Source organism: Thermobia domestica, chromosome 18 (genome assembly GCF_964235325.1).
Source record: "Thermobia domestica chromosome 18, izTheDome1.hap1.1, whole genome shotgun sequence".
Taxonomy (NCBI): Eukaryota; Metazoa; Arthropoda; class Insecta; order Zygentoma; family Lepismatidae; genus Thermobia; species Thermobia domestica.
In genome coordinates this window covers 126,857,919-127,146,276 of record NC_137471.1, presented here as the reverse complement: position 1 = coordinate 127,146,276, position 288,358 = coordinate 126,857,919, and the positions used below count along the sequence as shown (strand labels likewise).

The 288,358-nt window shown below is 34.9% G+C and overlaps 1 protein-coding gene across 7 annotated transcripts; it reads left to right on the top strand.

Moving 5' to 3' along the window:
• Window positions 1-92,899: 92,899 nt before the first annotated feature.
• Window positions 92,900-256,500, top strand: LOC145674775 (uncharacterized). Of its 7 annotated transcripts, none has more exons than XM_081744976.1 (4): window positions 92,911-93,032; window positions 211,891-212,101; window positions 237,251-237,804; window positions 255,667-256,500. In XM_081744976.1, the coding sequence occupies exons 3-4, from the start codon at window positions 237,368-237,370 to the stop codon at window positions 256,346-256,348; spliced, it is 1,119 nt and encodes a 372-aa protein (XP_081601102.1). In that variant the 5' UTR covers window positions 92,911-93,032; window positions 211,891-212,101; window positions 237,251-237,367; the 3' UTR covers window positions 256,349-256,500. The 7 variants fall into 7 exon arrangements, with proteins under 7 accessions (XP_081601100.1, XP_081601102.1, XP_081601105.1 ...); XM_081744973.1 differs by lacking the exon at window positions 92,911-93,032 and adding an exon at window positions 205,046-205,994; XM_081744974.1 differs by lacking the exon at window positions 211,891-212,101 and having other exon boundaries at window positions 92,900-93,032.
• The last annotated feature ends 31,858 nt before the right edge of the window (window positions 256,501-288,358 follow it).

The window sequence follows — 288,358 nt, the reverse complement described above, 5'->3', positions numbered from 1 at the left end:
TTTTACCATAAAAGTTAACTAAATTCTACATAATTACATAATACTTACAAATTAATATATTAATAGTTACAAGTTCGGATACTGATAATGGATTCTTCTGCTAACCTCGTTCTCTATAGGAAACAATGACTTCTTAAACTCTGTCCACTGATCATAATTCAAACTGAATAGACAGCCGTTAATATCAAAAACAACTTGAACTTCGGTTTGCACATTTTTCACAATTACATTGAAGTTATTAGTAAGTATAAATTTCTTTTGACGATCCATTCTATTCACTCCATTTTTTACTTCTGACAACATATTTTTGATCATTTTTATTATTTTTTGGATTCACATACAGAACTCAACAGTTGGATAATTATCTTTTAAACCAGTGTATTTAATTTTTATTCCATCTTTAACGATCTCATCAATCATTTTATCTGTTAAGTGTTTTGTAAATCTAGGTGGAAGAAATACCTTAAACTCTTCACATTCAACTAAAACAATCTTTCCAAACTTAGTTCTAATCTTTTCCATTTTCACAATCTTATATTCTGTATTTAATTCTAATTCTCTTAATCCAATAACCTGTTTTTGTTCAAGACTTCCAAGTTTATTTAAAAGTTCAATATGATTCGCCATCGTATTTATTATATTAAAACTTTTTAAAAATCAGTTTCTAATAGCCTCGAATTTCGTTAAGTATGTCATTGATTCTGTTAACAATATCTCTTACATTTTCATCTGTTAATTCGCCATTCATGAGCTTAATTACATTAAGCTCATCTTTAAACATCCCAATTCGATTCACCATATTTTTATAATATTCTTTCTTTGAAGCTATATTAAACCGTGTTGATAGACCAGTGATAACAGCAGAAGTCGAAGCAAATGCAGTTGTAATAATTGAATACACTGTAACAGGAATAAATACATTGATGAACCCTGTAGAAGCTGATAATAGAATTGATAACGTAATAAGAGTAATATAAACACATTTTATTCTCTTAAACTTCCTTTTATGTTTCATTAATAACTTCTCAAGATTTAATATAGTATCTTCAATTAACACAATTAAATTCTCACGTGGAATGTTATCTGGAATAGTCATTTTATTAAATAAGTTTTTATGATAATATCATAAAAACACATACAAACTAAACAAATCTAATAAACATATAATTGATTTATATCTTCTCAATTATTTTTTCTTTCTCAACATCATACTCTAAATTTTTCTTACCAATCATAACAACATAGCAAATTGTTTTATCTGGTACATCACTTTCAAAATTAACAGTCAGTTTCAAATTAGTTCTATCACTTACAGTTACTGATTTATGCTTGCTTGTGTTAATTACAAACATCGGCCTATTTTCTAAAAATTCCTTAGGATAATAAAACATCTCAGTATTTCCAATTGTAGCTCGCTTATATACCGTATACATTTCATAAACTTTCAAATACTTATGTTTTGCAAAATCTAAGTTTAAAGATTCTAATGGGAAAGATTCATTTCTAGAATTACGAAAATGGATATTCTGAACTTTACAATGATCAAAATAGCTTGAATCTCTTTCTTGATTATCATTTCTATCAGTTTGGAAAAAGGCAATCACAAAATTAGGCATATCAAATTCACTTGAGTTAAATTGTGTGGTTAAATCGAATTCTAAATATTTACCACTAACTGATTTCTGTAAACATTGATACGTGTTAAATGAAATAGGAATTTTACCTTCTTTTAACATATTAGATCTTAACAAGGTGGCATAGTTATGTTCATAATTAACAATAGGCATTCTTAACTCCATATTTGTAATCTTAATTTTACCTGGATGTGGTTGATCATTCTCATATGTTCCATCCTGCTTTTTTGTTTTCCAAATAGCAAATGCATTATCATCAGAACCACTTCTTTTAAATGTATATTTCAAACCTCCTTTCCACATAATATCTTTAAAATCTGAACAAAATCCTGGCAAAAGTCTTAGCAAAAACACTATTTCTTCATCTGTCCTTGCCCACGTAATTCCTTCCCATCCACATTCATCATAGTGATTTGCCTCTGGTTTTGAAATCGTACATGTGTTTACAGCTGTTGAAGTTAAACCAGGATAATCTATAATATCTAATATCTGTCCATGCTTACTAACTTGAATTTGAGAAAACAAATGTGGGAAGAAATTATTAATAAGTCTAATATTTTGACCAGTAGTATATTCTCCATCACCATCTCTACCTCTAATTTCAAAAGTTACATAAATATCAGCATAATAAGGATGTATAAAGCCATCACCCACGTCAATATCAAATTCAATAGACCTGTTTGGCTTATTTAAATTCTCGATTGTTTTTTGATTAGGTTTAAAGGATTGTAATTCATATGATTCTATCTTATCCATATTTATTATAAAAAATATAATCGTTTTATGAATTAAGCCCATAAATTAAACCCATAAAGCTTAAATATAACTTCTCCAAATATCCTTATTCCTATTCAACAGACTAATAATTTCTGAAAAACTATACCCATCTGTAAACATTTTTAACACTGTAATGTATAAATGTCCACAAATTACCTCGTTAAAATGTTGTATACGGCTGCTATTGTACTCTATATTATGACCAAGATATTTTACGAGTGTTTTTGGCGGATTACCTCCAAATGAATCAAACACATACTTTCTATTTCCCTTTTTCCAATAACAAATCCAATGCGTTCCTATATTTTTAGACGTATCAAAATTAACAACACCATACTCATTCTTCCTTGGTTGTTTAGGCAATTCATCACTCATAAATACACCTCTAAAGTTTCTTATCTTAACTTTTTAACATGTTGTATTAGATCTAAATTACTTAAAGGTTTAATTTCTTCTTTTTCTTTACTGTTTTGGAGTTTACGTTTTTTGAAAGCTTACCACCTTGTTTTTCTTCCATTGCTAAGTTATGTCGCTTTTGTTCTTCTAATTCCATTTTATTCTTTTTTGCATCATCTACATTCTTAGCAATAGCAGCCGCACCTCCAGCAACAGAACCTAGAGCACCTATTAAAGCTAAAATCGTTGGAATAGTAAATATAAAACCACCATAATGAACTTTATTATCATTTGCCTTCATTTCTTTGTTTATTTTCTTAAGTTGTGGTATAGAAAGAGATAGAGACATACATTGTCCTTTACTTAGTTTTGCCTCCTTTTGTTTGAGTTGTTTGTTAGTTAAAAAGTGATCTATATTTAATTGTTCAAGTTCCTGATTAGGAATCGTAAATGTAAAACCTTTTAACTGCATATTTATTATATAAATTAAAAGCTTTTTATGAAAAAATTCCATAAAAAGTACATATATAAACCTAAATCTAAAAAATACTTATAAACCTAAAACTAAAAAGTACATATATAAACCTAAATCTAAAAAATACTTATAAACCTAAACCTAATCTTACTTTCATTACTTATAAACCTAAACCAAATCTTACTTTTGTATTCATCATTAAAGCAGTTCCAAGAGCAGGTAGTTTTTCAGTTATTAAATTAGCATCTTTAGCAAAAACTCTTTCCCAAGCTTTATTTTCTAATTCCTTATCTGCAATGTGTCTTGATTCTGTATCTTTATTATCCCTATAGTATATATCATGTTCTTTACAAGCCTCATCTAATTTGTTAATACCTTCATCACCTCTTTCTAATCTTTCTTCTAACTTAGTCCCAGGCCCGCAAAATCTAAATCCTGGAATATGCAACTCAAATGGAAGTTTATTAATCAAATCATTTACTAATCCTTTTCCATACTTTTCACTATTCCAAAATTTTGGTGGCAGCGTATTCAATATCTTTATCAAATAACCTATACCTTTTGGATCATTAGGTATAAATTGTGCAAGTTTAGAATTAATCATATCCACTATGCCTACTTTTTCATTATAAAAGTTATCATTTCCAGATTTTTCTTCACCATAAATAACAATCAAACGATCAATCAGTTTTCTCACATCATCCATCCATATGTATTCTTTTGATAATTCGTTATATACCTTTATTCCTTCTCCAGAATTTGGTGTCTTTTTTGAAGGTGTTGTTGGTTTTATATATTCATCCCAAATAGGTTTGATAATTTCTTTATATTTTTTACCTTTACTAGATTTTTGTTTTCTTGTACTTGGATCATTATTATGAAATGCAACACTAGAATCAATTACTATTTGTTTATATTTTTCTAGATCATCATCATTATAATTTGTTGGATTATGTTTTGTCAATAATTCCCATAAACCTTCTGTTCCTGTATAATGTCGATTATTAATAACTAAATCGTCACCATGAATTTTAACTTCTGCATTTCCTATCATATGTATAATTTTCCCATCTTCATCATATGGTTGTATTCCAAAACTTTTATCATCTCTAGTTGCATAATATCTTGAGGCAATTTTACCCAAATGAGTTGTTGCTAAAGATTCTATTCCTTCTACTTTATATTTAATTTGTTTTTTCATGTGTTTTATTTCTTCTGTTATAGGCGTATCACTTTCATTTATAGAACTATCATACATAGGCGGTGTTTCTAATAAGCTTGAATCCACTCTAGCACTTTTATGTACAACTGGAACTAACTCTTGAATTAGATTTTTATTTTCTTCTGCTACTTTTGATATATCTTGCCCTAAATCTTTAATTGCATCAATAACAGGCTGATCTTGTTCTTTAAATTTTTCATACTTACTTCGATTACTTTGTTTAATTTCCTTAAATCTTTTAATAAGTTCTTCTTTTAACTTAATATACTTCTTAGCTTTATTAACATCCATTTATTATATAAAGAAAAAAATAAAAACATAACATAACATAACATAACATAACATAACATAACATAACATAACATATACGTTCACCTACATTCATATACGTTTAGTTCACACTTTTATAAATTCTTTAATTTTATTTCTATATTTACCATTATTCACCTTCCTAGTCATATCTATTGTTAAGGAACCATGTTCTTCACTCCAACACTTGCTACATAATAATTGTAATTTTTCAAACGACATATCAGATGCAACAAATTCATCATATATATGTTTTAAATTTACATTATCCTGTCTAAATATACAAATAAAGTTTAAGTTGTCCCTAATTAATTGTTTTGGCACTTTAGAATATGTTTGTCCAAGATAGAAACAGTTCAAACCCTTATGACGCCCTCGAGTAAAATATTCTCTAACGTGATTTTGTTCTTCTAATATGAAATCATCAAATACTACCACAGAATAGTCCTCACATTCATCTAATGGAATAATCTCTTCATTGTTTCCTTTTATTATTACTATTGTGTCTTTAATATTACGTTCAATATCTCGAAAAAGTTGTATTAAGTGTTGGTATTTAGGTTGATTTAAACTTTTAGAATATATATAAACATTTGCATATTTTAACCATTTAGGTGCTAACAAAAAATTATCAATCATTAACGTCGTTTTACCACAACCACTAGGCCCAACTATTAAACATCTTATATCATCAGGTAACAACTCTCCATTCCTCTTCCTCTTCGCCGTTTCTTCTGTTAACCTTACTTTAATATCCCAATTATCCATTTTAATTATTTATTACATAATAAATGAAAGTATTTAATTTAAATGGTTATTCATCTGCATTAAACATGTCATTGCATTACCCATTTGAAAACGATTTAGAAGTAGCTGTTGCAGGATTTTACACAACATACTTAACTCCAAACATTACAGAAAAAAATAATAAATTAACGTTTTGCACTGAAGAACCTGAAGTTACAAGACAAGCCATAGTTCAACCTGGTAAATATAGTTTAAAAGAATTAGAAGAATATATTAAATCAAACCTTCCATTCTACACTGATGAATTCAAAGATACTTTTGAAATTACAGAAGACAGGAAAAGAAATAGAGTTAAAATATTTAGTGAGGTTTGTGATATAACCTTAGATACCATTAATACTGTATTAGGTTTTTGTGATAAAAACTTGGCTAATAACAGAACATATTGGAGATAAACCACCAAGGTTTCATCCGTTTGATACTATAAATATTCACTGTGATTTAGCAGAAGGTATGATTTTAAAACACAATGACACAACACACAACGAAACAGACTTAATTGCAACATTTAGAACAAATGCAGAGTTTAGAGAACCAATTATATATGAACCTAATGAAAAGATATTTTTCCCAATACATCACAATAAATTTAATAATTTCAAAGTTTCAATTAAAGATGAAAATGGTGATTTGATTGATTTTGGTGGAGCTCGTATAACTGTTTTACTTGCTGTTAAATAATTTGAATTGTTATATAATAAATATGGACATCTTTGGTAATACTAAAAGGAGGACTACAAACCTCAATCATGTAAGTGAAGTTTTTACATCAAATATAACATGGGTTGATTTCAAAAACAAAAGACTTGTTAATGTAAGTGATGCAATTGACCAACATGATGTAGTAACTTTACAACAGCTAGATTTAATAAATACTAATGTTAATAGCCAATTGGAAGGTGATAGAAACAAATTTGAAGATGTATTAAAAACACTACAAGACACATATATAAAGAAAGATGATTTTCAAAAGATTAGGATGGATACTACTAAATTGATTATGCAGAAAGAAACTATACCCCTAATATGTCGATTGAGAGTTAAAAATGTTAAGGAACCAATCTTTAGAATATTTAATCTCTCTAATGGTTACAAATTTCTATATAATGGGAAAATAATGCACATGGAATTAAGTTTGGATAAATACATTTAGACATATATTTAGGTGATACTTTGATTGAAAATTTACCTGTAAACATTAAAAAGGGTGATATAATTATGTTTCAAGCAAATAAGAATTCAGCTATGGAAGAAGGGCAACCATTGCAAGTTATTATGTATATAGAAAGAGAGCTTTCATAAAACCATTTGCTATATTCAATCTATATAACAACATTCTAATTCAATATATATAACAACATTCTAAATTGAATTATACAGATGAATTATAAATTGTTATATAGATTGAATTATTGTTCGAATTATAGATTAAGTTATAGAATGTTATATTGATTAAATTATATAGATGAACAGTGTTTGAATTGTAGAAGTTATTATACAGATTGATTATAGATTGAATTATAGATTGAAGTTCATGATCAATTATAGTATTAATCAACAACAGCATTAATTATAGTATTAATCATCAAATACCGACACCTGTTAATTATAGTATTAATCATCAAATATCGACACCCGTTAATTATAGTATTAATCATCAAATATCGACAACAGCATCAAACAAACATATGCTTAAATTATAGTTTGAATTAGGCTAATCTTTAGAATTATATTGTTAGTTGAATTATAGTTTGAATTAGGTTGATCTTTAGAATGATGTTGTTATTTGATATAGTGTTTTAATTATAGATTGAGGTTAATAATTTTCCATATAATAAATAGTATGATGTATTGTGTTAAGTGTAAGAAATCAACAGATACAAAAATAGATAACATTAGAATAGAACAAACAAAGAATGGGAGATATGTTAAGAAAGGTATATGTGTTGTATGTGGTACTAATAAATCCCAATTCATTAAAAAGTGCGATTGACTATATGAAGGTGAAGGTATTAGAGAAGGTATTATAGAAGAAATTCATAAACCATCTAGTAAAAATTATCCTAGGTTAAGTGTTATTGTTAAAGGTATAGATGATTTATGGCAAGCTGATCTTGTGGAAATGGATAGTGGTGTGTTAAAAGGTGTTTCAAAATTAAATAAAGGTTATAAGTATTTGCTAACGATTATAGATGTGTTTTGAAAATATGCATTTGCTGTTCCTGTTAAAGATAAGAGTGGTAAAAATGTTACAGAAGCATTTGAATCAGTGTTAAAAGTAAGAAAACCTAATAACTTACAAACTGATCAAGGTAAAGAGTTTTATAATAAAGAATTTGAAGATTTGATGGGAAAAAACAATATCAATCATTACTCAACATATAGTGGTAAAAAAGCTTCTGTTGTTGAAAGGTTTAACAAAACACTTAAACAAAATATGTGGAAAAAATTTACTGTTCAAGGTAATTATAAGTGGTTAAAAATATTGCAAGGTTTAGTTGATGAATATAATAACAAAGTACATAGAACAATTGGTGTGAAACCTGTAGAAGTGAATAAGAAAAATGAGCATGTGATATTGAATAAAGTGTATAAGAAGGAATATAAACGTGTTAAACCTAAATACAAATTAAGTGATCATGTTCGTATAATTAAAATTAAAGGATTGTTTGACAAAGGTTATACACCAAATTGGTCAGCAGAAGTGTTTGTTATTAACGAGGTTATACCATCTAATCCACCAACATATAAAATTAAAGATTTAAACAATGAAGAAGTTAAAGGAAGATTTTATGAACCAGAATTATTGAAAACTAAATATAAGGATGAGTATTTGGTTGAAAAAATATTGAGAAAGAAAGGTAATAAAGTGTTTGTTAAATGGTTAGGGTTTGATGATTCACATAATAGTTGGATAGATAAAAGTAATGTAATATTATAAATATTATATTTTATGATTATTTCATAAAAGGTATAAATAGTTTATTAAATGGTTAGGGTTTAATAATTTGCATAATAATTAAATAAATAAAAGTAATATATTATAAATGTTATCTTTTATGATTATTTCATAAAAGGTATAAATTGTTTATTAAATGGTTAGTGTTTATTAAATGGTTAGGGTTTAATAAATTGCATAATAGTTAATTAAATAAAAGTAATATAATATTATAAATTTTATCTTTTATGGCTATTTCATAAAAGGTAATAAAGTGTTTATTAAATGGTTAGGATTTAATAATTTGTATAATAATTAAATAAATAAAAGTAATATAATATTATAAATATTATTTCATAAAAGGTAATAAAGTGTTTATTAAATAATTAGGGTTTATTAAATGGTTAGGGTTTAATAATTTACATAATAATTAAATAATTAGGGTTTATTAAATGGTTAGGGTTTAATAATTTACATAATAATTAAATAATTAGGGTTTATTAAATGGTTAGGGTTTAATAATTTACATAATATAATATTATAAATGTTGCAGTGTAATTTAATGTGTTTAACTTTTATAAATATTTTCATAAAAGGTAATAAAGTGTTTATTAAATGGTTAGGGTTTAATAATTTGAATAATAATTAAATAAATAATTTGCATTAATAATTAAATAAATAATTTGCATAATAATTAAATAAATAATTTGCATAATAATTAAATAAATAATTTGCATAATAATTAAATAATTAGAGTTTATTAAATGGTTAGGGTTTAATAATTTGCATAATAATTAAATAATATAATATTATAAATGTTGTAATGTAATTTAATTTGTTTAAACATGAAAAATATTATGAAAATGAATTAAAAAATATGGTGAATATAAAAAAAACGATACAGTGTTTTTTCATATAAGGTGTGTTATTATATGGAAAAACACTATCATTTTTTTATGTCGACATTAACAGCTGTATTAGAAAAATAGGTTGCTAATGTTGGTATAAAAATATTATGAAAATGAATTAAAAAATTTAGTGAATATAAAATTATGATAGTGTTTTTCCATATAAAATGAGTATGAATAATGTTAATTTTACTGGTGAGGAGATGAAGGAGATGTCGATTACAAAACTAAAACTAATATGTAAAGTCAAGAAAATCCGTAATTATAGTTCTTTAAATAAGAGTGAATTAATCAAAAAAATCGAACAATATCAAAATGAACCAGATGAATTGAAAGTTATATACACAATGAAAGTTGATGAATTAAAAATCCATTGTAAAAGGAAAGGAATAAAAGGTTATTCTAAATTAAGAAAGGCTGAACTTATTGACCGTATTAAAAAATATGAAGATGAACAAAACAGATCACAAATTAGAAACATATTTCCATTTAAAGAAGAAGTATTTGAAGAATCGAAACCACAACGAATACCAATTAAAGTAGAAACAAAGGAAACAGCAATACAGAAACGATTACAAACTATCACAATTGAAAACATAGGAGGATATAAAGATCCAGTGAAGTTTTTAAATATAAGTGGGAAAGTAGTTATTAATAAAATCAAGGAAGAATTAAAGCATCATCCATTAAAAGTCAACCTTGTATTCATTTGTGATTATATTAAAGATAAAGAAGTACAAGAACGCAATTTTAAAACTATGAATGAAAGAATATTACAATCAACTGACTTAGATGAATATAAAACCAATGCTAAACAAAAACTATGTAGAGAGATGGAGGAATTTCAAGGAAGAGGTTCAGGATGGTCATTACATCAAATTAAATATTTAGAAATCACACTAAATAAATATGTACCATTACGAGCTTCTTCCTATATTGACCTTCCTAAACCAATTAAAGATAAAAAAGCAGTGATTAATGTTCAAAATAAAGATAATAAATGTTTCTTATATTCTATTGCATGTTATTTAAAACCTATAGATCACCAATCACATCCTCAACGGCCTTCAAACTATACAGAAATTGTGGATGAATTACAAGAGAAATATTGTAAGGGTATTGAATTTCCTGTACAATTAAAAGATATAGTAAAGTTTGAAAAAAGAAGTAACATATCCATTAACGTGTATACCTATGATGATGAATATAATATATACCCACTTCAAATCACAAAAAATAAGCAGGATAAACACATCAATTTATTATATGTAAAAGATGAAAATAATGATCACTTTTGTTGGATAAAGGATTTATCAAGATTAATAAGAAGTCAAGTAACAAAGCATAAGGAAAAATTATACTTTTGTGATAGGTGTTTAACAAGACATTTTAGAAATGAGATACAATTACAAGAACATGAACTATATTGTAAGGAGCATGAATCTGTTAGAATAGAACTTCCAAAACCATATGACAATCAAATACAGTTCCAAAATTATAATAGATCATTAAGGGTACCATTTGCGATATATGCCGATTTTGAATTCTTGTTATGTAAAATGGAAGTAGACCATAATTGTTCTAAAACTGTGAAGTATCAAAAGCATTTACCAATGAGTTTCTGTTATTACATCAAATACTCAAATGGTGTGTATAAAAGGAATGTTAGTTATATTGGTTTAGATGCTGCAAAGGTGTTTGTGGAGAAGTTAAAACAAGAAGCAATAGAAATAAAGAAAATATATAACAAAAGAGTTGAAATGAATAACCTAACTAAAGATGAGGAAGAGTTATATAATAATTCCAATAGTTGTCATATATGTGAGAAAAACTTGAATGATTTACCACCCGCAATTGAAAAACAAATAAATGTGTTAAATAAGAAAATAAAATTCGCTAAAAATAATGATAGCATGGTTGAAAAATTAGAAGAATGGAAACATGAATTAGGTAAATGTTTGAAAAATATAAATATATATAAAGCAAAAGTAAGAGATCATGATCATTTAACTGGAAAGTTTAGAGGTGCAGCTCACAGTTATTGTAACTTAAGCTATCGAAATCCTAATTTCATTCCAGTATTTATTCACAATTTAAGTGGTTATGATACTCACCTATTTGTTAAAGAACTTGCTTATGATAAGAATGAAATAAAACTAATTGCAAACAATGAAGAAAAATATATAACATACTCGAAATATGTGAAGGTTGATAAAAAGAATGGAATTAATTTACGATTTCTAGATTCATTTAGGTTTATGCCAAGGGGTTTAGCAGAACTAGCAAATAACCTTACAAAAGAACAATATAGTGAAACGTCAAAGTATTTCACTTATGATTTATTAGATTTAGTAATTAAAAAAGGTGTGTACCCATATGATTATATTGACTCAATTGAAAGATTAGAAGAAACAAAACTACATTCAAAAGAAATGTTCTTTAATAAACTTACTAACACCCACATCAGTGATGAAGATTATGAGCATGCGAAAAATGTTTGGAAGTCATTCAATATTAAAAATCTAGGTGAATATACAGAACTTTATAACAGGACAGATGTATTAATATTAGCCGATGTATTTGAAAATTTTAGAGATGTATGTTTAAAGGCATATGGTTTAGATCCTGCTTGGTATTTCACTGCTCCTGGTTTATCATGGGATTCAATGTTAAAGGTGACTAAAATCGAACTAGAAATGTTAACTGACTATGACAAAATATTAATGATTGAAAAAGGTATAAGAGGTGGAATTTCACAATGTAGTAAGAGGTATGTAAAAGCAAATAATAAGTATATGAAAAGTTATAACAAAGACGAACCTTCAAAGTATTTAGCTTATCTAGATGCAAATAATTTATATGGATGGGCAATGAGTCAATACATGCCTTACAAAGACTTTAAATGGGTTCAACCTTACATAAACATAATGAATATTCCAGATAATTCAGAAACTGGTTACATATTAGAAGTTGATTTAGAATATCCAGAATACTTACATTATAAACATACAGATCTACCATTAGCTCCAGAAAATATGTGCCCGCCAGGATCGAAACAATCAAAATTATTAACAACGCTTTACAATAAAGAAAGATATGTTATTCACTATAGAAATTTAAAATTATATATGTCACTTGGAATGATATTAAAGAAAATTCACCGAGTATTAGAGTTCAAGTAATCAAACTGGTTAAAGGAATATATTGATCTAAATACAAATATGAGAACACAAGCTAAGAATAATTTCGAGAAAGATTTTTACAAGTTAATGAATAATAGTGTATTTGGTAAAACAATGGAAAACATTAGAAAGAGGCCATCAATTACTTTAGAATGTGATATCATGAGGGTGGAAAAGTTAATAGCGAAACCGAACTTTGATTATAGAACAATATTTACTGAAATTTGTGTGCGATACATATGAAAAAAGAAAAATTGACCTTCAACAAACCTATATATGTTGGTATGAGTGTGCTAGATTTGTCAAAACTATTAATGTATGACTTCCATTACAACATTATGAAACCTAAATATGATATTGATATAGGGTTATGTTATATGGATACTGATAGTTTTATATATGAAATTAATACAGATGATTTCTACAAAGACTTAAAAGAAATGGTTGATTTATTTGATACAAGTGAATATGGAAAGGATAATCAATATGGAATACCATTAGTAAACAAAAAAGTATTAGGAAAGATGAAGGATGAAAACAATGGTAAAATAATGACAGAATTTATTGGGTTAAGATCAAAGATGTATGCCTTTAAAGTTGAAAATAAAGAGAAGAAAAAAGCAAAAGGAATAACAAAATGTGTAGTATCAAAAGAGTTACAATTTGATGATTATAAGGAAACCCTATTCAATGATGTGAAAACATACAAAAATATAAATCTAATTCGAAGTTGTAAGCATGATGTGTATACCATAGCTGTAAATAAATTAGCTTTAGATTCGAATGATGATAAAAGATATATACTAGAGGGTGGTATAAGTACATTAACTTGGGGGCATTATAAGATATAGTTAAAATGTATTTATGTGTAGTTTAGTTTTAGGTCATATTTAATTAACTTTTATGTATAGTTTAGTTTTAGATAACATTTAATTAACTTTTATGTATAGTTTAGTTTTAGGTAAATTTAATTAACTTTTATGTATAGTTTAGCTTTAGGTAAATTTAATTAACTTTTATGTGTGGCGTAGTTTAGTTTTAGGTCATATTTAATTAACTTTTATGTATAGTTTAGTTTTAGGTAAATTTAATTAACTTTTATGTATAGTTTAGTTTTAGGTAAATTTAATTAACTTTTATGTATAGTTTAGTTTTAGGTAAATTTAATTAACTTTTATGTGTGGCGTAGTTTAGTTTTAGGTCATATTTAATTAACTTTTATGTATAGTTTAGTTTTAGGTAAATTTAATTAACTTTTATGTATAGTTTAGTTTTAGGTAAATTTAATTAACTTTTATGTATAGTTTAGTTTTAGATAAAATTTAATTAACTTTTATGTATAGTTTAGTTTAATTTTAGGTCATATGTAATTAACTTTTATGTATAGTTTAGTTTTACGTAAATTTAATTAACTTTTATGTGTGGTGTAGTTTAGTTTTAGGTCATATTTAATTAACTTTTATGTATAGTTTAGTTTTAGGTAAATTTAATTAACTTTTATGTATAGTTTAGTTTTAGATAAAATTTATATTTTTAAGTCATAAAAGTTGTTTTTGTAATTTTATCCTTAGACATAGGCAACCAGTAACGCGTTAGAAAAAAAATTGTAAAAAATAGAAACCATTTACCGTTTGAATTTTGAAAATCGGTTAATATTTGACGGTTATAGCAAGTTCAAAATTTCGGGAATTTTTTACGGGTTTATTTTTGAGTTTTCAGGAAAATGTTATTCTTTAAAAAAGTCTTTAAATTTTATTCTAATTATGATAGTATTTTTATTTTTTCGATTTGTTGAAATTTTGTGGAGATATTGAAAAAGGGAAAAGTATCCTTTGGGTTATGCAACCATTTATGCATTTTAGAAAATTGGTTATGTTATTAGTATTCATTTGTCGTTTGAATTTTGAAAATCGGTTAATAAACAACAAAGTTATAACGACTTAAAAAAATAACATCCCTCGAGTACGCCATTAAAACAGGGTTGGTTATCGTTTCCAAAAAATTATCATATTTACCTTATTTGGTACTAGTTCATTTGTAATAGTTTCAGAGCTTAATTCATAATTTTAACAATTCTGGAAAAATATGTTAAAAAGAATTAGTTTCCAACCCTGTTTGTCACGTGAAAGTAAAAATCATCACGTTACAACTAAGAAGTTTTAAAAAGTTTAAATATTTTTCGACTGTGAAGAGAGAGAAAATTGTAACTGCATAACATGACTAGCTAACGTGACGTGACAGTTTTGGTGTTGTTATTATTACACTTTCCATATACTGCTTGACTACTAAAAAAAATGTTGTTGCTGCTCCGGTTGACTGAAGAGAATGTGAGTGTGGATGAGTGTATGATGATGTAAGCAAGTCACGTTCCCATGCTAAGAAAGAAAGAAGGAGAATTATCGTAAATCTCATGTACATATATGCTATTCCTTCTCTCAAGCAAACTCAATTGTAAATGTGTGTGTGGACAAACCTTCTGTGCTGTGTTGGGTTGTATAAATACAGGCGGCAAAATGCTAAATTCGTTATTTTTTATCCGATTTTGATAATTCAAACGGCATTTAAAAGAGTATGTATCAGAGTTTAAAATGCAATTGTTTATTCTTGTTAAATGTTGTTAGATTTAGTAATTTTTTTGTTTTTGTAACTAGATTTAGTGATTTTTTGTAACCAGATTTAGTGATTTTTGAAGTCTAAACCGGTTATAACCAGATTTTGTAACCAAATTTAGTGATTTTTTAAAAGTCAAAACCGGCTTAACCAGATTTTGTAACTAGATTTAGTGATTTTGTAACTAGATTTAGTGATTTTTGTAACTAGATTTAGTGATTTTTATAACCAGATTTAATGATTTTTGTAACTAGATTTAGTGATAGAATGCATTAGAAGTTATTATGAGTAAGATAGAAGTTATTTGATATGGTGATAGAAGTTATTTGGGAAATAGGGAGTGCGGTAGAAATTATTAGGGGTAGTTTAGAAGTTATTTGGAGGTAGGGGGATGCGCTATTGTTATTAGGAGTGCGCTATTATTATTGATGGTGTGCTAGATTGTTATTGGAAATGATGAGGTGGCGCAGAATCCCCATCCTACACCTACTGTTATTAGTTTGCCTTTAACTACGATTACAATTACGTTGCATTTAATTACGATTAAAGCATAACTATTTTTATACTATCACTTACATAAGCGACATGCTTCATAATGGCGTTGAACTAACTATTTCTGTTTTGTTCTAGTTCCATGACAGCGCTTGTGTGTTCTATACAGTAACCATAGCTTAGTCAAAATAGATAGAGTTGGCAATACTTGAGCATACGCCAGCTTATATCTAAAGCAAATGTTGGGTTGCAAAGGATGACGAGGAGTAGGAAAAGAAGATGGGCATGCGCATTCGACAGAATGCAGACGAAAACCCCGATTCTTGCAGTAGGCCTGGCTGCCGAAGGAATATAGCATACCACAAGGGTAAAGACAGAAAATGTGCATCGGAGTGATGCGCATGCGTAGGTTCCGCTTGCCATAGTAAGGCTAGAGAGCGCATTCAGAAGATTGCAGTGGAAATAACTGTGGTAATATAAGCAAACAATTTATACATATAATGAAATACCTACTTTTACTTATTAACACGGGATGCCGGGCATACAGGCGTTCGCTTACGTTCCCTTACGCTTTATTAGTTATATAAAGTACCGCCAAAGAATTTTAAATTTTTTAACCTCCAAATTCTTCAAAACCTAGTAGTAAGTCATAATATATTAAAATAAAGTAATTAGTTATAGAGTTCTTATAATTTGGAAGATAAAGTAAAGAAATGGAAATAAATTCCTTCCCGGGAATTTATAGGCCAGGGGAAAAAACCTGGGAATATTCCCAATTTTAAATTCCTTCCCACCGGGAGTAATCACACTGCTCATCACTAGCTGCACCCTGTCCAAGGGCGCCGATTTCTCTGTAAATTTGGGGGCCCATCCACATGCAAAAGGCATATATAGTGATTTAAAGGAAAATTGCATTCAAATTATACCAAATAAGGTATATTCATAAATACAATGAGAGGGGGCCCACATTAGCTTTGGAGGAACCGGGCCCCTTGGCCCCCCCGAGACCGGCGCCCTTGACCCTGGCTTCCGCAATACATACATGATGCATTAGTATCGGAGATTTAAAATTATTGCCCCACACTTTCGACCTTAGCCAGGCATAAGTAGAAAGTGATCGCTCCGGCCACTTTTTTTACTACAGTTACAACAAATGCGGAGACATTTTTGTTTTCAGTGTAGTATAACAAAATGAATGTATTCAGAAACGCAGGCGTAGAATTGCTAGTGAGAAAAGTTTAACATTTTGGCCAGTATTTGAACCTTGATTCATATACACATAATCCCTAACGATTGAGCTATACGGATAACTTATATTTTGCAGTATTATTACATTTTAATTAGTTTATTTGACTCTGTGAATAATTTTTCGAGTTAATTTTATATTCACCAGTATTTGCAGTAAATTTAACAGAATATCAACACTGCAGTATGGAAATGGAAAGTAGAATTCACGTTAAAGGCGTTCGTATACTGTCCTGACTCTTTATAACATTGTACTGCTTTTATTTCAATTGTTTCATATGGTTCACGATGTGTAAAGACTTACAGAGCTCCTGTTCTACTATGTTTTACAGGACTATAAAAGATTTATATTTTACAGGACTATAAAGTGCTTTATATTTTTCAGAGTTAAAATTGTGTATTCATTTTAATGTTAAGATTTTACATCCAACCCAAAAATGTGTGTGCCGGTAAAGACGGCACTTTTAACGACCGTGCTAAATTATAACTACTCCCTTCTAGTATTGAATTTTCTAATACGCATCCGTGCATAGAAGTAGAATCCAATTGTATCCTAAAATCAAATTCTATGAATCAGCATCATATGTATTGCATCAATTGAAAAAAAAATGTTAGGTTTGCTGATTTATTTCTTTCCCTTCTGAATACAAAGTAAACAAGCTCTGATGTCAGGTTCTGTAAAACACAACGTATTTTCTTCAGAATTTCGATGAATACAATTTTCAAAAGAGGCACGCTTAATCCTTCTCTTCCCTTGCAAGAAATATATCCATGGCAGCGTGTATTTTTTTTAAGAGATTAACAGTATTTACGAAGGTTGACAGTTACGAGACCATTATACCCGTTATTATCAATAATAGTTAAATTACTGAATATATTGCTTTGTGAATACAGCCCATTTTATATTGAACATTCCAATAATAAAAGTTTCTAGCATAAATATAGAATCCTTTTTTTGCTGAGACGGAGCGCTTTTAGTATGTAGCGAGTTAATAGTTGGTTGATATGGAAAATAATCGTAAATAGTTTATATTAGTGTTGAAAATGAAATGAAATCTTTGAATTTTACGTCCCACGATTAAGCCGGTTAGGCTAAAGGAGACGGTGATGATAAGGAATGAATGAAATGGTGAAATGAAGAAAGTGGGAGGAAATGGGAGAACCCCGAGAAGACCCACGAACACGGTGTTTGTGCACCACAAAGTTCACTTGGCGGAGGCTGGGATCGAACCCGGGACCCCAAGCACCAGAGGTGAACGCTCTACCACTGAGCCACCGCGGCCCCCTATATTAGTGTCAAATCCATAGTTTGTGGGTAACTGAGATGAAAAGTAATGCTCCGGAAGCTGTTCAATTCTAAGCTTATCCTGCATCGATATACCGGGAGATGAAAACTAAAATGTAAAATTCCCAAATATTAGTGTAGAACTCATATTTCTCGGGGTAGCTGACATGAATAATGACAATCTTCCATCTGTTCAAATAGTGTTACTCAGGAGATGAGAAACAATGTGTCTTTTCTTGTCTCGATTATGGAAGTATTATTTATCGCCCCGATTATACAAGTATTAGTTCTGTCTTTTTTTAATTTACTCGGATTATTTTGTTAATTTATGTACAGAATTTATCCTCTAATTTCATTTACAATTTATCAGATTCCTTCATCACGAGAACGTGACGAAAAGTATAGTAGTAATGGCCTGACTTGACCGCACTCTTAACAATCCAATTTTGGGTCCCCATGGACCATAGTGAATGAATCAGGGATGCTTTGGCCTGGGATTGCGTCACCTATTGAAATTTTGCTTATGCTTATTCAGGGGCCATGCACGCGGGTACGAATGAATCAGAGGTACCTTGGCCAGGATATGACGTCATTGAATTGGGAGTATTGGATCAGAGGTCATGATGATTCTTTAAAATTACTAAAAATATCGTCTTGATGATTCATTACGTTATGAAATAGTACAGGTTTACGAATGCTTTTTATTTTTCGTTCCCTTTATGGCATAAAGGTTGGAGATTGTTATATCTTTGATGAGATGGACTAACACTGTTGCAAATGAAATCTTTAGTTTTACGTCCCACACTTATGCCGGTTAGGCTAAAGGAGACGGTGACGATGAGAAAGGAATGAAAGTGTTGGAGAAAATTGGACTATTCCAAGCATAAAGCTATTCACGAAAAAACAATTTTCGCGGTGTTTGAACTAGGGAATCCATACAGCAGAGGTGAACGCTCTACCATTGAGCCACCGCACTTCTACTGGTAGAATGAATTAGAGGTAGTTGGTTCGAGCTAATATGTTCGTTTGACGTCACTGAACTGGGATTTTTAGCTTGGAGCTTATGATGGCTTGTTTCGTTCCCTTTTATGGGTATAAAATTACCAAAAAAAGTTTTAATCTCTTTCTTGATGACCTATTACATTATGAATTAGTAGACACCAGTAATAGTATAAATTAGTATTAGTATTAATATGAAACTCGAAAACTTTGGAGTTCCTTTGTGGCTAACGGGTTAGCGTATGCGCCTTTAACGTGGGAGACCAGAGTTCGATTCCCGGAAGAAGCTCATCCGGTTCGGATTGTTATCCCTTTGATGAGATGGACTAACACTGGTGCAAATGAAATCTTTAGTTTTACGTCCCACGATTATGTTGGTTAGGCTAAAGGAGACGGTGACGATGAGAAAGGAATGAAAGTGTGGGAGGAAACTGGAGCATAATGTTACCCACCACAAAACTACTTTTGCGGTGTTTGAACCAGGGAAACCATACACTAGAGGTGAACGCTCTACCATTGATCCACCACCTCCCATACTGGTGCGAATGAAGTAGAGGTATTTGGTTTGAGGTAATGTGATTGTTTGACGTCGGAGTGGCCCTATTTCACTTTCGGGACCTCCCCCCACATGGACCATAGCGAATGAGTTAGAGATGTTTTGGCTCGTAATTGCATTACCTATTGAAATTTTTGCTTATGTTTACTCAGTGGCAGGGATCACTCAGGACACATAAGATCACATTGATTTACATCATGAGTTGGGGAGGGGGAAAGTATCGCACCTCGTACTCTTTGATGAGTATAAAAATATTAAAATTTGGATGTTATTTTACTTATCCTATTATCCTTCACGAGACATTTTCGTTCTATAATAGAGTACAATGATTTACTTTTTGGGAGTTATCGTTCCCTTTGGAGCCTTATTACGTTATATGGAGGCATATTTAAAATTATTCCCTTAAATTTGATAAGTACTTTGTGATCCATTTTGTTCCGCTTCAGGGGTGAACATGGATACCTTGCAATCGTCCCGAGTTCAATTCTTGGTGCTAGTTTAGGAAATTTTGAAGTTAATGTCCCCGCACAAACGATGGTAATGAGAAATGGGGGAAAACATGAACTTCCTTGACTGAGGATTGAAGCAGGGACCCCACACATTAGAGACAAGCGCTGAGCAACCGTACATGTGTGTTGATTACTACGTTACAGACAATGTAATGGTCTCGAGTTTGATTCTTGGTACTAACGTTAGAAAATTTTAACGCCCCCTTGAAACGATGATGAGAAATGATGAAATAAGAAAACATCATAAACTTACTTGCTTGCGGATTGAAGCAGGGACCTCACACATCAGAAATAAGAGCTGAGTCACCATGCCCCATTGAGTAGTTTTTAATTTTCTTTGCGAGCAATTTCACGTATGAAAGAACATGGACAGATTATGTTACATTACACATTTCTGCTCGTTGTTACGCATAGAAGTTTGTTATTGTGAAATTGCTGAATCTGCTTATACTACATCAGTATTTTTTCTAAGCTGACGGACTTTTAAGGCTCAACTTTACATTTATGTCAAAGACAGTTTCGTAAAATATCGATGACTGTTACATTTTTCAATCAAGTTTAAGGAAAATGAATTACATTTTTAGATGTTTTAATTTGAATGTCGTAAGAAACTAACGAGTCACGGTATGATGTCACGATCAAAATTGCGATACTAGATGTCGTAACGATTGATGTGTAAGGAGAGAAACGTGAATAATGTCACAACCAATCAGATTGTTTCTTATATCACGTTTCGGTTCATGATACATGATGAAAGCTGTGTTTTCATTTGTTTTCCGTGATGTCATTTATTAATTTCCTCGTTTCTGATTGGCTCATAGTGTTGTCACTTTATAGTTGAACACTTTTCAGATCTAAATAAAATTCTTAATTTCATTTTTGAACTTCTACTTCCACGAAGATCTTGAATGAACGAAGGTGTACCTCTTGTGTCAGCGTGACTTTACTCCGTTCCTTGAATAGAGGTAAGTATCAACCGCGTTTTCTTAATATCAATGGAGTGCTTTTGAAATGCATTACGCATGAGGATAATATTGTTATCACTGTTTTATTTAGCATGAAATATTTAGAGAATGGAAGAATAACCCTTACTTACTTGACCGGGGATCGAATCAGGAATCCCACACATTAGAAGTAAGCACGGGAAATTTGTTGATTTTGGTTTAGCGTCCCTTCAGTGGTGAGGCTAGGAATACAGCTTAATGTTGAATTTGAACGCATACTGGGTGTTGAACCCGGGCCACATCCCACACATTAGAAGTAAGCACGAGAAATTTGTTGATTTTGGTTTAGCGTCCCTCCAGTAGTGGGGGCTAGGAATACAGCTTACTGTTGAATCTGAGAGCATACTGGGTGTTGAACCCGGGCCAGAGGTGCGTAACGCTAACCACTTAGCTATGAGGAAGCTCAGTTTCTGAAAGTTCCCATTAACGTAAACATTAACGAATTTGTTCCCTACAACGTGCCTTTGACAGTGAGACGTGGACCTACAGTTTAATGTGGGATCTGATCTCCCGCCGAGAAACAAATTCGAGTCTTTCTTGCCTTAGCTCGAGAAAAGCAAGCGCATGAGATTTTGTTTTCGTTTCATGTTCGTCATTCGTTTTAAAGTTCAGTGTCAGGGGAAACATGCTTACTACAATGATTCTCTCAGCACAGTTAGAAAAAACAATTTCATTCATTCTTTTTATCACTACAGAAAGTTAGGTCAGTTACATGTTGGTCCCGGATTTGATTTCCAGTATGACGACAATAAAAATTTTTAACAGTAGAACTGTTTGAGATATGATAATTCTTTTAGGATTGATCGCGTAGTCATTTTGATACCATTAAACGTGTTAGTAATCTCTGAATTCAATTTTAATTCGTGCCTTTTTTCTCTTCTCGTTTTAGATATTTGTTTTCTTTGCCTATTCCTTTTTGTTTTACCTTACCTTTTTCCTATTGGAATATGGCTACCTCTGGCTTTACTGTCTTGCGAGAAATCAATAGACATTATCGGCGTTTAATCTTGAAGAACGAATGCTGGAAATTCAAATTAATGCTCCGACCAGTGACACCGATATTGTTGAGTGGGTTCAGGCCTCCTTTCAACAGATGTTGGATTACTTATTAAAAAATGTCGACGAATCATCGATGGTTGGATTTTCTATTTTATCTCATGATGAGAAGAACAAACCGTTTTATTTATCTTTTCGGCGTGCAAGTAATCTGACACTGGGGACTTTATGGGCTTCCTTTGATCGCATCCTTCAAAGTAATGATAGTTTTCTCATGATAGTTTTCTCATTGTACATTTTCATCATGTGGATGTGCCCCGTGGATTTGGATTGGTGCGTCAAAGTCTTTTATTAAACGACAAATTACTAAAACGCAAGAAAGGCATTTTACGAGTGAAAAACACCGACAAGAAATGTTTGACTTATGCGATTGTGATTGCTATTGGACTGAAGAAATATAAGGATACGAACAAGAAAATGTACAGACAATATCACGACCAAAGGAAGTGTGTTGTTCTCCCTGACGTACATGAACTTTTGTCTCGAACCTCAGTGAATTTAGATCATGGGGGATCCGTGGAAGAATTGCGACAATTGCAACGCTACTTGACCAATTATAAACTTACCGTATACACTAGATTTTCCGGAGAAGATATTTTGTATGAAGTTCCGGATGGCGAAGACAAAATTCCAATCAATTTAATGTGCATCAATTCTCATTATGACATCATCACATCATTAACGTCTGTTTTTTCTACCAACTATTACTGTGCTGCATGCCACAAAAATATGATCATCTTAATAGACACGTTAAGAACTGTTCGGCCATGTGTGAGAAATGTTTGCAGAAACCACCATGCAGTAAGACCAATACGGAAAAGCAGTGTCCAGAATGCAATCGTGAATTTTATGGTGAAATATGCTATACAAATCATCTGACTGTACCATATCATAAAGGCCAGCCAGTATGCAAGATGGTAAAACAGTGTTCCAAATGTCTACGCATTTATTCGTTTGTCCATACAGGGGAAAGAGTACATCATTGTACAGATTATTTTTGTAATGTGTGTCATAAACACGTTACGTCTACCCACTAATGCTACATGAAGCCTGATACGACTCATTTAAAACCTGGAGTTCCATCAGTGTTACATGCCAAGAAGGCTATGATTGTCTTCTATGATATCGAAGCCACACAGGATAATTTCTTTGATGAAGACACGTTCATTCATAAGCCCAATTTACTGGTGGCCCAACAAGTATGTTACAACTGTGTTCAAGATGAGGATATACATCATCCGTGTGAAGTTTGTGGACAGCGGGAACATATTTTTCAAGATGATCCGATCAATGCCTTTCTTGCGTATTTACGTCAACCACGACCCAACATCAAGCTTATTGTATCTTTGGCACATAACTCTAAGGGATATGATGGTCATTTTATTCTTAAATCTTTAGTAGAGGAACATGAATTGAAACCTACTTTGATCTTGAACGGAGCAAAAATTTTAAGCATGAAAGTGAATCACTTATCGTTTATTGACTCCTTAAATTTCATGCTAATGGCTTTAAGTAAATTATCCAAGGCATTTCATTTACCAGCGACCAAAGGATATTTTCCACACTTTTTTAATACTGCTGCAAATCAAACGTATGTGGGAAAATTACCGGACATCCATTATTATGGTTCAGAGGAAATGAAAGTGGATGAACGAGAAAAAATACTGACATGGTACAACGAACACCAGAACGATACGTTTATTTTCCAAGAAGAATTGGTGAACTATTGTGTCCAGGACGTCAACGTACTTCGAATGGCTTGTATATCTTTCATGACCACTTTTGAACAAGAAACTCACGTCAATCATTCCTGGAGGCTATCACTATCAAATTTCTTAAAACCCAATACTATTAGCATTCTTCCTGCACGAGGATACCGTAACAGAAACAATTAGTCACGGATTGCTTTGCAGTGGCTTGCTGACCTGGAGGGAAAAGAGGATCATTCAATTCTACATGCGGCCAAAGGAAAAGAAGTTTATATTGCTGGTTTTCATCTGGACGGCTACTATAAAGATCCCGACACTAAAGAGGAACACGTGTATGAATTTCAAGGGTGCAGAAGCCATGCTTGTACTCTATGTGTCCCTACAGGCCGTGATCAGCCCATTTATGAGAACTCCGAAGAAACGATGAACTATCGCTACGAGAGAACACAGCATAAAATGAAGTTATTACGATCCATGGGATATAAAGTACATGAAATGTGGGAATGTGAATTTCGTCAAGTGTTAACATCCAATCCAGCATTGGCCTTTTCATTAAGCACACATCCTTATACTAATAAAACACCATTAAATCCGAGAGGCAGTTTCTATGGTGGCCGTGTTAATGCAATTAAATTTGTATCACGTCGCTAATGAAAATGAAAGCGAAGAAATAACATTATGGGATATCGTTTCCCTGTATCCTTATGTGAATAAATGTGGACGGTATCCAATAGGGCACCCACGAATATATCTACAGGGAGATCCAGAAATGCCGGTCATATAAGATGTCAACTGATTAGTCAAGTTAAAGATTTTGCCCAGCAGAAATGTGTTTCATCCAGTACTTCCATTTCGCTCAAATAAGAAGTTGATGTTTCCACTTTGTGCTGCCTGTGCCACAGCATTAAATCAAGATTCCGAACGTACACATTCCGACAGTGAACGAAGTCTAACAGGAACGTGGGTGTCCTATGAAATTCAAAAAGCCATTGAACTTGGGTATCAAGTCATTGAAATTTACGAAATTTGGGATTACGACATCACCGTATATGATCCTGAAACCAAGGCTGGAGGATTATTCAGCGAATACATTAACATATTTTTGAAATCGAAGCTGGAAGCTTCTGGTTGGCCTGTCAATTGCGTCACCGAAGAAGAAAAACAGCAGTATATTCAAATGGTACAACAACGGGAAGGCATAACTTTGGATGCAATTTTGGATATAATTTCAAATTCAGCACGTCGTAGTCTTGCAAAACTCTGTTTGAATGCCGTCTGGGGATGACTCGCTATAAGAGACAATTTCAGCCAAACGACCATCATTAACGGCCCCAAGGAACTGTATCAGAAATTAACTGCTCCAGACATAAAAGTCAACCAAATTTTACCTGTTAATGATTCGTTGTTATACCTTTATTGGCAGTATGAAGATGATGTTCCACTACAAAATCACAATGCTAATGTTGTCCTTGGAGCATTTACAACGTGTCAAGCTCGTCTGGAACTTTACAAATATTTAGTGGCTTGCTCACATGGAGGAAAAAGAGGATCATTCAATTCTACATGCGGCCAAAGGAAAAGAAGTTCTGTGTGCAAGAAAGAGTCCTATATTTCGATACAGATTCCGTAATATTCACGCAGAGACCATCACAGTCCACAATAGAACCAGAAGTATTTCTTGGTTCAATGTCAAATGAACTGGAATCAATTGGACCAAAAGCATACATTAAAAAATTCGTGTCTGGTGGCCCAAAACAATACGCTTTAGAAATCTACGACCCCGACACGAAATCAACCAGTTATGTATGCAAAATTCGTAGATTCATACTCAATTATACTGCAAGTCAAAAGTTAAATTTCAATAGTATGGAGCAAATGATCGTAAATCAATCGAGTGAAAAAATCTTCATTAGCACGCCACACAAAATTTACAGAACCCACGATCATCATCTTGTCACAAAACCTGAAGAAAAGAAGTACAGTTTCAACTATAAAAAACGCCGATTAATACCAGATACATACGAAACATTGCCCTATGGGTATAAAAAAGCCAGAACAGAATAACAGCCATATTTTTCTCTAATCCCACCAACATCACCTCCCAAAGACGGGCGAAGGAATCAAGACGGGCACGGGACATGCTTTAACGATGCACGAGCGGAGACAAACTCAGATGACATCACCTTGCAGAAACCCGTGGAGAAAAAAAAAGGAATTCAGGTACGTCACATTTGCTTTTCTTTTTCTCACCTCACTCTCTCTTGATCAGTTAGTTCGATGTTAATAATCTGTTTTTCTTCCTTCACAGGAAACAAAATAAATATTACCATGCATATTCATATGTTTTATTTTCTCCTTACAGAATTTGTACCCGTCACGGACACGTCTTCCTTTGAAGAAAAAGAAATTCTGTATTCTATTTCACATGCTAAAAATAAATGTACAGAAACATAAAAAAAGTAATTCTGTGTTTTATTTCGCATCCTAAATAAAATTCTTTTCCTGTACTGCGATTTTAATTTAAACTTTCTGAATCAGTTTACCGGTAAGATAAATCAATGTTTTGGGTGAAAATTCACACTAAATTTTTGTTTCAGAACTTTTTTCGTGTACGAAATAAAAAAATTTGTGTACAAAATAAAATTCAGTTTCAGAAAAAAATTTTATGTACGAAACAAAAGCTGATTCAGAAAATTTTGTGTGCACAAAATAAAATTCTGTTTCAGAAAATTTTTTCTGTACGAAACAAAATTCTGTTTCAGAAATTTTTTTGTGTACAAAACAAAAACTATTTCAGAAAAATTTTTATGTACAAACAAAATTCTGTTTCAGAAAAAAATTTGTGTACAAAACAAAAATCAGTTTTCGTCACGAAACTGCTCCGACTAAACGAATCGATTCATTCTGATAGTGTTGGCAACACTGGAAAATCTCGGTAAGTATCGCTCAGGGACTGAGTTACAGCGAACACAACTATATTCGAACCAACAACCTTAAACGTCTGGTTCATCTCTAAATACAGCCAATAACAATAAGATTATGTGTATACGTTTTAATGCCAATGCTTAGCACTGAGTCAGCAAGGTTTTCTTCAAGGTCAAAGTCGCACACGAAGTAAAAAGATGACAACACAGATCTTCTATCTTTCTATATGAAACATAAACCTAGTGTAAACTGCTCGCACTGAAATGTGTAATGTAACATAATATGTTTAAATCTGCTCGTCTTCTTATCATACGCGAAACTGTTCGCACTGAATGGAGTACAGTGGCTCAGCGCTTGTCTCTAATGTGTGAGGTTCCTGCTTCAATCCACAACGAAGTAAGTTCATGTTTCCTCCTATCATTTCTCATCATCGTTTCAAGGGGACGTTAAACTCAACTTTTCCTGAAACTAACACCAAGAATCGAACTCGGGACCATTATATAGTAATAAACAAACTGAACTTCTAAATGGAGAACGGTGACTCAGCTCTTATTTCTGATGTGTGAGGTCTCTGCTTCAATCCGCAACCAAGTAAGTTTATGATGTTTTCTCATTTCAAAATTTCTCATCATAGTTTCAAGGGGGCGTTAAAATTTTCTCACGTAAGCACCAAGAATCAAACTCGGGACCATTACATTGTCTGTAACGTAGTAATCAACATACATGTACGGTGGCTCAGCGCTTGTCTCTAATTTGTGAGATCCCTGCTTCAATCCTCAGTCAAGGAAGTTCATGTTTTCCCCCATTTCTCATTACCATCGTTTTCGCGGGGACATTAATTTCAAAAATTCCTAAACTAGCACCAAGAATTGAACTCGGGTCGATTGCAAAGTATCCATGTTCACCCCTGAAGCGGAACAAAATGGATCACAAAGTACTTATCAAATTTAAGGGAATAATTTTAAATATGTCTCCATATAACGTAATAAGGCTCCAAAGGGAACGATAACTCCCAAAAAGTAAATCATTGTACTCTATTATAGAACGAAAATGTCTCGTGAAAGATAATAGGATAAGTAAAAAACGTCCAAATTTTAATATTTTTATACTCATCAAAGAGTACGAGGTGCGATACTCCCCCTCCCTAACTCATGATGTAAATCAATGTGATCTTATGTGTCCTGAGTGATCCCTGCCCCTGAGTAAACATAAGCAAAAATTTCAATAGGCAATGCAATCCCAGGCCAAAAGATCTCTAACTCATTCGCTATGATCCATGTGGGGGGTCCCAAAAGTGAAATAGGGTCACCCCGACGTCAAACAATCACATTACCTCAAACCAAATACCTCTACTTCATTCGCACCAGTAAGGGAGGTGGTGGCTCAATGGTAGAGCGTTCACCTCTGCTGTATGGTTTCCCTGGTTCAAACACCGCAAAAGTAGTTTTGTGGTGGGTAACATTATGCTCCAGTTTCCTCCCACACTTTCATTCCTTTCTCATCATCACCGTCTCCTTTAGCCTAACCAGCATAATCGTAGGACGTAAAATTAAAGATTTCATTTGCACCAGTGTTAGTTCATCTCATCAAAGGGATAACAATCCGAACCGCATGAGCTTCTTCCGGGAATCGAACTCTGGTCTCCCACGTTAAAGGCGCATATGCTAACCGGTTAGCCACAAAGGAACTCCAAAGTTTTCGAGTTTCATATTAATACTAATACTAATTTATACTATTACTGGGGTCTACTAATTCATAATGTAATAGGTCATCAAGAAAGAGATCAAACCTTGTTTTGGTAATTTTATACCCATAATAGGGAACGAAACAAGCCATCATAAGCTCCAAGCTAAAAATCCCAGTTCAGAGACGTCAAATGAACATATTAGCTCGAACCAACTACCTCTAATTCATTCATACCAGTAGAAGTGCGGTGGCTCAGTGGTAGAGCGTTCACCTCTGCTGTATGGATTCCCTAGTTCAAACACCGCGAAAATAGTTTTGTGGTGAACAACATTATGCTTGGGATACTCCAATTTTCTCCAACACTTTCATTCCTTTCTCATCGTCACCGTCTCCTTTAGCCTAACCGGCATAAGCGTGGGACGTAAAACTAAAGATTTCATTTGCAACAGTGTTAGTCCATCTCATCAAAGATATAACAATCTCCAAACTTTATGCCATAAAGGGAACGAAAAATAAAAAGCATTCGTAAACCTGTACTATTTCATAACGTAATGAATCATCAAGACCATATTTTTAGTAATTTTAAAGAATCATCATGACCTCTGATCGAATACTCCCAATTCAATGACGTCATATCCTGGCCAAGGTACCTCTGATTCATTCGTACCAGCGTGCATGGCCCCTGAATAAGCATAAGCAAAATTTCAATAGGTGACGCAATCCCGGGTCAAAGCATCCCTGATTCATTCACTATGGTCCATGGGGACCCAAAATTGGATTGTTAAGAGTGCGGTCAAGTCAGGCCATTACTACTAGTATAGTACAACAAAAATTAAACCTGTTTATTTTTGTAGCGTTTTCAAGAGGATCCGAGGCTATGTCCACCCCAAAAGATCTTTTAATTCCGGCATTATTGTTTTTGACAGGTATACCTATAGCTTGTTTGAAGTTAAGAAAATAAGAAAATGAAACTGTGTCACATATATCTCAACAACGTAGCCAGTAGCAAATAAATGCGCTCTCCTTCAGAAAAGCTGATCGGTTATTTATCTCAGTTATATACACCTATGTAATAAAGCATATCTTCAAAATTAGAAGGTTGCCTTTATGCATACAATGAGTGAGAGGTGAGTGACACTACAAATCATTTTGTGTAGTTATATCTGAGCAGCCCCCTATTTTGAATATAAGTACTGGCAATCGTGCCAGCAACCGATACAAAGACAAGAAGCGTGACACAATACGATTGCCAGATTCACCTACTCTCAAGTAACACGTATCGAAAATTTATTAAAATATAATTACTTCTCAATGGCGGAGTCAAGGGAGGGTCAAAGGAGGCCAGGCTCCCTTGCTGAAAATTTGGGCCCTCTTAGTACCCCCAACACAGATTGATATTCCTATAAATCGAAAAACGGAGACTGGGTCGTGGCCACAAGTGAAATTATTACAAAAACATATGTCGGCAACACAGTTATAAACTGCAGAATACCATATGTCTCAATAGTCTGCGTTCCGACTCAATCACTTCCAGACTCGATTTTGTTTGTAGTACAGGAAGATCTAATTCACTGAAATGTGTGAGCTGCATTCATTGACCTCACAACCTATACATCCCTTTTAACCTCTGTCCCTTACCTAGTTACCTCCTTTGTTTTCGACAAAGAAAAAGGAGAAAAGGAAAATCAGTTGTTATTTTCTTTCGTTTTAATGTTGAAAGTCGTACTAAAATTTGAGATGCTTGCTTGTAAATAGCGTACACTGCAGTAAAACATTACACTTGCATTTTACAAAAAAAAAAAAAAAAAAATCACGTACTCTGCTTACTATAATTCGTACACTAAGTAATTAATTTCCATTAATTATGGCGACATAGAACAAATGCATAGCATGCATCAAATAATTTGGTCATACTACTACTACTACTACTACTACTACTACTACTACTACTACTACTACTACTACTACTACTACTACTAGTAATAATAATAATAATAATAATAATAATAATAATAAACAGTCTTAATATCAAGCCGTCTTGTTTAATATGCAGTAAAAGAAGAGAGCAGTTTTTATTATTTCTGAAATAATAATTCTCTCTGTTGTTCGATCCCGATCGTTTCAGAAAAATAAGATACTGATTACTACCAACATCTACTATTAGCAACTGATATTGGTTTTCCTCTCGGCAGGGGCACCGGAATCGGGGGGCAGCTGCCCCCTAAAACTTTTAGAGGGGCAAAATACTCGTTTTGTCCCCTCACTTTCACACTGTAAAAACATCACACAACAGTGATTATATAAACTAAATTTTGCTTTCTATGGTATTGTGAAAAAAAAATCTCTTTTCCAGATTCATCTTTCTCTTGGAAACATGGGACCGGGCGCTTTTTCTGACCCCATGTTAGACAGAAAGATTTAGGGAAAAGAATTGAAAATTCTTATTTCCATTGGTCTACATTCTCAAAACACTGTAAATTCTTTAAAAATTGTTGTTTAAGTAATCGTAAGTCTGCAATGTAAAACGAGTCGTTGAGCGAGATTTTAAGTTTAAAAAATATAACAGTTTAAGTAAGTAACAGGCCATTTAAATACATTTTCTATAAAGTGAAATTAATGTTCTTACAAACAATATCCAGAGTGCAGTAAGTTTAATAGTAAGGATTAAAAATGTATGAGGTAGGGTTATTAATTCGGAGCACATGAAAAATGCGAAGTCCGTCGTCGTTCATTTCGTTTAAGATATGAGTGCAGAAACAGAACACCTATTTCAGCTCTACTTTCCGACCAAGTTCGTAAACAACAAGAATAAGGAAGACAGTAATAATTAGTAGTCTTAGATATTTAGGTCACAGTGGTCAAGCAATCAGTGGACATTTGCATGGTACAGGTAATTTGATGTCGCTTCTGGATAAAAGAAAAATGGATGTGCCTGTTCTAAGCCAATGGATTAATCGACAGGATAACTGACTTAGTGCTAATTGAAATAATGAACTTTTGTAGATTATGGCACATGCAATTCAGACTGACTTGGTAGCAGAAGTTAAAGGGTCTCAATTTTATGCAAACGTAGCCGACTCCACGAATGATATTTCAAAGAAAGATCAGTTGTTTCTGTGTGCACTGTGTTGACTCTGACTCATCAAACCCAAAAAAGTATTTATGTGAATAATTACCCCACATGGCACAAAATCGGAAACGTTAGAATTCGCGATCAAAGATATTCTAACGAGACTTAACCTGAATGCAGAATTTTTTCGCGGCCAGTGTTAAGATGGTGCAGCTAATATGTCAGGACGAGTGAATGGTGTGCAGAAGGTAATTTTGACTCAACATCCGAAAGCTGTATACATTCATTGCAGTAATCATGCATTAGATCTTCCATTTCAGGAAGTAGCACGAAAATGCTAATCTTCGTATGACATACCGGCCATAGTGAAAGACGTTTCTATCATTAGCCTGGATTCTGCAAAACGAGAGACAACAAATGCTGACATCAATCTTGAATCCGGTAAAACTAACAACGAAAGTCATCTTAAACATTTGCTGCCTCTTTGTCCTACTCGCTGCTGTGTTAGATGAAAATCTCTAATCAGATTTCAATCTACTACAAATGAATTCAAGTCACGTTGGAAAAAAATAATCAGTAGTACAAGTGGTCCAGATGATGGTCAAAAAGTAATACTAAAAGGGTATTTGAAAAGAATGAACAAACTCGGAATGATATTTTTTTTTGATAGTTAGTATATGTGCTTTTGTACCTTGCAAACAACTGGCAAAAGTGCTTCAAAATTCTGAAGCTTCTGCTTCTAGAGCTAAAAAAGCAACAGCGATTCTAGAGGATACTATGAGAAACCTACGAATGAATAGTGCATTTGAAAACATCTATAAGGAAGCAAAGGAAAATGCAGACGGACTACACTTAAAATTGCCCACTTCAAGATCAAAGAGAACACCAATTAGGTTGGAGCAGACTGATAATCCTTCTATAGCAGCTATCCTAGAACCTGTATCAGTTCTTCGAAAAAGTACATCGAAATCATTGACTATTTGTTGAATGAAGTACAGCGTCGTTTCAATCATCCAGGCCTCAAACAACTCATATAACTCGAGAAGATGCTTTGTGAAGATGCTGTATGTTGTGAGCATCTCTCAAGAGATTAATTGAGGCAGGAATTGGGAGTTCATGCGTCGGATTTTAACCTTGATAGATTATGCGCTCAGCTCTCACTGCTTCCACGTACTTCGATGACGACCACCAGCATACTAAAAACTATTAGTCCCGAAACCCGAACCGTTCGCAACCATGGGCGCCCACAGAGGGGGGGGGGGGCAAGAGTGGGAAATTGCCCCTCCTGGATTTTCGAAAGATTTAAGATTTATAGGCTGAAATTAGTTTGCTTTTAAAATCAACATTGAGAACATGATTAGGAGTAAAAAATTTAGCCCTTTCGGGATCCTATGGTACAGTTTGTACTATACAAGTTTCTCATGGTACATTGCGTTATAACTCACCAATTTGAGCCTTTTCGTCCGTTTTTTTTGTTTTGTTTTTGTTTTTCAAGTCCAGAGGCGTTGTAGAAGACATTACGTATGGTTTCAGACCGTCCTGCGTCCAGACATAGGAGGTGATGACGTCATAATTCTAAAATATATTTTTTTCATTTATTAAGCCTATGTTCATTATTATTTGGCGGGCTTATCTTTGCACGTAGAAGATTGAAATTTTGCACAAACATTCAGTCCACCGAGTAGTATTTACCAGATTTCGTTTCAGATGTGTGAGTTAAAACAGGGGGAAACCAGAGGGGCAAAGGGTTGAAAAAGGGATATTTTTACCCCCAAAATCCCTTTTTCGGGATTTTCCCGCCTTATATACATGATAGAGACACGTCAGTCATACCGTCTGAAAGGCAGTTTTATTCTGAAGAGAATGATGTGCAAACCATGATCCTAGGTTAATTAGGGATGTGTCAAGGAATTTTTTCAATATATCCCTCTGTATAGGGTAATATGGGGCATTTTCTGAATTTTTTGGCGGGCTTAGTTTTGCACGTAGAAGGTTGAAATTGTGCACAAACATTTAGTCCACCGAGTAGTATTTACCAGATTTTTTTCAGATTTCTGCGTTAAAACAGGGGGTCCAGAGGGGCTAAAAGCTGAAAAAGGGATATTTTACCCAAAGAATCCCGTTTTTTCGTCATTTTCTCGCCTTAGATACATGATGGAGACACTTGAGTCATATCGTCTGAAAGGCAGTTCTATCCTGAAGAGAATGAGGTATGAGCCATGATCCTAGGTTAATTAGGGATGTCTCAGGATTTTTTTCCTTGAGATCATAGTGTATTGTGGTAATTTGGGGCATTGTGTGAATTCATGATAAAATTTCTCCCGCCCTTAGTATTCAAGATAGAAACTTGAAATTTGGCACACGCATTTAGTTTACCAAGTACTATTTATCAGATATTTTGGAGGTCTCTTCGTTTACACAGGGGGGCCAAAAACATTTTCCCTCAAAATTTTCCCTTCGATATCAATTTTCCCTCTCGTGGTATATGGTATGAGCATGCAAGTAGCACTATTTGAAAGCCAGGTTTGTTCTGAAGAGAATGAGGTATGAACCATGATCCTCTGATAAACAGTGACGATGCAGTAGCTGCTTGACTGAAAGTCTAAAAAATGCCGGATCCGGAAAGCGTTAGTCGAGCCCATCCCGAAGATATTAACCTACTCCCTTCCCCTGTGTGATGCTTTACATTTTTTTCAGTAATGATTATATTCAGCCTGATGAATGCAATGGCAAACTATTTTGAGTGATAGTATCCGTCAGTTGAGTTGAAAAGATAATTTCGCCCTTTGTTGTTTCTTTTGCAAACGTGAAGTTATACTACGTGCTAAAATAATTGTTCAGTTTGTTATGAAGGATTAAGCACACACGTCTCTTAACAAGGTGATCTTGTGGGGGAGAGTGGAATATATGCAGGGCGCAAAATTTCAAAGTCAGACGCAGTCGCCAATCAGACATGGTGGTCGTCAACATCTATCACATACAAATTATGAGAGGTGACCCCCCTCCCAAGGCATTCTCTGTTTTGACAATGAAAGAGATTTGCATCAGGACATAAAATTTCAAAACCAGACAATGGACAATTCATATACATCTTCAAAAATTTCTTTAAAATATCACGTTTGTGTAACGCTCTTTCTCTTTCTGTACTGAAGTGTCGATTGAGTTCTCGGATCAAAGTCCTTAAGTGAAGGATTATTGATGGAAATTGTCAGCAAATAATCCAATGTCGGTCTTCAGTGAATTCCGGCAGTCTTAACTCTGTTGAAGCCTTTCTCAAATGAAGCATACTCACAGGTAAAACTGCACAAAATGTGACAATTGGAAGCAGATTTGGGAAACTCGTAATCAAGTTTTCACTGTAAATCTTTTTCAGTGTCTGATTCAAGGTCAGTAAAGAAAACAAAGTTTATATTCTACCCGCTGTGCTAAGGCACTGAGGGCTGTAAAGGAGGGGAGAATTACAACGTTGTGAAGACTTCACTTTCCATGTCCGTTGTGAAGACTTCACATTCGGTGTTTTCTCTCACCCAAAACTGAAATTACACAGTACAGTGAGTTAGGGAGACATCATTTCTACTGAACACTGGTCGCCAGCTCTAAATTTATAGTCGCCATTGGCGACCTGGCGACCGGAAAATTTGGCCCTGATATATATATATATATTGCAATTTCAAATTTAGTAGTTTCTCATTGATTCAATTAAAAAATTTTAATATTGTTTATGATCATTGTGTGAATGCTTGTTTTCAACTTTCTAAATATAGTAAAATTTCCTACTACATACTGTAACAGTAATAAGTATTTTGACAATAACTAATTTTACAAATTTTGACAATAACTAACTTCACTGAATATGCAACATTCAGTATTTTGATACCACACAAAATTGTATGTATATTTCAAATGTTTCCAATACACTTTATGCTTCCCGTGCGAACACTGAGCATTCTGCTAAATATTTTACGACTTTTTTTGGGGGGGGCTGTGGCTCAGTGGTAGAGCGTTCACCTCTGGTGCTTGGGGTCCCTGGTTCGATCCCAGCTCGCGCCGTGTTGACTTTGTGGTGGACACACACCGTGCTCGTGGATTTTCCCGGGGTTCTCCCGTTTCATCCCACTTTCTTCATTTTACCATTTCATTCATCTCTCATCATCACCGTCTCCTTTAGCCTAACCGGTATAACCGTGGTACGTAAAACTTAAAGATTTCATTTCATATTTTACGATTTGGGCTAGATGATTTGAAGATTACTATGAAACGGAGTTTTTTTTTTTTAACTTCAAAAAAAGTTTATATTTATTTTAGCTAAAAAATTTCATCCAGCTTGGATGAAGATGGGAAGCAATTTAATATGCTACCTGTGTTGCCTCTTTGTATGGCTAGGCTTATCCTTTGTCTCAGAAATTAACCACTCTTAGGATCTCGTGATTTGTTAATTAAATTTGCTATTAATTCCTTCAAAAACATTATGGCTTCTTTGCTAAAAACACCCATTGTTTCCGTGGCAAACGCAATAAACATATGATCATCTTTAAGTTTTAAACACTTAGAATGTTTCCGCAAACACAGTGTCTCTGCTGCACTTCCCGCTTCCTCACTAGTTGATGTTAAGTAAGATCGGACAAAAGTATCTACATATGTTATGTCCCATACTTGATATTGGCCACTTTTCTAAGGTGTCAAGGTAATTCCATCTGGCCGCATATTATCATTCCGATACATTTCTGGTCGCTCTAATATGTTAGGACAGTCTATACTTGCGAGGGTTAGTTTTACTATTTGATTGATTTCACTATAACGTGAAATTCTTCCCCCACTTTTGGTGCGTGTAAGCCTTTCTCATCCATTCGACTTTGACACACACATGTGAATTCATGGCAAATATTAAGTCCTAGGCGTAACGCTACACATATCTGAAAAAATATTCGTATCTGAAAATGTCCCAATGTGTTTTCTGGGTGTTTCAGGCTCTTTTAGCCGTAGTGCTTTGAGGCAAGCTGAATCAGCATCATTTTGTGAAATTACCTCGTTTTCAGCTATCTCGTTTATTACAATTTTATCCCTTTTCCTTTGCAACCGGATTTGTGTTGTAAATGCTTGTTCATATCTCGAATGCCTCTGTCAGATGAGGGATCTTCAATACGTCAACTGGAATATTAAGAAGTTTGGAGACGAGCGACAACACCTCATAAGAAGAGGACAAAAATGCAGGGAGGCTCAATCTGAAAGTCTTCGTACTCCTAAACCTCTCAAATCCCAAACGAACAATATTAATTTAGCATCTACTACAAGATAGTTAACTTATTTCACCTACACTTGAATTTGTTTTGAGACTTTGAAACTTCCGATGCTTAGAGGATAGAATGAAAGAAAAGAGTAAATCGGCAATAATCAGTTTCCTAGTGACTCCGAGGAAGAATCTTGCTAAACTCCCAAGTCGAAATATTTACCCACGAGAGATCAGGCCATCTTCCGAATCTGAAGTCGAGGTTCTACAGCTGAGTTTTGTCTATTCGGTGTTGGTTTGAAGTGTTTGTCTATTTAAATTTACGTCAATGTGTGAAAATTGGGGAAGTAAACAAACGAAAGGAAGGGGAAAAAAGGCCACTATACTTCTTTTGTTCTCAGGAATTTCGTTGAAATGTCTGTTCTAATACTTTCACATTAGGAATAGAAAAACACATTTCGTCTCTTTGTTTCAAAGAGTGTTCACTTTATCATTTTCATGAAGTAAAAGCAAATACATTACTGACTGTTACAGCTCAAGGGAAAAAGTAACCAAAAATAATAGAACTGCAGCCAGATCGAAATAAGAGGACCCAACCGAGGCATTTTCTCCAACAGCAAATCAATATGTGTGTTGTTTGGCTAATCGCAAAATTTGCCTGAGCACCAAATGTCTAGTTTCATCACTGGTTATCATAGTTTTAGAGTGTGAAATTGGGATATTTTTCTGAAATTTTAAGAATACATTACAGTTATTGGTAATTTACTTTAAAGTGATACTTGAGATAAAAGAGCAAGACTTGAAATTTAAAGTGGGCAAGGGCGACAAATCAGTGACCTGTTCGCGTTCAATTCCTGTTCCTGTGTGACGTTTGTCTTTTCATTTCTCACTTTATTATTATTATTATTATTATTATTATTTTAGTTTATCTACTAAATAACTATTTATATTATTATGCGTTACTAAAACAAATCTGAAACTGCGATATTTATTTACTTGCATCATTCCATCCAGTCAGTTACTGCGATCTGTACAACAGGCCGGTGCTGGCTCACCGGCCCGGCCCGGTGTGCCCTCCGAAACATCACATTATAAATAAAAGCACAAGTTCTTTTTATAATAAATTCTTACAGTTGTCATTGGTAAAGAAACTGTGATAAGTACAGTGCGCTCTTTACATAAGGAGGCCTGACGAAATCACATCAAAGATAAACGACTTTACTTATTCTTCTGTATAGCAGTTCTATACAATAAATACTGTTACTGTTGATAAAGAACTCCTGAATGGCACAGTGCGTGCTTTAAGTAAGGCACCCTTGCGAAACCACATCAAAGATAAACGGTTTTATTTATTATTGTGTATAGGACAGGTCTGTACAATAATACTGTTACTGTTGATAAAGAACCCGTGAAGAGTAGAGTGCGCTCTTTATGTAAGGCGCCTATGCGAAACCACATCAAAGATAAACGGTTTTATTTATTATTGTGTATAGGACAGGTCTGTACAATAAATACTGTTATTGTTGATGAAGAACCCGTGAAGGGTACAGTGCGCCCTACGAAACATTACATTACTGATAAGTGATTTTAGTTGTTCTACTGTATACCAGTTCTGTATAGTAAATTCCTACAGTGGCTACTGATAAAGAACCTATGAAGAGTACAGTGTGCTCTTATAAAAGGCGGCCTGTGAAATATCACATTATATACATATATATATATTTCAATTCTTCTGTATACCAGTTTTATATTATAGATTCATTCAGTTGCTATTTGCAAAGAGCAGGTGAAGAGTGACATTTTTTAAAAATGTGTTATAAAGTAAAGCAATTAACATGTATGTCTAGTTCGTAAAATAATATATGATTTTTTTCGTGCTGCTACTCATTTACTGCCAAAAATCTTTCAGAAGCTAAGCGTAATCGGTACCGCATTGTTTAAACAATACAAGTTTTTCAGGATCTTTATTAAGAAATTTGATTGTTCCTGTGCGTTTTAAAGCAGTGTTTGAATAATCAGTGGGTATTGTATTTCTAAAATAGATCGATATTGATTTATTGATATAGGCCTTATATTTAGATTCATTCTGTTTGACAAGAAAAATATATTACAATAACTAAAAATTGGTGATTTTTAATATAGAAGTGCTCACAGTAAAGCTATTTACTAAATACATTTGGTGGTTTTAATACATAACATGGCGCCCGTTTAAGTATGTACAGGATGTAACTAAATTAATATAACAGACGTCGGGAGGCGATTCCCGACACCGAGACGAAACGTAAAGTATACACCAACCTGCGTGTAAAAATAACTCATTACAGCTCCTTGATCACTTGAAAATTTGTCGGAAAAATGCAAAATCAGCCGTATTCGAGAACAAAATGTAGAATCGAAATTCGACAAAAGGGAGTGTTCATTATTTTTAGTTGTAGAATCTATTAGTGTACAATTGGATATAGCGCAGTGGCAGCGCAAGGTGATTCCTAAAGAAACTGAAGTTTTCCTTTGAGTAATTTATCAAAAGTTGAATGAAGGAAACGAGAAACAATCAAGTACAAGATTTCAAAAATCAAAAAATAACAGTATTTCGTTCAAGTTAGAAGAACACTTAGAAATCGAAAGAAAGAGGGATACACATATGTGATTTAACTATTTTGTCTCAGCACAGAATAAACTCCCGGAAGAACAATTTAAATGAAACGAAGTCCTCAATATACCTTCTAGGCTAATGGTGAAGGATGATAAGTAAAAGGCTTCCTGTCCAAGTTTACAGTGAGTGAAAATGAAAAAAAAATAACTTTGATCCAGATTAGGTTTAAAACTATTGTGCATGGGACAGTCAGGCGGCATGTGAAGAAACGTAACATGAAGAAACATAACATATGATGAACGAGTGTACAATGAATTATCCACATGACACAGGGACTCGCAAATATTGCGTGAACACATATTGGGTAAAAGTAAGCTTCATTAAAAAGTTTCCTCCTCGTAATATATAATTCAATGGGTTATGATACTTCTGCGCACAAAAGCAACAAAAATGGACGAAACACGAGATGTTGTACACGTTGCATAACGATACAAAGAAATGAGATGGAATATACTTGATTTATCCGTTAGACGAATCTTTTTCTAAAGATAATTTCGAGTGACTTTTCCTCTTTCTTGGAATTGGCAAACAGCTCCTTAACCCTGAAGTACGTAAAACTACATTGCTATTGTGAATATACCAAAGTAGCGTCCCTGTGTAGCCCACTTACATTTTGATTTTGTCACTGCTGAAAAAATTCTCAAGAAGAGAGCTCATTGAAATTAGGCCTACATCCAAAATATGAGGAAAAATCATTTTTCGACATACTAATATACCTTGAAGCTAGATCGAATATCTACAGGGAGGAAAGAGAATGTGGCACTTTAGCGTACAAGTAGTAGCATGTACGTAGCTAATACTACTTTCACTAAGGGCATCAAGCTTTGATCGCACATACTGAACTATCGTCCCTTGTGTACCATTTACAAGTGGGTCGCAAAAGGCTGTTTTGCAGTTTGTCGTGGAATGGCGTCAATTAGCTTACTGTGTTGTATTAGGCATCTACGCAACTTGTGAGTGATATACATAGTCTGATGCTTTGGTGCGACGAGTTAAATTGCTGTATAACAGGATAGGAAGTGTTGCGTTCAACGGTAGAGGATTGTGTCAAGGTATTCACGGTCAGGTAAAAGTGTAGATGGTGGTGTTAATCTGTGATTGTGTTAATCTGTACTTGCCTGTGCAATGGCAGATTACCCTGTCCACGAGCTGGCAGATATGCGCCTCTTTTATGGAGAAACAAGGGGTAAAACCCAGAGGTGTGGCGTTTATATCGTGACCATCGCTTTCAAAGGATAGTAACTTTCCTTGTATTTTTCCAGGCCTCCATATTCGCCTTCGCGAAATTTTATTAATTGATTTCTTTTGACTGAGGGTGTTTTATTACGCAACAGTAACGTATTTAGTGGGTGCTTCCGGGCTAAGCCCCCCGAAATCTTACTATAGTAAAGTATAAGAAATATCTTGCAGAATTTTCACACTTTCAGGCAAAGCCCCGAAACAAAATCATAAATACGCCACTGTTACACATCAAACCATTGTTTCTTCTTCTCTCTCGCCATCACAGATTTACAGGTACCAGTACTTAACAATACATGAAGCCTTAAGAAAGAATTTTAATGTCGCTCACGTACCGGTTCCCTTCCGTACTTTTTAATTCTCGCATTTCCTTGGAATAATGACAGATGTCTTATACGAATTTAGTAAGTATTGTGTTCTTCTAGCCACAGAGATGGTTTTAATTTATTAAAGGTAACAAATTGGATATCTAATTATCTTGAGAACATTAAATCATGACGATTCGTCTCGGTGTTCGGGCAAATTAGAAGCGTTGTATCGATTATGATCTGCCCAAAGAAGTACTACTAAAAATTTTAACAATGGTAACACTGGTCGGCAAAATGGAAGCTTTTTTCGTTCCCACGAAAGGAAATAGGTGATCCCTATAGGTTTCGAGCTCCTGAGTTCGAATCCGTAACCCATTTTTCTCCAGGACGTATCAGTTTTCAGGGAGGAGGGGGTTTCAATATCCGCCCAAAGGTCCTATTCTCCACCCATAATAATTTAAATATCAATATAAATTATGCAGATAAAATTGCATAAAAAGTTAAAGTTTAACACTTACCTTTCACTTGGTTTTCATACTCCTCTTGTAATTACTACAGGGTATCTCGCGTGTCATATTTGAACAGAAGTCTGCCAACATATTCACACTCCATTTGACACTGTAAGGACTCTCCATGGTAGCTATTTGCTAGTGGAACCTTCCACGTGTTCGTTAGGGATCTCCCTAAGCTGTACACTTCAGGGAAGAAGTCCAGGTGGCAATACAGGACGTGTAACTTTAGGGACACATTACATCCCATGTTTCGAAATGAAGTAATTAACCTTCCCACAATGTATTTGTAATCAGGTGACTTATAATTCCTAGAAAGTTACTGCACACTTCTTGAAACGTCTCTCAAGCCTGACTTTCCACTTCATTAAGCTTAGAAGAACATGTAGTAAGCCTGTCTCAGACGGGACTGAAGTAAGGCTGCGATTCACGATCTAAAATTCACGACCTTACTTAACGATCGTGCGAGAAGTAACTTGCCCCTAGTTCAGGTTCAAATTTTCTGCTGTCTTTACTTGGATCCTGACTTGGACGAAATAGAAGCAGTTTCTATTTTCATCTGGACTTGCATACAACTACCAATCAGAAAACAGGAGCGCTTGGCGACATTCAACTTTATTTCTCGCTGTAATTTGAAAACAATGCTGCCTGGACAAGAGAACCACAAATAGTATTAATAGATTCATACGAAAAATATGCTTTTTTGTAGCACGATTTATATTATTTAAAAAATGCAAGAATAAAGACCTTAGAGGAGGTATGCAGTGAAGGTATCCGCCCGAACACTACAGCTGTGAACAAATGTAATTACATCTTTTAAAAGAATAAAAATAGGTGATTATTGTGCAATTAGTATACCAAAAAAATGTAACATGTTAAAAAAAGCGTGCAGGTTTACTTTTGGCACACCACTCGAAATAATTATTCAAAAATTAGAATTCTTTCACTAATTACCTTCTTATTGTTTTCTAAATGATTTATGCTGGGCGACATGAAAATATCAACATGGCATAGTTAAAATTCAAGGGGGTATCATAAGCAATTGTTGAAAAATTATAATTCTTTTACGATTTGCGTATAAATACAGCGTCCGGATGCATGCATAAAAACTACAGTCTAAAAAGCACAAAACAACCTGCGCTAGGTCGCAACTAAAAAGCACGAATGCTATCTAACCGAGTCATAGCAGAGCGTAGCTGTAGGATTTTTCTCTGAACCATTACCATAAAGAGAAGAAACTTTATAGCACTTCAGCATTTAATTGCTTGTTGTGAGATCCATTTTTCGTAATGTTGTTTTTTGTATTTCTTCGTTTTGTACGCAGCTAAACACTTCAGTAAATAAATAAATTATTTTAGCCATTTCCTGATGAAACAGCAAATAAATGGATACTCATATCCCAAGAAAAGACGTTACCTTCTGCTATTCTTCCATCTTCATATGGGAATGAAATTGCACTTAAAAATAACAATGCATTACCTTATGGTGTTATTAAAAATACTTTCAACATACACAACGAAGTCATTGCAATGTGTTTGTTTATCTTTAGCATAGGTTGAAGACGAACTATGTGTAACTGGTTCTAGTCTTATCATTCGATAGCTATCTATTCATATTGGCACACTATTAAAAGTAACTAACGCTTTTTCAGGATTAGCATGAGATTTTAAAATGTTAGCAGATACTACCATCTTCAAAATGCTTGAAACATCCGTATTTTTTTCATATGCGCTTATAATTTAAATAATAATTGATTGGTAAGTTAGAATTTAATATTCCATTCAGCACTGTAAATAAATGGCCCTCTTGGATTATTTGTGGTCTACAGTAGCTCCAAAATACAAATTTTCTAGAAGAGAAATGTGAAAAGTTAACGATTCATGGAATATTCATATTTTGTTCTATTGGCAATCATAACGATAATTATCTAGTTTATCGTATAACAATTTACTATTTACAAAATGTCTTTTTAAACATTTACTCATGTATAGAAAATAGTTATAGCTTTAGTACATTTTCAAGTTTTCGATTTTTTCTTTTCCCTGTACCCGATATAAACATACGCAGTTTTCAGTGTACAAGAGAATCTAGTTGTTTTACTAAAATTGTACAACAAATAACATTAAGTTTGTGACGTATGCTTAAGTTCATAAAAAAATAACCCTGTGTTTTATTTTTTATTTTGTTACTTTATAACATTTATTTACAATATCTGGACATGAATTTTATAAACTCTGACACAAGTTTTAGATAAGGATAATATATTATATTGGAAATGACTAAAAGTGAATTCTATATCTTTGTGAATTAAACACAACATATATTACTCTTGTGAACTATGACACGGAGTTCCACGTAAATGTAGTTCCATACAAGTGTATCGCGCATCTCGATCCTAAGGTGAGTTTGTGATGCATACATGACTTCAGATTGCTTTCCTCAACTTTAAGGGAAGTCGATTAATATTAAATTAATTAATAGAAACGAATTAAATGAACAATTAATTACCTACTTACTTCTGATTTTATCTTAATATGATCTCCACTTTTAAAGTGCATTTAAATAAATATTTAACACAGAAAAAACTGTTAGCTTAGTCGTTAGAACTTGTGTTTGGTGCATTTGAGTGTTTGGTTTCTACGAATATAGTCATGGGTGTAAGCAGGGGTAAAGTGTGGGGAACGCGGGAGGACGCCATCCCCTCACTTCCAGGAAAAATCCGTGGCGTCCCCCAATTTCTAACTTAATTACAATGTGCAAAGGTAGGTACTGGGGACGGGGGACTTCATGCCTCTCCCTACCTTTTCAAATCCACTTTTACCCTTGTGTGCAAGTAAAGCTGCACCTGGAACTTATGCACAATCAGAAAGAAAATTGCATTCTATTAATACCTTATGATTTCAAAGTTAAATTCGTCTTTATACCACAGTATATTATTACTGTTGTGATCAGAGGAGTCTTTAAAATGTATATTCTGAACGATGCTATGTTGTTTTATATATTTAGAGAGCACCCATAAATGGATATTTATTTACAATATGTTCTATGAAAGAAAATATGTTTCGAAAATGGTGTAGTAAGTTCACATACTTTAAAAACTCTAAACAGTTTATATTTACAAGTAAGTACGTAGATTTTCTATACTTGACTCTACTACTGATATTATAAACACTAAATTTTTAAATGTTATAAACATAGTAGGTTGGGTAACTGCCAGAAAAGTAGTATTGGGTAAATTCCCGGGAAGATATTTTTCGGGAATATTCCCGAGAAGATTCCTAAAAATGGGAATTTTCAGAGAATTAATGTAGAATCACAAAGAAAATTGCAATCTATTACTATATAATGATTTCAAAGTTAAATTCGTTTATATATGACAGTATATTATTACTGTTGTCCCCAGGGTAGTATTTAGAATGTGCATTCTGAACGATGTTATTTTGTTAATATTTTATTATATTTAGAGTGTACGCAAAATGGATATTTATTTACAATATGTTCTATGAAAGTAAATATGTTTGAAGAATTGTATATTAAGTTCATACTTTTAAACCGCTAAACGGTTTAAATTTACATGTTTTTGGATTTTCTAAACTTCTACTACTAATATTATAAACAAATTAAATTTTTAAATATTATAATCAAATTAGGTTGGGTAACTGCCAGAACACACGTCCCACCATTTGGTCAACAATTGTGCATAAATATGTATGTTCACAATATTTGCAAGATACTTTCTTGTCTTTATAATTTTTGCATGTAACATTGCTACACACGACTTTTCTTCCTGACAATTTCTCGAAATTCCATGCGTTAATTCACATGTAAAAGAAGTTCGAATACCTCTTCAAAATTTGAGTCAGAGAGAGGAGACATACTGACGTCTATTGCTAATTTTTTAATAGTCAGCCGGCCACTTTATCAGTACTTGTCAACCGATGACATTTGCTTGTTAGCAACAGGCATCCACCGTAGAGTCATAGTACATAGGCCTCTGTAGCACGCCTTGCCAGATGCCAGGGTGAATTTTGGGGGAAAGTACCCAAAATGGCGGACTCCAAATTCTTATCCTACACAAGAACTTCCTTATTTTGCGGTGGATCTTCAATATTTTGGCACCAAACCTAGGGTTTTCGGGGCCGAGCTATTCGCTCATACCACTGGTTCCTCTCTGCAGGTTTTCAAAATGGCGGAAAACAAGATGGTGGACGCGATACATGTAAAAAAAATTCTATTTAATGTATTTTAATATTGTCATGTGAAATATCACTTTTTATACGCAGGAAGCTTGTTTCTACAAACTTTAATTCTGAATATTTTTAAAATGGCGGTAAACAAGATGGTTAAATCGTAATGTGTATGCATAAAGAACCGTCTTAAGTTTTATAGTCTGACATGTTTTCAAAATTTCCTATTTTCTAGATTGTACATTTCTCTTCATTTTTATTTTATCGTAAGATTCCAAAGTATTGAATTAGACGGAGGTATCCACCGTAGAGCCATGATACTTAGGTTCCTGTAACATACCTTGCCGGATGCCAGGCTGAATTTTGACGGGAACACAAAACGGCTAACAAGACATTCGTAATCTGCAAGGAAATGCTCTATTTACCAGTGTATTTTTCAATATTTTGTATTGGAGTCAATTCTTAAGTTTAACTAATTTGTTACACTAAGAGTTTTCAAAAATGTTGAGGAACAGAATGGCGGTATAAAATTCTACTGTTCATTTTCCGATCGACTTTCTATAGTATTAAACGAGGTTTCGCGCGCGATTCATGAATCGAATTTAATTCCAAGTGTTTCAAAGTGAGGTGAGATATCTTCCATCCTTATATACTTTCTCTCTCTCTTTCACGCAAACACAAACTTAAACCTTCATCATCGGTGACCATTTTCGGATGAACAGTTCAAACGTCTTGCTTCTTCAATGAAAGAAAACATCGTAAAATTATGGATTAAGAGGAGACAGCGTTTTTACACTCTCGGATGACTCTTATACAGTTTGGTAATATCAGAACAATATTGACTAAAGTATAGAAACAAGAACAATTTTTGTAGAAATTATATGTCCACTTACCACTTCATGTTATCGCAACAGACAAGTTTCTTAGATGCAATACAATGTGAAACAAATTTCCTTGTTCCTATTAATCCTTGCACGTTGGATTAAGGCAACCAATATCATTGCATCCGCATGTAGGCAAGCATAGTTGTGGTGGAGTTGAACGCCTGCATTTGCAAGACGGCACATGACACTTTTTCTTACATTCGCACGAAACCAGAATTACGCATACCTGTGGGACTGCTGATTTAGTTGTCCAGACAACCTTGAGATTAGAATCATCCTTTCACCATCCTCCAGTTTCCTCGGAATTCTCAATATCCATGATGGTAGTATTTGCTTGCAACCATATTTTAGCCTGATAGTTTGACCGAATGAAATGAAGTTTCAGAGCATCTTTTGTAGGTGGAAGATGTACCAACAGTTTCTTGCCTTCTAGAAACTGTTCGTATCGGCACTGTTTGTTTTATTAACTTCTCTGTCAAGAATGTTTTCACCAGAATTTCCCCTCGCTGTTTTGCAGACAGGAGATGTTCCTGAACTTCAAGTGATGCTATGCCATTTGTCAATAAACAAACCAGCATTTGTGGGTCAATAATATTTTCTTCATCTGCACGCTCCGGAGGATGCGGAACATTCTTACATATGGACAACATGTTAAATCTCTTAAACTGTTCAACTAGACTTTGAATATCTTCCTCATCGCGGTGTAATCTTGAGAGTCTTTGCGCGTTGTGATAGAATCATCAACTTCAATACCAAACATTTCCCTTGTTTCGTCCGAAATGCGAGATCTTTCAGTCCAGGTTATGCAAAACCTATCTCTTGCCGTGTCAGTTCGTGTGATACCAATGACACCGTTTGCTAATTTACATAATTTGTTAATCCTCTCGGTAGCTTGATCAAACAGTACTAGATTGAAAGCATTTTTTGTCCGTTTGGCGAGAAAATTGCCTTTGATGAATTCATGGTATACTTCCGGAAATGTTTGATCTAGTGTTTTCAACTGGGCCAAGTAAATTGGAGCCCATCAGTCATAATGAGTATGGTCATATACACTTAGCCATGCCACAATTTCTTCTAGTGCCTGAACTTGTAGCTTCCAGTTACCCTCTCGATGAGCGCTAATGAAGTCAAGAAGAATCTCTACTAGTTCCATGTAGGTGTTCCGGAATTAGAAATTTGGATCAGACTTAAACCCATCTTCAAATTCTTTCAGATAGCGAGGAATTTCCAACTCATTTAGCCTATGATTAAAATCTATAACCTTTTCGCGAATAATGTCACTCTCTATCTTAGTTTTCATGTGGAACAATTTCTGAACTGAAGTAGCTAGATCTTTGATGCTTTCATCATCTTCAAGCAGGTTATGCAAAAGTAACCACTAAACGAAGTAACCCCATTTGATTCGAAAAAGAGCTTCGTATGTCAGCAGATGTGACCTCACAGCTCTGTAGTATTCTCTCCCTTCCATTACAGAAGGCATTGAATTCTGAGCCAGTAGGCGGCTTCGAGCTAAATGTCCTCCAATCCCGAACTTTCACAGTGTTGGCCAATTGCTCGCAGAAAGTTGAACATTATATGCAGAGGCCCCATGAGCATTAACATACTGTATCTTTAAACTTGTCAGGCATCTTCCAAATAAGTTCCATGGCTCTGCTGTACAAGGGCAGGTCAGCTGCTATAACTGTGTACTTTTGACCAAGTTTCTGTGAAATAGCCTGAAAGCGATTGAGAACTGTAAATACTGTCTCATTATCATCAGATGGAGCTTGAAGGATGGGCATCATACCAACAGACGTTATCTCGAAATCGCTTGCATCGCACGTTTCGTTAAACCCAGCCCACAAAGGTACATACTGGATATCAAGTTTATATAATCTTGAAATAAGCCAAGTTAAATCTATTGACCGTACCTTACTTCTACAAGTATGATCACCAAAGAAACTTTCAACGTCTGGCATAGCTGTGAGAAGAGGCTTTGGTCTACTTTTGATATCACTTGTCGTTTTATCAACTTCGTGAATTTCTCAAAGTAGCCAGACCGAAGGTGTTTTGTCTCTGGTAATGTTTTTATCATCTGTTGACTTTATTAAAGTTATACCACGTTGCCAGAGGACCATTTGCGTGCAGTGAAACGTATTCTTACGATCAATCGTTTCCTCCAGTACATCTATGCTGTCGAAAGATCCAACAATAAGTTGTCCTGGTGCATATTGCTTGTTACCTTGTGGAATGTAGATGTTGCCATTGCTTTCAAACTTTTCCAAAATTTCATTTCCAATGGAGCTATCAATTCGACAAATAGTATCAATGCCTACAATATGTCCTGCCTAGTGAAATAAGTCAACCAGCTTTTCTGACCGCGTAGCTTGGTGCAGAGTTAAGCCTACTCCTATATGCTTCGGTGTTAGTTTCCTGCCGTTGTATGCAACAAAAACTATGTCCTGGCAGATGGATAGAACTTTTCTTTCCAACTCTAAAACACTTGTCCCACCGAAAACAACACTCAAAAACAAATGAAGACTCTTTGGAATAACTTTTATTGCAGAATCTATGTTTATTCCATTCCATCCTGCGTCATGGCCTGCATTTTGTTCAACTCTGCTCGAATACCCAAAGCAACATGCATTAACTCTTGTAACTCTGGAACGAAACACGCAGAATCTTCAGAATTCTCAACTGACTGGGCAATAGCAACAGACTTTAATTTACTTGGGTAAAGAAGTGTATGTGAGTTTGGGTCAAGAGGTCTGACTATGCTTCCAGCCGAACGAATTCTTTTCTGCACATCTTCATAGAAAGTGTATCTGCGAGAACAGTATTTAGGAGGTATTACAATCCTGGATGCCTGGCATAATGATGCATAGGTCTGCCAAGCACATATTTCGTCCTGATTTGAGCTGGAAACTTGTCTTTGAAATTGTACCCAGCAAGAGATATGGTATTTTCCTTCTTTAACGATTAAGTCAGATCCAAGAGATCCAACGCGAACTCTCATAACAGTGTCAGATTGTGATAGAGCAATGATCTTTTCTGACATTTCCAGTGTTGAAACATTATAGAGTTTAGTACTACTTTTCTTCCGTTTCTTACTTCCTTTCTTGTCATACACTTTATCTTCGTCCTTTCTTAACTGACAAAACATACAGAGTTTCCAGTCTATGGTTGTAGTTGGTATACTACGAGTGAGTCTTATTCCCGAAGATTCACTCGCGTCGGCCAATTGTCCTTCTCCACTACATGTTCGTCCCTTTCGCAACCAAGGGATATGACTTTCGCTTGTGAACTGTGAGTAGCAATTTTTATGCTACTTCCAGTCAGTTTGTTGCCATTCTTCATCTGTGAATCCTACTATCTCACTGAGCACTTCGGGGTAAGATGTATCTCTTAACGCAGTTCGCTCACGAGCAACAGAACGAACTCTTTTCTTCCCCTGATCTGATAGGGCACTCAGCCCGGTAGTACTCTTCTTACAAAAGAGGCATATATGCCCTGACGAGTTTGTCGTAAGCACAGCTACAGGAGCTAATTCCATTTTCACTACCTAGAGTATAACCTCAATGTGTACAATATACTATAATATGCAGTACACTTTGTTGCATAGTATACTATAATATGCAGTATACTATACTATACAGATCACTTTGATGATATATAAGCAAAATATATCAATTTATAGGCTATATTTTTTAGGCGAATACAGTGACATCGGTTGAGCAAATAAAATAACTCTTGATCGTCGAAAAGTGGCATTTTAACAAGAATTGTATTTCTAAATTAATTAAGTTATATTAATAAATATATTTAATAATTACATAGGTACTATTAATTATATAGGACAAAAACTACAACAATGTTCAGGGTCGGATTAACGCCAGAGAACTTATAGAGTCCGTCTTCTTCTAGTATAGGGGTCCCATACGAGCTACGGGTATTACTTTATTATTATTATTATTATTATTATTATTATTATTATTATTATTATTATTATTATTATTATTATTATTCAACCATTTTGTTTTCCGCCATTTTAAAGATATTCAGAATTAAATAGTTTGTAGAAACAAGCTTCCTGCGTATAAAAAGTGATATTTCACATGACAAAATTAAAAATACATTACAGAGAATTTTTTACATGTATCGCGTCCACCATCTTGTTTTCCGCCATTTTGAAAACCTACAGAGAGGAACCAGTGGTATGAGCAAATAGCTCGGCCCCGAAAACCCTAGGTTTGGTGCCTAAATATTGAAGATCCACCGCAAAATAAGGAAGTTCTTGTGTAGGATAAGATTTGGAGTCCGCCATTTTGTTTTCGCCATTTTGGGTACTTTCCCCGCAAAATTCAGCCTGGCATTCGGCAAGGCGTGTTACAGAGGCCTATGTACTATGACTCTACGGTGGATGCCTGATGCTAACACGCAAATGCCATCGGTTCATTTTCTATTGACATTTCCGGAGCTTGGCCGGCTGACTATAAGCACTTATGATTTCGATGCTGCACCCGTGATGAAATGCTCCCGCTTTATTGCAAGAATTTTAGAGGTAATATTATTCTAAGATTAACTTACTCTACACTATTTTATCTGTGAGTTGTGCAGTGGTTAAAAGAAGATCGGAAATGTTCTTTCGTATTGATGGAAACTGAGATATGAATAATATTTGAAACGTAAACAAAACTTGTGTTTGTGCTTCCACTAGGAGTATTATTTTAGTATTTTAAATGCGAGGTAACCCTCTGGAGGAAAAGAAATGTTGAATCCAATCTTCAATGGATAAAAGTGAAAAGCTGTGCCAAAATAATAATAACTGTGTAGATTTAATTTTATTAGTTCGTAGTGGATTCTCAGAATTTTGAAAAATACATTAAGTAATTTGAAAAGTACTATAAATTGGCGGTCATTTGCAATCTCATAGCTGCAAATCTATGAAAGTCAGCGTTGCCAGCTCACCCTGTTATAACTTTACGGTTTACGCTCAAATTATGGTTGCAGAAAAATCGTATTGATATTGAAAATTATAGTTTCTTTGTGTTAGAATTTTGTTCATGTTATGCAATGGAGGGTTCATTTTGTACTAATTGTGAAAAACTGCAAAGAGAACTGAATGCAAAACTAGAAGAAATTATATCGAAAGTTAATAATAGACATATTATCTAAAGACATTCTGCGAAATAATGGACAAATCTCTCAAAACGAAAATACAAGTGCATCCTGGAGTGAAATTGTAAAACGCAATATTAATGTACACCCTAATTCGAAAGAAAGCAACACCCTTCAACACGTGAAAAGAAACAATGTCCCTCATTCAGTGCATAATAGTGTCAACCAACCAATAGCTAAAAACTCAGCAAAATTTGTTGGAAATGTTCGGCAGAAGAAAAACAATGTAAATGTCAAATCCAACAGTAAATACGAAACGCAGTTATTGGAGGACAAAGAAAAGGTAGAAACAAATAAAAGTAAACCGCGATATAATCTGAAGTCACTAATTTGTATGCGTAATGTAAATAGCACACAATATCAATATCAACTGATCAGTTCACCAGAAGGCATTAGAACTCAGAATAGATTTGTAGTGCTTGAAGATTAAATGGTCAAAAAACATTTTAAAAGCAGTACGTCGCAGAACAGGGAAAGTATTCCGAAGTTCTTTCAAGATGGTGTAACCCATCACAAACTGGGAACAAAATTAGACGTGATTCGACAAAACAACAGAAGAAATAGGAATGCTGAAGGGAGTAATAGACAGGAAAGTGACCTGAAGAAACTAGTTATATTATCAGATAGCCAAGGTCATGGGTTAGGTACACTTATGAACAACAAACTAAATAAGGGAAGAACAGTTAACTTCGTTAAGCCAGGTGCTCCATCTGAGCAAGTGTTGAAGGACTGCGTACAAGAAACAAAAAAACTCCTAAAAGAGGATTATGTGTTGATAATCACTGGAACTTAGGATGTATCTAAAAACGAAGCAAATAGTGTAATAGCTGCTTATGAAAGTGTGTTAATCAAATTAAGTAATACCAATATTCTGGATTGTACAGTCCCTCACCGGTACGACTTAATTGATAAATCTTGTGTCAATTTAGAAGTGAGGAAAACCAATCAGGAAATTAGGTAACACGTATACTAATGTACATATTGTCGATCTTGAGTCTCTCTACCGAACGCACCATACTCAGCATGGTCCACATTTAAACCGCAGAGGTAAGCTTTTCATTGTAGACAAGGTAAAGCAATTAATAAGTAATTAGTCCAGTGCAAAATCATATAGTATAGTACAGTACAGAAATGGGCAAAGAAAATCTTTACCCTGCAAACAGGTTACTAATAATGCAAATGTAACGTCTAAATGCACAGTTGTAAAAGATGCCTCTAGAGCTTTGAACACATTTCACTTCTCCAACGTAACTTTTAGTCTAGCTATGGGGAATGGATTGCTTGAAATGCACAGTGAGGATAGCCAAATGTTATTAGTAGCAAAAAAGATTCTACACAACTTGGGGCATACATCAGCAACACTAGTAAATCTTAATAGTGGAAGGACAGTACCCAAACAAACATGTAACTTTAAAAAAAGTACAGATACATCTCCTGTGAGTTCGCAATCCATGGCTGCTTTCTTTAATGGTAACGCAGAAGGCAATGAAAACGTTTCGGAACAGAACAAAAGAAACGCAGAATTTATCCTCCCAATTTCTCAATGAATGGCACCACAAAAGAAACATACACATTCAACGGTAGGCACCCTGAGTAGTAGTATGCGTCTGACCAACCAACAAAGGCGATTATCCGAAAAACACAGGAATAATGATTTTTTGTGCGACGAGACTATAATATCACTTCTAAAGTGGTTAATGGGGAACATGTATCTAAGTTAGATGAAAATCTAAGCACCAAAGAGATAACAAATGATCCACTCACCGACATAGATACCTCTTCTAGGTCAGTATGCTATCAATCAAACCAATGTAATACAATTGAACTAAAGGTACTACATCACAATATACAATCCATTAGAAATAAAATAGATGAACTACACATACTAATTAGAAAGGACAGTGTGCTGATGAACGCAGATGTAATTTGTATTACGGAACACTGGTTAAAGGAAGGTGAAATATAGTATACAGTCCTACCAAATTATATATGTGTTGGTGGATTTTGCCGGACCTTCAGTAGGTGCGGTGGTGCTTTAATAGGACCCCTGCTTTAATAGAATAATGTATAGAACACCTGACAGCTTCTTTCTCCGTTTTATTGAAAAATTAGAATAACTGTTAACTCTAGTTAAGAAAGAAAGTAAAGCAATCGTATTATGTAGCGACCTAAACATTCATTTTCTGACACCATCCAATCACCTAACATTATTATCAAACATTTTGCAATCCTTCGGCCTACAACACACTATAAACACCCCAACTGTACGGACACATCACTAGAAAATGACGCAAACAATAAATACAGACAGTTCATTAATACCGTTAGGCACTATTTCAAAATAGCCTTTCCACTTAAGAAGATAAAGGTATATTCTCACAAAACTAGATGCAACTGGATACAAGAGGTATAATTAATTCCTGCATGAGAAAGAAACCACTACATACAATTGTGAAAAGGACGAATAATAGGAAACTAAAAAGAATATTTTAATAAATATAGAAGTATTCTTAAAGGAGTAATAAAAGAAGCAAAGAAAATGCACACATCAAATAGGATGTCTAAATCTGATAACAAGAAAAAAACACCATGGCAAGTAGTAAACGAACAATCAACCGCATTAAAACCTCAAAAAATAGGAACTTAAAAAATAATACTCCATGGCCAAGAAATAACCAATAAACACCATATTGCAAACCTACTTAATGATTTTTTTTGCCAGCGTTGCGAAAACACTCAAATTCTGAGTCTGAAAAGATTAACAACATAAAATTATCTAGTAATTCTGTATCTATATACTTAATACCTACCACAGAGTTAGAAATAAGATTGATTATTTAAAAAAATGAAGACGAAAAGATCTTCTGGGCCCGACGATATTCCTTATTATTTGCTTATAATGTGTGCCGAATATTTTCTTATACCGTTGACTGATATATGCAATTCCTCCCTTAAAACGGGAACATTTTCAGAAGATCTTAAACTTGCAAAAATAATATCTATATCAAAAAAGTATCAACTACTGACCCAGGAGATTATCGTCCTATCTCTATTCTATCTGTTTTCTCCAAAATTTTAGAAAAAGTTATGTATAACTGATTGGCGCCCTTTTTTTTGGAAAAGAGTAATATCTTCACGAAGAGCCAATTCGGCTTTAGGAAGTGCAAATCAATTAACAATGTTGTAGTTGCTTCTCTAAGTGATATATATAAAGAGAGAGAGAGAAGAAATAAAATATATGGAATTTTTCTGGATCTCACAAAAGCCTTTGACCTTGTTAATCACAAAATTTTATTGAATAAATTGAGTAGTTATGGTATTAGAGGTCATGCTAATTTATGGTTCCAATCCTATTTGACTAACAGCATGCAATATGTAGAAATAGGGCCAAACAAGTCAGAGGTAAGACACATTAGGCACGGAGTTCCACAAGGATCAATATTTGGTCCTATAATTTTCCTTATATTCATTAACAATCTTCCCGATTATATAGTTCCAAATAAAAGCGTACATTTTGCGGATGATACAAACATTTTAGTTGAAATTCCAAGTAACATTTGCTCCGAGGAATTCACGTCTAAGAACACGATAGATAAAATTACAGAATGGATAAAAGCAAACCAACTTAACCTAAATACAGCGAAAAAACTTTAATGAGTTTCAATGAAGAAAAACTGAACTCTCTTAATATACATCAAATACGTATAGACGGGGAACTCGTGCAGTTAACTGACACTTTTAAATTTTTAGGGTTAAAATTAGACTCTAAGTTAACATGGAATGATCACGTGAATGATTTGTTGAGGAAACTAAGCGCGAAAATACATCTTATACGTAAAGTTAGTAAGATTCTAACTACAGAAACATTCAAAAAATTATTTCGGATTGATCCAGTCGATTCTATCGTATGGCAAATCAGCGCTTGAAAATTATAGGCCTATTTCGTTTCTCTCAATTTTCTCAAAAATCTTAGAAACCATAATGAGTGTCCGGCTAGCATCCTTTTTACTTAAACATGATCTAATAACACACGAGCAACATGGGTTCTCACAAGGAAAATCAATGGAAATCGCAATATATAACTTCGTGGAAAGTTTACATAAAGGTTTAGATAATAAAGATAAATGTATAGGTGTTTTTCTGGATCTTTGGAAAGCATTTGACTTAGTATCATATTGAAATCTTCTCTCAAAGCTACAAGATTACGGAAAAAGAGGCATTGCATCCAAATGGTTTCAATCGTATCTGAAAAATCGGCAGCAAGTTGTGGAAATTACATACAATAATTGGGATACAAACCAAGCTACACTACATATCAGAAAAAAAACAAATAACATGTGGAGTGCCACAAGGATCCGTATTAGGGCCGCTATTATTTTTGATATATATTAACGACCTACCAAGTAATATTGCTCCAGCAGAAGCACCCCTTTATGCAGACGACGCTAATATTATAGTAAAAGGTAAAACAAATGAAGTTATTGAAGGTAGTGCAAACGAAATCCTTTGTAAACTATCTCACTGGGTTAAAGGAAATAAGCTTAAATTAAATACTGAAAAGACACAAGCAATCAATTTTCATCACATGCGCAATAAACATGCACAGCCTAGGAACATTATAATTCAAATAACGAAATAGAATATGTAAACTCAACTAACTTCTTAGGAATTTGGGTAGATAAAAATCTCTCCTGGGAAGTGCAAATAACTAAGTTTAGTAAAAAATTAAACCAAATATATTTCGCAAATTAAGATCTTAAAAATGTTTTGACAGAATCTACTTTGAAAATAATTTACTTTGGATAATTCCAATCGAATTTAATATGGTATTATATTTTGGGGAAATACACACAAGGCCAAAGTAATTTTTACGATACAGAAACGAATAATAAGAATGATGGCAACTGCTAAACCAAAAGATCACTGCAAACTAATATTTAAAGAACTTCGTATACTTCCAGCACCCTGTTTGTATGTTTTAAATCTATTGATATTTGTAAAGAGACACCTACAAGGTGTCCTTACGCGAGTAGAACAGCAACTTCCGAAAGAAATAAAAACTCAGGACTCTGTTGCTAAATTTAAAAAAGAACTCCAGAAATATTTATTACAACATTGCTTTTACTCGGTAAGGGAATACATGAACTGCTAAGTGAATAGAAATGTTACATGATGTAAAGTAAATCAATGTCATTACTGGCTTTTAGAATTAGATATTTGTTGGAGGATTTGTAAATACACTGCAAGTAATAATTACTAAGTTTATTTTAACAATGATGTCATGTAAAATGTACAGTGTAATAAGATGTAAGAAGTAAGGGTTAATTATTAATCTAGTGTGTGTAATTTTTACTATCATTGTTTCTTTAACTTTTGTATTCATATATAAATGACGTGTTTACTTCATATGCATTGTAATACAGTGCTAAATGTATGAGAAAAGGACAAAATAAATAAAACACAATACAATGGAATAATTTTCTGGGGTAGTACCTCTTATACGAAGAAAGTATTTACAATGCAGAAGAAAATGTTACGAATAATGTTATCAGTTCCGTTTCATAATCCAAGTAGACCACTGTTTCAGAAACTTATAATATTACCATTGCCGTGTATATACATTCTCAAAACAGCATCATTCATACATATGAACAAAAGAAACTTTCAACTCAATTCGGACCTACACCAATACAACACAAGAACAACCAATCAAATTCATATGCAAAATTTCCGTCTAACAAGAACTCAAAATTCGTTACACCACATACGAATAAAACTTTATAATAAGTTACCAGATCGTGTCAAACGAATGCCAAACTTGCAGTTTAAAAGACACCTCAAGTTACTGTTACTTAAACATCTTTTCTATGGTTTAGATGAATACCTTCAGTGTGATCTTTCTTTGTAATGTAAATATTAAGATTTATTTGAATTTTGAAATATATAAAATAAGATACAATTTTGATTTTCCCAAAAATTACACTTTAGGTTTTATTATTACGTATATATTTTTGTATTATTATTATATATATTGTATTATTATATATTTTTTAAAATAATTTTATTATTATTGTAGCGTTTCACTTGTATTATTGTTATTATTAACTGTAATAGGAACTGTATCTCTTGACGAAGCCATGAACCCTAAGTTCTTACGGCGGAAAATGAAATAAATACATAAATAAATAATGGTGGTTCAGAGTTATTTAATATTACTTCATTTCTGTTTCTACATAATTCTACATTACTTTACAAAATGGTTTATTTCCATAATTTGCTAATTAGTTCTTTGCTACTTTTGGCGATTGTTTAGCTTTCGCAGGTCACATTTTGCACATACGTTTTCGATATTTTATTCCCATGATGTTTTATATTTTCATACGTTAAATTATGTTACCAATATTAAATTCAGACAGCATTGCCACGCGAGCGTTAGCGAGTGAAGGCGGGCTAGATCCCCGCAGGACACGTTGTTTTCTATCTTCGTTACCAACAATTCACTTTCTTTTTTGACATGAATCACTTCCGAGTTACCTTTACAATTTGTACAAATCCCCTACTGCGCCAAAAAAAAAAAAAAATGTGTTCGATACTTTTTTGACTACTTGAACACTACTATCAACTCATGTCCTCCGTAAATCATCCCACTTTTCGCTAGTTTTGCCCCCCCCCAAATACTAAACAATTACTCTTTTTTAGTGCAAAATGGAAATGGAACTTAAAAAAAAACATGTTATTAGCAGTAGCGTAGCGTGGTATTCTGAAATGGGGATGCCAAAGTTAGTCACTTATCTGATATAATACAATGCAATACATGTTCAATGTGTATTCTCCCTAACAAGGGTAAAGATTCACTATGCAGCAAATGTTTTTTCGATGACACATGCTTTATAGCTTTCTTTATGAAATTACCCAAATCAGAAATACTGTTTAAAGGCCACTCCGAGTCCTTTGTCCCAAACATAATGCAGACGAAACATAACATTTTTTCCCTACAGAACATCCAGAAAGCCAAGAAAACCTATCATACTACGAAGACTGAAATATTCCTGAATGATTGCTAGCTGTTGTTTTTATGGAAAGCTTTGGGGTAGGTCGTCTCCTCTTCTCAATGGCTCCTTGCTTCTGGCTCCCTTGCTGAAATTTTTGGCCTTCTTAGTGTCACCAACACAGATTGCTATGGCTATAAATCGAAAAACGGAGAATGGATCGTGGCCACAAGTGAAATTACTACAAAAACATCTGTCGACAACACAATTACAAACTGCATAATATTATATGTTGCAATAGTCTGCGTTCCGAATAAAAAAGCTCCAGACTCGGTTTTGTTTGTAGTACAGCAAGATCTAATTCACTGAAATGTGTGAGCTCCATTCATTGACCTCACAACCTAAACATCCCTTTTAACCTCTGTCCCTTACCTAGTTATCTCCTTTGTTTTCGACAAAGAAAAAGGAGAAAAGGAAAATCAGTTGTTATTCACTTTCGTTTTAATGTTGAAAGTCGTACTAAAATTTCAGATGCTTGCTTGTAAATAGCGTACACTGCAGTACACTTGCATTTTACCAAAAAAAAAAAAAAAGCTGCACGTACTCTGCTTACTATAATTCGTACACTAAGTAATTAATTTCCATTGATTATGGCGACATTGAACAAATGCATAGCATGCATCAAATAATTTGGTCATACTACTACTACTACTACTACTACTACTACTACTACTACTAATAATAATAATAATAATAATAATAATAATAATTATTATTATTATTATTATTATAAAGTCTTAATATCAAGCCGTCTTGTTTAATATAGAGTAAAAGAAGAGAGCAGTTTTTATTATTTCTGAAATAATAATTCTCTCTGTTGTTCGATCCCGATCGTTTGAGAAAAATAAGATATTGATTACTACTAACATCTACTATTAGCTACTGATATTGGTTTTCCTCTCGACAGAGGCACCGAAACCGGGGGAGGAGCAAGGGGCAGCTGCCCCCTAAAACTTTTAGAGGGGAAAAATACTCGTTTTGCTCCCTCACTTTCAGACTATAAAAACGTCACACAACAGTGATTATATAAACTAAATTTTGCTTTCTATGGTATTGTGAAAAAATTCTCCATTCCACATTCATCTGTCTCTTAGAGACATGGGACCGGGCGCTTTTTCAGACCCCATGTTAGATGAAAGATTTAGGGAAAACAATTGCAATTTCTTATTTCCATTGGTCTAAATTCTCAAAACACTGTAAATTCTTTAAAAATTGTTGTTTAAGTAATCGTAAGTCTGCAAAGTGAAACGAGTCGTTGAGCGAGATTTTAAGTTTAAAAAATATAACAGTTTAAATAAGTAACAGGACATTTAGATATTTTTCTATAAAGTCAAATTAATGTTCTTACAAACAATATCCAGAGTGCAGTAAGTTTAATAGTGAGGAGTAAAAATGTATGAAGTGGGATTAATAATTCAGAGCACATGAAAAATGCGAAGTCCGTCGTCGTTCATTTCGTTTAAGATATGAGTGCAAAAACAGAACACCTATTTCAGCTCTACTTTCCGACCAAGTTCGTAAACAACAAGAATAAGGAAGACAGTTGCTGCTTGTAATAATTAGTAGTCTTAGATATTTAGCTCACAATGGTCAAGCAATCAGTGGACATTTGCATAGTACGGGTAACTTGATGTCACTCCTGGATTAAGGAAAAATGGATGCGCCTGTTAGCCAATGCATTAATTGACAGGATAACTGACTTAGTGCAGATTGAAATAATGAAATTTGGAAAATTATGGTACATGCAATATAGATAGACTTGGTAGCAGAAGTTAAAGAGTCTCAATTTTATGCAATCATAGCCGACTCCACGACTGATATTTCAAAGAAAGATCAGTTGTCTCTGTGTGCACTGTGTTGACTCTGACTCATCAAACCACCCAAAAAATATTTATGGGAATGATTACCCCACATGGCACAAAATCGGAAACATTAGAATTCGCGATCAAAGATATTCTAACGAGACTTAACCTGAATGCAGAAAATATCCGCGGCCAGTGTTAAGATGGTGCAGCTAATATGTCAGGACGAGTGAATGGTGTGCAGAAGATAATTTTAACTCAACATCCGAAAGCTTTATTTATTCATTACAGTAATCATGCATTAGATCCTCCATTTCAGGAAGTAGCACGAAAAAGCTAATCTTTGTATGACGTACCGGCCATAGTGAGAGACGTTTCTATCATTAATCTGGATTCTGCAAGACGAGAGACAACAAATGCCGACATCGTTCTTGAATCCTGCAAACCTAACAACGAAAGTAATCTTAAACATTTGCTGCCTCTTTGTCCTACTCGCTGCTGTGTTAGATGAAAATCTCTAATCAGATTTCAATCTACTACAAATTAATTCAAATCACGTTGAAAAAAGTCATCAGTAATACCAGTGGTCCAGATGATGGTCAAAAAGTAATACTAAAAGGGTATTTGAAAAGAATGAACAAATTCGGAATGATATTTTTTCTGAGAGTTAGTATATGTGCTTTTGTACCTTGCAAACAACTCGCAAAAATGCTTCAAAATCCTGAAGCTTCTGCTTCTAGAGCTAAAAAATCAACAGCGATTCTAGAGGATACTATGAGAAACTTACGAATGAATAATGCCTTTGAAAACATCTATAAGGAAGCAAAGGAAAATGCAGACAGACTACACTTAAAATTGCCCACTTCAAGATCAAAGATAATACCAATTAGGTTGGAGCAGACTGATAATCCTTCTATAGCAGCTATCTTAGAACCTGTATCAGTTCTTCGAAAAAGTACATCGAAATCATTGACTATTCGTTGAAATAAGTACAGCGTCGTTTCAAACATCCAGGCCTAAAACAACTCATATAACTCGAGAAGATGCTTTGTGAAGATGCTGTATGTTGTGAGCATCTCTCAAGAGATTATTTGAGGCAGGAATTGGGAGTTCATGCGTCGGATTTTAACCTTGATAGATTATGCGCTCAGCTCTCACTGCTTCCACGTACTTCGATGACGACCACCAGCATATTAAAAACTATTAGTCCTGAAATCCGAACTGTTCCCAGCCTTTTCGACAAAAGTGTTCGTCTAGAGACTCTCGTTCCCACTTTGCCAGCTTCTTCAGTATCTTGCAAAAAATTATTCAGCTCTCTGCGTCGTCTAAAGATATTTTTGAGGACTTCCATGACGTAGAAAAGATTGTCTCATCTGCTGTTGTAGGTGTATGACGACCAGATTTCAGTTTGCGATTTAAACACCATTGCAAGAGAATTCATAACAAAGACAAGCGAAAGGGAAGCCATTTTTGGTCAATTTTGGAAAGAAATAAATTTCGAACCAAGTAAATGAAAACGTTAAGCGTTATATAACCAATTCTTTATATTACAAAAAGCACCCAAAATTCAATATAAATTTGAGTTATTCCTTATTAATTGTGTAGTACTTTATTAGTGTGAAGTGAAGTGAATATAATGAGATTAGGAAGAGAGGTAAATGTAATAACAAACTGGATATACTGAAGTAAGTGTAGTAAAAAATACAAGTAACTCTGGATAATTTGTGTAAATGAATTTTCTATATACATTTCATGAAGTCTGTAGTGAAAATTCCATTTTTCCATTTCTGGCACGTAAGTAGAAAAAATATATTTTCTAATTTTTTACTTGATTATGTAAAATGTTTTACAATGTTCAAGTTACTTTCTACTACAAAGTACTAAAAAGTTTGTAATTCTAAATAGGAATTTCTAATATTACAAATTACAGTTAAAAGTACAGTTAAAAGTATGTACCGGCATATAAAATGCTAAAAGTTCTACTTACAAACATTGTAAGCAGTACAGTTTTTATAATTTTATATGCTTTTAATTGTGATTAAAGTGCTTAAAATTTCTACATCAAGAGCAAACCCAGCACAAAACTGACACTAGAATAATTATTCTAAAGATGTATTTTCTAAACCAAGATGCTTCTCATAAATGGAAATTTCACTCCCACGGAACGTTTTACAGCTGTATTATTGTTATTATTATTATTATTATTATTATTATTATTATTATTATAAAGTGCTGTATTTTTGCCGTTAGGCTGTTCATGGCACAGAAATAAAGATTATTATTATTATTGTTGTTATTATTATTATTACTATTATCCAACCAAATCAAATTATTGTTACATGACGAGTATGTATTCGTATTATCTTATCTATGTTACATTCCCGTGTCTATTTTCAAGACAGCAGTTTCCCCCCTCCCAGCTGACAAATACTTCCGACGCCACTGCCTCTCGATTACTTTCTGGTCTTGTTTCTATACGTCTAGCTTCCTAACACTCTTGGCCTGTGGAAACTCTGTAGAAACCTTCTGCTACGAAGTTAATAAGCAATACTAGCGACATCCAGGAAAACGGAGTCAGCGCTTGGTGCACCTATACTACTAACTAAAGCCTGGAGAAATGCAGTAAAAATCAGTGATTATTAGTAAATTAATTGTCCAGGAGTGTTTTCTTTTAAACGATTTCCACTGTAACTTAATCCCTAACACACTACTTCACAGAGAAATTTTATCATAGAGTTAGTGTTACAATTTCCTGATTATATTAACCATTAGGTAAGATACCAAGATGATATAACTTCATCGCGGCAGTAATGTTGTTTTCTGTGAAAGTGGTAGGTACTTCCATGACCAGGTTGTGTTACCTCTTTATCTTATCTGATGTTTAGTAATCAGAGATATACTCTATGTCAGAAGTTTGTGGGACTGGTCCACAGTGAATCCATTCAGTGAGTTCAGTCAGTGAATATCCAATTTTATCACAGATTTATATTTGTTTTTCGTCAAAATATTCTTATGGATTTATGAGAAAAGTACATTGTAGGAGATACGCACCAGTGCACCCTTTACGTGAGGCGCCAATGCGAAACCACATCAAACATAAACGGTTTTATTTATTATTCTGTATAGCACAGATCTGTACAATAATACTGTTATTGTTGATGAAGAACCCGTGAAGGGTGCAGTGAGCTCTACGAAACATCACATTACTGATAAGTTATTTTAGTGGTTTTACTCTATACCAGATCTGTATAGTAAATTCCTACAGTGACTATTTGTAAAGAACCTATGAGGAGTACAGTGTGCTCTTGTAAAAGGCGTCATGTGAAATATAACATTTTCAGTTCTTCTTTATACCAGTTTTGTATTATAGATTCATACAGTTGCTATTTGCAAAGAGCAGGTAAAGAGTAACATTTTTTAAAAATATATTATAAAGTAAAGCAATTAACATGCAGGTCTAGTTGGTAAGATAATATATGATTTTTTCGTGCTGCTACTCATTTACTGCCAAAAATCTTTCAGAAGCTAAGCGTAATCGGTACAGCATTGTTTAAATAATACTAGTTTTCTAGGATCTTTATTAAGAAATTTGGTTGTTCCTTTGTGTTTTAAAGCAGTGTTTGAATAATCAGTGGGTATTGTATTTCTAAAATAGATCGATATTGATTTATTGATATAGGTCTTATATTTAAATTCATTCTGTTTGACAAGAAAAAATACAACAATAACTAAAAAGTGGTGATTTTTAGTATAAACGTGTTCACAGCATAGCTATTTACTAAACAAATTTGGTGGTTTTAATACATAACATGGCGCCCGTTTAAGTATGTACAGGATGTAACTAAATTAATATAACAGACGTCGGGAGGCGCTTCCCGACACCGAGATGAAACGAAAAGTATACACCAACCTGCGTGTAAAAATAACTCATTACAGCTCCTTGATCATTTGAAAATTTGTCGGAAAAATGCAAAATCAGCCGTATTCGAGAACAAAATGTAGAATCGAAATTCGACAAAAGGGAGTGTTCATTATTTTTAGTTGTAGAGTCTATTAGTGTACAATTGGATACAGCGCAGTGGCAGCGCAAGGTGATTCCTAAAGAAACTGAAGTTTCCCTTTGAGTAATTTATCAAAAGTTGAATGAAGGAAACGAGAAACAATCAAGTACAAGATTTCAAAAATCAAAAAATAACAGTATTACTTTCAAGTTAAAAGAACACTTAGAAATCGAAAGAAAGAGGGATACACATATGTAATTTAACTATTTTGTCTCAGCACAGAAAAAACTCCCGGAAGAAGAATTTAAATGAAACGAAGTCCTCAATATACCTTCTAGGCTAATGGTGAAGGATGATAAGTAAAAGGCTTCCTGTCCAAGTTTACAGTGAGTGAAAATGAAAAAAAAATAACTTTGATCCAGATTAGGTTTAAAACTATTGTGCATGGGAGAGTCAGGCGGCATGTGAAGAAACGTAACATGAAGAAACATAACATATGATGAACGAGTGTACAATGAATTACCCACATGACACAGGGACTCGCAAATATTGCGTGAACACATATTGGTAAAAGTAAGCTTCATTAAAGAGTTTCCTCCTCGTAATATATAATTCAATGGGTTATGATACTTCTGCGCACAGAAGCAACATAAATGGACGAAACACGAGATGTCGTACACGTTGCATAACGATAAAAAGAAATGAGATGGAATATACTTGATTTATCCGTTAGGCGAATCTTTTCCTAAAGATCATTTCGAGTGACTTTTCCTCTTTCTTGGAATTGGAAAACAGCTCCTTAACCCTGAACTACGAAATATTACACTGCTATTGTGGTTATACCAAAGTAGCATCCTTGTGTAGCAGACTTACATTTTGATTTTGTCACTGCTGAAAAAATTCTTTAGAAGAAAGCTCATTGAAATTAGGCCTACATCCAAAATATGAGGAAAAATCTTTTTTCGACATACTAATGTACCTTGAAGCTAAATCGAATATCTAGAAGGAGAAAGAGAATGTGGCACTTTTGAGTACAAGTAGCAGCATGTAAGTAGCTAATACTACTTTCACTAACGGCATCATGCTTTGATCGCACATATTGAACTAACGTCCCTTGTGTACCATTTGCGAGTGGCTCGCAAAAGCTGTTTTGCAGTTTGTCGTGGAATGGCGTCAATTAGCTTACTGTGTTGTAGTAGGCATCTACGCAACTTGTGAATGATATACACAGTCTGATGCTCTGGTGCGACGAGTTAAATTGCTGTATAACAGGATAGGAAGTTTTGCGTTCGACGGTAGAGGGTTGTGTCCAGGTATTCACGGTCGTGTAAAACTGTAGATGTTGGAATTAATCTGTGATTGTGTTAATCTGTACTTGCCTGCGCAATGGTAGATTACCCTGTCCACGAGCTGGCAGATATGCACCTCCTTTATGGAGAAACAAGGGGTAAAACTCAGAGGTGAGGCGTTTATATCGTGACCGTCACCTTCAAAGGATAGTAACTTTCCTTGTATTTTTCTAGGCCTCCTTATTCGCCTTCGCGAGATTTTATTAATTGATTTCTCTTGACTGAGGGTGTTTTATTACGCAACAGTGACGTATTTAGTGGGTGCTTCCGGGCTAAGCCCTCCCCGAAAACTTACTATAGTAAAGTATAAGATATATCTTGCAGAATTTTCACACTTTCAGGCTAAGCCCCGAAACAAAATCGTAAATACGCCACTCTTACACATGAAATCATTGTTTCTTCCTCTTCTCTTTCGCCATCACCCCACACAGCAATGAAATATTTTCAAAACGTTTTTAAAACATGCCATCATTTTCCTTCAGAAAATGTATCCTACTTCCCTTAAGGAAATATATTCCATACGTTGTTGAAAACATTTTCCAATTACTACTGAAAATATTCTCGTGACACACTCAAAAACGTTTTAGAAATATTTTATACGCCGTTAGAAAAGTTTTCAAAAAAATGTTTTCCGTACGATTTCCAAACATTACTGAAAATGTATTTGAAACATTTTATACAATGTTAACGGAATGGTTTTTAAAATGTTTCGCATGGAATATTTTAAAATTATTTACTAATAACACAGAAAATAATTTGTCAAGAATGAAGAAAATTGTTTTCTAAATATTTTTAAAATTTATTGCGTACATTAGTTGAAATATTTTCTGAAGATTTCTAATTCATTTTTAACAAAGATTAATGATCTGTAAAATAATAATTTTAAAATGTTTTTCATACGTAACAAAAAAGTATTTCCTGTATATCACAGAAAATATTTAGTGAATATTTCCTGTATATCACAGAAAATATTTAGAGAATATTTTCTGTACATGGCAGAAAATATTTTCTGTACATGATAGAAAATACTCAGAGAATATAGGGTAGACGTATCAAAAACATTTTCATTTTTTTTCCTTGGTGTTCTGTAACAGTAGAAAATGTTTAGCAAATACTAAACTAGTTTCAGATATGAATTTGTGATAACAAAGAAAATATTTACGAATCATTTTCCAAATAGCAATTGATATGTTTTTGATTTGTTGTTGTATGTAGTTTCGGAACTTACTTAAAATATTTTTCTAACATTTTCTAGTTTTCAGAGAAAAATATTTTAAATTCTTTCTGAATATTTTTCGTCATTACCACAATAACACCTACAGTTTGAAATACATTTCTTTCTTCAAAACTGAAGGAAATGCATATGAACAGTTTTCCAACTCTTGTGAGTTAAAATATCTGGATTTCATTTATACAAATTCATGGGGTGGTAGAAGTTTGTGTATGCTGGAACCGGTTTAGAATACACGGAAACTTCTAGCATCACGTAAATTTGTGGAAATAAATTCTGGTATTTTAACTTACAGGTTGAAGAAAGAAATGTGTTTCAAAATGTACGTGTTATCGTGGTAATGACGAAAAATATTCAGAATTTAAAATATTCCTCTGCGAAAACAAGGAAATGTTAGAAAAAATATTTTAAGTACGTTCTGAAACTACATACAATAATAAATCAAAAATATATAAATTTCTATTTGAAAAATGAATTGTAAATATTTTCTTTCTTAGCACAAATTTATATCTGAAACTAGTTTAATATTTTCTTAAAAGTTTCTACTGCTACAAAACACCAAGAAAACTAATTTGAAAATATTTTTGATGTGTCTACCTTATATTATCCGAATATTCTGTCATGTACCCGGGATCCCTTAATATTACAAGGCGAGAAGACAGGGAACACTGTACAGTATAAGTGGAGAAAAACTAAATCATCCTGGACAGAACACATTCTATATCTATGACAATATTCATTGAAAAATATGGAGGAACAATAACAATCGGAACAAATCACATGCATTTTGAGAAAAGTATTTATAATGGAACTCCTAAAAAATACATTAGTACAATTTCTTACAGAAGTATTAAAATATACGAAACTTACAAACACGTGTATATAATGAGCTTTTCTTTTAAGGAGTCATTATAAAACGTGATCATACCACCACGAAACCATTTTATTGCACCATGTCTCTCAACATAAGGACGACGTGGACCACTCAGATGTTCACAGGTGGGATGTCTTCATTGTTCTCTTCGTTGTGTTTTACACAACACTAAAATAGCTATTGTAATGCTTAAAATAAATGACTGAGCACAAGAAAGACACCCTGGATGTCAACATGTGAGTGGTTCATGTCGTTCTTGTGGCGGGTTCACCGGTGGTTAGATATATTTATAATAAATGGAGAAAGTAACTGATTTTATATCATGTAAATATTTAATGTGATATACAATCGATTATTCCCTTGAGTTATCGTATATAATAAGAGAAATTAAACCGTTTATTCTTAAAAATTATCTAAATTCCAACATCCTACATTACTTAGATTGCGTAACAAATCGAAATCCAAATAAGGGAACGAAGGTTTAAGACAATACATAAAATAACATCCTGTACATTTATTGAGATTAATTTCTTAATTTTACATCAAGTATGAATTTGTTGTACACAATACTGAAAACTACATACTTAATGTGAATACATAAACAAAAAGTCTATAATAATTTTAAGTCTAGTAATTGCATACCGTATATTAAAATAGTTTGAAATGTATATACTCCTCATTAGTGTAATATTAACTAGTGTTATATAACATTCTAAAAAGCACTTACTTTGTAAGAACAGTTCGAATAGAGTTGCAGCTTATACCCATTTTGTCTTGTCCCCACATCCTAGCATTGTAGTTCAGAAGATGGCAGTACCAATCACCGAAAACCAAGCACCAGAATCATGCGTTTACTTACGTTTCCCTCTCCTTCAACACACACCCACAATATAAGTTAAACTATTTCTTGGAAAGTTCTCTGCTACCTTCTTCTAAGAATATATTTAACGATACCAAGTAGGTATATTAACATTACTTTAGCATTTGAAGTGTGATTTAACTGCCATAAATTGAAATTGAGGACAATATTCATGCAAATTAGCTTAAATGGGTACCATATACATTACACTAAACGAACTATGCCAATAAAAAAATCACAGTCAATAAGAATTAGATCTTCAGTCTAGATTTTTAAATTGCTGCTATGTTAATGCTATGAATTTTGGGCTCCCCACACCAAATGTCTCTATGCCAAACGTTTTTGGTCGAAGCTGTGAGCAAACCGCAGGCTAATGATCGGATGATGATGATAGCACGCAGGCTGATGATAGTTCATCACTTATAGGAAGGCAGATCGAAGTACTAGGTGGGACAGAACACTCTTCTTTTTCCTGGGATTCATCCACACTTACGGTCAAATTTAGTACCGTCTATGTAGTATCTATGTGCGGTATACCTTGAAATCATCTCGGTTGATAACCTTCACAGTGCACTCCTAAAATAAAGCAATTGTTTTAGAATTATAATTTGCAGCATGTGTGGCAAAATTTAAAAACGAAATACATCTCAGAATCAAGGCTAAGTCAAACGAAGCGATATATGGGTATTTTGTTTTAATCTTACTACAGGCTATCCAAAACACTAAAACATTGTTTTCTATACTTTTGGAAGTTGTATACTAAATATCTTAGTAGCTGTCAATCAAATTTGGAACGCTGAAAAAGTTGTAGTGTAGATATACAATTGAAGCTAAGATCCAAACATAAAATAATGATATTACAAATAAATAAAATTATCTTAGGGTGGAAATGGAAGCTGTAGACGCATGAGTATTACTGAGTGAAGGAAGGAAAGTACCAGCGTTAGGGCACCTTCAGCTGGGTTACGAGTTTGACAGTTCATACACAGAAATCGTTCGGTGGTTTATATTTCCTGCTTCGACTTAAAAGATAAAGAAAATTTGCTCGCTTTAAAAGAGTTAAAAGGTAAAAACTTTAAAAAGGTTTAGTTTATTGTATTTTTGTTAATGTAAATAAATAATGTAGACAACTGACACAGAGCTTGCCCGCTGGACCTTGGCGCCCTAATCCAACTGCCATTTATATGCCTGCCATAAAGTAATAAAGATATAACCTTTTTAAAAAAGTGCAGATTAAAGGTAGCTTAATATTTACATTTTTTAACGATACCTATAAATTAATAAGGTAGAAGTATATGTGGTCCTTCTCACTATGCTTGCTTATATGCCTTATATATATATATCTTAAAGCCTAGTCATTAATAATACCAGCCCTCTGCTCCTATACCACCCTGTGATACCGGAGCAGGACGTTTGGACGCAAAGCCATATACCTAAATATGTTAATCTACTTAAATAGGTTATAATGTATTTCATAACCAGAGATGATTACGTACTAAAAGCCTTAAAAATAGGCACTAATATCACAAAAACTCTTAAAAAATAACTGCACAAGCTAAAATCAAGAAGTTCAGAAAGGTGAAATTTGATCCAAATTTTCTTTAAAATACCATCTTCAAAACTCTTAAGTTTTCGTTATGTTACAATATGTCCTATGGTAAACAATCACTGAAAGTCTCAGTTGCAACAAATGCTTAATTTAGTTCTGAAAAATTTTTGTGATGCAGAAAGAAAACATATGGGTCTAATTATTTTGTTTTTAGAATGATATATCCTAATTTCAGGAAAATCGGAGACAATGACCTGCAGAATTTCTTTTTCAGCATGAATCTATCATGAGCTAAAATAAAACTTGCTGTAGGCATCCTATAACACCCCAAAGTAAACTTCTGCGAAGTTACCTTTATAATATCTCTAACATAAAGGATATTCATAACTTCATAGCAACTCATAACATTGCATTACTGCTTATTACTATGTATTTGCAACAGAGATACTTGGAAAGGAAACAACAGTGAAACCAGAAGTAAACAGTGAAATCTAATATACGTATTGAATAAGATATTTTGTCTTATGTTACAATTACCATGACATTATCATTCCATGACGGAATTATGGGCCAAGTCGGTCCTCGTGGCCGAGTAGGCGAGCGCCATTTGCTAGTAATGAGAATCTCTTTTCTCATATGGCCTCGCTGCTGGAAGGGACGCTAAACTAAAAATCCCCTCCCCCCAAAAAAATCAATTATGGGGCAAATCCAGCATTATTCTACAATTTCAAAAGTTTCAAAATTCTGTACGGCGAATATATTTCTTTCTTTTGAGTTGATTTTGAGATTAACGTCCCGTTCGGCAGCGAGGCTATATGAGACATGGACCTACTGATTAACGTGGAATCCGAACCACATGAGCTCCCGCCGGGAATTTTCTTCTTTTCTTGGGCGGATCTTTTCTCGAAGCATTGCCTCGTACACTAAGTCCTGCTTTTTTTGTCCGAAATGCATCAATAAAGCGCCAAATCGACCAATATCGTTCCTTTACGTTAGATATACTATAAAGAACAGGAGTTATTTTATTTTGGGGTATCACAGGCTGCCTAAAGTAAATTTTATTTGGGCCATTCTTCGTATTTAAATGTATAGTTAGTGCCTATTTTATCAAAATTTATTATTATAATGTCTCAACTTTCTATTAATACAATAGTCTCCACTATTTGGTCTAATGGGCATATCGAATAACAAAAAAGTGCCTTCCATTTCAATTCAGGTAGAGCATGTACCATCACCATCTCAGATATTGATGAAACGTTTTTTATAACAACTAGACATGTTTTTAAGAGACTCGTATTTTTTGTTTTGTTTCGTCGAAAAAACTTTTCCCGCCAAGTAATGGGCCATCGAAGATGGGGAGTACAATTTATGAATTTTAGAAAAAATGGAAATGGTCAATTTCGGAGCACCACCATTCAGCTATGGAGACAGATAGAGTTATAATTCTTGTTGTGGTATGTACATAAGGATATAAGTAAATATATTTTATTATAGTTTGGTTTGCGTATTTGTATCTTTCTGTATATAAGCTAACACATGAAATCCAGTTTATCTGAAAAGTCGAGGTTTGCGATTTTTTCGAGCACTTCCGATTCGAATTTTAAAATTCTGTTTTCACGATTAGTGAGACCTAGTTATCCGCTTTCCGAAAAAAAAAATTGCATCGCTTCTGTGTGCAACCGTTTTGTCGCAAAAAATTTGAGAAATCATCAAATTTTTAAAAATTGCCAATTTTGGGTGTCATTTTCTCGAAAACACCATAATTTAAAATTCTGAAATTTTGTCAATGGTTCAACTTTACATGAATAACAAACACACCAAATAGCATTCTCGACCATTGCTTCATGAATTAACTATAGCCTTTTGAAGTTAGCGAAGATTCGTTAACTTTGATGTCACAGTTGGCAGCATTGAAAACAATGAAAGTGCAACAATTTAATGATGCTTTTGGTTCACATTCATTAAATAAAGAATAAAAAGTTTTCCTGGCTGCTTTTTATTACTTTGATCAAAATCTCTCTCTGAAATGGTAAAATGAGCCTCCAACTACTCCATCTTCTTAAATCGATCTAATCTGATATGGGAATTACGATTATGAAACACACACATTTTAAGTTTACTCTAAACGGCCATCCAAACATCTTGATGATCTACAAACAACCTGAATTATTACCTCAATGATGAACTGGAATGCTCCAGACAAAATTCTGATAAGTGCGATGTCATTACAGTGATCGAAAATGGACAAAAAGTTAAAAAATCGAAAGATTTTCTTACGCGTACTATCAAAGAAATTTACGGGCTGTTTAAACAGATCAATTCCAGCATAAGAATGGTTCACTCGAAATTTTATAGTATTCGACCAAAGTGGGTCAGTCCACAACCTGCGAGGGAGGTGTCTGTGTGTTGTGCAAATTTTAAGTTAACTGCTACTGCGTTGCAACAAATCAAAGGAGCAGCCTGTATTGAAGCTGTCATGAGTGACCTATTTCCATTAGTAGTATGATTTGTATAAAATGACAGCTGTCTTCTTCAATAATGTGGTGATTGTCATGGAGCGGAAGGAGTAAGTGTGGAGTCTTTAATTATTGATCCTGATAAAAATGAAAATATTACATATGCCATATGGGAAAATAATGATCTTGTTAAAAAAAAACTGTGACACTGTTGCTGGTTAAAACTAAGAATTTTAAATCATGAATACATCGAGAAAATCCAAAGAGAATTAATTGCTACCGAAAAGCATCGTGTAAAATTTCAAGATACAAATTCTATTTTACTGCATGTGGACTTCGTTGAAAACTGGACTGTTATTCTGCTAAGTGAAATTCAGAGTAATCACTGAAAAACGATCAAATCTCCATCGTTACGGCAGTGGTATATTATTATGAAACAACTGACAGTTTTGCTGTAATAGGAGACGACAAAACACACGATTCCGCTCGTACTCATAGTCATGGATAAGATTCTAAAAAATATTTGAAGAAAAGCGATAATATAGGTTTTAGAAAAAGGTTCGAATACGTGTGTAAAATTTATCAGACCGTTTCAGTGATTTCTAATGATGCTGCATCCCACTTGAAAAATTGCTTTCAGATGTTCGAGACGCGGGCAGGTCCGATAAAGCAGTGGCTTTTCAGTGAAACCGGCCATGGCAAGGGTCTCTGCGACGGTATTGGGGGTGTGGGGGGAAAGGTATAAAGAATGTGGCAACACGTCATAACCTTAGGCAAGAACAGATTCACAATATTAAAACTGCAGAAGAATTCGTGAGTATTGTGCAAGTACAAACTCAGGGTATTATTCTCGTAATGTTGTCAAGAACCGAATGGGACAATTTTAAGAAAGAAAAAAAAAAACAATGGGAAAGTGTGCGACCGGTAACTGGTATTCGACGAAGTCATCTTTGGCTTTTATGGCAGTAACGGGTCACCATGGACTAACTTCGTGCTTTCCCCAAAATCGAGCTTCTGCAATTCAAAGTGTAAATTTACGAAATCTGCAAAAATGACTGCATACATGATAACCAGTGATGGATAGGAGAAGTATTATCAAAAAATCATGAATTACATGAAGTTGAAGTGTTCTTTATGTTTCCACATAGACCTTCAACAGGGTACAGGTTTCCAAAAAGGCATAAGAGAAGTGAAAATAAGTGTTTTGTGACTATCGACAACGTGCTAAGCGTTGTGAGTGCACCAACACCTATTGGAGAATCTGCACGGTTAGATGCTATTAGCGAAGAAGACACTAAGCAAGCAAATAATTACTTCAGTGTGATAAAATCAGTGAAACTTTGATTTCGAAAACCATTTTAAATAAGTTAGTTTAAAATTTGTGTGTTTCGTAATCGTAATTTTTATCTCTGATTACATCGGTTTAAGAAAACGAAGGAGTAGGGGGGGTTCATTTTACCATTTCAGAGATCCATTGAGATCCATTTCAGAGCAAGTCAATGAAACTTCAGTAACTTCAAAAGGCTGTAGTTAATTCATGAAGCATTGGTGGAGAATGCTATTTGGTGTGTTTATTATCTATGTAAAGTTGAACCATTTGACAAAATTTCAGAATTTTAAACTATGGTGTTTTCGAAGAAATGGCGATTTTTAAAAATTTGACGATTTCTCGATTTTTTTTGCGACAAAACGGTTGCACAAAAAAGCGATACAATTTTTTTTCGGAAAGCGAGTGGAAACAGAATTTTAAAATTCGAACCGGAATTGCTCGAAAAATCGCAAATTTCGACTTTTCAGATAAACTGACGTTTATTTGTTAACATATGTACAAAACGATACGCATGCGCGAACCATACTATAATAAAACATAGTTTATTTATATCCCTATGTACATACCACAATAAGAATTATAACTATCTGTCTCCATAGCTGAATGGGACTGCGAAGTTGACCATTTTCTATGTTTTCTAAAATTCATAAATTGTACTCCCCATCTTTGATGGCCCATTACTTGGTGGAAAAGTTTTTTCCGACAAAACAAAATATACGGGTCATTTAAAAACATGCCTCGTTGCTATAAAAAAAAATTCAACAATATCTGACATGGTGATGGTACATTTGGGGGGGGGGCGAGAGGATGGTACAGTTTTTTGGGCTGTTACGAATACAAAAAAATCCCTAAAATATAAAAACAATATTCTTTTCTTTATAATAGCACTATCTTATTCTAGATTCCTCGCTCTACTAAATGAGGATTCGAACTTATGAAAGATCAATAAAAACTGTATTCTATAACCATAGCCGCCCGCTGCAGGGAACAGTTGCTTTCCCCATGGATTTTCAAAATACATAACAAAATTTTAAATTTTCTTATTCACACACAAAAGTTAGTGTAGTTAGACGTGAATGTAAATAATTGTTTTTTACATTAAATATTATATGGTTCTAGGTATCTGTATTCGTGACTTTCCTCGTATGACTGTCCTTTTGCCCCCTCCCCCCTGTAAAATATCCTGTGGGAGTTACTATGTCTAAATTTCCCTTTAAAATTCGCTTATATACTACATATACATCTATATAGCAACTAGTTTTTAAAAATGAATATATTTATGATTACACCAACCAAAACGATTAAATTAATCGAGAGCCGTAATTAGTAGACACTGCTTTACTCGGTTAGTGCATTGCATACATGACAATGACAACCAGCATATCTGAGAATGTTCCATACTGTGAAGAGATAAATTTACTTCGAAATATCCCATACTGCAGCTAACTTAATATTATATAAGAATTTCGATACTCGAAAAGAAAGATCAATTGAGACGTGCTAATTATCCTGAATAACCGAGTCCTGTAACCAAAAAAGAGGGGTTAAAATAGCTAATTGTCTACAACAGCTCAAGTGCCCGGCAATAATTAAGTGCAATGAGCAATTACAAAGAAGAGACGGTTATGGTTACCGCAAAACCGTACAATTGTTATTCCTCTTGCTTAATGTAACCAGGTAAGTTGGTTAACACCTTTTGCTCTTTTTCTCGGTAAGTGAACTCCAGAAGGTATAACGTCATTGACTTCCCGCACTTGGACATACTCGTCACTGAGGGTGTAGTAAAAGGATAGCCAATCACCAGCCACAATTCACCGCAGTCAGCGAGCTATAAGTAACCGAGCTGGCAACTCCGCATAAACGTCACTACATCTTTTCGCGGGAAGCAGACTACGTTATACCTTCCGTATTATAGTAATCCAGGAAAAGGCAAAGTGTACTTTCACTGAAAAAAATGAAATATTTAACTTTTACGTCCCACGATTATGCCGGTTAGGCTAAAGGAGACGGTGATTGAGAAATGAATGAAATGGTGGAATGAAGAAAGTGGGAGGAAACGGGAGAACCCTGAGAAAACCCACGCACACGTGTTTGTCCACTACAAAGTTCACTTGGCGGGAGCAGGATTTGAACCCGGGACCCCAAGCACCAGAAGTGAACTGTACTTTCACTGAGTACTGCTCGGTTACTATTTGGCTACACGATTTCTAGCGTAGTTTTAACCGAAATTCGACTACTAGCAGCTAAGTTTTCATTTAATTCTTACTCTGCACACGATAAAAAAATAGTCATATGCACCCGTGGTGTGAGTTATTAGTTAAAATTTATTAGTAATTTGTTACAATTTTAGACAATGCCTTTCTTTTAAAAACAAGACAATACTGCATAAATTCTAAGGGGAGAAGTGACACCAGTGCTTATAGTGTAAATCTTCGTACATATACATATAAGCTCTAAGACAGCCTTTCCCAACCCGGAGTCCGCAAGCCAATCTGAGAAAGGCACACACATACACAGTGATGAGAAATACACTATTCACACGGTGCGAGCTGGGTTCGAACCAGGGACCCCAAGCGCCGGAGATGAACGCTCTACCACTGAGCCACTGCGACCCCCGGATTAGACTTGATGTTGAGGCGGATCGTCACTTAAAAGTTTCTTTTTCTGATCCTGACATTTCCAAGTTAGTGGCTGAAAGATAACACCACTCATCACATTAATGAAGTTGTGTATCTCGGTAAGTCATACACTTAGTGTCAGGTTAATTTGTTGAAGTTAATACATTTTATATTCTTCCAGAAAAAAATACGTTTTTCTATACTGGACGGGTAGGCTATTGTGGTTTTGTGTTGTTTACGTACTAGATTTATTTGTAACATCTTAGTCAAGATATCCGGCCTGAGATTTGAAACCAAGGACCACCTGATTACGCGATTGGCATCAAACAACTCTAACATGATTATACCACTGCAAAGAAAAACAAACACACCCATATATGCACTAACATGGGAAAAAATATAAATACTAACCGTATATTATTGCAAGGAGTTTTTCACATGCATTGTAGACTCTAAAGTAGGCCGCAGTGTGGAAAAGGTTGGGAAAGGCTGCTCTACGATATAAAGGGTTGCGGTGGCTCAGTGATATAGCGTTCACCTCTGGTGCATAGGGTTTTAGGTTCGATCCCAGCTAACGCTATATGAACTTTGTGGTGAACAAACACTATCTGCGTGGATTTTCTCGGGGTTTTCGTTTCCTCCCACTGTCTTCATTTCACCCTTTCGGTCATTTCTCATCATCGTCTCCTTTCACGGGACAGTCATGGGACAAAAAATTTTCACGATATCAAATAAAGAATATATCAATTAAATAAATATCCGGTATATCACATTACAATTGTTAGCGTATATAGGAAGCAAATTTTTACTTTGATTGGAACAGTGACTGCAACCAATTCACCTGACCCGGTTCCCGGAGCAGTTTAGGAATCACAGTGAAGTTGCTCCACCAGGTCGTGATGTAAGGTCATGTGGCATTATCATGAGGTAAAAGTGGAATAAAACGAGCTCTGCGGGACTTCTAACCCAATTTGCTCGCTAACGCTCGCTCAGCTACGTTTCGCTGCGTAAGTAAATCACTTTTTTTATCATTAAATTTGTGTTTGCAAAGTGGAGCACCAAAGGCATGAACAATTCCAACAAGTGACTGAGGCACAAAACATTTCCTGGAAGTGACTGAACCTATAAGAACCGATTGAAGTTACTGTCTGACTCAAAGTAAAATCTTGCCTAATGGGTATACTCGAGCAGACGGTTCTAATAAATTTTGACATTTCTTGTAGCCTATTTTCAGGTTAGGTAAGAGTTCACTAAATGAGGAGCTCCATTAGTACTAGCAAATTGACTTACGGAGGGCTCATTATAAATACAATGTGAACGTATGTCATAAAAAGTATAGTTCATAAAATACGAACCAACTTATGCTATGTGGACACTAAAAACCACAAATGCTATCTAACCGAGTCAGAGCAGGAGTGAAGCAGGGGCAAGCGTTAGCGAGGGGGTGAGTCCGTAGAGAGCAGAAGATACTGGAAGAGCACACTTACACATACAATACTTTCACTATTACTCAAAATTCATTTCAATATACTGTGCATTGACGGTAATTACTTATATACACACTCGCATCACTTCACGTGAAATGTTTCACATAGTAGTTTACCTTTAAATTTTCTATTTGCTAGAACCGTCTGCTCGAGTGAACTTTGTCGGCTCTTTGTGGCCCAGCATTTTTGGTAAAAATTGGCTAATTTTAGTTAGGTCACGTTAGTTTAGCTTAATTTAAGCCAGGTCTAGTTTGGTATTTCGTAGTAACGTAAATTTGTACAATTAGAAAATTTATAGGTAAAGTACGATGTGAAACTTTTTTTTGTGAAGTAATGACCGTGTAAATATAACCAATTACTGTCAGTGCACAGCATATTGCAATGAATGTTGAGTAACAATGAAAGCATTGTATGTGTTAGTTAGTGTGCTCTTACACAATCTTCGTTTATGCGCATAAACCCCGTCGCTGACGCGCCTGCTCCCTACGGACGCACCCTCTTGTCGCTCGGGTTTCCGTGCTGCACTCCTGCCCTCACTCAGTTAGGTAGCATTCGTGCTTTTCAGTGGCCATACAAAAAACTTGTTCGTGTTTTATGCACCGTAGTTTTTATGCCCTACGTCCACACTGTACTAGTACTGACCTCTCCTGATGTCAATCTGCAAGTAGTAATGGAGCTCCTCATTTAGCGCATGCTGTTAATAGAAATACAAAACTCTACCCTAACCTGAAAATGGAAGAAATGTGTTAAAATTTCGTACAACCGATTCCTCGAGTAATGCCATTAATCTTCCCAAAAGACCAACTCTTCACTTTGTCCAACGTCACCTACTTTCAATTGTTTGCGTGTGGATGACAGTTTAATTGTAGTAGTAGAATATTTATTGTCATTAAACAACATTTTTATTATTATTTCGGAACACCTCAGCATTGCGTTTCTATTGTATGCAGCACTTCACAAATTTTTCACACATCAATACCCTTCCAAAGCACGAACTCATTTCTCCTGTAAACAATGTTTTTTTAACCTACTTTTGGTTCCAAAAAGCCGATATTACCCAATTGACAATAAAAACAGTGGATCTTACCTTTGATGTCTTCTTTATTTTCTAAGTATGGTCAGTTCTCTCCAGTCACAAACCTCAGTTCAAAAATATACTTGTATTTAAATATATATAACACCACACAAACCTATACTTTGAAGTTCACCCCACCACCACTACGACATTCATTTGTTTTCAAAACTCGCTCTGAATTCAGTGATGCCAGTTTTGTAACAGCGAAATTCCTGTCCGAAACCATAAATTTCCCGATTACATACAATAGTTACCGTCAACTTCAGTAGATATAATTTACAATATCTATAGCAGGCCAAAATTAAAAAAAAACTAAATAAATAAAATAGAATGTACACCATTTTTACGAACAATATGGTGTTTTTTGTGTTTTGGAAGGGATGTTATGTTCAGTAAAGCAACACTTAATTAAATTGTTTTAGCCTTAACACGATTCTGGTGTTGCTTGCACACCGCTTGTTCCTTGACACAAAAATAAATAAATAATTATTTAAAATGTTTAAAAATGCAGCGATAAGTAGGGTATTTTCCAATAGTTTACAATAGCTTGATGTTTCAAGTCTTTTGTGTGTTTGTAATGTTCACTTTTACCCAGGGATAAAGTAGATCTCAGAAGGTAGGGGGACACATTACGCAAAGCCGTCTCCTGTACTTATCTTTTCCCATTGTAATTTTTAGAAGCGTGTGATGCCACAGATATTTTCTGGAAGTGAGGAGACGACATCCACCTGCGTTCCCCCTCACTTTTACCTCTGCTTTTACCCAAGGGTAAAAGTGGATCTGAAAAGGTGTGGGGACGGTAGCGACATGACGTCACGCCGTTCCCCCAGCCTATCTTTGCCGATTGTAATTTTTTAGGAATTGAGGGGACGCCGTATATATTTTTTTCGAGGTGGGGGGACGGCGTCAACCCGCATTCCCGCACTTTTATCCCTGCTTTTATCAAGAAACCTCAATATTGCAGGCTAGGTTGTTCTACGCCTAGAAAAGTTGAGAATGCAAGATTTTCCCGTTTTCAGCCTATTTAAAAAATCTCCACATTCCCGTCAGTGCTCAGAATTTTACGTTTTACGGGAAATTTCGCGCCAACTGGTATCACTGACTGAAGTTGAAATACTTGCTCCCTGGTGCTGCAAACTACATGTAATAGAATTAAGTGTAAAAAACATCCACATGTATCTTAACATCGTCATTTTTGTTATTATTTAACATAACAAATGACGTTATATTTCTTTCCCTGATGTAATTTCATGACCAACATTTGACGTTGTTATGACGCAAGTGTGCTACTAAGGTCGAGTTCGATTCCTAGCGTGAGCTCATTTAGTTAGGATTCCACGTTAATCAGTAGGTTTCTTAAAGAAAATTTCCCTCGAGTGACAAAATTATTCCTTTTCTTATGAATTTTCCCTGGTTTTTGAGTGTCCAATATCTATGACAGAAGTTATGTAGTAAGATTAATTTAGCTATATTAAAGGAACTACTTACCGCATGTGTTTTATTCATTTGCTTTTTGCTTCTATTTTTTCGTGTATTTTCCAGGCATTTTAAAAAAAATATACACCGAAATACACCAAGCCAACAAAATGAAATGAAATCTTTCGGTTTAACGTCCAACGTTTATGCCTTTAGGCTGAGAGAGACGTGGATTAAAGGAAGTGAACGTTAATGGAAGAATTGGTGGAATGAGAAAGTAGAACAAAACGAGGGTACCCCGAGACAACCCACGGATACGATGTTGTTTACAACAAGCTTACTTGGCTGAGGATGTAAAAAGGGACCCCACGAACCAGAAATAGGCGCTCTACCACTGTGAAACTGTGACCCCCCCATTCAGCCAACAATGGTTGCAAATTATGCTACTTTCAGCACACAAAATCTATATCTATTGTATTGGTTTACTTCTGAAGAACAAAGAAAAATTTTAAACATTGATATTTGAGAATTTCCCTGGATTTTTCACGTTTTATCGAACATTTCCCTTTTTGTTAAATTTACCTATGAAATTTCCCTAGATTAGGGAAATTTCACTCAAACTACGAACACTGTAGAGATGCGCACGAGACAAGATTTGTGGCTGTCTCGTCTCGAAAATGTTCTGTAAAAGTGGTTTCTCGACTCGAAAAACATATATTTTTCTATTGGAAGAGCCGTGTCTCGACTCGAATTTTGTCAGGAAATTCCTGTCTCGACTCGTCTCGTGCGCATCCCTAGAACACTGATCAGTAAGTCCATGCCCCGCTCCTAAAAGGAACGTTAAACTCAATATTAACTCAAATATATATATATATATATATATATATATATATATATATATATATATATATATATATATATATATATATATATATATATATATATATATATATATATATGTGTGTGTGTGTGTGTGTGTGTGTGAGTGTGTGTGTGTGTGTGCTTATGTGAATTTCCTCGCGTCTGTATGGTTAGCACATACGCCTTGAGCGCGGGAGACCATGGTTCGATTTCCGCTGGGAGCTCATGTAGTTGTTATCCCACTTTAAACTGTAGATCCATGTCTCAAATAACCACACATATATTATATATATCTTTGGTACACTTATCTTCTGATTCGTCGAAAATTTCGGAACACAGTGTCCCGCAGACCGAAAAGTGAGTAGCATGGGTACAGAGAAACCAAGTCATGGAAATTTAAGCTTTTCAGGCTATGTTAATCCTTACATATAATGAAACTAGCTTGACCAAATTACAATGGAAGAAATGCAATCACCTGCAATACCTTGATAGCAGAAAATATTCTCCAGGTATTATTATCCCCCTCTCCTGCAGAATGAAAGCCCTGACGAAAACGCAGTATTATTTACATATAACTACAACCTTAAAAAACTAATTCTATAGCCTATGGAAACCGGTGGTTCAATGTCGCGTTCACAAAAGCTCTACACTGACTTCTATCCTTAGTCAGTTGGATCCAGTTTCTACTTTGTATTCCTATCTCTGCGAGATCCATCTTAATATTGTCCTCCCATCTGCGGCTAGGTCTTCCTAATGGTCGTTTTCCGAGTGGTCCTCAAGTCAAGACTTTGAAAACGTTTCAACTTTCTTCCATTCTAGCTACACGACTTACCCACCTAAGCCTTCTAGACTTGACGACCCTAACAATGTTGGGTAAACCGTATAAATATGTAGTTCCTCGTTATGAAGGTTCCGCCATTCCCCATTCCCGTTCCTCTTGGGTCCAAATATTCGTCTCAGGATCTTCTTCTCAAATACTTTTAGTCTATGTTCTTCCCTCAGGGTAAGCGACCTTGTTTCGCAACTATACAGAACAAAGGCAAGATTATCGTTTTATATATTTTAAGCTTCAAATTCCTCGACAGAATTCGCGACGACAAGAGATTTTCAACCGAATAATAACACGAATTCCCTGCTTTTAGTCGACATTTAATTTCTTCGTGAATATGATTTTCGTCTGTTAATATTGATCCTAAATATTTGAAAATATCCACTTTATCAAAAGTATTATTTAATATTTTAACGCCTCCACAATTTGCCGTATTACGGTCCCGACGCACTTCCATGTAGTTTTCTCTGCATTTACTTCTAAACCCATGTCCCTGCAAGCATTTAATAAGATCTCTGCATTTATTTTTACTGTTCTCCTATCATCCCCTATTAAATTTACATCATCAGCATATGCCATAACCTGGTGAATACCTTTCAACTCTAGGTCCTGGTTGCTATCTTTGATTTTCCTTATGGCGTATTCCAGCATAAAGTTAAATAATAATGGCGACAACGCATCTCCTTGTTTCAGGCCATTTTCGACGTGAAAGCTCGTGGACAAAAATTTTCCTACCCGGACTTTACTTTGGGATTCACTTAAACATATCTTAATTAATCTAATTAGCTTTCTCGGTATTCCAAGTTCTGTAAAAACGTTGTATAATGTTTCTCTCCTAAATGAGTCGTAAGCCTTTCTAAAATCAATAAATAGTTGATGTACCGGGGTATTGTATTCCAACTTTCTTTCGAGTATTTGACGAATGGTAAATATTTGGTCGATAGTTGATCGATTTCGTCTAAATCCGCACTGATAATCTCCAATAATTTCATCTGCGTATGGGGTCAATCTTGGTAATAGAATATTTGAAAGGATTTTATAGGATGTTGACAGAAGAGAAATGACCCGATAATTATTACAGTCAGTTTTGTCGCCTTTCTTGTGAATTGGAACAATGTAACTACAACTTTACTTTGTGTAATATACCAAACAGTGGCGGTTAGAATCCAGTCTTTCTTTTTTTCAGAGATCCTTCCGAGGGTTCGCTTCTATCTCCCCCTCCCCCAAGAACTAAAATAAATAACAATTGCGATTACTTTTTATTTTTGCACAAGGGACGCAATGAAAGTCCCAGTTCAGCACCTTCACACTTAGATTTTGCCCCTGGAAGAAATTTTCTAGAAGAAAACCTATTACCATTGTTTCTTGGTTTCTCATGTGATCTCACATACATAAACAAAGTATAAGAGTGTAGAACTTCATATGCCATAGTTAATGGAAATTTTCTCCTGAAATCAGGAATTCTTACACGGATAAAATTAAAGGATGGAACATGTTTAGAGGGCTTGCTCGTGATATCTAACTATAGTTCTCAACAAATGTGTTACAAATGAAGATGTCTGACTTGCCTCTATTTTCTGGTACTTACGTTTTATTTATTTTATGTTCCTCAAATTCATTGGGAAGCAAGTAAAGACTGTGCCTGTGTGCGTGACAAAACATAAATGTACCAGATAATTATTTCTTCACTTCCTTGAAAAAAATACAAATTTAGTCCATCTCATATCTGCTAACAAAAGGAGGTAGCAGACCAAAGATAGCCGCTGTTTATTAAAGGTCGTTATCTAGCAGAGGATTCATTCAGTCAGAGGGGAAATAAGAATAATTGGATGTTTCTATATTCGTTCGAACTGCAATATACAATTATTTTAAGAACCATTTCCTTGTTATTTGTCTGCATCAGGAAGGAAACGCCATAAAAATCACTAGAATGTGCAGATTTACCCGAAGTATATACTAGATCACTAGTTCAATAGCAAATCACTAAATCTATGACGAAATTACTAAATGTGGCATATATATTAGAGACATGCAAGAGCCGAAGTTTTCGCCCCAAGCCTAATCTGGCTCGAATGTAGATAGGCCCGGCCCAGCCCAACCCAGGCCCGGGAAAATTTTGGAAATTTTTGGCCCAAGCCAGACCCGGAACAAATTAATAGTGGAGCCAACCCGCCCAAGTCTGGTCATAGGGAGAACAATTAATTCTCTATATAGCAAAAGTGGAGCCGCTGAGCAATACCAACTGTAGAAGTTGCATTGTTTTTAATACCTTTCAGTCTTCAGCCGGCCTGGGCTAAGGAAACAACATAGCTGGACTTCCCAAGCCCGACTCGTCCAATGCACACACATACACACACACACACACACACACACATATATATATATATATATATATATATATATATATATATATATATATATATATATATATATATATATATATATATATGTGTGTGTGTGTGTGTGTGTGTGTATAATCTCCAAAATATTAAAAAATATCCAACGTAATAACTAAGGATATGCAATATAAATTAGAAAAATGTTCCAGAAACATTTCCCGTAAAATTCATTTTAGGTACAACAAGGTATATTACTTTTATGTAACTGAAGCATATATTGTGAGAATAATGTGAAAGTATTTCTTTGATATATCAGAAAATATTATTAGCTAAAAGCACAAACTATATTTCAAAAACGCGATGGTAAACAGTTTCTATTCATTAGACCCTATTAATATATGTTTTAAATGTTTAAATTAAACATTAGATAAAATATCCTGAAAATAATTCTAAAATAATGTATGAAAATATTTCATTTAAGTTACAGAAGAAGGTAATAAAAACATTTGCATACAAAATTAATAGGCGTTTTAAAAACATTTCTGGAAAATATTTCTAATATTACGAACGAATTTATTTTTAAAATACTCGAAACATTTTAAAAATTGTATTTCATACGTTTTCTCGTAACAATAGAAAAGATTGCAAATACTACATTGGGAACTATTTATAAAATATATGGAATACATTTCCTATTCTGTTTTCTATATCATGTATGTAAAACATTTTTAGTATTACTTCGAAAACATTTTCTCTCTCAACATTGAAAACATTACATTACATTCAACACAATATTTCTAGTACAATTTGTGGAAATTTTCCTTACATTATTTTTTCCATAAGTAGAAGCTTTGCTTTGTTATAATTAAGTATAAACTAATTATTTGCTGAGCAAAACTATATATTTTCATTAAAATTCAACATGTGTTACAGTTTCGCCAACTAACTCTTTGGCTTCATCAGACACTATGTGATACAATATAACTGTACAATCGTATATACAGTTTTGCTCAGCAAATGATTAGTTTATACATTATTTTGCTTCTAACTTTCTAAAAAATATACTTCCTTTACTTCATAAAATGTTTTCTAAACATTTCTTTAAAAAATATTTCCGGTAAATATTTGAGATATTTCTCAGATATAACGAGGAATATATTTTCTCCAGTAACGGAAGAGTATATTCTGAAAACAATGTAAAAATGTTTCTATAATATATCAGAAAATCTTGGTAACTAAAAACAAAATATTTTCCAAAACATAACGGAAAACATTTTCTATTCATTTTTAATGTGTTTAATTTTCCCTGTTTTGAAGTTTTATATTCAAAATTCGATAAAATATTCTGGAAATAATAATAAAATATTGTACGAAAATATTTTATTTAAGTTATAAGAGAAGATTACCAAAATACTTTTGTAAAAATTAGGTAAACCTTTTTAAAACATTGCTGAAAAATATTTCTTATACCACGAAAGAATTTATTTTTAAAATATTCTAAACCTTTTTAAAAATATATATTCAATATGTTTTCTCGTAAAAATAGAAAATATTGCAAATAACGTATTAGAAAACATTTTTTAAATATATGGAATATATTTTGTTTCATTGTTTTCCGTATCATATATGGAAAACATTTTTAGTATCATTTCGAAAACATTTCCCTTCTCAACAGTGAAAACATATTACATTACATCCAAAACAACATTTCTAATATATTTTGAGAATATTTTCCTGGATTTACTTTCCGGCTAGCATTCTCAAAATGTACTCTCGGTAATTTCTAAAATGTTTTACAAACATTTTTGGGAAAATATTTTCGGGAAATATTCGGAATACATTGGGGATACCAGCATGGAAATCTCCAGAGAATGAAAACCTTTTGGAAACCAAGGAAAATATTTTCTTTTGATTGAGGAAATATTCCTTGCTGTGTGGGACAGATTTACAGGTACGGGTACTTAACAATACATGAAAGAATTTTAATGTCGCTCACGTACCGGTTCCCTTCCTTACTTTTTAATTCTCGTATTTCCTTGCAATAATGACAGATGTCTTATACAAATTTAGTAAGTAATGTGTTCTTCTAGCCACAGAGATGGTTTTAATTTATTAAAGGTAACAAATTGGATATCGAATTAACTTGAGAACAATCAATCATGACGATTCACCTGGGTGTTCGGACAAATTAGAAGCGTTGTATCGATTATGATCTGTCGAAAGAAGTACTACTAAAAATTGGAACAATGGTAACACTGGTCGGCAAAATGGAAGCTTTTTTCGTCCCCACGAAAGAAAATAGGTGATTCCTATAGGTTTCGAGCTCCTGAGTTCGAATCTGTAACCTGTTTTTCTCCAGGACGTACCAGTTTTCAGGCAGGAGGGGGGTTTCAATATCCGCCCAAAGGTCCTATTCTCCACCCATAATAATTTAAATATCAATATAAATTATGCAGATAAAATTGCATAAAAAGTTAAACACTTACGTGTTACTTGGTTTTCCTACTCCTCTTGTAATTACTACAGGGTGTCTCGCGTGTCATATTCCAACAGAAGTCTGCCAACATATTCACACTTCATTTGACACTGTAAGGCCTCTCCATGGTAGTTATTTGCTAGTGGAACCTTCCCCGTGTTCGTTAGAGACCTCCCCCAAGCTGTACATTTCAGGGAAGAGGTCCAGGTGGCAATGCAGGAAGTGTAACTTTAGGGACACATTACATCCCATGCAGTGTTGGGTAAGTTACTTATAAAAATGTAACGCGTTACAAGTTACTTTACTTTCTCTTAAAATGTAACGCGTTAGTAACGCGTTACTTGCCTCAAAAAAGTAACTGTTACTTTACTTCGAAAGTAACGCGTTACTTTTAGGTTCGAAACTTTGAATATGTGGAAAAAATCTTATTACTTCAGTTTTCCGTACTGCTATTACTACCGCTATTATTATTATTATTATTATTATTATTATTATTATTATTATTATAACAACACTGTGTATAAACATGAAAGATAGGCTGTTTATATATGAATATTAAAAAGTAGTTTATTGCCAACCTCGGTAGTCGTGAAGTCTAGGAGTCAAGGACATTGTTCACGAGCTTCTGAATTTGGGTTGAGGGTCTAGGTTGATTATTCGGGCTCTAGCCAAATGTTGTTAAAAGTTATAGGGCACTGGCCAAATATTTTCAAAACTGCTCAGCTCGGGTTTAGAATTGTCAACGACTCGAGCAGATCGGCTCACAGCTCATTCACTATCGACTCAAACCGAGAAGTGAGCTGAGCCAACAACTCACCCAACCGAGTCGGCTAGAGCCTTTCGCTCAGTTGAGTCGAACCGAGCAGATGGCTTATCCCAACCAAGCCTGCTCGAGCCGATGGTTCACCCCAAGCGAGCCGGCTCGAGCCATCGGCTTAGTTAAGCCGAGCCGAGCTAGCTTGTTATAAAAAATCTCTTGTATTCTCGCTATTGAGACGGGACGAGAAGCGAGCAGTGTCCCCTCTCGTGAACAACACAAAAATATTCCATATTACTGCTTAGCTTACATTTCTCATGGCTTTCGCTTTCCAGTGTAATCAGCCCATGATTTCAAAACCAGCTAAAACGAGCGAGCCACTTATCAAACTCGACTGTACTCGAAACTCGACGCCAAAAACAATGAATCGGTTCGGAACTCGACTCGAGAATATTACTTTTGACTCGACTCAAAACTCGACTTGGATTCGAGTCGAGTTTTAGCTTGACTCGTGTCCATCCCTATGCGTTAGAAAAAATGGTTGCTTATTATTATTCTCCTAAACTAATTATATAATAATAACAATGTTGCTATGTAAAATTAAAAATACAGAATCTAGAGAAACATTACACTACAACTGACGAAATGAAAACACATGAACTGGGGGTGAATCAAAATTGCCAATAACTCTAAAATCGATACATGCTTTTTAAAGCTTGTTGTTCCAAACTCTATAATCAACGGGACTTTAGGATATGGAAACTGATCTAAAAGAACCCTAATATTACATACCATCAACATTACATCAATAAAGTAGGCCTGCTCATCAGAACACCCTTTATTCATATTAAACCCTTACTGAATGTCGTTCATTATGGCACCCTAATTGTTGATAAATATTTCCCGCCGGGGCACCACTTTACTTTCTAATTCTGTTCAGTAGTGGCGTACTTACGATTTTGTTTCGGTGGGGCTTTGCCTGAAAATGTGAAAATTCTGCAAGATATTTTATATACTTTACTATAGTAAGTAAGATTTCGGGGGGGACAGCCCGGAAGCCCCACCCTAAATACGCCACTGCTGTTCACCATCATCTTCAGCTTTTAAGAAAAAGTATTTTTTCAAATGTTCGAACGATAAAATATTTTCGTTCTCCATCTTTATAAAAACAATACCATTCAAAGTAAAATAGACTACCAGTACCATTGCACTCGTAGTTCATTCACTCAATGTATTGATTTGGAGCTGTCAAAACCTAAGACAAAATCTTCCAGGTGCTTGCAATCAGTACACGTGATTTCCCTGAGGCTGTCCTTGTCTTCCAAATGCTGCAAGTGGCACTATATTTTGTTATGTAAATAAACAAATCAAATTGTATCTATGAATGTATTTGCAAGCCTACCAACGTAAAGTTCGTAAGGCGAAACGGGAAAATGCACATCAACATTTCCCGTTCCGCTTTGCATTAAGATGAAAAGTGATAACAGGTTTTACGTGCTAATTTCATTGCTAGAGGTCATAAGGCGAAACGGGAAAAGGCGAACAGTGCAGGAACTGTCGGTCACTGACATCGTTCATGCTCCGTTGTTCCAAGGAAAGAAACATTTGTTTCCGAAAAAATATACATATATTGTAGTTACTCATCCGAAATGTAACGCGAAAAAGTAACGCAAACTAGGTACGTTACTAAAAAATTTGTAACGCGTTATCGTTACAGTTACTTTGGAAAAAATGTAACGCGTTACTAGGAAACGTTACTGAAAAAGTAACGCGTTACTTGCGTTACGTTACTTGCCAAGACTGATCCCATGTTCCGAAATGAAGTAATTAACCTTCCCACAATGTATTGGTAATCAGGTGACTTATAATTCCCTAGAAAGTTACTGCACACTTCTCGAAACGTCTCCCAAGCCTCACTTTCCACTTTATTAAGCTTAGAAGAAAATACAGCACCCTTAAAAACATCTCTGATTTGAGGTCCCGTAAAAACACCTTTCACCTTGGCTCACGAGTCTTGGGAATAGTTTTCTGAGATGATTAAATGCTTCACCATCCCGGTTCAGAGCCTTGACGAAGATCTTCATGAGCCCTAATTTGATATGAATGGGTGGTAAGAATATTTTCTTCGGATCCACAAGACATTCATTAGCCACGTTAATCTCCCCTGGAACCAATTGCTTCCTTGGGGGCCATTTTGTAATGGTGTACTGATCTTTGGCTCGACTATCCCAATGACACAAGAAGCAGCAGTGCTTTGTGCAACCTCCTTGAAAACCGGTGAGGATGGCAATAACCTTAAGGTCAGCGCATACAGACCACTGGAACAGTTCTTACTTTATTTTCTGCAATAGGTTTCGCATGTTTCTTTCATATGTACAGCATGAGCAATAGGGATGGCTGGCTTTTCATTGCCATTGTGTAGTAACACTGCCTTGAGACTTATCCTAGAGGAATCTACGAATAGCGTCCAATCTTCAGTGTTGTAGTTCAACTTCAATTGTCCCATAAGCGATGGAATGTTACTGCAATACGTCAAATCACCATCCTTTGTAAAATTAGGAACTAGGCTCACCTCTCTTTTCCTATACATCGTTATATTCACATCTTAGTTTAGTAGATTCATTGTTGAAGTCGTGATGTAAGCAACAGGGCCTTAGACTTGGGAAGGTTTAAGTCTCTGATCAGATCATACAGCTCTTCCTGACTTATCACTTGTGGTTCATTAGTGTTAGGCACTGGAGCGTAATTGGGATCTGACTGTACTCGAAGATTGTGCAACATCCTCACAAGCAGCAGGTTCTTCATCGGATGGAACAATGCACAGGATGTATGAGTCTGGTGGTACGGGTACAGGCAGACAAACATCATGTTTCACAGGTCTCCTCGCGGAATCCAAGTTAGGGTACTGTATTTTATGCTTCATGTTTTTTTGAGAAACCTTTTATATTAGTCAGGCAGAAGTAACTGTCTGAAACATGATCACTAGGCTCGCGCCAAACCATAGCTAAGGCGAGCGGAATCGATTTATGTGTAGGCCTACCTTTCAACCATCCTGTGAGAATAGGCACACACGATTTACAACTTTGTTTCGGGGCCCAAACGCGATCCTGGTCGCCGATTTTACACCCGAAGTACTGATGGTAGGCTGTCTTCAGGAACGGTGATAATGGCCTACTTTGTCACTTGAAAATCACTTCCCCACATATGTAGCAGAATGAATCTGTCGAATTGTTGCAAGTTCTCGGCATGTTCCTTTAACACAACGTCAATATTTCACGCAGACATGTTTTTCACCTACAGTTTACACAGACACAGCGTAACACCACCTTCTAACACGAAGATCAACTCGAAACTGAAATATTTGTTTTACGCGACAACGTGGTGTATGTGTTGGCGCCTATTTTTCAACGCCTAGGTTTTAGTGTATGCAGTGTGGAACGACAATAAATGTTTGCAACCTAAGGGGCGGGGGTACGTTCCCGGGGTCTCGTGAGCTAGAGAAGAGCCCGAGATATAGCCTAGTAACAGTTCTTGGATTAAGATAAAAAAATTCAGAGTTTTGCACTCCAAACCCGGAAAACACATATTAATTACGAAAAATATGATTTTCTGTCAATTATGGAGAGAGCACCCCGCCCCCCCAAAAAAAAAGAAAAAAAACCTTACGTGCTGGGACTTTCTCAATGATGTATTGGTAATCAGAACCTCGAAATATATCCGGTACACTCTTTCACCCTCGTGGGAGGATTTTCAAGCCGACCAGTGTAATCTAAATAACCAATCCAGTATTCAACGAAAGTGTATCCTGCTCCATCGCTTGGGCCAGCTGCGACGTAATCGATGATGACTATTTCAAATCAACTCACAATATGGCTGTTGACTTTCAAAAATCATATTAGTTTTTAATGGGTTTATTGTAATTTAAAGTGATTGTTGCTTGTTAATCTTCAACGAATAAAATTCAACATTTCAAATTTTACTATAACTCACTTATAAATAATCCTACAAACAAAAATGCTGTTGAAAATCTACGATGATGGTTATATATTAGCATTTCAAAATCTAGTCTTTTTTTTTTTTTTTTCGTAAAAATGCTTATTTCTGCAGCTTATTTGGCTTATTTTCTTCAGAGATTGTTGGCAACACTGGAAGCACACAACGAAAGCGATCAAACGAGAATATTGTTTTCAAAGATCAGTTAATCTATATTTTTTAAATTGTAATTGTATGTTTGACCGCAAGTATAAGCTTCCTCTGTGAGCGTCCTTGTAAGTTGTTTCATGAACACTACTAGCATAAAATAAAGTGGAAGTATCAAGCACAGTTGCATATTCATATTAAACGTGAAGTCATAATGGCTGGTGAGGCGTCTGTTAAGGTGGAATTTATGTGCAAACAAGAAATCGAGAATTGTCCTCAGGAAGATCCACTCGAAAGGAAAGGATGGGCATACGAACTGATGACTGACAAGAAAGAATTAATATCATCTACAACGGACGTAGATCAAACAATTGTGAAGGATGTAGCTATGTATTCTTCGGATGTGAAATTAAACATTGATGCAGTAAAATCAGAATCTATAGTAGAAGAAGCATCTGTATTTGATAGTAATGTAGATACCGTAAGAAAAACAGTGGCTGAACACACGTGCACGTCGTACTCTAATGACAACAAAGAATTCACAACAAAAAGTTTAGATTCAGTTGGGCCAGAAAGGTAATGTTAAGTTTTCTGTATTGTAAGTGGTTGAGATTGATAATACAGTTACGTGGGTTCTAAAATTGTATAGATGAAAAGCAATACTTAGCGAGAAATAGTTACCTGTGGAAGATTCCTCGAACGTAAATTAATAATGTACAGTTTGAGAAACCCAGACGGTTAATATGTAGTTTGAAAGTGCCACGGCACACATAAACCAGCTGTACACAAGAACACAAGTAATCGATAACATCCATAAAAACTTTACGTAGCTTGTACCTAAATGAAGTAATGATTATTATTAATTACATATCTTGGAATTTGTGCTGTATCGGAAAAGGTACTAAGATGTACTTCATTTGGTTCCATTACGTTACGTTATATTGAGGTAGCTTACGTTGAGTTACAAGTCAGTTACATCCAAAACAGGGACATATAAACATATAGCACGGCACACAGAGACTTGTTGTGTATAAAATCACAAGTGATCGATATCTCACCTACAAATCTTATGGAGCTCGTATATCAATTGAATAGTAACTACTTTGTTATTGATTACACATTTGTCACCAATTGTTGTACACCTTGTATTTACAATATGCGTAGTTGATTAAAGTGTTTCATATATAGAGTATTTTGTAATATAACATGTAGCATAACTGGAGAGGGTTCCAATATTTCCGAAATTTACCCGCCAAGTATGTTGTAGTAGACAAAACTATGGACATTTCTGGTTTCAACTAAGCAGCACTTTTGCGGAGGACTTCCAAAGACATTAGCAACACAAGACGATAGAGAATCTTAAACAAAAATGGGTGCAGATTATAGTATTTGATCCATATATGAAATCATTCCGTATTTACTTGTTTTTCAGGAATTCGAGTTTTGGTATTTTCAGGGCCGCGGTGGCTCAGTGCTAGATCGTTCACCTCTGGTGCCTGGGGACCTTGCTTCGACCCCAGGTCGCGCCACGTTTTTCATGCCATTATTTTCGTTTCTCACAAGCAGCATCGTTTAGCTGAGCCCGGATAATCGTGGAACTTTTTAAGATTTCTGTTTTATTAATGTTATTATTTGAATCTTTAATAATCAATTTTGAGTCGTGGACTTGCATCCCTCTTTACAGCTTCACTTTAGGGGGGCTATCATGTACTTACACAACTATTGTATAAATGACACAAATCAACTTGTGCTAGGTCGCTAGTAAAAAGCACGAATGCTATCTAACAGAGTCAGAGTAGGACCGCAGCATGCTGACTAGTGTCGAATCAAAGAGATTCGTCGGTTAGGAACAGACGCGTCATCGAAGTTGAATATACATATAAAAGATGACAGGACAAAACACTTTGTATGTTTTAATATATATATTTCTTATATAACGTGCTCAATTATGTTTTTGTGCACTATGTTTTCATCGCTTACAAATTTGTCTTCCGCAATAACACATTACTAACGTAAATTCATCACTTATGTGTATCCCTTAACTCTCGGACATTTCTATAGTTGTGCAACATGAGTTAGCCCACTTACTTTGTTTACTTCATTTCACTTACAAGTGTTACATGCTACTTTGTGGGAGAATACTGGCATAACAGATTGGACATTCATTAATTGATTTCTACATAGCTAGACATCTTGGAGGTAAGAATACAAGATATTAAAAATATTTGCACATTTGTCTATTAAAATATTGAGTTTATGTAAAATATACAATTCTGTAAATTTTACAATAAACCTGCACCAGTTAATATTTGCGTGTTTGTTGCCCTGGTGTAAAAATAACACAATACAGCTTTTTCTTTACTTCAAAGTAGCTTTGTCAAAGACATAATAGTTTAGAAGAAACTGTAGCCATATGTAACTTTTTGATTGAACTTAAATGAATAGAAGGAAACGTCAAAGAAGAAGGGGAAGTATATAGAGGGTGATTCGAAACAACACCGACAACGTTTGGTAGGTCATTCCTGATACCAGATAAGACAAAAAATAGAGACCAACCTGGGAGCACAAATGGTTCCTTTGGGAGTTATAGGCTGAACAGATACTCACGCAAGAATATCTATTAAGGGAATTTGAATACGAGCATATAATTTGAAGTACTCCCCAACAACCTCTATATAAGTTATTAATTACAAATGACGGATATTCAGCTTCTAACGATAGGGGTACAACTTGAAGTCATGTCATTCTTTTAAGATAAATGAAAGGAGTGAATATTTTCTAAAAACTACAGTAATGTAAGTAGGGGCCTATATATAAAATCAAACTATTTCCAACTCTTTTCTATTCGATACGTGTACCGAAATGTACGGATTATTGGTGCCCCTGTGAAAAATTAAACAAGGAGAGATTTGTGAGATTTCTTTACATTTTATTATTTCAGTGAAACAAACTGTATGCTGTATCTTTCTGGACTACACAAAAGTATACGATTATAAATATTGTAATATCTTTGAGGGAGAGTCAGTAATGGTCCGGGTGTTTTCCGTTCAACAATTTTATTATAACATCTATATAGTTTACCAAGATCTGTCTAGCAATGTATTTCTTGTAACTAACCAAGGTGAAGGAAAAGGTGTTTAGCACTTTGCCTTTTTTGCTCAAAGCAGCCTCTAGAACATCTGCGGGGTTGTTAGGTGAGTCTTGCAGGAAACATCACCACAAAGGAGTTTCGCGAGGTTTGGTTTCTGTTTGGATTACTTAAGAAAAGAAACCTCGGGTTTAGTAAAGGTGAACTCCTTAATCCAAAGCGACCTCCGGTGCAGGTGTAGGTTATTTGATCAGTAGTCAAACTGATGCTGGTTCCTTTTCAGGCTTTGCTTTTATAGATAGTATCTTGTTAGCTCTTTTCTCCTCGGGTTCCATCGTCTTCGTTCCCTGTCTTCCTAGTTGTAGTCTCTCGTCTGCTTGGACTGTTTGTAAGTAGTAGCACGTGTTGTGGTAACATGTGCTTGCGCTGAAGGTGAAGATCTTTACACCACCAACACTGGAAAAAATAATCTATAACATTATTTTCAGAATAAAACTATTAATGCACTAGGGTGCCGTGACAGAAAAATTCAGATCCACGAAAAGTTAGGTGCACACTGTTACAGTTTGAAGACGCGTAAAAAACACTATAAACACTAAACACATTTGTATTGAAATATAAAACTCAAGAAAATGATAACAATACTATGTAGTCTGTTCCAAGTGAGAAGCTCAATACTATTATCATATCCCTCAGAGTGGTCAAAAAGCGTCATCACAGTACTTAATAAATATATACTGACTCACTAATTGTGGGAGCAGGTCGAGTTCGATTTAATTATATTCGGAAAGTGTTGTGTTGAATCTTTTGGTATTTATCAGCGATGGTTGTACGTCTATTGCAATAGTAGGCGTCGACGATGTAATCCTCTCAAGACTTAGTGAAATGGCAGGACGTGTTGGTGGATTTTGGCTGTTATGACGGGACTTTCTAATGATGAGACAGAAATAGGTAATTGTAATTAGTGAAATTAAGGAGAGAGTAATGTTTGGAATCAGAATCCTGAAAATTTTCTTTTAAAAATAACATAGGGAACGTGAATATTTTGTCACACTGTATAAGATTCCTAGAGGTATTATTTTTCGAGCACTTTGTATAAGGAAAAGAAAAGTGACGTAATAGGTAATCATGTTAGTCATATTGAAAAAGCGATGTTAGAAACGAGAAGGTATTGTATTTTGACCATGCATGGATTCATGACTTGAAACTAAAAAAAAGAAAAAAAAACAAAGAGAAAAAAGTGTCGAGTTAGCAAATTGGTAGCTGAAAGGGAATACAAATGAAGCAAAGTGAAAGAACAGAATGAGGTGAAATTTAAAAGTGAAATAAACAATTGTGATTTTATCCTTTGTAGTGCAGTTCTATTTTTTTGTTCTGTTCCTGCTTCATCTTCTGCTGGTAGTAAGTATTTGCAATTTCTTTTTATTCCTCTTCTATTTGTGCCTATGTTTTGCAAGTTTATATTTACTCTGTTTGGTCCGTGTACTTTGGCTTCAAACTATCCTCCGAAATATCCTGAGTTCTTTTTCCAAACTTGGAAGGTAGTTTCACACGTTCCAAATTTGGATTTAATTTTTCTAAAAAAATTTTGGGGTCCCTCATATGAGCTGGTTAGAACTTCCGGCTGTCCTTGCTTCCTTGTATTAAAGTAGATTAATATTAAATCTTTCGCCTCCTCTGTAGTTTGTCTATGCCGTTTATTGTAATATTTCTTTTGTTTTGTATACGCTAGCACCAAATGATATTTAACCTTATTTCTAATTTTTGTTAGACTATCTTTATCGACTTGTATAGTATGCTTTGACTCAAAGGTGCATTCTGTTGTTGTACGACGTTCGTAACCGTACAATAGAAAACTAGGTGAGTACATTGTTCCAGCCTGAACAAAATTGTTAATTGGCAAAATGACGTGTGTCAATCATTTTTCCGAATCAGTGTGATTTTCTTGAAAAAAAAGTAGTTTAAGACAACCAACCCTGTACAGTTTTGTTCATTTGTTCAACCAATCCAATTGAAGCGTGGTTGTATGCTATAGAAAATTTATAAGTGAAGTGGTATTTCTTTATGAAATGTTGGAGCGCTGTAGCTGAATGTACGGGATGTTGGTCGAGGTATAATATATTAAATGTTCCAAAATTAACAATAAATTTTTTCGTCTAAGTAGATTTCTATTTTTGAGCACATATTGAGTCAAGTACTTTTGCAAGAACATAGCGTGTGGCTAGCTCTATAGCTACTAATGTGTATTTGTTTTGTCCATTTTCGCTTGGAAGTAGCATTTGTAGTAATTTTTCATTCTTTGATTGTCAAAATACGTGCGTATCTTTTAGGGCAAGCAGTTTTTAAGATGTGGCATCTAGTACCTTCTTTTGCCGGTTGTGTCCGATTTTGTGAATCCGAAATGGGTTCCGGTTGGCTGCCTGTGAAAGTAGTAATCCACAAATTAGCTTATGATTTAGGTATGCACAGGAGATATAAGAGACCATATTCGGGATAATTTTACATCGTGTATGCCGTTTTTGAGACAGAAGAGACGGGCTGACCTAACTATTGAAAGTTTTTCTGGTTCTCTTCCATCAAAAATAAATAATAACTTTATAATTTTCGTCCTTTGGTTGTCCCCTTTACGTTCACGGTCCGCAGGTTGTACAGCGTCAACATCGAGACTGTTAGTACGAATTGCGTAATAGTCTTCGCCCTTTTTTTTCCTTCGTTTTCTTTGTTCTGTTCTTCTTTTTAATATACTGCGATTGTATTAACCTGCTGATACTGTCTGCGGAATGCTTGGAACCAGGCAGATATTGAGTGTGAAAATTATAATCTGCAAAAAATAATTTATAACAGCTATATTTTCCTACTTTATCTTGTGTATTTAAATTGAGTAGGTATTTGGCGTCAACATAAAGTTAAGTTTTCTATTAATTAGGTAATACCTGAATTTTCTTTATGCCGATATGACAGCGTATAGTTCCTTTTGCCATATGCTCGGATTTGCAAATCTACTGCAAAATACTACTACTTTCTCAACGCCTATTTTTGGGTCGAAGCAGGCTAACTTCTATCTGACTAGTGTAGCTTTACAACCGAATCTCTAAGAAATCGTCAAAATGAGAAAGAGGGTGCTTGTGTAATGTCCTTCAATTATTCGAAAAGTATGTCATGCTTCTTGGCCCTTTTGAATTTCAAATTGGGAGCCGCCAAATGTTGAAAAAGATTCTATATTGATGTAAAATCTTTAATATGCGCCCTTAGATAGGAACAAAGACATATGAAACTTTTTAGGGTTCTTTCTGTGGTGGGCTTCTTAATCTCTTATTTACGTTGCTATTTTAGGAAACATTTTATTGGACTTGCCGGTAACGAGCAATCCAGATACTTTTAATTCTTGATATCCCAAGTGCGCCTTGCGAGGTGAGACTATAAAGACGTGTTTTCTAAGTTTTTAAATACCATTTCTAAGTCTTCTAGCTGCTGGCGAAAGTCGAAACTCCCTAGTATATTGTCGTCGGCGAAAAATGTAATTCTATTTTGTAATCCGTCTAGAACCATTCTCGTGGAAAGGCTGAGATATTGAAACCCTCGCCCCCCAACGTTCCTGAAAGCCCCCTATTGTATTTATGAATATACAATATTTGGCATAATTTAAATCCATTTTGTCTTAAAATACTCACATATATATACACCTTCTACATCTGAATGGGCCCCCCAAATTTACAGAGAAATCCGCGCCCTTGGTCATGAGGAGTATATGTAAAAACGTCTCTGTAGTTATATAGCAAGCTATAAATTACGTGTTTCTATTCTTTATTTAAGTCGCGATTTACGTCAAAGTGTTTTTAAAAAAAGCTTCTTTGTGTATTATAAACGTTCTTGAATTTCTTCATCTGTATGATACTGTTGCGAATTTTCTATCGGGAGTTTTATTTCTATTGTGTGTAATGACAATTCTTGACCTTCCTCAAGAGTTGCTACTGACGTATTCTTTTGTAAAGATACTAAGCGGATGATAGGATTAGAGATCAATATAACTGAGTGATTGGCTTCAATTTTCTGGTCAATAGCTTGTAACCTATACTTTTCGAGCAATCCTGGAGGTATTGATATAACAATAGATTCCGTGCCGTAAGAGACGGCGCGGTGGCTCAGTGGTAGAGCGTTTACCCCTAGTGCTTGGGGTCCCGGGTTCGATCCTCGCTCCCGCCAAGTGAACTTTGTGGTGGGTAAACACCGTGTGCGTGGGTTTCCTGGGGGTTCTCTCGTTTCCTCCCACTTTCTTCATTCCACCATTTCATTCATTACTCATCACCAACTTTAGCCTAACCGGCATAATCGTGGGACGTAAAACTCAAAGATTTTATTTTTCCGTACCGTCCGTTTTTTTTCTGTCACTGAGGAATTTTCTGCTCTCCGATGCGTCCACTAGCAATTGTCTTACTGCCTTTAATTTCCGTAAAAAAAAGTATCTATTACTTCGTCAGTTCCCTGCTGGATTTGAAATAATTCTTGTTCAGCGATATAAGGTGGTACTTTCGGTCTACTCACTACTACTAATTTAGCTTTAAGATTTTCTTAGATTAGTCTTCTGTATTGATTCTGATTTTTTAGTTGTAAAACTAAATGCAAAGCAATGTACTGAAGGCATATAGACAAGTCTTCTTTTTTTTCACTGGCGACCATTACTGCATAGTGGCCAGAATAGCGACTATACCATAGCGATTATGGTCGTATAACATAAAAGAATCTGTGCGAATCTTCGTGTCGTGGCCAGAATTTTTAGTCAGGTTGGGCATGCTGAATGACATGTTTCATGCTCCCTCCGTGATATTCCCAAAAGTTCCGTTCCTATTGTCTCCAGCTTTATGTGTGTCTACCATACCTTGTCTCTATCATAAACCGCACTAGAAGAAGAAGAAAAAAGAAAAATGGAAAAGTAAAAGGAAAGTGATATTATCCTATTTCTGTTCCAAATTTAAAGTTGAAATTCCCTTAATAAAAGATGGGACCGTACAATACATTTCGCGCCTATCACTGTGTAATCTCTTTGAGGTAGAGTCAATAACGGTGTGGGTGTTTTCCCTTCAGCAATTATATTATAAATCTAAATATTGTGGCAGTACCCGAATTTAATCAGAATTTCATGTATAATAATTTTATTTTATTGATCAATTTTTATTTATTTTATGGATATCGGGTTTTATAAAATAATGAGGTGAAAGTAAACAACTGTCAAGTATCGAGATTAACGCAAACTGATGCAAATGTATTATTTAATTGTCAGCAAGATTCAGTAAACAAAAAATGCACAATGGAGAGTCTGCGAATGCAGGAAGACAATGTATGTAATGCGTTAATTCCTACATAAACGACATTCTGTAAATCACGAAAAGAAATTGTAATTTGTTTGTTAACATTTAACACATTCACGGATATGAGGAAATTGCCTAGAATCGGGAAATCGGAGTGTGTCGAGTGTTGCAGTTTTTGAGTCTTGACACGAGGAAATAATTTGTTTTTCCAAATGAAAGGAGGTCACACGTGCCGAACAGCAGACGACGCCAGAGAATTCCAGAACGGAAGAGTTGAACAAAACCAAGAGACAGGAGGTCTTCTGGACAGAGAGGGACACATAAAGTGACAGACGGAGAACCAGGAGTTCAAGACGGAGAACCGAGAGTTCGATAGAGAGTCTATTGAAAGAGAAGTCATCGCTATCTGAATGGAAGCTTCAGCTTTTGGAGAAGCTCCAGGATTTCATTAAAGAAGTTCTACGATTCATCTAGTGCATTGGGAGCGAGCCCAGGCTCAATGCTAAGCAACAACGCCTGTCCGTAAGAAATATCAACTTGGCGATACTGGATTCAACTCGTCAAAACCGAGGTCATCAGCGAACGTCATGTGGAAGAGAACTGAAAGGTATGTGTTTCTCCTATTCAGGATTCAAATGCTCAATGCTCGATAAGCGATACTTGTCTGGCAAAGTTTTCGAATATCCGTAATCAAAATCACAACATTTACATTCAACACATTTTACTGAATACGAAATACAGTTGTTATCTAGTCATTGAAGTCAATGTTTTATTACTCGAACTCAATCCCCAATTGGTATGTGTATAAGTTATAAACCTCTCGCATATGATTTGAGAACTTGCCCACTCATTCTAGATGGTGAGTGGAAGGCGCTCAGCTCAATTCAATTTTGCATCCCCAAATTAGGCACGAAGTGAGCTGGGTTGTCAATATTAATATCTCAGTTTGCAAAGATTTGTCTAACAGTGATTTCTTTATAAGTGACCAAGTGAAGGAAAGGCGTTCTGCACGTGTAAAACGTTTTGCTGAAAGGAGTTTCCAGAACATCTGTAGGGTTTTAGGTGAGTTTTGCAAAAATACGTTCTCATTCCAAAGTAGCTTCGTGAGGTTTGCCTGTGGTTAGGATTCCCTAGTCCAAAGCAACCTCTGGAACGGATAGGTTATTTGATCAGCGGTCAAACTGATAGCTCGTTCCTCTTCAGGCTTCGTTTCCATAGATGGTCTCCTGGTGGCTCTTCCCTCCTCAGGCTCCATCGTCTTGGTTCCTTGTCTTCCTTGTTGTAGTTTCTCTTATGCTTGGACTGTTTATAAACAGTAGTACGTGTTGTGGTAACGTGCTTACGCCGAAGAGTGGAGATCCTTACAATATATATTTTGCAGTAATATTTCTTGTATGTTTTGTTCAAGAAGTGATTTGAAAACTAAAAATTAGTGCACTTCTTTAGCTATACATTATTTATTATAATAATGCACAGACTTCTATTTTATCATATGGCAGTTAAAACACAGCTATTGCACAAAAGGAATTGCACAATACTGTGAGTTTAAATACAGGTAAACAAGGTTTTTTGTTCTCCATGTATATTGCAGTACATTTACCATTCCATAAAAATATTAACAATAATAAGTATTATTATTATTCTAAGTGAGCAAAATAAACACCAAATAACAACTACTATGCATGCTGAGATGTGTTCTTGACTTACTTGGTCCTAATCTTATTGGATCTGCCACCAATTACGTTAGTGGCCCTTAAGACTATGGATTCGACAGTGATAGCAGCCCTTTTCGATTATTTTCACATTTCTTCCGTTGGAATTCAGAGGGTTCTTTTACATCTGTAATAACTTTTCCCAGATTGAAAATCTTATGTGTATGTCAAATTGCTCTTAGAAATGTGTGTACTAACTGAGTTCCATCCTTAAAACGTGATGCTTTCGTGATATATATATATATATATATATATATATATATATATATATATATATATATATATATATACGCCATTCGTTTCAGAACAACATCGACATCGTTTTTGAGGTAATTCCTGACACTAACGAAAGCAAAATAAGGTTAGACCTACCTGAGTTCACAAATGCTTCCTTTCGGAGATATAGGCGGCCAAAAATATGAAAAAACGAAATTTAAAAGACCCATAGCTCCGAAATAATGGGACCTACAGTAGTCTGGACAAGACTCCACTTAGGAACTAATATCTGCGCTACCCAAAAATACATATTTCGGAATTGTAAGGTACTCACGCAACAATTTCTTTAAAGGAAGCTTTACTATGATCATATAATTTGAAGTACTCACCAACAACCTCTATAAAAATTGTTGTTGAAGTAATTATTATTATTATCATTGTTATTCATTATTATTACACAAATGTAATTATACTGGAATAGAACCGGAGAACAAAAAGCGTTGTTTACCTTCATTTAAACTCGTTAGCTTTTTACTTCAAAGTATTGTGCATTTCTTTTCGTGCAACTGCTAGTGTTTTAACTGACACATGATAAAATACATGTTTGTGTATTATTATAATAATAATGTTTAGAAAAGCAAGTGCAACACCTCCTTTTCAAACAACTTTTTGAACAGTGCATACAAGAAATATAACTGCAAAATATATATTAATAACCGAATACTTCGTGTAATCCAGGAAAGTACAACGTACATGAAAATAGTTCGAGAGTTATGTCTATACCATACTTACATTATGTGAGTTTTTAGAAAATGTAACTCAATTCTCATGTAACGTTAATTCCTGTCACCACGGCATGCCGCGTCCACAGGTGTCGGATCGAGGAGAAGGCCTCTAGATATAGACGTTAGCTGCTAATATACTGAATAAGCAGTCTCGGCCAGACTAGTCGGAGCAGTCCTGCAGTTTGAGGGTTTGGGTAAGGCTAACAACCTCATCCTGTAAAAAACGACACTTGTTCAGAAATATTCACAATAGCCTCGGACAAGGACTGATAGCTTGCACGCCATCAGCAAAAGAAAATAGACATGAGATTTGGAACGTGGAATATTAGAAGTTTTTATAGAGCAGGCGTGTTAAAATCCGTAACGAGTCAGTTAGAGAAATACAGGATGGACCTAGTTGGAGTTCAGGAAGTTAGGTGGGAAGGAAGTGGATCTGTGAATTCCGAAAATTTTGTTTTCTTTTACGGGGAAGGAAATAAAAAAATCACCAGTTTGCAACAAGGTTTATCGTTCACAAACGAATATTACGATCAATTAACGGGGTTGAATTTGTTACCGACAGACCTTTTATTACACTTAAGGGACGGGGGTGTGATATTTTTCTAAAATGTACATGCACCTTCTGAAGATAAGGACGACGATATAAAAGACAGTTTTTGCGAAGAAGTAGAACGGATATTTTACCAACTCCCGCGATACCATATGAAAATTCTATTAGGAGATTTCAATGCTAAGGTATTACGAGAGAGTATTTTCAAACCGGTTATAGAGAACGAAAGTCTGCACAAGGAAAGTAATGACAACGGTGTTAGACTCGTGAACTTTATAACACCCGAAACACTAATCGTGAAAAGCACAAAGTTCCCACATCGCGACGTTCATAAATAAACTTGAACATTATCAAAGGGAAAAACATATAATCTAATTGACCAAGTTTAGTAGATAAAAGAAGCAATCCAACATAAATGATGTCCGGTCGTTTAGAGGGGCAGATTGAGTCACTGATCACTTTCCGGTACCATCGATAACGCAAGAGAGATTACCGTTGAATAAAAGTAATACGCAATGTCCGAAAACGGAGAGATTTAATTTAAAGAAATTAGAAGAGAGACAGGTAAGAGAGGAATACCAGATTGAAGTTTCGAATATATTGTCGGCTTTGAAAGGTTCGGAGTGCACTAGTTTTGAGATTGGGACACGTGGAAATACGTGGGAGCAAACCATGGTTAGTCCAGGAATGCACTGAACTAGTTGAGAAGAGAAAACAGACAAAATTACGCTGGCTACAAAATCCGAATGAAATAAGTTTACAAAATTTTTCAGATATAAGGCGGCAAACTTCCAAAACTTTTAGAACAATAAACGCAATTTCTTAAACCCTAAAATTAAGGAACTTGAAGATAACAGTAAAAATAAAAATATTCGGGACATATATATGGGGATCTGCGAATTTAAGAAAGCTATCAACGTCGTGTTTATATATTGAAAAAGCTGACGAAACAGTTCTCACTGATACGGATATCATCCTAAAATGGATGGAAAGATTGCCTTGACGATTTGCTTAACACGCAGCCAAAAACTAATGTGCATGGAGAAAAGGAGATACACACTGTAGAACCGTATATTCCAGAACCTAATCGAATAGAAATAGATTCCGCTATAAAGAAATTAAAGAAATACAAATCTCCGGGTGTAGATGAAATTCCGGCTGAGTTAATTTTAGCTGGAGGTGAAAAATTGTGAAACAATATACACAAACTCATTCTCCTTATCTGGAACAAAAAAGAATTGCCACAAGAGTGGAAAGAATCAATCATTGTTCCAATTTACAAGAAAGGCGACAAAACTTACTGTAATAATTATCAAGGCATTTCTCTTCTGTCAACATCCTATAAAATACTCTCAAATATTCTATTAGTAAAATTGACCCCATACGCAGATGAAATTATTGGAGATTGTCAGTGCGTATTTAGACGAAATCGATCAACTATCAACTAGATATTTACCATTCGCCAAATACTCGAAAAAAAGTGGGAATACAATACCCCGGAACATCCACTATTTATTGATTTTAGAAAGGGTACGACCCAGTTAGGAGAGAAACATTATACAACGTTCTTACAGAACTTGGAACATCGAGAAAACTAATTAGATTAATTAAGATATGTTTAAATGAATCCGAAAGTAAAGTCCGGGTGGGAAAATTTTTGCCCACAACTTTCACGTCGAGAATGGCCTAAAACAAGGAGATGCGTTATCGCCATTATTATTCAACTTTGCCCTGGAATACGCTATAAGGAAAATGAATGATAGCAACCAGGGTCTACAGTTTAACGGTATTCACCAGGTTATGACATATGCTAATGATGTAAATTTAATGTGGGGTCATAGGAGAAAATGAAATGAAATCTTTGAGTTTTACGTCCCACGGTTATGCCGGTTAGGCTAAAGGAGACGGTGAAGATGAGAGATGAGTGAAATGGTGGAATGAAGAAAGTGGGAGGAAACGGGAGATCCCCGAGAAAACCCACGAGCACGGTGTTTGTCCACCACAAAGTTCACTTGGCGGGGGCTGGGATCGAACCCGGGACCCCAAGCACCAGAGGTGAACGCTCTACCACTGAGCCACCGCGCCCCCCAGGGGTCATAGGAGAACAATAGAAACAAATGGAGAGATCTTATTAACCGCTTGGAGGGTCATGGGTTTATGCAGAGAAAACTAAATATATGGAAATGCATCGGGACCACAATACGGCAAATTATGGATTCGTTAAAATATTAAATAATACTTTTGATAAAGTGGATACTTTCAAATATTTAGGATCAATATTAACAGACGAAAATCATATTCACGAAGAAATTAAATGTCGACTAAAAGCAGGGAATTCGTGTTATTATTCGGTTCAAAAACCCTTGCCATCGCGAATTCTGTCGAGGAATTTGAAGTTCGAAATATATAAAACGATAGTCATGCCTGTTGTAATGAATGGTTTTGAAACATGGTCGCTTACTCTGAGGGAAGAAGTATTTGAGAACAAGACCCTGCGAAGAATATTCGGACCCAAGAGAACGGGAATGGGGAATGTCGGAAATTTCATAACGAGAAACTACATAATTTATACGGTTTACCCAACATTGTTAGGGTCGTCAAGTCTAGAAGGCTTAGGTGAGCAGATCATGTAGCTACAATGGAAGAAAGAAGAAACGCTTTCAAAATTTTGACAGGAAGACTAAACGGAAAACGAATATTAGAAAGATCTAGGCGCAGATGGGAATAGAATATTAAGGTGGATCTCGCAGAGATTGGAATACAAAATGGAAACTTGATCCAATTGGCTAAGGATAGAAGTCAGTGCAGATCTTTTTGGACGCGGCATTGAATCTCCGGGTTCCATAGGCCATACAGTTAGTTAGTGAACTCAATTCATTTGCCTTAAAAGAATGGCATGACTTAATGTTGTAGCCCCCTATCGTTGAAGCAGAATATCCGTCATTAACAGAACAAAATTTGAAACATATTAGGAGGTAAACGACTGGAAATTTTCTTCATTTCTCTTACATAGGGACTCTTACACGTTTCTTGGTTCCAGAAAATAATAACTCTTAATTTATATCTGTCATCGATTACAGATAACATGATTCGAAATGAAACACTTCCACGTGAGTTTCTTCGAGTGGTATAAATAAGAGGTCAAAATTTAAAATAAGTGAAAAATAAATAAAACCGACATCCTACAGACATCCTTTTATGCACTACGTTTTGAATGATAACAAACAATTTATCTCACTCAGGTAATAGGCATTTTGTTTTCTCAGATTGTATTTCAAGTTACATTCTTTGGGTTGAGAGCCATAGAAGATACATTTACCATTCCAAGTTCGAGAATATTCCAAATAGAATGATTGAAAACTTTCTCGTAAAATGTTTCGGTTTTGTGTCTTTAAATACAAACTATTTTACTTCCAACTCTGGGTTGTATTGTTTATGATCTCGAAGTTTTTATTAGATAAGTGTCAAAATTACGAGTTTACCTTTCTAGAACTTAGATAAATCTAAGAATCTCCCTAGGTACAAATCACGAGCAAAGTTCCGTTCGTTCTATTTGAAACGCATTCCGAATTTGAACATCTTGTTTGCACCTCTCTTCAGCCTATCGCAGGTGTATTTGACATCATGCTATCTCTTTTAGCAGAGTGAAGTAAATCGTAAGTTATTTTTCGAGAGTAAAGAAGGACGTAGGAAGTTCTCTGCTGATAAACAATGAAAACATTCACGATCATTGCATTTAAACTTGTTACAATCTTGTCATCTGAACTTCTCTTTTTATCTTTCTAAGTGGCCATGTCGTTTCTTTTAGGCAAGTAACATTGATATCTTATATAGAGAATTTAGAGAATTGTAAGAATATATCTAGATACAAGGCATGAAAATTTGATAGGGTCTTCTACTAGGAATATGTTTAGAACTTGTACCAGTGATTGTATGCAATTTTGGTTCTAACTGCAGAGGGTATAATCTTTGATGAGGTCTTCCTTACTAGATGAGTGAAATCAATTATGACGTACTTTCTGTGTTTGTTTTAGACAGACGTAACAGTGACTCTAAATACAAACCACGAAGTATTATAGATTTGTTCATTTTAGAAGAGTGCTGCAGCTATTAATATTATTTGCTACACGGTAGGGCGGGGCAAAAAAATTAATTGATGCAAATTTAATAAAGATCGCTGCTCTTGTATGTGCTAAGAACATTTTCAGTATGATTTCTAAAAAAAAAATCACTTCTACTGGTCGCAACTGGAATTTGATTCAGTAATTTTATTATTTTGTAATTTTCCAATTTCTCGCTAGATGGCACCACAAATGTCAGTGTATTTTGTAAAACAAAAGGTTTTGCGTGCATTTGCAGAATTTCCTTACCACGTATTTTAATTATAGCTTATACATATTTTCATTTTTCGTTTGTTTTGCTTAAATGTTTGTTCGATGCAATTAGCGCAATTTTATCAAAACTTGCAACAAGTTTTTACCAAATCTTGCATTGATATCTGTACGCCGTTATTTTTTATGAGATGAAAATTTCACTTTGTGCAGGTTCAGTCTCTGGTCGACATCACCGTGTTTCTCGTCTGAGACCACAGGGGAGCCATAAGAAAATCTATATTTTTGAAGGAGCTTACACTGTGAAGGATCGTAAGGTCGACATCACCGTGCTTTTCGCTTATTGAGAGCACAGGGGAGTCAGAGCTAGCTTTATACATTCGACTTCAGGACACCCGCCTCATTAATAAACGGGTTCTCACTTTTAGTGGGAGTAGAACAATTTAATAATCATCTATATTTTCGATTTGAGGACACCCGCCTCATTAATAAACCGGTTCTCACTTTTAGTGGGAGCAGAACAATTTAGTAATCGTCTACAGTTTCGAATTTGAGGACACCCGCCTCATTAATAAACGGGTTCTCACTTTTAGTGGGAGCAGAACAATTTAATAATAATCTATACTTTCGATTTGAGGACACCCACCTCATTAAAAAACGGGTTCTCACTGTGAGTGGGAATGCAGCACGCTATCATCAAATATCTAAGAGGGTGAACCACCTCAGAAAAAACGGACTTCTCATCCCTAGTGGGTGCGAAGTATATCTATTAATCTATTACATTCATATTTAGTTTTAAATTTTCCATACCGAGTACAACGATTTTGTGAAATTGTATGTATTTCAGTATAGCAAACTAACAGTGAGTATGGCTTCATCTTCGAGAGGACCACTGACTCGATCAGAGTCTCACAATTCTTTATTTGGTCAGCCTGAAGTATTTTCTGGAAGACAACCCCCGACGAAGGAAGAAGCAGTTAAATGCTACCTGTTCTAGAGAAAAATCTACCTGAAGAGGGGAAAGAAACACCTTCTACCAGAGATATTTTAAAATATGAGGCGAATGATCTTGTCAGTTTCTGGAACAAAGCTAGCATTCCAGTCATTGGGTATTCCAGCATTTTCGGCAAATTTTCAAAGCTCATACGACTTGCCCAACAAAAGCGCACATCACTTACATTCAAAGCGGACTTCACTAATTTCAAATAAGTATTTGATATCTGTACTTGCAAGTGTGTTAGAAACAAATTAATGGACAGACAGTTGTGTAAATGCGCCATAAAAGTACAACAAATTGAGTGGAATTTCTGGGTAGATCAGACTTCGGGTCGGAAAATGGTAATCGGTTCGATTGACAAGATTGTTTCGAGTTCACTTCAGAAAAAAAGCAGAGAGAAAGGACCAGGAAGAGCGGTTTAGGAAAAAGCATTTGCAAAGCCTAACTACGACTAAAACTACTGCCTGTCAGTTGAACTTTATGGAAGAAAATGAAGCAAGTAGTGTGGCCTTGGAAGATGAATCACCTTATGAAGCAAACACATCCGACTCTGAAGACACAGATTCCGAAAAACGGCCAGCACAAAATAGGCATCAGTACCCAAACTTAAGCCAAATGATGGAAAAAATTGGCGTTAGTAACCGAGATGCTTGCTGCGAGAATTAATTAATGCATGCCTAAAAGAACTGAAACTGGATAAACCGGAAAATATACTAGAACCAACAAAGTTGCGTAGACAGCGAATTTATTGGAGAAACAAGGGAGCAGAATCTCGTTCGTTTGACTTGCGCAGGCTAATTTGTGTTCGTTTTGATGTGCGTATAGATGAAACCAGACTATTTAGACCAAATGGAAGACAACTAACAAAGAAGCAGGATCACTACGTTATTATTGCTTATCCTAGTGAGCAATACGTGGATCATATTGCTCCACAAAGGGGCAAAGCAGAAGATATTTCAAATGAAATACTCTCTGTTATACGTGACACGGATTCGACAGATACTTTGAGTGCTGTGGTGTGTGATGGAACAAATACAAACACCGGCGAACATTCTGGAATTATACGTCGACTGGAAACAGCTTTAAATCGACCTTTACAGTGGCTCATTTGTATATTGCATCTGAATGAGCTTCCACTAAGAGAATTTTCTAAAAATATTGATGGCAAAACAACTGGTCCAAAAGGATTTTCGGGGCATATCGGAAAGATGCTAAGTTTTGATCCACGCGATATTCGAATAGTTGATTTCCAGCCCGTCACTGAAAATGTCAAGGGATTTTGTGTGAAATCACAAAAGTTTTTAGCGCTGATCAAAAGCATTTCCTGAAGGCTTGCATCGCAGTACAAAAGGGAAAGGACAACGCTGATGCTGCTGTTATAAAATTTTTACAAAGTGTTCTCCAGGTGCCCTTAATCACGCCAGCTGGTTGGCGCTCGCCAATCGAACCCTTCGTTTGTTCATGAGCACAAGAAATCCATCCAAAAGCCTATTGCAGCTTGTAACCGAGATCGTTAGAGTGTATCCTCCAAATTGGTTCGAGATAAAAACCCATTGCAGCTGCACTGATGGATCACATAACTTCTATTTTATTTTGGAGGAAGTTAGAAATTTACTCGATAGTGAGATGAAGGAAGCTGCAATAAGATCTCTAAAGTTAAATTGTTATTTTGCCCAGTGAAAATATTCTTCTTGCAGCTCCTGCAGATCCAAACATTGAAGTAAGAAAAGATGCAGTAAACAAGCTGGAGTGAGAAAATTTTGTAAATCAAATATTATGATTCATCTTGAAGCAGAAAACTACTACAAGATGATTGATTGGGATGCTTCCGTCACAACGCCACCTCCACTTGTAAACTCAATGTCAGATGAAGAATTGCTGGCAAAAATTGAAATAAGAACCAATGGAATTTACGGGAATTCAATGTCATTCACAAGCAGTTGAACGAATAGTAAAAGAAGTTTCCAGGGTTTCCACGAAAGTTTTTGGTCATAAAGCCAGACATGGAATAATTGCTTCATCCGAGGAATCAAGAAGGAAATTTGGAAATGTGGATACTAAGCATGCGTTTCTGAAAGCAGATAATTAAGTAATACTTCTTTAAAAAAAATTAATGCATGTTTTAGAACAATAAACCTACTGAACAGAAAAAAAAACTACTTTTTATCATATACCAATAATAGCTTCACTGTTAACTAAAAGTTGGGACTCTTAAATCAAAAGATAAAAATCTGAAATTTTACATACGAAATTATCTTTACCTGTATCAACATTTAGAACTAGAGACAAAAGCTTCTGTTTACATTTTTTTAAATTTGCCCCGCCCTCTACACAGTCGCTTCTAACTGACCATAAGATTTCGACCTTATCGTATTTTTAATATATCAGCGAAATAAATATTTCTTTCATCTCTTGGGAGTGATTGAATCACAATCTGCACTTTGTAGAAATGTTCGAGGTGCGGTTTATTAAATAACAGATTGTTAAATCAAGGATTTTAGTATCATTTCTACAGTTAAAATTATAATTATTACACTTCTTATACTTGTATTTTATCATATATGACTGTTGCTTTGTTTCATTTTCTTTCATGTAATAGTGTATTAAAAGTGCTATTCTTGTTGAAAATTTTCTGTTGCTTTGTTGATCCGAAACCCTTTTGTTGGGGTCGTAGCTAGATAAATCAAGATAAATCGTCCGTAACATCACTAATGTAAGATTTTGTATGAAAATATATTTTTGGCACCGTTATACAAGTGTGATAGCAAGTTTTTCAAACTATTAATTAATTATGTGATATAATCAATATAATCACTACATACAGTATGTTTAGAAGTTTTAACTAGCTAAGCGTTATATATATATACACACTGCAGATTAAGAATAGATTTACAAATAAAAGATAACCATAAAATATAAATGAAATGAAATGAAATCTTTGAGTTTTACGTCCCACGTTTATGCCGGTTAGGCTAAAGGAGACGGTGATGATGAGTAATGAATGAAATGGTGGAATGAAGAAAGTGGGAGGAAAGGGGAGAACCCCGAGAAAACCCACGCACACGGTGTTTGTCCACCACAAAGTTCACTTGGCGGAGGCTGGGATCGAACCCGGGACCCCAAGCACCAGAGGTGAACACTCTACCACTGAGCCACCGCGGCCCCAACCATATAATATATTTCCTACTAAATATCTTATTAGTACCTTTAAAAACAGTATATTCCATACTATATTGGGATCTTGTGTGCAGGTTTACTTTATATGGAAATAATCGCTATCACTGTAAATCGATATTTAAGCAAAGGTAGCCTCAGTTTTCATTATAGGGCACTATCGTTTCCTCAGAAAATGTTAGCGAAGCGTTATTTATTTATAATTTACTCTGCCTTCCCGATTGTATCCCGCTTTTCAGATAAAAGTTTCGTAGTAGCATAAAAAGTTGCACCTCTTAAGCGTGTTTTCATTTTTTGATGCAGGCTTCCATTAGGAAAGCACAACGATATTTATGAGTACGAGATTTTAAGAAAAAAGTTTGAAGTAAGTTGCTTTTCAAAAAGCTATTTCCTAGTTTTAAGTATCTTGCACGGGATATTTTATCCCATGATCCAATGGAAAGTGTAGGAGCATGAGTGTGAGAAGCAACTAAGGCAGTGAATGGGTTACGTAGCCAAAGGCACTATTTATAGTTTACTTACATATCAGTTTTCTAATATACTTTATATTTCCATGTATTTTTCCCCTATTTTCATTTGAAACTGTCTCTATTCCATATATTTGTTCACACTGCTTTCAATAGAATTCCGCCTAGATATGAGTTTTCTTACATGTTGTCAGTATCGTCTGTATTCATAACATTTACCGTATTTTATAATTCCTTTTTTGAATTGGTGGATTTGTGTACTTGAAGTTGAATGCGCTGAGCTTTTCCATACAAAATCAACAAGTTAACATATGGTTCATATGGTTCCTTACAAATTACAGTTAGATTTCATATTCTAAGTAATATCACCAGTGTGTAAAAGGAAAAAAATGGAAATCCCGGACTAATTTGGAAGCCAGCTTTGAAATACAGGCTCTCGAAATACTCATAATTAATCTCCAAAAAGTATACCTATATGCGTGTCATTTCTTCGATTGGCATTTGCTCTTGGCTTGAATGACATGCGATGCTTGTTTGTGTGTTTTTTTAAGTTTATATAACATCTGTTAGAAGAGTTTCCATTATGAATCGTGGATTTCTGTTGATATTATTTCTTCCTTTTAGATTATAGTGTGCACTTGCTCCTGCCTTGCAGATTTCGTAGTCTTTCCTATGGCAACTTGTCTCCTACTGTTTCCCTTTTCTCTAGTGTATTTTTTTTATATCCTTTGTTTACAGTCTTCCGTTAGTTATAACTCTGTAGATTATTGTTATGCATTTAAGGTGTTGCATGGTATTTGAAGCTTTAATTAATGCACTTTCTTCCTCTGTTCCTTCTATTTTTATGTTATTTTTTCAATTTGATAAATATTCCAAAATGATATACGTACAGATATGAAAATCCTAAAAGAGTTGTGAGTAAATATTAAAAACATCGTTCCTCTTCTTTGTCTTCTTTTAAAAAATGATGTTAATATTTGGATGAACTTTTCGCGATTAATTCAGTTAGCATAGTTTTAAAATAGATAGTATAAAATGGGATATAAAATGAAACTAAAACAAGGAAATAGTGCTGGAAATCAACAACTGGAGTGTGTAGTAAAGTTCATTTTCCTTTGTTTCTTTTCTTTTAAACATCATTTTATTGTGTTTCGTTCTAGTTCACATTCGTTTTGTTGCCGTACTATACACAAACACATCTTCAGTCACACACACACACACACACACATATATTATAACGATTGTTAACAAAATAAGGAAGTGTGATTTAACAGTTCAAGGTTATTTAGAGGAAACTTGTTTTTTTATATATAACAGATTTCCACGTCTTCGTATATAAAACTCTATAGTTTGTGCTAAAGTAATGTATTACTTCTTTCTCGTTTGCATTGTATTCTTCTTCTCAACATATGCTGCAGTATATGTTTAGCTAAGTTCTGAAATTTATTTAGTATTATATTTTCCTTTCTTATGTTATCCCCTGTCCGTCGCTTTAGCTTAAATCTAATATCCATAATTCTTCTTTTGGTGCGGCGTTTTGTGTAGCCGGCAGTAACATGCTTGATTATATTCGTTGTTTAATCCCTTAATAAAGTAGTTCAGGGGACCATGAACTACAACAAGTTTCATTTTTTATCAATTTTTTTCGTATTTTAATGGTCGAAATATATTATTTCAATTTATTTTCTTTCGTTATATTTCGTAATTTATTTGCCGTTTTCCTTCGATGATTGCGTTCACCTCTACTTTACGAATCGGATATTTTTTTATTTCTAATACTTTTGCTCATTCTGTGTTTATAATCCAGTTTTTAAATACTTGCCGTATTAGAGCTTACGACCAAAGTTTGTATGTGTTAGAATTATGCGAAATAATCTTTTTTATGAAGTAGAATTGTTTAAGTTTTCGTCTGATTGTTGGACAACCATGAGAGTACAGACATGCCAAGATATTCCTCCATTTGGAGCAAGAAAGAGTGAATATTTCAGCATCACCGAAAGAACCACGAGATACATGGGGGAAATTTAATATACGTTGACCTCTAAAAGATGAAAATTAATGCCAAGGAAAGGAATATAGTAATATGCATAATGCAGAGGCAGAAAAAGCGTAGACAGAACGATGAAATGTTAAAGCTTAAGGATAAGCAGTCTGGGCCCCCCGCTAACCCTTTCTCTGTCTTGTTATTTTTTTTCTTTTATGGGATAAATCTCAGCAGCAATCGCGAACCTAATCTCCAGTGCTTAATTCCTTGAAAAATATAGTGTAATTCCACGCTGGGAATCGAACGTAAAACCTTTAGAATGCTGAGTCTTACATCTCTGTCTCAATAGGTGCACAGACCATAACAGGCGTACGATTAAATCCGCCACGAAACTCCCAACTATTATCGAGTTACCCCCAGCTCCATTTTAAGTTTGAATTTTATTTACGGTCTTAAGGCATCTATGGGCGTAGAGTGATTATTATTTCACTCTACATCTGTGGGTCTTCCTTTTTTGGTTTCGAGAAAAAAGCATTTTATCTTTAGAGCAAGATCAAGTAAACATTGATCCACAATCTTGAAAACTTACTATCTCGCCAACATATATGTCGGATTGATCGAGGATTAAAAGACTGAATTCGTAAAACTACTAAACGAGTCCTAGTTTGTAAAGAAAAATTAAAAGAGTGATTTCGTGAATCTACGAAACAAGCCCTTGCTCTTGTAAGCATTGTCGCACCAGCAATCCACTCGTGAATGACATCTCGTTTGTTTGTTAGGTAACACACATGCAGTGTAAATAAATCTTTTAGAATGGAATTTGCATCTTCTGGCGTGGATTTGTGTAAGGTGTCCAATAGAATATCGACGATTCAAATGCCAGCTAGTACAAGTAATATTTACTTTCAAAACATGTTTCTATATATATTGTTATTTGTTATTTATAATTGCTTTCTTCCAATTTTCGTATAGTAGATTATCTTATATTAGTGACAGGGTGGATTGATTTAAAACAGTCTGATTTAAATCAAGATTTAAATCACTTTATTTTTTAAATAAAAATCGTTGATTTAAATCAAATTCCGAAATAAATTAATTTAAACTGAAAATAAGTAAAATCCCGTTTCTGTTCTGTTATTTCGATTATGGAAGTTATTAATTATAATACAATGAGACTCAAAGGTATAGTATAGTATGAAAACAAGCGTTATGCAGAAAATGATTAGGGAAAATCCCGTTTTGAATAGGTAACGGAGCATTCCTGCTTTCTTCTTCTCGTAACATTGAGTTTGGGTATTAAAGTCGTTAACTATTCCACCGGGAATTCACCATCGACATGTAGGCCGAGAATTCTCTTTGTTTGTGTTTGTTCCCACATAATAGGGCATATTTATAGTGGTCCTACCCCTCTCCATTTTTCTTTTTTGGTAATTTTATAACTTTAGGCGAAATTTATGTATTTCATGCCGCAAGCTAGTTCTGAGTCTTTTAAAATAGGCCTCTTCAAAATATCTGTAACTTTTGTGAAAAAATGTGTCATTTTGATAAACGTTGCTGTACTTTTTCCTTAATGCATTTTAAATTACATCATCTATTTTTAGGTGATAGAGTAGAATCTTCATTATTCGATTATAAAAATACCAATAAAACCTTTTACTTCGTTTTCTTCAAGACTGGAGGGCATTTTAGAATACGTTACATATGTTTTCACGCCTTTCTGCGTTGAAATATACTGTGTGATGACCTCATAAATTTAAAAAAATATTTTTTGTTATGCGTATTTCCGTATTATTATTATTATTATTATTATTATTATTATTATTATTATTATTTGGTGGGTTAGATTTTGCATTCAGAAGACTGAAATTTTGCACACTCGTTCAGTGCACCCCTTAATAATTTTCAGATGTTTTCAGATATCTGCGTGGAAACAACGGTTTCCAGAGAGGCAAAAATGTTTATAGAAAAGTATATTTTTAACCAAAAATAGCTTTTCTTCTGATTTTTCCGCCTCAGATGGAGACACATAAATGGTACCGTTTGAAAGGCTGTTCTATTCTGAAGAAAATGATGTACGTACTATGCTCCTAGAATAAATAGGGATGTCTCAGGAAACTGTTACCTGAGATCCTGTTTTATACGGGAATCTGGGGTATTTGGTGAATATTATTTTTCGCAGGCTTACCTACAACATTGAAATTTTGCACATTTACTCAGTGCACTTTCAGTGTTCTTCAGATTTGTTTCAGATCTCTGCCTTAAAACAAGGAGAAGGGTCCACAGAGGTAAAAATCTAAATATATATATATATATATTTAACAAAAAATTCCTTTTTTCGTGACTTGCTCGCCCCAGATACATGATAGAGATATTTGAAGGGTACCGTTTGAAAATTTGTTTCAATCTGAAGAGAATAATGTACAGATTATGATCCTAGAATTAGTAGGGATGTCTGAGGAAATTTTTATACTACATCCGGCTCATCTGGGGCATAGTGGGAATGTTCTTAGCTCATTGTTAAATAGTTTCTTCACCCTTACTACCCAAGATACAAGCTTGAAATTTTGTACACACATTTAGTACACTCCTTAGTATTTCCCAGTTGATTTTGAGATCTGTGCGTTAACACAGGAAAATCCAGAGGGTATGACATTAAAAAAAAAAAAAAATGCCAATTACTCTAAAAATTTCCCGCTTCAGTGACATGATAGGGAAATGTGAATGTTACCGTTTTAAAAGCTGTTCTATTCTAAAGAGAGTGATGCATGTACCATGATCCTAGGATAAATATTGATGATGCTACTTGACTGAAAGTCTTTAATTTACCTTTAAAAGTACCATAACTTAAAAGGGTTAAGAAACATTGTTTGGGATTGATAAAGGTTAACGATTGGGGATAATTCAAAATTCAACTCCAATGCTATCACTTAAATGGCATAATTAGCATTTAATACTAACTCCTAATGCTTTTTCTTCAGTTCGCGACTTGTATTATACGAGAAGAAAGATTTGATTTAAATAAAAAAAATCAACAAAAATGATTTTTTTTTTTTAAATTACTTTTTCCCACCCTGATTAGTAATCATTGGTTAGTGCGTGTGGTCATGCATCTTTACACATTTGTTTCTTTTTTCGACAGCGTGAAATATTCCTTTTACCAGATATCTTTAATGTGTTATGCTGTGTACAGCACGAAGTTTTTTTTATAAATGAATTGACCGACTTTGACGCCATCTTGCTCCACTTTTACTTTTTGCACTGTAAATATAATGGACAAACGAATATTTGCAAGATTGGCTCTATGAATCTGATTGTTATCGCGTTTGCGTGTGGAATAAAAGGGAGTGGGATCGAGTCACTGCAGGGAAAATCTTTTGTTCCGTAATATATTTTATATATTCACATATATCATTAATATTTGCTTTCTTGCTTTCTTCATACGTTATCTTACGTTATGTGACCATAGGCTATGGTAGGTTAGATAAAGTTAGGATTAGTTATATATGTTTACACTTCCGTATCTTTCTTTCAAAATACATTTCTATCTTTCCACATTTATTAATAATAATTTATTTCTTTCAATTTTAGTGAATATGTGTTAGCGGTGGATAGGTATGTTTAGGTTCAAACAAAAGTTATATTAACGCCATAGCACGTTCTTTACACACAAATATATTGTTTTTTTTCTTTGGCGCAGGTAGCTACTGCGAGGTCTGCCATCCAGCAGAACCTTTTAATCACTCTCAGTGTCAGTGTCGTCAACTTTCTAAACGTAAACACTCTCAAATAACGTGTTCAGGCATTCATAATGTGTCAGAACCTATGCGTTATTATCTCAATAAAATAGAAAGTAGGTGAGTTAAAATCTGAATTAGATTTACTTGAACACCCAGAAATCTTTTTGACTACATTTTAAAGCCTGCATGCCATAACATCACGTCTAATTTTTTTAATTATATACATGAGATTAAATTGTATGTTATTGTTCATAACGTACGTGAAACCAAACGCCGATTTGTAGACTTTTCAGCTGTGCTGTACATAAGTGACGCAAGTCTTCTAGAACGTTTTTTTTTTCGTCCTTCCGTCTGTCAACAGCTATCACAGCAAAAATGTTCAAAAGTATCAAGGGGCGTTTTCTTGCAATTGGTTCATTGTCCAAATAATAGTTTACATCTTCTCTGTTAAGTCTCTATTTAAACCTGAAATGGCTTCAATTAACGATTTGCAGTTTCAGTGTTTATCAGCATAGAAAGAAAATGGTATTATAGCGAGAAGCGATTCTGCACAAACGATTCAACGTCTTAACACAACATTCATAAATACCCAGTATATTCTACCGAAACAGAAAGTAGTTGAAAGTTAAAACTATGTTCGGTTTCAAAACTGATTTCCTTAGAGAATAAACGGTAAATGCTTTCAAGATGATGTTTCTTATAATTATTTCAGCGTCCCAAGAACAGATTCCATTTTACACGTAGTGTACTAGTAGGTAGAGCAAAATTCTAAAAGCTATTAAGTTGCTGTTTCTTGTAATCGATTCAGCATTCGAACAATATGTTCATTTCTTACATCAAAATTAATTCAAACTGAAAATGGTTAGGTTTAATCATTTCAGGTTTCTGTGTTTACCATCACAGAAGAAACACAGTAATAGATAGTTGGAAGCGTTTTGTGCAAATGTTTTAGTGTCTCAGGCCAACATATCCTGATAATTCACAGACTATATCAGAACCGGAGGTAGTTCAAAGTTACTACTACTTCCGGTTTTAATACTGATTTCCATAGAGCAAAAATTTAAGATATATCCAGATGTTTTTTTCAGGAATCTAGTCAGCTTGTCAGGAAAACGTTTCATCTTTCCTGTACTAGTTCTATTCAAACCGGTAGTGGTTAAAATTAGCCTTGTGCGATTTTAATCTTTATCGATATAAAGCGAAAATGGCAATTAATTGCGAATAAGTGTTGCTTTACAAACGACTTAGTGTCTCAAGGCAGTCACTGCTTACAACACTATATCAAAACAGAAAGTTGTTGAAATCTTGTATTATTACCAGTTTCAATACGTATTTTTATAGAATATAATCAGTATAAGAGATTGAGTTGCGTTCTTTTCAATTGATGCAGTTGGCCAAGAATAGGATCCATCTTTTATGTTAACCCTCTGTTCAAACTGAAAGTGGTTCAAAATTATCATTCTGGGTTCATAATCTATCACCATAGAGAGTAAATTGTAATAAATAGCGACAAGTCAACGGTACTTTGTAGCTACCTTTATCTCAATAATAGAACGGAACTTTACAAAAAAAAAGCCTCAAAATGTTTGAGATTACTTGAAAGTCAGCGACTTTTCTGATGGAGAAGTCAATTTATGGTAATTCATTGACTTTTAACTTATCACCAACTTTTTCAAACATTTATTTTTCTCATCTAAAGTTATTTTTTTTGAGATACAAGGTATCTGCAAAGTATCTTCAAGATTTTTTTTTTTGCAATGAGTCAACTTTTGAATTTTATATGTATCATTACAACCCGCATCACTATATCGAAAGCGGAAATCGATATATTAGTATTTGTTCTATCAGATTTTCATAGAGAAAATATGTAAAAGATGTCGAGACGCTTTTTTTCTTCTTAGTATCGGTTCAGCGCCGCAAGGGTAGGTTCTATCTCCTCCGTTAACATTCTATTTATTTTGAATGTGCTTCAAACTAATGGTTCTTTTCAACATTTGTCTCTATAGAATAAAAAGAGTAAGGGATAGCTAGTAATAGCTTTCTAACGCGGATTTAGCGCTCAGGGAAGAGGTTTTCTCTTTGACCTTAATACTCTATAGTAACCACTTGTTACAGACGTACTACTTCAAATTTGAATATTAAATTTGCTTATTTTGGAAGTTTTAATTTTACATTATGAAACGATATTCAGTGGTTTAACGTCTGTATTGTTACTGATAACACATGTAATAAATGCCACAAAGTTGATACTGTTAGTCAGATTAGAAAATTGGAGCAATGTAATAGATATTTGCACAATATTTGTGTATTTGGTTCGTTGTTCAGACAATATTGTATGTGTTAATCACGCCAGATTTTTACCATTGCAGCATTTAACTTTCGTATTTCACACATTTCACTAATATGTTATCACTTGTTTATTGACGCAAATGCGTTGCAATTTTTAAACTGTTTTAACTTGGTCATGCTAGTTATCTTACTGCAAACAAAACGTTTAGAATAGTTTATTAAACACATTTTTTATTTCTTTATTTTAATATGTAAGCAATATTTTATTCGATTCTATCCCTGTGCTAAGTAGCTTATAAATAAATGCTAAAAATATTAGCTCAGTGGTAAAACGCCGGACTTATAATTGTAATTATGCGTTCGATTCCCGTTTGGGTCAAACTTTGTTGGTGTATAATCATATATTCCTTAGTGCATGAATAATTATCTCAGTAAATTTTCTTCCCGTTCAATAAACTTTTACTGATATCGTGTGTCACCAAAATTTAATAATTTGTAAACTTGTAAAGATCAAATCAATGATGTCATGTTGTAGGATAGACTGGCTTTGGATATATAATAATCTATGTGAACGATAGGTGTTGCTGTAATCATGGGAATAAATGTCGATATTAGATTAGACCTTAGACGCAGCTACAGTTTTATCTTTAACATACGAGCTGTCAACACTACTTGCAATTAATTAGGAAGACTGTTGACCAGATTCACAAGATATCGCCTGCAGTAATAATTCACAAGAAAGATCACATTGAGAAACGGATGATTATCTCATCTATCTCGCCTTGAATTAAACTGAATCACATAATATTGTCACCAGTCCAGGCTATCAAATTATATACTTGGTTATTATCACTGAGGCACAGGAATTGATCGGGATTCCCCGCTTTTGAAGGAGAAATATAACTGATTGTGAATAGCATTCCGCTTGTAGTTGGTTCACCCTCTATTTTTCTCTTCTCATTCTGTCTGTACGTTTTTGAGCTGTCGTTCTATAAATAATACCCTTGCGCTTAAATGCCGTCACCGCATGTGGATTTGTTTGAATTTTTATGATCATAATCTACTTGAAGTACATGTAATTATGATCAAAACAGAGCATGAGAAGTGTGACGTGTTTTAGAATTCTTTTACAAAAGACTGAAAAATGTTCTCGAGGTTATGAACATCGGAAGCTGCTATAGCACGAGCAACCCCCGTCACTTTCTGCGGTTTCGTTCCAAAATCTCCATGCTGCTTGAAGCAAACACTTTGTTACATTTTTTTTTCTTTTTCGCTTTTCGTCCCTACTCATTTTGTGATTCCTTTTCTTTCGACTGAAATTCAATTACGAATTTGCGGGGTCATGAAAATTTTCACTGCTGCCTCTTTTCTATACTTGGCCCTCATTCCGTACCGATAGTTTATTTTTTAAATGTAGAAATCGCCGCTATATTTAAACGAAAGAAAGTGTCTTCCTTTTCCTTACGACATAGAAGAAGGAGGCAGATAATTAAAAATCGTTCTGCTGTGAGTAAAATGACATAATCAATTCATCAATTACACTTGAGAGATGCATAATCTTTCCGAATTTCCCCTCTTCAAATTTCCTTCGGAATAGAACACCTGGTCGAGGAAAATTTCATTAGAAGTTCGACCGATTGGTACAAAAATTAGAATAGCGTCCCATTTTTACGCTGTGATTGGTTGACTGTAAACGATCGTGCAAAAAGTGGCGTGGAGAAAGGAGCCCACTTTCTGAATAATTATAAAGTAAGAATGATGTGTGAGATCAGTGTTGTGAGTTTCGACTTCTGTACTAACATTATTCTCCAAAGTAACAAGGTGAATTTCGAAAAAAGAAAAGAGTGATCAACAGTTAAAATAGTGAAATTTGGACCTCGGTTTTTTTTCGGTTTTGAAGTGCAAATTCAGTGTGAAATGTCCATATTCCTCTTAATGCAAATAGGATAAATCATCGTGAGCTCATTTTCGTAGGAGGGGCCGCGTTTGCTCAGTGGTAGAGCGTTCACCTCTGGTGTCTGGTTCAATCCCAGCTTCCGCCAAGTAAACTTTGTGGTGGACATATACCGTGTGCGTAGGTTTCCTCGGGGTTCTACTGTTTTCTCTTACCTTCTTCGTTCCTCCATTCCATTCATTTCTCATCACCGTCTCTTTAGCCTAGCCGGCATATTTGTGGCATTTAAAACTTAAAGATTTCATTTTCGTAAGATTTCTAATGAGTCTGGTTTGTTCCTTCAGAGTAGAATGCGAGGTGACTTGATTATGTATTTTTTTATATGACACTTGTGCAATCATGCTTTGTAAGAATAAACTGTTATAAGATAAATTGCTTTTCTTTAAAATAAACTGTTGTAAGATGAATTGTAATTCATACTTGCGTTAAAATGAAACAGAGGAAACTAGAGTACTTACTTTAAAAAACAGCTTTGCCCTTTTCAGTTGACTGAATTCTTCTATTAAAGCACTATAATAAAAAGGCCAAGTCATTTTCGATTGACAGAAAGACGAGAGCATTAAATCTCTGTTTGGACATATTGCACCTGAGGTATGTTTTTATGAGTTTTAGTCTTGAAAACTCCTCTTTGCGAATTCAAATGTAACCAGTATTTTGCTTAATATTCTTAAACCAATATCTACATTAGGGTAGATTTTTTTCCAATTTATTTTAACATATATTTAAGCACTGATAGTAGGTTATTTTCGCCATGAAAGGCTCGTGAAAACACCTTCAATTCTTCAAACACATTCAGTCGATCTGTATCACTTTTGTTTCTTCGGTAGTTAATGTTTGAATTACGTTTTTGCGTTACCTTATAATGTCTTCGTAGCTCATGTCAATCAAATTTTTTACCTAGTACAGAAAATCAAATGTGTGTTCATGCTTCTACAGAGCTTCGAATCATAGTTCACAGCTCCGTCGGATCGCATCAACAGTTACATACAAGTATTCTATTTTGAAGGATTCTTTTGCAGGAAGATCTTTGACCTCCTCCTCAACTTTGTAGAGAACTGTCTATTTTTTTCCTTTTTCCGGTAGTCTTGACAACTTTTTCCCATTTCTTCCACGCCTTCTCTTGCTGTATCAGAACTCTTTGAAATCCACTTTCCCGGTATTTTTCAAGCCATTTTAGAAACACTTCCAAGTGTTTCCTTGTCACACCTAAGTTCATTTTCTCACCTTACCTCACTATACTGAACACATAAATATTTTTAAATAGCTCAAATCATATTACAAGTTAGAGGACAAAGTTGTTATTTCTGTTTCTAGTGACTTGTAGACACTGACCAATACACAGTATGTACTTCTTTCAGACAAGAGTTCGATCTCATTTCGCGCCAAGTAAGATTTCTGGTGAACAATCACCGTGTGTGGGAATTTTCTCGGGCTTCTCCCGGTTCCTACAACTTTCTTCCCACGATTGTATTCATTTCTCATCATCGTCGTCTCCTTTAGCCTAGACGGCATAACTCAGGGACGTAAAACTTACAGATTTCATTTTATTTCAAACAATGCAGTCAGTACACAGCACGCATTGCCAAGCTGCTGCTTGACAACTTTGACGAATTTTCTTGACTTCATTTCTAACTTTCGAGAGAGTTTTCAAAGAAATTTGGACATGTTCTTTAAGAATAGTTCATCTTGCATTTGAGCCAGAAAAAAGTGTGTACACCTTTTGTAGAATTTCAAAGGAGGACTTAGCACATGCACAGGAATTTGCCGCGTCTCCCAATATTAATTTCCAGTTGTGACTTCCACAGGTTGAAAAAAAAGCGAGGGTTTTTATATTGAGAAATTTTGTTTGCTCGCCGCTTTTCTCTCATGCATGTTTGTGCCATTAATATAGCCTTCCGTGTTGTAAAGCTTGTCTAATGATAGTGACGATGCGCTATATTTTGTCTTGCAAAATGGACCCTTCGATGTAGGGGCGCGATTTTTAGTTCAATATATATATATATATATATATATATATATATATATATATATACACAGTGCGTTCCACGAATAACACTAAGGTCCACCTCCTGAAGAAACCAAGACAGATAGAAACATGAAACCTTTTGGAACCTTCAAGGGACATAAAAGGCAATATTATCCTGAGAAGAAGAATCCCCCACAAGGGTGGCTAAATGGGGTTACTGGGGGTAACTCAAAAATTTTAAATAGCAACCCCCATCATGTGGTACCTCGTTTGAAAGGTAATCAAGAGTAAAGACCACTTGTAAAAATTGTAAGTCGCTAGCATATCCGTAGCCAACATGGCGGCCATCCGTAAAGGACGGTCGAAGTGCGTTCAACGAATAACACTAAAGCTCGTCTCCAGAAGAAACGAAGGCAGATAGAAACATGGAACCTTTTGGAACCTTCAAGGAACTTAAAAGGCAACATAATGCTAAGAAGGAGAATCCCCCCACAATGGGGGATAAAGGGGGTTACTGGGGGTAACAAAACTTTTGAATAGCAACCCCCGTCGTGTGGTACCTCGCTGGAAAAGTAATCGCGTATAGAGACCAGACCGTGTCCGCAACAAACTCTAAAGTTTAACGTAGGTCTAGTTCGGAACGAATGCACAATACACATACCACACAACTAACACTTTAACAGTATTCCAAATACAAAACATGCAAATTGAACTGAAACCGATAGAAAAGAGAGTACCATAATATTATTGAAAAATCTGAACCGTCCGAGGCTCGAACCCCGGACCGCACGTGTACTGAACCAACACTTTACCATTGCGCTACTGTCGAACTGCTACTCTTACGGACGAGTAGATGTAGTTCATGACGACGAGTTGCCCGTGGTGGCGCTTTGGTGTTCGACACACGTACTTTAGCAAAGCTACTCTGTTTACTCGTGCAAAACTATCAGATGTGCTTTTCCTACCAACAGTGTGCTACATTACAACCCGGAACAGTAGGTCTGAAAGATGTACACGTGTGTTTGTGCTGGTGCGTTTGACAATCCTACATTGCATACATATGTGGGGGATTCTCCTTCTCAGCATAATGTTGCCTTTTATGTCCCTTGAAGGTTCCAATAGATTTCATGTTTCTATCTGCCTTGGTTTCTTCAGGAGGTGGACCTTAGTGTTATTCGTGGAACGCACTGTATATATATATATATATATATATATATATATATATATATATATATATATATATATATATATATATATATATAATTTTCAGAAACTATTGAATGCATTTCAAAAATTCTTTTGATGTAGGAAAGGATATCTAATGTCAGTGATATTATCCTATATTTTATCATGGAAAATGGGCTCCTGGGCGCTGGGGCGTTATTATTTTGCTTAAATATATTTAATAGACGTATTCAGAAACTATTGAATTGGTTTCAAGAATTCTTTTCGTGTTAGAAAGCTTGTTTAATGCCAGCGACGATACGCTGTATTGTATTCTGGAAAATGTGTTCTTGCGTGCTGGGGTGTCATTTTTAGCTTCACTATATATAAGAAATTTTCAGAAAGTACTGAACGGATTTCAAAAATTCTTTCGATGTTGGGAAAACTTATCTAATACCAATGATAATATCCTATAGTTTATCCTCCAAATGGACTCCCAGCTGCTGGGGTGTTATTTTTTTGTTAAATATATTCAAGAGAAATATTCAGAAAATAATAAACCAGTTTCGTGAATTCTTTCCGTGTTGCAAAACTTGTCTGATGACAGTGACGTTGCGCTATACAGGGGTCCGAGAAGTCCTTACCTGATTACAGAAATTGATAACTCAGGCTAGAAATAAGATAAAAATATGAAAGTGGTGTTGAATTGTTTACAAACTATAAAAGTTTTGGTCACATCAGTACACTTCCACATGAGCACCCTTGGTAGCACGTAGCACATCTAGGCGATATTCAATTTCCATCCACACATTACCCAACATCACTGGAGGGATCGATGCAACGACTGTGGTTATTCGTTGCTGCAGGGTTTCAAGATCTGGTACACGTGTTCGGTAGACCTCATCCTTGACATAACTCCATAAAAAGAAGTCTAATGGGGTTATGTCAGGAGAGCGTGGAGGCCAAGCTGTTGGTCCATCACGACCAATCCATCGCCCAGGAAATGTCCTATCGAGATAGGCACGGACGTCCAAACCCCAATGAGGTGGTGCACCGTCTTGCTGAAAAACGACATTGGGGCGATACTGAAGCAGCTGAGGAACAGCATACAGCTGCAACATATCCAGGTACACTGCGGATGTGATGGTATCCTCAGCGAAGAAGAATGGGCCGATAATTCGATCGTGCAATAACGCGCACCAAACATTCACCTTTGGACTGCCTCTGGTGAACTCCCTGACCTCCCTGGCTTTAATGCTCTTGACATCAGGCGGAGTCCTCCCAAATGTTGTCTGGAACTGTCTCTGCACCGTGGTTGGTGATCGTGTCTCATGGTACGTACCACAGAACACACTGTGCCTTCTCCTGGTTGGTTGGCATGGCTTCTTGGGCTTCTTGCTTACGAACTACAAACCTAAAACAAACAAAATTGAGACTTGGTAAAACAGAACCAACATAACACAGACAAAAACTTTTATAGTTTGTAAACAATTCAACACCAGTTTCATATTTCTATCTTATTTCTAGCCTGAGTTATCAATTTCTGTAATCAGGGAAGGACTTCTCGGACACCCTGGGCCCTTGGATGTAGGGCCGTAATTTTTGATTCACTATATATAAGAAATTTTCAGAAACTACTAAACTGATTTCAAAACTTCTTTCGATTTGGAAGAGTTTATCGAACCCCACTGATGATATCCTATATTTTATACTGGAAAATGGCCCTTTGGGGGCTGGGGGCGTCATTCTTTGATTCAACTTATATGAGAAATATACAGAAAGTATTGAACAGATTTCAAAAAATATGTCGCTGTTGGAAAGCTTACCTAATACTATAGTGATACGTTTAATTTTATTCTGGTGAATGGACTCTCGGGAACATAGGCGGTTATTTTTTTCATTCTGTATAAAGAAATTTTTAGATACTATACTTAAACGATACCAGAAAACTTTTTCACTACCGGAGTGCTTATTTAATGCAAATGATGATATACTATCTTTTATCCCGGAACATTAGGCCTCGTGCTCTGACGCCGTTATTTTTATTTATATATGTATGGGAATTTATTAGGACCAAGTTAACAGATTTCGGAAATGCTTTTGCTGGTAGAAGCTTATCTAATGTCGATATGCTAAATTTTATTCTAGAATATGGGCAATTTGGTGCTGGGTTATACAAGTTTTTCTTTGTATATTGTTTAATGAACGAACTCCATGGTTCTGGATAATCACAATAACATTTAAAACACAGTTCTGACCAGAACAAAATGAAATAGTTTTTTTCTCAATGTCTGATGAAGAGGACGTTAGGTCCTTGAAACTAACTAAAAAAAACTTATAGTTATTAAATAATTCATTTCTTTCTGGTCAGAACTGTGTTTTAAAAATATCGGTTTCTTTATGTAAATGATTTTAAAAAGATTTCTTAGTTGGAAAGTTTGTATAATGCCAGTGCTGTTATGCTACGTTTTATCCCGGAATATGGGCCTTTTCGCGCTAGGGGTGTTATTTCTTTGCCGAAATTCTTTTGCTGTTGGAAAGCTTTTTATGCCAATGCTGATGTGACGTTCTTTGTTCCTGTAGCCCTATCTTTTTTCGTGGACAAGAAACCGTGTTAGGAAGTATTGGAAATAATTAAAATTGAAATTTTTAAACTACATAAAGTATCTATATTCAGATATTAGAAGAGTTATAGAACTCCATTGAAATTCATTGGGCAAGTAAATATACAATTCAGTATTCGAAATAGGTATATATACACAATATAGTTAGTATATATTAGTAGTCGTATCAGTTAGTCATTATATACTATATAGACTATATAGTTTCTTAATATCAGGTATTCACTCAAGATCAACTTATTTTACGCTATCAATTAAAGTAAGGCTGGATGCTATGTGCAATTTTTTCCCTTGGGATATTTTCAAGAACAGGGAAATATCGAAAAAATATCATTCTAATTTATTTTAATTTATAAATGGTCACTGAAGTGTTTCTCAATGTCAGCTGTCTTCATAAAATCAACTTGTTCTACGCAATCGCGAAAAGTAAGGTTAAATGCCACCTCCAATTTGTCCCCTTAGTGTCATTTTATTGTCAAACGGGAGTTATCCCCAGTAGCACAGGTAGATGCTCCAATCTGGGAAATCAGAGAAAATGTGATGTGGGTCCTCTTTAATACCCCATGGTGCCCTATGCATATCGAGTAACGGTTCTGTCCAGGACGGCCAATTTGTATGTTTAACATTTGCAGATGTCAGCTCCCTTCTCGGTCGACATTGTTACATGTGTATCAATGTGGGACCCACATCTTACCCACCTGAAGCCCATACCTACCCACAACTAGGTGCTAGCACCGTCTCGTGATAAACAATTAACCGGCAGTTTAATCAGAATATAACAAGTTTCGCATTCTCAAGTGTATACTTCATTTTCTTGAACTCATTAATCAACTCGCGAATTAACTTACTACACACGAATTTCGCCCTGTTCCATTGACCAGGAGTCGAACATCCTCTTATGTGTGCTTCTAATTCTTAGGCGAACACTTTATTTACTCTAGCACCAGAACTTGTTAGAACCAAAACACGTAAATATCATACTAAAGTTAGCGCAGCAGCGTGGTAGATCGAGTAGCTAGTCTCAGAATGTGGGAAGAAGAAAACTTCAGAAGTAAAGTTTAAAACTGCACAGCAATACATATTTTCAATTAAATATTCGTCGTTAACTCCCGCGGGAGAAAAATAGGAGACAATGCTAACTATATATATGCAACGGAAGTTAGTAGGAAATGTACTTGCTTCGGCGCGACAGCGTTCGTTGAAATTCAGAATGTGCTTTAGGAACTTTTATATTACACTTATCAAAAATTTTGTTATTTCATTATTAAGTGATGTGATCAAGTGCCACACTGAATGTTTTTTTTTTTTTTTTTTTTTAGTAAAATGCGAAAGACGTATTTCCTGATTTTACGTTTACAATATCTGTCCACAAGTACGTTTGCCCTGGCCCACTTCGCGCTACAATTTGGGGCGGAAAATTTCAGAATTTTTGGTGGAAGCCTTTGCCCCGAACCGTTTTCCAATACAAAATTAAAAGAGAAACATATATTCGCTTATTTTTTTTCATATTGCCCCTAAATGGAGTTTCGTTGCAATTCTGCATATGCTTTAGGTGCTATTGAATTACACTTATTAGACATTTGCTATTTCGTGATCCAAAGTTTTGATGGGTTTGTGTGCCCCACCTAGATGTTCTTTCCAGGCAAATAAGAAACAAGTATTCTTTGATTTCACGTCTAAAATATCTGTACACAATTTCATTTGTTTCGGTCCACTTCTTGTTCTCCTTGACGCTTTAGCTTACAAAATTTTGGTTGGAGCTTTTATCCTCTAAACCGTTTTACCGCATAAAAATGTATATCTCCTCAGATATCACTCGGTAGTAGAAGGTCACATTATATCTGAATTACTCTCTATTGAGTCAAACCTTGTGAGGGAGAGTGAAACAGGGGAATAAGAATATATACCAACAAAACACCAGAAAAGAAAACAAAATAAACATAAATATTTGTCCCTGTTTTTTTATTGCTCTCAGTCGTTTTGCATAACTAAAACAAATGGCAAGAAGTATTGCAAAGGCAAATAATGGTACCCCTCTGCATTAAATGGTTTCATAAAGATAATGCAGTAAAATTTTGGGACCGAATATTTCGGGTTTCATAATCATAAAAGATTAACGGATTCCACTTTACCTATAGAATGAAAAATGACTATTTTTTTGGGAATTTCGAAAATCAGAACCGATTCTTATTCGGACAATATGTGACTTTGACAATATTCGCACATAGAAATCAATATGTTTAACGTTTTCTAGTGGTTACTACGTACATTTCTGTGGAATGTAGAGGGTGCAACAATTGTAATCGTCTTTATATATATATGTTGCTTCATTACTTTAAAATTTCAGTGTATAATAACAATATTTATGATATGGCATTATGTTACATAAGCGAACGACTACCTATTCCGATATTTTACGTGGAATAAATGTACATAATGTTCAATGGCAAAATAAAATAGTGCTTTTTCTATCAGCATAAAAAAGGAATGTATTTCAAAATAGCAACGTAATACGGCATAATATCAGTTATTAATTATAAATAAATCAAACATTGCAAGTGATTAAATCTCGGTGTTCCTCAAAAAGATTTATTTCAGAAGAGTTTTAGATATGTATTTCACGTACCCACGTAGATACATATAAGTAGACGTAGAGATTGTAATGTCGGTTAAAATTAGTGCATGTCAAACCATTTAGATGATAGTAAAATCACTGGTAGAGCTTGAAATGACGTTTTTTGCGGAAAATTCTTGATGTTTTTATACCCTTCCTTTGTTTCTTTTTCATTATCGTAACTATTTTTGATAGATGTAATTGCAACAGCCTCCGAAAATTATTGAATTTTCTGGCTCAAAAATTAATGATATATTACATAAGCATTTTCAGGGACATCGAACATTGATTTTCACCTATGAGAAGAGAGATGTTTATTTCGGTAGTGTGATATACGTTGTATGGTGTAAGGAATTCATGTTTCACATCATATATATATATATAAATCAATGCAGAATTTGATATAGTAGAGCAAAGAAATTGTCTTCTTTGAAGAATGGAAATTGTAACACCTGTGTAATTCTCAGTTCCATATTTCTAAAAGATTTCATGAAATAGTACAATAATAGACGTAAGCTATTCATGAAGCATACGTATCATAGCCTGCGAAACACCTTACATTTAAGATTTATTTTTTTTCTGTATGTTGCATGCAAGCATATGCATTTCCTTGGTATTAACTATTAATTACTTCCATTTGGATTTCCTTGTTTTTGGAATTTCTTACAGTTGCCATAAAGATACCCTCCCCACAAAAGCAAAATCGTTTGTTACACGAAAAAAAAAAGTTTGTCATTCAGATGATAAATCTGATACTTCCTACCAGTTTGACAAACGATTTAGTGGGACACATATGTTAAAACATAAAAGGGACAAGCATCAGACATACCAAAGAGATGAAAGGGGAATTAGTAGACGTTCAACCTCGCCTAGACACATGATCGAATATACATTTGGCAAAGGTCATAAATGCGAAGAATGTGGAAAAATATTTAAACTAAAAGCAAATCTCTCAGCACACATTACAATACATACGGATCAAAAAACTCATACATGCCATGAATGTGGCAGGGCATTTCTTCGATATTGTGATTTGGTATCACATATGTTCACCCATACAAATGAAAAACCACATATTTGTAATGAATGTGGTAAGGGCTTTATTCGACGTTCACATTTGGCAATACATATGTTGTTACATACAGGGGAAAAACCTAATGTTTGTCAAGAATGTGGAAAGGCCTTTACTAGACGTTCAGATTTGGGAACGCATAAGTCAGTACATACAGGAGAAAAATCTCATCTTTGCGAAGAATGTGGTAAGACATTTTTACGAAGTGCAAATTTGGCAAGACACATGTTAATACATACAGGTGAAAAACCTCATATGTGTGAAGAGTGTGGTAACAGATTTAGGCATATTTCAACTTTCGAAAAACACATGAGAAAAATACATAAGTCTGCAAAACTTAAAACCTAACACTTCCCAAAAACGTGAAACGGATTTAGCGAACGTTCATATTTGGTTAGACACATGTCAGTACATAAAGTTGATAAACCTCATAGATGCCAAAACTGTATAAATTGTTTTAGTGAACGTTCATATTTGGCACCACATGTAATAATTCATACAGGTGAATACTCTTATTCCTGGTGGGAGTCCGGAAGGGATTTTGTGTACGTTGAAATTTGGTTACACATAGTGGTGGGTAAACTCCCTTGAAGATATTTTTCGGAAAGATTTCCAAAAATGGAAACTTTCCGGCAATTTATCCACGATCGCAAAGTAAATTACATTTTTTACTATAATATTTTTTCACAAAAAAAATCGTTCTTTTTATCACAGAATATATTACTGTTGTCTCCAGAGGATTCTCTAAAATATATTTTCTGGGCAATATTATGTTATTTTATTGATATTTTATTATAATTAGAGAGTACACATAACTGTATATTAACTTAGAGTATGTCCTATGTAATTAAAGCAGAGAAAATATATAGTCATTCCAAACACTCTTACACCGCTAAACTTTTTAAATTTATATGTAAGTTTATTTTCTAAACTTGGCTGTACTACTGATATTATAAACATTAAATTTTTAAATGTTATAAACAAATAATGTGGGTGAATGCTGAAGACACATGTCTCACCATTCTATCAACATCTACGAATACATATTTATGTTCATCATATTTGCAAGACACTGACTTATCTTTTTAATTTTGCACGTATGGTTGCCACACACGACCTTTCGTCCTAGCTGTTTTACGAAAATCCATGCGTTAGTTCATATGCAAGAGAAGCAAGCACCCCTTCAGAAATTCGAAAAATCAAATGAAACCTTGAGTTTGACGTTCCATTTTTATGCCGGTTATGCTAAAGGTGACGGTGATGATGAAGAATAAATGATATGGTGGATTTAGAAGACTGGGAGGAAAAGGGAGAACCCTGAGGAAACCCACTCGCACGGTGTTTGTCTTCAAAAATTGGAGTCGGAAACAGGAGACAGACCGAAGTTTATTACTGACGGTGGTTGGGAGTGTATTAATAGTACTTTATCTCTATTTCTACATTACTTTAAAAACTGGTTCCTTTTCATCATTTGCAATTTAGTACTTTGCTACATTGTAGTGCAAGTGGAAATGGAAAATAAAAATCGTATTGTTAGTTGTATAAATTACTGTGATCAAATTTTATTTTTTTAACTTCCAAATTATTTAAAACCTAGAAGTAAGTCATAATAAATGAGAATAAAGTAATTAGTCATATGCTTCTTATAATTTGAAAGATAGAGTAAAGCAATAGAATTAAAGTTCTTCCCGGGAATTTATATGCCAGGCAAAATATTCCCACTGCCCATCACTAGTTACTCAGTTTAATACATAGAAGTGAATGATCTCACTCATAGCAAGAATGTGAAATGTCATTTATTCAACGTTCACGTCTTTCAAAACATGTTAATACATACAGGTGAAAAACTTCATGTTTGTCAAGAGTGTGGAAAGGCCTCAATTCGACGTTCAGATTTAGGAACATACGCTAATACATAAAGGTGTAAAATCTCATGGTTATGAAGAATGTGGAAAGGCCTTTACTCAACGTTCAAATTTGTCAAAACATATTAATACACAGGAGAAAATCCTTATATTTGTCAAGAATGTGGAAAGGGCTTTAGGGAATGTTCAAATCTGGCAAAACACGCATTAATACATACAGGGAAGTAACATCAAACATGTAAAGAATGTAGAATGGCATTTGTTCGATGTTCGCATTTGGCATCTCATATGTTAACTCATACGGGTGAAAACTCTCAAATTTGTCATGAGTGTAGGAAAAGATTTAGGCATATTTCAAATTTGGCGACACACATGAGATTACATAAGCGTAAAACATAATATGTTGCAAGGCACTTAGTGAACGTTCAAGTTTTATAAAGCACATGTTAGTAGTATACGCAGGTGAAGTAACCTCGTGTGTGCTAAGAAAGATGAAAGCAAATTTCAGATTAGGAAACATCTTATTACGGGCAAGTCTAATCTGTACATATGCTATGAGTGCGTAAAGGATTTTTGTACAAATTCAAATATGCAAAGTTATCTTAACACGCTCTAACTGGCAGGTGATAAACATCGTTGATGCAAAGAATTTTTAAAAAGGTTTAGTCGAATTTTCCATTGGAAGGTACATATGTTAGTATAAGGAAGTGGAAAACTAAAGTGCTCCCGAGATTGTAGGAAAGAATGTAGTCGAATTTTGTATTTGCTAACATAAGTGTTTGATGACAGATATAATTCTCACACATGCAAGTATTGTTTAAAACTAATAAGATACAAGTAAGAAACATCCTACACGGGAAGAGTGTGGCAAGGCATTTTATATGTAAGTTAATTTGGTTTACACTTTAAATAGTTTTTTAATTATTCGGTGATGTACATTTCACTTTACATACAAATTAATAATATTAGTAGTCTCCACATCAATGTTTCATTGTTGTTTCCTGTAGTTAGTTTTCTGTCTCTATGGCTACCAAACATGTTAATATAATCTAATGTGTATTTAGAAAAGAATAGTTATTTTATTAAAACGAAATAACTAAAGTAGTTAAATTAGTTGTTTCTTTTATATGCATCAAATAGAATATTATTAATATTTACAAAAAATAAATAATAATAGGCAAATTTGTACATATGTATTTAAATAAGTAAATTTCTTATCAAACGCAGATTTACTTAAGACAGCGTGCTATTTGCGAATACAACATTTAAAAAATAATCTTAAGTATTTGGTCCGAAAGACGTTAGTACGTCAAACAACTTTTTTTTTTTTTTTTTTTTTTTTCAAGATGACAGATGATTTGGTTTGTTCCTATACAGTATGAGATTGTAGTCTTTCACACTGCACTCTCTGCAACTGCGAAACACGTAATCATTCAGATTGTTGTGTTCTTTAATGCAGTACATTTTAAGATTGAACATAAATTACTGCAGCCCGTTGAAGTTTCGAAGCTGTTCCAACGAGTGAACAGTCCGAAATCACGTGTATCAACGTAGTGGGTAATAATCACTATACCAGTAAAAACGATCCGGCTTTAAATTACTTGGTTTTAAAATTATCTGGCATTGATAAAGTGTGCTTAATTTCCTATTTCCTTCAATAATTTACTTAGAAAAGACATCCAGCGACAACCAGTGGCAGACATAGAAGGAGAATTTGTGGCGTTCGCTTCATCAAAAGAAAATGAAACCCTTTCTCTGTTATCTTAGCAGACCACAAAATCGTTAGACAACACAGTAGATAGAGTTGGTAACTTTGGAAAACAAAATTATTGTCCCCGCCTCCAATTTTTCTATGATGTAGGTCTAAGTGTGAATTGTCTCTATTCGGACTCGTCGATAGGAAAGAAATGTACTGTGGTGTTCAAAAGTGCATTAGCATCTCTGTTCTGCAAATTCACCAATAAGCTTAGTAGACACATTTTGATGAAAATTAACAACTGCAGTCGGTATTGATCATTTTATTATATCTACCAGTTACTACTATTTATTTAAAATTATTCAAACATATGAAGAAAAGTATATTAATCCTTATGAGTGAATTTTGAACGTAGAAAATGAAATTTACTCTTTAGACTTACAGTTCTACTACCGAAAGTTGCTTTAACAAGTCCTAAAGAATAAGTTAGAAGTTTAAGGAAAGTAGTTGTATGCAGCAGAGAAGTGGAAATAAAAAATGCAACAAAGATTTTACTAATGAAGAGTTGTTTGCCAACCATATATTGACAATTTAAGTTCATCGCGAAATTTATGCCACACAATTATTATGAAGATAGGAACGTGTGTTTTTAAATGTCTCTAAAAACTAGCCATTATGGTTTCTGCATTAACTTTCAATTTAATTATTTTATTCTTATCTTGCTGGCAACAATTTTTGCACAAGTAACGAAGATTTGAGACCAGCAGTCTAATCGAATTTATTTGGTATGATACATAATTACCTGGGGCTGACTTAACGTCTTCAGTTAAGGTAGTCCTCCATTTTCCCAGAGGCAAAACTTTATCAATGGTTTTACTTTTTATTTATGATGAATTGTTTGAGAACAGAACGATCCTGTACTAATAAGTAATATAAATGCCTGATATTGATGATTTGTGGAAAGTATCAACGGAATCATGAAACTTTAGTTCAATATGATCATATTCTTTTCGTATAATAATTGGATTAGTATTATCGCTTTTAATTTGCTATTTAAAATGAAGAATTTTCTTATAACTTCTCGCTTTATTAATACTTCCTAATAGGAAAAAAAAATATTTATCTGGGCAGCGATTATTGAGTGACAGAGTTAATTATGTGATGCTATGTAGTCTCTCTTTTAAGGTAATCATCAAATCTGACGGTTTCATAAGTGCTATCAATACAAACCGGTACGGTACCATGTATTTCTTAAATAATAAATGTAATGGTGTGACATCTCGTATTGGCGAATATGTTATAAGAAACCAAAGTTTAAATGGACTCCTTTTATCGGTTTTCATACGTACTCCCTCGGTTACTTATTCCATTGTCATCTCAAAATACCATTTTCGTAGATAGTAAATATAACATACTTTACTTAGAGATATTGCAAACTATGTTTATACAGAATATACTGTTGAGTAGAAGGTATGCTTGATAATTTACCTGAGTGCTTCTAAGTAACTAGGGATGGTCCACACCGGGACAAGCAATTGGGTAAAACCTATATATCGTCTGATAGCTCTTGCCATGAGAAATACGAAACCGTTTTCAAATCACGGGCAAACCCTATAAGGGTCCACTTTGTTGGGGTTTGTGTTCCTACCAACGTATGTATGGCATATACGACAGAAGTAAAAATGAATGTTACGATGCATCACGCGTAAGCACCTCATCCAACATGCTCCTTTTTCGGCTCATTGCTAGAACGTGAGTCGGGCAAGGGTTTGATAATATCATTTTGCACCCCGAAGTACCCATTTTGTCAGTGTTGCCAACGAATTGTAAATATAATGTTGTAGATGCCTCCTATACCACTGGATATATATCCATGTAACGTGGCATCAAGATCATTTGTCACTAGATATTGTCACTATGGACGTAGTCCTATCTCCAGGACCTCAATTTGTCAGTGTTGCCAACCAATTGTTAAAATGAGAAGGTGTAAAACAGGTTCCATATGATAAGACATTTATATTCCAAGCTTGGCAGAAACATCACACAATATTATAGCAAAAAGACATTGATTGTGACTGTCTCCCAACCTTTCTAGATTGTCAGTGTTGCCAACTAAGTGTAACATCACAATGTTCCAAAGGGTGTGCTTTCCACTGAACGAATATGTAACAAACGTGATATAAGCAGGATCAGACAATGGAACACTTGGCATGAGTGTCCCCGTCCTGCAAGCACCCGTTAAGCAGTGTTGCCAACCAATGTCAACATTCAAAATTTTTGCATAAAATCTACAGCATTGGCGGACAGTTTACACTGTGACCCCTGCCAAGTTTCCCATTGCCCAATGTTGCTTCACATTTGTTATATACTTGCTCAATTGCAAACACATCATTTGGAACATTGTGTTCTTTACACTTGGTTGGCAACACTGATAACCTATAATGATTGGGAGATCGTCACACTCGACGCCCTTTTGCTATATCATATGATGTTTCTGCCAAGCTTGGTGTATAAACGTCTCATCGTACGAACCTATTTTACACTGTTTAATTTAGAATTGCTTGGCAACACTGACAAACTGGCGTCCTTCAGAAAGCAATACGTCCACAGTATATCTTCTCTAATGAGGAATGATCTTTATGTCACGTTACATGCATATACATTCAGTGGTAGAGAAATCATCTACAACATTGCATTTATAACTCGTTGGCAAAACTGACCAAATGGCTACGTCTGGGTGCAGAGATATATTATCAAACCCTTGTACGAGTAACGTTCTAGCAATGAGCCAAAAATGGACATAATACGATCAGATGCTTACCCGTGATGCGTCGTAACATTTACTTTTAATTCTGTCCAATATGTCATAAATAGGGTCACAAACACCGACAATCTGGCCCCTTATAGGGTCAGGTTGGTGGTTTGCCCATGATTTGAAAACGGTTTCTTACTTCTCATGGCAAGAACTTTTAGACGATATATAGGTTTTACCCAAGTACTTGGTCCCGGTATGGAATCATCCCTCGTAAATAACCTAAATTATGCCGTTTCTGATTTACTGCTAATCGTATTACTGTAGATTTAGTGTAGTAGAAAACACTTTCCACGTTCAAAACTGTTTTGTCTGACATTTAATATTTTGTTCTCATCTTCTCCATTCTTTTAAGATTCTCGTGTGTCTTGAATCAGTACTGGGGTAACTGAAAACGCACTAATTGCAAAGTCATGTAATAGTTTAACCCTTATCCTGGCAACCGGGGCCTCCCAGGCCCAGTAGCTTCATTTTTCTAAAATTTCTCAAAAACCATACATATTTCGAAGACATAAAATACTGAATTTTTCTATCTTTCGTCGAAGTTAAAATCATGAACATATCGAGTTGGTAAAGCTTTTTTTTTAAAAAAAAAAATTGAAAATCTTTTCCTGACGTAACCGGGCAACCGGCCTAGGAGGCCCCGTATAACTTTAGTGAAATTCCTGTCAAATATTAGATCAAATTGTCACATAATTATATATTGAAGACGTGACTATTGTAACCTTTAGTCGGAACAGTATGCGGCAACAGACATTCAATTTTGAGCGTTCTGCACTTAAAATATATACTGGGCCTGACAGGCCCGGTTGCCCGTTTACGTTACAAAAATGTCTGGACCGGATTTGCTATTCTGCTTGGTCGGCTTACAAAGGCGTGACACGAAGTTTCGCTACTTAACAAAAATATATACCGGTACATTTTAGACTAGTCTGAACAGTAAGTGACAATAGGCATTGATTTTGTGTATTCTGCACTTAAAATATATACTGGGCCTCACAGGCCCCGGTTGCCCGTTTACGTTACAAAAATGTCTTGCCCGGATAAGGCTTAAGCATTCCAAGTTAAAGCACTTTCGTAATACAATCCTAGAAATTGGTAATAGGTATCAATAGAAGCACAAACTAAATGAGGCATTATGAAGTATGTACATCCATCCTAAATTTACTGTTATAAAGTCAGGTTGATATTCATAGCAACAGTATAAACTAACAAGATAAGAATGCCTCTTATAATTTCATTAAATAACCATGCCAAGATATTGTTTTTCGGGTTAATGAAATGAGACTAACAAAAATATACATTTTTTACATCCGTCCGTCCGTCCGGTACTCTGCTCGATAACTCTTAAACGGGGGTGTTTTTTTAAAAATTATGTTTCTTCCAAAATGCATTTAATTTTCTTCATAAACACTCTATTAAAACTAGAAGTTGTTGACATTATTCATTTTTGCTTTCCGTAGAGCTATAACGTTAATGGAAATCGACATGTATTTCTTTTATCTTTCTTTCTTTCTTTTTGTTTGCGGTTCATTCAGCTTCATAAGAATGAGTTCCACTTTCTCCATTATCCATCTATTCAAACCAGAAACAGTTAAAATTTAGCATCTCCGGTTTCATTCATTATTACCATAGAACAGGAATTACAATATGTTTTGTCAAGCGATTTTCTGCAATCGACTATAGATGTTAGGAAAACATATGAAAACCCGCAAAGTTATACCAAAACTCTTAGTAGTAAAAATTAATTACTTCTTGAGGTATCAATACTGATTTCCATGGAGCAAGAATAGTAAGAAATATTGACTTGCGCTTTTATTGTAATTGATTTCTTAGAAATAGCATTGGGATAGAAGTGTTCACAAACATGAACATGTCTGATATGTAGTTAAGGAGACATAGTCTTTGCAAATAACAGACAAAATTACGATGATGTAATAGTTGATTTTTTCGATATGAATGATTAAGAAGATATTGTGGACATTAAATATGTAATTGCTGTGAAATAATAAACACGAATTGTGATATGTAAAGAGTGCATTGGCACAGATTAATAATAAAGATGTATTGAGGAAGACAAGAATTTATTGTACATGCAATAAGATAGAATATAGGAGCTAAGGACATATACGTTATATCTAGTTTCATCCTTTTGCTCAACTTAAACAATTTGAGGAGTGATGAAACATTTTTATGTTTTAAGTATTAACACGATTCAGCTTCTGAAGTGTAGGTTTTGTCTCCTTCCTTAACAGTATATTCAATCCGGAGTTACCTGAAATTAACGATTTCTCCTTTCAATATTTAATAAATTATTTATGGTTTCATGAAAAGATGTACCATAATTAAGTGCGTGCTCCGGGAAAATTAGAAAGTCGTGAAAATGATTGCTTCTACAACAAACTGCAATATACCAAAGAAATCAGGAAGAAAACTGAGACCATGAAAAGAGTTATCCTCCGCCAACCAACTGATACTAGCATTGAAGACATCTAAATAGCATTCTAGGAGAAGGATTTTCAAATATTATCTGTTTCACAAATGGAAACCGAGAACCGTGAAGGTAAGAAATGGAAAGTCTCCATACCACTATTCTTCATTACATTGAAGAAGGGTCTAAAAGCTACTAGATTCTTTAAAGAAAACCTATTTCTACACTTGAAAGTTCCGATGGAATAACTACAAAAGAAACATTACTTGCAAAATTTAAAATGCCGTCCCAGATCTGCTCAACAAATTCGCCATCATCATTGATTTTTCTCTGAACCATTACCATAAAGAGAAGAAACTTTACAGCACTTCAGCATTTAATTGCTTGTTGTGAGATACATTTTTCGTAATGTTTTTTTTTGTATTTATTTGTTTTGTACGCAGCTAAACACTTCAGTAAATAAATAAATTATTTTAGCCACTTCCTGATGAAACAGCAAATAAATGAATATTCATATCCCAAGAAAAAGCGTTACCTTCTGCTTTTCTTCCATCTTCATATGGGAATGAAATTGCACTTAAAAATAACAATGCATTACCTTATGGTGTTATTAAAAATACTTTCAACATATACAACGAAGTCATTGCACTGTGTTTGTTTATCTTTAGCAGAGGTTGAAGATGAACTATGTGTAACTGGTTCTAGTCTTATCATTCGGTAGCTATCTATTCATATTGAGACACTATTAAAAGTAACTAACGCTTTTTCAGGATTAGCATGAGATTTTAAAATTTTAGTAGATACTACCATCTTCAAAATCCTTGAAACATCCGTATTTTTTCATATGCGCTTATAATTTAAATAACAATTGATTGGTAAGTTAGAATTTAATATTCCGTTCATCACTGTAAATAAATGAGCCTCTTGGATTCTTCGTGGTCTACAGTAGCTCCAAAATATAAATTTTCTAGAAGAGAAATGTGAAAAGTTAACGATTCATGGAATATTCATATTTTGTTCTATTGGCAATCATAACGATAATTATCTAGTTTATCGTATAACAATTTACTATTTACAAAATCTCTTTTTAAACATTTACTCATGTCTAGAAAATAGTTATAGCTTAGTACATTTCAAGTTTTCGATTTTGTCTTTTCCTTGTACCCGATATAAACATACGCAGTTTTCAGTGTACAAGAGAATCTAGTTGTTTTACTAAAATTGTACAACAAATATCATTGTTTGTGACGTATGCTTAAGTTCATAAAAAAATTAACCCTATGTTTTATTTTTTTATTTTGTTGCTTTATAACAGTTATTTACAATATCTGGACATGAATTTTATAAACTCTGAAACAAGTTTTAGATAAGGATAATATATTATGTTGGAAATGACTAAAAGTGAATTCTATACCCTTGTGAATTAAACACAACATATATTACTCTTGTGAACTATGACACGGAGGTCCATGTATATGTAGTTCCATACAAGTGTATCGCGCATCTCGATGATAAGGTGAGTTTGTGATGCATACACGACTTCAGATTGCTTTCCTTAACTTTAAGGGGAAATCGATTTGATTTTCGTTAAATGAAAATAAGGTCCATTCTTAGTGCAAACAGTATTTTTAGACATATTTAGCATCGTAAAGAAATTATGACCATATTAAAATTAAAATAAATATTAATTCCACCTTACGAAACACGTAATAGTCTTTTTCCTTTGTTTCTTGAAATTCCTAAGAGTCAGGAACTTCAGTTTTAATCTTACACTTGGCTCTTTTCTTAAATGTGAATTTCTAAAAACACCAGCTGTTTTAACACGACCACAAAAAGAGCAATTATATTACTACCAATTAAAGATCAACTTCTTGAACAAATATCTATTTCTCGTTTTGTATGAAATATGGAGTAGTAGCAATGAAGAGATTTAACTAATTTGAGAGGTGTTTCTGGATTTGCCGATTCGTTTTAAGGACGAGGCTTCCGGCATCATATGAATTATTCATACGATGTGTATAATTTATTAAATTAGTATAAAAAAGACAACTTATCTTTCTTGCAGAAATAAATAAAGTGTAGCCACATAGATAGCTAGGAAGTATTGATCCATAGTATCAAAGATATGCTTCAAGCGTATTACTGACAAAAAGAGCAGGATCTCCTAGGAGATAATATACTCATCTCCATCAGTAAAATTTTCGAAGTCATTCTTGGCATAAAGGCATATTAAAATAAATGTAATTAGGAATCTATGATAATGAAAAGGAATTTTTGTGCACGAAGGCCCAAATATAAAAAAAATGTTTATTTAAATTTAAATATAATATATACCTTGTACCGCACATAAATATCAAATTTTAAATATTTTTATCTTTTCCATCTTCAGGTATTTGCATACAATTTCGAAGCGACAGCGATCAAAACACTTAGTATTTGGCCTCTTTCAGAATAGGTAATAAGTGTATGTCACCCATCTTTAACAATCAAACGTGTATATGCTTAAGAAGTAAACCATACGTTACCTATTTGTATCATTCACTTAAACTCAAATCTACAGTCTGTTACAAAATAACTGCTCCAACTAAGAAAAATCTATACATTTTGCGAATTGTTATATATATTAGGAAAGATATTAATAACAGTGGTTTCAAATTATTTCTCATACATCGTTTGGTGTTTTATCTACTGCATATATGGAGACAAAAGATTCAAATACAATATATTATGTAATACTATGCTTCAAGTAGCCATTATTACAAAAAGTACGAATATATTTGTTTTCATGAACTTTGTATGAACCCCTATTAACATCTCATTAATGAACAGGAAATGGATGCGAGTTTTTTTGAACAGTACTGTTAAGTGTATAAAAGTTATAACTGTGTATATACCCCATTCAGTACTATGTATGTTTCCCATGTGCAGCTTTCAGTGCTGCCAACCTAATAGGCATGCTGTGTACGAGAGATTGGCACAAGGACTAGTCTAACTTATGGAACCACACTTGCACCAAGGTTTCAATAAGCTCCTTCCTTGTCCGAAAGCACTTCCCTGAAAGTTTGCGAGACATGATATGCCATAAATTTTCAATAGGATTCATGTCTGGAGAGTTAGGTGGCCACCACAACATTTGGATATGCACGTCTTCAAACCACTTCTTAACCACAGCAGCTCTGTGACACGGCGCATTATCATCTTCAAATATTAAGTAACGTAAGTTTTTGCCTGAGCAATCATCCCTTGCTGTTGATAGAAGTTTGAGGTTTAAAATGTCCATGTAATATGTGCGTTAACTGACCTGTTGCAGATTTCTAATCTTCAGACACCTTTCGACGTGGAACAACCCCAAACCATTACACTTTCACCAAACTTCTCTGTCGGTGATATTCAGTGGCTAGTAAGTTCTTCCCCACTCTCATCCATAGTCGGACGCCACTGTCATTCCCAAGCACCCTAAACTTTTTCTCATCGGAGAAAATCACATGTTCCCATTCTTCCACACCCCACGCTTCGTACATGATAAGAAAGTGTTTCATGGCTCTTACGTGATTTGTGCTAAGTATAAGCTTCTTTCTAGGAGTTTTCTTCCAAACTCCTTGTTCTTTTAGCCGTCCAACAACTGTCACGTAAGTTACACTATCATCGTACACAGTTTGAACAATTTCTCGTGAAGATCATGCTCTGTTTGTCAGAGCTATGGCCTTTATTTTTCTGTCTATACGAGGGCTTGTTTTTCGCCTTCGGCCACATTTGTCTCTCAAAGAGGATTTTTTTATACATTGTTTGCTCTTTAATAACTCTACCAACCGTTGTATGATGCAGTTCAAGTTGTTTCGCAATTTGACGTTGCGAAATGCCACGATAGTTCAACGCCAGTATCTTCCCCTTGTTACGGGGGACGTGTCGTTCAGTATTTTATTCATTTTTAGTATGTAATCACACTAACTATTGAGAAACAATCACAAATCACTAATATACAGATCATAAACAACAACACAAAAGGTCACGTATCGAACAAATGTTCATTAACAACGGTCAGAGGATCACCATTCACTTGCTCATACATGAGGCAGCCATTTGGAAAGTGAATGCACTGCCACCTGTTGAGCAAAGATCACAAAAAATCTATGAGTTACAATAAACGAAAACACATCAAAATGCAATGGCTTACAAGTGTATGATACGTTAAACCCCTTTAGAGATAAAATTAATTAACAATTTTCTACGGGAAATTAAAACCATGAAATTTTAGCAGTTGGTGCAGTTATTTTGTAACAGACTTTATCTTAACAACAATTATCAATTGATTCAACTGACCTAATTTTCGAACCAGTGGTAGAAGGCAGACATTAATGTCTATAGAATTGATGGTATTCCAGATAACCCAAACTTGGATCCATAACTTTTGGTACAGTGACACTGTTTAATACTGGTATCTCCTACTACGGTTCGTACCTCCTATCCTTTCATCTTCCTCTTATTTATAGTGAAAGTAACGCTCTGATGACATGCTGCTAATTTCTAATACAAGAAGAATAAATATAAATAAGCACAAACACTGAGAAATAGAAACTAAATGGAATATAATAAACATAAATCTTGTCTTCTTTCAAGATCGATTTTTTTTCGAAAGTGAAAGAAACAAATTTCATATGAAGAAAATATTTGCTAATGTATTACCGTAGCCAAGCCATTTTCTTCGAAAATACAGTATCAAATAGACTTTCGGAACAAAAACTTTCTACTGTTTGCATGGTACATAATTCAGTATACTGTCAACTCATATTCAGGTTTATTGATTCATTTTAAAATTGTTCATTTCTGAAGCACAAGTTTTCTTGTGCGACATTGGCCAGTTATCGAAATGAGTATATCGTCCATCTTATTTTTCAGGCAGTCCTCCACATTATAAAATACAAATATACACACAACGACAAAGCCACGACACTGAAATTTAACCAAAGTACGGTTCTATGAGAAAATACTCGTTTTACTAGATTTCGGAAATGAATATAAGAGGTTAAATATACTCAAATCACGACTCTTTTCTTTCAGGCGCTTGCAATCTCGAAACTCTGTGCGATTACCCAATTTATATATTTTTCTTTGTAAGCATATTGTCAGAATAATGGGAGCTATTATGAATTGAGTTTAAAAGAACACTACCTTTGGACCATTAAGAACATAAAAACTCCTAAACACTGGCCACGATTTACTTATCTAATTTTATATTATAATCATTATTATACTAACATCCTTAGTAGTTCTATCATTAACATAACTACGCATTGTTTCTAATGACTACTCTAAGTTCGATAGGGCCCACATTTATATTAAAAGAATAATTAATGTTTCGTTAGATATATCTAAGAACGATGCTCACTTACCTCAGCAAGGCCTCCAAAGTTTTACGTAAATCCACGTTATAGACAAAAAATGTCTTCATTATGATATTACTGCATATATGACAAGTAGGGATTAAATGCTTCATAAAACTCTTCTGTTGTGTTGTTCTGAGTCGCCTTAAATAAACTATTTCAAAACTTATAGGTCTAAATTCTGAGAAGAAAGTGGAACATACTCTACAGAATTGTACAGTTAACGAAAGTTATCGTAGTTCTTTTTAATTTTCACAAAGGGAGTGTGTTCAATTCTAATACCTTCTTACCAGACTTAAATATGTCACTAGCTCAAGACAAGTCATTACCTTCTGTGGCCCTCCAACTATTAATGGAAACGAAAGTGCATTAAAACAAAATACTAATAAAGATAATCACTATCCAGCAATAGTTGTGTCCTTCCCATTTATCTGCTCACTAAAACAGAAATTTTTTTGGAAAGTAAATTTCCCAACCAATGAATATAGAACTTTGAAATGTTGAAAGAAAAAAAACTTCCATACGTCAGAAAGGAATTAAATGAAGATAAGCATTGAATATGTAGGATAGTTTCGTCTTTTTATTTTTGGTTTAAAGTTGTAGAGAGTGGCAATTAGCCATCGTTTTACACATAAACGAATGTAGTTACGTTTGTCCACGTACTTCTCCTAGAGTGATTCACTGATTTTGATCTATTTCTATACATGATTGTACCATTGAGTAGGCCAAGATGCTGTGATGTTACATTGATTAAAATTTGTATCTCATTCGCTCTAGAAGAGGGAACGAGGATCACAAATTATGCATTTCTCACGATCTTCAGTACGTTGTACAATTCCCTTTTCTCCATGTCAAGAACTTCATTTAACGTCGTAACCGAAGCAAAGAAGTCCTTACGTTCAGTGTAGTATCTTAAAAGGTACCACTATGTTCAAAAAATAGTGCATATACTGTAACTCACGATTTGTCGCATTTATTCCATTTTCCTTACATTTACGGATAAAAGTTTGTTATTCGTAAGCAGAGATAATAGAAAGCAATCAATTTGTGGAGATACTTCCAAAATATATAATAAAATAAAGTATAAGCCAAAACTTGTGCTCTGTTTTGTGTATCCTCACAACCATGCTTTCGAGGGATTTTTGGTGTAACAGAGCACGATTGCGAAGGAAAATTGACGATTACCAGTATGAAAAATAGTTGGAGCAACGAAAGTAAAAGTGGAGTATATCATTAAATTTTTTGTTTTAATCATAGTGTCTAGGTTGTCTGCCAAATATAAATTAACGTTTGTAATTAATATTTCGTATGCAAAAACAGAAACAAACAAACAAACAAAAAAAAAAAACGGTGCCAAAAATTTTGTCATATTTTGTCTCGAGGATGGAAGTGCTACTCTTCACGGCTATAAAAAGCATCAAAAACCTAGAACAAAATATGAACCTACAAGATATTCCGTGGTTAAGTGGATAGAGTGGTGGACTAGAAGTTCTACTACTATTTTGACACCAGACCGAATCTCATCCCATCCCATCTTTGTTTTTTTTAACAAAACATTATAGAAAGTGTATAATTTTAATGTTAATCAAAACTGAAACAATACAAGGAAATAAATTATCGACACTTTCCTTTAATCGAGTATTATTTAGTCAGGATTAGAGTACTATTGGTAACAGCGGTTGTTTTCAGTTTACAACCTTGTATGCTTACTCCTCCCTTCCCCGCTCACGCACGGTAGACCAGCTTCAACTAACTGAGTGCTTGTGTGTGCTTGTGTGCTAAACAGCGAATGAAATAGGCTTATGGTCATGAAAAAAGAAAAAGCTGATGTCAAATTATTATTCTGTTCTTTAGAGTATTAAAATTCTTTGATATGGTAAGAGTCATACACACAAGTGCAAGAAATGCGATGATACTCATAAGTCTGTATAAGGAATGCTTTCTCTGAACGCAAATTACAGATCTTGGAGCGTGGAACATGAATACGAACGTGTGAATGAATAATCATACCATTCTTCTCAAATATACAGTACCATGAACAACTGATATTAAAAGGATACGACAAACACGCATAAGCTATTTTTCTATTATGACAACACATTAAACATAACTTATTATTTTTTTGGAATGACAGATTATCAGCTCACGTGTCGGTGTAGGTCTATTCGTTTTCACATTCGGGTTCGCGGTGGCTCAGTGGTATAGCATTCTGCTCTGGTCCATGAAGTCCTTGGTTCAATTCTAGATTGTGTCTAGTGGTTTTTGGGGTTGACAAACAATGTGTGCGTGGGTTTCGTGAGGGATTTCCCATTTCGTCCCGGTTTTTGCATTGCACCCTTTTCATTTATTTCTCATCAATACCGTCTCCTTAACCTTAACCGTGATAAACGTGGGAGATAAAACTTAAAGATTTCATTTTCACATTCGAGCGATGAACGAAGAAATTATGAGATTTCAATGAGTTTACGTTTCATGGTCCCCAAATATCGGAAAATGGGTTTTCAATGTATGTACATCTGTTCCTCGCGCTTTTACATGCACTCAACTAGATGCCATGCCAGTCAACGTATTTGGACCAATTCTAAACATAAATATTTTATAATATCTTATCGTTTCAAATGTTCCTTCTGCACCTACAAAAAACGGTAGTTTACAGGAGGATGAAAATTTAAAATAATTTAATTTTCTCAAAAACACCTGCAACGATTTTTTTTTATAAATTAACATTTTATTAACAACCACTGTAGTATAAGTCGTAGTTCTGAAAAATACAAAAGATGTAGTTTACTGTATGAGATTACTTCTTTTCGCACAATTATCTCAAATAAGATTTCATAAATAAATATTTCACTAATAACCTAAGAATTTGGCATATCTCATTCTTCCATGTAAACATTTAGAAGGGTGAATGAAGGTGAGGGGTTACCAATAGCTTGAGTTTTTCCCTAAATGAGTTCCCCGTTAACGCCTCAGACAATGTTGTTCTTATTTCGTAAAGAAGTGCTTCAGTAATAACCTAACAATACTGTATAACTCGTTTGTCCTGAAAAATTCCAGAATTAGTAGTTTTTCAAGTGGTGGAGTGTTATTTATTTTTTGACAATCTTCTCATAAATAACAGATGAATGTGTTTATAATTCAGTAATAATCATTTTAGTAGTAACCTTTCAATATGGCATAATTCGCTTTCCCAAACAGAAAAGAGAACAATTCTTAAGTAGAAGTTTGCTTTGAAGGTGAATTTTTTCTTGACTCGTGTTAAAAAAAAAACTTTAAATGCAGAGCTCCTTACGTGTTCAGTGCCCTTCAAAAGTCTGTATTTGGATTCCACACTAATATATATTATTTTTGATTAGTTTTAGTGTATCTCCTCCTCCCTCGGCTGCAAGTTACGAGACTGAATTTGGATGTAACCGGCATCGGAAGTGTCACTGTTTTTCTTTCTGTTCATTTCAACAACCCCCAAAAATATAGATTCAACACTAATATCAGGCATTTTCGAACACTCTCATATATGTCTGCCTCCCCGTACGTTGCACCACCAAACTTAGTTGATAAATTCATCTGACCAAAAAATCATCTACGTGCAAAATTTGATCGTGATCAGTCGAGTAGTTCAAGTGTTTTTAAGTCACAAACTTAGTCACTTTCATTTTTGTTAATATATATATATATATATATATATATATATATATATATATATATATATATATATATATATATATATATATATATATATATACCTTTTCTCGCCAAATTATGAAGGTAAATTTAAACTTATATGCCATCGTAACTGTCACTGTTCATCTCAGCGATCAAGAAAATTATGGATTCGGCACTCATATAGGTAATATTTTATCATTTGGTCCCGCATTGTGATCCAAAAAAAAAGGTTTTAATGGACACAACCATCAATCAGTGACCATTTTACCAGTACGACGCCACTTTTTTAGAAAGCAGCCGAATAAAAGTGAGATTATGGATTTAGATTATTTTGCCTGAAACTGTGATATGTTGTAGATATTCCGATCCCGAGAAAAAGTCGCAATGGACACAAGCACTCATCACTGATCATTTGGCCACTATAGAGCCACTTTTTCGAAAACAGCCGAAAATACCGATATTCTGGATTTCGGTGGTATTGCTTGAAAACGTGATATACTGCATTGTAGATATTGTGTTCCTGAGAAAATGTCTCAATGGGCACAATAACCAATCACTGACAATTTGGTCACTAAGGGGTGATATTTTTATTAAAACCAGCAGAAAGTATAACGATATTCTGGAATTTTGGTGATACAGTAAAACCTCTATTAACGGACACATCTATAAAGCGGACACCTCCCATAACAGACATATTTTGTAATCCCCAAACACTGCAATAGGAAAAAACATATTGGCAAACCTCTCTAAAGCGGACACTCTCTAGTACGGATACGGACAGTCTTTCTTGTCTCTTATAGGTATTATTTACCTCCGTATTACGGACACTTTCTCTAGAAACAAGTTGTAAAGTGCAGTAAAAATACACTTTTAGTAAACAATACGTATGTCACCAAGGAAGAATGTGTGGGTGTGACAACATTTTGCCTTCTCGACTGTCTGTTCAGCAACCCAGAGGAAGGGTCTCTGTTTCACAACACCCTTATATCCTTTGCTTGCTAGTCCCACCCAACCTGCTTCAGAAACAAAAGTGATTGACAGTTGCCCACTGTTTGGAATGACACATCATCATACTGTCCCGCTGGAATCTCTAACCAAGCAGAAGACAAGTTTGGTATTTTTGACCATGGGTACGCATATTGTCTTTTTTTTTCAAGTCATTGCTGGACTGCAATTAACTCACAAATTAAAGCAACACACCGAAAACGTTGTAAGTAGCGATAAGTGTAAAGCGCAGAGAACGATAACATTTTTTTCCTATGTTGTACCTTGAATTGGATGGCGCAAGGTAATGCAGGTACAGTAACATTTTAGTAATATTCATAAATATGTGATTCATGCAAAAAAAATCTAATTGCATATTACCTTGTTTATTAATTACGTAAGAAAATATTGAAACCTCTCTAAGGCGGACACCTCTCTATAGCGGACATTTTTTGATTTCCCACGGCTCCGCTTTAGGGAGGTTTCACTGTATTATATAAATCCCTGAAAGGATTTAAATCTTAATAATACGGAAAAGGGATGGGGAGATTAGCGTACACCACCATTAAAGTATATATAACATCTCGATGATCATTTTTGGGCCAAAGGAAAGCCTCTAAACCCTAGACAGGATAATCGGCCCGTTCCAAACCTCCCGAATGCCAGTAAATTATCTACCAACTAACGTATCGTTACTCGATAGCCACAAATTAACACCTTTTTGGGGATCATGACGTCTACAGCATATGACAGTTTCATTCATTTTCACAGAAATGCTAAATATCGTTATACCCTGCTGTTTTCAACTCTAGACCTATAGTGACCAAACGGATAATAATTGAAGGTTGTGCCCATTAACACTTTTTAAAACGATGAGAAGATCTAAAACATATTGCCATTTCATTCATTTTCACCCAAAATCCAGATTATCACTATACCCCCTCCGTAAAAGTCGCCAAGACCTAGTGGACCACTTGCCGCTAAATGTCGATCGTCCAACATAAGCGGTGAAAGGAGCACTCAGATTGGTCAAATTAAAAAGAACTTAATGATTTATGCCTCTACAAGCGAAGTTATCATCATCGCCTCCGTGGCAAAGTCGGAAGAACACACATCTAAAATTCATAAGGTTGTTGGTTTGCGCCTACCGGGGTACTTTTTTTAGTCTTTTTAGACACCTTAATGTAAACAAATTACTCATATAGGCGATGTAACATAATTTCTTATATATAAAATGGGTAACATAATGTTGTGGTTCATTGGTGTTTCGTATCGTCTTATCTCTTTCTGGTAGTCCGCTGGTACTGTAATATAATTTTCAAAACGGAAGTGAGGACACCGCGTATCGTCGCTACGGGAAGCCAATTTTGGCGATATGTCGCTAGTTGCCCAGCGATGGTCCATTGAAGCTTGCGGGATGGGATAAGGGGCTGTTTTATTTGTCAAATACACCATAGAGATGAGGTTCGGGCCTCTAATATTTTTTGTCATTTCACTTCGAAGGTGAAACTTTAAGGGAGGGGAAGAGGGATATATATAAATGACTACTTTGTGACTTAATAACTCATGCTTTGCTGAGACGATCTCGATCAAATTTTCAACATACATGATATTCGGGCCTGGAAGTGTCCTTATTATTTCAATTTGACGGTGCAACTTAGAGGAGCAGAGATGGGGATATTTAAAAGTGATCAAAAATAACCGATATTAGTTTTGAATTCATAGTTTTCGGGGTCACTGAGACGGAGAGTGAAACTTCTTAATCCGTTTAAATCCAAATCCTCCCATTTGTGCCCAAAATGGAACGTATTTTCTCAGTGCGAAGAATGGTATTCTGCTAATATTTAAATAAATGAAAGTGACTACGTGACTTCATAAATCTTGAAACACCAAACAGATCTGGATCAAAGTTTTAAAATACATGGATCCAAAGGGAGGGCTATGGGGGCTATATACCCTCCTTGACGCTCAGGTATACACTGGATAAAGTAGGCTTGAATCCTACTTTACACCGGGTAAAGAAGCAAATTATGGTTTAGCCACTACCCTGATTATATATATATATATATATATATATATATATATATATATGTATTTAACTATATATATATATATATATATATATATATATATATATATATATATATATATATATATATATGTATTTAACTATATATATATATATATATATATATATATATATATATATATATAAACAAAAATGAAAGAGAGTACTTTGTGACTTTAAACCATCCGACTGACCGACTGATCTCGATCAAAGTTTGCATTTTGATGAGGTTCGGGCCTGAAATGGATTTTATCTATTAATTTTCGTGGTGCAACGTAAGGACAGGGGGTACGGTATTCTTTTCTTTTATACTTGGTACGGTATTCTTTTATACATACCTTAATTAATCTAATTAGCACCTTCGGTAGTGATGGGTAAATTCCCGGGAAGATATTTTTCGGGAAGATTCCCTGGGAATATTCCCGGGAAGATTCCCAAAAATGTGAATTTTCCGGGAATTTATGTATAATCACAAAGAAAATTGCATTATATGACTATATTGTGATTTCAAAGTTAAATACGTTTTTATATCACAGTATATTATTACTGCTGTCCCCAGGGGAGTCTTTAGAATGTATATTCTCAACGATGTTATTTTACTAATATTTTATTATTTTTAGAGAATACGGAAAATGGATATAGGGATGGTATCGAACGAGACGAGAGGAGACTTTGTAAGTCTCGGTCTCGTCTCGGTTGATAAATAGCGGTCTCAGTCTCGGTCTCGTCTCGAGTCAAAAGTCGCCGTCTCGGTCTCGTCTCGGTCAATAGATGCTTGTCTCGATTTCGGTCTCCGTCTCGAGGACCAAATCTCGGTCTCGTCTCGAAAGTCTCGAAATAAATAGTGTAAAATTAAAATTGTGAAAGTATTATTATCGTACAGTTTGTCGTTTTCGCTTGTTATTTTTTGCCTTCATTCTTGACAATGATGGTACGCTGTACCTCTTCATAGCTAATTTGCTAGCGCTAATGCTTTCAATGCGTGTGTTTTAGGTTCAGTCATCTGTGGGTATATCATTTCTGGGATAAAACCCTAATAATGACCCATATTTCATTTTTCAGCAATAGACTTTGTCTCAAATAGTCTCAGAACTGCCTATACAATTAAACTCCTTAAATACCTTAATTAATCTAATTAGCACCTTCGGTAGTGATGGGTAAATTCCCGGGAAGATATTTTTCGGGAAGATTCCCTGGGAATATTCCCGGGAAGATTCCCAAAAATGTGAATTTTCCGGGAATTTATGTATAATCACAAAGAAAATTGCATTATATGACTATATTGTGATTTCAAAGTTAAATACGTTTTTATATCACAGTATATTATTACTGCTGTCCCCAGGGGAGTCTTTAGAATGTATATTCTCAACGATGTTATTTTACTAATATTTTATTATTTTTAGAGAATACGGAAAATGGATATAGGGATGGTATCGAACGAGACGAGAGGAGACTTTGTAAGTCTCGGTCTCGTCTCGGTTGATAAATAGCGGTCTCAGTCTCGGTCTCGTCTCGAGTCAAAAGTCGCCGTCTCGGTCTCGTCTCGGTCAATAGATGCTTGTCTCGATTTCGGTCTCCGTCTCGAGGACCAAATCTCGGTCTCGTCTCGAAAGTCTCGAAATAAATAGTGTAAAATTAAAATTGTGAAAGTATTATTATCGTACAGTTTGTCGTTTTCGCTTGTTATTTTTTGCCTTCATTCTTGACAATGATGGTACGCTGTACCTCTTCATAGCTAATTTGCTAGCGCTAATGCTTTCAATGCGTGTGTTTTAGGTTCAGTCATCTGTGGGTATATCATTTCTGGGATAAAACCCTAATAATGACCCATATTTCATTTTTCAGCAATAGATTTTGTCTCAAATAGTCTCAGAACTGCCTATACAATTAAACTCTATTAAATTAACCCCAGTACTATACAGTAGTTTAGTTCCTTCTTTTGAATCAGAATTGATCAATACCTCCTAACGGATAACGCAACACATAGCAGCACGAAAGTATTAAATCTGTCCGAAATTGAAATTTTACAATATCTCATTTATTGTCCAACACATTCTGCTTTGACTGTCATTTTAAAAACAGAATTTAACATTCATGATCTTAACAAATAGGGTAAATTATTACTACAATATATTTTGTTTCTAATTGATCAAATGCTATATTAGCGTTTCACATCTCCGTGTTTAATTTACACTTTATAACACGGACTTCCTGAACCTTGTGGTGGGAGCTAAGGCACTCACCTTTGTTATGTGTGGTCTTGGGTTGGACCACCAAACAAGTTAGATTTAAAGTCCGATATTTCGCATAGTTCGCGTCTCAATTTAAGTACGTGCTGTTTCTTATACAAGTTCATAAGGTCGTAATGAATTACATAAGCATATATCCAGAGCTGTAGCTAGGCAGGAGCAACTGGGACAGTGTCCCGGGGTCCTCACCCATAAAGGCGTCGAAAATCCCAATCAAAATGTCAATGTGTCAACAACTCGTGTCTGGAAAACAAACTGTACTATAGAAGTACAGCATCACTAGGGTCTATATATACACTAGCTGAAATACCCATTCTTTGCACGGGTCAGATAAAGTATCTAAGTAAACAAACAGAACAACGGAAGAAAAGATATCGGCCATTTTCTACTACTGTTACATATCCTAGTAAACACCCCCTGATCCCCTTGGTTCCCAGCCGATGGGGGCTGTATTTGGAACTCAACGCTTGTGGGAGTATCACCATTGATCTCAACGACCACGAGAACTATAAATTCGACACTACCATCGGTTATTCCACTACTTTTACATATATCGGTAACTACCCCGCAAGTGCCCCTAACACCACAAGATTTGCTAGGCATGTGCCATTTAGTTATCCCAGCTACTTTTTAGGTACCCGACACTTGGCATAGTCTATATGATATTCATGTGGTAAGTATGTATTTCAGCTACTTACAATTTTAGGTATTTGTTACACCTAATTGATATTTGCAACTATGTACTACAAATATAGCACTTATATACCTCGCTTAGTTTCGCACTCTAACAGTTATTTGTTTCTTTGTCACTTGGAGCATATATCTGTCATGTTCTAGGTACATCCTTTAGGTACATACTGTTTCAGATACCCTAACAGCACAAGATGTGCTAGGCATGCGCCATTTAGGTGTTCTAAATTCATCTCCCATATTTGATGCATTTGTTGCTTCTTTTTCTAAGCGATTGTGTACTAGAAGCAACAAATGCATCAACCTTGTTAGATAGCAACTGTCGCCGATCATTTGAAAGTGAATAGGCCTATATAAGAACCATGAAATAAAATAAATAGACACTCGTCATTTTGTTATAAAATTATATGGCGAGCAGATTTTACCTGTTAGCCAAATTCAAAAGACCTCAACAATTTATCCCTTTACCAGCGACGTTCTTTTCATCACTTGCCCGGCCAAGTCGGAAGAGCACGAGGCTAGTAATCCAAAGGTTGATGGTTCGCGCCCACCCTGAAATATTTTTTTACCTATTTAAAGCGCTTTTTAGACTCTCCTTAATGTAAACACATTACGCATATAGGCGATTTAACATATTTTAGGGGAGTAATTTTGTGGTTCATTGACACTTGCGGCCTGGGAAACATAAATGGAACATAGGCACGTTCTCCAGGTACATGTCAGGCATGTGCCTAGGGACGGACATGGACTGTTACTATCATTTGCCATCCATGCGATTTCTCTCTCAGAGGTACATAAGTCACATACTGGACACATTTCCATGTTCCTGAGAAAACATGATAGGCATATGCCTGCTAGGTAATTGTGCTGTTAGGGGCCCCCCGGGTCGCATACAATGTAGTTGAGTTTGAATGTCATCGCTAATGGAAGTTTGTCACTATTGATCTCAGCGACCGCGAAAACTATGGATTTGACACAAATATCTGTCATTTTGGATTTTTTACATGTCTCGGTATCCCCCCGGTGACCCCCGGCTCATATACAATGATAGCTCAATTTGAAGTCATCGTTACTGAAAGTGTCACCATTGATCTCAGTGACCACGAAAATATGGATATGACACTAATATCTGTCAGTTTTTAATATTTATACATGTCTCGGTAATCCCTGCCCGCAGCCGAATGGGATGAATTTGGAAGTGATTCCCCTGAGACTCCCTGGTTTAAATTAAAAAAAAAAACACTTCGTCTTGGTCTCGGGCTTGGATCAAAGTATCCGTAATCAAAATTTGACAACTCTCGGTCCACACGACCTTACACAGACAGACGGACAGACAAACACACAAACTCTATTTTTGATATTATCTATATCTATCTATCTATCTATCTATCTATCTATCTATATATATATATATATATATATATATATATATATATATATATATATATATATATATAGTGGCGGATCCAGGATATGATCAAGGGAGGAGCTTAACATAGTTTGCCGCTTTACCCAGTGTAAAGCAGGATTGAAGCCCATTTTAACCAGTATACACCTGAGCGTAAAGGGGGGGGGGCTATAGCCCCCTTGGATCCGCGCCTGTATATATATAAAACAACACCGACGTTTGGGAGGTGATTCTTGACACCAAGATAAGACAAAATGCTTCCTTTCGGAATTACAGGCTGCCAAAAACATGAAGAAAAAAAAAGAATTTTAATATTCCATAGCTCCAGTGGCGGAGCCAAGGGAGGGCCAGGGAGGCCACGCCCCCTTGCTTAAAATCTTAGCCCCCCTATTGTTCCCCCACACAGTGATATAGCTATAGGTTTACAAACGCTAAGTGAGTCATGGCCACAAGTGAAACTACTACCAAAACATCTCTCCACAACAGATTTACCAACTGCAGAATACCGTATGTTGCAATAGTCTGCGTTCCGAAATGAAATGAAACCTTTAAGATTTACGTCCCTCGGACATGCCAACAAGGTTAAAGAAGACGGTGATGACGAGAGATGAATAAAATTGTGGAATGAAGAAAGTGAGAGGAAAAGGAAGAACCCCAAGAAAACCCACGCACGTGGTTTTTGTCCACCACAAAGTTCACTTGACGCGAGCTGTGATCGGACCACAGGTGAACGCTCTACCACTGAACCACTGCTCTGTGTTTCGAGTAAAATAGCTCTACTAGTTTCTGTTGGTAGTACAGCAAGGTCTAATTCACCGAAATCTGTGGGATGCATGCATTGATCTCACCACCTGAACTACCTTTTAACCCCTGTATCTTATTGACGTAGTTATATCCTTTGTTTTCGACAAAGAGCCAGAAAGAAAAGCAAAATCAGTCGGCATTCTCATTCGCTTCAATGCTGAAATTTATACTAAAATATTGGACAGTTAAAAATAGCATACACTTCAGTAAAACATTACACTTGCGTTGGACGAAAGAAGTTTTCGAACATTACCTATTACAATGCGTACAATAAGTAATTTATTCTCATTGGCTATGGCGACATAGAACAAATGCATAACAATCATTAAATAATTTGGTAATAATAATAATAATAATAATAATTATTATTACAGTATATTTACATAATAATATAAATAACTATTTATATTGTTATGCGGTATTAAAACAAATCTGGAACTTGTGATATGTATTCACTTCCATCATTCCATCAGCAAACTGATCTGATGTGTGCAAGAAGGAATGTTTTCGAACTGGTAAAATTTCCGATGACTGCTGCCTATAACCTTGAGCTTCGCCTTATGTTCAATTCTATTATAGCAGTCAACCTTCGCCGTCACGTCCAAGTGGAGTATTCACCTAAGGGAGTTCTTAAGTTGACATAACCACAGCAACAGGACATGACTTCACTTAATGTCGTCACTACCCTGGAGCACTTAATGCGCAGTGTATCCATAAGCAAGGCAGCTCTGTTGACAGTATTACTGCTGAGATAATATGCCAAGGTGGATTATAATTTAAGACATACTTGGAATTTGTTCGTGTACTGGTGGACAATAAAAAACACATTATGTTGTTACATCGGTTGTGTGAGTTGCGTTTTGCATTCACCAAACGAACAAGATTATACACAAACAATGCAAGGAATAATGCGTAAACAATTGCGGCTTGTCCCATCAAAGGCGGGAAGAACGCCGGGATTTTTTAAAAAAATCTCATTTCGTGCTGCGCACTGATACGTGTATCAAAAATGAAATTTCAGGTTTCCTCAGTTATGTTCTATTTTATAAGTGTACTGACATTCATGATATATCAATTTATTTTAGCACCAAATGAACTCTTGTAGGTTTAGTAAGTGTTTTGGAGTGGCAGAAACGGAATTAAGAATACGTGGACATTTTTAAAATTACAATTTACAGGTAAAAGGTGTTAATTCAGAACAAAAGACAAATGTTTAGGGAATTTATTTATGAAGGCGCAGAATATGTAAGTCATCTGTGAACATAGATACAGCAATAAGGTGTTGCTTTAATTCTATGAAACTCTCCATAAGGGCGTTATTCCAGGGCTGCAAACTAATGTACAAGGGACTTCAAATATGACTATTTCGCTGCCTGAACCTACCCTAACCTAACCCGAACTACTGCTACTCTACTATTACTAGTATACTATTATTACTACTACTACTCAACTACTGCCATTACTGCCTTACTATACTACTACTACTACTACTGCCACTAGCCTATTATTATACTATCATTGCTACTACCAGGGCCGAAACCAGCTACAAAGGTTTGGGAGGACTGTGAATATGTTATGTCTTTAAAATTATCTTATAAATATCTAAATTGTGTTTTTTTGTATTAATAATAAAATTTTGTATTGAAGTCTGGAGGGGCCACAAAAAGTTTAGAGGGACTTGCCCCCCCTCTGGTTGCGGGCCTGGCTACTACTAAACTACTACTCTACTACTACTGCCTTACTACTACTATACTATCATTACTACTATCATCGGCGCAAATCTGTCTTCAACATTGGGGGGGGACGGGTAAGACCATTCCCATATATATATATATATATATATATATATATATATATATATATATATATATATATATCAGGGGTGCCCACAAGGGGGGGCTATGACGCAAACTGCGTCATTGAAATATTTGGGGGGGGTTAAAAATCTATATAAATATGTTTGATGGGGGGTAAAATTAATAGAAAAGAAGATTTTTTCATGGAAGAACACCTACGGATAGACAATTGGGGGGGGGTGCGTCATGGACATAAGGGGGGGTGGGCACCACTGTATATATATATATATATATATATATATATATATATATATATATATATATATATATATATATACAATATTTATGAAATTGAAAAGCAATGCTGTGGTGAAGGATCAGGGAAGCAGAATTATTTCCAGTGGCGTATTTAGGGGGCTATCGGGCTGGACTCAAGCTCCCCCCGAAATAAATTTGTTAGTTTTTCGCATTCCACGCACAACAATAATCCTTCTTACCATTTCTAAGAATGTTATTGACTTTCCATTTTCTTACGCTCTTTGTTCAGAAATAAAAATTGACAATATACTGTATTTGTTAAATTTCATTCCATGTAAGAACTGCGTCCTTTTGTTCTTTCTTTCGCCCTTTCTACTTTTCTCTTTCTTTTTCTTGATGTTACTTTCTTTCATTTCGCTTATCATACTTTATCGACCGTTGTCAGTTTGATTCAAGTCAGCCGTCATCAGTAACACCAAAACTAAGAAGAGTTGATAAGCGAAACTGGTGTTCCACACCAACTTGCGTGAATATCAACATAACAGCACTTTGGTTATTATAACAAAGGAAAAATTATATCGTTTAGTTATTTTTAAAAGAAGGAAATGTTTGAATTAAAGAAAATCAAAACGGGGGAATAATTAGCCCGGGAAATTAGGAAGGCCAAGAGGATGCTTCCTTTTTCTTGTATGAATAGAATAAAGAGTAGATTCACTCCTAAGTTTTTGTATCATATCATATAGGATTTATCGGTCTACAATTCTTGCCATTATAACTTCAATTTATGCATAAATTAAAATATATTTAATTCTCAAACTCAGATGGGCAATTGCCCACTTCCTTCCCTGTGTTGAACATAGCCCCTCGAAACAAAATCATAAATACGCCATTGGTTGTCTTCAACATTGAGAGGTGGGCAGATTTGAGGCTTATTCTAGAGAAGGGAGATGAAACTCATATTACGGTAGATGAATCTGACTTCTGAGGTGAACCTGTTGTAGAGTATATTATATATTAGGCGATGTTGATGAAGTAGTAGTACATATTAGTATTACAAATCATTGCCATGAACACATTCTGAAATCTGAATACATGCATATTTATAATTGGTATCTTTCTAATTAGGCATCCGCAAAGATGAATGTTAAAATTGTTTTATAATAATATAAATAATGACTTCCCCAAAACTATGAAGAAAGAATGTCAATTATGTATGACGCAACAATCCTCGTATTTGAGCAAAATGATGATAATCTCAATAACATTACAGGAATCGTTATTTTTCTACAGAAAACTGACGCATGTCATATACTCTTTAGTTAACAGATGTAACCTTAAGATTATCCAGAAAAATATTCGAGCAATAGAATTCTTTTCTTTGCTTATTAAGCATCCCCTCTCAAAAGAAAAATTGGGACACGCAGAAATACGTAGGAACAAACCATGGTTCGAAGTAGCAGAGAAGAGAAAACAGGCACAATTACGTTTGCTACAAACTCCGAATCAAATAACCACACAAAATTTCATAGACATCAGGCGGGAAACTTCCAAAATTTTTAAGAACAAAGAAACGCGATTTTTTGAAAGCAAAATTAAGGAACTTGAAGATAATAGTAAAACTAAAAACATTCGGGAATGTGTAAAGGGATCAACGAATTTAAGAAAGGCTATCAACCTCATGCTTATATTAAAGAAAGCTGATGGAACAGTTCTCAATGATGCAGATAGCATTTTAAATAGATGTAAAGATTTCTTTGACGATTTGCTTAACACGTAGCCAAAAACTAATGTGTGTGGAGAAAGGGAGATACACACCGCAGAAACGTATATTCCAGAACCCAACCGAATAGAAGTAGAAATCGCTATAAAGAAATTAGAAAAATTGTGGAACAAGATACACAAACTCATCCTCCTTATCTACAAGGAAGAATTGCCACAAGAGTGAAAAGAATTAATCATTGTTCCAATCCACAAGAAAGGCGACAAAACTGACTGTAATAATTATCGAAGCATTTCTCTTCTGTCAACATCCTATAAAACACTTTCAAATATTCTATTAGCAAGATTGACCCCATGCGCAGATGAAATTATTGGATTATCAGTGCGGATTTAGACGAAATCGATCAACTATCGACCAAATATTTACCATTCGCCAAATACTCGAAAAGAAGTGGAATACAGTAGCCCGGTACATCAACTATTTATTGATTTTAGAAAGGCTTACGACTCGGTTAGGATAGAAATATTGTACAACGTTCCTACAGAATTTGGAATACCGAAAAAGCTAATTAGATTAATTAAGGCATTTTTAACCCTTAACGAGTTTTCGTTACCATTTGGATACATATGTTTTGATCTTGCCTATTGCGTTTGAAGACTATTATTTTTAGGTATTGTTCCTTGTGTTTATTTGTGTACATGCTTTCCGCGATCCAGAGAAGCTATTGCCTCCTGGTGACAACTCTGGTAAATTTTACGCGGAAGGTAGTCTGTGGATATATTATTTTGCAAGCAGTGCCGGAAACAGACAGAAAAGATAGTGAACCGTTAAGGGTTAAATGAATCCCGAAGTAAAGTCCGGGTAGGAAAATTTTTGGCCACGAGCTTTCACGTCGAGAATGGCCTGAAACAAGGAGATGTGTTGTCGCCATTATTATTCAACTTTGTCCTGGAATATGCTATAAAGAAAATCAAAGATAACAACCAGGGCCTAGAGTTAAACGGTGTTCACCAGGTTATGCGTACGCTGATGATGTAAATTTAATAGGGGATGATATGAGAACAATAGAAAGAAATGCAGAGATCTTATTAAACGCTTGCATGGATATGGGTTTAGAAGTAAATGCAGAGAAAATTAAATACATAGAAGTGCGTCGGGATCGTAACACGGCAAATTATGAATGCGTTAAAATATTAAGTAATACTTTTGATAAAGTGAATTTAGGATCAATATTTCAAAAATTTCAAAAATTTAGGATCAATATTAACAGACGAAAATCATATTCACGAAGAAATTAAATATCGACTAAAAACAGGGAATTCGTGTTATTATTCAGTTCAAAATCCCTTGTCGCGAATTCTGTCGAGGAATTTGAAGCTTAAAATATATAAAACGGTAATCATGCCTGTTATTTTGTATGGCAGCGAAACATGGTCACTTACTCTGAGGGAAGAACATAGACTGAAAGTATTTGAGAACAAAATCCTCAGACGAATATTCGGATCCAAGAGAAACAAGAATGGGGAATGGCGAAAACTTCATAACGAGGAACTACATAAATTATACGGCTTACCAAACATTGTTAGGGCCATCAGGTCTAGGAGGCTTAGGTGGTCAGGACATATAGCCAGGATGGAAGAAAGCATGAACGCTTTCAAAGTGTTAGCGGTAAGTCCAATCAGAAAACGACCATTAGGAAGATGTAGGCGCAGATGGGAAAACAATATTAAGATGGATCTCGCAAAAATAGGAATGCAAAGTAGAAACTGGATCCAGTTGGCTAAGGATAGAAGTCAATGGAGAGCTTTTGTGAACGCGGCATTGAACCTCCAGGTTTCATAGGCCATAGAGTTGGCTTACGAAGCATGAGTAGATGTCTAGGCTGATACTACAAATAGATGAAATGCGCATTTACTGAAAAGATGGGTTCTACTGACATTTGGTAGTCTATATACTCTTCGTGTTCTAGGGCCTAGGGGAGAGGAGGAGATAAGATTTCACATCAGGTTACGTCACACACAGTCGCACACATTCATTTTCATTAAAAATGGAAAAACCAAGAGAAACAAATTTCATCTCACTTTCCTTTGTGGCAGTCGGACACAAATCATCACACTTATCTGCAAAAAGCATTTTTCAAATCGGATTATTGGGAGAGCCTCCAGTTCCAATGTTCGGAGGGACATTTCTCCCCATTTCCCCGGAATTTGGGCCCGTACCTACAGCTGAGACAACTTTTCAGCATGAGCAGAGGGACATGTCCTCCTCTGGCATTTATTGCAATCTGTGCCCAAGTAGCGGAAGTGGAATTAATACATATTGATGAGACTACTAAACGCACTACAGCGCGAAGTTCAGTTTGAAATACTACAGAATACGATTCTTTTTGAAGGAAATGGAAAAGCCGACAGAAATCAATTTCATCTCACATTCCTTTGTGGCATCATCACACTTATCCCAAAAAGCACTTTTTAAGTCAGATTATTGGGGGGACAGTCTCCCCAAGGTCCAAGATTGGGGGGACATGTCCCCCCTGGGATTTGCGCCAGTGACTACTATTACTACTACTAAGTGTGCACCCATAAATTAAAAAAAAATGTAATTTTTGAACAATTATCTCTTGTAGCGCCCTCGAATTTTACCTGTTCCTGGTGGATCACTGGTATGCGCCAACACATGTACAGTCTAGAAGGCGTGATGACACTTTTCATCGAGAAATATGGGTTTCAAGCTAATATGAATTTGTCCACGTGTTATTGATCTGAACTGCGGAAACTGCTCTATCCCAATTTAAGGATGCACATTAACACTGATGTAATAAAGTAATTATGCAGCCTATACCTAAGCTACACGAGGTTTACGTTTACGCACCCACCGTTTCAACTTTTGAAGTATTTCGTTTTATTAGCTTATCGACGTCGACCATATCCTAGACGCCGCAAGCACAAAGTCGCACATAGTACGAACTATTCGTAAAATCAAAGTAGGCGAATCACTTATCGACAATTTTCGCATTTATTACTGCCTTAAAATGGGGAGGTCCTTAAGTGACATTAATTCCCGCCTATATCTGTGTGCGTTGTGGATTACACGCACAACATTTAATGGATTTATCAAGAAATACTGAACCTACAGGTTCAGCCCCCACATAACTGCATTACTTATGAACAAGGACGCCCATCAAGGGGGGCAAGGTGGGGTGCTCGCCCCCTGAAAGAAAATTGTACTTGGGAATACTGAAAACCCAATAGAATTTTTACATTACTCACAGCAAAATTTGAAACTATATTGAAACGTCGCTTATACTTGCCCCCCTTGGAAACCACAACACTAAGAAAAATCAATTCTCCGGACAGCGGTATATTGTACAAATATACGAAATCCTCTTGCGTACTACAGAAATCAGTATGGAGCATATTTTTCTATGCTACATACGCACTGCCCTTAGATGCAGGATGTCTGACATCTAACAGTTTTCCGTATATCACCTATGTTACATTCTGCAGCTATATTCTATTCTACTATGGACATGGCGGGAGCTCATGTGGTTCAGATTCCACGTTAATCAGTAGGTCCACGTCTCATATAGCCTCGCTGCTGAACGGGACGCTAAACTAAAATCACCTCACCTCTAATATGGACATTCTGCATCGATTTGTATGTGAGATCCTGACCGCCTATATTGTTTCATACGGAAAGTACGTATAGATGGAACACTTATGCGGAAAGTAAGTATTATAAAACGCGTTTTCAGTTATACGTTTGCTGTACGTTAAGTCCAAAAACTACAGAAATTACGCATGTAACCTACCGTTTTCAGTACACTACTCACAATTTTTTTTCTCAGTATGTGCTCTGAAAACTAGCCATATGTCGGATTACTGGGAGAAAGCATTTTTTGTTGAAAATCATTGCTGCTTTCTTAAATGTTTTTGAGGTTAATCTATCTAAAGCCAAACATACCACTAACTAAAGAGTTTCAGACAGTATTGCTGAGCAAGAGTAGTCGCTAATGCTCTCGCCTTTTGTCCTGGGCTCGATTTCCGGCAGGGTCAGTCGGTCGAAAAGGTGTAACAGCTTTTTTAGGCTAGCTATCCTAAATGAGGTTTTTCCTGGGATTTCCTCATTCACACCAGGTAAATGCCGGGATGGTATCTAATTTACAGGCCTCAGGCAGCTTCTTTCCTTATCCGTTCGTTATATCCCTCCCTGTACCATGATTGCGTGCTCGCCGAGGATGTCATCCCTCCAACGTGACGTGCTTAAGGCCATAGATGCTGGTAACAGTCATGACTTGTATCAATAAATAAATAAATAAATATTGACGAGCGAGCGCTAGCAAGCGAAGTCGGGTTAGAACGCCGTAATGCACGTTATATGTGTCCATTCTAATTAATAGCAAATAGTAATTGCAAAATTTTCTATTCAGCACACGGAATTTCCAGTCTACTCAGTTCACAAATTACTCACATATCAATATCAATTATCTTTCCGCAACATGAACTCATTCCACCTATAAACATTGTATTTTTACGTAGTTTTGGTCCCCCGTAATCCTACAGAACCCGAGAAATATATTACATACTTCTTTCGTAAATTTTGCAAATTCAAACTCATAAAATAGGACAGCACCATCGTTTTCTACATACAGTAAACGTTATATAATTTTTAAAAATTAGTTGTACAGTCCTCTTTCACACGCAGTCATTCATTTTAATCATAAATTACTGCTTTTATGTTTATGTATTCTACACCTGCATCCATTTATCCAGCGCCGTAACTTAGATTGTTTTCTTGGGAGGGTGGTAAGCATTAATACGCGTATTTGGTGCTCCTAGAAAAAAGTTGTTTTTCTAATCTTGGCTCCCTCTTTCCATCTTTCTCTCACTCTATATGGGCCCGGGTCGTTAGTTACACCTTTGATCCCGTTCCATACATGACAAATGAATTAAGGGGGCAATATTGACAAATATCAAAGCCATACGAATAAACATTACTTCTAGGGCCCCTAATAGAAACTTTTTTATTGAAATGGGTCCACGACTCATTTTTGTTTTATTTACCTTTTATATGTTGTTTTGTTTATGTAATATTCGATGCTTCATTTATAATTTCATGTTCGTATCGTATACGGAGTAAGAAAATGTTGTCTTAAAATGAGTCCCCTCGAACGGCTGGGAGCTTCCTTGGGAAAGCATTTGTCCTCTCCCTCCTCAAGTTACGACCCAGTCACTTATCACATACTAGGCTGGTAGCCAGCCCAAAAATCTAGGAGAAGCCCGGTAGAAGTTTGGGAGGGAGTCCCGATCCAAACGTATTATAGTTAATCATCATATCATAGCTCAGCGTACAAATTTTCGACTAAAAATTGGCGACTAGAAATTTAGAGCTGGCGACCAGTGTTCACTAGGAATGGTTTCTGCCTGCACTCACAGGGCAGCGCATTTTCTGTTTCGTAAGAAAATAATTGTCACTGAGTGAGAGAAAACACGGAATGTGAAGTCTTTCTTTGTCAAACCAAAGGCCGTTTGGGGGGGGGGGACATCTCAATTTGTACGTGAGAGATACTGACGACCATTATTTTTGGATTGGCGAGTGCGTCTGACTGAAATTTTGCACCCTGTTATAGTTCATTAGCAAGCGTACTGTGGAAAGTTTTAGGGGACCAGTACATTAAAAATTTAGAGGGGCCCGCCCCCTAGACCCCATGGATAAGGGCCTGTCACCTATTAATATGATGTAGACCTATCATTATTTTTTATGTCAATTATATATTGTGGATCTCCAAATTTTTTGTTGCAACAAATCTTTCGCGGAGCGCATCATCAAATGCTATGTTTTCATACAAATATACAAATATCTCTTTAAGTATATTACTTCATTAACAGATAATCATTTTTAAACATATTTTCTCTTCCGGTCTGTTACTCTAGTATAAAATTAATAAGTTGACACCAAATCAGTTGCAAACACTGCTCAACTTACTATCACATTTAGTGACGTCATATTGTGTGGTGCTCTGGTTTTGTCAACTTAAGATCTCCCATTCACCTAAGCCTCGCTCGTGTTCGGTAGCAATCACGAGCACTAGGTTTACTCACAAAGGATTTCGCGGCATGTTCTGCGAACCTTGTTTACAGTTTCCATTCAACTTTCAGAAGTATTGTTCCACTGTATAAATATGATAAGCAGACTTGTTTCCTAGTTTGTTTTGATTTTCTTAACGACTACTAAAACATAAGTAGTTACCATATTTCTGTTTTCAAAAAAAGGTGCTTTTGGATAGGATAGGCCTAATGGATAGAATAAGATGTGCATATTCAATGATTTTTAAATTATACATTTAAGCTTGTGTTTGAACCTTACAAGTTTTGTGAGAAGAAATAACAATGAACAATGTAAAATAAAATAGCACTACACACACACACACACACACACACATATATATATATATATATATATATATATATATATATATATATATATATATATATATATATATATATATATGAATCAAGTATTTTCATTCATTGAAGATGCACCCCTCAAAATTTTCTTGGTCCCTTCATTGGCCCCCTTGATAAAAATTCTAGCTATGCTACTTCAAGACTTCAACTAAGAACTAGTATGTGCCCTATCCAAATACCCATGTATCAGTATCCTGCGGTACTTCTGTAACAGTTTTTACAGAGGTAGTTGGTGAGTACTTCAAATTATAAGCCCTTAGCCAAACTCCCTATATGAAAATTGTTGTGTGAGTACCGCAGGATTCTGAAACATGTATTTTCGGATAGGACACATAATAGTTCCTAAGTGAAGTCTTGACCCGACTACCGTAAATCCCATAGTATTGGAGCTATGAAACATTAAAGTTCATTTTTTCATGTTTTCGGCAGCCAATAACTCCGAAAGTAAGCATTTGTGCACCCAGGTTGGTCTATACTTTTTGTCTTATCTTGGTGTCAGGAATCACCTCCCAAACGTGGTTGATATATATATATATATATATATATAGATAGATAGATAGATAGATAGATAGATAGATAGATAGATAGATAGATAGATAGAGAGAGAGAGAGACAGACAGACAGACGGACAGAGAAGGCTACATCAGCACTGGATTTTGTTTCGGGAGAGGTTTGAGAAACGGGTAAGAAACATTTGTGCTGTACGTGCAGTGCGAAAAGATCAAAAATTTATTTCAGGAGAGGCTTGAGCCTGATAGGCATCCCCAAAATACCGTTCCCAAATTATCTATCACTGCGACGAAAGAAATTTTGAGTGAAGACAATTTTAATTTTTATCAATATTCGAGACGAGACCGAGACTTTCGAGAATGCCCTAAGTCTCGTCTCGATTTATAGAGGGCTGTCTCGGTCTCGTCTCGGTGTATAAAAGCCCGTCTCGGTCTCGGTACCATCCCTAAATGGATATTTATTTACAATATGTTCTATGAAAGTAAATATGTTTAAAAAGTTGTATAGTAAGTCCACATACTTTTAAAAAGCTAAACAGTTTACATTTACATGTTAATGGATTTTCTAAATTTCTACTACTGATATTATAAACATATTAAATTTTTAAATGTTATAAACAAATTAGGTTGGGTAACTGCCCGAACAAACATGTCCCACCATTTTCTTTACGCATAAATATGTATGTTCACAATATTTGCAAGATACTTTTCTGTCTTTATAATTGTGCATGTAACATTGCCACACACGACTTTTCTTCCTGCCCATTTCTCGAAATTCCGTGATAATTTACATGTAAAAGATGTTCGAGTACCTCTTCAGAAATTCGAGTCAGAGAGAGGAGACAGACCGACGTGTATTACTAACTCTAATACTGGCTTTATTAACAGTAATTCATTTCTATTTCTACATAATTCTACATTACATTACAAAAAGATTTCTTTCCATCATTTGTAAATTAGTACTTTTCTACTTTTGGGGATTGTTTACCTTTGGCGGGTCGGATTTTGCACTTACTTTTTCGCGATTTTCTATTGCGATGATGTTTTATGGTTTCATACGTTAAGTTATTTTACCAACATTAAATTTAAACAGCATTACCGGGCGAGCGTTAGCAAGTGAAGGCGGGTTAGATCCCCGCAGGGCATGTTGTTTTCTATCTTCGCTACCAACAATTCAGTTTCTTTTTTCACAGGAATCACTTCGAGTTACCTTTACGGTTTGTTCAAATCTCCTACTGCTCAAAAAAAAAAAAAAAAAAGATATTTTCTTGACTACTTGAACACCACTGTCCACTAATTTCTTCCGTAAATCATTCTACTTTTTGCTAGTTTTGGCCCCCCCTATACTAAACAATTACTCTACTGTTTATTGCAAATGAAAATGGAACTTAAAAAATAATATTATTAGTTATATAAAGTACTGTCAAAGAATTTTAAATTTTTTAATCTCCAAATTCTTTAAAACCTAGAAGAAAGTCATAATATATTATAATAAAGTAATTAGTCATATAGTTCTTATAATTTGGAAGATGATGTAGTAAAGAAATGGAAATAAATTCCTTCCCGGGAATTTATAGACCAGGGAAAAAACTCTGGAATATTTCCATTTTTTAAATTCCTTTCCACTGGAAATATTCCCACTGCCCATCACTAATCTTCGGTATCCCAAATCCTCTAAGAACGTTGTACAACCACGAACATTAGAAAGCGGAGGTTGGATATATAACAAATGATAGCTTTTTCCAGTAGCATTGTTTCACTTTATGTCTGATAGTTGGACAACCAATATAACATCAAATACATGAACGAAAACATAACATGCTAGGATATTCCTCCACTTCGAGGAAAAAGTATTACTATCTGAGAGCATCACTTAGAAAAAAACACGAGATAAACCTGCAAAAATTTCATTCAAGTTAAGTTTAAAGAGATAGAAACTAATGCAAAGAAAACGAAAAGAATAATATGAATCATGCAGAGACCGAGAAACTATGGAAAGCTAAATAAAATGAGAAAAGAAAGAAAGAATAAACGGAAATTGCAAAATACATGTTAATAAATTAAATTTTAACACTTAAGGATAAACAGTCTCTGTCTTTCCCCCTGCCCCCTGTATTGTGTTGGCCTTTCTCCCTTCATAGGATAAATCTCTCTTCGTATCAAACCCGAACATCATTTATAGTGTTTATGTATTTTGAGAAATGTAACTCAGTCTAGGCTGAGACTCGAACACAGAATCTCTACAACGAGTCATACACGGTATTCTAATATTTACACAGGCTGTATCATCTGCGTTTCTAAATCAGCCATTACACTTGCTGTTATCAAACTTCTTAAATCAGTCATTGTCGGTGCGTTACCCCACTTACACTTGAAGTTTGAATTTTATTTACGGCGTTTAGCCATCTACGGCAACAGGCCCATGTTTTCATTAAAAGCATTTGCTCTGTACATTAAAATCAAGAATAAATTAATCTATTATGAATTAATCTCTTGGGTGCACCAACACACAGACACATACTTCGTATATATACTAATTGATTAAGGTTTAAATGAGTTATTCCGTAAATTTAAGAAACGGTTCTTGAAGGAGGTCATCGCAACAGTAATGACATCTCGTAGCGTTGTTACGTAACACACATAATATAAATAAAACTTCAAAACCAGAAATTACAAGTTCTCCCGTGGGTAAGTCGGTAAGATGTCTGCTTCTTGAGTGGAGCCACACGGGTTCAAATCTCGGCTGTTTCACTTTGATTTTTCTTTCTTTCAAAATACATTTCTATATGATTGTATTTGTTACTAATAATTGCTTATTGCATTTTTTGTAGATTAACTTAAATTAGTGGAGATTAAGTAAAATCAGGAAGGTTAAGATAAATATTTGACTGCTTTATATATGTGTGCAGTCCAGAGTTCGTGTGAGTCAGTGGGGTCAAGATTTGTAAGTGGGTCGTGGGTCAACAGGATGTGACTCACTGGACACAAAACACCGTGACCCACTCTGACCCACTGATCCATTCTGACTCATCAACCCATTCTGCTCAATGCATTGTAGACATCTTCTGAGCACTGGTGAATTTGTCTACCTTTTACTTTCAAGGCCTTCCTTTTTCTTCTTTCTTCATTTGTTTCAATTGAAGAACGAACTTCAGGCACTCTGGCAGAAATTCAGGCAATTGACCATATTTAGAATTGTAATAATAGCAATAGTTCTTACTTCCTGACTTTTCAGACACATCCTGTGAGTTTTTAGAGGAGCTAAGTACTGGGAAAAATCGTGAATCACCTATAATGTATGAATTATTATATAAAAAATTAAATATAACTATGTGTGTGTGATAATCATTATCAAATTGAAAAGTCAACTAAAAAGACATTTGACATATACACAGTTAGGCCCTAATCTCAATATCATTTTAAAACTCTTTTATTGAGGGGCGGGGGTATTTCTATGTGTAGGGTTGATTTCTAAAAATAATCGAAGAGGATCAATATTTGTTCAGAAACAAACTGAAAAGCAATTATTGAGAAATAAAAGCTACAGTGTTACACATTTTACATCTACTGCTTTTTATTATAATAATTGCTGAAACTTGTGTTTATATATGGAGCGTTCATAGCATAAGGGAACGTCATACAGTTATGAGGAGAATTGACCTAAAATTTGTACTATAAGCTTAATAACGTGGGAATTTTAAATTTGTACGGGATGCTTAATTATATGGACATATTTAGACTTCTCTTTATTTTGTTCTACTTTACCTTGATTTGAGACTTTTAAATTTCATCCTGTTTTCGACTGAAAATGTCTGTAAGTCAACAAAGAAATAATTATATATGATAATTAAATTTAAATTCATTGCAATTTAGCCCATGACAAACAGTTTACCATTGTATATCGTAAAGAACACATCCACCGGTATTGTAACAGAGCGGTGTTTGAGCGTTAAACCCTAGAAACTATAACTCCGATTAGTGATAATTTCACAGCCATGTTTTATTACTGTTGTAAACTTTATTTAGTTAGGAAGAGAGCATGCATCATGGGTCCGAGTTATTGACGATGGGTTTTGGTGGGTCGATGTTGGTCACAATGGCTCAGAGTGGGTCACGGTGGGTGGTGGGTCGCACGATCCACTCAAAAAACTAGACCCACTGACTCACTCTAACTCTGATTAACGGTTCGATAACTGTATTAAACAAGTTCTACCAGGGGCCCTTTTTCTTTCAAAATATATTTTTATATGGTTATATTTATTATTATTAATTACTTTCTTGCATTTTTCCTACATTATCTTAGATTATCTTAGATTTAATTGAAATACGGTTTGTATGTTTACACTTTTGTTTCTTTGTTTCAAACTACACTCCTATCTGTTCACGTAGTCCAAAAGTAGGCATACACCTCTCATTGATCAACTATAACATTCTAGTTTATAAGTTTATTAGCTTCAGCTCTTCTGAGCTTAAAGTGTAAGTATAAACACATTACAATGTTTGTGTTCCTAATTCCTAATTCCGCCGTTTCTAATTCCTAATTCCAGTTGACAATTCCTAATTCCGCCCATATCCAACAATGTGGTGATCCATCGTGACTACCACTTTTTGTGTTAAATCAACACAACACACGGTAGTGTATTGATTTCGGTAGTGGGAGAAAAAGTTAGCTGCAGGGAGATTTGAACATAAATTACCCAGTTAGAAGTCGAGCGCCTTACCTACTTAGCTAACTCGTCAGACAGAAAATAAACACTTGAAACAGTATAGAGATAAAAATGTTTTTGAACACTAAACACAAAATTACTCTCACGACTTTTAACATGATTTAATTACTTTTTCAATGATTAACTAAGATGCACATTTCACTATCTCTTTCAGTACCTTTTCTGTAGTTTTATTTCTTTCTAAGCCACTACACGACCTGGCGACTAAACGCCCAAAACATTTTCTTTCATCATGCTTTAGTTATTGTTTCTGGAGGCAATTATAGCATGGCTATAACTAGCGTAGAATCATAATTGTAAATACGGTCGTAATTGAAATATGCCGAGTTCCATTTTGTTCTACACTTTCCCTGTCAAAAATTCTTATAGTGCTATTAACATATCCAATATAAGTATGTTGGGACCTCGGAACAATTATTGAAGGGTAGGAAAGTCAGCTCACCAGTTTAAACCTGTCTTAAGACCGTACTTACTATTATAATTGTCGTGTGTTGTTACTAACTCTAGTATCGCAGTAGTCATTAGGGTGGAGCGAAATTTTTTTTTCGAAATTCGAATTTGGATAGGAGGCAAAAGTTGCGTCATATCGTAGTACTTTACCATAGAAAATTTCAATTTCTAAAATAATTTTTAGCCGGGGCGCAAGAGGCTTTAAATTTGAAATTTTGCAAATGAATTTCCGTTTACTATGTAACCATTTAGCACGGACGTAGATAAGGGGGAGTCCGGGGGGTACCGGCCTCCCCAAATCTTGGCTTGGCCCCCCAAATATTTATTTAAAATTATATGTTACAAATTGTTTTTATCCGACAATAAATTTTAAAAATATCCATAGTAAACTGAAATTATTCATATTTCTAAAAATTTTTAAAAAATTCATTTATAGATATTTCTTAAACATTAAAAGTGAATGGTAATAACTTTTACACCGTCACCTTCGTTAACATTGCGAGGTCCTTCCAACCCTTAGAGTCGCCTTGAAGTACTAAGGCTAAAAAGGTATACGAATGCACTTTGTATAACCGACTAAGAAAAAAAAATGAAAAGTTGATTCGACTCAAAGGCTAGGAGAATACTTCTCCCACATTGCTGGGTTTTGCAACATAGTATCTTATAGTATCTTTTAATAGTTTTACGAGAAGGTACTGAGTGTAGGTTTACTCTGGCGCTGGCAACTGTGGCTGAGCGGGAAAGAGTCTATTTTCTTACTGAACGTGGAATCCACACTGTTATGTTTGCTATGCATGTGTTCTTGAAATTAAGTTAAATATGGAGAGATTTATAAAATCTGGATATTTTATTTCACACGAAAAAAGTGATAAGCAATTGGTGAGTACCTTCAGTGAAACTGATAAGGTGCGTGTTATTGCTTAGGAAAATATTCATTCCGACAGCGTTGATAAGGAAGGTGCTAGCATCTCACAGCAAAACATTCATGTGAATGACTGCTTTCAGAGGTCCAAAGAAACTGGAGATGTCCTGAATCTGCAAAACGATACATCTGGAAAAGAAATAAGAACCCGTGGAGAGTGCTTAAAGCATATAGAAAAAATAGTGGTGATTGTGATCCATTTGGGTCGATAGGGATTGGCTTTCCGAGGCAACGATGAAGATGACAGCAGTTTAAATAAAGGGAATTTCTTGCAAACATTTGAGTTTTTACGACGTTTTGATTCTTTTTTATAGAATTATACAGCGCCAGGGAATATCACTTATGTATCCCCAGAAATTCCAAATGAAGTTGTCTTGTGCTGCGGTGAGGAAATCATCAACGTCATTGTAAGTGCCGCTAGAAAATTCAGCGTTATGGCTATGAAACGCGAGATGTTAATGTTTCTGAACAACTTAGTGTTTATGTGAGATATGTGAAAAATTCTAAACCGATAGAGCACTTTTTGAAATTTGTCAAACTTCGTGAGGTAAATGCTGAATACATATCGAAAACAATTATCGAAACTTTGGCTTCTGTACCGGTAGGTGTTAATAAATACTCAAAATGTATTGGACAAGCTTACGATGGTGCGAGCGTTATGAGAGGCCACATAGGTAGTGTGCAAAAGTAATTTCGAAAGTCTTATCCCCTCGCACTGAATATCCATTGCAATGCACATCAATTAAATTTATTGTAGAAGTGTGTTCGTTCGAACAAGTAAATACATTTTTTGATTTATTGCAGACTTTGCATAACTATTTCTACATCGTAAAAGCTCATAGACGAATACAGCAGGCTCAGACAGCGTTAGATTTGGAGCAGTCCAGTATGTCTGATTTTAGACATTCGTTGCGCTTCACATGTTCATTCATTGAATGCTATAAAAAAGAATGATGGAGCTATAATCTTTGCATTAGAGGGAAAGGATACTAAGAAGACTACTGAAGCTGAAGGTATTGCGAACAAACTGAAATCATTTGCCACTGTTTCATGCTTGATTGTTTTTAGTAAGATCTTGGGAATTACTAGTGGCCTGAATAATTTTCTACAAGGAGAAGATATTACCCTAGCAAACGCCCAGCTACTTATTTGTTCCGTTGTTGAAGTCATAAAAGAACTTAGAACAAAGGAAAATTCATTGCGTCTAGACACTGAAGCATAGGAGTTTGTCAAACAAAATGGTATAGAAAGTTTTAATCAACCAAAGAGCAGAGAAAAGCGAAATGATAGTAGTATAAAAGATTTTCTGGTTCCGGGTAGTATTCCGAAGAAAAAAAACACAGGTTTATACTGAAGCGAATTTTCGTACAGAACTCCTATATCCAATGGTTGAAAACATTGCGAACGAGATTGACAGACGATTCTGTTAGGAAAATATATCTGTAATTCGTGGTATTCAAGCGTGCCATCCTAAAATAAAAATTTTTCTTGAAGAAGGAGGCAACGGGAGAGTCTGCTACACAATTTGAAATAGATTTTCCTGAACATGAATTCATTGTTATAAAAAATTATGTACAATCTCTTATGAAGGAGAAAGAAATTACAAATATCTCGGGCCTGTATGCTGCTCTGTCCAAGCCAATTTTCCCCCAACTACGAATTTGGTGAAAACAGCCTTGACGCTACCTGTGTCATCAGCTTCTTGTGAGTGTTCTTTGAGCGTGCATAAAAGGGTAAAATCATATCGTAATTGTAAGTCTGGTTAGGATAGAACATCAGCGTTAGTCGCACTTGAAATAGAACAATAGATAGTCTCTAAGCATGTAGAAGATAAAATTATTGATATATTCGCAAAGTCGTTGCATAGGCGTCACAGTTTGTGTTCAGCAAGTAATTTGTAAATACAATGTGGCAAAACGTTCTCAGTTGATGCAAGAACAGCATTAAAGAAAATAGTATTGTAATATTAGGCCAATATTTTACCAATTATTATTTTATTATATATGTACTTCGCTGATTAGATTTTTTTTGTTCACGGAAGTTCAAATAATTGTAGTAACCTCTTGGATTGATTTATGTTTGAGACGCACGGAAGACAACGATTTTGTAAACAATAAAATATACTACACTGTAAACAATTACGGTCACATTTATTGACCGATTACCATCAATTCTGGCTGCCAACAGAGTACCCTAAAATTTACGGTAATAGTATTTAAGTTATGGTAATAGGGCATACACACGACCTTTTTGTGGCCTAACTTATAACCATAAATTTTACAGTAATACTGTAAATATTAGGGTAACCGGTAGGCAGCCAGAATTGTCGGTAATCGGTCAGTAAATGTGACCGTAATTGTTTACAGTATAATATATGAAGGAAGTCAGGATCCTTGAAAAGTAACAGTAAAATATACGTCTCGATAGCCTATGTGTTCAGTTTAGGTAGCCTCATAGAACTCATCGCATTTTTTGGGTAGTGAACGTCTGTTACTATATTATTTCTATTTTCTCAAGCTACAAAGTATATAAAGGTACAAAGCAAAAAGGTATGTATAAATGTACCAAGAAGTATTTGTATGAAGTATTGCGTTTTATAATGTCCTTGCATAAGTAAACATTATTAATACATAATTTTTAATTATTGTTTCATTATCGCATTTCGCAAGAGAGGTTCACATTTCTAACCTTCGAAAGAGTAGTTAAAGTTTAATTTAGGGCAGTTTATTGGTGAGTATTCCAAACGATATTTTCCGCGAATTATCCTGAGTACACTACAGTATATATATATATATATATATATATATATATATATATTATGGGTTATTCCATTTGTAAATATGGCCCCCCCAAACTCAGAACTCTTGCTACGTCCCTGCCATTTAGCAAATGTTCGCTGAAAGTAGACTTTAATTTATATTGTGGATAGAGGGCAAAAAATGTATTTTTTGTCAAGAGATAACAACATGAATCTTTAATTCTCTAAAATTATTTTTAGCCGGGGCGCAATGGTTCTGAAATTTGGGAATAATAAAACGAAAATGATCGACTATAAGCATTTTGCGAGTCTGTCACAAAGAAGGTTTTTGCTATTTAAGAAGACTTCTGATATCCTACAATGAACTTTTGGCAGTATTGTTAATAGTACAATAGTTTGGTTGGTGGTGACAGTGACGTAACTAGGGGGACAGAGCTTGTGCCCCGGGCGTCGAATTGTGGGCCGCAAAAGTGGGCATATATTTATTTTCACTATAAAGCAAGGAAAGGGGTTTTAGCAATCTAAATATCATAAAAAATTTACCTCAGAAACTTAACAGGAAAACAACGACTCACCAACCACAACGACTCAAACAACCACCTCCATAGAGCTTATGTTAACTTGAAAGCTATCTTTTGACGACATTGTAAAACCTTTGCATCCAAAAGAGGTTGTAAGGCTAAATTTTAGTTCCAGCTTTTTGTTTTCATTTAACTTACATCGATTTAGGAGATTTGTAAAATGTCCGAGTATAATACTCGAGACAACAGCTTCATTGTTTTTCATAATTAAATATTCTATTCAAAAGCAAAAGATGTTGATTCATTCTACATATCCACATCCCAATATAATTCCGAAAACATTGCGATTTGCAGTTATTTCGCTAAGACTGTAAGAATGTGTCACGCATGCTACTCTCAGATTATTTGTCAATCAGTTACAAAGTAGTTTAGTATTTTATATTGTACTAAAAATTAAAATATATACTACAATTTTGAAATCCAGCTTTATCACTTGAAGAAAGAATGGAATAGGAGAACTACTGTCTGATGCCAATATCAGATATAGTTGCGGAGCCTTTTGGTTTAGTTGGTCGGGTAGAGGGGGAGCGCTAAGGCGAGTTTTTGCCCCGGACGATTACTAGCCTAGTTGTGTCGCTGGGTGGTGAGTAAAAAGTGATATTGGGTATTATTTATATTACTTGGACAAATAAATTCAAGGAAAGAGAAGGAAGGAAAGCCAAAAAGCGATCTTACTGTGAAGCTTTCAGCCAAAGAGCATTATACTCTACTAGTTACATTATCGAATCTTCAGACTACCTGTCACCTTCGGAAACAAGATAGGAAGGCAATAAAGAACACACTGAAGCTGGAGGAGATCATATTTTAGTTGGAAATATCCTTTGAAGAAGACAAGAGACCAAGCATAGATTGGATGCACGCAAATGAGAAAATTCGTCCCAACATTAGCAAACCTGAAGGAGAAGACCAGCATGACTAGAAGAAAAATTGCAGCAATTGCTACTGCAGTTTTGGAAGATTTTAAATATGTGAGTCTAGAGCAGTAGCAAAACATAATTGACAGAAGTGAAATTCAAAGAGAGGTTGTGAAAAATGGTATAAGTGTAAGAACTAAGAGACTGTGATTAAAGTGGAACCTCGTGCCATATATTTTGGTTGGAAGAAGACCAAATGCTCACGATGTGAGGAAGATGAAGATGGAAGAACATTATTCTATCCGTGTGGAAACGTGTAACAAATTTCTCGGCTATGCCGGAAATGCTTTGACCGGATAGGCATCAGCAAACAATATTGCTTGTTTCATCTGCCGTGAATTACAAGAAAATAATGTGGACCTATCAGATGTGGTAGCTAACGGCTGTGATGGCACTAATATTAATGTTAGGTCAAACGGAGGAGTGATTAAAGTGCTCGAAAACCATTTAGGGAGGCTCTTGCAGTGGTGCATATGCTTATTGTATTTCACTGAACTACCACTTCGTCATTTACTAAAAGAAATCGACGGTATAAGTACTGGCCCTTACACTTTCTCTGGCTCTATTATTAGATCATTAGTGAATTGTGAAACAAATTCAGCGTACGGCTTCGAAAAGATTTCTTCAGAACCTCCTACACTCCTAAATGTGCGTGATCTCAGTTATGATCAGAGGTACTTTTGTGAAATACTTCAATCTGTCATAAGATTAGACTGATGAAATCCTAGCAGATTAAGAAACCTGGAAAACTTGGTCATGTTCGCTGGTTAACAGTGGCTTACAAACTTTTGCGTCTATAGGTGTATATATCAATGCCAAATCCTTCAGAGGAGCTCAAAACTCTATCAAAGTTCATGGTAAAAGTGTGGTTCAACATTAAGCTGAAACCTCTTGTCAAATACGGAGCTAAACATTTGTTCCTGACCATAAAACTTTCACGATGTTTGCAAGTACCATACAAGACTCCAGTCAATAAAGTAATTTCCAGAAATGCATTCTATGCAAATCCTTAAAACATTCTCATTGCCATGATTGGTGTCGACAGATCAACTACACGAATCCTTGCTGCTAATAAAATATTCCAATCCAGAAAGCAGTGTAAACCTTGTGAAATTCGTTCCTTCGAAGTGCCAGTATTAAACTTAGAGACTAATAATTACAGAAAAATGATAAACTGGAATGAGTGTATTATAACAGAACGCTAATATTGACTCATGAGACACACGAAAAATTGCAAGAAATTCGCGCTCCAGAAAATACATGTGTTGATATTCGTGAGTTCAAATGTCATACGCAAGTAGTGGAAAGATTAGTGAAATTAATTTGTGAAACTTTTTTCAGTATCGGGCACGAGAGAGCGATTTCTTTATTCGTTCCAAAATTGACTCGAGAAAGTACATGCCTACTTTTGAGATAGTCGCAGTATTTTGCAGGAAGACGTGAACCCAACTTATGAAAAATTCAATCTAATGTTGGCGGGTGGGTGGGATTGAAGTCGACGGCAGCCACCTCTTAGTGGTGAATTTTGGGTTGATGTAGCCAGTAACATAGAATATGAACTTCGGTAGCTTTAGAAATTCATCTCGCCGCGAAAACAAATCTTAACACCCTCAAATTGCAGTCTACTTCAAGCGAAGAGCTGTCTAATAATTACACAAATACAGAACAAACATGTATTGGTTTACAAAGTCAGCGGAACTTAAGGCCCATTGCGCCCCGGCTAAAAATATTTTACAGAATTGAAATTTTCCATGGTAAAGTACCATAATATAATGCAACTTTTGACTCTATCCAAAATCGAATTTCGAAAAAAAAATTTGGCCTCTTTTCACTGCACCCTAGAAGACATGCCTATCTGATTTGCCTCACGGTTTTAGAGACTAAGGTAGGTTGTACGGAATACTATTTAAAAAAAACTCTTAGTGAGGGTATTGAAATCTTGAACATGTTCAGGAAGGCCTATTTCAATTCAGTTTGGGATTTTAGTTCGTAGGAGCTTTTATTTTCAGTTTTTTGCCGCCCTAAACGTGCCGCCTTACTCGCACCTACCAACAGTTAGTACCCTCTGGGTCAGTGCAGAGACATCGAAATTTACTTGTCGCGTAAACTGTACTTGACATTAATGTCTTGGTTTTCGACGTATCTATGAGCAATTTATATTCATGTATCCGTGCTGGTAAAACAAATTTCAATGTTTCAGAATGTAAAGACAGTTCAGGGTCGAGGAGACTCAAACCAGCGGCGCAAATCTGTCTTCAACATTGGGGGAAGGGGGACGGGTAGAATTAAGAGATGTTCAAAGTATTTATAAGTTGAAAAACAACACTGTGGTGGATCAATGAGCAGAATTGTCTCCAACATTGGGAGGCTGGAATATTTGAGGCTTATTCTGAAGGGAGGGAAATGAGACTCATATTACGGCAAATCAATCTGATTTCTGAAGTCAAATTGTTGTATATTTTAAAGCGATGTAGATGAAGTGGCAGTCGGACACAAATCATAACATTTCTCCGCCGAAAAACACAATTCAAATCGAGTTACTGGGGGCACCGTCTCCCCTGTTCCAAGATGTAATGAGAGACATGTCCTTCTCATCCTCCGGAACTTACGCCAGTGCCTCAGACAATTAACTGCAAAGAAATATTGTAAATTATTTTTCCTTGCCTTGTGAACTTATTGAAATTATTTTTAAAACCTTTAGGCAATTACTACTGATTAGGCATTGCAATTCCAAGAATATTGCTCTTTGAGATGTACTAATACTAGTATATATCTTTGTTTGGTGGGATGGTACTCTGGTGTCTATAAATACTACTAACAGTAGAAGTACACAAACCACTTTTTCCCTCTTGGCGAGTATTTACATTGTGTGCTCTAAAAATTACTAATAAGCATGTTTTCTACTGTTCTGAAGAATGTGTTTGAGTTCGATTTTCACATTTTTCATTTCAATTGAGGTCACAGAGGAAGATGACCTTTGGTTTCAATATTTTCTTTGGACGTCATGTGATGTATATTGGTTTGTTTATGGATGAGTTTGAGCTTTTATTAGTAATCCCAACATATGTGTTTAGCCTTTTATGTATTGGGTTCACATAATATGAGTTTCACATAATATATATATATTCTCAGAATTTTGTATCTACTATTTGAAATTGAAGTGATCTTAGAAACTTGCAGAAAACTTGAGTGGTTCTAGGTTAAACTAGTGCTTTCGCTATGACCTCTTCATATAAATTGAGTTGTTACGTATTGATATCTTGTAGTTTTCACAACTCATTGTCTTTTGTTATTAACTTGTCAATGTGTCTTTGTCTCAGGTCGTGAAACAATGGTAAACTCAGTCTTACATACTGTCTTTCCTGGTTTTTTTAACTCCTTCTTTTCAATTTTTCCGCAGACTAAATCATAAAAACGTTCAAAATTTATATATCTTTTCGTGTCCAGAGTTATACCCCTGATTTTTTCTACATGTTCTACTTTATCCGTTCCAATTTCTTTCATCCGATAGCTATAATTTTTCGGCTCCAATTCCTATAGATTTGTCTTTTTCCCACCCTTCCGGAACTTTGTCTGTTAGCTCTCCCATGTAGGGTCCTAAAGTAAGTGGAGACTTCTCATCATGGCGTCAAACATGACGCTATCAGTATCACAATACAAACCATTTTCGGGTCCTGCACTTGTCATCAAGGCATACAATTTTAACCGCGCCCATGATGTAATAAACGCCGCAAGAACAACGTTTGAAAATTTTCCACGGCTGTGTATTATGATGCAAAAGAATAAGGTGATTATCTCCAACGGGCAATACGTTTGCACCTCGTATTGTGGTGCTCATAGATAATGCAAAAATTTTCCAGTATGCCAACAATTAACCATTGTCCGTTAATTTGTTTCCATGTGCCGTAAAGCAAACTGAGGAATAGGTTGGCTACGGTCATGGTTTTCATTTAGCTATATGCCTTCCTGATTAAGATACTCTTCAATGTATTATTATTTTTTCGTCTGCTTTTGCTTGGATTCCCTATTTCTTTTATTCTGTGTATTTAATATTGTAACGCCCCTATATAATCGAACTAGTATTGTAATACTAGTGTAACTTATAAGAGTACTTCTTGTAACAATTTTGTAGTTGGCAACCCTGTAGAAACATCATGTTCGCGGGCGCGCACAAAGAATTCTGGGTACTCTCTGCAAGAAGATGGAAACGTAACGGGCGTTAGTTTTTCCACCGGTCAACTCATTTTCGATACATCTTGTTTAATAGTGTTCATCTGAGTCTTAAGAGTTGGTTTAACTCACCTTACGATGTGTAGAACATTTTAACCTAGTTAGTTTGCACAATCAGCATAATTTGAGGCAATATTCCGATGGAGTTGGGAAACAGGCCTTCGCTTCAGTTTACCACGTGAGTGGGCATGGTGTAAAAATTTCTCACATTCCTTACAGTGGCTTCGTAGAAGCATCTTTCCGCAGTTGGTGTGCTATTTATGAATCAAATTGGTCATTATGTCAGCCAGGGCCGCCCACAGGGGGGATGTATGGCGCAAGCTGCGCCATTGAGAAAAATTTTGGGGGGGATTTTACTCTACTTTCAAACTAGCAATTTTACTGTCGGAATAGCATTAAAACACGATTTTGAGAAGCCAATTTTCAAAAATTTTCCGGGGTGAACCCCCATACCCCCTGCTTCGATACTCGATGAATGAAGTACCGCGCAAGTAGCCGTATGAAAGGAAAGGTTGGTTCGTTTTAAGAGAGAAGGGCCGCCCACAGGAGGGATGAATGGCGCAAGTTGTGCCATCGAGAAAAAAATTGGGGGGAATAACAAAATTGGGGAAGAATTTTACTCTAATGTCGAATAAGTAATTTTGCTGTCGTCAGAATAACATTGGAACACGATGCGATATATATATTTTTTTTTTAAATCTCGAGAATGAATCCCCCTACCCCCTGCTTAGAAACTCTATGAATGAAGTACCGCGCAAGTTGCTATATGAAAGGATGGCGCCAAGTTCTGGTGAACAACAGTTACAAACACTCAAGGAATCACTTTCAAATTTAGATTTGAAACTTGCCTATGTTGTCTGTTGAAAATCATAAAATAGTTTTTTGACATAATTGTGAGCTAGTGGCATAGGCGCAAATCTGTCTTCAACATTAGGGGGGACGGGTAAGACCTTTCCCATATATATATATATATATATATATATATATATATATATATATATATATATATATATATATAGGCCTATATATATATATAAAAGCGATGCTCAAAATATTTATGAAGTTGAAAAACAATGCTGTGGAAGATCATGGTAACAGAATTGTCTTCAGTGGCGTATTTAGGGGCTGTCGGCTCAAGCTCCCCCCGAAATAAACTTGTTTGCTTTCCGCATTCCACGTACAACAATAATCCTTCTTACCATTTCGTTCCATTTTCATTGACGTTCCATTTTCTTATGTTCTTTGTTCAGAAATAATACTGTATTTGTCAAATTTCATTCCATATAAGAACTACGTTCGTTTGTTCTTTCTTTCGTCCTTTCTAATTGCATGATTTTTTAAAAATGTTACTTTCTTTCGCTTTGCCTGTCATCGACCGTTGTCAATTGCGATTAAAGTCGGCCGTCGTCAGTAACACCAAAACTAAGAAGAGTTGATAAGCGAAACTGGTGTTCCACACCAACTTGCGCGGATATCAACATGACGAGACTTTAGCTATAACAAAGGAAAAATTATATCGTTTAGTTTTTAAAATAAGGAAATGTTTGAATTAAAGAAAATCAAAACGGGGGAATAATTAGGCCGGGAAATTAGGTAGGCAAAGAGGATGCTTCCTTTCTCTTGTATGAATAGAATAAAGTGTTAGATTCACTCCTAAATTTTTGTATCATATTATATATATAGGATTTATCGGTCTGCAATTCTTGCCATTATAACTTCAATTTATGCATAAATTAAAATATATTTTATTCTCAAACTCAGGTGGGCAATTGCCCACTTCCTTCCTTGTATTGGGCATAGCCCCTCGAAACAAAATCCTAAATACGCCATTGGTTGTCTTCAACACTGGGAGGTGGGCAGATTTGTGGCTTATTCTAGGGAAGGGATATGAATCTCATATTACGGTAGATGAATCTAATTTCTGAGGTGAACCTGTTGTAGAGTATATTATATATCAGGCGATGTAGATGAAGTAGTAGTACATATCAGTATTACAAATCACTCCCGTGAACACATTCTGAAATCTGAATACATGCATATTTATAATTGGTACAGGCATCCACATGGATACACGTTTAAATTGTTTTATAATAATATAAATAATGACTTCCCCAAAACTATCAAGATAGAATATCAATGATGTATGACGCAACAATACTCTTATTTGAGCAAAATGATGATAATCTCAATAGCATTACAGAAATCGTTATAGAAATCTGACGCATGTCATATACTCTTCAGTTAACAGATGAAACCTTAACATTATGGAGAAAAATATTCCAGCAATTGAATTCTTTTCTTTGCTTATGAAACATCCTCTCTCAAAAGAAAAATTGGGACACGCCAAAATACGTAGGAACAAACCATGGTTCGACCAGGAATGCGTTAAACTAGCAGAGAAGAGAAAACAGGCAAAATTACGTTGGCTACAAAATCCGAATGAAATAACTACACAAAATTTCGTAGACATCAGGCGGGAAACTTCCAAAACTTTTAGAACAAAGAAACGCGATTTTTTGAAAGCTAAAATTAAGGAACTTGAAGCTAATAGTAAAATAAAAACATTATGGACATGTATAAGGATCAACGAATTTAAGAAAGGCTATCAACCTCGTTCTTATATATTAAAGAAAGCTGACGGAACAGTTCTCACTGATACAGATAACATTTTAAATAGATAGAAAGATTTCTTTGACGATTTGCTTAACACGCAGCCAAAAACTAATGTGCGTGGAGAAAAGGAGATACACACCGCAGAACCGTATATTCCAGAACCCAACCAAATAGAAATAGAAACCGCTATAAAGAAATTAAAGAAACACAAATCTCCGGGTGACGAAATTGCGGCTGAGTTAATTTTAGCTGAAGGCGAAAAATTGTTGAACAAGATACGCAAACTCATCCTCCTTATCTGGAACAAGGAAGAATTGCCACAAGAGTGGAAAGAATCAATCATTGTTCCAATCCACAAGAAAGGCGACAAAACTGACTGTAATAATTATCGAGGCATTTCTCTTCTGTCAACATCCTATAAAAACCTTTCAAACATTCTATTAGCAAGATTGACAGATGAAATTATTGGATATTATCAGTGCGGATTTAGACGAAATCGATCAACTATCGATCAGATATTTGCCATTGCCAAATACTGGAAAAGAAGTGGGAATACAATATCCCGGTAAATCAACTACTTATAGATTTTAGAAAGGCTTACGACTCGGTTAGGAGAGAAACATTGTACAACGTTCTTACAGAATTTGGAATACCGAAAAAGCTAATTAGATTAATGAAGGCATGTTTATATGAAACCCAAAGTAAAGTCCGGGTTGGAAACATTTTGTCCACGAGCTTTCACGTCGAGATTGGCCTGAAACAAGGAGATGCGTTGTCGCCAATATTATTCAACTTTGTCCTGAAATAAGCTATAAGGAAAATCAAATATAGTAACCAGGGCCTAGAGTTGAACGGTGTTCACCAGGTTATGGCATACGCTAATGAAGTAAATTTAATAGGAGATGATAGGAGAACAATAGAAAGAAATGCAGAGGTCTTATTAAACGCTTGCAGGGACATGGGTTTAGAAGTAAATGCAGAGAAAACAAAACACATGGAAGTGCGTCGGGACCGTAATACGGCAAATTATGAATGCGTTAAAATTTTAAATAATACTTTTGATAAATTGGATACTTTCAAATATCTAGGATCAATATTAACAAACGAAAATCATATTCACGAAGAAATTAAATGTTGACTAAAAACAGGGAATTCGTGTTATTATTCAGTTTAAAATCTCTTGTCGTCGCGAATTCTGTCGATGAATTTGAAGCTTAAAATATATAAAATGATAATCATGCCTGTTGTTCTGTATGGTTTCGAAACATGGTCGTTTACTCTGAGGGAGGAACATAGACTGAAAGTATTTGAGAACAAGCTCCTGAGACAAATATTCGGACCCAAGAGGAACGGGGATGGGGAATGGTGGAAACTTCACGACAAGGAACTATATAATTTATACGGATTACCAAACATTGTTAGGGTCATCAAGTCTAGAAGGCTTAGGTGGGCAGGTCATGTAGCTAGGATGGAAGAAAGTAGAAACGCTTTCAAAGTCTTGACTGGAAGACCAATCGGAAAATGACCATTAGGAAGACCAATGCGTAAATGGGAGAACAATATTAATTGGATCTCGCAGAGATAGGAATACAAAGTAGAAACTGGATCCAGTTGGCTAATAATAAAATTCAGTGGAGAGCTTTTGTGAACGGCATTGAACGTCCGGGTTCCATAGGCCATAGAGTTAGTTAGCTTACGAAGCATGAGTAGATGCCTAGGCTGATGCGCATTTACTGAAAAGATGGGCTCTACTGATAGGGCCTAGGCGAGATAAGATTTCACATCAGGTTACGTCACACACAGTCACACGCCTTCATTTTCATTAAAAGTGGAAAAGCCAAGAGAAACCAACTTCATCTCACTTTCCTTTGTGGCAGTCGGACACAAATCATCACACTTATATGCAAAAAGCAGTTTTCAAATCGAATTATTGGAAGAGCCTCCAGTTCCAATGTTGGGGGGGACATACCATAGCTAAGACAACTTTCCAGCATGAGGAGAGGGCCATATCCTCCTCTGGTATTTATTGCAATTTGTGCCCAAGTAGCGGAAGTGGAATTAACAGATATTGATGAGACTACTAAACGCACTACAGCACGAAGTTCAGTTTGAAATACTACAGAATACGATTCTTTTTTTAAAAAAAATGGAAAAGCCAAGAGAAATCAATTTCATCTTAAATTCCTTTGTGGCAGTCGGACACAAATCATCACACTTATCCCAAAAAGCACTTTTCACGTTAGATTATTGGGGGGGACAGTCCCCCCCAGGTCCAAGATTGGGGGGGACATGTCCCCCTCGTCCCCCCTGGGATTTGCGCCAGTGGCTAGTGGTAACCATACAGACAACAGCCAAGTTTCAAATCTAAATTTGAAGTGAGCCAGTGAGTGTTTGTAACTGTTGTCCACCAGAACTTGGCGCCTATTTTTGTGATTTCAATTCTTTTTAAGGCCACTCGTACTTGGCTCTTTTACAGGAATGTTTTTTGTTGGATATCACTTCTTTTTATAGGCTAATTTCGAGGATAACATTTTCTTTTGGTATCAAACTCAATAACTTGTAGCTTGCATCTTACTTTTCATGTACAAGGAAATTATATCAATATTTTGTAAAGAAAAAAATAATAATACTAAATGTAAAAAAAGAATACCTGTGCCATACACAGTGTGTAGAAGTTTTTATACCCTTCAATATCCTTATAGAACATATTTAGTGTTGTATACTACCAAGACTACTAATAAAAGTAATGTCATTTTTATAATTACTACTGTCCCTACTACTACTACAAGCATTCTATAATACTACTACAGGAAATAAAAACAACAAAAATAAGAATTACTAGTACTATAAAAACTACTGCTACACTGGGCAATTGTTTTTAGAGAACTTGAGTTTTGAGGAGGGAAGAGATTATTAGTTTTGGGGGGGAGTGCGCCATCAGCTTTGGGGGGGATGGGCACCCCTGATGTCAGCAGTCGCACGCAAGTTTAGTTCCCAGTATAAGTTAAGCATCAACATGTGCAGATAAACTCTTATTAGCGGGGCCCCCCAACCCATCCACGCCGTCAATGAAGTAACACAATGGTCGAGTATTCCATCTACTGCATTATTGACCTGCCCAAATTTTGGTTCTCTTCTGTGGAAGTCCAGGGATCGTATTGTCAGCCCATCAAAGACTGGCCAGTTTTTGTGAATGTGTTTCAGGAAGCATTCAAAGCAACATGTCGAGTGATTCGTCAGTATTGATATGTTCTTGTTGTGTTATGATGAGAACTATGAATTCATCACTCAGTAGTTTAAGCTCATGTAGCCTTATAATCAATCTGAGCACTTGCATCCATTCACTACGTGTAAAAGTGAAGATAAAATATTGTGTAATTCAAGTGAGATAGAGTTCTGTGCCTTGGGTGTATATACATATATTCACCTGCCATGAAGTTTACTTTTACACATCTTCTCTAGCGTTTCTTAAAGATGATGGTGGAATTAGCCCGCCTTAATTTTCCTGTGATGACCCAGTGTTGGTACTTTCCATACAACTTACTCAGGCGTATCATCTGAAATCACGTTATAGTCACCATATCATCGGGACTGCCCAGTACTATCCAGGAAGTGGATGTACCACCAGTTTTTCCCTGCCCGGGGAAAGTCATTTGCAATGAGGACATTCTTCCTACAATCAAACTCCAGCCTTGAATAGTCAAGAGGTTCAACTTATTGATAGTGAATTATCAATTTTCCCAAAATCCATATAGTATGTGTGTGAGTGTTGCAGCAATTTATGTGTTTTCGTGTGATCAATGTTCTTTCTTAAAGTGTTGCACATTTGTGTAGTTAGTGCTTCTAAGAAAATAATAGCAAGATAGATTTATACAATCCCTGCAATTATGGTAAGTATCCCTACGGGATAAGCGCCTGCCCTCGCAGCAGGCCAGAAGTTCTGCTTTGTACAGAATTTATTGTCATTTACAATGATTCATGGTCACTATGTGCACGCATTGCACCCTTGTTGTGGATTTGCAAGTGCATTATCAAAATATTAGTTCGCAGGTAATTATTTGCAATTATTAAGAGTTTTAGTTGAATTATAAGCATCTCATGAGTAAGATGAAGGGCACAATTAATAACTGTCTTTCAAGATCATTATTGCTAAGCCACGAGGATGTCTCCCCCATTTAAAGTTTGCTTGGCCACTTAGCACAAGTTGGTTGAGAGTGTTGTCCTCTTTGGTTACTACGGTTGTGATTTAACTCACTGTAGAAGTCATATTGTTCTCGTTCTAGTTCTTTCTTCTTAATCTCTGCCTGAAAGTATCTTCACCACATTTTGTATGCCACCTTAGATTGACTACATTGGTCTACATTATGGTATGTCACAATATTAATTATCACGGCTTGTCATAAGGTCTTTATAGCCATGTTTGTTAAACTCGTCCACCTCCTGTCCACCGTAGATAATCCTACTCAGCTAGGAACGTATGTCGTTTTCGGCGATGTTTACTGCAAGCAGCATTAATATAACATGATGTTTCTCTTAAAAGGGGTCCATTCGTCTTTTAGTAATAATTCAGCAGTGTATGATGTTTGTTTATGCTAATACCTTATCCAATTCTATGTCCACCCGACTAGTCGTGGTTCTTGAAGTTAAAGTGCTCGAGCTATTTTAAGTATGTATGTATTCTTTGTGTATTGGTGCAACTATGTAGTATGTTTTTTTTTCTTTCAGTTTATTATTCTGGGCAGTATGAGTCTGCTTAGTTGCACAACTGTGCGAGTTCAAAAGTCACAGAAGTTTTATGTTAATTGATGCTAGTCTCTGTGTCAGAAAATTACATCATTACATTTACACGTGTATAATAAGTATTGAATAATATTGCCTGTGAAAATATACTCCGTCAAATAAATATTACATCCACATAAATATCCAAACATGGCGGATGTGTGTGGTCTAAGTGAAACCTCGAGTGTACAGTTTTCCTCGTTTTTATGCAGAGAATGCAAAAGAAACAAGGTATGTTTGAGTACAGCGTGTAAACCATGCCAAATTAAAATTGCAAATACATCTGAAATTATAACAAGAGCGAAATCCAAAATGCAAGCCATAGTTACTAGTGTTCCTATTGAAAATGACAGTGAATTAATACTTTGTACAAATTGTCAAGCAACAAAGGAAGAACTGTCTTCATTAGAAGAAGTAATCAAGGTACTCAGTAGTGATATTGAATCTTTAAAACAACAACTAAATCAATTTCAAATCAACGCACAAACAGAAGAGAATGCAGTGCAAGGTCAAAATTCGTGGTCAAGTGTAGTGAGGGGTAAATCTAAAAAATCGCCACAAGCACGTAATACTGTTTCCACAAAATCCGATATTGTTCTAACGAATGGTTTTTCAGTGTTGGATGAATTAGTTTATTCTTATACTTCACCGAATAGAAACAATAGTAGTAGCAGACTGGAAGAGACAACAAAGTGTCAAACTCCCTCTCCAGTACAAGGGTCAAATGTGAATGCCAAAGATGCATCGAAACTCCATACTACACACGGTAACACAACTAATATTGCTGTAAATAATGACTTAGTGTATCCTTGTACGTTACCAAACACATACATCCACAAAAGCAGACTTACCGAAACAAACAATGAACAAATATGTCCCCCTGTACATGATCCACACAAAAATTACAGTGCTATTTCAAACACATATGCGTCTAAAGCATGTTTAGTGAATGATTATGAAGAAACGCCTAAAAGAATGTCGAAACAAATGTGTTAATCATCAAAAGTGGATAAAGTACCGGTGACTAAAGGGCTGATTTATTAATTCCTAGTACACATTCTCTAAAATTCAATGATAGGTCTAAAACAGCTGACAGAAAACCGGCCATATTAATCTTAAGCGACAGTCAGGGAAAAAATTGTGCATCTACACTCCAAAACCTCAGTAACAATATATCGGTAAGTTCCATTGTAAAGCCAAATGCCAAACTTGAACAAGTGTGTGAAGATATAAACAAACTATCTGCAAATTTAACCGATGATGATTTCGTCGTTCTCCTTGCTGGTACAAATAATTTTCCACAATCCCCCACAAACAGAAACACTATGTGCCCTCGAAACTACTTTAGCATGTCTGAATAAGAAAAAAATAAACTCGGTTGTGGTCACCGTTCCCTATAGATACGATTTTCCGCATCGTCCAAATGGAACCTTGAATAGGCAAATTTTTGAATTCAATAACAATGCTGAATGCATAGGTAAAAATTTCAAAAATGTGGAATTTATAAACACCAGTCGCTTTCCAAGGTATCATTTTACACACCATGGATTACATTTAAATAACGCAGGTAAAAATGTACTTTGTCGCATGATACTACATACTGTGCAATCAAAGAGGCTTCAAAAAAACTGAATGGTATCGAAATTGAAATTCAGGAATGTAATATTTTTACTTTAGCTGACGACAAAAATAAAAGTAATTATTTCAATACGAAATTGGTCTCTACAAATGATACTATGATTGCGGACAAGGGTATTAATAACCTCACCGGCACTCAATAAAGGTCAGAAAGTCCAAAAACTATTATTCGCGTTGCTAATCCTGAATTCCAATTTCCTAAACAAAAGAATAATAATACTGTCACTCCTTCATATGAGACTCATGTTTCCTCTATAGCACATTATAATGATCCCGATCATTCTTTTATGGCGAAACAAAAGTCCAATAGTGTCTTAACCTCTACTCAACATAGTCAACTAGAGATTTTTCATCAAAATGTACAAGGGCTTAGCTCAACAAAGAAAATTATGCTGGAAATTTTATTTAAAAATATGCATGAATCTAGTCTAATTTGCTTAACAGAACATTGGAGAAAACAAAATGAACTTGGTATTATTAATATTCCTAATTATAACCTATCTGCAAGTTACTGTAGAACAAATATGAAACAGGGATGATCCTGTATATTTTCACGATCAGATGTATTAATTAAAAAGGTAACCAAATTTGAAAACCTAAACATAGATAAACATTTTGAGGCATCCATTGTTGAATTATTATCTTATAAGGTAGTAGTTATATGTATATATAGAACCCCAGAGAGTGATGTAAATATTTTTATCAGAAATTTAGAAAATATTCTTTCATATTATGAAACAAAGACGAAGGATGTAGTTGTAGTGGGTGATATAAATATTGATTTTTTAGACCATAATTCTATTGATGATCAATTGAAAATATTATTACTTAGCCATAATCTAGAAGCAATAGTTAATGAACCAACGCGAATAACGGAAAATTCACAAACTGCCATCGATCAGGTGATTATAAACAAAAGAAAATTCTATTGCTTCGTTAATGTTTTCAATAGCGGGTTTTCTGATCATAGGGCACAAATAGCCACTGTGAACTCTTACAATGCAAACGTGTTAGTTAATCCACAAAACAAAAAAACTGGCTGTTCAAAAATAATAAAAATGAGAAAAAGAAATTTCAGTGAAGACAATATTTTACAATTTAATAAGTATCTTGAATCCGAGGACTGGTCAAGTGTAATGTCAAAATCATCTTATTCGGTGAACGATAAGTTTAGTATATTTTTCAGTAAATTTAAGCTGATATTTGATCAGTGTTTCCCATACGCAACGTTTACAATCAAGAACAATAAACAAAAGAATTGGGTGACGCAAGGTATAATAGTGAGTAGTAAAAAGATGAAGTCACTAAATCATCTTAGCAAAACTACTAAGAATAATAGTATTAAGATTTACTGTAAAAATTATAAAAACATATATAAAAAGGTAATAAAACAAGTCAAAAAGTCCTATTATAATAATATAATTTCTAATGCAGAAAACAAGACCAAAATTGCCTGGAAAATAATTAAAGAAGAAACAAATCAAAAACCACAACTTGTTCAAAATACTGAAATAAAACTCGCGAACGGCAAAAACTGTAAAGACCCTCATGTTATTGTTGAGCTTTCCAACTCTTACTTCAGCAATATAGTTACTAACCTACTTAAATCGCAAACACCATCGAATGATATTAAGAATAACCCTAATCGAATTAATCAAATAAGTAGTTCTTTATTTATAATTCCAACAAATCCTTCTGAAATAATATCAGTAGTAAGGAATTTTAAATACGGATCATCAAGGGGTCCAGATGACATCCCGGAATTTATAATCAAAAGATGTATCCACGCAATTGCACAACCTCTGTCTCACATAATTAATGACTCATTCTCACAAGGTATATTCCCAGACAGCCTGAAATGGGCCCTTATAAAACCATTACACAAAAAGGGTGACAAAAAGAAATGCGAAAATTACAGACCAATAGCTCTCTGCTCTAAATTTCGAAAATTATAAAATCCATAATGAAAAATAGATTAATTACGCATTTGGAACGTAACAATGTTTTATCTGACTCGCAACATGGTTTTCTTAAAAATAGATCCACATCTACAGCTGCCCTTCATTTCTTGCAAGAAGTAGTAGACTCAATAGAAAGTAAATCATACCCACTATCTATATTTTGTGACTTAAGTAAAGCTTTCGACTGTGTCAACCATTCGTTACTCTTAAGTAAATTAAATGCATATGGAATAAGGGGTGTTGCTAACCAATGGTTGCAAACTTACCTTACAAATAGACAACAATTTGTAGAGATAAATTTCATTAATGAAGACAACTTGTATATCGAAACTCACAGATCAACACCTTCTATGGTTAACATAGGAGTTCCTCAAGGATCAGTCTTAGGACCAATATTATTTCTTTTATATGTTAATGATCTACCACTTTATATCACTCATGGTAAGTTATTTCCGTATGCAGATGACACAAATATACTTCTAAAAGGAAGTAATTTAACTGAGCTGCAAAATAATGTAAATATAACAGCAAGAGAGCTCGAAACTTGGTTACACCACAATAACTTAATTATTAACACCGAAAAAACCAAATGTTTATATTTTTTCCCAACTAATTCATCACCAATTAAACCTTCGTTTACAATTAATAATAATAATGTGGAATGCGCATCAAATACTAAATTCTTAGGATTAAACCTAGATGACAAACTTAAATGGAAACATCATATAAACAATTTATGCCAAAATTTATCTTCTATTGTTTATATGGCTTATACACTTTCCTCTGTTCTTAACCTAGACACTTTAATTTCATTATATTATGCGTCATTTTATTCCCGAGTACAGTATGGTATTGCCTTCTGGGGTGTCACTAATGATTTGTTTACAATATTTAGATTACAAAAGAAAACAATCCGTATCATTACACATTCCCATTTTCGTAGTAGTTGTAGAAGTAAATTTCGAGAACTAAGATTGCTTACGATACCGAGTTTGTATATATATGAGGTATTAAAATTAGTGAGAAAAAACATAGATAACTACTTAACGCATGCCGACGTACATGAATATAGAACTAGAAACTGTGATAAATTTGTAATACAGTCACACAGAACAAGTATGTTTGAAAAAACTACATTTTATAGAGGTGCGGTGCTATATAATAAATTACCAAGAGAATTGAAATACATAAAAGATGATATAAAGATTTTGAGAGAGGTTAAAAATATGCTAATTTGTAAATCTTATTATTCTGTAGATGAGTATATAGGTGAATAATTCTTTATTATTTCTGAAGGCAATAAAAATTAGTACGTAGATATATTTTAACCATTAGATTAAATAACAAATCTTTATTTTTTCCTTCTTTTATTGTAAAAAAAATTTAGTTTTATATTCGTATGCTTATAGTTTATTTGTATGTGTTTATTAACTCTGTATTTAACCAATGTATTATTGTAAAATGACATGTTCTATACCATATGTACAAATTTGTGTACTCTGTATGGTCAAATGAACGCAAATAAATCAAATCAAATCAAATCAAATACAACCCATATAATCACAATGTTTATATTTTAGAGAAACCAAACCTCACAGGTGTGTATTTAGTGGTTGAGTTTTCCTTGTTTTACTTTGAGGTAAGGAAATCACGGCACAAGGGCTGTTCTCTGTGCACTCGTAGATTGTACAGGGGGCAGTCTCGCATAGGTTGGATTCGTTTACCGTTGTACCGTTGTATTTTGTTTTTTTATATTTTTTATTTTTGCAGTCTTAGTATTTCTTAAATGCAGGTTCATCCTGCATTCGCTTATACGTGTTTTGTTTACTTCTTTCCTGTGTTCCAAGCCGTTCACAGGTGGCGACCCCTTTCATACATCTATTAACTCGGTGCTCCGGCACTGAGCGTCAAACTTAGCCGTAGCCTTCCAGGGATTAGGGCCTTCTGGGCCGCTACAATATCCAGTCTTTAGTGTTCTGTGTAGCTCGCGAGTGGAATACATGTATATATTAAAAACATTACAAAAAGATGTATATATTAAAAACATGTATATATTTTACTAAAGTGTTTCGTAGAACATTTAAATACTAATTTACTACATCAATTCATATCTATTTCATCACATACAAAACATGCATAATGTTAATATGTTTCTTAAGTTATTGCAATCAATGAAAAATAAGTGAGGTCCTTTCCGAATTAAATATTTTCTGCTCAATGAATCCAACTATAAATTTTGCGAATTGGGTGTGATTCTGCGTGTACTTCTGACTATACATTCTGCGTAGGGTTTCTGACTATAAATCAATATGTGTGTGTGGTTGTGGTACTGCTATAAAGTGGTTTGCGCGCTGTTAAGATGTATAATTAAAAGCCTTGTGTTTCATCGAATGTGAAACGCAAAATAAATACACCGTTACATATAATACCATTTCCAACATCTCATAATAAGCAAAGGAAAGGTGAAATTCAAACTAATCTTACCTTATCTTAAAGTTAATGTGCAGACTCCAACAATATTTCACCACATGAAAATCGATTTCAAGTTGAAAATCAAAGAAAATTATTATTGTTCACCCAAATGATGGTGATATTCCTGAAGAAGATGAGACATGTAGAACAATATATCCAACACAAGACGCAAAATAAATACACTGATACATATAATACCATTTCCAACATCTCATAATAAGCAAAGGAAAGGTGAAATTCAAACTAATCTTACCTTATCTTAAAGTAAATGTGCAGACTCCAACAATATTTCACCACATACAAATCGATTTCAAGTTGAAAAACAAAGAAAATTATTATTGTTCACCCAAATGATGGCGATATTCCTGAAGAAGATGAGACATGTAGAACAATATATCCAACACAAGAATCAATGGGAGATAGTGCGCTTTATGCAGAGTCGTAATATATCCAACACAAGAATTAATGGGAGATAGTGCGCTTTATGCAGAGTCGTTCTGACAACTGATTAGTGTCATACTAAAGAGATCAACTAACATATGTTTCCTGCAGTAGTCAAGCCTTTAGTGTGACGCTAATCATACTTCAAATCAACTTTCCATAAGGCCTAGTGTGTTTAGACGAAATTTCAGATATTCTTATGAAATACCATTTGAAGAGGAGGTAGTAGATCAAAATACAATTTCTAATGACACTCTAATATTTATTGAGCATAAGTGTGAACGTGGTTTTCTGGACCCCCGAAATCCAGACGTGTTTGTAAATGTAGTCTACTTTAAGGGCATTTTTATAAATTTTCATTTAATTGAGCCTGAAATTGTATTTTCAACCCCCGAAACTCTTTAGACCCTGTCGAAGTACGTTCACACCCGTAGTTGAGGACAATACTCAGTCAGTAACAAGAGAATAAAAACTAACCGGGGAGGAGGAGAAGAACAAGAAGAATGTGAGGTTTTTCGTATTGCAAACTGAAAGTATTAAGTTCTCCTGGTTAAAACGAAGACTGCGTTATTGTGAAAAGTAAATACAGACATTGTAGATTGTGTGAGATATGCAGTCTGTCAAATATATAGTGGTGTAAAGATTGTGAGTAAAATTTTTTGATAGTGGGAAGAGTGTGCTAGTAGTTCATGGCACATGCACTTGTGTAAGTTAACTGCGTAATTCCAATAAATCAAATGTGTAGCGGAATTTATATAGTTTATTACAACAAACACAGTCATTAATTTATAGTAAGGTAAGTGGTGTTTCTGCGCCGAACTACTATAACAGATTATAACACGCTAATCACGCGCAGGTGGGTATAACAGCGTGTACCTGCTGCAGTCTTTTCATACATTGATTTACTCATGTTGTAGCACGTGACCTTCACGGGCTGTAACTTTCATCTACCGAGGGCGACAACCCCACCCGAAATAATTTCCTGCGTACGTCCCTGCCCGTATAAATACAGGGTGTAAATTAATATAACAAATGTCGGGAGGTGATTCGTGACACCGAGATAAAATATAAACTATACACAACATTGATGGAAAAATGTCTCCCTTTCGGCGCCTTGATCACCCGAGAATTTATTGGAAAGATGTAAAAACAGCCATAACTCAACAAAACGTGGGATCGAAGACGGTAAAATAAATATCTATTATTATTAATCGTAGATTCCATTAGTGTATATTCGGATATAGTGCAGTGGCGGCGCAAGAGTAACTCCCAATAAAACTGGAGTATTCCTCTGAGTCTTTTATTAAACGTGAATGAGGGAAATAAACAACAATCAAGTACAGAATTTCAACAAACAAAAATAATAGTACAACATTCAGGTTAGAAGAATACTTAGAATTCGGGAGAAAGAGAGATTCGAGGTATGATTGATATATTTTGTCTCAGCTCAGAATAAACTCGCGGAAAAAGAATTTAAATGAAACGAAGTCTTTAACATCACAGTTATATTTTCTAGCCTAATGCTGACGGATGATAAATAAAAAGCTTTCTGTCCAAGTTGCATGCTTGTGAAAATGGAAAAAAATAACTTTGATCAACATTACTTTTAAAACGACTGTGCATTAGGGTGGGTCAAAAAAACGATTTCTTTCAAATCGAATTCTAATAGTGCGGAAACGTTGGACTATCTATCGAACGTGTAAGTGTAATTGTTTTCTTTTGAAATCGCGTAATATGATCAGTTCGCGCATTCAGGTTAAAGTTTTACCAAATTGTCAAAAATTGTACTTTTATCGGAACACTCTGTATAGAAGACAGGTTACTTCTGATAGTTGTAATAGAGTGCTAATTCTCAAGTAGGCATGTAACAATACACGGAAGAAAAGAAAATCAACATCGAGTAATACCTTCAGTTCTTGCTCTAAGGTCAAAATCTCGTGAAATTGTAAAAAAGCGTACTTTTTGGAACACCCTGTATAAAATAGTTTATGTTGTTATATCCCTAATAGGGCTGTGATTTCCTTCAAGCTTGTAGCAACAGGCACACACACAAAAAAGACGAATACATTCTTCACGAAAAATAGAACTTCCACAGTGTTTCATATCCCCATTTGTAAAATGTATATTTTTTTCTTCAGAAATCAGTTCATTGGCCATATAAGACCTAGAACTAGATCTGCAAAGGATATATCTGAGAGTATACTTTCTTATTTAAGTGACAAAGACGTGGACATAAATGATCTTGTTGCTATCGGCTGTGATGGGACAGTGGTTAATACTGGATGGGAAACTGGGATTATTCATAATATTGAAGTCAAACTTGGAAAACCACTCTAGTGGTTCATTTGCTTATTGCATTTTAATGAGTTACCTTTCAGACATCGTTTCGACTGCCTAGATGGTGACACTTCATGCCCAAATCATTTTCTGGAACTATCTTCAAACAATTGAAACACTGTGAGCAGCTTCCTGTTGTTGGTTATGAGAACCTGAGCAAAGAAAAAATATCTTCTTGATATTGTTAGAGCTGTAAACAGCGACGAGTGTCCAAGTGATCTTGCAGTAAAGGATCCAAGCCCAATAAGTCATTGAAGGTGGCTTGAATAGCGTATCGTATTTTAAGGTTATATATTTCGAAAGATCCTTTATTTGAGCTGAAGACATTGGCGACTTACAATGTAAAAACATATGCACCAGCTTGATTTGCTATTAAACAAAATTTGTCCGTAAAAAAATGGTGCAAAATATGTGTTTAAATTGATTCAGACATCACGATATCTGCCGGAAAGTTTACTAGACATTATCGATCCTGTAATACAGCGAAACGGTTTTTTTTGCGCACCCTGAATACCTTATTTTGGCCATGGCGATGGATGAACGGAAACTTATAAGATAATTAGCTTTCAGAAGATTGTGGAAATCGAGGAATCAATCACCATCAGGTAAAAGTGTAAGAAATTTTTACCACCTGATCTCAACTTTGAAGCAACTGACTATACCGAATTGATACATTGGTCAACGTGTAAACTTTCATCGCCACAAATAATGGCCCATGTAACAACAGCGAATATTTTGTCGTCTCTAAAGACAGAAGAACTACCAGAGTTTGACTACCTAAAATTTCCATGTCACACGCAGTCCGTGGAAAGATTGTTGAACTTGTAACAGAGGCTGCTACAAGTGTGTGGCTCTCTAAACAGAGATGATTTATGCGGACCACACTTTTGTCACGCTCCATAATGCCAGATTTTAGTAAGAAGTCTGATTTTAAAGTTATACCCGAAATACAAAAGAAATAAACTTGAAACTACTACAATGGTAGGGTGGTTGGGAAGGGTGTGGGTGAAGTGCAGCCACCTCCTCGTGGTGAGTTCTGGGTCATTTCTAAGATCAGAAATGAGCGAAGAGCTCCACGATCAGATCGGAAACAGAAAATGATTCCTTCGTAAAATTTTCGATTTTTAAGTTCCAATACACGAACTAAAGATACTATCCAATTTATATTTTCTTTCTTGTGAATATTCCCGCATGGTTGGGAAAAATATAACCGCCATATTAAAACTATAACAACATAAAATATTTTATAAAGGGTGTTCCAAAAAAGTACGATTTTTTACAATTTCACGAGATTTTGACCTAAGAGCAAGAACTGAAGATATTATCCGATATTGATTTTCTTTTCTTCTGTGTATTGTTACATGCCTACTTGAGAATTAGCGCTCTATTAGAACTATCAGAAGCAACCTGTCTTCTCTACAGGGTGTTCCAAAAAAAGTACGATTTTTGACAATTTGATAAAACTTTAAGCTGGATGCGCGAACTGAAGATATTACGCGATTTCAAACAGAAATTACACATTTCGATAGATGGTTCAACTTTTCCGCACTACTAAATTGCTCTTTTCGACCACCCTACTGTGCATAGAACAGTCAGGCGGCATGTAAAGAAACAGAACATGTATCAAAAAGTGCAAAGATCATATGTGATGAACGAATGTATTAGAACTTTCCATATGACTTAGGGATTCCCAAATATAACGTGAATAAATATTGGGTGAAAGTAAGCTGCGTTAAAGAGTTTTCTCCTCGTAATATGTGATTTCGTGGAATATGATACATCTGTGCACAATATTTATCCACGAAAACAAACAAAAACAGACGAAATACGAGATGTTGTACACGTTGCATAACGATACAAAGAAATGCGATGGGACAGTATACTTGTTTTATCCTTTAGGTGAACCTTCTTCCAGTTATTCTTACGAGGGGCTCTTTCCTCTTCTTTGGAGTTGGCAAACCGCCTTTACCCCTGAGCTCGAAAAACTACATTGCTATTGTAAGTATACAAAAATAGCGTCCACTGTAGCTCACTAACATTTTGATTTTGTCACTGCTGGAGAAATTTTCTAGAAGAAAGCTCGTTGGAATTACATTCAAAAAAGGGAGAAAATCTGATTTTGATGTTGTTGTAATGTACTTTGCATCTGGGTAGAATACCTACACGGAGGAAAGGGAATGTGGCACTTCTGTGTACACATAATAGCACGTACGGAGTTCATAATACGTTCACTAACGGCTACTGCGGAACTATTGACCGTTGTGTGAAAATTGAGGGTACCTCGCAGAAGGCTGTCTTGCAGTTTGGTCTGGAATGACATCAATTAGCGTGGTTGTATTGTAATAAGCATCTTCGTACCTTCTGAGTGATATACATAGTCTGATGTTCTGGTGTTACGTGTACAATTGCTCTATAACAGAATAGGATGTTACTTTCATAGATAAAGTGTGTCCAGGTATTCACGGTCATGCAAAATGTAGATGTTACCGCTTAAGTAAAATTGATTGTGTTAATCTGCACGTGCCTGCGCAATGGCAAATTACTCTGTCCACGAGCTGACAGATATGCACCTCATTTATGGAGAAACAAGCACAAATAGCCCAAAGCCGAGAAGTTTATGTCGTGACCCTTGCCCTAAAAGAAGAGTAGCCTTCCCTGTACTTTTTTTACGAATCCATATTTGCCTTCAAAGGGCGTAATCAATTTCCCCTACGTGAAATCGGAGAAAATCGCTCATGTGGACAGTTTAATTTGAAGACAGCGTACTATGGGAATGATAATAGATCGTCCTGAAACAAAGAGCATCAATGTTTAGGGCGTAAAAGTCCACATGCAACTCTAGAGAACGAAAGCAGCAGAGATTTAGTGTGGGCGTGCGGCATGGTGGATACGTTTGTGGTATTACCTTGTTTATTACCGGCCTGCCTATGCGGAGTACGTATCTTTGATTTTTACGTAGTGTTTTTCCAAATTTGTTAGAACATGTGCCCTTGAACATAAGACAGCAGATGTGATCCCAGCATGACAGTGCACTTGCACATTTTGATAAATATATGCAGATCTACCTAAATGAAACAATCCCAGATGGTTGGATTGGGAGAAAACCTGACCTGTGTTAGGACCACCTCATTCACCGTACCTTACGCCTCTTGATTTCTTTTTTCTTTGGAGGGGGGTGCGGGCTGAAATGCCTTTTGTATACAACACCAGCGACGACAGCCGAAGAACTTATTGTTAGAGTTAATATAGCTGCATACTGTACCTCTGTATAGTTTACAGTTATATTACTTTGTACGAAACAGAATAAATCGGTAGTTTAAAGCAGTATTTATTTGTTTCATTGTGTAACACGCGCAACAGCTTGTGTTTCGTCGAGATTCATTGCTTCTGTGCTCGGAAATATATTCCACGTAATTACGTAATGCGGAGAAGAAATATTTTAATGCAGCTTACATTCCCCCAAATTGTATTCACGTAATTTATGGGAATCCGCTGTGATGTGAAGTATACCTTGTAATCTCGTTCATGATACATGAACCTTCTCGCCTGTCTTATAGCACAGTCATTATAAACTTCTGTATCAAAGTTATGTTTTACATTTTCATACATTTTTAACATAGACAGGAGGCAGGTCATTTATCATCCGTTACCATTACCCTAGATGATATAACTGATACATTCTTTCGAGAGTTTATTCTGTGCTAAGACAAAATAGATCAATCACGCGTGTATAAGTCTTTTTCGAATTCTAAGTGTTCCAATTTGAACAATGTACTATTACTTTTGAATGTTGAAATTTTGTACTTTATTATTATTAATTTTCCACATTCAACGTTTGATAAAATACTGGAAGGAATACTCCAGTTTCTTGGGGAGTCACCCTTGCACCGACATTGGTCTACGTCTGACTGTACATTAATGGAATCAACGACTATAAGTAATGAACATTTTGCCCGACTTCGATCAAATATTTTGTTCTTGAGTTATGACTGCTTTTACATATTTCCGACAAATTTTCGGGTGATCAAGGCGCCAAAAGGAGGCATTTTTACACCCAGGTTGGTTTATACTTTTCGTTTTATCTCATAAACCTTCTCGACGTTTACTACATTAATTATATATATATATATATATATATATATATATATATATATATATATATATATATATAGTGTGTGTGTGTGTTTGTGTTTAATAGGTATTCACGTTTTTATGGGCGCCCTTTTGGTAGACTTGTCCACCGCCCTCGTCAGTATCCCAGCACGGGACTGGTGGAAGGTATGTGTATTATCTTTGTTTTGTCTTTAAAATATGAAGATTTAATTAATACACGAACCGCAATTTTTTATTAAATTTATATTTCCTTTTTGTTCCTCAAATAATGATTTTTCGAATACATGTAATTATTAGCAAATGTGTTTGAAATAGCGGAAACGGATTTCTTTACTCATGAAGAAAATTTTCATAGAAAGTCGGTTGAGTCTGTAACCTCTAATTTTATAGTTAATTTATTTTAAATTGTAAATAGTAGCTGTTACCACGCACCCATAATAATAACGTGAGCGATATTCACTCTATTTTGCACACAAAGGAAATGCCATTTATTCTTTGAATTTGCAAAATATGTCATTTATCCAAGGATCTTATAAAATAGAGGATCTGCCCTTACAACAAAATCTGGAAGCCATGCGTCACAGATTTCCCACCGCTACTCTGCCCACTTCGTCCAAAGAGATCGCAATATTTTGAACCAACAATCATGGCGGAAACGAAAGTAGCGAATCAGACGATGGCGAAAACGAGAATCGCCAATCTGATTTGCCGATGGTCAATTGTCATTTGGTTTCATTAATTTAATACGATGAAGATACATATAGGCAGATTCTCTATTTTATAACATCCTTGCCATTATCCATATTTGTCTTCTTCGTGCTGTCAAGACTTTAAGGCACAAAGTTTCAAGCAACATTACACATTGAAGCTTTGAAAGAGACATAGCAACTTGATTCGCAATCGCAAAACTTTGAATCTAGTAGGGAAACATGAATTCGTAGTTAGTATTCGCATTTGCAATCGCATTGGGAAGCAACGGAGGCGCAGCCTAAGTCATCTATGATCATAGATACACCAAGTGATGAGCAGTTGAAAGAAAAACAAAACACAAAAAATTAAATATTCCATGTTTTTTCCCCCTGGCATATAAATTTCCGGGAAGGAATTTATTTCCATTTCTTTACTTTATTGTCCATACTATCAGAAAAAAATGACTAATTACTTTATTTACATTTATTGTGATTTACTTTTCGGTTTCAAATAATTTTAGGGTAAAAAAAGATGAAATTCGTTGACTGTACTATATTAATATGATTTTTTAATTTCCATTTCAATTACCACTAGAAAGTAGCAAAATACAGTTTTAAAAATGATTAAAAAGAAGCAGTTTCTGAGGGAATTAGAAATTTTGTAGACATAGAGGTGAAGTACTATCAATACACCCCGAACCTTGGGCTGTTGTCTATGACTCTAATTTCGCTCTCTGAGGAAGAATCAGATATTGAATAAAGGAATCTGTGTATTTGGAAATACATATACATTTAAAATGTAATGTTTACGTATCAAAATTAGGTTTGCTTCTCAGGATGTTTCATTAGTACTGGTGTTCCGGGACCTGTGTTAATTGTTTGCTTCGTTTTACGTGTGTATGTATGTATCAAGCGTTGTTGGAGATGTTTAGTAACACCACGATTATTGTTTGAAATAGCCTATTTTCTTAAATTTGAGATCTAGTAGTACACAGGAACAAGGCACAGTGCACTTCAATTCAACACCCTGTGAATGCCATTCCATACACTGACATCCTTACGGATTTTTCGACAGATTACGTACGGTATGTTTTCTGGCAGTTACCTAACCTAATTTCTTTATAAAATTTAAATAACTAATATGTTTATAATATCAGTACTAGGGCCATGGTTAGAAATTTCACTAACACATAAATTTAAACTGTTTAGCGGTGTCAAAGTATGTGAACTTCCTGTATCAAATGTTTTTCCAACTTCTTTACTCGCATAAAACATGTTGTAATCAAATATACATTTAGGATATGCGTACTCTCTAAGTATAGTAACACAACAATAAATAAAAAGCAACACAACGTGGAAAACAGGATCATGTGCGTCTGATCCGGAGCCACCATGTGCGGAAGATTTGCCATGCTTTCTTTACTTATACAAACTTATTGTGAAATCAGTTCACATATTTTGTGCTTACATTTTACAAGTTTTTGCGGTCCATGTTCCGTTGAGGGGATCCAAAACTACACTGGATCCCCTTAATCTAACCTAATATAACGTTATTTATGTAATCGAACGAAAATCAATAGAAAGAGAAATTGCAAATTACGTAGTTTTAGACCCCCTTAACAGAACATTGACCGTTTATGCATGCTTAAAATAGGCTAACAAGACCCAAAGAGCTGGATTGTTGGAATTTTTGTTCGAGCCCAAGAATCCACAGTGGGTTTTATTACAATAGGTTAAATAAAATCTCAAAAAAATATACTTCAAAGCCTGAATTGAAAGAATAACCTAAATATGAGTATAAATACTTCGTTCAATCGTGTTTCATAGAACGCGCCTAGTTTGAGAATTGGCTTAGAATATGTATTTATGAAGTGATCACCACAACAGAACACAATTGAAAAGAAGTTTGGAAATTATCCATAACGAATTTATAAGATGTGTGGAGTGCTTCTCCTATGAAGGCACCCATAGAAAACACGTTCTTTACCTTATTACTTTAATAACAGGTTTGTCACGTATATAAATGAAATCTTAAGACATTATTTTTTGTAAAGCAATATATTTTACTCTCATAATTCCAATTGTAATTCAGATTATTCTTAATTTGCACCATTGTAAATATCTTATTTACCAAATCATTAGGGTCTATTTTCGTTATGATAAGCGTGAAGTTGAGTGTAGCTCAAGAATATTAGCGTGAGTTGATCGCACTTCTTTCAAAAACCTTGAACTTGAGCGTGAATTAACTCACTTTTTAAACTTTGAGTTTGAGCATGAGTTAACTCGCTTTTCACACTTTGAGCTGAGCTAATCTCGTTTCAAGAGAAGCATGTACAATACTGTATATAAAATTATATATATATATATATATATATATATATATATATATATATATATATTCACTATGTCCAGGCAGAACTGAATTGAGAACTGTGATTAGCAGAGAGAAATGTTAGGTTTGTAGTTACAAGAAGTGTGTTTTGAGATCCTTGCCTGAACCAGTCACAGGACTCCACTCATAGCCGCACCTCTACATAGTCACTATATATTTGTTCACGTATCGACGGTCCCTTCATAACAATTCTTGAAGATCAATGCAATATCTGCATTCAAAAAACATTAAAAGTTATTATTATTATCTTTTTTTTTTTTTTTTTTACTAGTTTATACCCCGATCAAGCTTATATAAGGTTAGCTCTAGATCAGTAGTTCTCAAACTTTCCGATAACGTGGACCTCCTTTTCATTCGGGAAGTGATCTGCGTAAGCCATTGCATTGCTTCCTGAAATTCCGCATGGTATTAAAAAAATATACTAATAAAAATTGTCACTCACAAGAGGAAGCTCAAGAAAAATAATACAATAACCAATTTATTCTAAAGATACATGCTTGTTTCCTAGTGAACGAATTTTCAATTGAAAATACAGTAACTTTCAGCAATAGAAATCAATGTCTTTTATTAATTTTTTAAAGAAGGAAATTCACTTGATTCTCAAATGTGGGGTCACTAATGTGAGGAATGAAATTCTTTGTGTTCGTCCATAATTACATTGAAATCTGAAATAAATTTTGTTATCATCAATCTTATGTCTGATTCCTTGTTAAGACGATTTCGCTTGAAAGTTTTAACACTGCAAAGAGCAGAAAAGGTCTGTTCACATAAGCAAGTAGCAAGGAATAGCCCCAAATGTTGCAATGCCTTTTTAGACAACTCTTCATACTCACAGCGCACGTGCAAACCAAGTTGAGTCAAGAGTTACTCGCAGTGACGGCTCTAGGAACATGTTTTGGGAGGAGTTTCTCAGTTTTTTTTTAGTAGTCCAGAATGGGGGAGTGTTAATGTTTATATGAATGGGAATGACTAGTGATGGGCAGTGGGAATATTCCCGGTGGGAAGGAAAATAAAAATTGGGAAGATTCCCGGTTTTTTCCCTGTCATATAAATTCCCGGGAAGGAATTTATTTTGTTTTCTTTATTTTATTTTCTAAATTATAAGAACTATATGAGTGATTACTCTGTTTTCATTTATTATCATTTATTACCAGGTTTAAATAATGTGGAGATTAAAATATTGAAATTTGTTGACTAATTTTTATAATAGTTAATAATATGATTTTTAAATTTTCATTTCCATAAAGTAGCAAAACACTAATTTATAAATGAAAAGGAAGAACTTAGTAAAGTAATTTAAAAATTCTGTGGAGGTAGAGTTGAAGTACTATCAATACACCGCGAATCACCGTTACTAATAGACGTGTCTGTCTGCTGTCTGACTCAGAGCTTCTGAATATGTAGTCAGGCTTCTCTTATATGTGAATGAACGTATGAAATTTCGAGATATGGGTAGGAAGAAAGGTCGTGTGTGGCAATGTTACGTCCTTATTCCAAAGGTAAGTAAGTATGTTACAAATATTGTGGACGCAAATGTTGATAAAATGGTGAGACATGTTTTCTGGCAGACAATTTAAGATATTTATAAGACCAGTAGTAGGGTTAACTTTAGAAAATCCGCTTACATATATATATAAACTGTTTAGTGGTTTGAAATTACGTGAACTTCCTATACCAAATGTTTTTCAACATATCTACTCCCATAAAATATATTGTAACTAAATATACATTTGTGCGTACTCTCTAAACATATTTGGGAATGTTCCCGGGAATTTTCCCTGGGAATATTACCAAAAAATATATTCCCGGGAATTTACCCATCACTAGGAGCGACTAACATTTACTTCTTAAAAAAAGAAAGAAAGGAAATCTGGATTTGATGGTAGTGATGGCAGCTCTCCGCCACTTGAAGACGAAATGCAATCAATTCCGAGGCATCGTCCAGTTAATGTACAACTGCTTTTGAAAAAGTGCCCTAACAAAGACGGAATTTCCCTAACTTGAAGTAGTCCCATATAATGGTTGACCGGCTTCAGGCAGAAATTTAGTATGTTAGGGAAACATTTAAATTTACAAACGTACGTATAATTTCTAATTGCTTTCTTCTTAGTAACAAAAAAATAAATAAAAATAAAAATCCTTGCTGTGAGTTCCATTTTATCACATTTTTCAATTTTTAGGCGTCGTGGACTCCCGTGGCTAGCTCTCACGAACTCGCAGGGGTCCGCGGACCCCACTTCGAGAACTACTGCTCTAAATCATTTTGGCTTATTCCACGTCAACTCATGCAGAAAAAATCAGAAATGTCACGCACATAGTCATATTTTAATGATACTTCGTGAAGATCTTGAATAACTCTGTTTATGTGTGAAGACCTGTCAAGTCTTTCTTCCGTAGTCCTAATACTTTGTGAAGAATAGGGGACTAAATTAGCAGGATAGCAGATTTACGGGCCGTTCTTGAGGGTTTCTAATTTTGCAAGAGCATAATACTGAAAACTATATCCAAGTATGTAAGCATTGTATCACCTTAAGATTTCCATCTTAAATCCACGAAGGTCTGTAGATTTAAAAAAAAAAAAAAAGTATATCATTACCGTACATTAAGGGTGTAAAACGCAGCCTTGAACCTCAAAGTAGTTGATATTTTTGTGTAAAGTCCTCTTTTTACAACATGTGCATTATTACTATAAGGCAGAAAACAGTTTTCCTGTCGTTTTCTTGGTTAAATTGTAGCTGCAAATATGATCAACGAGCTTATGAAATAACTTACATTAAACTCATCGATGATACGTTTCCTTCCCCTTAGACAAGAGCACAAAAGTTAGTAGCTGTATTTTTTCTTCTCTCTGTCGCCCTCTCTTCAAATGACATAGCTGTGGAATTTGGCCGTTATTAAATCAAAACTTTTTTCTATATGACGAGTCTTTTTTTTCAAATCGTTTGAAATTTTACGAAAATCTTTTTCAGGGGAAAACTTTGTTTTCAAAATCTTACTTAGTTTACTTCTTAGAAAAAGAATTTGAGTCTTCCTTTTCCCATGTGCACGCTTAGTTTGTGGCAGAGTGGCATGGAATTTTATACGTGAGTACCCTAATGCTGTAAAGGAAGCATTATGATGTTCTTTAGCCTCGTTCTGTGCGATAGAATACTTTAAAATACTGATTTATTGCCTTCACCGTTGCCAACTTCGCCCTCACTTAGATTCGAATGATTTGCCGAGTTTTGTTCCGCCCGTATCAGATATGTATTGTTTAGAAATATCTTTTATAATTTCAGTATTTTTGCAAAATCAACACTTAGTGTAAATTTTTCAAAGCTTTGGTGATTGGCCTTTTATGACATTTAAATAGATCAAAACTACTTCTCGGATAATGACCATAATTTTTCAAGTAATATGCCTTGTAATGTTTACATACACTTGTTAAAACAGAAATGATCTCATTTCTTTAAGGTAGCACTTCTTTTTCGGGTGCACTTACCGTAAATTCATTGTAATTATAACATCTCTGTACAGCTGTTTTGTGGCATTCATTTTAGTTTCCTTTCCTATAATGCACTGCTCAAATTTAATTCCTGACGTCATTGTAGGCTAACATCTCACTTGACAGTACGAAAGCACTATACTGCCCCCACAATAAGTATTCAAGCTTACACATTGAGAATGACATAAATCTCTGCATACAAGTACAGCTGAAACCGAACTGAACATTGAGTTCAACATTTCACACTGAGAAAGAATTTTATTTGTGTACTCTCCATCTATATGTTTAACCAAACAGCATATATTTGACACCATAGACACATTCAACTTATATATTTTCTAAATGTAAGGTGAAGTCATACAAAACTTCCCATTATGACCTAAGTTTGTGTGAGGTTAAGTCAAGTTGGTACGATTTGTATCTGGTACAAGTTCTCCCTGTCATACAGCCATCATTCTACTTTATTTGGACTATGTTTGTGGAATTAGAATAGTAATTAAATTTTAACATCAAGTTCACTTTGGTTATGACCTTAGTGATTTTACGTGGAATGAGTATTTTGCACGTGTAAGTTTCTTATTAATATCGGTCGCGTGGAAATTTAGGATATTTTGAGTAGCATATTGTGACGACAAATATGATTTTTTCTGCACGAAATTCCCCCCCCCCCTTCCTCGAGGCTCTTATTCTTATATTATTTTCAACATTTACTATAGTTATATGCACTAGGGTCTTATGTTTGAATGAGGGCCACGGTGGCTCAGTGGTAGATCGTTCACCTCAGGTGCTTGGGGTCCCGGGTTCGATCTCAGCCCCCGCCAAGTGAACATTGTGATGGACAAACACCGTGTGCATTGGTTTTCTCGGAGTTCTCCCGTTTCCTTCCGCTTTCTTCATTCCACTATTTCATTCATTACTCATCGTCACCGTCTCCTTTAGCCTCACCGGCATAACCGTGGGACGTAAAACTCAAAGATTTAATTTTCATTTTTTTTTATGTTTGAATGCCTTAGATATAGTATTGCATATTGTATGTAAGACCATATTTCATATTTAATATTAGTATTCTATTGTCTAATATGTCATTTTATTTCTCCCTTTGCAGAATTATACTGGTTTGTGATCAATACCCACTACCAATTCTATAAGCAGACCCAGGCATTTATGTTAGTGCTCATAATAACGAGGACAACACACAGTGTTCTTATATTAAAATCGGTACTTTTAGATGCGACCTCATATTAGTGCTCTTCTCTCTTTTTCTGTATATTCATTTAATGATAAAAATTGGTAAATATTTGTAATAATTTATAATAGTAAGCTTTTCATTTACGTTTTTTTTACCTCTTACAGATGTAAAATTGTACAGTTTCCGTAGTTCTTGCTACTATTTTTCTCAACAGAATCGCTATAACCACATATTTTCACTTCCCAAATAATCATCCTGGATTTTTGTGTGGACTGGAGAATGGTAAGAAAAAATATCATAAAAAATCACATTCCTTTTTCTTCGTTACTACTATGAGAATTTTTGAAAGTTTAATCGAGTAGTTATTCACGACAGGTGCGGTAAAAATGAGAGACTTTATCGGCTGGATTAAAAAAATAAAAAATCGGATAGGAAGCAAAGTCCATCGTATGTTGAAATCCCTCCCCCTCTCCAATACATACTATGTGAGATTTAACTTGTAGACTCAAGTGAGTTACAGGAAAGAGAATACTACTTTTTAAAAATGACATAAAATTAGAAATGAGCATTTTCACAACATATTCTCAATGAAAAATGTTCATTCACCAATCATCGCACTTAATTGTCTGCACGAAAATTCCCATAATAGGACCCTAAAATTTTATCTTTACTGATATGATCTCGGGAATGGTACTGAGTGATTTAAGAACTTCCTCAACAAAATCTTTGTGGGAGTGAAGAATCATCAAATGGTTTAGTGTATGTTGGATCCCATGGTACTCCGAAGGTAAGATTTCATTTTTCATAGAAGCGAAAATAATCTCTCTGCTGTCACTGTGTCATAAGAATGGTAAGGTAAAGCTTTCGAGCATTGTTAGCTTATTTACTTCCGAAAACAAATCGTAACTTCACTTTTGCTTCAGATTTCAATAAGACAACCAGATCTTGAACTCCTTGAATGATATTTAAAGAATCAGTATTGCTTCGGTGAATCGAGGAAAGCGTCTTTAACTGTGCTTTTAAATCATTAAAATGTATGTCTTTTTAATACACTTAGATTGAAACTGGAGATCTGTGAAGAGATTTTCCAATAACACTGTTGATCATCAGCACAAAGAAAGTATTGCCCTCAGATCATCTTAGTATAGTTTTTCAAACCAAGTCCTTAACTTGAAATAATTTTTCCTTGTAATATTCTTTAGCCTCAAAGTATTTTTCGTGGTAATATGTGATAATATCGTCCTTTTCCGCCATTAATGCAGTAAGCGACAATTTAAAATTTTACAGGAGAGCGGAAAAACTAAAATTTTGATGTTTTTTCTTGTATAACTTTTTTGGTTTTTGAACTATTTTCCTAAGAAAAATACAGCTAATATAATTAAACAAGCTCCGTCAAATAGAACAGTGGCGTATATAATAGCTTCAATATATTCACTTATTGTAGCTTCAATATATTCACTTATTCATTTATTCATTTTTGCTTACAAAATTTTTAACAAATCAATGCTTCAAACGACATTCATTCAAATGTAGTAATGCATTAAGGCAGACGGTGTCATGGTGATATTGCGTTAAGCGACATTTAGGGAAAAATAAATGGTAATAAATTGCTGATTCGTTAGTTGAAGAATGTATACTGATCGGTAAAATACTGAACGCTTCTTGAAATAATGCTGCTTAAAATCAATTAGCTAAGAAAAATGCTTTGGAGTACCTCTCCTTTATATGTAAAATTTAATATAATATTCTGAATGCTTAAGTTAATAATAACTGACATCATTATTTAGTTTTCTCTAAATAACTGACATCATTATTTAGTTTTCTCTATTATTTTTAGCGTTATTTTTTTAAATTTCTTAAAGCTTAGTATATTGCAAATTATTACTCAATTGTTAATCTTACTGATCAATGAAAATTTGCATCATACATTTACTAAATAAATGCAAATTGTCGAAACTTCAGAAAACTGTAACTTTATCAGACAACATGTTTTAATCTTGAATATCTTCTTCTGTGTCCTCTTCATCTGTCTCAGGGAGGGTCTTTTGCTTCTCCCGTGTGTGGCAACTGCTGGTAGAACCCGTGTAGATGCTTTGGCAGAATATTCTGATTACACAATTTGACTAGATCCTGGCCTTACTGATGGGGATGGCTGCCGCATAAAGTCTGCTTGGCTGCTTTTGTCTTGGTGGGCGAAGTTTCAGTGTAAGATACACTGCGTTCTTAGTCACTGAATACTTAACTTTGGCAAATTCACTATTTTTTGAAAAAGCGACAACTCCCATTTTTGACAGCAAGAAAGGTTCCCCTGACTCGTGTTTCTTAGCACTGAAGATTTGCTCTGCCAAAGTTGGCCAATTTCTAAAAGAATAATGCTTCAATAATACAACATTATATGGATGTGGTTTTGTTTTCGCCATTCTCATAACGGTAATCCACTCGGAAGGACTTTCAATTTTTTTTATTATGAGATGCTTTTCACATTCATATATGTGTGACCCGGTACCAAATAATTGATCTGGATTCGTTGCAAGTTTTTTGGATTTTTCAAATTCATATTTCAACATGGTCTTAATATTTCTATTTTTGTTTTGACCGGCACAGTTATCGCAATACAAACATTACCTCGTTCGTACACTACATCTACATATCTCGAAAGAATGGAAGCTATTTCATTCGATCCTCGTTTACCTTCGCTCTCACTCCATACATGATTCTATGCATTTCTGCTTTCTGATTCATATATCGAGAGATTGTATACGGAATACTTTCGTCTGTAGCATGGAATCGCCATGAGGTATGCTTAAAACTTTCTGCAAACCGAAACTTGCGACAAGTGTTCCTTCCTAGCTACCACTAAAACTCTGCTTTTTTTTTTTTTTTTTTTTTTTTTGAAACAAGCCTTAATTGCTTCTTTACCTTCAATATGTCGGGTGTAATCAGCCTTCTCTTCTTGGGTTATGTCTGCCTTTTTGGTAAATGCGATACATTTCTTCACTTGTCCTTTTTGGGTCTATGAAACCCAAGGTTGAATTTTGAGTTAAATATACCCCGAAAAACTCTTTCACTCATAGGAATATTTCCTTCGTTCATTGCACGTGAGTAAGTCGTGTTGTTTTATTTCTACAGTAGTGGTAAGGCACTGCAGGAAACCTTTGAATGAATTCAACAACGAGCTTCACATCTCACTCGGATGTCGCATTGGGGCGAACTGAATGGCGTCCTCGACCATCAGGTTTTGCTGAGCCTTCAGTGGATTGTGTAACAGTGTAATTCGCAAACCTTTGTGATATATCTAATGTTGATAGCAAGAATTTAAGACAAACTCTTCTATAGCCTTCACGTTCGGTAATAATATACGGAAAAGATTATGCTTGTGGGCTGTCTTCCTGAATCCTCCTTCTTTTCACTGAAACTTGTCTTGTTGCTCCTATGATCCAATTCCTTTGATCATTCGGTTTTAAAGACCAGAAGTGTCTAAATAAAGATTGACGCCTCTTTTCTGGAATATCACAACATTTATTTGGGCAAGACTTGCATTTGTTTGGTTGTATTTGTTTCTTTTCCACTCTTTCTTACCTGTTTTTGTTGTAGGCTTGGCCACTTTGCTTTAATCGTTTTTTCCTCTCTTTCTTAGGAGTTTTGTTTTTAATTCTCAATCCCTTTTCCCTTACGATGTTCTTTTCTGGTGTAAAAGGAATCTTTCTATTTACAATCTTCCTCCGTTTCCTACCACCGCTTTCCTCGTTGTAACTGAATTCAACTTTGCAGCTGAATTTTCTGAAACTCTTTTACTCTTAACATATAATATATCTTCATCCGATGAGGTTGGTGTTGTTCCCGACCAATCCGTTGAGTTTTCGTAAGGGCAAGCCTGGTTAAGTACGATATCATCGTCAGAGAAATCGTTTAAATAGTTCAGTCCGAAATTTGTTCTTTTTCTCAAGTTCCGTGTGCGTGGGTTTTCTCAGGGTTCTCCCGTTTCCTCCCAATTTCTTCATTCCACCATTTCATTCATTACTCATCATCGCCGTCTCCTTTAGCCTAACCGGCATAAGCGTGGGACGTAAAACTCAAAAATTTCATTTCATTTTTTTTCTCAAGTTCCGTTTCTCAGCGAAATAATGTTAATCTCTTTCTCGATTCCTTTCTAAAGTCCCCTCCATTTGGGTTTAGGGTCTCTTCCTCTACTACTGTCTCCTGATGCTTGTTTGGGTTTTTCCTCCTTTCTTCGGTCTTCTCCTCATTTTCGTTTAGGGTCCCTTCCACTGCTACTGTCTCCTGATGCTTCTTTGGTTTCTCCTTCCCTTCTTCAGTCTTTTTCACATTGTGGTTTAAAGTGTTTTCCACTGCTACAGTCTACTGAATCTTGTTTGGGTTTTTCTTCCTTCTTCAGTCTTCTCATCCTGGTTTAGGGTCTCTTCCACTGCTACCCTGAAGCTTGTTTGGATTTTCCTTCTCTTCTTCAGTGTCTTCCTGATTGTGGTTTAAAGTCTCTTCTGATGCTTGTTTGGGTTTTTCTTCCCTTCTTCAGCCTTATTCTCATCCGGGTTTAGATCACCTACTCCTTCTCTATTCTGATGCTTGTGTGTTTTTTTCTTCCATCTTTCTCCCTTCTTTTTATCCGGGTTTAGGGTATTTTCTACTGCTGCTCTCTTCTGAAGAAGGTTTGGGTTTTCTTCTCTTCTTCAGGCTTCTTCTCATCCGGGTTTAGGGCATCTTCTACTGCTACTCAATTCTGATGCTTATTTGGGTTTTTCTTCCCTTCTTCATTCTTCTCCTCATCCGGGTTTAGGATATCTTCCACTGCTACTCTCTTCTGAAGCTGGTTTTGGTTTTTCTTCCCTTCTTCAGCCTTCTTCTCATCCAACTTTAGTATCTTTCACTGCTACTCTCTTCTTATGCTTGTTTGTGTTTTCCTTCCTTTCTTCAGCTTTCTTCTCATTTTGGTCTAGGGTCTCTTCCACGGCTGTGAGTATGGCACCACTTTTTATGATCTCACTCTTCGAACAGTTAACTATAATGAAATATGTCTCGTTTGGTACCCTCTGCTTCATGACTTGTTCTTCAACTTGTTTGGTTAGATTTAAAATTTTCCTACCATGGGAAAACTGAAAGCAGAAAATAGCAAAAAAAATGAGATAAAAATGTGATAAAAGTTATATTTTTTGTATGTAGAGTGCAAAGTAATAGTTATAAAAGCTTTGACTAATAGTACCTCCTGCCTACTAAATAAAGCTGACTTTTGAAGTTGGCAGAAATAACATTCATTAAATAAATTAGGTAGTTTTGATTTTCATTGACTTGAAATTTCAGCTATAAGTAGTAGACACATGGTAGTGTAAGTCGAAGCTTTAGGAGATTATTACTCTGCTATTTTTATCACGCTCTTTGAAATCGGTTTCATTTTGATATAATTAACATTGACAATTTGTTACCTGGCCGGTGGGGTAGAGGCAACTTGCCTGTCTGTCTGCCAAACAGCATTGGATAGGTCGAACGTGAGCACGAACCTTGTTCTAGCCGGTCATCCAAACTGAGGATTTTCGTGATATTCCTGTCTTAACAGGCGAATGTCGGGACGGCACCTGTAAGGCAAGAGCCGCTGGCTTTCCGCATCCTTGCCCTCCATTCTTCTCCGGTTTGATCCTTAGTTTCCTAAAGCCCACAACTAAGTCACATTACTAATTAGTTACTAAAAGAAATCTTTCTTAACAACTAGATTTTATATGCACAGAACGATCATTACAATAGAAATAACCACTATCAAATATCGATAACACATAACTTCCACGTCATGAGCAGGTAACATAGAAGACGCGCACGGCTACCGAACACAATAGCACGCAGCTGATGCCCGTTATGGGCAAACAAAATTATGTGAGTAAATTTTGACAGTAGTAGAAAATGAATCGATCTGGAACAGTATTGAACAACATAGAACATATGAGAACAACTCACAAGCCCCTGGGAAAATGACCACCGTGCACCGTGAGCCCTCGGTCTTTTACGACCTCCATTTTAGGGGTGAATTTATTCCCTTTTATGACCACTTTTTAGGGGGTGTATTCGTTCTCTTTTACGAGCACATTTTTAGAGGTGTACTCGTTCCCTTTTATGAGCATATTTTCCAACCCCTATTCGAACATAGCAGAATATGAACATACAATAGAACAGATTCGTTCCCATTTATGAACTCGTTCTCTTTTATGAGCACATTTTAAGGGGTGAACTCGTTCCCTTTTTCAACCCCTATTTTAACATAGCAGAACATAAGACTACGTAACATTTCAAGGGTGAACTCGTTCCCTTTTCCAACCCCTATTTTAACATAGCAGATAGCACAGCTAATAAAAGAGCATGGCTTATTTTTCAACCCTTATTTTAACGTAGCAGGCCTCCATTTTAAGGGTGAACTCGTTCTCTTTTATGAGCATATTTTTCAACCCCTATTTTAACATAACAGAAATGACATAAGAATACGTAACATAGCAGGGTGAACTCGTTCCCTTTTATGAGCACTGTTTAGGGGTAAACTCGTTCTCTTTTATGAGCACTTTTCCATCCCTTATTTTAACATAGCAGAAATTACATAGCATAGCTAATAAAAGAACATGGTTTATTTCAGAAATTACACTGAGACTACGTAACACACAACATCCTCCATTTTAGGGGTATACTCGTTTTCCAACCCCTATTTGAACATAGCACGAGCCAACAGATAATACGTAAAACTCGTTCCCTTTTATGAGCATATTTTCCGACCCAACACAGAACAGAGCATGGCTTATTTTCCAACATAGCAGAAATTACACTGAGACTACGTAACACACAACATCCTCCATTTTAGGGGTGTACTCGTTTTCCAACCCCTATTTTAACATAGCAGAAATTACACTGAGACTATGAACATACAGCAGAACAGATAATACATAACACACAAGGGTGTATTCATTCCCTTTTATGACCACTTTTTAAGGGGTGAACTCCTTCTCTTTTCCAACCCCTATTAGAACATAGTAGAAATTACATAAAACTAAGACAATAATGAGGGTGTATTCGTTCCACCGAAGATTAAACATAGTCCATTTTAAAGGGTGATCTCGTTCTCCAACCCCTATTTTAACATAGCATAGAATACACTGAGACTATAAACATACAGCAGAACAGATAATACATAGCACAGCTAATAAAAGAACATGGCTTATTTTCCAGCAACACATAGCAGACATAAGACTACGGGGGGTGTACTCGTTCTCATTTTTCAACCCTTATTTGAACATAACAGATAATACATTCGAACCCTATAGCAAAGATTCTTTTAAGGAGTGAACTTGTTCTAACCTATATTTGAACATAGCAAAGATTATTTTAAAGATTGTAGAGAAATGCGAAACTTCCGTGTTTTGTTATCAGTTACATAATAACTTCCGTCATATGTAGATAATTCTCATTACGTCATTCATCCGGATTTTAAAAAACATTGAGCTAGTTTTCTCTTTAACAGACAATAACTTGTCATTCAACTATCGGAATCTCTGAACGTAATGTAATCAATTACAAAGGTATAAAAAAAGAGGGGAATCCCCGAGGATGATTCATACCTATTGCGCAATATTACGCAATGCGGTCAGACAGGTATAAAAGACTGACCGACATGTTTTTTTGTAATCACTTCCTGTTTGCCGTCTGAAGCGTAAAGTTCAGATATTTTTTTTGTGTGTGGTTTATTATTAGTGTGGTTTTGTTTTCTTTTGTAAGTAAGACATTTTATAATAATAATATTAATATTATATTATAAAAACTCAGTTCAGAATTATTATAGTAACTTTGTGGAGTTAGTTTTTTTTAAAAAAATGGCAACAAAAAAGGTTAAATCAAATACTATTAATTCTGATACTCTATTTTATTTTTTCACTCATCTCTCATTATCACCGTCTCCTTTAGCCTCACCGGCATAACCGTGGGACGTAAAACTCAGATTTCATTTCATTTTTTCTATTTAGAGGAACTGTACCAAAAGTGGGCCCCCATTTTGTTTTCTCCATGTATCTAAGAAAATATCGATCAGAAAAAAATGCTATTCAGGCTGAAAATAATATAATATGTAATTGCTTTGCTTGTTTCTTCCCATAACAATCAAGGAAAAAATAGGTTGAGAAAAAATGGATTTTCATATGGACTGCATTTTCGGCATTCGAAAAAACTGTTCCAAAACCGGGCCCCTTTAAATTTAGATAAATTACACAAAGCGAAAACCTGTATTACTTAAATGAGTTACGTGTTTAAGCTAAAAACAACATCCTAAACACTGGGGATTGAAATGAAATGAAATATGAATGTTTAAAAAAACTTTATTAGAATAAATTAAAACAAATTCCGAAAAGTAAAGAACACACTAAAATTAAACTTAAAACTTAAACATTCTACATTCTAGTGGCCGAAATGCAATCTGAGAGTCTTTTTCTTAACTCCAGCACAACCTTTCAAATAGATTAAACTTGTAAACTGAAAATGTCTAAACTTAAATATTCCAAATTTTACTGGCGGAAATAGGAAATCAAAAAGTCTTTTTTTCTTTTTTAAGCTCCAGAACAATCTTTCAAATAGACTAAACTTGAAGACTGAAACTTTCAAAACTGAAATATTCAATATTCTACTGGTAGAAATAAGAAATCTAAACATCTCTCTTTCTCCAACCTGCTTATTTGGCATCTAAAAAAGGATTCTGAAACTTCCAAATCAAACGTGATAAATGAAATGTTTCACAAAGTTAAGATTTCTACTGCCGAAAGTCACAAATATAAATGACTTTGTCAGTCTCCTCACAATCTACATGGGCCCACTAAGAGCACATGACACAATGGACCAGAGTTCAACTCTCGTATCACTCAAAAAATTTTCAGTGCAGAACATGCAGGAGCATCATCATCCGTGGACGATGTTTTCCCCGGTGGAACGTTTAAAGTTGAGAATATTGTTGATGCTTCCTTATATCAGAGATTGAGCCACAATCAGAATCGTCTTCCTTGACTCTTCCTTTCACCTTCAGCGGTATCTTTTACTTTCGTGGATCATAGGATCTTTATAATGACTTGACACTACCATGCCCTCGACCACGATATTGGTTATTAGTTTCGGCTTTGTTTTGGGCATTTTGGTCCTCTTGAAAATTGTAAATAAATTGCACGAATCATGAGCATTTGGTATGAAACATATATTTTACTTTTGCACAACATAGTAGGGGCTCGCTTTAGGATTGATAAGGGGGCCCACTTTACGACCATAGATGTTTCTACTTTCGCTGCAAATAATTTGTCACTCCTACGTCTAAATTACTAGCTAATTACATAGAACATACCTCTTACCATTAAGATTAAATAAATAAATAGTTGGTTCACTTATCTCTTTAGTAACTATGGAAAACAATGCTTGCTCCTCGGAGCTTCAAAACTTTCCACTTAATGAAAACTCGTCAGAAGTTGATTGTAGAACAAAGGATTAACTGATTAACACAGGAACTAGCGCTGCATGCAACAGTAACGGTAAACTACAATTCAGCTTATTTCTAGCATTCTACGCCAATACCCGGAGCAGCAACTGAGGGGGCCCGCTTTATGGACCCGGGCCCGGGTTTGGTACAGTTCCTCTAATAATAATTTTAAAAAAATATTTTAAAATGTGATACTGATTTAAATGAGGATAGTGGATGTTTCTTAAAGAATAAAAGAAAAGACTGTTTAGATATATTAAAACAGGAACAAGATAATTCAACATTTAAAGTAAATTTTTCTTTGGCTACAACTTTTGTAAAACCAGGAGATTTAGAAACATGTCGATTCTTTGTAAATAGTGGTAACGAAATTATTTTGCCGAGTACAGATGTGAATTCTATAATAGAAAAACTATTTAATAAAATTTTAGTTGAACAAGAAAATAGAGCAATTAAGAAATCAGGGTGGTCTTTATGTTCTGAACCAAACCATCACTTAGAAATTAAAATCAGTAAATATGATCCTCTTTCCGCTTCTTCTTTTATAAAATTACCTCAATGGATTTTATCCAAAAAGAAATGTGTTATAAATATTCAAAATAATGATAATAGATGTTTTATGTATAGTATTCTAGCTGCGTTGCATCCCGCAAAAGATAATCCACATTGTGTAAATAATTACATACAATATATTAATACTTTATTACCATTATTTGAAAAAACCAATATAAAATTTCCCGTCGAAATAGAACACATAAGCAAATTTGAACTTATGTATAATTCTGTATTTCCTAAGGAACAAATTTCCGTTAATATATATGGCATTGATTATGATCATGAAACTATTTTCCCGTTATGTATAAGCGAAAACACATGTGTAGATAAACGTATAGATTTACTGTATTGTGAAGAAAATTGCAACACTCATTATTGTCTTATAAAAAATATGAATGCGTTATTGAAGAGTCATAAAGAGAAAACTTATGTAAAATTACCTCAATGGATTTTATCCAAAAAGAATTGTGTTTTAAATATTGAAAATAACGATAATAGATGTTTTATGTATAGCATTCTAGCTACATTGCATCCCACAAAAGATAATCCACATCGTGTGAATAATTACATACAATATATTAATACTTTATTACCATTATTTGAAAAAACAAATATAAAATTCCCCGTTGAAATAGAACACATAAGCAAATTTGAACATATGTATAATCCTGTATTTACTAAGGAACAAATTTCTATTAATATATATGGCAATTATGATAATAAAACTATTTTTCCGTTACGTATAAGCGAAAATACAGCTGTAGGTAAACATTTTGATTTATTATATTTAAACTCTCATTATTGTTTAATTACAAATTTAAATGGTTTAGTCAGACATCAGTTAGGTAGTCATCAAACATTTATTTGTAGACGATGTTTAATATCTTTTTATAACAAATCAAAATTAGATGAACATGACAAATTATGTAAAGAACACACTCCAACCAAAATTAACATGCCGGAACAAGGAGAAGTTTTAAAATTTCGAAATTTGAAATTGTTATTACAGAATGATGTAATAATAATTGCAGATATGGAAAGTTTATTAAAACTTATAAATGAACAAAGTGGATCTCATACAATACAAATTCACCAACATATACCATGCAGTTTTGGTTATATTGTATGTTGGAGTAACAACTATATGAAATCAGATTTAGTTATTTATCGGGGAGAAAATGTATCGATGAAGTTTATGTCTGCTATGTAGAATGAATTAAGAAAAATCATAAACATATTAGATCAACAAAAACCATTAATACCATTAAATAGTTCTCAGTTACAGGAGTTTAACCTATCCACTGAATGCTCGGTTTGCGATAGTAAATATACGAGTAACAATAGAAAAGTTAAACATCATAACCATTTAACTGGTCAATTTATTGCCACGGTGTGCAACAATTGCAATTTACAAATTAAACGTCAAAGTAATTTTATCCCTGTCTTCTTCCATAATTTGTCTGGGTATGATGCACGTTTATTTGTGAAAGAATTAGGTTGCACCCCTGGAAATATTTCGGTAATTGCTGAAAGCACTGAGAAATACGTAACATTCTCTAAACACTTTAATTTTAATGGTAGACCTATCGAGTTACGTTTTGTAGACCTATTTAAATTCCTGCCGTATAGTCTCGAAAATTTGGTGTCAAAATTAAAACCTGAGCAATTTGTCTATACAAAGCAATATTTTTCCGATGAAAAGTTTCCTTTAATTCTCCGTAAGGGAATTTATTTTTATGAATACATAACAAATTTAGATACATTTAAAGAAACTGAATTTCCTGGAAGAGAGGCGTTTAGTAGCAAATTGAATGGAACACAAATTTCCGAGACTGATTATCAATATGCAAAACTGATTTGGCGTGTGTTTAAATGTGAAAATTTAGGGGACTACCACGATCTATATTTAAAATGTGATCTACTTCTCACAGCAGATGTGTTGGAGAATTGTAGAAAGACATGTTTAAATGCTTTTTGTATTGATCCGATTAATTGTTTTACTGCACCTGGGTTGGCATGGCAAGCCATGTTATATAGAACAAAAATTGAACTTGAACTTTTATCAGATATCAATATGTATATGTTTGTAGAAAAATCGATTCGCGGAGGTATTACTCAAGCTGTGTTAAGGTATGCCAAAGCTAATAATCCTTACGTACATGATTTTGATGCGGAAAAAGAAAAACCTTATTTACTGTATATTGACATGAACAATCTGTACGGACTATCAATGATTGACTATTTACCATATGGTGGTTTTCGGTGGGAGGATAAAATTGACAATTGGGAAGACAAACATAAAATTATCAATTGGCCCACGGATAGTGAATGGGTTTTTTTCTAGAAGTGGACTTAGAGTATCCAAATTATTTACACGAATACCATTCTGATTTTCCGTGTGCTCCCACTAATGAAGTTCCACCGAATGGTAAATACTCAAAATTACTATTGACACTTAAATCGAAATCGAATTATATCTTGCATTATAGAGTATTACAATTTTATCTAAAACAAGGTTTAATATTGGTAAAAGTACATAAAATATTATGGTTTCGTCAATCTAAATGGCTTGCATCTTATATTCAAGAAAATACTCAACGCCGTGCAAATGCTACAATTGAATTTGAAAAAGTTATTAAATAATTCTGTATACGGAAAGACAATGGAGAATGTACGAAAACGAATTGATATAAAATTAATTAACAATGAAAAAAGTGTAAAAACTTAGTAGCGCAAAATCAGTTTCAAAATTGGGTAAAATTGGCTGATAATTTGGCATTATTTCATATGGTAAAAAAATCGGTAACCCTTAATAAACCAATTTACGTAGGAGCGACAGTTTTAGAATTATCAAAATTAGCTATATATAACTTTCATTATAATATAATGAAACCGCGATATGGAGATAAAATTAGAATTGCATATATGGATACTGACTCTTTTATTTACTATATTAAAACTAACAATATTTATAACGATATAAAAAATATGAATGACTATTTTGATACCTCAAATTATCCTGAAAATAATTCTTTATATAGCACAAAAAATAAACACATTTTGGGTAAAATGAAAGACGAATTAGGTGGTGTTCCTATGATTGAATATGTTGGGTTACGAGCAAAAAATTATGCAATAAAAACTGGTGAAAATAAAGAATTGAAAAAATGTAAAGGGATTAAGAAAAATATATTTAAAGAACAAATTACGTTTGACGATTATAAATTATGTATATTTAAAAACGAAACGATTCATAAAACACAATTTGAAATTAAAAGTAAATACCATAATTTAACAACAAATCAGGTAACAAAATTAGTGTTAGATCCATATGATGACAAAAGAAAAATTTTAAATTGTAATATACACACTGTTCCTTGGGGGTATTATAATAAAGATTTAAAATGTACGATTTGTATATTATAAATACGATATATTTTTTGGATATATTAGTATTAAAAAAATATGTCACAATCAGTTCGAGAACAAATAGTTGCAGAATTACATAAAAGTGCAAGACGAAACTATCCTCGAATACCCGTTATAACGAAAGGGATTCATGATTTATGGCAAGCTGATTTAGTTGAAATGAATAGTGGAAAATTGAAAGGTCTAGCAAAAATTAATCGAAATTTCAAATATTTATTATCTGTCATAGATACATTCTCTAAATATGCTTGGGCTATTCCTGTGAAAAATAAAACTGGGAAAGAAATTACACAAGCATTTATAACAGTACTGAGAAAAGCAAACAAAAGCCCTAAATTTTTACAAACTGACAGGGGTCGAGAATTTTATAATTCAGAGTTTCAGAAGGCGATGAACCAAAATAACATTAAACATTATTCCACGTACAGTGATATGAAAGCAAGTATTATTGAAAGATTTAATAGATCATTACGTAATTTAATGTGGAGACAATTTACACTGCAGGGAAATTCTAAATGGATTGGCATTCTGCCGGAATTACTACATAAATATAATAATACTATTCATTCCACTATTAAAATGTAACCTATCGACGCTATTAAAGAAAATGAAAAACATCTATTGCAAAAAGTTTTCTGTGATAAAAAGAAAAAGTAAATTTAAGATAGGTGAATATGTAAGAATTAGTAAACTTAAGCGTCCTGGTTTTGATAGAGGTTTTACACGCAATTGGAGTACAGAAATTTTTCGAATTGCTAAGGTTTTCTTCACTAATCCTCCGACATATCACTTAGTAGATCTCAAATAATAAACCTATTGAAGGAAGATTTTACGGACACGAATTACAATTAACGAAATTTCCAAAAACATATTTAATTGAAAAAGTGTTGCGAAAGAAAAATAATAAAGCCTATGTGAAATGGTTAGGTCTGCCAAAAAGTGAAAATTCTTGGATTGATTTAAAACATACTATATTGTAAAAAAAAGAGAAGTCAAGAATTTATAGGTGAAGCATGTCGTCACAAGTATTTCTTGTAGATTTTATAATTTCAAAAGGTGAATTTTATATTTTAAATTCTAGCAACACTGTAAATTTTCGTTGCTTAGTTAAATTATCATCATCATCATCATCACGAGGTCTATCAGTATCACAAGTTCTTCCACAAACGCTGTTTTTTTATGTAAAGGAGAAAAGAAAGCAAAATATTTAAAAACGCTATTTAAAATAAATGCAATATATCTGTAATAGAGATGGAATGGAAAATTCCTTTTACATGTATGGTAGCAGGTCCTACAGGATGTGGAAAATCATATTTTGTTAAAACATTTCTTGACCATTATAGTAAGTTATTTAAAAATATTGTATGGTGTTATGGTGAATGGCAGCCGTTGTATGATACTCTTTCAAACTGTACGTTTAAAGAAGGTTTACCTCAAAATAATGAATTTCAAGCACACGAAGGTCCACATCTTGTCATTATTGATGATTTAATGCGTGAGTGTGATCATCGGATTGTAGATATTTTTACTAAGGGTAGCCATCATAGAAATATAAGTGTAATATTTATAACACAGAATATTTTTCATCAACAAAAAGGAATGCGGGATATTTTGTTAAATTGTCATTATATGGTTTGTTTTAAAAATCCTAGAGACCAAGCTCAAATTAATTATCTCGCACGACAATTGTATCCAGGTAATACAAAATTTATTCAAGAAGCATATCAAGATGCAACTCGAATTGCACATGGTTATTTACTCTTTGATTTAAAACAAAATACTCCTGATGAGCAGCGAGTTCGAACAAATATCTTTCCAACAGATTCTTTTAATTATGTTTATGTACCTGTAAAAAATAATAATTGTAATATGGTTTATATTCTAACAATTATTTGTGCTTTAATAGCCGTAAAAAAATGATTAGTAAGGAAAATGCACATTTGTTAAAACTTTTAGCAAAGTCAAAACCGAAAGCACGTAAGGCAATTTTACAAAATGCAGATCCTGATTTAATTCGCTCTATTTGTGAATGTTCCTATAACGTATTACAGGGAAATGTTCCGTTAAATAAAACAGAGATAAATAAGCTAAAAAAATATAAAAAGGAATTGAGATATTTGGTGAAAAAAGGTCCGTCATTAAAACAAAAGAAAAAACGAATAATTATACAAAAAGGTGGTTTTCTTACTGCTTTGCTTGCACCTATTATTGGAGGTATACTATCTAGTTTAATTAAATAATTATGCAAAACGCAAAAAAAACTTATTTTAATCTCACCAGAAAAATTACATCATTATCAAACGATATCTAATCTTGATGATGAAATGAAAGAAATTTTAAATAATAAAAGTTTAAATGCAGAAGAAAAATGGACAAAATATAGAGAAGTCTTACAAAAATATTTAAATATAATTCAAAAACCGGCAGCAGTTACAACAACAGCAACTACTACCACTACTACGGAGAAAGAAGAACAAGAGGAGGAGGAGGAGGAGGATGATGAAATAATATCTACTCTCCCTGAAATTTGTAAACGTAAAGCGAGACCTCTTATTACGTAAATTGAAACAAAATCCAAATATTCAATGGGACGATAATGGAAATGTGAATATTAATAATAAATTAATTCCAGGTGCAAATATAGTGGATTTGATATCCGATTTTGTTAGATGTCGTAAGAAAATATTTCAGTTGCCGGCTGTCAACCTTTTGCTACATTATTAGCAAAAGCCAATATACCCTTAGAGTACATTGGTAATCGTCAACGAATAGATTATATTAGAAAACTAACAGAAGACGAAGGGGATGGTCCTTCACCCCGTAAACGCAAATGGTGTACTTATAAGCAATAATAATAATATTCTATTGTAATCTATTGATATTTTTAAGTATGTAGAAAGAAAGATGAATGAGCCCTACCTTAATTATTACATATATCAAGCAGGAGGTAATTATAACGTGTATAGAGGTACAGCATATCAAGAAGGTTATGGCATTGGTAGTTTTTTAGGAGGTTTATTTCGTACTGTATTTCCTTTATAAAAACAAGGTGCAGAAACTGTTGGTAAAGAATTGGTACGTACAGGAATTAATGTAGCAGGAGATGTACTAGATAATAATAGACCTATTGAAGAGTCTTTGCATGATCGATGGCAAGAAGCTAAAACAAATTTAAAAAATAAAGCTCAAAATAAATTAAATCAAGTGTTGGAAGGATCTGGAAGAAGAAAAAGAAAGAAAGTTCATTTTAGTGGTGGTGGTGTGAAACGGATAAAAAGATCCAAAGATATCTTTGATTAATTATGAAGCAAAGTGATAGTTTTTATCTCACACTTCCTAGCAATAGTTCTATGGAATATTTTCCTCAAAATACTCTTGCTTGTTATACTACTAAATTATATCAACCTATTGTACTGGAGAAGGGAGTGTGGGAAACAGCTGTTGAAGTGCATTATACAAGTTCATTTCAGAATGTTTCCAAATATACAAATAATATTTATTATCGTCTCATGAATACAAAAAACTGGAACATAACTCAAATCTTACCAGGCCACTATTATCATGTTGATGATATTCTATCTCAAATTAATCATAAAAGTGATATATTAAATTTACAATTAAAAGTCAAAGCATCAGTGAAACGAATTGAGGTTAATAGAGTAATAAAATATCAAGAGAAGCATATAGAAGTACCCCTATCTCCTGAACTAGCCAGAATACTAGGTTTTGATCATATTCAGCAAGAAGATATTGCAGTTGTTCATCATGCTCGTTATCCACCTGATTTACAAAAAGCGCTACCTACACTTATGTATATTTACAGTGATATTGTAGAACCAGAAATGGTGGGTGACACCGTAGCTCCATTGTTACGTATTATAAATACAAATATTACAGAGCATGGTATTAATAATGTACATATTTTTGATAATCCTCATTATGTCAACGTGCAACGTAAACAATTTGATCAAATTATTATTGATTTAAGAGATAGTACAGGTAATCCACTTCCTTTCCAATATGGCAGTGTATGTGTAAAATTACATTTTCGTAGACGTAATATGGTATTGTAAATTTTACCATGTGTGAATATTAATAGTAAGAAAAGAGAAAAATGCAGTGTGAGTGTATGAAATCAGAATTCGATTTATTTGCTGGTTTACCCACTCAAACCAGTATTATAAGTAATAAAATAGTTCCATAGAAACCTGTGGCTTCAATAGCTGATAATGCACCAATAGAATTTGTAGTCCCCGGTCATGGGGATGACTATATTGACTTACCGCACACAATGTTATATGTTAAAGGTAAAATTACTAAATCAGATGGTTCTAATTTAACTTCTGCCGATAAGAAAATCGGCCCTGTAAATGATTTTCTCAATGCAGTGTTCAGTGAAGTGCAATTATATTTAAATAATCAAATTATTTCCTACTCTTCACATACATATCCATATCGATCGTATATTGAAAAACTACTAAATTATAATGCTGAAGCTAAAACAACGCATCTTCAAACATCAATGTGGTTTAAAGATACTGCAGGGCATATGGACAGTGTGGCCGATGCTAATGTAGGATTTAAACAACCTTTTCTTCTCACTGCTTTAAGTCAGTCATTTGAATTATTGTTTTATATTCATGCTGATATTTTCAATCAGGAGAAATTTTTACTAAATGGTGTACAATTGCGTATTAAACAAATTCCAGCTAAACCTACATTTTGTGTAATGGGTGACGTAGATGCTGTTGGAAAAGTTGTAATTACAGATGCAACATTGCTTGTGAAAAAGGTTGATGTATCACCAGCAGTTAAAATAGCACAAAATAAAGTATTACAAAATCCTAAATTTAGAATAAAATATCCTATAACAAAAGTGCAGGTGAAGACAGAAACTCTGCCACAAGGAATTATGGATAGTACACTTCCAGATCTGTTTTCCGGCATAGTGCCTAAACGTATTATTATTGGTTTTGTTACTAATGCTGCTTTCAATGGTACTTATCAAACAAATCCATTCAATTTTCAACATTTTAGTATGTCATTTTTTACATTGTATGTTGATGGAACTCCAATGCCCTTCAAACCTTTACAGCCAGATTTTGATAATAAGCTATATGTACGAGCATATTCCACGTTATTTATAGGTTCAGGTATTTATTATTCTAATCAAGGTAATAATATTTCACTCGCTGAATATCCTAATGGTTATACTCTACTGGTGTTTGATTTAACTCCTGATTCAAGCGCAAGTGCTGCATTTCATACTAGTCCGCAACGGCAAGGAAGTGTACGTTTAGAGGTTCATTTTAAAGAAGCACTGCCATCTCCTGTAACAACAATTATTTATGGTGAATTCTCTTCAGAATTAGAAATTGATTTCCAGAGAAAAATATATATTGATTAAAGAAAATGTTAAATACAATTGAGCCTTATGAAGCATTACAACAAAATTTGCCTAAAGATCATTTTATTGGTGTGTATGCTGCTGATGAGTTACCTTTGTTTATTCATACATTTCCAACCGCCATAATTATAAACACTGATTCTAGTGATAAGCCTGGTGAACATTGGGTTGCTGTTTATATATCTAATATGTGTGTGGGAGAGTATTTCGATAGCTATAGTATACCTCCCTATATACAACATCATATAAGGTTTTTAAAACGAAACTGTCTGTATTATACATGGAATAATAGACGTGTTCAAGGTGATTTATCTCATTTTTGTGGACATTACTGTTTCCTATATTTAGCATGTCGTGCATCTGGGTATTCGATGCAGGATTTTTTAAACAAATTCTCACTCACTACTATTGATGCTAATGATATTATGCTTTATTCATTTATGAGAGTATGATGATGTTATTTTCTTAAACTCCGCCATTGCCGGTCCCAAGCCCTGGATGAGAAAGGAGGAGGATTGGGGGTGTTGCTACCCCCGTAAAAGAAAATAATGTTGGGTTGAAAACGAGTACACTTCTATTCTCTGCTATGTTCAAATAAGGGTGGAATCCAAAACGAATACACCCCTATTCTCTGCTATGTTAAAATAAGGGTTGGAAAACGAGTACACCCTTAAAAGGGAATGAATCTTACGTATTCTCTGGTCTGCTGTGTGTTCATTGTCTCCGTGTAATTTCTGCTATGTTAAAATAAGGGTTGAAAAAGTGCTCATAAAAGAGAACGAGTTCACCCCTAAACAGTGCTCACAAAAGGGAACGAGTTCACCCTGCTATGTTACGTATTCTTATGTCATTTCTGTTATGTTAAAATAGGGGTTGAAAAATATGCTCATAAAAGAGAACGAGTTCACCCTTAAAATGGAGGCCTGCTATGTTAAAATAAGGGTTGAAAAATAAGCCATGCTCTTTTATTAGCTGTGCTATCTGCTATGTTAAAATAGTTGTTGGAAAAGGGAACGAGTTCACCCTTGAAATGTTACGTAGTCTTATGTTCTGCTATGTTAAAATAGGGGTTGAAAAAGGGAACGAGTTCACCCCTTAAAATGTGCTCGTAAAAGAGAACGAATACACCCCCTAAAAAGTGGTCATAAAAGGGAATAAATTCACCCCTAAAATGGAGGTCGTAAAAGACCGTGGGCTCACGGTGCACGGTGGTCATTTTCCCAGGGGCTTGTGAGTTGTTCTCTTATGTTCTATGTTGTTCAATACTGTTCCAGATCGATCCATTTTCTACTACTTTTGACCAGCGCAAATTGTTGGGGCACAAATAACTGCTGACAGTACACCTGAGACAGTCGCATTTGTGGGATGTTCAAGCACTACAGTGTCAAGGTTTTACTAACAGTGCTCATGACGGTCAGTCATCCGCCAAGCCATCATACTTGGATCAGATACGTGCGGTGGGCAGAAAATGAACAACGAATACCATTATCGTATCTCATCACAGGCGTATGACAATGGAGGAATTGGCGCACCTGTACAACGTGGGCCAATAAATCCTACAACAAATTTCAACCATGACCATGTGACATACCTTACATCCGTTAGGGTATCATAGCCGTAGACCAACACTATTACAACAACACAGAAAAAACATAAGGCTGACACGGACAAAAGCAAAGGGATCATTGGACTATGCATCAATGAAAGGTCATCTGCAGTGGTAAGTCTCGCTTTTCACTGAACCATGTCGATGAGATTGCTGGAAACAGCATCAGTATACGTCTCTGAGTCGCACCATGGTAATTCAATACGACGGTGGCGGTGCTGTTTATTGTGTGGGTGGCGACGTACAGGTATTTCTTACTCGATTGCACTTTTCATGGCGCAAGATATTGCAACCCATATTTCCAAGTCCAAGAGAACAGCGCCATATTCTACTTAACCCATACTTTTGCACCGAAATATGAAACCTTAAAATGGATTATACGACGTTACACACTGTTATTGCAAGTAAAACAGCAGTAAGTAGCTATAACAATATTACCCTTTACTTCAGAAGTGAAGCTGAGAGCCTCTTACGCATATTTTTAAGATAGCAAAATTGCTGTACGGAAAAATATTTGTTTTTAGCAGGTAAAGAGAACTACAACAAATACTGGAAATCATTGATATCATTACATCAAAATTGTTTCAAGCGACTCAGAACCAACTACAAGCTGGCGCTTACTACACTTTTGCCGTGAAATAATGTAATAATCATGTTCATACCACATTTATTTGTTCCAAGTACGAAAACAATTTGGTGTTTGAAACAATCTAGACTACAAGTCAGTTTCTTTGTTTCATCAGAAACATTTATACAGTAAATACAAACGACTGAGTGCTACATACGACATTTTTGCCTTCAGTAAGTCTAATTACACCCATGTAAGCGTCATAGCTATCTCGGTAACGGTTAAAGATAGAAACATGGCGATTAGACCATTCGATGCGCCTTAAAATTCTGAGCCAAAAAATATAAAAAAATCAATTTCGAAAAATGTCGCTTACTGCGTTAATACCGGAAAGGGACGATATGCTTTTGGTGTCTGAACACATGACTTGTGTCGGATTTTGTCGTAAGAAGTTTTTAGAGTATCTACTCTTCTGTGGTAGGGCTTGATATACCTATATCAGTTTACCTCACCGCCTACATGTAACCTAGTTACCAGCACACGAAAGCCAAAGTAGAAATACTTGCATCTTGAAAAATGTGTGCTATGATTCATATACAAGCGGCTGTTTTAATTGGATTTTACTTGATGAATTCTACTCATTCGACTTCCAGTCGATTCTATTCTGCGCTGCATTTAATTTATTAAGTTGAAACCTGGATCCAGAAGAGAAGTCCGTTTGAGGCACCAATTGTAGACACAGTCAAGATGGTAACTTCGAATCTCGTACCACCATTCAATTAGGCGGTAATGGAATGCCCATCTTCCAGAAGCTTCTGAAGTTGTAAACCAGAGGGAGCACTGTCCTGGGCTTCATAAGAGGCCTGGAGTATAACTAAGTTTCCACCTACGTTTACGGCTGCCGAAAGGATTGAAAGAACAGGCAATATGACCGCTGCATATATATGGACTCAGGATAATGAGGAGAGATCCTGCCCAATTTTCATCACTATGTGTCATAAGCTTATATATAAAGAGTAGAGAAACCTATTCTGGAACGCTGCCAATAATGGAAAGGACTTTTAGAATTATGTAGGTCTTACAAAACTTACTGTGGTTCCCTCGCCCTCAAAAAAGAGCCAGGCCTTCCGCGAAAACACAACAAATCCTCACTCATTCAGATACAGACGGGCAATCAGCACAGAGCTGTCTCCATTCGATTCTTTTTCCTCTCACATGCCGCAAGAAGGTGGAAAAAGAAGTTTTCTGTCACGGTAAAAGTAGGTTTGTTAGGCATTGCAAACGAAAAACCGGGACACCAATCTCAAGTTAAATAGATCTGGATTCAATTTACTCTTCAACTTTGTGAACAAATTGTTTATACTTCTTCGTCGAATACCACCAATGTTTGTATTTGCATTGTCATTACAGAACGCAAAGTATTTACTTTTATAAAGGTTATTTCCTTTTACTGTATTAACCCAGTAATTGCTTATTTTAATACTGTTTCCTTCTTAACGAATCTAGTAAAAGCAATTTTACAATGATGCCATTTTTTGCTGTAAAGTATTGAACAAACAACGAGATTTTCTCTGCGTCATAGTTACTGTAAAGTCCAATATAGTAAACATTTTCTATATCATCGTATATTTGTTTTGTAGCATCAGGAGCCAAAATAGATTTTAATATCACTGTTGCTTTAGTTCTCCTTAAACCGATGTTTATTGTTGGTTTGGAATTATGAAATATTATAGCGTTTAACTTACTAGTGTAATCAATCGATTTAAAAATATATCGACAGTACTTAGCAGCTACTTTGTATCTCAAATAAATCACAACTTGACAAAAGAAGGAATAAAACCTTAGAAAAAGTGGGAAATTAATTAAAAGTCAGCGACCTTTTTTGATGGAGATTTAAGTTTGTTGTCGTAGTTGGCTTCTCCATCAGAAAAGTCGCTGACTTTCAACTAGTCTCCAACTTTTTCACTTTTCTTTCTTCGGTAATGTTTTGTTTTTCAGATACGAGGTAGCTGCAAAGTACCGTAGATATGATGTTTCTTTATAAGAACCATGTTCATGGGCGGAATAATGGGGGCATTGCCCCCAACTTATTGACAAAAAATTAAAAGATAAGCACCTACCAAAACATCTGAGACCTACCAAAAATCTGCCTCCCCTGCATACAATTTCTAGCTTCAGCTATGAGCACATTGTTAATTCAGCCGCTTGTTCGATTTTTTTTCCTGTTCGGAAGGTTTGGAACAAAATAACTGTCGTCTTTTTGAAGTGCCAGCAGAATATGTGTTCGGTTTTAGCTTTTTGCATGCCATGTGGTTTTTTATATCCGCTCTTCCCTCATGCACTATAATAATATAGCACTTACTCATCTTACTCTTCAGTTTATGATTTCCCTTTTTTCACGCTCTAATTTTGGGTGGTTAAAGAAATCATGAAAGACGTCTTTCTATCCTTTTAAGATGCTATGTGTGTGAGTAAGAACTGTTTCCATCGGCTTTGTTTAACATATAAGAACGCAGTTGATAGCCTATCTTAAATTCATTGATCCCCTTATAGATGTCCAAATGCTTTTACTATTATATTCAAGGTCCTTAATTTAAGCTTTCAAAAATCGTGTTTTTTTTATATTCTAAAGGTTTCGGAAGTTTCCCGACTGATGTGTACGATATTTTGTTTACTTATTTCGCTTGGATTTTGTAGTCAACGTAATTTTGTCCGTTTCCTCTTCTCTACTATTTTAATGCGTTCTATTACTCTTCTCTACTAGTCAAACAATTTTTATTTCTACGTATTCCCACGTGTTCTAATTTCTCATTTGCTGAGATTTTAATGCTATCTCTGATTTCAATCCAAGTGTCTTCAACACTTGTGTACTCCGAATCTTCTAAAACCTAGAATCTATTCGATACTCCAATCTGGTATTATTCTCTTACTTGACTCTCTTCAAATTTCTTTAAATTAAATCCCTGTTTTCCGACACTGAATAGTTTTTACTCAACGATAATCTCTCTCTATAGTGCTGCTATCAGGTAGTGATCAGTGTCACAATCAGCTCCTCTAAACAGCCGATCATCACTTATGGTAGATTGTCTTCTTCTATCAATTTGATTATTATTTTTCCGTCTGGTGAGGTCCAAGTATATTTATGAACGTTAAGATATGGGAATTTTGTACTCTTCATGATAAGGCTTTTGGATGTTGCAAAGTTCAGGACGCTAACACAGTTGTCACTACTTTCCTTATTCTGACTTTTGTTCCCTGAATATTTCTTATTCAGACTTTCAGTTTAAAAATATCCTCTCGTCGTATCTTCGCATTTGAAATACAGAATTTTCCTATGGTAACGCGGGAGTTGGTCAACTATGTGTTCACTTCTTCGTAAAAGCTGTCTTATATATCGTCATTATTATTTCCTATTGAGATATGTACATATGAAACAATAATATCAGACCACTGAGCCTAAAGAGTAATAAAAGAAAGTCTATCATTAATAAATTCAACCCGATTAAGTGCTGATATTATTAGTTTGTGAAGAAAAAACACTGTTCCTAATTGGTGATTTTTATTTCCTTTCCCGTAAAATAATAAAATTTCCGGACTCAATCACATTTCCTCCCACCTAACTTTCTGAACTTCTGTTAGGTCCATTCTGTATTTTTGTAACTCACTCGTTATGGATTTGAACGCGCCTGCCCAATAATAAAGGTATCTTGTGTTCCATGTTCCCAATTTCATATCCATTTTATTTGCTGTGGTCGCGCCATATATCACTCCTGGTCCGAAGCTTCTGTGAACATTTCTGAAGTTGTTTCTTTTTTTTTTTTCTTTTTTACTGGAATGAGGTTGTTAACGACACGGCAAACCTGAAAGCTGCAGAACCGCTCTTTGTCGTCCGTCCGCGACTACTTATTCAGTACGCAGTAACTTCTATACCTAGAGACCTTCTCCTCGATCCGCAACCTGAGGACGCGCCATGCTGTAGTGACAGGAACCCACATTGCACGGGTATCTTCGATATTTATATACAAAGTTTGGTGTGTGTTGTAGCAAAATTTCGGATACTTTAAAATACTGATTTGAGTACAATTTTCATCCCTAGTCTGATTGCAACCTGTTCCAGCCACTAACTTGATTTTATATGAAATGGTACTTACCGTTGTCTTTTCTCGGCCTGCTCATAAATTTTGTTAAAACAAATAATATTTTTCTTTTTGCTTTCAGATTTGTTTTGTTTCCTTTTACACTAAACACTGAAGGTTTCAAATCTCCGACTTGAACAGTGTTTGTGTTGGCAAAATAACTTTTCATTGTTTCAACTTTGCTTGTAATAAAGTTGAGATGAAAACGGAAAACGTTCCTGTTAAAGTTGAAATGGAAACAGAAAACGACTCATTTGAGGAATGTAACTACAATGTATGTACTAGTAACATTAATGATTTTAAAGATCGTCTTACAATACCTTTTGAATATAAGGAACGAGAAAGTGACGTGAAAGTAGAGAATATAGCTTCAGAAAATAGTGAGAATGAAACAATATCAGACTGGAAACTAACTTCGGAAGCAATATGTTGGGTCAACTGTTTATCAACGGCTGAAGTACTTGTACATACCAAACGTTTTCCCAGTAATATCAAACGAAAATCCTCGGATTTTACACAGAACACGGAAGCGTCAAGCAGTCGCATTTTTGCCACTATTGAAGATATGAACGATCACGAAGAGGATGTTGAAGAAGTTGATAATCGAGAAGCTGGTAACAATGGTCAGACTCTCAGGTACGTTCAAATGCATTTATTTCATCCAAGTTATATCTGTATAAATATTTCTTTTCAACACTGTCAATGCTTAGCTATTCTCTTTTTCAATTTACCTTAAGTTGAGTTAATGCAATTGCAAACAGTTGAACACAGAAAAGAACGTAACCTGATGTATTGAAGTAAGTATCCAAACGTCACGATAAATCACTATAAACCTCCTTCTTACAGAAAGACTTGAGTGTTAGGATTGAATAATGACACTCTTCTGGCTAAACCGAAAGCAATTCTTTTTATCAAGAAATGTTAGTAAGTAAACTGATCACTCTCTAGTACTTAAAATAAGATAAAAACTGGTATCAAGGCTGATGACTATTTAATAGGTGTCTTCCAAAACACTAAGTGCAATAGGAATTAAGTTTATTTCGTGGGCAGAAAATTCGGGAATATATCTTCTCATATTGCGAACACTATTTCACTGCCTTGTGTATGATTTTCTCCTATCACTCAAAATGATTTCGTGTTACAATAGCTCATATTTTTGTTTTCATTTATTTATCGGTTCTGAAATCGTAACATTATTTTATATACAATACAACCTAGTAATTATGAATGCCAAATAAGGATCTCCCAAAGAAATCATCGATCACTCAATCATGAAGTTTTTAATATGTTATCTTTACGGAACTTTCACTTTTTGTGATTGTTCTAATTTTGATGTAAGTCATAACACGAACAAACTTTTAGTAAACCAATCAGAAATTCAGCTATTTTGAATAGTTTGTTTTAATATATTACTTAATTAACTTCACTGGTAAAGCTCATGTCTCAGAAATTTTTGTCTTAAGATGCCGGGTCTGTTTTTTTCACCTTCTACCGCGGGCAAATCTTATAGATAAAAGAGTTTCCCTTGGCACCCTTGTATTATATATGCCTGCAAAATACTGTTTCTCTCAACTATAGCTTTCGTCTTTTCTGTTCTGTGAACAGTGACCATGTTACGGGATACTGGCGACTCTCTGATAGAATGATCACTTCTGGTCCGGGATGCCTGTGTTCGATTCCAAAACCCCAAAACGTGTAGAAACCCAAACACCATTAATTTGGGTTTATCGGAGTTCTATGATTCCCACCTTCCTCATTCCACCGTTGCCATGCATTTAATCGTCACCCTCTCCCGTTGCCTGAGTCCACAAATTTTAGTCCTTTACTTAAAAATGACCACATTACAATTTATTATTGACGAAGAATCTCTCATGAAAAGAGAATCTAAGAGGATTAAACTTCGATGTGAGTCGACAGGATAGCATTAGAAAGAAAGGAAAGTTTTGAATAATTTACTCAACTATTCTGATGCTTTAATTTTTCTAAACGAATATGTATATTGCTTCGGTACTTCCTTTTACTCACGTCAAGGCAGCAGTACCTGGTCTATATCGAAATATCAAATTATAACATTTGAGTTTTTAGCTTCATGTTCAACGGTAATTCGTTGTCATTCTTCATTGAGAAAGATAGCAAATGGTTCTTTATAATTGTCTAATGAATGACTTAGTTTATTATGAAACTAAGTGTTTTTTGAGTCATTCCGAGTAATCAATTGGTTACTTCAGATCCACGATCTTTAATAAATTGAGGAATTGAGTAGCATTTTAAGGTATATTTGTCAGATATCTGTTGCTTAAGTTATTTACCGTTATTACCGTTATTTACTAGAATCAGATTCCATAGTTAGATGACTGATGTTTGTTTCTTTTCTATTGCGCACAGGAAGAATGTCAGTTCTGTATAAATCAAAATGGTAAGAGATATCTGGTGATTATATATAGACATTTTTCGTTTCTGCTTACAACTAAGAAAGGTATCTGATATCTATGTTAGCGTGAGAAATAAGACAGAGGGCTTTTGATAGAAACTGGGAGATATAAAAGACACTCAAGAAAAATGAAATTATCTAAGACTTTCAACGACAGTGGCAGACTTGTGCATTAAATAGCCTCCCGATTTTAGCATCACAAGAACTTTGCTTCATGTAGTTTTGTCGCTCTTGCGTTTTGACCAGCTATAACCAATGTTCAACTCTGCTTATATCATAATAGTCTAGTATCCCGTTACCGTGAAAGGAGGGGACGTTTAAATGATTAACCATAGGAATTCCCTCTCTGAAAAAAAACAAAATGACAGCTGTTTTGTTTTCTCTGTTTCACTACGTAAATTTCAATAAAATCGTGTACTAGACTTACATAAAACACAAAAGAAATGGTAACACATTTATATATATATATATATCCTTTTTCTGCATTTTTTGCCTAGACGTGGACTACAGTAGGTAAGTAGACCACAAAAGTTGTTAAGAGTGTTAGGATATAGTAGATCATAGAAGGTTGAGGTAGATATTGGGCTTAGTGACTTGTGGTAGGACGTACTGAATATATCAAGTGTGAAGTTTTCATTGATCCACACTGTCTCGGATACAAACATTACCTAAATAATCCAGAGCCCTTCATAACGTGTAAACTTAAATATTTTCAAATAAATATATTGACTCTAAATACAAAAGATTAAGTGTTGCATGGATTTTTAGGTACATTGCGTAAAAATTCAAATAATTTAGTTCACTAAACTTCTGTATTCGCAGAGATTCGTTTAAATAATAGTTACTAAATTTATATTCAAGGTAATGTTACTATTGTTTGTTCCTTCATTTGAAGTATTGAAAATGTTAGACAAAGTTTTAATATTTTCTTTACGCCCGATGGGTATTGAAATATGAAAGTTTCAACTGTAACACAATATTAACCTTCAGTGTTCCAGGTGATAAGAGTAATATCGATTGTTTATTTTCAGTGTATATTTGAGGTTCATATCTCTTACACCTTTCATGAGGATATATCAATTTAATCTCGAAAGATGTTGGTTATTTACATTTTCTAGGCGGGACTTCGGTGAATATATTAGTATTTCATTGAACGAGTAAAATATCTAAATTTAGCACAATACTAACTTTATATATACCAGACATGGTAAATGACTATTGCTAAGAGTACGTAGTAAACTGCACCCTTGGAGCACGTACGGTTAGTTATTATTATTATTAATAATAATAATAATAAGTATTCTGTCGTTTGGAAGGCCCTAGATGTAACGAGTTTTTGTTACTTTTGTTTGGATCTGGAAATGTTTCTTCCGCGTTTTTCGATCTTCAGCTTCTTCTTTTAAAACAAAATATTTTCTTATATTTTTTCAAATCATCCATAAGTTGTGTTCTTTTCCTTACTCCTGGCTTTCCTTTCTTAGCTGTATGAAGAAGATAATTTCTTCGCAAGAATTATCCCATCCAGTTGGTGTTCCTAGGAAAGGTGCTGGCTAATACTTCAAATTTTTCAACTTTGTTATACAATAAATTGTTTTATTCATAATAGAAATTGTTTAGAAATGAAAATTTTATGTTTTGTCCATTTTCTTCTTTACTCGCACATTACACAGAAACGAAATAAATTGTTCTCTAAATATGCAAATCAAATAAATTAGTACTAAATAATTCCGAGTTTTCAAATGTTTAAATTTGTCAATATTAATTCTAACAAAACTTTTGTAAATAATACTGTATGGATTTTCCTCCGTTAAGGTAGAGTCAAATGATAGACCAGTTGTCTTTTCCCCCCTTCACCAATTTTATTACAGAATATAATATAATATAAATACAAGTGTCTCTAATTCAATATCTCTTCTTCAATGACCAAGTGAAGGAATACTAAATGTTTTGCCGGTTGCCCCTTCCACTCATGGCAATTTCCAGAATACGTTGGCAGGTTGTAGGTTAGGCTTGGATTATAAGTTTAAGATGGATCCCTAGCCCAGTGCGACATAGAGTAAGGAAAAGGTGCTCTTAGTCCACAGCGACATAGGAAGGTAAAGGTTAGGCGATCAGTTGGTCGACTGATGCTGGGTCCCTTGGTGTTTCTCCTTTTATTTGTCCTCTTCGGGTCCTTCCGTGAGGTCCGTCTGGTTTCGGCGTTCCTCTGCGTTGACTTGCTGTCTGCTATGTTGTTTGTAAATAATAGCACGTGTTGAGTTGACACGTTCTTCTGTTGTAATGTGGGGATCCTTGCCCCCCCCCCACACACTGGAAAAAATATAATTGAACATTATTTTGAGAAAATACACAGTTGTAATTAGTAAAAGGTAACTGCACCAACACTGACACATTGATACTGTTTAGACACAAGAAAACACTATAAACACTATAATACACCAACATCACTATGAAAAACTTTTGTGAAATATACACATAATGGTAATAACACTGTAGTTCTGTCCCAAATGAGCAGGGTCAAAAACAGTTTATCATTTCCCTCAAAGTGGATAGAAGTGTCATCACTGTTGTTAATAAATATATCAGTTTATTAAGGATCGGTAACATCCGGTACGGTTAGTCTCTATCAGTGGAGTCTCGTTCGTAGTATTAGTAGGCGCCAGTGAATTGAGTCTTCCTAATGGTGAAGGTATGTTTAGCCAATTGGTTAATTTCAGTTTTGTAGCGGGGCTCATGAAATGTGAGGCACAATTGAATTACTAGAACGAATGAAAAAAGAAGAATCAGTTTTGGAATTTAATAGCTTCTTTTCTTAAAAAAGAGAAAAGTAGAGAATGTGAATTTCTGGTCACTGTGTATAATGTTATCAGGAGCCTTAATTTATGAACATCCTGTATAAGGAGAAGTGACGTAATAAGCATTCATATACGTTCGTATTGAAGAAGTGATGTTGGAGACAAGAAAGCATTGTATTTCGAACTTGTAAGGATTAATGACTTTTGAAACTAAAAAATAAAGAGAAAAAAATGTTGATCTTGCATTTTGCGAGAACGGAAACAGAAATTGTAACGAAGTTAAATAACAAAATGAGATATAGTTTATAGTTGAAATAAAGAAGTGCAAATTTATGTCAGTCTATCCCTTTTTTTTCGTTTCTTCTGGTGTTAGTTCCTCTTCTGTTCCCGGTAAGTACTAGGAATTTTGTTATATTCTTCTCTTTGGATATGTGCCTCTTTCTCCTTAATTTTGTCTTCCCTCTGTTTGGTCCTCGTAAAATGGTTTTAAGCGGTCGATCGCAATTTCTTGAATTCTGTCCTTGAATTTAGACGGTAATTTTTCTCGATATAAATTTGAATTAATCTTCTCCAGGATGCGTGCCGGGTCGTCGTAGTGAACTGTGAAATGTTCGTGTAAACCTACTTTCATTTTGAGATAATATACAAAACAAATTCCCCTGGATTATAAGTTGTTTGTTTATGGCGATTATCGTAAAACTGCTTTTGTCTGTTATACGCCTGTTCCAGGTTGTTTCGTACTTTCTTCCTGATGGCCGCTAGTTTATCTGTGTCAAATTGTATTTGTTGTCTTGATTCGAGCGTACATTCTGGCGGGGTCCTAGTTTCATAACGAAACAATAAGAAACTTCCTGAATATTTAATCCGTCCTTGTACGTACCTATTGATGCCAAAAATAACGTGCGGTAACCATCTTTCCCAATCCGTATAGTGTTGTTGTACGAAAAACTTTAGACAATTATGTATGATTTAATTAGTTTGTTTTACTAACCCTATGGAACCATCATTATAAGCGGGTGAGTACTTATAGACGAAATCGTACTTCTGCGCCAAATTTTGTAAACGAGTTGCTCCATGTACTGGGTGCCGGTCCCAATATAATGTTGTAAAAGCTCCAAATTTGAGGATAATATCGTGTTCCAGAAATTTCTCTATGTTTTCCGCATTTATGGTGTCTGCTGTCTTTGCAATGACTTATCTTTTGGCTAGTTCCGTGGCTACTAGTATGTACTTATTTCTTCCTTCTCTGCTTGGTAGGGGCCCTAGCTCGTCATATATCCATGTTGTTGCTATCTCTCCCACCGGGTGGTGTAATAGTTTGGCTTGTTTCTTTTATGCTAGTTTCTTCTGGTTTTTGGCAATCTGTACACGTGCGTATCTTATGAGCAAGATAGTTTTTCAGATATGGCATATAAAATTTTTTGATAGTGGTATTATATGATTTTAAAAATCCAAAATGTGGACTGGTCGCCTGGCGGTGGAAGGTTGTGTACCACAAATTAGCTAGGGACTTCGGTATGCATAAAAGATGTAGTAATCCATAATCGGGGTGGTTTTGTTTTCGATATAAGATGCCGTTTTTAAGACAAAAACTCTTGCTGATCTGACTGTGGAGATCTTTTCCGGCTCCCTTCCTTCTAAAACGAATATAATGTCTTTGTAATTCTCATCCTTACGCTGTTCTCTTGCGACATTCGGTAAAGGCTCGTTATTTCCTGTTTCTTCGATATTAACTTGAAGGCTATCTGATTTAAAAGCATAATAGCCCTCTCCTTTTTCTTCATCATTTTCTTCTTTTTTACCTTCTTTCTTAATATCTTGGGCCTGTTCTAGCCTACTGATTATATCTACTGTGTGTTTGGATCCAAGCAAATATTGTATATCAAAATCATAATCAGCTAGAAATACCTTATATCTTGTGCACTTCCCGACTTTGTCCGGCTGGGTGTTCATTGTCACAATACACTTTGCGTCTACGTACCGGTTAAAGTTTATATTTAGTAGAAAATAGCGAAATTTGCGCAATATGTATATGAGAGCGTACCATTCTTTTTGCCATATTCTAGCTTTCTTTTCACTTTTCGTTAGCCTCCGGAAACAATAAGTAATCACCTTCTCAATGTGTTTTTGGGTCATAGCAGGCGAGTAGTCCTCCTGCCTGAGTTTGACTGCAGACGCGAATTTCTAGCGAATCGTCAAACTGAGCAAGTGATGGAGCGTTTAGTATGTCTTCTTTTAATTGTTCAAAGAGAACATCGTGATTGTCTGTACATTTAAATTTAGATTTGGATGTTACTAACTGTTGGAAAGGCTCAATTTTTAAAATCTTTAATGTGGGTCCTAAGATATGAGCATAGGCCTATAAAGCTTTTGAGAATCCGCTTTGTAGTCGGTCTCTTCAAATTTCGTATCTTCTTAGCTATTTTTGGAGATTTTTACTAGATTCTCCACTAACAAGGTGTCCTAATACATTAAGTTCCTTATAGCCAATGTGTGTATTCTTGGGCGATGCTCGAAAATTGTGTTTCCTAAGCTTCTGAAATAATAATTCTAAATCCTGCAAGTGCTGTGAAAAATTATATGAACTAGTAACAAGATCTTCGGCAAAATTTGTAATTCTTTCTGGTAGTTCATCCAAAATCATTCTCGTGGCGACACTAAGACTTTGGGAACTTGTTTTGGCTCCCATTGTGCATCTCGAAAATTCGTATGATTTTCCATTATGATTGAGCTCGAAAGTCATATATTTACGGCTCTTAGGATGCAACAAGATTTGGAAGTAGGAAGTGTAAAGATCGGCAGTGGTTATAAAAGTTCTCCCCTTTATAGAGTTTAGAACGTTCTCTGTTGCTTGAAATGGCACCAACAAATATTTGGAGTAACTGTTACATTTCTGCAGATTCAGAACTTTTCAAAATTCCTTCGTATTAGGCTTCTTGAGCACAAGAAGTGGAGAAGAGAATTCATTATTGTCAGTAGGCCTAATTATGTTTGCCTTGATAAGGTCTTGAATCTGCTTATCTACTTGACTCCTAATATTGAACGGAATAGTTGGGGAGGGGTCGTGGAACACGGCAGACTTAGAAATTTTGATTTTATGAATGTATCCCCTAAAATATCCGATATCATCAGGTGCATATGTAAAAACGTCTCTATATTTAAATAAGTCATAAACTGCTTGCTTTTGTTTTCTGGTTAGGTCGGGGTTGGCGTCAAAGAGCTCTTTATTAAAAAGTGTTTTTGTGTACTTTGAACGTTCTTCCGTTTCTTCTTTTGTCTTAAATTGATATGCTTTGTCAAAAAAATCTGGTTCTTCTAGGGCGTTAAAAAGAGATTTCGTGCCCTTCCTCAAGAGCCGCCATTGGCGTGTTCCTCTTTACAGTTACGCTTTTGCCATTTGTATTTGAAATAAACATTATCATTTTGCTTGTTTGTCTCTTGATCGAGGGCATTTAATTATGCTTCTCGAGTAGTCCAAGAAACAAAGATACATATAGGAATTTTCTGTCAGTTATTTTTTTCTTTCCTGTTACTTGTACATATGTATGCGATCTTGGAGAGAAAGTTATTTGCTTAGTCAGGTATAAACAATTGTGATCCGTCTGTGATGCTATCTGAGTCGTTAAAGCTGACAATGTATTCTCTGTACTTTGAACTGGTAACTGCGGTTTCCTCAGTCTTTTAGAAAACGAGATTGTGTTCTTGTTTAAATCAATGGTGGAATGCGAACGTTGGAGAAAATCGATTCCTATTATTATTGGCATTGTCTTGTGAATTACTCTAAAGTAATGAGTGAATGTTGTCTGACCTATTTTAAATTTTATTAATGCTATTCGGTTCAAATGAATGTTATTGCCTGAAATTCCTTTTATTATTGTCTCAAATGGAATTATATTTGTCCCGAGGGAACGATTTGGGCTGGCCATAGGGAAACCGTACTTCCTCTATCAATTATGGCATTCTGAAGGCCTAATCTAGTTTTAATTGTTACATGCGACCTGTTATTTTCGTCCTCTAATGCAATATTTTTCCGTCTTCTTGCCAATTGTCCTGATTGTTCGTTTATTACAGACATTTCATAGTTTTTGCTAATTTCTTTTAGGTCTCCTCGTTCCGTTTGATGGTAACTGTCGGCCCCCTTGTCAAGGGGCTGCCTTATGCGTTTTTTTGACGCTTGTAGCAATTGGATGCCCCATGCCCCCGCTTCCGGCATATTGCGCACACCAAAATTTGATCTTTCGTAGCCTGCTGATTGTTCTTCCCGTTGTTATTGTTATTTCTCCTCCTGTTTCTTTGTTTTATATTTCTTGGATGGCTTTTGTAACTCATTTGGGCTATCACCAGCGACTATTCTGCCATTTTATTGGCCAATTTAGAGAGGTCACTTTTGGGAGGATTTTGCTCTTGGTAGGAAACGGTCTTAGGTTCCTGGCTTGAGGTTTGAATTTCTTGAGGGTTGGGTTGAGGAATTGCCATGGAAGGATTATTTTGTTGTTGATATCCAGGTATATAGGTGTTCATTGGTTGTGTACAGGTTGCATCTGCACAGGATAGGGATGATGGTATAACTGTTGTCCAAGATATATTGACTTTGGTTCGTTTGATAGGCAATGGGATGTATTATGCAGGTTAGGTATATTATTCTGGCAGTATAACATATGTAATTTTTATGATAGCTCTGCGTGTTCTCTTTTCCTTAAAAGGTCATTAGCTGCTTCCAATGTGTTTAATTTATTCTGTAGCGCTTCTACCGTTGCAAACCTTTCTAATGCTATCTTATTAAGGAAATCCCTCTGCAAACCCAAAGATAAATGGTGGATCCTTTTTTCTTCAGTCAAGCAATAAAATACATATAGTGATGGGTAAATTCCCGGGAAGGCATTTTTCGGGAATATTCCCAAGAATGGGAATATTCCGTGAATTTATGTACAAACACAAAGAAAGTGAATTATATTACTATATTACGATTTCAAAGGGAAATTCGTTTCTTATCATATGTTCTTACTGTTATGTCCAGAGGATTCTTCAGAATGTATATTCTGAGCGTGTTATGTTGTTCTATTAATATTTGATGATATTTAGAGAGTCGGCATAATTGTATATTTACTTACAATATGCTGTTTAAAAGTTAATATGTGAAAAAATGGTATAGTAAGTCCATATGCTTATACACCGCTAAACTGTTTTCAATTAAATGTAAGTGGATTTTCTAAACTTGACTCTACTATTGATATAATAAACCTGTTAATCTTTTAAGCGTTACGTTGGGTAACTCTCAGAAGACACACATCTTACTATGTCTTAGAAGAAACATTTGCGCGTACATATTATGGTCACAATATTTTGCAAGATACTGACGTAGTTTTATAATTTATAATTGCCACACATGACCTTTTGTCCTACATGTTTCTCGAAATTTCATGCTTAATTCACATGTAAGAGAAATCCGAGGACCTTTTCACAAATTCGAGTCAGAGACAGGACACAGACCGATATATAATACTAACGGTGGTTCGGGATTAATTGATAGTATTTCATCTCAATTTCTACACATTTTCTACAGTACTTTACACACTGGTTCCTTCTCATCATTTGTAACTTAGTACTTTGCTACTTTCATGTGCAAATGGAAATGGAATGTAGAATATCATATTATTAGTTATATAAAGTACTCTCAAAGAATTTTATCTTTTAAATCTCCAAATTATTTAAAACTAAAAGTAAAACATAATAAATGAAAATAAAGTAATTATTCATTTTTTCTGATAGTATGGAAACAAAGTAAAGAAATGGTAATAAATTTCTTCCCGGGAATTTATATGGCAGGGAACAAACCCGGGAATATTCCCATTTTTTTATTTTCCTTCCCAACGAGAATATTCCCACTGCCCATCACTGAACTCATGTAAACCATTCGTGAGCCAAAAAGCAGCTGAACTGCTGCTACTTCTTTTCTGTACATCATATTCTGAAACAGTTATTTTCTTTTTAAATTATCTTACAAGTATGTAGAGAAATTGGATATTTCCGAACGCAGTGCACCCCTCTCTGTTTGAGAGCAATGGATTCAAGCTTAGTGAGAAAATATATTAATATTACTATAGTTTTAAGTGGTATTTGATCTATATAACCTGCGAGCGGAATTCGAATTCTGGTCTTCCTCGCCAAAAGTGCGTACGCTATCTACGTGGTAGATCGTTAACCAAGGTCAACGACAATGCGGATGAACTTGTTCAGTATAACTTTTCTGTAATTGAATCATATATATATATATATATATATATATATATATATATTAAAGAGATTTATTTTGAAGATCTAAAACCAATGGCTTGTGCTTGCTTCTTTGTTTCAGTTTTATCTTCAATCTTCAAGTATAATTTTCGTTCATACCGATCAGTGTTTGTGTGTATTAATATAGCGTTAAATATGCGTAGATATTTTCCCGATAACTATTTATTCAATTCCAGCAATTCTTTTACATCTAGTTGGTTAATTGATAGTACTATACGATCTATTGGTTTCCGTTGGAGAAGATTCGTACGCACAAAAAAAGTGCAAAAAAAAAAAAAAAATGCTGCGAGTTGTAAAATAATTTTCTGTTTTCTCTTTTTGGTTACCACGGCAAGGTCAATTGCTATATACGTGATAAAATTGGTGGAAGTTATGTTTTCCGTAAATGTATGCAATAACTGGTGTATGTATTTGGTAAAGATATATATTGATTTTCCTTTCATTCGTTGTAACTCTATTAATAGATTATTAAAGTTACTTTATTATCTTTATTCCCTATACCTACTATTATGTATAATTTCCTATTTAGTAATTTTATTCTAATAATTTGCTTTACTGTGATTAGTTGTGGATGAACTTACCGTTTATGTGTGTTTAAGAATAGCACATTTGTTCAGCATACGCCAAAAATGTTTAGCAATACATACGTTCCAATTGGGCTACCTGTACAACGAATTTCAAACGAAATATATTCATAAAATTTTAATAGAAGAGATTCCTCAAATATAATCTTGTATCCTATTGCCAATTTTTGGAGTAGACCATTTTCAAGTATGTAAATGGAACCCCTTTCCATTACTTTTTTCTAAAATCTTAATTGGCACTGTTCGATGTGATTTTTATATTTTTTGTTATGTACGGACGAATTGCCTTAAATTTTCTTTGGCTTCTTGTTCAATTTCGATTATTTGTCTTATTTCCCCATCTTATTAATGGTGCTTTATCACTGCAGACAAGGCAGTATTTCATCTTTCTACTTTTCTCTTATCCATATATCCTGTTGCGTAAATGTACGTCAAATTAAGGGTAGAGGAAAATGTTTTATTCAAATATGCCTCTGATTGTTTTCTATTACTCTTTACTGTAGTGATCAGTACAATCTTCTCTTGTAATTACATAAATATATTCACATATTTTGAGCAAAGTTAGAAATTTAAAGTCACCCTGGAAATGCTTAAAGCTTCCTGTTTCATCAAAAAGACATTTTTTCTTACTTGAGTTTGTCCATTATTCCTCCATCTTGATATTTTTTTTTATAACGTGGGAACTTTCGTTCTGACTTTCGCTTTATATATAATTTATTTTAGCATTAAGCCCATTGTGCTTTACTCCGAAATAATACTCATAAAATAGTGATAATATACTTCATACGTAATCGGAGATCTGCAAAGAGTAAAATTTAGTAGCTTTTGGGATAATATAGAATTTTCTGTGTAGGCCTTTCTTTGAAATCATCACTAGTTCACTCAACTCCGAAAATTTGAAATAGCTAATCTAATATGCCAGTGTTATTAGAGGTATTGGTAACTTCTTTGTAAGACTGTCCTCCGCCAGGAATACAATCACAGGTTACGAGTTTTTGAAGTATGTATTAATCCTTCTTTCTCAAAGAAGAATTGATTTCTTTAAACAAACATGTAGCAAGTTTCAACGTGTGTTGTATGAAACTAAAAACTACATCTCATTCCAACATAGAATCTGTCTTCGGTTTTTATATATTTGTTGGCTAGTCATAAAGTACGTGACAGAAGCTTCCCGGGTGAGCACGCTGTGCATCATGACTGCGGCCAATTCTGGGCAAACTACTGTAAGTTCTGATACGTCCGAGAGGAAAATTTGTGTGGTTTCCCGTCGTGTTGTGTGCAGAGTAAGCTAGGTCGACTGGCTTGTCAACTTGTTTTTCAGTCCAAATTAAAGGTACGTGCAATGATCATATTTCTATGTGCTAGACAGTTCAGTTGTACGGACATTCATCGTGAAATCAGTGCTGTGTATGGTGAGCATGTAATATCTCGCCCAGGTATTGTAAAGTGTGCGTTGGTGTTAATGTGGTACAGCCTGTCTTGAAAGTGTATAATTATATACGCCCTTTTCTGTTTTCACTTAATACTGCTGTAAGTGGCAATCTTACTCTTAGTGGACTTCTCTGTTATTTCTATTTGAATTGAGTTGATTTTGAGTTGAGCAACGAGGCTATATGAGACACGGACCTACTGATTAATGTGGAATCCGTACGACATGATCTCCCGCCGGATTCTTTCTTCTATTTGCGAAACGAGGCAACTAAACATGAAAACGAATGTGACATGAATAGCATTCCCATGTGTTAATCTTGTATATGACTTTAATATACTTAAACTAACATTTAGTTTAGTGCCACTCTACTTTAAAACCGAAGACAGTGTGGGCACGTTTTGAATGAGAAATTTTCTCGTTGAGAATGAAACAACATCTATATAGTCAACTTACTATTAAGGTAGATAAAAAGAATCATTTCAAAAGTTATTGATTTTTTTTAAAGTTTTGCTCTTAGTAGAAGTTTATCCTGCCATTTGGTAATTTTGATATGGTAATCCTAGGCTAACCGGATTTTACGCTTACGTATTACGATTCAATATACACCTTGTAGTGGCACTTTAGTCGTTGGAATATTAATCTCTAATGTTACTTCGAGCTACAGACATTTCTGTGACCATTGTCATTGTAACAAACTAATTCATTCCACTAATTTTTCGTTAATTGTCCGTTGAATGTTGAAAGAAATAAACTACATGATTTGTTAAATCTTTCTGAAACAGAACTTACTTTCTCTTAGCTGGGTATAGTTTTAAGCATTTTCTTTTTTTTTCAAGGAAAATTTTGTGGGTACCAGAAACCAATTCCCCATGTACCTGTGATCCTTACGTCCCGCCCAATAATGGTCTATTCATATGTATGTCACGAACGTTTACTGGTTTGTAAAATTCTAAAGCTTAATAATAATGATTTTACATTGTAGGAGAAATCTGCATGGGTTTCTAATAATTTCGTGAGTAATAGTTCTTGCTGTAGTCATGGAAATAAAGTTGGAATAGGCATATCACGCTTTTCAGTTGTATGTTCCAAGGTATGTCCTCTTAACACTACTTGCAATCGAGTAGGGAGAAGACACCGTCTGTTAGCTTGTTCGGGTGTTAGCTTCTCAAAGAAACAATTCAGATGCAACACCGCCTGCAGAGAAGGATAATTTACTCTCCCTTATGTAGCTTTTTATTAAGCTGAATTAGGTAAGTCCACCATTAAACGAAATAAATTGTCCATAGTCTAAGCTATCGTATTATGTAGTTGGTTATTAACAGGCAGGAAAGAAGGCTGACGAGTTTTCAATATATATATATATATATTGAGTAAGTTAACGTGAACTGAATTAAAAGATCATTTACCTCCCTATATCTATAGTTGATCTTCACAATAGGCTATAGACTTCGATCAGATGCTTTTATACACACACAGCGAAACCAAAATGTCTAAAATAGTTGGATCACATAGCTTGCGTCAGTAGTACGCATGGAGATTGTAAAATTCTTGTTAAAAGTACATTTTGGCTGTTTGGTAGATCAAAGAACGGTAAGAAAATATACATCTAAATCCTATGAAAAATGGCGATCGGAATCCGGGTGACTTGGTTTTATCCAGAATACCAGTAAAAATGTTTTATTTATGAGGCTCTAATCCTTCGGGTCGGACTAATTACATGATGAATGAGTTTCGTTAATTACTGAATGTGCATTAATTACTAACGGTGAAATGTATGTTCCATTTTCTTCAGTGTTTAACATTTCCTAAAAGAAACAGTGTAGGGCACTTGCAAATATATACATACTTCTATTCGTTTTTCATTCATACTACCCTTAAAAGTACGAAGATATATCTAGTACAAAGTGTCCACTAAGTTTTGTCCCGTGAACATTGTAGTGAAATATCTCAAGAATGCAACACGTAATATGAATGCCAATTACATAGGAACAGATTATTCTCTCTAACATATTTTTCGCAAGAAGTAAAATACTCTATAAGTAATGGGCACGTGAAGAACGTGAAAATGATGTTTTGAAGAAAAATGATGAAATTTTTTTTTTTTTTTGGCTCAAAAGATTTCTAAAGTCCTATTCCTCGAGACCTGTAGTGTATGACATTTCGCATCTTAAAACATTGAAATAAGTCTATATGTTGTGTTTAAGATGTATGGGGTCAGAGCTGAATAACATTTCATTACATCCGCATAAAAATCTAGTTTTCCTTATATTTCTTGTATGCTAGCAAAACTGTCGTCACAATACTGTACCAGATAATATGATGGTTGTTTGTATGTTTTGTGTTGATTTTATATAACATAATTTTATTAAGGATACTACGCAAATTGTCTGTTATCTTTAAATTGTAGATCATTTGCCTACTGGTTTTCAGTACATATTTTATGTGTTAAATTTCACCTCCCTAACGTAATCCGCTCTTCAGATTCCTTACTTTAGTTTTAGAATTTAAATCCGTTCTGTTACACATAAGGACCTCAGTTTAAAAAAAAAATTAATTCTTTAAAAAAAAAAATAAAATAGTAGGTTGAAAGACAGTGCTATTTGCAGTGTACAATCTCATTGTAAGCGATTCATCCATTTCCTGAGCTACTGATAGACTAGCTGGATAGCCAGCATACGCACTGAGATATTCCTCATCTCCCTCTTAAATATGGTATTTCCCAAAACACTACTGCACGCTACAGTTAATTTAAAATGATAAGCTTATGCCTTATGTTTTCTCTAACAAAAGGGTCTCGTGAGATTATAATCTTTGACGTAAATTTTGAATCCTTCTCTCCTTACGATACCCATTATGATTAAAAGAACTTAGGAACCAAGATAAAAGTAGGCACTAAGTTTACTAGAAAATTCATTTCAAATATTTCATCTCCTTTACTTTCATAATGTAATTGTAACAACATTATGTAATTGTTTAATGTACAGAGTGGAACATTTGTCTCGTCACGCTCTTTTATCTCTTAAAGTAAAAAAGAATAAGCACTGTAACTTTTCCCGATGCAAATAACACCTAAGAGACGTTGTTTGACATAGCCTGTAATAGCAGTGTTGCGAAACTATTATAAAATTTGGTTTTCTTCTAAGGGTATTTCATCAGGTGAAGGAAAATGCATAATACTAGAGTTATTTCTGTGAGTGCCAAACTATAGACGTTACAGAATGATATCCCTAAAAATTTCAAAAGTTTGTAAGAATAATAACCAATGAAGATGGCTGGGGAAAACATATTTTGTTACCTTAGCGTGGAATTCTTCAATCATAATATCAGGTGTATCTTATAAATAGGTGAAAAATTGCTGGTAACTGAAGACCCAAAAGGCTTGATTCCGGAAAACTACTGTATCATATGTAACAACACAAATATATATCAATAGACGTAAAGATCGTTAGGTAAATTAAAATTTAGTATCAAAGGATTGCGAGAAATATTAATAATAATAATAATAATAATAATAATAATAATATTGGAGACTGATACACTGCATGAAATGATGTATTTTGTGTCAAATTTTAAAAACGGTTATAGCCTTGCTTTGTTTGTCATTACATTAACAGCTTTGGCATAGGAAGTTGCAAATTGTTCTTGCAATTACTAAATATCCTGCCACTAAAGTTAAGGATATTTTAGATATCAGTGATTTCGTGTCTCGATTTCCATCTATAATAATGTAATTTTAATTCCATAGTTTAACATGTGAACCTTTGTATGTGCTTAAGTTTATATCGTATATATATAAATTTACATAGAACTTCGTATATTATTATAAGACATTCTATTGTTTAAAGGATAGATATAATATAGAGACATTTCAATACGAGGGGGAACCAAAAGAAACCGGACTGAAAGAGGGTGCCGTTCATGGGCGTAGTAGAGAGTTCTGCTAGGTGTGTCTGGTAGACACCTTCCCAGATTAGTTAGCCAAGCGGCGTCTGGGTAGGAGGTTAACGTTTGATCATATTATTGTTTTTCTCAACTGTTCTTGTCTGCCGCCTACGAAACGGTTATGGCAGATTCAAAAGAACAAGGAGTGTGTTTGCTTCCTGCTTGGAAAATTAGAAACTAAAACTTACCAAATGTTTCAACAGGCTTTCAAAGAGGAAACTATGACCGCACACAATTTTTCTAGTTGTTTGGGCGCTTTAAGTGTGGTAACATGAGTGTTGAAGATCATGTTCGTTCTGTGTGCTCTTCATCATTTCGAAACGACGAAAACATCGAGCAAGTCTGTCGGAAAATCTACGAGGATCGTCGTTTCATGATCAATGATACTTCAAAGCAGGCAGGACTGAGTTGCAGCTCGTGCCAGCGTGAGATTTTGCAAATGAGACATATTGCCACTAAGTTTTCTTCTCGCCTGCTCATACAGGATGAAATCATTCGTATGAATTTGAGCCAGGACTTGAAAACGCAGATCGAAAGTGGTCGAAACGTTTTGACCATGATGATATTTTCCGAGAATTAAACAAAATCTAAAAGGAAGAGGTTATCATGATGTAGAGGCTGTGAAAAGAACGTCGCAGTGCGCATTGGAGAATATAAAAGTTCCAGAGGTGCTTTAAAGTGTGGGTAATAAGATGGGAGAAATAAATCACATTGAATCGGATTTTATTGCAGAGTACTTTGATAGAAACTGAAAGAATTTTATATAAAATGTAACAAATTATTTTTTTAGAACGAACGTCCGGTTTCTTTTGGGTCATCCTTCGTAGATCTCTGTTCCGTTCATCATGAAAAACAACCTTTGAGAGCCTAGGAACTCAGCACATTTAATATGTAATAAGAAATATAATATGGAACAAATTCCCAATTTTACTGCAATTACAAACAAGCGTTTCCACTTATTTCTTGCTTTTTTGTTTTTCATGTCAATTTCCATTTGTTAGTTTATTGAACTTATTACAGGTTCCATAAGCATACTGTTTCCAAAAAAGCGAATACCTTTATTACACAAAAGGAAATAACATCTCATTCAGATGACAAATGTCAGATTTGCAAGAAGTTTTACGAAGAATTTAATCGATCACATACAACAGGACATATGCTTCCATATAGAAGTAAGAAAGGTCACACTTCCCAAGAATATGTAAAGGGATTTAGCCATAAGTCACATTTGGCAGCAGACGTGTTAATGCATACGGGTGAGAAAGATCAAAATTACCGAGAGTGTGGAAACAGCTTAAGTCATAGCAGGTCGTGTTTGGCAAAACAAAAACTAATACATACAGGAAAGAACATTTACAGGTGCGAAGAGTGTGGAAAGGGATATAGTAGTAAGTCCCATTTCGAAAGGCACGTGTCAATACATACAGGTGATAAAACTTACATGTGCCAAGAGTGTGGAAAAGGATTTATTCAGAAGTCAAATTTGGCGCAACACATGTTAATACATACAGGTGATAAACCTCACAGTTGCCAAGAGTGTGGAAAGAGATTTAACCAGAAGTCACATTTGGTTCAACACCTTTTAATACATAGTGGTGAAAAACATCATAAGTGTGAAGAATGTGGAAAAAGATTTAGTCGAAAGGAAAGTTTGGTCGGACACGTGTTAATACATACTGGGGAAATAACTCACACATGCTAATACATACACGTCAAAAACTTGAAAAGTGTAAAGAGTGTGGAAAGGAATTTACTAAAAGATCAAATTTGGCAACACACATGTTAATACACACGGGTGAAAAACCTCACAGTTGCCAAGAATGTGGAAGAAGATTTTGTCAGAAGTCAAATTTGGCAACACACATGCTAATACATAGACGCCAAAGACTTGTAATGTGTCAAGAGTGTGGAAAGGTGTTTTTTCGTAGACCGGATTTGTCAGCACACATGTTAATACATAGAAGTGAGAAAATTCATACCTGCCAAGAGTGTGGAAAGGGATTTAGTAAAAAATCATATTTAGCAAAACACGTGACATCACATACTAGCGAGAAGCCGCACACATGCCAAGAGTGTGGAAGGGGATTTGGTAGAAAGTCATATTTGGCAATACACATGAAAGTACATACAGGTGAGAAACCACACAAGTGCCAGCAATGTGGCAAACGGTTTAGTCTAAGTTCAAACTGTGCTATGCACATGATGATACATACAGGAGAGCGGCCTTATTGCTGTCAAGAGTGTGGAAGAGGATTTATTCTGAAGTCAAATTTGGCAACACACATGTTAATACACACAGGTGATAAACCTCACGTATGCCAAATATGCAGTCAAAGATTTAGACAGAGGTCGAATTTGACAATACACATGCTAAAACATACAAGTTAGTGTGTGAAGGATTTTGTATAATTCGAATTTAGTGACGCAAATTTTGCTTTGGTCGGTGCACTTTTTTTAGCAATTATCTATAAGGATATCTGACTAGTGTCGTGGTATATAATGGAGAGAATATGAAACTTGATCTCTGAAACCAGGTATCCTTTGAGATAGTTTGAATGAAATGTTATTTAGCATAGTTATACTTGACAGCTTTTCTTCAGACCATTTGTCTGCTATCATAGTAGCATTATGTATTGGCGTCAGATTAACTAATGAGAGTCATATACATTGTCACCAGTTTTTGACCCTTTACATTTATATGTTACGTATGCTTGCAAGTACAATCCCCTTTATAGTATGGCTCTTTTTACGTCACGGAAATCAAATATTGTATTAACATTTCCCACATAGCAAAAGTATGTCCACGAGAAGTCCGAGAATGAGCCCGCAACGGACGACGGGACATAAGGGATTATTCGAATTTACTCCCAAGACATCCACAGGAGATTCAGATGTCCGCTAATACCCCAGGATAATACCCCACATAGGTATGTCTTCGGGTGGATCGTAGGATAACAATAAGCTGGTAATCAACTATTCTATAAAATGTCATCAGACATCGTGGAAATAATAACGGGATATCCCGGGATTATCCGAGTTTGCTCCCGGCACATCCACAGTTCTTCCGCGAGAAAACGAGACCCCAACGGGATGTCCAAGAGTAAACTGTGGGTTAACAGTGGGATGTGATTCGACTCATAGGATGATATAGGGTCCAGTGAAAGATATTGATTGGAAAACGATTTGTGTCGTACGAGGTTCCAATTTGGGCCCACAAATGTCCATGGGATGTTAGTTGGACGACCAGTATCCACGTATTGACTGCAATCGGGATGACTGTGGGATTTTTATCGGGTTAACCATTGATAATATATTGGGAGCCTCCTAACTGTCTGCTGCCATTTATTTTTGATTTGAAAATTATGAGAAAGGTTAAAAAAGAAGATTTGGAAAATGGTTCGAATAGTGGTCATGGAATTCTATCATCTGAACTAAGAAATTTTTACTCCCCTTTATTGAGATGTTTCTTTGCTAAAAAATTACGACGTCATAGGCTGCGGTATCAAATATCTCAACTAGAAATGTATTATTGAAAAATCGTCGTTCACATCGTAGAGTTCCATTTCAAATTTATAGGCCAGTTTCCGAAATTTAATATTTTTTCATTTTTCCCGTTTCTAAAAAAAAAAAAAAAAAAAAAAAGAGTTTAGCAGAGGCTGAAAAAGACAGTGTTAAATAAAAACACATACAAAACTAACATGTACAAACTGTCGTAGACAAAATTCCTTGCCATTTCTGATTTCTGTTATATTTAAAACATGTCGGTGGTAATCACCTACAATAAAAAACTGAATTCCATATCACACGTTACTTTCGTAGGAATTTCTCACACTTACCACCACCGAGAACATCTCCAATGTACAGCAGATGAAAAGGTCATACCATACAATTCGGGATAGCAGATTAATTTGCACTAAAAACGAGTAATCGAGTTTTTTTTTTTTTTTTTAACTCTCCAACAACCTTGTAAATTTTAGAAGCATATATTTCCCTTGGGTTAGAACAGGAGTAAACTCAGGGGATAGGGGAATATAACAAAAGTAGTTCAGAATAGATGGATAGTACGACAATGGGACTTACAACTTACAATAGGACTTACAATTTGTCCAGGAGAACTTAGAAATTTATTCTTGACTTTCTGCTTTAACCAGTATGTTTTCCATCTGACCTTTTTTAAAATCAAATAAGAACTCATAAACATGTTTACACAGTTGAGACGCTTCAAGGAAATATAATTTATTTGCAACTGAGCCTCAACCGTATAAAATTCCACGTTCGGTATTTTGTTTTAAATTATAAAACAAATTTAAAATTTTAAATAAGGCTTGATATATTACGAGAAAGGACAATGTTATACGAAGTTCGATCGCTGTACTGCATCTGCTCCAAAGGTTACTAAGGAACACGTGTAACTAAGGACCTTGGGATGATACAGCTGGCATACAACAGAAATACATACTACATTATTGCAATGCACAAAAAACTTGTATGGATTTGCCATTGAAAAAATTTTGCATTGTTTTTTTCTAAAAAAAAACTATTTTGTCGAAAATTTATAACAAGTACAGAAGAATGTTGTGAAAGATACGGAAGTTCTAAAAGGTACATGAAATAAAAAAACTAAATGCGCGCATAAAATGTTAATGTATTGCACTTTATACTATCAATATCAAGGGATGAAAGGCGATATTGACGGATATGGTTAATATATAACGTGCTCGGATGACCATGGAAAAGTAATAAGAGGTGATTTTGTTATTGAAAGACAAAAAATGTAATAACGTTTCACCACCCATGTTGTGTGGGAGATGTACCGAAAGCTTGACCAAATAAATTAGAAATAATATAAGTAAAAGGCTAGTTATTACCGCATGAAACCAAACTCATTACTACAAAAAAAACAAAAGTTTTTACTTCGAACATTTTATAAATTCTTTTTATGGTGTGCGTCTAGGCTGACGATGAAGACGATGTCCTTCGAAAGTACTTACATTAAAAAATATACTAATGACGTTTGTTTCTTGCGATCACTAGTAGCCTTTTACTTACATTATTTCTATTTGTTATCGCCGCTCGGAATATAATGATAATTGACAAAATTAATTTCAGAGGGCGTTATTCCAAAATATGTCCTCCTTAAAGAGGACAGCTTGAAAGATCACTTTTAAAATGACACCTGTTCTATGTAAAAATGCAAGTTTTAAAACTACAATGCATGTGTAACGGATTTCTGAAATGACTTTACGAACTAACAATATATTTCGTTGAATGGTTCGTCAAGCCCTTTGAGGCAATTCGTTACAAACGCATTGGATACTTTTCAAACACGCATTTTTACATAGGACATGTGTGATTTCAAAGTGATCTTTCAAACCGCACTCTGCATATTACTTTTTGAAGTTGAGGCATCTGAAATTGGTTTTGGCGTGTTTGTAGCATCGAATATCTCCGAAACTACTTGGGTTGGAAAAAAGTTCAAGAGGACGGTCTTCTCTTTTTCAGTTTCAGGAATCAGCCCTCAAATCCTTTGATTGGTCATTCGAACACGCTCTATATAAATATGCAATCCTTCAATCCATACAAAGAAAGGGGGTTTAATAATACCGTTTTACATTTCCCACAAAGTGGTTTTCTTACAGAATAGCAAGAGACTTGATTTGTTTTATAAAATTTTGTTCACAAGGCATAAATTTATAATCAGAGAGAAAACTTCAGTCATGTTCGTTTGTTCTAGCAACTAGTCATAACAACGGAGATTTCAAGAAGTGGTCACATACCACAAAAAATAGAACACAACTTACAAAAGAAAACTTTCTCTCATACTTAAAAATGCCAAGTAACATACAAATCTCTGGACCACAAAAAACAAAATACACAGTTATTATGGCCAACTTTTTTTTCTTCTCTTTACAAATATCTAGTGTCAGAAGAATGGAAACATGAAGATGTATTTTCAGATGGCTTTGATTGAGAAGTGTCCAAACTCAATTTCGCATTATTTTCTTGTTCCACTCGTTCTTTTGCAGAAGCTCTTGATACTACGAGTAATTTCGTCATGTGTTAATTTACACGATGAATTTAAGCGTACTTTAGAAAAAAAAATACAATTATTTGTTTGACTTCTTCAATGCGCTTTATAACTATAAATACTCTTTTAGGATATATCAAAATATGAAGGGATAAACGTGAAATATCTGAAAGTGCGAATATCTCGCACATTGCACAACCGAATCGTCACATAGAGGGACGTGTCTTTCGAAGCGGGCATGAAAATTCAAGCGAACTCGTGTGTTGCAACCTCACTTCACGTTTACATATATCACTATCTTGTGGAATTCAGGAAATAATATACTGAGTGTGAGACAAACAGAATAGAATAAAATGAATCGCCTTTTCTCTCTTTCATACGCACATACAGAGAGAGAAAAGAGATAAATTAATATAAAATTAATGTGGTCTTAGCCACCTGTGATTCCGTGAGGAACAAAACAGGAAAGAGCGATGACAAAAAGATTCAGCCACAGGCGGATCATTCTATGCTGACACAGGCGGACTCTGGCTACACAGAGTACCATTCTTATATTTACTTGGTGACAATAATATTTGTCAGCACGAATGTACCAGACAACTGAGCTCAGGTCTGTGCTCCAATGTAGGAAATACTGTGCGTACAATGGTATTGAATTATTACGTTTCAGTAATTCCAATCGAACTTCGATATATCGAGGAGCCTTCGGAAGTTTAAAAAGCTTTGAGTTAAAAAAAAAATCTTTTTATAAAAATCACTATTCCTCGTTGTAGTGACACACATTCTACTTACTGCGACAGCGAAGCTACCAGAGAAAGAGATCCACAATAACAAAATCCTTATTGAAACATATAGAATTAAATGAACTGCGCAAAGTTTTTGGAATATCTTAGCACTGTTCTTCGTCCAGCGCAGTGGAGTAAGGGTATGAAAGCGAATGCAACAGGTATGCTCTTCGAAGCAAAGTGCATCGCTTATTTCGAACGGGAACCTGGTTCGTACTCTTTCACCATTTTGCTCCACTATGCGATCCGACGATTAGCGCTTTAATATTAAAATACGCTCGCAGAGTCTCAATAAAGTTTTTATTATTGTGCATCTTCTGTGGTAACTTTACTGTCACAATAAGTAGAAAATCCTACAATTTAAAAGAGACCCTGATCAAGTGTGAAAGGGAAGGTGCGAATAAAAATTGAATTCATTCGATATGTTATTGACTTAAACGTTAACATACATTCAAGATTTGAGTTCAAACCAACTGCGGCAGTTATTATAACAGTAGATAGAGCTGCAATTGAAGAGTTTTCCGTGTCAAAGTTACTACGAAAGATAATTCTTTATATATATATTTTGTTAAAATTTCAAACATTGAATCACTATTATCATTCCACTGCAAAAGAGGAACTAAGATTCTCTGAACTACCCATGATTGTACCAGATCTTAACCGTGACTAGTTAACAGACTGCTAGGTCTCGCAACGCCTTTCTCCCTTTGTGACCGAGCCCATTATATATGGATGACAGCTTATTGCTCAAAAGTATTCGGATATTTGTGGTCAAAATGTCCACATGACACCCTCCCAGTTTTCGTAATTCCAGCATCTTTAAGTAAAAAAAAAATATCTATATAATTACTTTGTATTTTTGCATAAGACTGCAAGATTTTTTAAAAAAAGTCAAATCTCAACAATTTCGATTTTTTGGTTTTATCTTGCTGATCTTCACACGTATCTAAGATTTTCTCAAAAGTTCGAATGCCCCCACTTAAAATTATATTAATATATCAATGTGTTTCACGAATTAATAATTTTGTAAGTTAGCATGTCCGCCGTTTTGATTTTTAATTTGATTATAGTGGCTAAGGAACTTATCCAACCTATTTATGCAACCAATTTTAGTTTTAATCCGTAGAAAAGTACGACAGTTATCTTGTTCCTAATTCGTTATATTGCACATTTTTGTTTATGTATATCCATAAAATATCAAGCTACATGAGCTTACTCTGCATTTACTAGCATAAAATAACAGGTACTTCCAGTTGACGTAGAAAGTCGAAATTTTGTATGTTTATTGCTTCAGGGGAGTTTTAGACAAAAACGCGTGATGAAAAGAGCCCTATGTTATTCATATGGGCGGTTTATTTGGACACCGAAGCATATGTTAAAGGTATTTCGAAACGAAATAAAAACTTCCTTCAAAGTCGAGCTGATTTTGTTTTAGGTAGGGTTCTCTAGGTAAGGGATTAAAAATTATAAAAAATGAAGTTTTGGATGGTTCTTATGGGGAATTGAAAAATCATCCCCTTCTTATTAAATGACAGCCCTTCTACACCTCAACAGTATTAGAAATTTCCGTTAGGACTTTAATGATGAATTTTGATTGATGAGTTGATTTTGTAATATAGTGTCCCTTTCAGCAGCGAAGCTATATGAGACGGGATCTGCTGATTAACGTGGAATCCGAACCACATGAGCTCCCACCGGGAACGAACCTGGATCTCCCGCGAAACGCGCGTACATATATATATATATATATACAAGCGTACATGAAGAACGGAGATGATCTCATGGCTAATTAGTAAAAATTATATCATATATGAAGAAAGGAAAGTAGTTCCATTTAGAAAACTCAGGAAACACAGTTACTAATTATCGCATGTTTGCTACCTTAGACTCGCGAATAGGGAAGGAGAAAAGACGGTCACAAAACAAGGAAAAGTTACATTCGAAGAAACACTTTGGAATAAACTTTTTAATTTGTCTTCTCGTGACAGTTTCTTTTTCCTATTCTTGAGTCTACGATGGCAGCCTCATCAAGAATTAGAAATAGGCTTTAAATACTTTCCTTTATTCATATATACATTTTGCTATATATATATATATATATATATATATATATATATATATATATATATATATTGTAGCGGTATATGGATTAAAGATTTCATTTTTGGTGACGGAAATAAAGATTTATTATAATTAAAATTGAAAAGATTAAAATACGGGAATAATGTTATGTCACATTAAACCCGTGCATTTGTTTGTTTACGTAAATGGTTGTATTAATGTTGTGTTGTCATTGAAATCATGGCGAGACGCTAAATCGTCAGATTGTTGGTTTGTTTTGTTTTGTAAAGATGAAATTGAAAATTATAATGTCATCAATGTGTAATCTAGTTTCTTAACATTGACACAATTTGAATGTGGCACAACTTTCAGATCTGCAGCGATTGCTAGTCTTGGAATTTGGTCACGATGTAACACGGGTTGAAACAAACGTTTGAACAATAGCTGAGGTAAACACAATTGAACGACATAGCAAATTCCAGTGTCTCGAATTGGTGAACAAAATTCTCTTGTTAGAGAGGATCAGTGGCAGACAAGGAGATCAAAGGAGATGAGATCAGACGCGGAGCTGAAGTATCAGAAGTAGTTTGTTCGCATTCAAGTGCAAACAATCGACGACGAATGGTTAGTCTCTACTTGGTATTCCATTCGAGAACCCACACAGCCAACAACCGTGTCCAGGAGATCCAGTGCTGCGGAATCACCAGTCCCGACTGTCATTGCATAAAGAAGGTATGTGTACCTCAGCTATGTCTGTGTTGATCGTGATTCAATTTCCAGTCGTTTACGAGTTGTCATCTGATTGTTAGGTTACACTCGCACATAACATACACTCAGACATTATGTTCTTATTCAGACAAATACATGAATGAAACAAATCATAAAGTTTATTATAATTTCCTCTCATGTAAAGCATTAACCGACTCATTCCGGATAATGAGTGGTAGCAACTTCTCGACGTCTCTCTTCAATTATCCCCACGCTTTATAGGCACGATATCTAGGAGCTTGTTATGGTGGAGATGCTTCCGGTTCGATTCCCGGTGTGTTGGTAAGGCTCTTAAGTAATATAACCCACCATTGTTATGGTGGAGATAGCTGAGGCTTATGCTTTGTAATGGCCCCAGGCAACATCGTTATGGTGCTGATGTTTTGGTTCGAGTCCCAGCGCGGTTAGAATAAGTTTAATAGTAAAATATGTCAAGTTCAATCCTACGTTCATCATTCGTATGATGCGAATTTTTGGTACGAATTCCGACAGGCTTACGAAGACACATGTACTATTTAAGCAAATAGGTTAACCCTCACCACCCTCCCTCACTAAGTTATTAAGTTAAGTTTAAGTTATTTTAAGTGATAAAGTATATTGTTAGATGACTGCAAATACAGCGTTAACGAGGGCACAGAAACCAAGCAAAATAATTCGAATAGAAGTGAACTATTTATTTAGTGTGAGGACACCTGAAAGACAAAGAAAGAAGTAGTCAGAAAACAGCCGTCGAGTCCGTGAGTCCAAAAATTGTAGTAGGTAAAGAGCCAGTATTCAATTTTCCAAGTAGTCCCGTGGTGACATCTCTTTCGGAAGACTATCCGTCACTGTTACACATAGACGAAAATTTGATGAACGGTAATAAAGATAAGAATACCAAGAAGGTAAACATGGCGTCGAATGTTACTTTCTACGCGGATGTCAATAAGCTTCCGAAATAAGATTTAAAGAATGGCGGGGACATTGTTGCTTTTCTCGATGAATTCGACGACGCGTGTCAGATGGCAGGCGTCGCCGAAAGCAAAAGAAAAGAAGTACTTCCGAGTATATTTAAAGGAGTCGGGAGACAGTGGATAAAACTGTCTCTGAAACAAGAATTTAGCCGAAATTTCATACAATGATTTACAGGCCGAAATAGTAGAAGAACTTACAAGATCTAATGTAACTCTTGACATAGAAGATAGGATGCGCGAACGGTGGCAGCAAGAAGACGAAGCAATCATAGACTATGTTTATGATATGCTTGTTTTATGTGAAAGGCTAGATTCGACTATGTCGGATAAAAAGAAAATTGGCATAATAGTGAGAGGTTTACACCCTTACTAAATGGAAAAGGTAGGGACTGTAGCCTACTCAAACTTAGATAAATTTGTTGACGATTTACAGAAAATAGAACGTAATAAGTGTAAAATAGAGAAACGGGTGAAGCGTGAAAAGTCAATATAAAAGATTTGGTAAAGAAAATACGTGAGCAAGTCGAAGACGATAAGAGCGATTCAGAATTAGACCGTGTAGTTGTTCGAAAGAGTAAAGACGAAAACAAAATAAAGCAAGAACCGCAGAGTTTGACGCAACTTGCTGAATTAGAGAAGAAAATCGATCAACCCCAAATTGCGTTATCAGCAAAAACCAAGGATAATGAAAACCGTGAGAATAGAAACAGTAAGCCTACAAAAAATCAAAATTTTAGGAATAACAAGCAATATAGAGGTAATGGTAGGAATAATTACCGAAATAATAATTATAGGTTTTGGAACAACAATGGCAACGGAAGAGGTCAAAATAATTTTTGAGGCAATAGAAACAATAACGGATTTTCTAATAGGCGAGGAAATCGTAACGGATATTGGCGAGGTAACAGAGGTCGAGGTCAGCAAGGAAACTGGCATAGAGATAATCATAGCATACGTGCTGCCATCATAGTCAAAACCAACAAAAACAGAACCCGCAAAGATTTGTGCAAGTAGTACCAGCACAGGTGAATGGTACAACGTACTATCAGCCGGTGGATGCGCATAATTTAAACTAGATAGGACTGTAAATGAAAGAGGAACATTTACAGGGAATAGAAATTGCAGAATACGTGAAGTGATAGCCTCTGTAGTACAAGAAAATAACATGGTGTACTTACCATTAGAAATCGAAAATAGACAAAGCTTTGTTAGAGAGTGGATCGCAAATATCCATTATTAACGAAATATTCCGAAATCCATCTTTCTATAACGTTACAATTCTTTATTCAGTTAGAATTTATCCATATTGCATCGAAATTCGCATGAAAATGCTGTATTCATTATATGTGGGCGCGGCTTGCGGAGCAAGCTTCCTTGATGGCTGCTATGTCCCACCTCCTTGATGATGGGTGGTATTCAGCGCTCGCGCTGTGAGGGCTGGCGGCACTGTTGCCAATCCATGCTACATTATGCACGGGAGCAATCAACATCTGTCTCATCTCCTATATAAATATAAACTTAAACATTTCATGTTATATAATGAATACTTTGCTTCTTATAGATAAATATCAATATGCCAATATATTACTATATCGATTATTAATTATTTTTAATTTTCACTTCTTTTTTTAAAAAAACCTTGGAATTTAGAAAATAAATTTTGTCCAAAATACATTGTTTACATACCAATTTTGAATATTTTTGATAAGATGCAATACGTGTGAATCTTATGACTATTTTACTATTTATTTATCATTCTATTAACTATTAATTTTACTATTTTTCTTCTCAGTATTTCTCTATTTTTCCAAATTTACACGTACTTTTTACGACTTATTATTTCCATCAGTAAGCTTACTTTCTACATTTATGTAACTTATATTATCTATTCTTAGTCTCTATTTTTATCTATTATCTAGCTCCATTACTATTTTCAATGGACTTTGATTTTATTCTCACTGTTCAAGTAGCTGTCAGCTAGTTATCTCACTGATGTTTTGATGTTACTAACCCTAGTTATTACTCTATTTGCTAGATGTTATCTAGGCCTTATCTATGATATTCTAGTCCTATTAGTTATACAACCTTTCGTCAAACAAAGTGTTAGAAACAACCAGGAACAATAACATTGATATACATATATTTAGATGATATCTTGCCCCCACTTTTAACGTCCAAACGCCGCCACTGACTGTATTGATCGTTATCGCATTTACCAGCAATTGCCACCTCTTTAAAATTAACGAAACAGATGAATAATACTGAATATTAATCTTTACGTAACAATTGTTGATTCATAAAATGAAATTTACTCTATAAACTTACACTTCAAACAAACGAAATTGCTTTAAAGTCATTTTCTAGTCTCAATAAATGTATAAAAATCTTTTACAATAAAATCTAAGTGTTATCAAATTTCTAATGTTAAATAGAAAAAAAAACAGCCATAGATTAAAAAATATCGTTAATGCATAATACAACGGAAATTTGTGTTTGTAAAGGCACTGTTGAAAAATATCGATGTTCAATGTTATATTCTGGATTGCAGATTCCAAAATACCGGTCACAAAAGGGCTAATAAGAAGTTTGTACCGGTCACCAGCCTTAATCAAAATCATAGCAATATTCCCGGCCAGGCCGGTGAAATACCGGCAGTTAGCGACCATACTCGTAAATCACAATGCTGAATGCACCAAAATACTTCACTATGCATTCTATAGTTTCTGCAAAATGAGTTTAATGAAGATGTTCAAATAAATCAAGATATTGTCTTACAACTTTCCCTTTAACAGTCTACTTTGTAAATTTCATATATCTCCCACTTAACACTTTCCTGTACGAGATGAGAATAACGGTTTCTGCGAGAGTTCGAAAAATAAAGTGCAATTTTCTAATAAGGATTCAGCTCACGTAAGAAATAATGAATAAGTTTAATAATAAGAGCAGATGAGTGGTAAACTAACTCAGCAATAATGATTGAAAGTATAAATATAAATATAAAAACAAAAAACATTTAATTCAATCATCGTTAGAATAAGATTAATGTAGTGAATCACACGATATGTGAACAAATCAATCGACACAATAGTGTGTACAAAGTCTTGTTAGAAAAATACTCCATAGTGTGCGACACATTTTTTTAGTGTTTCTACCAATTAGAGAGTCCCCCACATTGTTTTCGTTCTGGCGGCGCCCGTAATTGTGTTCAAACAAAAATTTGCCTGTACATTTCTGTACAAACGATGTACAAACGATTGCGAAAATTTGTGATTGAATTAGACCTGGTGGGGGGCTACTATTTAGACAGGCCCCACTTTTTTCGTTCTGGCGCTGCCTCTTATTGTGTACAAACGAAACTTTCGACTGCGCATTTCTGTACAAACGATTGCTACAATTTGTGATTGAATTGGACATGGTGGGGGCTACCATTCAGACAGTCCCCACTTTGTTTTCGTTCTGGCGGCATTCCTAATTGTGTACAAACGAAAATTTTGCCTGCACATTTCTGTACAAACGATTGCGACAATTTGTGATTGAATTGAATATTGTGGGGGGCTACCACTAACACAGCCCCCACTTTGTTTTCGTTCTCGCGGTGCCCCTTATTGTGTACAAACGAAACTTTCGCCTGCGCATTTCTGTACAAACGATTGCTACAATTTGTGATTAAATTGGAGATGGTGGGGGCTACCACTTAGATAGCCCCACATTGTTTTCGTTCTGGCAGCGCCCCTAATTGTGTACAAACGAAAATTTGGCCTGCACATTTATGTACAAACAATATACAAACGATTGCGACAATTTGAGATTTAATTGGAGATGGTGAGGGCTATCATTTAGACCGTCCGCCCACTTTGCTTTCGTTCTGGCGGCGCCCCTAATTGTGTACAAACGAAAATTTCGCCTGAATGTTTCTGTACAAACAATGTACAAACGATTGCGACAATTTGTGATTGAATTGGACATGGTGGGTAGCTATCATTTAGACAGCCCACCACATTGTTTTTATTCTGGCGGCGCCCCTGATTGTGTACAAACGAAAATTTTGCCTGCACGTTTCTGTACAAACGATGTAGAAACGATTGCGAAAGTTTGTGATTTAATTGGACATTGTGGGGGGCTACCATTGAGACAGCCCCCATTTCGTTTTCGTTCTGGCGGCGACTCTATTTGTGTGCAAACGAAAATTTCGCCTGCACATTTCTGTACAAACGATGTATAAACGAGACCATTTCCGATTGAGTTTTGAAAGGAGTGGAGGCTCTCTAATGGACGTGAAAAGCAGTACTGCAAAAATACATGTAATTCATATTGAGCACGATAAGAGGCAATGTTCATTTTAGATTTTCCAGGGCGGGGGAATTGAATAAACGATGGCTGAATATAGCACTGTGAAAATTCTAGTAACTTAGTTTCTGCACGCTCGGGAAATGCCATAGATGGAATTTTGAAGCTCTAGGCCCAAAAGCCACTTCCATAATTATCACTGACTGCCATTTCAATAATGTGTTTTATGGTTTTATGTCCGTGTTCCCAACCTTTCCTTCCCCCTCCAACTGGATACTTGATACTTTTTCTATTCCAAATTTTTGTGCTTGTTTTCTGCCGAAACCTTGAACTTTGTACTCTCATCGGTTTCGAGTTACTTAATTATTTAAGTTTAGAATTCCCTTTCTGCATCGAGATTATATGAGACGTAGACTCAAAGATTACGATGAAATTCAAACACAGTTATCGTCCAAATTTCGTAAGCTCTATAGTGATCAACGTTAAAATCGCTAATGACCCATTTCTACCACTTCCAGTTGGCGAATCACCTGCATTAAGGAGCTCCCTCGAGAGGAACTCCCTAAATTAAAAAAATCGCATTTGTCCACAGTTATCGTGTGAAGTAACGGCCGCTCGTATGTACGTACTAATATCGATAAGTTCCACTACGCGACGCCAATTAATACTTCATATACCCCCGCCACACACACACACTAGCATATTTACACACGAAAGTATACTGGGTAGTATCCACACGTTTACTAGAAACACACACACACACACACAGAAAGACAGAGAGATAGAGAGATAGGGAGAGAAAATCCTATTGTTGTACCTTTATACTGAATGCACCATTACTCACAAAATCAGTTAAGAAGGAAAAAGGAAAAAAGTTGTAAATGAAACTTTCAAAGATTGGTACCACTCCTGCGTGTAACACATGGAATTGTTCCATAATGATTGATTCGTAATATGATGTATATGGGTTTGTTAATGGTAGTATAACAAAATGCCTTCAAATTGACCACAAAATAAAAAGTGAAATTTATTTCTCAAATTTTGTAAAATCGAAGTCGGTGGTCATTATGGGAACAGTCTACAATAACAATATATGCAAATAAATATTAATATACTTGACGTTTACCAGTGGGTGCAAGAAGGCTTCGAATAGTGTTTGGTGTCATAACCATTAGCTGATGTATATATATATATATATATATATATATATATATATATATATATATATATATATATATATATATATATATATATAGGCTATAACTAACTCTATGGCCTATTGGACCTGGAGGGTCAATGCCGCGTTCACAAAAGCTCTCCACTGACTTCTATCCTTAGCTACCTGCATCAAGTTTCTACTTTGTATTCCTGTCTCTGCTAGATCCATCTTAATATTGCCCTCCCATCTGCCCCGAGGTCTTCCTAATGGTCGTTTTCCGATTGGTCTTCAAGTCAAGACTTTGAAAGCGTTTCTACTTTCTTCCATTCTAGCTACATGACCCGCCCACCTTAGCCTCCTAGACTTGACGACCCTAACAATGTTGGGTGAACCATATTAATTATGTAGTTCCTCGTTATGAAGTTTCCACCATTCCCCATTCCCGTTCCTCTTGGGCCCGAATATTCATCTCAGAATCTTGTTCTCAAATACTTTCAGTCTATGTTCTTCCTTCAGAGTAAGTGACTACGTTTCGCAGCCATGCAGAACAACAGGCATGATTATCGTTTTATGTATTTTAAGCTTCAAGTTCCTCGACAGAATTCGCGACAAGAGATTTTGTACCGAATAGCAACACGAATTCCCTGCTTTTAGTCGACATTTAATTTCTCCGTGAATATAATTTTCGTCTGTTAATATTGATCGTAGATATTTGAAACTATCTACTTTATCAAAAGTATTATTTAATATTTTAACTCGTCCATAAATTGCTGTATTCTGGTCCCGACGCTCTTCCATGTATTTAGTTTTCTCTGCATTTACTTCTAAACCCATGTCCCTGCAAGGGTTTAATAAGATCTCTGCATTTCTTTCTATTGTTCTTCTATCTTCCCATATATATATATATATATATATATATATATATATATATATATATATATCAGGAACATGAATAATTTTACATTTTGACATCTGTGTTAACGTTTTTTTACATAAATTATGGAAATGGCTAGGTAGTAAATGTAACAGGTTTGAAGAGTGACAGTTCGTCTGATTGTTTTTCCAAGCACTTTAAAGCAGAAATTTATATCTATAACAATGTTCCCATATATTTACAAAAAAGGAATAAATAAAAACTTTCCACATGGAGGCTCGAACCGTCGCCCTTCGCTTTAGAAATTTCAATCAGTATTACTAAACCCGCTTGGCTACGGAAGCGCTTAGAGGGAAATGTGTTATAATATTGATAATTGTATCGCTCCAAGCGCAGGTTGACACTTGACGTTTTAAATAGTCATTTTCGGTCTTTTTCAGTATTTTTTACTTAAGATGTTGATAGTTTTTGCATATTGGAACTGTGCATGAAGTGTGCAAGCAATATTAATCTCAGAAATAAGTAGTTTGATTTTGTTTTTACATTTCCAGAACGCTCGGATGACAGTATGGTTTGCAGCTAGTGTCTATATAAAGAACGGAGGGAAAATTCAATTCCCTGTGTATAGATCTGCATGAATTGTAACGGATCTAGGCTCACTTTTTGGGACATAGTTTCTGAACGAGTTTTCAGCTTTTGTGAACAGGTGTGTACCTAGCATATACATACACATTCCCAGAATAATACCCTTTCATTTGCGATGGTATAAGAGAGATTTAAGACGGTATAAGAGAGATTTAACTGCACCAGATTTAAGCCCCTGGATTGTAATTTGGAACTCACATTATTAGTAGGACCTGAACTTTATAACTCGGGTGTTGCACAAAAACCCAAAACACAAAAAATGAAACTCTATGCCTTAACAGAAATTTTATTATCGCAGAAACAAAACCTGATGGTTGAATCATAATATGTACAAAAGCATACATATTGGGGATTGTTATTGCCAACTTTCGTAGAATTTTGCTTTGTAATGTTTTTGTACCTTCTACGTGAGTATCAGCAAGTTCCGTTTTCGGAGTTTCGCAACTAGAACTGTAGGTATTATGTATGTACGATTTCTTATGGAAGCGACGTGTCTTCCTTGCATTATAAGTCCTGATCATAGTTGAACTTGTGTTATGTGATGTCCAGTAATGTGTAGCCTTTTCTACTCTTCTGCTTGTTTGTTTGGTCTTTTTTGCCTCAAATATTTGAATATTTTAAAAGGCAGAAAAAATTTGATTGACGGAACAGTTGCAGCATTATTCCTACATCCACATAAGATCGTGAATTCAGTTTCCGACTGATTCTATGTATTGCTATGTATTGCTTGAATTCAAGATGGCCGCAATGACAGTACTATACAAAATTATGTATTTTTCTTCCTCTATTTCTATTTTCCAGGGTATCTTCGCATTAGCTTTAGCCGTTTCTAAATTACATGAGATTATTTCAGATTTTTCCCATATACTATGTACTGTAATCGGATTCAAAATTTTAGGTCGCTTAGGGCACCATTTAATATTATTCAATGAAGCTAATATTTCTCCTGGCTTAATTTGATCCCATATGGAACCATTTTAGGGGGTGAGACCAGCCCGATCTGAAAATTGATATTTATGGACCACCCTAATATATATCGGGTGTTCTAAAATGGCGCCCACGGACCACACAGTACTATTCTGCAGGCCAAAATAAAGCGAAAATGTATGATAAAATGCTCTCTGGGGCCTCCTTCGGCCGCTATGGGGAATCAAAATTTCATAATGTGGCAACGTCGCAGAGTAACTTGAAGCCATTAGCATTACTCTACGAATACAAGAAAGCAATTAAAGTGATTGCTTAACTAATAAGTGATGCCAGTATCAATCAATATCGACTTGGGTTGCCATCTGGAAAGAATCGATATAACTATTTGATAGATTGCTACATCTAATCTATGGTTCTTTATTTGCGACGTTGCCACATAGTGCAATTAGTCTCCAGACGACGACTCGAAAGATATACAAATATATATTTTTTTGCTTTGTTTTGACGTGTAGAATAACATTCTGTAGTCCGTAGGCGCCATTTTTAGAACACCCGATATATATAGTGGCGCATCCAGGATATGATCAAGGGAGGGGCTAAACCATAGTTTGCCGCTTTATCCAGTGTATACTTGAGCGTCAAGGGGTGCTATATCCTTGGGTCCGCGCCTGTATATATATATATATATATATATATATATATATATATATATATATATATAATGTTAGGGTCGCGGACATAAGCTCACCAGTAATAATATAATTGTATCATAAGATAATTAATGTAAGAAAGAATGTAATAATGACAACTAATTACATTTATAGGTTAACTAATTTACTTGCAAAGGAAAATAAACCTGAATAAAATAAATACAAGTAAGCAATGGAAAAATGGCAAACGGAAAATATGACAAAAATCAAAACTAGATTTTGAATATTAATATGACATCTGGCAAGATAGCTCCCGACTTTAGAAAATTAAAACAATGACTAGGTTATTCGTTTCTACTACGTTTGGTTTTGTCGATTACAGCGCCATCTATCACGCAACGAAAAAAATGTTCAATACAAAAGTTACGTATTTCTTCACGGAGAATCAGAATATGCAATAAAAATGCGGGTTCCTATTTAAGATTTCAAAGTTGCACCGTCCCTTCCCTGGGGGTGGGGCAGGAGGCCGAGTGTGGTATCAATTGGGTGTCCCCCTTCGAGACGAACAACTTTTGTTACAACTTTTTAAAAATCCGATTTGCTGTTTTCAAGCTATTTTCAAAAACAGTTTTAAATGCCTCACCCGGTATATATACACACAGGGTCGGATCCAGGATTCTCTGAGGGGTAAGGGGATGCACCAATAACTACCAGTACATTTGAATTAAATTTGAGTTTAGGTATCTGTGATATAAATGAGGAATTTCTTTGGAAATGCTAAGTGTCTGGTCTCGATGAATTCTTTTCCTTCAACCTTCAGAAAATTGACTTTGCAAAACTCACTGCTAGTTTCTCACTTTAGGTAGTGTATATTTACAACGAAGGGGTATGCACGTGCACCTTTGCACTCCCCTAAATCCGGCCCTATCTATTTATCTATCTATCTATCTATCTACCAATATATATATATATATATATATATATATATATATATATATATATATATATATATATATATATATATATATATATAATATAGTAGATGACTTGTGTATCTTATTCCGCAGCTTATTGGATCCCACTACTTTTTTTATTTTTAGTTTTTCATTGATGAGACAGGACTCCAGTAAAGAGGAAAAATATAGTTACAGTTTAAGATGGTACCACTCCTTTGTCCTTATTAATTGGAGAATCGAAGAAAACCGGGAGATTTTTCGATTTTTCTAAATTTGTGCGTCCTTCTGGTCCGAGCCTGGGTTCACGTAGGAATATGAATTTTTTTTAAGAAAATATTTAGTTTTGTACACAATACGTGTGCAAAATTTAAATCCTGCAAAATTTAAATTATATATATATATATAATTTTGCTGCATCGTTGTGGTCTATAGAGTCATGCTTCAAACGACATTTTCTTCAGTATAACGAACCCTTTCCAATGATACCACTCACATGCCCGTACCATACACCTGAACCGGAAAATTCGGGTAAACCGGATTTTTAAAAGAATTCCCCTCGAAACACTTCACCACTTTGACCAGTGGCGAATCTAGCCCGGGGCAACGGGACCTAAATTCAGGATTCTCTGAGGGGTGCACCAATAACTACAAGTACATTTGAATTAAATTTGAGTTTTTGAAATGGCTTTAGGCACCTGTGATGTGAATTAGAAATTCCTTTGGAAATGCTAAGTGTCTCCTCTCGATGAATTCTTTTCTTTCGACCTTCAGACAATTGACTTAAACTATTGAGTTTGCAAAACTCACTGCTAGCTTCTCACTTTAGGTAGTGTATATTTACAACGATATGAAATGAAATTTTTTAGTTTTAAGTCCCACGGTTATGCCGGCTAGGCTAAAGGAGACGGTGAGAATGAGAAATGAACGAAATGGTGGAATGAAGAAAGTGGATGGAAACCCACGTACACGGTCTTTGTCCACTACAAAGTTCACTTGGCGGGAGTAGGGTTTGAACCCAGATCCCCATGCACCAGAAGTGAACGCTCTACCACTGAGCCACCGCGGCCGATATATTTAGGCCTACAACGAAGCGGGGGTGCACGTGCACCTTTTCACCCACTAAATCCGGCCCTGCCTAGGACCCCAGTTTTTTGAGTGAAAAAATTATTATTCATATATTTTAGAAAGTTTATAGTAAAGCCATGATATACCTATCATAGTTTGGGGTCTGGCTAGCTCCCCGATTTTTTACCTTCTATATCCGACACTGACTCTGGCCTGGCCCTGGGTTCACGTAGGGATCTGAAAATTTCTTGAAAATACGTACTTACGTACACAATGCGTGTGCAAAATTTCAATCTTGTATCTTGAAAACAAAGGTATAAATAATTTTTGATAGCCTGAATTTAGGCCACACACACACACACATGTAGGTAGCCGGTTAGCATACACGCCTTTGGCGTGAGAAACCCGGGTTCGATTCTCGGTGGGAGCTGATGTCTTTTGGATCCCACTTTAATTAGTAGGTCCACGTCTCACATAGCCTCGCTGCTGAACAGGACATTAAACTCAAAATCAACTCAATTCATATTATAAAAATTTACTGCGTCGTTACTACTTGGCCTAGAGTCATGGGTCAAACACTATTTTCTTCAATATAACAAGCCCTTTCCAACGGTATGACTCACATGTGCGTATCGTACACCTAAAGCGGAAAAGTTTCGAAAAATCGGAAATTATTCTGAAAAAATCACCCCCTCGGAATAGTTACGACCTTCAGGCTCGGGCCCGAATACACATTGGGATCTAGAAAATTGAGAAATGCTCAAAGGTGCACACAATCCATATGCAAAGTTTCAATCTGGTGTGTTGGAAACTAAAGGCTTGAAAAAGTTTTGAAATTTCCTTAAGGATAAGTCACTTCCCTCCGCCCCCACTTGGTGCCACCAAGTTGACCATCTGGTTCCAAAATGCATCTGCGGTGTTCTTGGCTTGACCAATAAAGCCGGCCTAAATACCTGTTATAGAACCTAAATAAGCGGTCAAAGACAACACTTACGCCATGGTAACTGAAAATACCATAAATCCTAAAAGGTTTAACGTACTGATTAGTATAGAAGGTATATATATAATGTGTGTGTGTTGTATGTTTAAATACTTGGGGCAAGAACCTATATTTTATCTTCTTATTTAGATATATTCTGTGGACACAAATAGAAAAGATGAATGAAAAACCCCAGCAATAAAAGGACACTCATCTTTCAGCTTACGATTGACGAGTCCTTAAGTGTCTAAATAAGTAACACCGTTCTATATTTCTTTTCTTTTTTAAACATAAACACAATTATATCATTGCCACGGACGTGATAATTGCAAAAGCCGCATAATAGTTCTTTTCCATTTCAAGCTCTTCATTTTACTACGGCGGGAACACAAATTACCAAGAAACAGGAATTGTCCTTTCACCAGTGGCAGGTAGAAACGCACACACACACACCACAAGCAAACATCGTGGCCCTGTATTTTTGGGAAATAATTCACATAACCTCCGAAAGATGTCAGACTATTGACCTCTGTGAGGGATATCTCCGAGCGATATCGCGGTGTGTAAATAGAAAATATCTCTCTTACATATGATAAAAAAATCTCTACCCCTGATGATTTATCATCAAATCTAAATGCCGCCTAATACACTCAGAAATTCACAGGCTCGGTTGCTGTCTTCCCTGAAACCACAAAACCACATTCAAATAACCTCAACCGACAACCCGCCCACTGTGAAAACACATCCGTCAATCTTGTATCAAGAACGAAAGAATATAATGTTTTTTTCCTTTTTCTTTCTTTCAGTCAGCATTTTAAAATCCTTTTTTCAACACAATTTTCATTGACTTTCCCGTTGCCCGAAACAGGAGGAATGTAACACAATAATCATAAACGTCTCCCCTGAACACTGATCGAATACTTTAGGAATAGAATAATAAGCGCTATATTAATAGTACAGTAAATATTGATTGTAGCAAAACAAGAGAAATGTACTGTAATAGACCCCATTTCAAATTTTGATATACAGGAGAAATCAGGTTTCCTTTTCTCTCCTCGTATTTTTTTCAAGTCACGCTTCGTCTCGCTTCTTGAAGTTTTTTTTTTCTCTGGTTTCGATTATCGAAAGGAGGTCCTCATCCCGTGGACATACAAAATTTGTGACCTCAATTTTTAAACCTTCAAACTACGCTATGCATAAAGGTCGGAAGTTTTATAGAACGACTTTGTCAGTCCGTTCGTCTCCCGTTATGTTTCAGAGCAACACCGGTAAGAGATATAGAGAGGAGGTCAGGGTTGGATCCAGGACAGACTTCTGGGGGGTGTTGTAATACTGCTCCTTATAGCTACTTTTAAGAGCTCCAAACTATGAGATGGGTTTATTTATATATAAAATAAGCAAGTTTCCTCTTCTGGGGGAGAAGACGCCCTGATCGCCCCCCTGGATCCGCCCCTGGAAGAGATACTTCACCATCGATACAGCTTCCCAGAAACAGGTTAGCCCAGCATTCTCCATTAACCTTTTGTTCGAGCAGAAATGCATTCTCCATTAACATTACTGGTTTGAATATTTATCAATTATCATTGTAGAACAAAAATTATAATAGATAGCGACAAACATTTTTTCCGCAATCGTTTCTGGGCAGTGTTGGGTAAGTTATTTGTAGAAATGTAGTGCGTTACAAATTACTTTACTTTCCTTTAAAATGTAACGCTTTACTTGTCCCCAAAAAGTAACTGTTACCCTACTTCCAAATTAACGCGTTACTTTTATTTACGAAAGAGTCATTTCCATTTTCCACTTAAACCCCCATCCCCACACAACTGTACACAGAATTGACATCGACTAATCAACGTAGCTTTCCGTACGGAAGACAAATGTAACTTAATTATCAAGTTTAGTTAACGCTTTCAAAAATGTTGCATGCTGAATTTAACAAGAAACGCAGTTCCTAGGAAGTTTCCAAGAGACAATATCAAGGCACATCCAATGGTTCTAGAGCAAGGGGGAACGGTCAGAATGGCAGGAGGGCAAAATGGCAGGGGACATAATGGTAGGAATTAATGGCAGGAGGACGAAATGGCAGGAGGACATAAAGGCAGAAAGTATAATTTGAATTCTCGGGTTTTAAACTATTTTGTTTCTTGCTTGGTAAATGAAGATTTCGGCATAAATTTTTGATTAATTCATTACGTTCCAAAATTCGAACTGCAAATAATATTTCAATTCTGAGAATTCTGATGTTGTAAGAATTAAGAGAGTGACACCAAGATTTCCGCCGGAAGTTTGGATTTCTCATGAGACAACTCTGTCTAACAATCCTCGCACAAAAAACTTATGAGAGGGGTGGAATCTTTATTTTTTCCATTTGGTTGGACATAACCACCCACGGTATGGAAATTCATACAGAGCCTACAGAAATAGAATTCAACCGTTCATTCTACAATTTCCTAGTGCGAAAGAGGACAATACCCCGTCAAGAAAACTAAAAAGGTTTATGTTGATCTGCAGCATAGATTGAGGAACCTGTGTGTGGATTATTACGCAAACAAAAGATCTCTTGAGAAATTCTTGCGGGGAATTGCTCACAATTTTAAATTAACGACAATGTGAGTAGTTAGTCATTCTTATGATTGCAAATTGTTTTTGTAGTCTATTTTACGGTACATTTTATTCCTAAGAGACTACCACTTTTACGATACTTTTTCGATACGAGACAGACACAAACTTTGTCTCCTAGACTATTGTCATGGTCTGTATACGAGTAACTTAAGGCAGAATCTATGCTACACTTGCGAAGTGTTCTGTCGGGATTCCTGTAAATTTGATTGAAATACAAAGTTCTCCGCGGCCCAATGCATATTTTATTATTTTTAACGGCCCATATGTAATTTGCATATTTATGGGCCTTCATATATCCGGAATTCAATCATACACTGCTATAACGCTTGGTAACAAAATTGTTTTTACACTAGTTTCTTTAGATGGAACTGGGCATGAGTGTGGGTATATACAAAACAAATTGGATCAAGTATTGGATCAAAGAATTGTGAATGAATATTAGTTTAGTAGTATACTGAGTAAATAGGCAGAACAATATGGAGGAAAGATTTGAATCGGATAAGCACAACAGTGGCTTGTGATTGAAGAAGACAGAATTATGTATGTAACACTGCTGTCTAGGGACGGTATCGAGACGAGACGAGATGAGACTTTGTACAGTCTCGGTCTCGTCTCGGTTGATATGTAGTGGTCTCGGTCTCAATCTCGTCTCGAGTCAAAAATCGCCGTCTCGATCTCGGTCAACAGGTGCTTGTCTCGATCTCGGTCTCGGTCTCGAAGGCCAAGTCTCGGTCTAGTTTCGAAAGCCTCGAAATAAATAGTGTAAAATTAAAATTGTAAAGGTATTATTATCGTACAGCCTGTCGTTTCCGCTTCTTATTTTTTGCCTTCATTCTTGACTTAAAATTATGATGTGATGAACCTCTTCGTAGCTAATTTGCTAGCGCTAATGCTTTCCATGCGTGCTTTCCATGCTTTCCATGTGTTCCAGGTTCAATCATCAGTGTATATAACATACCAGGGATAAAACTCTAATAGTAACCCATATTTCACTTTCAGCAATAGACCTTGTCTCAAATAGCCTCAGTACTGCCTATAGAATCAAACTCGATTAAATTAACTCCAGTGCTAAGCAGTAGTTTATTTCCTTCCTTTGAATCAGAATTGGTCAATACCTCCTAACGGATAACGCAACATATAGGAGTACGAATGTATTTAATTGCGCCGAAATTGAAATTTTACAATTTCTCAGTTATTATCCAATACATTTTGCTTTGACTGTCATTTCAAAAACAGAATATAACGTTCATTATCTTAACAAAGAGAGTAAATTATTACTACAATATATTTTGTTTCAAATTGACCAAATGCTTTATTACCGTTTCACATATCAGTGTTTAATTGAGACTTTAAAACAGGAACTTCATTAACCTTGTGGTGGAAGCTACGGCACTCATCTTTGCTATCTGTGGTATCGGATTGGATCATGAAACAAGTTAGATTCAAAGTCCGATGTTTCGTATAGTTCGCGTCTCACTTTAAGTACATTCTGTTTCTTACAAGTTCATAAGGTCGTAATGTATTACATAAGCATACATCCAGTGTTGTAACATAGATTAAGCTTATTCCTGAGCTCTCGTGTGATCTTTATTCGAGAAAACAAATCGTGCGTTCATTACGTTGAAATTTTATATTGATTGCAAATTACTTGCGAAACATGGATATATATATTATATAAGTATATAGGTAATTCGAGCTATATGTATCTATTTTCTCTCTCCCGACAAACCAAGTGATTCTTAAGTTTCTAGTTTTCTTGTGTATTAATTTCCGTAGTTTTGCTGCAAATATATATATTTGCTGTACGAATTTCGGTAAATTTTGGATCTGTTTTTACCCTACCTTACCTTCTAAGGGTAGACTATGCTAAATTACTTTTTGGTTGAAATTGAGTTAACAATACTTTTTAATAGACTATGTTCTTTCTAGTGGTGTAATAATGCAAGTCTAAAAGCAACCTATTACTTTGTAGCTATTTAGTATTGTTTGAAAAACAGTACTATATGTCTTACTTAAGGAACCGGTTTTTCGCTTCTATAAAATTACGAAATTATGACTGTTTAGTTTACCGCTGAGGTCCAGATATAATAAAATCATAACCATAATCATATTCAACCATTACCAATCCACTGCTAGATGAAGGTTTTTCCAAGTCTTCTCCACAACTGTCTATCTTGAGCAATTCTTTTTCAGATTACTCCCCAGTTGTTCTTGATTTCGTCAAACCTTCTTGTATAAAGACGTTTCCAAGGCTGTTTTTATCTCGTGGTATCTTGTCTAGAATTGTTTTTGTTCATCGATTATAATTTCTTGCAATATGTCCAGCACATTTTCCAGCCTACGTTAAAAAATATTTCAGTAGTACCAGTCATTAGTTGCCGAATAATTCATTTCTACTGCATATATTTAGCCTACAAATAGTTCAAATCCGCTATTTTTGGAGCACAAACACGCTAGTTTTTGACCTTCGAATCTGACAACATTGACTCAATGATTTAAATCAACACAATGTGAAGACCTCCGTTTGGTCTAGCGGCTAGTACGCTTGACTTCGGTTCGCGAGGTCAAGAATTCGATTTCCGGTGGGGGTATAGTTCAACGACCGAAGTGGTTCGGATTTCATAATAATCATTAGCTCCACGTCTCCTTTAGACGTCCTAGCATAATCGTGGGACGTTTACCTAAAACAAAACAAACCAAAAATCAGCATAATGTGTATTACTAACTGTAAGTCCTTGAATAATTGCATATAGCTATATATAGTATGGATCGAGTTTGAGGTGGTCGATGGTCAAACTAAAACAAGTAAAATGTAACTAGGATGTAATTAGAACTTTTAAATAAGCATGGATTTGTGTACATCAGGCCTAATGCTTAAGATAACAACTAGTGTTACTGAAAAGTTATCATTTACATTTAACCCGGGAACGGTCGACAGGTGAGCGCAGCGCTCACCCTGGTTTATGTTTTCGTTTCAAATCTACCCTAGTGGGGTCACAGACTTGAGGCGCGGTCTAGCTGTCTCTAGCTATCTCTTGTGTGTGAGATTCAAGTGTAAACTTTTCATTTTCTTCTGTTGGAGTAGCACTGGCTTTATAAATGTGACTATGCGTAATTTGTGAGCGCCACGCTCACCTGTCGATCGACGGCGTGAGTGATTTTTTCGAGATCATGGACAACAACAAGGAGCAGATTCAGCTATGGCTTGCGAAAAAAAACTGTATGATATGCTGCCTGTGAAGTGCCAATCTGTGGGAGACACACTGTCAGCATGTGCTGGAAGTGAAATGGGTAACATCAAGACAGTGATGAGATATGGAGTAGAACAGTATCTTATTGAAATACCTACTGTATGTGTCAAGAGACATATGTAGAGTGTTTACACTAACAAGATATTTATATCTTTAATTTCATTAGAAATTTTTCCAAATCAAAATATAAATAGTATGAACATATGAAAAGCATATACTGAAAACTAGTTCAAATTATGTAAATATATGTTTAGAAAATGTAATCCTTATGTGATAATGATAATAAGGATATAATTTTACGCGACAATGACAATCAACTAATTGTATTGTTTAGTTGATAACAGAAATTGATTTCATGAAAAACTTTGATAATAAATATAAATATAATTTGTGATTTAAAAAATATATATAAACGCATTATAATTTTATTTGCGATTTTATATAATAATAATAATAATAATCTATATATATAAAAGAGAACGTACAAAATCCTTTGTCCGCTCATCACGCTAATACGGCTGAACCAATTTCTTTCATTTTTGGGGGGTTATTAGGATTTGGACCCTAGATGGTTTTTATCATATCACTTTAATTTTCAATTACCAGTGTCTTGAGATAATTGACCATTCAGGTGTCCACAAATCCTTTGTTATTAGTTCATCATAGGTAAAAATAAACGTATTTATATGCAACCCGCATGACCGTGTCACTCGGCGGGTTAACATAAATGACAGGCGATATACAGCGGAAAATAGCTTGAATCTTCTGTTTAAAATTTTTTAATTGATTTGCTTATTTTTACAGACACTTTTACAATATGCCAGCACCGGGATGACCGCAGCGAAGCGGGGCGGGTTAACATAAATGACAGGCGATATAATGTTAAGATTTACATCACTTGAAAGCGAAAAAGTAAAAATTATCTAAGTAACAAAGTTTATTGCGTTCCGGGGTGACCGCAGCGAAGCGGGGTGAACGCTGCTAGTAATAATAATAATAAATCACAGAATGTCAACATATAGAAATGTGTTCAAAATAAATCCCGTATAAAGTCATAAGCAGCTATAGAAACGATTATATTGTGAGCGCCGCGATCACTTGTCGACCACTCGCGTCACAAATCAACACTCGACCGTTCCCGAGTTAATTTCAGTTACAATTTGCATTTACATGTATTGCTGGAACGAAAACTTTGACATTAACATTATAAGGACTATGAAAAACATTGTCTTTTGAAAACATTCTTGCACCATAAAACAAATTAGAGTAATTTTAAAATATTTTGCAGTTTAGCTACGCTATTTGCACTATATTTAGAATAATATTTAGCAATTTATTTAAGTTGGCAACACTGCTTCAAATAATGCAACTGCGACTTGTAATTAAAACCACCAAAAACTATTGTTATGTTATAGAAGCAAACTAAAGCAACAATCATTATACAAATTTAACACAAATACGTTATTTTAAGCAGTATAACAATCACTATCCATGTGTTTGCTATCTCTGAAACGGTTTGAAATAACAATTATTGTAAATGACATTATGATCACTTAACGCTTTTGGAAGCATCTATATGATGAGACGTGATATGTCAGCACGTTTTCGAAGTAAAGTCTAGAAAATGGTAAATTTTCCATTTGTTGTAACTTTGTTCCTTCATTCATTCGAAATACATTATACCATGATCATAGTATTTGACGCTAAGATACAATTAATGTGCATTGCACCGTCCATGTCATTTTAGTTATTAGAGATCTCCATAATGTTGATGTTAGTGATACTGTATTGTCCTTTGTTACACTGAATAGTGTATGTGGTAAAGTGGTTTTATTTAATATCTAAATTAGAAATAGGCAATACCTTACATAGCGCAATTTGAGAAAATGCAACTTTATTTTGCGTTGGCAACACTGCATGTTTATCTAGTGGTATTGCAGAGTATCTAGAAGAATTTTCCTTTCAATACTTCACACAATATTGTACAAAATTTCAACATTTTTAATATATATATATATATATATATATATATATATATATAGAGAGAGAGAGAGAGAGAGAGAGAGAGAGAGAGAGAGAGAGAGAGAGAGATTATATGCAACAGCAGTAGATTTTGTTTCGGGTGAAGCTGAAGGAACGGGTAAGAAACATTTCTGTGGTACATACAATGCGAAAAAATTATCAAAATTTATTTTGGGAGGGACCTGAGCCCGATACCTACCCCCTAAATATGCCACTGTACATCAGTCATCAGTCAACATCATATTATCTCACACAGCAACGAAACAAATTTTGAGTAAAGGCAAAATAGCTATCAATATTCGAAACGAGACCGAGACTTTCGAGACTGACCAAGGTCTCGTCTTGGTCTCGTCTCGATTTATAGAGATCTGTCTCGGTCTCGTCTCGGTATGTAAAAGTTCGTCTCGGTCTCGATCTCGTCTCGATATATAAAAGTCCGTCTCGGTCTCGGTACCATCCCTACTGCTGTCAGAAATAAGATAAAGTATGAATAATGATAATATAATGATTGTAGATATTCACTATTATTATTATTATTATTATTATTATTATTATTATTATTATTATTATTATTATTATTATTATTATTATTATTATTATTATTATTATTATTATTATTATTAATTTTAGCACACAAAGTGTCACACTTATAAATATTTCGTGAAAGCAGAGAAATGAACTTGTTTCTCCGATTGGCTTTGTAAATAGCTGTGGGATTCTTCCTGTTATTTGAGGAGTGTCTGCAAATTTTGGCTACCATAGTTTTGCTCAAATAAATGACATACTGCCGCAGAAAAGTAGTATTGTTCTTCTATTTTCATTGCCTACAATAAAAAAGTAAAGAGCTTAAAACTATTCAGTAAAGAAAAGTCTGAACCTCTGTAGGGACCTCTGATTACAGATTCCGTTTGGTGGTAACTTGTTTACTTGCAGAGTTGCAAGGCTGTTGAACAATAAACCACACGTGTTTAGTTGAAGTCCAGTATAAATCTGTAAGAAAGTTTGCCTCCAATGAATAAGATAAAAAATAATTTCCATACATAATATTAAGAAGCGAATTACGCACTTTATTTACCATGATATGTGGGGGGCGCGTTAGCTCAGTGCTAGAGCGTTCACCTCCGGTGTTTGGGGTCCCTGGTTCGGTCCCAGCTCGCGCCGTGTTGACTTTGTGGTGGACAAACACCGTGCTCGTGGGTTTTCTCGGGGTTCTCCAGTTTCCCCCCACTTTCTTCATTCCACCATTTCACTCATCTCTTATCATCACTGTCTCCTTTACCCTAACCGGCATAACCGTGGGACATAAATCTTAAAGATTTCATTTCATTTTTACCATGGTATGAGAGGATTTAGAGAACATCATGATAATTGTCACTTCTGGTAAAATTAAGTTATTAGGTGGACTGGATTGGTATTAAACCACAAGGGAAACTTGTTTGGTATGTGCCATTGTATCGAATTGCATAGGAATGATGAACTTTCTTTCCATACTTACTCAAAAGTCAGAAAATGTGGCATATAAAGGGTGTTAATGAACTATACCGACAAACTGTAAGATGTGATGCCTTACATCAAAATAAGATAAAAAGTTCATATGGGTCTGTGGGAAAATGGCATAATTTCAGAGCTAGGACTGCCCATAATCGTGAAAAAGCCAAATATCAACAGGCCCTTTTTCAAATTCCAGAAACTGTGGATAGTGGTCATTATCAGCTTAAAGGAAGTCACTCATATGTTAAGGATCGTCAGTAGCACTGTTTCTCGTACTCGGGAAAACGCATGGTGCAATGTTTTCATTTACGCTTATAAATGAATAACACGTGAAATATACCATGACGAAATACATAGCATCACACATTATTCAGAACACACACACTAAAAAAAAAAAAAACAGTTTGTATCCTGTTTTGTATCTAACTATTTTGTATCCTCCTTGAAATCAGGGTATATCTGAAAACTCTATTGAGAGCATATCTAAGAATTACACCCTGTAAGGAATACTCCGTATTAGTGTTGTAAATTCCTGGGGGGTGGGGGGGAACGGAAATTTTTGGTTAAAAAAAGGTTGTTTACAGTTTTCCTTCCCGAGCTTGGAAAAATCCGTAAAAATTGGGAAACATTGAAATTTTCAATATTTTACTACATTATGCTTTTAAAATGACTATTTTATATTTACTAATTTTCAATTAAGATCATTGAGTAGTTTTGCTTCTTGTATTAGAATAGGAAACTTTAGTGTCAACAAATATATTTGTACCACTACTTTAAAGTTAGCAGCGTGATAGAATGGAGTTATGGCTACAAAACATCCTAAAATATAATCCTAATTAGATTAATTAATATAGACAGATTTAAATTATCTTCAGTAATCTCATAAAGTTACCGTTTCATGGCGGGAAAGTGTTAAATAACAGGCCAGAATCAGTTTAATTAATACCAGTATCTTAAAATCAAATATATATTTTATGGAGATACGTGTTGTCCTCGTGCTGTGTAAAATTTTCTGAAAATTTGAACCCATTAGAAAAAAATCTTTTGTTCGGAAATATTGGTAAACCCCGGAAAATAGAATTTAAAATTTTTTTCTTCGCCTGATGCTAATCTTATTTGCTGTAACGTGTCTGCAGCATATATGTATACAATATATTTCGCTAGCAGGAAAAATACTTAAAGCAACAATTTTTCATTTTACTTTTCAGTTTTCTGATAAAATAATCCTTCTTTATTATTTGTATATCTTTTGAACAACTCAAAAAAAAAAAAAAAAAAAAAGAGAGAGAGAGATGATCTTATTTACATATACACACATACACAGCACAAGTGAATAAATTTGAGCAGTGACAAATACATTAAAGAAATTAACATATGAAATTTCCGTTCGTTATTATTAAAGCCTAGGAGAATACCAGTTTTTCGCACGGGAACAATACGTTTCACTTTGGACAAAAAGGGCATCAAAACTGTCACCAATGAACTTAGGGACACCAAAAACTATAAATTCGACACGAGTATCAGTCATTTTCAATTACTGTCACTTTCCCCTTTTAGAAGTAAATAATGGGGGCTCAATTTGGATTTAAACGGCATCGGAAATGTCACTGTTCATGTCAGCCACCCCGAAAACTATGGATACGACACTAATATTGGCCATTTTCTATCATTTTTATATATCCACCCCTTCTGCCTCCCCCCAGTTTTGGCGCTGAATTTGGATTTAAACAACATCGGAAGTGTAAATGTTCATCTCACGACCCAAAAAACCATGGATTCGACAGTAATATCTGTCATTTTCGATCATTTTAATATATATTTTCCCTTTCCCGAAGACCCCCAGTTACGAGGATGAATTTAGATTTAAAAGGCACAGGAAGTGTTACTAATCATTTCAGCTACCACAAGAACTATGGATTTGACACTAAATCGGTCATTTTCGATCATATTTATATATCTCCCCACCCCCAAATTGCGTTGATGAATTTGGATTTAAACATTATCGCAAATGTCACTGCTCATCCCAACGAAATTTGGCTTCTTCGCAATTTTTGTAGTGTTAATAACACTTAAGTCTCTAAGTGTTGAAGTCTCTAGGAATAATGAATCAGACAGTACCATTATTTGTGACAAAGATGATTTTCATTCCGTACAAGAAAACAGCACATGTACATCAGCACGTAAAGTCA

Excerpts from the sequence above, each read along its gene's own strand:
- LOC145674775 (XM_081744974.1), top strand. The coding sequence starts at position 237,368 with ATGAAAACGGAAAACGTTCCTGTTAAAGTTGAAATGGAAACAGAAAAC. Across the intron at positions 237,805-255,666 it reads AACAATGGTCAGACTCTCAG|GTTCCATAAGCATACTGTTT; the intron begins GTACGTTCAAAT and ends AACTTATTACAG.